The sequence below is a fragment of the Coturnix japonica genome, chromosome Z, assembly GCF_054131305.1.
Source record: "Coturnix japonica strain WE chromosome Z, WE-NBRP24, whole genome shotgun sequence".
NCBI classification, from domain to species: domain Eukaryota; kingdom Metazoa; phylum Chordata; class Aves; order Galliformes; family Phasianidae; genus Coturnix; species Coturnix japonica.
This window is the reverse complement of record NC_140702.1, coordinates 56,524,960-56,813,317: the sequence shown is the minus strand read 5'-3', so window position 1 is coordinate 56,813,317 and position 288,358 is coordinate 56,524,960. Positions and strand designations below refer to the sequence as shown.

Here is a 288,358-nt window from a genome sequence, read left to right as displayed (position 1 = left end):
TACCACCGCTATCTGACTACAGCAGCTTCACAAGATTTCCAGTGACAGAGGAAATTTACCAGATCACTGGCCAAACTATTAGTTGTTCTTGTGCTTTGTTTTGTTTTGTTTTAAAAGACATTTCTATAACACTATGTATTTTAGCAACAACAAAAAAATTAATAGTCTTCCATCTTTTAAAACCACAGTTATGCCACTGATGTGCTCAGAGGCTTTTACTGTTCTATAAAACAGCCATCATTTGCTTTTTTTGTGCTGCATCATAAATCACAGAAGAAAACATATTTCCTATCCAGAAGTTTAAGAAGGTTATATTAAAGAAAAGTAAAATCTTTTGTGTATATTTTTCCCCCAACATATCAATAATAGGACTGACAGGCTCCAATTCAATTTATGCACATCTGAACTGAAGCCATGAAAATCCCTCTGATTTGCTGCATGTAGTTTACCAATATTCAAATCAAGACTAAACCTTACATCCAGACATAGAGGTCATACCCATGTAGGTCCTTAGGAGAACAGTGATGACTGAGTGTTCTTTGATCTGAGTTGGCAGACATGAACCCCAGATTTCTCCATCTACTCTCTCCCCTATGCATGATGTGGTTTACAACTAATTTCCTTTATACCATCTACAGTTCAAAAAACCATTCAACATTATTTTCCTCTCTGTGCAACACAAAAAGCATTTATTTTAGTAATGGACTGAGACTTCAGGGTAGGTTTGTACCTCCTGAGATCCGTTCAAGGAAAATGTCTCCTTCAACAAGGGTAAAGCAGAGATGTCAAAGGAAATGAGAAATTCTGAAACTTGTCCTCAGTTGCTATGAGAAGGGTCATCACTTACTCAATCTCAAGGGATCTGCTTTGCAGCTGGTGAGGCAATTATTTGTTGTAAAACAGTGTGCAGCTTGCCTTGAGCCCAGGAAACCATAAAAAATTACTCCAATAGAGACATCTAGGAAGACAACCTCAAAGGAAATAATAATAATAATAAAGTAGCAATTTTTCCAGAGGGAGATCACAGAGGAAAAGTGGATTGCACCACCACAGCATTTTTTTTGCAGCTTTTCACGACTTTTACTATCTTGGAGTGCCCTGAGGAAAACCAGCATAAGAATTCCATCAAAAAATCTGATGATTTCCAGTCTTAAGAAGAATTAATATCAGGAGTAAATCTACTCAATGTGTTTCTTTGTATGCTTTTTTTTCTAGGTAAGAAACAGATAATATTTCCTCTGTTCTTTGCAAATTTCCTCCAGTTCTCCACATACCATGTATTATAACCCTCCCCTCCACAACCCCCCCTCTCTCCCCCACCACCCCCCCCCAAAAAAAAAAAAAAAAAAAAGTGTTATTTCTTCACAAAGAAGAAAAACAAGAAAGCTCTGCTTTCAACACAAGAAAAAGTTACAAATAGACTAGACCTAATTTAAAGACTTTGGAGTACTATACAGTCTGCCATGTTTAATGAATTTCTAATCCCTCTCCCTCCCCACCCGCCCCCTACGCCCTCCCCATTCCCCGCTCCAAAAACATGGGGGTTAATGAATATGATGAAAAAATTCTTAATTCAGGCAGCAACATCCAGGAAGCCTGAAACAAGAAACATGTCATTTTCTGAACATATAACTAAATGGACTTGTATGTTTTTATTTTATTAATGTATTGTCTAATATGATTATCTGTAGTCAACCAGCTGTAGAAGATGATGGGGGAAATGCTACCATCAGGAGAAGGTTTTATTCTTAAAACACTCCAAAATATCTGTCTGAGATGTTTTGCCATGGTCTGCAGCCCAAGCTGTTGTTACAACAATTACAAGAGTGTAGTAACCCACAGAGGCCCCATGGGCTAATTTATTTCATTGAGCTTGCTGTACATCATGAACACTCAGGAAACAAAGACAGTGTCAGCAAATAGGTCAACAAATCTAATGCACATTTGAGCTGGAGTAGCAGCATAGGCAGTCTGTGGCACCTCTGAAAATAACATTTCAAGGCACAAGGAGACTACCACCTGACCAAGGTTACTAAAGAAACAGTAGGGTGACCAAGGAGTGATGCCAGATCCCCCATTCCTTGTTGAGATTTGCAGGTGTTTAGGGACACTTAGCTACTACTCCGCCAAGCCCTATGTGGTCTCCACATGAAACTCAATTGAATGAAACAGCTTTCTAGAATTCTTGTAAATAATAACTCCTTATTTACAATATTGGTACTATTCCCAGTGCCAGGGCAGATTGAATATCTAAGTGAACATTGATACTGGGAGATCAAACCTGCTAAAAAGCCACTCTGTAAGACTGAGGTTTCTAATCAAAGAGACAGGAGCAGAACAATCACACAAACATTAAAAAGACCTCTCCTTGTGTCCACAGCTCCAACTCGCTGCTCATTTTCATGTCTTTATTAGGACAGGCTGAGAGCTAGGATTGTTCAGCCTGGAGAAGATAAGGCTCCAGAAAGACCTAAGAGCATACTTTCAGTATCTAAAGGGTCTGTAAGAACAGATTCATTAGCAGGGTCTGCAGTGATAGGAAGGGGAAATGGTTTCAAACTAAAAGAGAGAAGATTTAGATTGGATGTAAGGAAACTGGTTTTTTTTTACAGTAAGTGTAGTGAAGCACTGGAACAGGCTTCCCGGAGTGTTGTGGATGCTTTGACCTTGGGGACAATCAGGCTGAATGGGGCTCAACCTGACCCAGCTGTAGGTGTCCCTGTTCATTGCAGAGGAGATGTGATCTTTAGATTCTTTGAAACAATTCCATGATTCTATGATTTACTGTTTCATTCATATGTGGATGTGGACAGTCATCTCGCAGATGGGAGAGATGCCAGCCACAAGTGATAACAAGTTTAGCACAGCCTGCTGAGAAAGGTGCATTTGAGCTGTCCTGGAACAGCTGCCCAGTGTCCTGTGTGGAACATAGACAGCAGAAGCAGCCCTGCAGAAGGGAAGAGGGAGAAGTAGAAATAACTAGTGAACACAGGCATGAGTAGTTCTAGTCTTCTTAATGCTTCTCATTAATTTTTTCTATGTGGTAAATTACAATACAAAGAAACAACAATTTTATGCTTTAGACTCAATATAAGTTACATTTGAGAGAATATGGTATTTCTCAGAAAGGATTTAGCTTTGGCCAAGAGCAAAAGGCATGGAATTACATTTCTGTATTAAGTTCACTTTTATTTCCTCACTTTTGATATCTTTCTCCTCGGATGTGAAAATGCAGATTTACAACCAAGCAAGGGAGTAACAAGGCTACTACTAAAGAAATGCACAGTCTATTCAGTCAACCTTTACAATTTTACTCATGGAAAATAATTTGATCTTTGTTTTCTATATTCTTTGATGGCTATTCATCATCCTTACCCTTGGTAAATCAAGCCAACATAGATATTTAGAGATGCAGAAGAACCCTCCATGACTATTTTCATTCTGGGAATAAAAAAAACAGAGTCTTTCTTCAGTCTTTCATCTTCATTCCATGTCTCTTGCAGAAAGTTCATCCCGGTGGCGCAGTGGTTAAAGACGCCGCCTTGCAACACTGGGGCCCGGAGTTCGAACCCCCCCTGTGGAGCAAGTGGTAGAAGTGCCGCTCTGCTACACAGAGGCTCGAATTCCGGGGGCTGGACTCGATGATCTCTAAGGTCCCTTCCAACCCGCACGAAACTATGAAACTATGAAAGTTCATCTTGCTTTGGCTGGTGGTAGTTTGCAGCTACCGTCATCATCTATTGCTTAGTGAGCGATTTTATCTACACTCATCTCTTCTGAGAGATGGTTCCTATAAATTTTTCATATAGCAGTAACTAGGAACTCTGTTCACTTACCTCATTAAAAAAAAAAAATCAGTAAGTAAAATCCAAACTACCTTGAATCTCACAACCACACCAGATCTTGAATGACCAGGAAGATCTCATCATGCTCATTAACGTAAGCTTTCATATTGCTATGACTGTCATCTGGTGGTCGTTATTGTGACGAACTATTATCTCGACTTTGCACCTGAGGAGCTGAAACTCTGAAATTCCAGAGGGACCATCTTTCAAAAATAATAGTCCAGTAAATGTAATCAGGCCAAGCTGCTGTATTAGTTATCTGAAATAACATGTGAACAAACCCACTCACTGTTCAAACATCTTTTTAATTAAAATTCCTTTGTGAAATTTACCACAGCTATAGACCAGAATAATAATTAGTGATATGTGACACAGACAGTTAGGACTTGTGTCATTAAAATAAATATCACTTATTAATAAATAAATTGTCAGCTAGCCAGGTTTGATGCAATAAGAGTTTAACTTTGGCTGTTTGTTTCTTATTCAAAACAAAGCACGAAGAACTGAATGTAACATAGGCAAGAATACAGAGTAAAAATGTTACTGCTGGGTTTTCCCCTTACCCTGAGACTGAATACAAATAATGAAAGATAAATTCATTTTTCTGTCTTGCTCTCTCTTGCTCACTCTCTCTCAGTCCTCTTCAAGGCAAATGAATTACCTCTAGCAATAGTCACTATGTGTCTGTGGGGTTTTTTGTACAACCATAACAGACAGAGTTTGCTTCATCTGCACTCATCAGAGACTCCTTTACAGAGGCCTCCCCCTTCCGTTGGAGGACTGGAAGAGGGGGGGAATGTCATTTCAAGAAAAGTGAAATCTTCCAAAGAAACAGAATTACTCTTAATGTGGAAGCTTCTGCATGTGGGGATGGCCTACATTCCTCTGTAATGATGTTTCCTTAGCAAGGAACACTTCACTCATTTCTTCTCACAGCCTTATGAGTCTGATTCTGCTTCCTAGGAAAGGCCTGCCTATGTAATGCAGTAGCTGCCATAAGTCACACCCCAGGCCTTTCTGCCTGCTCCTCATGAACAATTTTGTCATCAAGGCTGTTGAGGGAGACAGATTTTCAATATTACTTGATGTTATGCAGTCCAAATGATAACCCTGAGATACTGACAGAGGCTCTGTGACAGTGACAAGCCTTAAACACAGAGCTGGCAAACACAAGAATCTTTAGCCAGTGTGTATTTTTTCTATTCAGACAACTCACACTGGTAACATGGAGCAATAAAAGAAAAAGTAGATCAAGTGTAGATAAAATGCCTTGGAGTTCGTATGCAAATGAGCAAAAAACTAACAGTCTGAACCAAAAAGCACAAATAACTAATGAAAGCAATCTTCATAAGAGAGCAAACAAATCTTTCATATACATTACATATGACTGAATGTTACGTTCAGTCATCCACAGTCATCCACATCCACAGTACCTTTGAGGTGATCTTTTGCTTTCCAGTAAGCCTGACAGGGATATACAGCTCTGTTGATTTGTCCATTTCAAGCATTATTTCACTAAACAATATCAGAAATCAAGACTGTGTTTCATTTGTTCAGGGCTTTTTTGCTTGATTGTAGTTTTTTTTAATGATTCCACCCCTTTATTTTCTTTCATGTTGCTCAACCTGGCATTGGAGGGACAGTGATAATCCATGAAATACAACGTTGAAATCCAAGTGACCACTGCTCAAATCTTTGGGAAAGGCACTTTGCCTAACCTCACAGTCCACTTTACATCAGTAAGAGAGTGGCAGCAATTCCAGATTTCACTGGGTTGTGACAAGGATACGGCCTGTTGGGCATCCACGCACCATATATGAGGGCTCATTTGCACAAAGACCAACAGCATGCTTTGTCAACTGAACACATGGCCACCCAGATCCAAAAGGACGACTTCCTGTTGTGATAGTGATTTCCAAACACATTCATTGACCCCCTGCCTAGGCCTCATAGATAACTGGCTGTTGGTTTTCATTTTGGACATTTTGATCACCTGCAGGCCTGCACTCACTTCAGGAGTACATGCACAAGGCAGACCTTTACAGCACCATCTCCATATGGTATCCAGGGCAGAGAGATAACCATCACCAGTTTAGCTGATGACTGGTGCATGGTTAAGCTGTAAGAATTGAGGCCTGGGTTCTTTGAGTTTTTATGTAAAGCACATGTCCTCTAAGAGATCAGCAGCTGATAAAGATGAGACACAGGTCTTCATCAGCTGAAGCCAGAAGAAAATTCCAAGGCCTCCAGTAGGATTTACATTCATAAAGGACACTTACGAGACACTAATATTTGTAAGGAAGAGCAAGAGTCCAAGAAGAGGTACACATAAAATTGTAGTAACTGGAGTTCTAAGAGGACAAGGTAATCTAATAGAAAACAGGCAGTTGAACTGAAGTGTGGAAGAGTCACCTCAGGCCATTTCAAAGAGGCCACAGAGAGAAAAAAATAAATAAATAAAAGAGGAAAGAAAAACATGAAGAAGCAAATGAAGGAAACAGATAAACACTAGCAATAAACAAATAAAGGTCTCCAAAAAGTAGTGTTGATGTGCTGGCAAAAGTGACAGTCGTCCTTTCTCTTCAAAAGGCCTTGTCTCTGATTTGTTTTTCTGATGAAAACGATCACAAGAAGCTGGTTTATTTCATGAGGATGGCCATCCATATATAAAGAAGTAGTTGTTTTGCTATGATAAAAACAAAAAAATTTCACTCTGTCAGACAAGAGAAAGGGGAAAGGATAAAAAGGAAAGAGGAGAGAGGACAAAAGATAGAACATTATAACACCCACTGGGATTTCTGAAAGTAGATTTGGCAATGTTTGCATTATCAGACGCAAACATATCATAGAAAGTCACAGAGCTGACAGGTGACTTATTGGCATTATTTCGCTGCTCCTGTTCCCTACTCTCCAACATTAAGTAAGCTAACAAGGCTAAGCATACAAATACAGTGAGAAAATTTGATTAAATTTCAGCAAATATTGCAGACATTTATTTGAGCCCAACATTAGATATCCTCAGAAATGCTTACACACACATTCCTGCTTACAGCTTTTTCACAACAATAAGGAAAGGAAATCATAGTCACAATAAGGAGGGAATTCTAGCGTTTTCACAATTTGCAGTGGGAACCTCATCTCCCATTATTTTTAACTCAACAGTGACATATGCATACTAAATGTTGATACATTTAGTATCAACATTGATACATACTAAACTTTACTCCAAAGTATTGCTCTCTATTCATAAAATAGTCAACTACAAGAGTTACTGATATGGCCTAAAAGGAGAGCAGAGGGCTTCATTTCCTTTTGTTGGAAACTTTATTGATATTCCATAAGCTGCTTAACAAGAAGACATACCATCAAGGCTCCTTTCCCCTCAATGCTCTTACTGCTAATAGAAGGAATAGACTTGACTTAAAAAAAATAAAGTACTACTGGCAGAGTACCATTTTACCTTCTGCAAAAGGCAATAACTTTACTTTACACTATCATTCTGAGTATGCACTTGCATAACAGCCTGAGTGGCACAAAAATCAAACTCGCACATAAAACAAGAAACTAGTGGCATCAGATGGAGATAGCAAAGAAAAGTACATTAAAGAAACAAATGACTCCAGCAAATGCTGTCAAAAAATTGTCATTTTTTCTCTCCATGTGCATATATTTTGAGTTACCTCATTTGTAGTATCATGTATTCTCATTCAAGCTAAGAGTCTGAATTTCTTGCCTTAAATTTTATCAGTAGATTTACTCCACACTAATAAAAAGAGGTCCTGTTGCCGCAAACATTTTACAGACCATGCAAACAATCTGCTTCATTCATTACTTCCTGTTTCCATATTCATGTGCTCTAAACAAAAATATGGATTGTGTTCAGTCAGCTCATTCATGATTGTGAACATTTTTCTGTTCCTGGCTTGCCTCCTCTTGGTCCATCCAGTGGAAAGCACCACATAGTGTACAATAATGTGCACCACAGGTTAAAGCTGATGGATTAGAGCTGATCTTCTTCCACTTATGTTAGACATCAAGGAAATAAAGCAGGAAGAGTTGATTGTTCCTTTCTCACAAGGGAATGAGCACCTTTATAAACAGTGAGCACTGATATGTAATCATACTTCTTCTGATGGCCTCTCTTATTTCACGAAATCATAGAATGACCTGGGTTGAAAAGGACCTCAAAGATCATCCAGTTTCAACCCCCATGCCACATGGGGTAATTTGTCTCATTTGTCATGAAAGCTTGCATGCCAACTGCTTTTCTATTAGAATAAATTCTTCCATAATTTGCCTCAGAAATACCTGATGCATGATAATTCACAGTGACAACTCTTTCATGAAGGATGTTCATCCGGGCATAGAAATGTTTCTGAAGACATGGTCTTTGTCACCCACAACAACTTCAGATTTTGTATTTACTTTTTCTTCCTTTCTAGCCACTAGAAATAGAGTATTGGCAAGTATATCAGAAGTAATAATTCTAAAACTTGGAAGAAAAAAATGCTATGTTAGAAAGGAGGAAGAAATGACTCAGAACACCTGGACCATTTCTTTTTATTGCTTGGGTATAGCATTTGATTTTCAAAAATGCAAAATCATAGGAGTTGGATGAGAAAAGTGAAGTTCAAACTCAAACACAAAGGAAAGGATTACATTCAATTTTTTAAATTCAGGAATCAGTCAGACATGTAGAGGTACATGTCTGAGGTTTATACCATTTATAATTTAAGAGTACTTTTGTACTTCTTGGGACACCATATTCCCTCTCATTAGCATTTGCAAATGATGTTTACTTGCAAGACAAAAAGAGTCTGCTCCACTGAGGAAGCCACAGTCCAGCATTAGCTATTTGTACCTTAAAGTCCTTCTAAAAAACATCAATGTCATACATACATCCAGGGCATGAAAATATTGGTGACAAAACACTTTAATTTTCTGATAAAATTTCTGTGGTATCATTAGACATCAGTAGAACATCAAGCCTGTCCTCTGCTCTCTTCTATAACTTCAGGGAACAGAGTATCAAACTAAAAAGTCTCAACTATCAAGATGTAAATGTTCTAGGCAGGGATAGCAAAATTCCCCTAGCCAAGTACCCTGAGGGCTTGGAACTAGATGGTCTTTAAGGGTCTCTACCATTTTATAGCCCTGTGCTCTTTAGTGATGTATAAACCATTTACATAATAAATCTACTGTACTTCAGTAAAGAAGTATGAGTAACAGATGCATTACAGCTAAAGAACAAAATCCCTGCTCAGACTAAGGCAGTAGGAGACACTACTGTAGCACCTGTAGCTACACTTAAGGTACTGTCAGTGGATTCAGCAGCAAAGATACACACATATCTTAATTTCAATACCATGTAATTTGCCAGATTCCCTCAGGATGTCTATAGCTTTAAGTAAACTTTTGTAGTTATTAATATCCAGTTTAGTTAAATTAAAATGAGCTCACCTACAACCACACATGCTGCAAACATGCATTCAATCACGGGACAGAAAATATCACCAACAGCCAAAATACTGACATAGCAGCCACCCCAGGATTTTTTTGATACCATAATGTGTCATCTGTTAATATCTGCAAGTGAGGGGGAAATTATATAAATAAATGAAGGTAGTTGACATCAAAGTCCCTCATTCTGTTTTGTCTTATCAGGAGAAGGAAGAAAAAAAACTCTCCAAACACAAGCTTTTTCCAGATTCCCATCCCAGTAAAAAAGAAAAATTTCTCCAGCTAGTTGAAAGTAATATTTGAAGAACTATCTGCCCCAGAATTTGCATTTTAGAGAATTATACAGCAAACATTTCATGAATATTGCATCTGCTTAGGGAATCCATTTCCAGTATTTCAAAAATGCTCACCAAATGGGACAGAGAGTTCAGTGTGAAGTGGCATGGTCTCCTGCAAAAATCAATAACCTGAAGCTACAGAACCACGAATACCAGTCCAGCTTACAACTTAATTACTACATGTCCTTCAAGAAGTCATTTTGCATCTCTCCTTTTGATTCTGCTCACACACCTCTTTGCAAACACCTTAGAGGTAGAAGAGTAGGCAGGTAAAGGACTCTAAACATAATAGTAGATGATCTACCTACCAGAAATAAGTCTTTACTTCTTCTTAAAAATAAAAACTGTCAAAGTGCAGCCATAGTACAATAGGAAGTGCCATCAAGCCCTTCAACATAAACATACACCAACAGCATACCTTACAGCTCTAGGTTATGGTATGGCATTTACTGACAGTACACCTCTTTCTCTCAAACTTAGGTGTGTTCATTAAGAACAGAATCCAGTGTATTTACCCATCATGGATATAGGAGTCTGTTATAAACTGAAGATCATAAGCTTGTCTTACGTGAAGAAAATTGTTCTGACAACAGCACAAGAACTCGGTAAAAAATCCTATGGAATGTGGAAACCTTAAAGCTGCTTCAAAATAAAAATGCCATAGTGACAAGGAAAGTTCTCCTTCTAGCTCATATAGCTTTATTTTTTCATCTTGAAACTCTGCATTTGCCAAACCCAGGCCAAAACGCCAGATTGAAGCAAAGAGAGTTTGCAGCATTTCAGCACAAAGAGTTAAGTCTCATGCAATCACGAACATTGCCTGTGTTGTGGTACATCAGCTCTTGAAAAACAGGTGTACTTCCATCCACAATATAGCACAGTAAACCTTGGTGCTGACAGGAAAGAGAGTCCCCCAGCATAAGAGACATTCTAATGAGAAATATATATGAAAAGTATATATTTTTAGAGCCTAGGTTAGAACATATCTGGAAAAAAAGAAAAAAAAAATAATTAAAGCACCTTTTATTTAATAAGGAAGACAAAGAAACAGACTCTCCACTTATCCCATATTTTAGTCACAGTTAAACTTCCAAACCACAGCAGAAACACTAAGCACAAAGACATTAATTTGTTGGACATGTGTTTTTTGCTTTATCTGAAATCAGATAATAATCAGGAATGCATCATTTTCTCTTTTTATGTGAGGGTACATTTTCTCCATATCATCACAATACAAATTACTCCCTTAAGTATCACTTAAAAGTGAAATTATATGCAGCTTCTATTTTCAAGCACAACTAAATCAAAATAACAAAGACCACATAAATAGGAGAGATCATACTGGCTAAGAAAGAGACCCCAGCCTTCATCAGTTCATAAGCAGGACAGCATTAAACACTGGGAAGTAATAATTAAAAAAAAAAAAAAAAAAAAAAAAAAAAAGCCTATATTCACATGCGGGTATATGCTGAAATTATGAAATGGTCATGGTCTAAAATATCATCAATGGCCATGGTCAGAAATACTATAACAGTTTTTTCATAGGACGGGAGTAAATAGTCTACTGCTTCCCTTCTTGCTGTCTTTCGTTTTCTGATTCAGAACAACATGTATAGTCCCCATATCTCTCCTTCACACCTTTCCAAACATTCAGGTTCTCAAGAGAGTGAACAAAACATTTTAGGTGTCAAAAGTTCAGGAAACACAGTGCTACCTGCCTCCTCTCATCAGGCAATCACAGCCTGGGATGATAGTCTGTACTGAGGTAAGGAGAGAAATGAGTTGATGCTGTTTGATTGCCCTTGATAGCTTCTCTCAGAGGTGACCTCAACTGCCTGGTGCAGTAGCTGGTGGCCAAGGTCCGCATTGCTTCAGGGAATATTTTCAGATGTGTTTACTCTCTCTAGAGCTGCAGGGGAGCTTACATACCCATTGGTATTCATTCACTGCAAACAGGCACTTCGGCCTCTTGTCTGATTCCTCTGTGTAGCCCCTCTATCGCCTATGGAAGTATCTGTACACCTATGGAAGCAGCCCACCAGTGCAGATTAAATTGTCCCACTGGGGTCAGCATTCCTGCCATGTCTACAGCAGGCAGCAGAAAGGCAGCACAGCCAGAGAGGCTGCTTATAAAAAACCAAAAAGATGCTTTTTCAAGAAAGCCACTGATGGGACAAGCACACGTCGGAAGCTCATGTAATTCTTCAGTGACTGAAATTCATCCAGTTGACTTTTTCCAACAGTACATTTTTTTATTATCTGGCTTAGTGACATAGGGGTACCACCTTCCCCAGATAACAAAAGCTTAAAGAAAAATATAAAATTTCCAGTTGCACATGGTTGTCATGGCTAAATGCAAGATGCAGGACCTCACTGGTGTTCTTTGCCTTTGTTCTGGAACACAAAGTTAAGGGTTCTGGTAGGTCAAAACAGATAAGATTAGGCAGGATTTGAAATTACAAGTGCCCTGACTTTGAAATAGCATTCTGACCTTGGCAAATATCTTAGTAATTTGATGTGCTCTGGTTATGCTGTCAGCTTCAGAGTCCTTTGGTCTTCACCATGTTATTCTTTCATTATCTTGTGAAAATCCTCATTAAAAGTTGTTATGGTTATGTCACAGCATATGAGGTAGTGACTGGTATGTAAATTGATGCATTGTGATAGAGTCCGGGCAGGAAAAAGTCACTGCTGCCTCTGTCTGCATCCAAAAGAACAAACTTCCTCACAGAGGTGATTAGAGTCTGCTGCCCTGATGCTTGCTCTTACCGAAAAGGGCATCTTTGAGACCAGCCACAGTTTTACCATAACATGCAGAACAAGCATTTATTTGCAAGGACTCACCCATGAGAAAGGTACTATCTACCTGTGGGTGGTACCCATTCATTTCGGCTTGAAGAGTTCTGATTCTGCCTTTGATACCACCTGCCATAAGAATGCAAGTCATTTTCCCACCTGGACTTGAATTTTTGCTCTAACTTTGCATTTCTTTCTAGCATCTCTCCCACTTTCCAGCAGGCTGGATTGGCAAACTGAAGTATATAGGATAGGCCTGGCTTGTTTACTTCCCTTTAAAAATAAATAAATAAAAACATAAAAAAGGTACCCAATACGTTTCTCTTCACCTTGGTAGAAAAGTGGTAATCTTAATATAAAAAGGATGTTGAGGTCCTTGAAGGCACCCAGAGGAGGCAACACAGCCAGCAGAAGAGCTGGAAGGCATGTCTTGCAAGGAGAGGCTGAGGGCAATTGGGCGGCTCAGTCTGGGGAACTGGAGACTGAGAGGCAACCTCACTGATTCCCACAGCTCCCTGACGAGGGGAAACGGAGATGCCAGGCTCTCCTGGGCCCTGACAGGAACAGCACAAAGCTGCCAGAGGGACTTGGAAATAGTTTTGTGACATGAGGGTGGTCAGACACTGGAACAGGACAGGTCGTTGATGCCTGTGCCTGTAAGTGCTCAAAAGGCAGTGGGCAGTGCCCTCCGTCATGTGGTAAAACTTCTGGTGAGCCACAAGGTGGGCAGGATGTTGGACTAGATGATCTCTGAAGGTTTCTTCCAACTGACCAGTTCTATCCCATCCAGATTCTCCTTAGGCAATGTGCAGATTCAACAGGGTCTTGGTTTCACAAAGTTATAATTGCTTTGAAATGAAATCTGAGTTTTGACTTCAACAGCTGAAAACTACTTGTGTTATAAGAGAGAAAAAGCATTTTAAATTTCTTTCTAGTCTGAAGTTAAAGGGGAAATGTCAGCGTAAACTCATCCTCTACGAAACTCTAACCACTATCAATATGAATAGGCAAGTTCTGACTAATGTCAGTGTATGTTTTGGCTGCTTGTGTGTTTTGGAAACTGTATCTGCTACTGTTGCAAGGGGATTTTGGTCCTGAAAAGTTGCAATTTATTGTAAATCAGACATGTGCAGTATGTTTGAGTTCATATTTTCCATAAAGCAGAAAAACTGCAGACAAATCATTATGTTCTAATGTTAGAATTCTTTATCGTGTAATACCCATTAACCACTCACTGCACAAATGTGTAGCTGTTAGCTTAAGATGAGGGATTAAAATAGCTCTAAACTTATTTAAGAACAGAAGACAGCACTCCTGTCAAGAAGTCTTGATCTACTTAGACACTAGCACATTCTTTCTTATGGCAGTAGCATTCATTTAAATCAGAGCTTCTTTTAAAGCAATCAAGGAGCTCAAATTCAATCATACTTTTCTGCAGAGATTGTGAAAAACAGTCCATCAGAATCCTGCCTTGCTGGACAATAAAACAGTGCCATATGAAACTCCATTTGGGCTGAAACAATACAGCAAAAAAAGCAGAAAATATTCCACTCCCTTCAAATGCAGTTACTATGCTATCTCTGCCAGGCAGTACTCAAACTTTCTGTAGTTCATATCCAGAAAGAGCAGTTTTTCTAGAGGCAGATCCAGTGTAGTGCATCTAAAGAAAAAAGGAAAAAACTTTGTCAAGCTTTTAAGTTTCTGAAAGGCAAGTGATTGCGATGACTATGACTGCAATTTGCTATTTGGGTAAAATAATCTTTACTGATCCTCATTCACTCATTCATAAAATAATGTTCTAGACATCACAGATACTTTGGGGACAGCTTATGTGATCACTGGTGTGTCAAGCATACATTTCTGTTTCCACAGATAGACTAAACTCAGGACTAGTCCTCAGAGTGGTGTTCACTGAGGCTCCAGCCGCAAAAGAACTTCAGGTCTGCTCACACAAGTTCCATTTACAGCGTTGAGCTGGGACCTGGTGCTATGTTTGGACTGCTGTTCAGGTTCAAGACTACTTGCCAGCCAAGATCCCCTGAAATTTCATAGTTTGAAGCCACCAGCAGAGATAATGCACTGGCTGCCCATCACAGTAACTCCTGTTTATTATCTGTTTAGCTAACTGTTCAACTTCAGATATCGACATAAACTGCACTGATTATAAAGGTCTATTTTTCACACAAGGATAGATTACAAAGGCCTGTTTAAAAGGAGGAAAAAACACTCAAGTCAAAATGTCCCAACAAGATCAAAGCTCAAAGTTGTTTCCAAGCCTTCTCTACTCCACATGCAGGGGCTGAGGTGTATGTCTAATTTTTTTTTTTTTTTTTTTTAATAGACATTTAGTTGTGCTGTCAAATCTCTCTGTTGTATTTATTGAAGGTCATAATAGGGAAGTGATTTTACTATCCAGAGATTGTCACTACCTGTCAAGAAATACATCAGGATATAGTGGGGCAGAAGGATGTGAATCAATGATGACATCCACCCCAATGGGCCAGGGAGAACTTCTCATCTCTTTGCTGAGGGCCAAGGTCCACGTTCATCTTCCCAGACTTACTCATCCCATTCACACCCATGTGGTGCAGCACAAAATCATGTCTCTAGTGTGGAAGAAGGACCCCTTCCTTTCATTCCTATTCAGGAGAACAGATAATGGCTCATGTCCAGCTGCCCTCCAGCTCCACTTAGAGACACCAAAGAAAATCCCCTCAGATACCAAAGGGAGCAGCTTTGTTTATGGCCATTCTGTTTGTAAGCCTGGGTGAGGTGAAGCTTCCCTCTGGCCATCTGTGCGGGAAAACAGTAAGTATTAGTAACATAAGGTGGAGAAAGTACTGCACCATATTTTGCCCTAGAGAATAGATGCATGATGACTGTGGTATATCGGGCTGTTTCAGTTCTGCCCCAGGGTCACTTTACATATTCCAAAAACCATAATAACTTTTTCTCAGTCAAATCTTCTGTCTTGAAATAGGGTACACGGACAAGAGTTCACAGAATGCACTGGACACAGAGCTACTCTTACCAGTTCATTACAGTGTTCATGTTCATGGCATCACCCTCACTCCAGAGGTATCACAGGTCATTTGAGACTTAAGGCACCGAAGTAAACAAGTAAGGAAGAGAGGAGTTTCTGGGACATGTTTGTGTTGGTATTCTCACAGAAAACGATAGAAGGGAAGTAATTTGATTTAGTATTTTGTTAAGTTCCTGATCATCAGAAACAATTTAACTCTTTTACTGGTCCTTCCTTCTATTTTTTGTACAATTTTAGCCCTAATATGGTCTGCATTAGGGCCAACATTGCCTCAGGAGCAAATCTATCAGCTCAGAGAGAAAAGAACAAGGCCATATTATCTTCTAAAACCATTTAGGAAAGCAACAGTCTCTTTATTTGCCTGTACTGAGGCAAACACTTCTCTTTATTTAACATAGATTTAGTCTTACAGCCCTATTAAGAATGTCTTCCTGTGGAACACTACATGCCATTCAGGAGAACAGAGCTACTTAAAAGTTTAACAAAAAGCTTGTTCATGGATTCTTTCTTTGACTGAAAACTCCCTGCTGGGGGGCAAGAGGGCCTGAGGGGTGGGTAATGCTCTCAATGCAAAAGAAAATGTTAAACATGTTAAAGCAAGAGACAGACAAGTTTCCAATTTGTCTCACAAAATTCTCAAAATGTCACCTATTTAACCTCCAAAATATTTGCATGGATTTTCCTTTTCTTAAACAATTAAAGCAGGGGGGATGAACTGACTGAACACAACCAACAGCACATACTACCGCAGTTTCTTCCAGATGGAGGTCTTGTTACACCTCTAAGTAACCCAGCTAAACCTCACTTGGAAGAAAATTCATCCACCAAAATCCACCAAAAATGTTCTGCTCAAAGTGTTGCTTGGCTGGATGCTCAGAAAGAGCTAAGTCTGTACAGGTTACACTGAAGCTGGGAGGGAAAAGGGAAGCATGATTCTCTTCTTTTTCAAGGACCAGGCAGTTGCTGAGGCTGCCTGTCTGGTAGAACTGCACTGTCCCCGTGTGGATACAGATGTAAGTAGCTTTGTACACTGCATTACTTATTTCTCACTGTCCATAGGAACATGTTTGCCAGCACTGCATACCTCCACATGACTATCACTGAATCCACACAAGATACTGGACATAAGTAAAATGCACTAAACAGGTATGTAGAATTACAAACATGCAATTCCTGTGTGTTTAAGCCCTTACTTGCTGAGATTAACAACTTGCAAAGAGAAAGTGCTTATTATCATTACACACGCAGTCCTAAATCTATCACTGAAAAAGAACACTGAAACTCCTTTGAAGACTGCCTTGAGGCCTTCTGGGGGGCTTTGTACACTTACTGCCTGGTAGCCTCAGCTGTGAGAAAACTAAACTGCGTGCATGCAGGAGCAGTAGTGAAACCTCTAAGGAAAACCTACACACATGCATGATGGCATTTGGAGGAATGATTCATTGTACCTTCCGTTCTGGTGAGGGTGCTACTCTTCTTTTACCTGCTTATTATTTCCATTCCTTTGTTCGAAAAAGTATCAGACTTTGGTAAGATACTTGGAGAAACAAGAACTCACTATTGAATTTTAGCAAGATACTTGTTCTTGGAGCACAAAAACATGCTTTTTGATTCTGAAGAAAATCCAAATCTCCTTGTTGCATTGCATTTAGAAAAGTATGCATTTCTTCTCTGAAGAAAGCACATGGAACAGTCACGCTCAGCAGAGGTGGTGACAAGACAGACAGTTCTGTTCTGGTTCAGCACAATCTGCCATGAGGTGCTATTTTCATTTCCGTATCTGGAATATTAAAGAGGAAGGAGAGAGAAATGTGTGTTTCTTGTGGCTTTGTTACTTCAAATACCCCACGCTATGTTGTCTCAAGATTTGCTTGTTTCTAGCATGCTGACATTTCACAACCTACAGTGAACAGGAAATCACCAAGAATTATGTTGTTTACTTTTAGATGTGAAACACACGTTGCTCATAACTGAATGTGGGCATCATGAGAACATCTGGCAGTTAAAAAGATAAATGGCATTGTATGAAAATTATCCTTGACCTTTTTAATCTTGCGTACAGAAAATCTAACGTTGTGCTCCCAGCATTTAGCCAGCGTGTATAATAAGAGGAGGAGGAGGAGCTGAGAGAATCAAATATCCCAGCATTTTCATGGCAAGATTTCTATCCCAGCCTCCTGAGATAAAATACTGTTCAAAAGCAATGGATTTGGAGGTGCAGAATGAAGGTGAAGTAATGAAGCATGAAACAGCTGAAACTGAAAAATTAGCAGAGTGTGCACATCATTAAAGGACTTATTCCCTCATTGAAAAGACTCTGTGTTAACTCTGTTGTTAAGTGGATGCCTGTTAGTTATAAAACTGTTATTAATCAGTATTATAATGGTCCATTTCCTCTGGAACGCAGCTGAAGAAGGAACAACATACAGCTTTGTCCTTCTGCTGGGCAGGATGTGGCTGCTTTGTATCTTTCCTCTTTGTGATGAAAAAATCCACATCTGAGAAGGCATTCTGGAGGTTTGAATTGCATCCAGATTATTCTTACTTGGGGTCTGATCTTTCTTGCCTTCATAATATGTGAGACTTCAGTCATTCTCTAGAATGAAACTTCTGATGCTCACAGTCAAGAGCTTACACATCTACAAACTGAATTAAAATCTAGACTCAACAGTAGATCCACAAAACTATTAAAAGACTGAAAAGAACCAGCATTCCAAATTGTCATCTGTTTGGGTTTTTTTGGCCAATAAGCCTGGAGCTGGGACACCTTACCTTGTTTATTCTGATTTCCTACTCAAGAAAATGATTAACCCTATTGAATAAAACACATGGTCCAAGTTCCCACTTCAAGTTCAACAAGGGTTTGGATGCAGGTTGTGTGCAACCAGTCTGAGAGCATCACATAACAAAAGACCAATCTTCACCCATTTTCTTGGCTGCAGTGTTCTCAGATAATACAGGTGCTGCATAGGAGCTCAGGCCCATGGTTCAGGTGCCTGAGAATTCTCACTAAAACCTACTGCTGCTGTCTTCTGACTCGATCTGTTCTTAGCAAATGTACATAGACTCCCCAGCTAGGCTGAGTCTCCAATGAAGAACATGCACAGGCATTAGCAAAATTGAACTGTATGTCAAGATTGCAAACCAACCAACTCCTGATCAAATTTTTCAATTTATTTTCCAGATTATACTAAGAAAATGGTAAAACCATCACTGAAAAATTCTGTTCCTATGGCAATGTGAGTCTACAAATATGTGAGAAGTTATATCCTCAGCTATAAAAAATGAGCATTCAAGAGTCACAGTGTTTCTGGAGAAAGATGAATTCTTTTCATCTGAGTTTGAACAGGTTGCTATCTGGTACATGCTAACAAATTATTACATGGATTGTAAATAGAAATGGAAATTGTTAACTAACACAAATATTTCTGGTCAGATTTAAAACAAAATATTCCTAAGCTGCAGAAAATATTTAATCACACAGTCTCTGAAGGAAAATATGTGATTTCAGACAAAGATCATTCAAGAAGCCAAGACTTTAGCCAAATTCAACCAGAAACAGAGAAGATCAGGGTGATGAGGGAGAGGAAAGACCTGTGAGGTGGCACTACCAGACAAGAGTGTGAGCCATCCCAATCTCAGGCTGTAAGGCATCCTTCTTCAGGTGCTGCACAGGCCTTGCTATGTCAACAGCATGCTGAAGAGTTAGTCTTCTCTGTAGTTTAAAAACTACAGAAAAGGTTTCTAACACATCAGTAATCGTTTTATTTATTCCAATTGTGTTACCTCCAATTCAATCAGAGTAAATTTCTGACCAAGGATAAGACTGCATTATGCTGATTCAGAGGATTCTTAGTGGTTTAGCACACTGGCCTTTGCTTGCAACTTTGGATGTGATCCCAGGTGACTTCTTTAAACCTTCCTTTTCTACAGGTCTCTTCTGATAAACTTGGACAGTGATGGGTACTCGCTCTCCATCCTTTTCCAATAGCACATGTACAGGTGGATGAGTACTCAAATACTTAGATGATGGAGGATGTTGAGGAACTTAAATAAATCAAGGAGAAAGAGAAGATCCCTCCCTCCCATCCTTAAAATAATGGATATCCCTACAGGATTATGGAAAGCACTGGTAGAAAAAGAATTACTGTTTTAAATTCTTGAACTACTTTAAACACATGCAACTGAGGACAACTTGCTGGAGATTAAACTATTTTTAATTGATGTGATGGTGGAAATATTAATCAGGGATCCAGACCAAATTTGGTCATGTGCTGAAGAGGAAGATACATCTCACAAGAACCTAAAATATTAGACTGCCTCTACACACAGATGTTTCAACATTTGTTTGTTTCTCAAGTGACAAAAAATAATAAAAATTCACTAAAACAATGTGTTTAAATGAGTTTAGAAAAGAAAAAAAAAATTCTAACAATATTTTGTAACACAGAAAATACATTTTATATAGGGCTGCTGCTTCACTGCATTCTCTGGGAACTTAGACTTCAAGGTTGAAGAGCTTAAAGAGAAACAAGTGTAGGAGTAATTAAAGAAAAATATCAAATTGGAAAGTGTTTAAAATAAATCACCTAGAACTGCAGAGTGGAGCCAACAAGAGAGTGCAGCAGGAGCTTAGTGAGCTTACAGGCCCAAATCTGAAGTCATGCAATCTCTGCAGTGTGGTTAAAAACACTGCCTCAGCTCCTCTACCAGCCTTCACCTCATCCTTTGCTTTTTTGGTCATATGAAAAATATTTAGAAAATGTCATTGAAGGACTTCTATCTGTCCTTCTACACTTCTATCAAGTCACCCTGGAAACTTTTGTCCTGGCAAGGTATGGGTTCTGTGGATATGAGTTCTGTGGCAGTTTTCTTCTCATTACAGCTGACTTTGGCCGATGATTTAAGATCAAGTTGGAAAAAATAAAAATGCTACACGCTGCTGATACAAGGGGAGGAAATAAAAATAAGAACAAAACAGGCAAGGGACCACTTTGGTTATAAAAGTATACAGGCTGAAGCAGCCAGGAGAATAAATGAGCAGACAGGACACAGAATGGGAAGGTTAAAGCAAAATAATGAAACCACATGAGACAGATATTTGAGAATTTTGGAGCCTGTTTTCAAAAAATATATATATAAAAGAATAAAGCTCCTAGCAAGGACACCATGAGCCATTAATTTCTTTCTGAGAGGCTTTGTGTTGAAATGTCACCTCTATTTTGCCTTTAAATTTAGCCTTCATGCTGTTTCTGGAGCATTCAATGATAATTAAAATTTAAAGGACATGACAGAAGAACATAGGCAGAAAAAGGAGGGCAAGTTTTGAATGCAAATTTTTAATCCCTCTCAGAAGATTTTCAATAACCTTCAATACCATCTCAACCCAGTCTGTAATACTTGCATCAATATCAAGGAGAAATCATTGTGTTTGCTTCAGATCTAATTCTGAATCACTGGAGAAGAATTCTAAAGGGTGTTCCTTTTGAAATGTACATTAACATTTTGTAAAATAGGAACTCCTAAATACAGCCCCAGTAAATCTCTTAATCTCTCAAGTAGCTAGTCACATAAATACTACTAAATTCTTTTTTCTGGCTGTATCTAGGAGCTCCAATATCAAAACATAGTTGCTGCTAGACAAGTAGAGAGCTAGACAACAGCCTCTTTTCCTTCAAACTTAGCTGTAGGCATTGTAGGCACAGATCAATACATTTCTTTCAAATTTTCCAAGAATCTGGAAAATAAGGTTTAATATGTTTAGGAGGCCCTGACATATTTCAGTGCATCCCCTCCAGAGCCAAGGTCTGTAGCTGCCTAGAGCATCCAGCAGGTCAGATCTCTGTCCCTCAGCTGAAATATACAGCACTATTTTTGAGCTGCTCTGATTTGTTTTCCTGTGGTTCAGAACAATTCAGCTCTTTCTTGCTCCCAAGGATGTGCCAGTCCACAGAGGATGAAGCTTACTGTTTTGTATGGTAAGGTTGTGAGAAGAGTGTGTATGCTGGACCTGTAAGATGAACTTCTCTCCTATTACTATCTTTCCCTGTTTAACCATAGCCGATCTTCCCTGTTTCTTTCTTCTGTATTTTACATGTGCAGTTGAATTAATTTCAGCACTCAGTTGTCTCATTTCTGCATTTCTGTTTTGGTTGCTACCAGAAGTAGAAAGGCCAAAATGCCATGAGAAATATTACTCTCACTACATTTCAAGCATTGCTAAAACAAAACTGTATTTATGTTTTGGAAAATACTCACCCTCCTAACAGCTCTAGTCTAATTTTGGGGACCTAAGTTCTGTGAATCATGGATGTTTTTGTCTGTTTTCTTCTTTTAATATTGGCATACAGCAAAAATCCCTTTTGCTGCATGCCAAAATTTATCTAATAATTATGAGTACAAAGTGGAGTGAAACTGAATGAGATTGACCAAGTTTTCTACTGGTTTCAAAAAACATCTTAAGGCAAGACAGCTGCAGAAACAGTGCAGTCAGGGTCTGTTCCTACCTACTTAATGCCACATGCCCTGTTAAATTCTTGAGGTCTAAATCCAAAATCAAAGTTATGTTCTTATACTTGCAAGTACTTTTACAAAATAGTTCTATTAAAAGGCTTCTATACTTGTAATATTGCATAAAAGTAAGGTGAAGGAAGTGTGGGAGACTGTCACTGGGAAAAGAGAAAACAAGGGTCCCACTCACAGCACTGCTTCTGACCCCCAACCAATCTGACCATATCATTTTAAAATTTTGCACAAGGCGCAATCAAGTAGCAATATGTTATATCTGTGACCTCCTGTCATGTTCTCTGGAATTGCCTTTAACAGAAAAATTTTGGTAAATGAGCAATTTAACTTTCTAAAGCTGTTTACTTTTTTTATACTCCCTTAAAATGAAGCACGTTGTTTCAGACACACTGGTTGAAAGTCTGGATCTGTTTATTAGACTGAAATTAGACATTTCATGTCTCCACATACACAATGCTTTCATGATTTGGCAATGACTTGAAGTGAATAGGAAGGGGTTTCCTAACCACAAAAATGTACAAGTAGTTACTTTAATCTTCTATAAAGTCAGAAGCAGTTGGCGTGTTGTAAGAAAAGCCACTGCTGGCAGATGAACAGTTGTTTAGTTTCCTCATCTATAGGAATTATTAAACATTATTCACACATAATGTGGATGTCTAAAAGCCCAAAATATAATAATTGAAAAACTTTCCAAAACCTCACATTTACTCAGTTTTGAAGCCTGCAAGTTTTTGTGAAAGAACAGTCTTTGGCAGCACGTAGGAGGGTTGTCACCTATACCAGGAAGGTGACGTGTGAGCAAGCTCAGCACCTCCCAGATGCCTCATCTGGGCAGGGAGGAGCAGCTGGGGCTGTGTGGAGGAGATTTCCTGGGAGGAAACTGGGTCCAGATGAGTGGTACAGAAGAAACCAGGAGCCCTTTGAACAATGAGATAACAGCACAGATAATGGCTGTGCAGACAGGCCACCCACTAGTCCCTGGGTATGCTTCAGCAGCAGCCTGAAACTAAGCTAAGGAAAGAGGAGTTGGAGGAGGTTCTTCCCCATCTCTAGTGAGGGCTACCCAGGAGGCAGAAAAAGGTCGATATCTTGGGCAAGTCTGAAGTCTGATGGCAGGAGCTGGGACACCTCAAGGATAGGATGAGGAAATGGAAAGGCATTTAATATGTAGCCTTAAGTAGAAACTACTGCTTATGTTTTATTTTATCTGGTTTTACTCCTGTACTTAATGCCTGACTTTCAATCTCACTAAAACAACAAAAACAACAGCAACAAATTCTGCTTATTTTTAGAGAATTCTCTTGGTACTGCAAAGGAATCAAGATAAAACAGGCTGTCTCCACCCTCAGTGAGCAACACAAAGGAGATCTTTTGTAGGAGGCTGAGTGCTAGTGGATATTGCCTACTAGCCTGCCATGGGCCTCCATGAGAGGACAAATTCAGATACCAGATCTGCTTGGCCAACAGGGTCAATTGTTCCTGCAATGAGCAAATGGCTGATCTTGGATCCTACAGAGAGCCCCAGCACCACAGGTTCCCTCATTTCTTCTCATCAAAGAGAAGTAAAGCCCTGTGGATTTATCCCTGAGAATGCATAAGGAAACCTGAATCCACACATTTCTCACTCACACAAGGTTCTCCAGACACACTGTCTGCAAAACTGGGTTTTGAAGAGGGGAAGGCTTATAATTGCTGGCCAGATTGGGAAATCTAGGTTAAGAGTGGCTTTCCACCCAAACTAGAAGTTGCCACAAAAGAAGTGAAACATGCTTGAACTTGCAATGATAACTCTCAGAGCCGCTAATCCTTTCTGAAATCTGCATGAAGACCTTACTCCATGTAAACATAGCATCTATCTGTGTGTCCCAGCCTAAAGCAAAGATAATTATTTCTACTGTGCAAATCTTTATCTGGGGTGTTAGTCCTAATGCTCTCTCAGCAATCTGTAAAGGCTAAATTAATTAATTAAATTTAAAAAGCAAACAAAGATAGTAAAGCTGTTGAGGTTCTGTTGTCTTTAACTCAGATACGATCTTCCAGGCTAAGCCAAAAGTATGGAAAATTCAGTGTGAAAGAGGCTTTATTTTAGGCTGTGTTCTAATACACAGTGCATTTTTTTTAAGTGGTCATGAGAAGTAAGTTCAGGGCTGTAGGTGTTAATTGACATGCCATGTAGCACCAAAAATTCAAACTGAATCTGTAGTATCAGGATATAAAGGTGATAATCCTGTGGTTCTGCTGGATTTGCTTATAAAGATGTGCAATTCCACTTCCCTGTTATTTTTCCCAACTATTCTGCAGTGCTTGCATCCTGACTGAATTTGATGTCTCCTGGCTGTGCACATAGAGAATCCTATTTTTGCTGGAAGTCTGGCGTATATAAACTACTGTCAACAAGGTTGACTACTGTCAACAACTACTGTCAACACGGAGCACCTAAGGTGTTGTAAGTTTGGAGAGGCACCTATGAACAGGTCTGAGCAGCTTGCTCATGGACCACTGACTTTGGGAGGAGATGGACCTGATGTCTCATCTCAAGAAGGAAGCACTCAAGTTTTCTTCTGACTGCATGGAAACCAATATATTAATCACTGTAACCTACTAAAAATAAATAAGCCAATGGATGTGTAATTCCACGTTTTGGTAAAAGTAGGCATATGACTGCAGAACAGCTATTTTTCCTAATATTCATGTACATGTTTCTCAGGTGTTACCTCATCACTTCAACAAAAGACATACAGTAACCCATGTGTTAATACAACCTGCACATCTGAGGGCCACCAGGAGATTCATAGCACCTACCCTGTAAGGAGAGGCTATCCACTGTGAAGGGGGTAAGACCTTGTGACCCTACTGTTGTCACAACCTAATGATAGGTGTAGAGATAATAGATCCAAAGCATTCTCAGAGGTGTCCTCAGCGAGAAGACAAACAGCAACAGAACAAGTTAGCACAGAAGAAATTCCAACTTGTTATAAGGAAAAAATCAAAGCACCCTAAAGTTGCCCATATACAAAAACAAAAGCATTTGAAATTCTCCATCTGCAGAGATATTCAAAACCCATCTAGATATGAACAACCTGCTACAGATGCGCTTGCGTTGAGAAGGATATTGGATTAGAAGCCTCCAGAGGTCTCTTCTCACCTGCGTGACTGTTATCTGATTCTGAAGTTCTGAGCAAAACTGTCATTCTCAATAAAATAATTCAATCAATCATTCACATTACTGCTGCTATCTAGACTGCTTTTCATCATCTTATGTTTTATCAGCCTCTCGTGTACTTAGAATAAGAATAATGAGGCATTATTTCCAGCTATACTGCACTTTCTAAGATTTTAAGTTACATCCCCTATGATACTGTGGAATGCTGTTTATCCCAGTACTTTCTTCATCTTTTCAGAAAGAAGAATCTCTGGATTCTTCTGTATTCAAGTCTGTCAGACAGACCAACAACTCCCCGTTGTAAGGTGCAATTAAAATCAGCACGTTTGCACACACCAGTAAAAAAACAGAAAATCAGTCACCATGAATATCAAGGGTCCTATGTGTTGATTTAGTTTATATAGATTTATATGCCATGGACTTGGAATAAGCCTATTTTTGTTTTGCTTTGTTTTCTTCATGTATCTGAAGTCTGTTTATCTGTTTCCATTTTATATTTGATGGATTTTGTGTGACACTGGTGTGTTCCACAAAGGAAATCTTCTAATCTTCTCCTCTCTCTGCTACAGCTATGCAGTGAAGAAACTGTATCTGAAGAAACTGTGCCTCCACATACACAAGAGAACTCAAGACCCACAGTCATGCTATTAACTCAGATTCAAAAAATGGTGACTCACTTACTCTCTCTGGATTTTCTGTCCTACTTTCTTCCCTCTCTCAATCTTCTGGAAGGGTGGTATAGCTAAGCACAAGTACAGGCTAGCAAAATCACTCTTATTGATTTGAGACCTACAGGGTTTACTTGCTTTTCCCCATATACTTTGGACAGCAAAAACTTCCTACTTACTAACCATTACACTTAATTTCTGTATCTTTGGATTGGTTATTTTGCTCCAACAGCAATACTGGGGAAAAAGAAACAAAAAACAAAATTGTGACAACGTAAAACAAGAAACTTTGTTTTCTTCTTCTCTAGTCTCCATGCCTTCCATCTCTTCCCAAATCTCCTTCACCAACAATTTCTAGCCACGTTCCACTGAACAGATTTGCCTGCTGATTAAAGTGGTTTTCACTGATCTGCTACTTAGTAGGTAATTGTTAAAATAATTTGTCCAAATTCATCAGTGGTATAGCATCATTGATTTCAGCTGAGTCTCAATAGGAATTAATGTGGGCTATTAATTTCACAGAAAGCTCTTTGTGTGCAAGTAGTTTTGTTGCATAATTGCCAGGAGCGTTGACTACTTCAGCTTCTAGTGCAGGTATCAGCTGTTGTGGGGAACTCTCCACTGTCTTGTCATAAGAAGATTCAGTTACCACCAGATGAAAACTGATGAAAGCCAATTTTTGTTCAGTGAGTTTATTTTCTTTACCTCCTCTCTATGTTTAATATCCATACTACATTTTCATAGAAAACAATGTCACTGTGTGGTGTGCAAGACTTCTAAACATCTGTGCTATAATTAATGGCCCAATATCCAGGAAGGAGACACTTGCCTCTATTCTGAACCTAAGCCCTCTCTAATAGCAGATCATTAAACCCTTTTTAATAAGTTGCTGATGTGTGATTCATAAAAACTGACTCCAAATCTAGAGCAACTTTGTTTTCTTATGGTATCTTTTATCACAAAACTCGGTGAGTTTTTCCCATAAGTGAACATTTGATCATTTATTTTAAATAAAATGTAATGCGAATGACACAGTGAATTCCATGTTCATGAGATGTGTTTTTTTTTTACACAGATTTTGAGCTGCGCTCATTAGTTTTCATAATTTTCAGGAACTGGAACATTTTTAATGGTCAGTCTTGACAACTGCTTCTGTAGAAAGCAGAAAGGAAAATAAAGAATGACAGAAAGGCAAGCATACCAGTAGGAGATATGTCAAGTTTCTGTCATCTGGCATGTGTAAGAGATGAATTACAGACTATTCATACTAGATGTGTATTTTTGTGGAGATAACTATTAGTTCTGACCAAATATATGACACACTAGGTTTTTATTAAAATACACTGCTTAGTTGCATTGTCATTTTTCCATTAGTTATTGTTTTAAAACTGATTGGAAGGATTGTAAAGATCATCTTGTTTCAACCTAAACTAGCAGAGGCCCTTCCCACTAGATCAGGTTGTTCAAAACCCTGCTCAGAATGACTGGTCTGAGTGCTCAAAGGATAAGGTTATGTTTTCATCCCAGTGTGCCTAGCTTTAGACAAAGAATACAATGAACCCAGTTGTTCAGGACTTTAGTCTATAAATAACACAAGGGCAAGCTTTCTCAGCAAAATGTGGTTGACCTGACTATGAAGACTACCTTTTGCTATATATATAAATCTGAAGAATGAGTATTTTTAAAAGATCAAAGAAAGAATAAAAATAATCTAAGTACCTCCAAGCGCAGTTTTGGAGCGCAGGTCTGAAATGCAGTGCTTACTGAATCTGTGATCAAGCTCTTAAGTCTCTGCAAAACCTCTTTTGTTTTATGTTATTTTATCTTCAGAGAGGGCAGCAAATTGCATGGTCAGCAAAAAGACTTGAGTGAGCACTGGCCTTGTTGTTAATATCATCTGTGCTGGATAAGATAAGGAAACTATAATTTAAAAGGGAGATGGAGGTTCTCCAACCCCTTTTCAGGACCATCAGCTGAGTACAGGCATATTTTATTCTTGGAAGCGGGCCTGCAAAGCTAAGGGTAATCCTAGATCACCAACGAGATTGGAATTCTTAGTTTTTTAGCTGGTGACTTGAGTCATCCCACATAAAAGTTGGTCTTCCTCCTGTTTATAAGCTTCTTTCATAAAAGGCTGCAATGACATCTCCCCAGAGCTTTTTCTCCTCTATTCTGAACAAGCCCAGCTTTCTCAGCCTTTCTTTGTAGGCAACATGCTCCAGTCCTCTGATTATCTTTGTGGCCCTCTTGTGGACTTGCTCCAGCAGCTCTGTGTCTTCCTTATGCTGGAGGTGCCAGACCTGGACACAGTACTCCAGATATGGCCTCACAAAGGCAGATCAGAAGGGGATAATCACCTCCCTCCCCCTGATGGCTTTCCCTCTTTTGATACAGCCCAGGATACTGTTGGCTTTCCAGGCTTCAAGTTCACACTACTGGCTCACATCAAGCTTCTCATCCACTGCATCTCCCAAGTCCTTCTCCACAAGGCTGCTCTCAATGAGTTCTTCTCTCAGCCTTTATACATATCTGGGATTGTCCCAACCCATATGCAACAACTTGCACTTGGCCTTGTTGAACCTCTTTGAGGTTTGCAAGGGCCCAATTTTCAAGCCTGTCCAGGTTCCTCTGGATGGCACTCCCTCCTTCAGTTGTATCTACTGCACCATTCAGCTGTAAACTTTCTGAGGGTGCACTTAATTACACTATCCAGGTCATTAATAAAGATGTAGAAAAGCATTAATCCCAGGGCAGACCACCGGAAAAAAACAGTGCTTATCGCAGGCTTTCATCCAGATGAAATGCCACAGATTATGATCTGGCTGAGGCTACTACAACCAAATCCTTATCCACTGAATAGTCCACCCTTCAAGTCCACATCTTTTCAGTTTAAAGGTAAGAATGCAGTGCAGAACCATATCAAAGGCCTTGTAGAAGTTCAGATAGATAATGTTAGTCAGTATTGTTTTGTCTAGTGATGCCATCATAGAAGGCCACTAGATTGGTTAGGCGCAACTTGCCCTTGGTGAAGCTGTACTGGCTATCTCAAATCACCTCCTCACCTTGCACCTGCCTTTACAGTTTTCAAGAGGATTTGTTCCCCATTAATTAGGTGGGTGATCCCACAGAAGACAGTGTCTTCATCAAGAGGGCTATGAGAAGCAAGGATAGATGAGTAAAAACAGATGGAGCCACATTAGGGTGTAGGCAGGTCACAGAAACTTTAACAGAAGGACCAGCATAGCTGTAGGCATGGGTAGATCACACAGCAACACAGAGTAGTGTTTTCCTCTTCTGGCATTTGACTGGCTGAAAAAAAATGTTTATTTTCAAAGGAATTATGCTGAATTCACTTACAGTACAGTACATACACTTACATATGGAAATCAGCCATGTTCAGTGCCCTGCATCCCATGAAGGTATAGGAATGATATAGTACAGATATCATGTGTAGGATGGATGGACGCAAGTCACAGGAGCTGCTGAAAGGATGGAGGTGAGGCAGCTGCAGGCAGAGCCTAATTCTGCAAACTGAAACAAAATACTAATCATATAGACGTGACAAGCCTTGTTGCAGCTGGTTTGGGATTTAGCTGGCTTTACGTTGTTTTGATTAGCCTGACATTCGGCTGGTGGGATGCTTGCATGGGCACACATGTGAGTGGGAGGATAAACACAGCTGAGTAAATCTGGTCCCCCATCCTGCTTCAGCACAAGCAATGGAGAGGTTCATAGTCAGCACAGATATGAGTCCTCCTCCCTCCCACATCTAAAAAGGTGCAGCTGTATTTAATAAGCAATGTATCACAGGAGCTTTTGTGGCAGTTTTGCTGATTTTTTACTATAGACAAAGCACAAATGCTTTTAATGCTTTGTCAAGCTGGTGAAGATCAGACAGCTGCGAAGAAGGAAAAAAAAAATACGTACTGAGATGCTTGGGGAGATAAGAGAGTAGGAGCAATGATATAAAGAACACAAGATGATTTAAATAGGGTACATCCCCATCAAGATAATCTCTCTAAAAAGACCATCTTCAACCAGTTCTTTGCTTTAGAAGCTAGACAGCTTTCATTCAGAGATTATATTTTTATATCTATACAATGTTAATGGCAACGGTCTATAAACACCCAAACTCCTCTGTATATCAGGCTGGCTCCAGGGGACTGAGAAGGGGAGAAATTAAAAATATGAAGTCACTGGAAGGAGAGGAAAAAAAATGTTTGAGTTGGGTGAGAAAGAAAAAGCTCCTCTAACTCTGAGGTTCTCAGGCCTCTTCAGTTATATTCTGTAACTGGTATCCCAGTCCCTGCATTAACTTACAGAACTTTCTCCAGTTCCATAAACCTTAAAGAAGATAATATATCTTTCATAACTAATATAGGAGGATAATAGAAAATTGTCTTAAACTGACAACAGTATAAGTTGCATCATCTTTCTCCACAGCATCTGAAAATTTATTTTTTTTTCGTTATGAATGGTAAAACAAATTCTAGAGCTGCAAGCCTATCCTGAGGTTAATAGAAGAGTAGTGTCTGTGGTTTTTGTCTCACAGTGGATCCAGACCATTAGCTTAGGCCTACACCATGTTAATCTCCCCTAACAACAAGTTAGAGCCCCATGAAATCTTTGTTATTTGTGAACATTAAAAAATTCCTCTTCAGAGCACTTAACCACTTCAAAACAAATTTTCTTAGCTAAAACAAATACCTGGAGATTTAAATGTCAGAATTTAGGACAACAACAAGCCTCAGGCGCAGAAATGTGGACAACAGAGAACACAGACAACACAACAATAGTCAGAAAAAAAGGACAGGCCCACATGTACTGCATGATGTAAACACAGACACCAATGTAGGATCAGAGGCAGCAATTCCCATGGTCCTGTGGACCATAACCAGAAAACACAGAGATTCAGTGTGTTGTGTTAAGGGACACAGAGGAGCTGCATCTGTTTGCCTCTGTATTCACATTTTTCTTTGTATCAAAGTACATTTCTGAATTAAAGCTGACTGTCCCTGCATCAGAGCAGCTGAGGGAAAGTAACCTCCAGACTACTACCACACCATTTGCCAGAGGTCCCTCCTCCTTTCTAGTTCTGCCATCTGAGTTTTATGTAAGTACTCCCTAACTCATCTTGCATCAGCAAAAGGACCTTAAGGCATGTAAGCTACTTAGATTGATTTGATTGACATGCAACAGCTCCACCAGAAGAGAGGCAATAAGCCTGTTGTTAACCAGAACAACAATTTGATGAATAATCATCAATCTGTTTAAACCATTAACAGAGTTTGATGCCTCTGCAAAAGACTACTATTTCTCAGGTGCTTCTGTCTGTCTCACTGCCAGTGGTATCCTCACGAATTACAATGGAATGAGGATGACACACTTCAGAAACTGCAAAGCAGAAGATGGAAAGTCAAGATACTTAGTGCCCATTTGTGAGAAGGGAGGGAACCAAGGGACTTAAAAGAAAACAAAGAATATAGAAGTTAAAAAGGAGAAAGAAAATGTTTTGCTTCACATTGATTACCTCAGAGTTTCTTGAATAATACCCAAATTCAGGTGAGTGGGAGGTGAGCTGATATGAATTTACTTAAGCAAAGAACCTACATAATTTATCTTAGCTTTTTTATCTTCCTATACTGTATAGACAATGTGCGACAAACAACTACTAAAATAATGAACTTTTTTCACGAACTGGACACTTGGTATAAGTAACTAATTAAATAAATTATTCCTTGTGTATTGTTCACACACAATGAGATCAGCTTACAATGAAAAGCTTTATACAACAACAAATAACTTTTCTGTGAATACAAAGATGTTAAGTTTGTTACAATAACTTATAATATGAATAATATTAGTCCTGGTAATCCAACAGTGAAGAGCCTTTTCTTTTTTGTATGAGCTTTTCACACATGGTAAAGGAATATTTATCTGCCTAACATCAGTGTATCAGTCCAAGAGAGGGGCAGCATCAAGGTCAGAGTGCAGTTCCCTGTGTGTTACAGTTTTGGACAGAACAATGTGCAGCCCAGAACATCTCTAAATATTTTCTACAGTAATTTCAAATACAGCTTTTGCATTGCCATCAGGACAATTGCAGAATCTATGCAATCTAAGGTTTGGCACTCCTGCCTTCCGGCTGAGCGGATGGTCCAGAAATGGCAGCAGAAATAAGGTCTCTGCCAAATCTACAAAGACTGGCTAGCTGCCCTTGGCTTGGCTTCAACCAAGATTGAGTGTGTGACTGCCAAAAACACATCTAATTTCATCATGACTTCAGGAAGTTTCTAACATCAATTCTCCTTGTCTCTTCTTTTGCCGAAGTGAATCAAAGGGAAGGGATTTCAGTTATTCACAATGTTATGATGAACAGCAGTGAGTGTAACCATTCTTTAATGGACATTCTACCACAGCAGCACTGACTGTGTAGTCCTGCTGAATACTTATGGCTTTGTACAAACTTGCTGCCCTCTCTACCCAGAACATTTTTGAGCAGAGATAAAAGAAACTGGATCTTTCTGTATGAAATATGTAAGTTAATCCATCATATTTAATGATAAATAATTCTTCCTTGAAAAGAAGAAATCAAAAAACAGGTAATCACATTGTCAGGATGGTAACATAGGACACCAAGAACGCAACTGAGGCATTAGAATAAATGCAGAAATTGCCGACATGAGAAAGGCAAACCAAAGGATTAGGTGAAAAAATTTAGCATTCCAGCAGCAAAGATGAAGTATAATCCAAATCCTATTTTGCTATACATTCATTTGTTCTAGTTTATCAGTGCACTGACCTGTATAAGACTGCCTCAGGGGAGTCAATTCAGTATCTTTGAGACTCTGGTAGGTTTTATAAGTAAGTAGCTGATGGAAGGACAACTGAGTGGAATCTCTGTCCATTCCTCACTGTAGAGCAGACCACTGTTCTTTCTTTTCACTGTATACTGAAACATTTATCTGAGTGCCTGCAAAACAAACCTAGTGGCTGAATGCCTAAAGTTAGCATGCGGAGAAAATAAATGCTGATAAGATCCAAGCCGGTATGTAGTTAAACTGTAATTAAAAAAATAAAAAATAAAAATAGTTTCAGACATGGTTTTATAGCAGTATTGACAGTGCATGCACAAAGTAGGCAGTTCTAAGGTTAGAGGCTTACTGGGGTGAAGGAAATGGATATTTTTCCCATGCCCAAGTGGTGGCCACCTAGGGAAAGGTCTAGAGCACAAGTTAGGATTTCTCCTGTAATGGGTCCAGATGAGAAGCAGCATCCCTACCCCAGCACCTCAACAGTAGCAGAGCTTCCCACTTCCTTTCTGGACAGATTTGGCCAGGCTACACCTCTTGAGACTGAAATATATGTAAAACTTTCTCTGACTTGTTCAACTTTAAATAAAGGGGAAGCAAAAAATAATTTTGAAATCGTGTTACCGGAGGAACAAGACAGCAGCAGAAAAGCACAGCTACCATAAAATGGCTCAATGATAGCCAATGACAACTGGTCAGAGCTTCATTTGTCTCTTCATACCAATTATGAATCAGATACTGCAAGCCAGAACATCACTGATATAGCAACTTCATTTCTCCAATCACAGTAATTGTGTGTATCCTGCCATTGTAAAGTTTTAAATGATCTCTGATTTCAATTTTCTTCATAATATTTAATTTTCATATGTGTTACCAAAACCACGAGCAAAAAATCAAAGGACTATAAATAAGGAAACTATGTGTTTCATGTAGCAGTATAATTTTTTTCATCTGCATCTGGAAACAAATTACTTTCTACGTTATATTTATTTGACAAAATATGTAAAACATAATACTATTATTTTGCATTTGACATAGAAATACCTGCTTCCATACTGAAAGAAAACTCTTAATTTCATCAAGCTGCTACCACAGGCTATGCCATAAGTGAATAACTTAACTGAATTACAGCTTTGCAGTTCATTTCCATCACTTATTTCATCAAAGATACTTCTAAAATGCAAATCTTTCATTCACCCAAAAATAAATCTGGCCGAAAGCAACTTCAGTGACCTACACAAAAGATGATTAAATAATGAGGCTTGGAAGAAGCTTCCAAGCCTTGGAAAGCTCATAGAAAGATTTTTGATCATTATGCCCCTAGGGCATGGAGAGATTCAGATTCAGATATCTGGACTGAGTGTGACCACACACATTAGAAATAACACTTTACAAAAGTCTAGTTCTAGAAGTTCCATCACTGGGAAACCTTTTGGGGGGATGTCCCCTGTCAGCATGGAATATCTTTGCAATCTATATTTTCACGAATCTTTGAAGAACTGTCTTGGCAGACCTCAGTAGGACTAGTTCTAGAGGTCAGTTTTGACTATCATTTTCCTAAAAGAAATCTGGATTAATTCCATTGACTTGATGAGCAGCCCTTGGGATGACATCTGTGCCCTGGGCACAATTCCTCCTGTAATGTGAAAGCAGCTAAAGCTCATTTGATTGAAACACTGCTATATGTTCAAACAACAGTCTTCAAATAAACCTGTTGCACATCACTGATTCTTCCATTTCTGTTTTGTAAGCAGAAGGAAAACCTGACTGCTTTTATTTTATTTAGAAGGACTTTACAGATCATGACTGTGATTTCTATCATGAGCAAACCCTCTGAAACCTGGTGCATAGGTAGGAACCCACTGTCTTCTCACATAAATTGTCATGGCATGAATCAAGTCCTAAACATGAAGTAGGTGGCTCATATAAATCAACTTCTCAAGCTTTCACATAGTAAGAGATATAAAAACTCAGACATATCAAAATAATATGATCATCATTACAAAAAAGTTTTTATGTAGTTTTACTTTACTTCTACAGAGACTTTTATGTTGTTTCTTTACTAGTCAGCTGCTGTCTATTGTTCTGGGATGCAATGGGTTGGCCACTCCCCACCATATAGCAGCAGCACTACTGCTTTCTTCTCCCCATGCAGAAAACTTGTTCTCTGGAATCTTACACTATCACCTGGGATGATGGCTCTTTGAGGAAGTACAGCACAGTCATGCACAGTCAGCAGTTACAGAATTTTATTATTGTAATAAATTATTACTCATTTTCGTATGCCTTTGATCTGGGATTTTCCAGAGAAAGCTCAGAGAAAACAATTTGACAGAGTCATTCAAGCCTAGCCAGAAATTCCTAAGAAACATTAAGAATGATTTATTCCTGCAAGATTATCTACGTTAATTTATTTTGTAGCCCTACAAAGTTCAGAGTTAATTTGAACTAATCAGAAATGTTGGATGCTGCTCTAAAACAATCAAGGGAATAAAGTTCTGTTCTTTCTAGGCACAGGTTACAACTACATGCAGTCCAAATATTACATCACACACCCCATATCAGAATTGTCTGTCAGAATATCAAAAGGCCATAAAGCTCTTTGGAATTTGGAGGAGTCAGGTGAGGATCTCAAACTTGGGCATGAAAGTGTTAATCTACCCTCAAGAGACATATCAAGCCTGGCCTAAAGTATCAAAGCAGTGGCAATGGTTTTAATGTGATTCCAAGCTGGTAACTTGCGTACCAAGCTTTAACACGGTTCTGTTTCAAACAGCTGTGATGTTATTATATAGTTCATTGCAAACTGACTCATTTAATAGGAAGTACAGGAGAAATCACAGTCTTAAAGCAGGTCCTATAGATCCACAGCAGGTATCTCGTATTTGAGGTAGACAGTCAGGTATAATTGAAACACATATTTTGATACGTGAAGATGCAGGCTGTGCTTTTCATGCTTTCTCAAAATGAAATCTTACAATTACCAAACAAATTGAGGAATTAACAGACTTCTTGTTCTGAAATTAAGCAGGAAAATAAATAAATAAATGAAAACCTTAAGAAAAAGTGTCATGTTTACAATGTTATAGCATCTCTGAAATCCTTTTACTTATCTTTCATCACCAAAACTGAAGTTGCCAGAGTGGAAGAGCTCTTCATTGCAGGGAAGTTTTACTTTTGGACTTTTATGAAAATGTTAAGAAAGAAAAAAATTAAAATACCTTACAAATGATATGAAAAACTTTCTCTTCTTTGAACAGCTGAGATGTCTGGAACACATGGTGGTCTTTGGAGACTCTGGGTGGCTGATACTGGTGAAATCCATTACTTCTGTCAGCCTCTAAACACATTCTCAAGATGTTTCTTTCTTACATATATTATAACATATCAACACTAGGTTAAGCTTGGTCACTCCATGTCCATTTTTCATAACGTTACTCCGAAGCTAGCAGTTGCAGCAACAGGTTTGCAAAATGGAGGCTTGCACACAGACCACCAAGAAAACTCACCCACCTGCGTCACACCACCTCTTTCCCTCTACAACCCTGTCCCTAGAACATTGGCTAGAGAATGTCCTGGCTTAAAGTTAAATTTTCAGCCCCATGGCAGGAGCACAAGAGCAGGAAAGCTGTGGGACTGGCAACTACAGCCATAACCTTTCATGTGGTATGTCACCAAGGGTCAGTGTCAACAAGGTTGTAATAAGTGGCAAACTGGAAATAGAATTAGTTCTTGCTATTCTGTGCTTCACAAGTAATGACTGAATAAACAGCAAAAGAAGATTTGTGTTAAACTTCTGCAGATCTTTTCAGAGTCAGAGCCTTTGCTAGACGAATTTATTAAACCCATTAAGCTACATACCCTCATCAAATCTATATGTCATAACAAAGTCCTGTATTTACTCTCAGTACTGCAGTGTACCAAGTTCATGACCTGTATCTGTGGCATCCAGCAAGAGGGCACAAACATAAGTACACAATTAAAATAAACAATTCAATGCTAGCAGAACTCATCATCTTCACTGCAGCTAAGAAAAAAAAAAAGGCAAATATGTGATATCTTTCCGTACTTGGCTGGTAACAATAGCATGAACAGAAAAAGGAGAAAAATCAAATGTTGAAAGTCTCCCTCTTTGTAGTCACACACTGACACAGCATATAGTGCATCTGATTGAAGAAGAATATGAATTAATTTCACACCCAAATCCTTACTTTTAGCCATTAAATCATTCATAAGTGGGAAGCAAAAGTATTGTTCTAGCGCTTTCATTGCATAGGTTTGGGCATAATCCACCAACTAAAATCAACAAAGACAAACTTTTCTCATTACTGAAGCATAGCTAGTGCTTCCTAATTTTCATGGTAATAATGAATAGCAATTACTTGGTTACTGGTGTGTGGGAGAGTTGCAACACATAAGCAATCCAAATGGTGCTTAGAAAGGCCTCATACTGTTCACTGCTCTATCGGTTTAAAGCCTAATTAATGATCCATATAATAATCAAATTAACTTGCAATGAAATGTCATTATGTCTTACCCTCAGGAAATGCCTTGCATAAAAACTTGAAGCTGAAGGAAGGACTCATTTCTAATCCTGTTAGCTCATGAGTGACAATAATATGCCAAGTTAGAAATCAGGGTTGGCTCGAAAATAGCAATATTCTTGAGAGCTGCTGTACAAGTGGCTTAATAAAATTGCATTTCTGAAACTGCCAGGAAAACAAGGAGTTAGGAAACATAATTACTGCAGCTATCTTTCAGCAACCAGCAGGCTCTTGAGGAAAAAATTGTTGTCATGTAAACTAACATGTGAGCGTTCTATGAATGAATGAAGTTCTTAGCTGCAGCTTGTGGAAAGAGGTGGCATACTCTGATGAAAGCCTGGGGCGCTGCAGAGGTGACAGCATTAACCACAGCTGAATGAAAGCAAAGAAATATAAAACAATGTACTTTCATTTTAAGAGATATGAATGTTTCCAGAAAAATCCTGGTGACAATAAACAGCCTTTGAATAATAAGCAAGTGCTGTTTTGCTTTGGAAAGCAATTAGATATCAATTAAACCTCAAATAAATGACTTTCTGCACGTACTTGCAGTAAGTCCTAATGATATTATTCTCTAAAGATCATTACTAACAATTTGTTTGGAGTAGTGTTATGGAACTCAACACCTAGCAGAAGCAGTTGAAAATGGTGAGGTCAGTAAAGTTCTAATTCTATAGTTCAAGTACATATTAAGTACTTTGAGTTTTTCCAGTGACTTCCAGGTATTTATGAGTTGACACAATAGGATTTGCTGCTTTTGCTTTTGTTTTACAGATTGTAAAAAGAGGTAAATGAGCTGAAACACAGTGCTGTCAGCCACAAAGAAATCTCATGATGATGCCCAGATGAGAACTTGAATCAACCCATGTTTGCTCATGCCATTATCTTCCTAACTGTCTACAATTCCCAATCTACACTGCAGTTTTGAAATTCATCTCAAGCCTACCACTTGACCTTCAAGTAGCTAAACAAGGAAAGGCTGTTTAACCACTACCAAATAGATTCTCCACGATACAAGATTAGTCTTTGTGATCAGGAAGTATTAAACGCTCACGAAACCTAGTCACAAATCAACCTGCAGGAATAAACAAGCACACTTGTTTAGTGCAGCACATAAAGTCAGAGGGGGAAAACAACCAAATTATTTTTCCATAAACAGTTAAAAAATCAACCGGCATTTATTTCTCCTTGCAATGGGGAAGCAATAACTGCTGCCATAACAGCAGAGCAGACAAACCACAGACTGCAAAATAAAATCTGAATTTGCTTCTCAAACACTAGTAAACTTTTGTCAAATCAGTCATATGCACACTGAGTTAAAAATAAAAATTACTACTGCTATAGTTCTGTGGCTGAAAGGTCTTCTAGATAATGAGGCATGACAGTGGGGCAGTGGCCACCCCAAACTCCCTAATGCAACTGCTATTAATAGCAGTAAGAGCATGGTTTTTTCACTCAGCTGTATTGAAAATACAGAAAAGCTATTAAGTGGGCAGCCTGATCTAGCAGATGGCAGACCTGCCCATGACAGGGAGTTTGGAAACATGGTCTTTTAAGGTATCCTCCAACATAAGCCATTCTGTGATTCTATTATACTTTCAGCACCGTCCTGCACATCGAGAAACTGAGCCATACTCAGTATCTGTGCAAGTCTTCCTGAGGTAATCCACCCCAACAAGTTTGTCCAAAGCTGCCTGGTTCTGAGGTACATTGATGTCTCTAAGTTCTAGTCTTTCCCTCCTGTTATCCATCTTCCTCTTCTGCCTCCCTTAATAATGAACAACCAGGAGTAGTTAGATACAGATAACTCTGAATTCTGAAAAAAAGGAATTTGCTGTCACTTTCCATAAAGCTCCCAGAATATTAATAGCACTTGAAGATATGTACGAAAGAAAAATATTGAAGTATAACTGCACTAAGTGTTTTCCTATTCAGGCACTAAGGGACAACAGCTATTCTGTGGAGAAATACTTTTTGTGGACATGTCCACTCTTCGGTTCAGTGTGCCCATAAGGAGCCAGTAACAGATGCATGGGCAGACCAGAACTGTGGTAAAAATATCGGTAGAGTTTTTCTGCAGCCACAGAACTTACAGGTGTGTCCATGAAGAGGTCCAAATGCTTGAGAAAGAGATTATGATCCTGCCTGTGTAGCTCCATCATCACTTCTGTCTAAAACCAAGGCAAAGAGAGGCAGTGGAATTTCTGCTATCTGCGTGGAGCCAGGGCAAGGACTACAGAGCACATTTCCCCAGAGGCAGTAAGTAGTGAATGTTATTGCACTGGAATAATTGCAACAGGAGAGAACAGTGAAAAAACTTAGAATCATGGAATTGCTCAAATTAGAAAAGGCCTTCAAGATCATCAAGTCCAACCACAAGCTAACCATACTACCCTAACTAACAACCCTCTGCTAAATCATGTCCCTGAGCACCACATCCCAGTGGTGTTTAAACACATCCAGGGATGGTGACTCAACAACCTTCCTGGGGAGCCTATTCCAGTGCTTAACAATACTTCCTGTAAAGAACTGTTTCCTAATATCCAACCTAAACCTCCAGTGGTGCAACTTAAGGTGCAACATTTCCCCTCTCCTGTTACCTGTCACCAGTGAGAGGAGACCAACCCCACTCTCACTGCAATCACCTTTCAGGCATTTGAAGAGAGCAATAAGATCACTGAGAGAGCAATGGGAACACTGCAGTTCCATGCACACTTCCACACCAGATGCCATTCAGACAGACTGCCCCACTGCTGCCATCTGTTACACAACAACAGCACATATGGAGATATCGGTGTCTATGATCAGAATCTTCTACCATACCACCAACATCTGCCTCTGACACCATGGGCCTATTTAATAGCAGGCATTACTTTTGGAGAATCCCTTGTAAAATAAATGATGTAGATCATGTATTTAAGTAACAAAATTTAATTTAATCTTTAATATTTTTATTAAAACAAAAAAAGCGTGCAACAAAAACACAGAACTAGTGGGATATTTGACCATGTTTCTGTGAAGCTAATGCACCGGGCTGGTTCAGTGGCAGTACCTGCCATTTATTCTGAGCTCTCAAGGTGTTCATCAGAGATTTTTGATGAAATTTTACTCCTCCTGGGCTTCATCCTTGAAAACAGCTGTTCACATACATAAATACTGTCAAAAAGCAATGACATGAGTAAGGCGTAATTGTGAAGGGAGGAATTCTTTTTTCTCTGGTAAGAGGGGGTTCATAAAAGTAAAGAGCATGGTCAGTTTTTGAGTGGAATGTCTGATAGTAGCACTATACACTATATCACTTTAAAATTCCAGATAAAGTGTTTATGTCAACTGAAAATGGAGTTTACCAAAAAAACAAGTATTTTTATTGCAATCTTGAAACCTGTTCTCAAATTCCTTTGTCAGAACAGAAACCAAGCCTGCATAAATTTTGTCTTTCATGGGACTGTATGTTCAGGCAGTGAGTCAGGATGCATGCAGTGATTTCCTAGAACTGGAGCTGTCACTGCACCGTACCCATCCCATACCCTGGTGACACAGGCCACATGTTGGACATGCCTGGTGTACTGGAATTGTTGCAACACTTGGTATTGGGGAGCAGTATGTGATTCTTGGGGCATTTAAGACATACTAAGCTGAAGAATTGTCAGGGCTTTGCATCATCTTCAGCACTGAACATGGAAATAACCTTACTGAGGAGAAATCATCAGAGTCCAGTCTCACTGCTGTGAGAATTAAGTGCCCAGAATAATGATGTTTCTTTGAAGATGGAACAAGGAGATTGTTAATCCCAGCAATCACCCTGCTGGAAATGGCTTCCAGATTGCTGGTGTTTTGCTAATAGGCACCCCAAGATGTTCATAACTGTCCCTGGGGCTGCCACATTGTAGCTTAGGGTAAGGAAAGGACTGAGCAAGATACTCTATCCCTTTTCTTTAAAATAAATAAATAGATAGACAATTAAATAAATATGCACATCTGAAAAAATAATCCTGTATAGGCATATAGTACAGGCATTTATATTCAAGACAAAATTAAGAACTGCTGTGTTTACTCTACACTTTCAAAGTGGCGCACGTAATATTTTCTAGACATGAAAGTTTAAAATGCCTTAATTGAAGCCAAGTGACTGCTGGATATATGATTGTTTATGCTGAATTAGCAACACATGATAACTAGCTTCTCCCAGAGTTCATCACTTTGAACATAGAAATGAACTGGATGTTTTCTGTCCATTAAGAAAATGAAATGCTTTAAAGGATTTTTAAAACCAAGATGATATAAAGCAGAACAAATGGTACCTATTTTAGTTTTTCTGGGTCCAATCCTGCCCTCCCACATGAAAAAGGCTCCCTCTCCCTTGATATAGAACAGAACTGTGGCTGATGACAGTGAACGTGAATATGAAAAATATGAATGTGCTACTGACTCCAGAGGAAAGAGCCTCCGATACTTTATCAGATTTCCTGTGGTGGTTCTTTGATCAGAAGAAAAATAATTAAGTTATTTTTAAAATACTGTCATCAAGTGGATTGTACTGTTATAATATATTGTATTAAAATAGACATTTCAGAGGGCTTAATAATAGGACTGAAAACAGGAATAAGGGAAACTGCTCTGCAGATTTCTATCATGTGGGAGTAAAGAACAGTACTAAGTAAAAATTAGCCAAAGCTGTGCTGTCTGAATGTAGCTGTCTTCTTTTCCAAAGTCTGGGGGTGTTACATCTATGGAGATGATATATATTTACCACCTTGTTTCAAAGCAGATTCCAGTACTACATTTCCTTTCCATTTTGCTTGAGAAGAGGATGACTTCACTCCAGCAGAAGACAAAGGAGTGAACTCTGCTAGTGTTTTCTGGAGATGTAAGGGTAGAAAAGGGTCTTATTCCCTTCGTAAAACAGAGAAACTTCCACCCCTCTATAGCCACCTTTTGTATTATTCTGTATGCATGGATCAGAATCTCTGAATAAATATAATGAAAATACAAATACTCAGATGTGTGATTTGCTCCTTTTTCAGTACTGAACTGAGACAGCCAAAACCCCATAGCAGCCAAGAGGTTCAATGCACCACCTCCCAGGCAGACTCTGACAGCACTGTGGGAGGGACAGGCACCTGATTTCTGTTGGGTGCTGTGCCCAGATGTGCCCAGAAGCGGATAAAGCAGAATGTCAGCAGAGGGTACCTGTAACTGCTCATGTGGGAAAATGGGTGTTTTCAACAAAATTCTCTCCCTTGAACTAAGGTCAAACACTAGATATGCTAAGGTTCTTCTTTCATTCCACTAGCACAAAAAGGTTGAGGCTGAGCAGCTCAGGCCTGAGCAAGTGTTTGATATGAATTGCACCCTTCCACAATTGGTATTTCAGAAGAAGGAAGGTGCTTGCTAAAGCAGGTGCCCATTCCAGCCAACAAAGTTCATATGTCAAGAAGTTAATTTTAACTATGGTTATGGCTAATATAATAAACAAACAAACAAACTCCGTGAATGTAGCATGTGCTTTTCTTAGAAGAAGTGTACATGGGATCTCCTTATGAGTAGTATGTGGTCATTTATAGAGCTTTGGTACACATGCATTTTCATTTTCAGTATAATGTTTTCTGATCTTAGACATTAACTACATGAAAATCAGCCTTATTTGGTGATAAAAGAAACTGTTCCTTATCTAGTATATAGATAACTTTCCCCTCCCTTCCAGTTTTAACTTCTTAGATCTAATATTTATGCATGAATTTTTGCATGTTAAAATAATGAAATAATAAAAACCTTTAGCTTCGAACTAAGCATGAGTCTAAAGAATTGAAAGGGAAATGTAACACAAGGAAAAAAATATAGTCAGCTAGGAGCAGTATGTAGACAAATAACATGAAAATCTTTCACTGGAAACTGAGGTGCAGGCAAGGCTCCTACTCCAAGAGCAGGCTGAAATGGGACAAAATGAAGGGATACGACTGTGGGTGTACACATGGGCCTGGGATCTGAAAAAAAATGCAAATAAAATTATAGCTTGTGCAAGTCCAATACTTCAGCCCTAATAAGGGAACTAAGTTCCAGCAGTCTTCTATTCTTTCAGGGCTTTTTAGTTGATTGGTTTAGGTGTTATTTTAGGATGACAACTTTAGCTTCAATTGTAGAAAAAAAAAAGATCAAAAACATCTGAAGAATTTCTGTTGAGCTGTACAGACAAGGAAATCTTTATTAGTGTTGTGCATTTATATGTTGCAGTCATGAGCCTAATGTCTGGCAGGGCAAGATGGGGGATCAGTAAAACTAAACCAAAGTCAAAGCAGCCAAATTTGTGCACTTTTATTTCAACTCTACTGAAGACAGTGCATCTAGGCTTAAGATCCTTAAAATATAAGAACTGACGCAACCTGAGTTAATGATATTAGCAGGTTTTTATTACTACTCATTAGTGTTCAGTTTTGGACCCTTCACTACAAGAAAGACATCAAGGCCCTGGAACATGTCAGAGAAGGGCAGTGAAACTGGTGAGGGTTCTGGAGTCTTATGAGGAGCAGCTGAGGGAGCTGGGATTATTTAGTGTGGAGAAGAGGAGGCTCAGGCGAGACCCCACTGCACTCTACAACTGCCTGAAGGGAGGTTGTGATGAGGAGGGATTTGGCCTCTTCTCCCAGGCAACAACCAGAACCTGATGAAATGGCCATGAATTGTAACAGAGGAGGTTTAGATTAGACAGAAGAAAAAACTTTTTCTCTCAGAGAGTGGTCAGGCACTAGAATGGCTGCCCAGGGAGGTGGTGGAGTCGCCATCTCTGGCAGTGTTCAAGAGGTGCCTGGATGAGGATATGGTTTAGTGGCTTGTGGTAACAGTAGTAATGGGAGGATGGTTGGACTAGATGATCTTGTAGGTCCCTTCCAAACTTGTGATTCTATGATAGATAGATAGAGTCAGCACTACATTTTTGCTCCTATTTTCCTTTTCTGTCTTAGTGAATACCTTTAATGTCAACTTACATGTTCTATTTTGTTTCCAGTTCTCTCCATTATTCTGCTTTGAGTGAGTGAGCAAAATGTAATATGGTGCTTAGCTGCCTTCCAGGTTAAACCACAGCAGCAGTCACACAGAAGCCTATTGAATATGGTCTTCACATCCTCTCCCTTAGCTACAGTGCAGTCAGGGCCTGCACTGGGGATAGCATCCCTGTAGGCAACTAGCCTGGATAGCAATATCACAAATTCCAAATCCCTCTGTACTTCCTCCTGCTAAGGCTAACCCAGCACAACTGATAGGAAAGGGAACAAGTTACAGAGATCTCTAGTTTTTTGTATGGAAGCAAGCAAAGACAAGATACCACTACCCCAAATCCAAGGGAATAGGAGTATACTCAAGAACACATACTGTGGAAGTACAAAAATCTAGTGAATTATATTCTGCATGGGACCACAGAAACACAAAGGGTGATTACAACTTGCAATATCATAATCTTCTCCACTGATACCTCCTAGGAACAACACCATCTCTTACCTGGATCATATGTGCTTACATGTAGCATGTTCTAACTCACAGCAAGTTGGTGATATCTTTAGCTATTCAATAATTACATCTAGAAACTAGACAAACTGACTTTTAAATTTGCTTTTAAGAAGAGTGCTTTCTCAGGATTAGTCCAAATGCAATCTTTTTTTTTTTTTTTTAAATTCATTTTATTTTAAAAAAACATAGTTCGAGATCCTCTTCAAGTATCACTTATCTTACATCTCTGTGCTGGAGACAAGATTAGTACAATCCCACAGACATCGGATGAATTGCACCAGAAACGAACATAGTCCATTAAAATGCTGCCACCCCTATTGTTCCTTTTCAAGAAGGAAAAGCCTGCCTTTAGGCTAAAATATTTGTGTAGCAGAAGTTACTTTCAGACTTCAAATAACAGAATGAGGTGCTGCTGGAAAAAGGATTTATGATGGAAATAGCTTCAGTGCTCTAAATGTAGCAGGCTAGGGAGGAAGGACATCAAAGCCATATGTCAAACTGTTGTGCTCAAAACTGCTATTAAAAAAAAAAAATGGTTCTGAAAATATTACATTTTGTATAACTACACTTAAGAAAACAATATATTAGGAGATGCCTTCCTTAACTTCTGTGTGGACTGTCAGGAGACAATTGCCTGGAGATCCAAGTAGATGACACAGATCAGTCTTCACTCTTGGATTTGCTATTCACAGCTACTGGTACAACCTTGTTCCTAGCTCACGGTTTACTCCTCACATCCTTCAGGACATTTCATCACATACTATTACAGATACCACCCACACAAAATCTGCAGCCCCTTCAAGCTTACTCCTTTTTGTGCAATGGAGAAATACCATCATTCAGATCCAAACCACTCCTGCCCCAGGCTAGCAACATGCAATAGTCAGAATTTCATTCAGTTCAGTCTGCTGGTTGGAGCAGGGGATCATACACATCCCTGCAATAACATCTCATGTGGAAGCAGGGAAGGCTGCTGAGAACAGTTTGCTCATAAGTCACAACAGCAGGAGATGACTATGATCAGGCAACAGGGTGTTTTCTTAACCCCCTTAAGCAGTTGCTTTGTTGGCCTACCAGAAGAAATAGGAGGATATACAAACTCCATGCAAAAAATATTTTCCAATTACATTTGATATCTAGCTCCAACCCAGTGTTTGTACCTCCTTGTACATCCATATGTTTACCATAATAAGCTCTCCCATGTCAGCTGGGAGCAAAATGTCATGGCATGAAAGTTACTGCTGATGGGACACTATTTGCTACTGCAACAGGAAAATATGAACTAGCAATGTAATTTTGCCTCTAATATCTATGAACCCAACTAGGAAGGATTAACAACCACAATTTTCTACCAAAATAAATACTACTGACATTTAAATATCATCATTAAAGTTAGGGATGACTAACCAAAAGAGGATGAAGATACTGTCATAAGTTTCTCAGCAATACACCTAATAAAATAGTGACATGTTGTGTTCTAGCTCTCCTGATTTGGAAGAAGAAATAACACTCCCAGCTTGGGCAAAATGCTGAAAATTGTGAGAAACAAATGAACTGATGAATTCTACAAATGGATCTGCAAATGAACTGCAATCAATTACTCTTGAATAAATACCTTACTAAAAAATTCCTGTTTTTAATGTATTTATTGTCAAAATGACAAGTAGCTGACATATTTTATGACAAAACTATTTTTCTACTCACCTCAAGGTGAATACCTCACAATAAAAAATGAGCATCTGGTCAAAAGAACTTCTCCTCTGGATCCCAGAATGTGATACATGCTGGGTCTACTCACAATGTAACGAAGCCCTTGCACAACCACTTAGAAGAAGGTTAATATACATATTTATAATTCCTAGGAGAGGTGGACCAAGACAAATGTCTTCAAAATCAGCAGCCCTTTTCATTGCAGTTTTAGTAAGTCAACACTAAAGTGCTCAGCTTGTTTCTGGTGTGAGGAACAGAGTTACCTATTATGAAGGCCAACCCCTGAGGAGTGCAGCATTCCTTCTACAGCCAGCTTTGGGAAAGCTTCCTGCTGGCTTCAGGAGCATCTGAATTAGTAAAGCTTCTAACCACACAAAAGCTAGATCATGAACCTGAAAATCCCATAGATAGAGGATGATGGGATGTCATGTCTATTCTCACTGTCAGTATATTGCATTGCAGTGGCCTCTAAAATACAAAATACTATTCTGACAAGAAAAAAAAAAAGATGGTGTGGAAGCAGGATTTTAATTAACCAAATTCAATATCCAACAGTGCAATGGAAATCATGGAAACTGAGTCAATGATCACATGGTGAGTCATATTCCAAACCACAAGAAGTTCAGAATGAATCAAATGTTTAATTGTAAATAATAACACAACCTCCTCATTACAAGATCACAGCTATGGGCAACTCAGCGCCTCTAATTTTTCTGTTAACATTGTGGAGCAGAGAGGCTGTAATAAATTCCCAAGAAAACGTATTATGTTAGGAATAACCACATGACAAGAACTGATAGAAAGTTAACAGGCTGCTTGCCAGCTTGAAGCCCAAAGTAGTCAGCCTGCTGGCTCTTTTCTGTCTAAAAGGAAATTAATCTCAAAATATTTACTTTCACATTCCTTGCTGGAGCTCACATAAGCCTGTCTTAGACCTTGCATCCAAAATCTCACCAGCTTCATGGTCATGGTCAGGCTGTGGGGTTTTTCATGTCTGCAGAATGCTGTCTTCATTCTGATTGTCCCAGAAAGCTACTGGACAGGCAGGTTGAGACATACTCTGTGGATGGCGACAACAGCAAGTAAGGGAGTCCTCACCTCACTCCACAAAACACTGCATAGTTTAAACTTCACTGCCAAAAGCCCACAGCAAGAAAGCTGCCCTGGGGTCCGGCATACTACAGTGGCTACGTGTCCCCAGGAAATGTCATTATTGCCTGCTTCAGTGGCACAGTGTTCCTGTTCTTTCTTGCTCAGAACAGTTAAAAAGCTTTGCTGTCACCACAGCCAAGTTTTTCCATTTCTGTCTTTCTTTGCCATCCCTATGGGTAAGTACTGGGTCCAGTCTTGTTCAGAATCTTCATCACTGACCTGCATTCTGCTTTCACACTAAACTAAATCCTTACCCTGCCACCAGGGCCTTCCTTCAGTAAAATTCTTCTGCCCACTGCTTCCAGGCTGAAAGGACCTCATGTAGAGTTCTTCTTGAGCATCCAGAGATTGCTCAAAAGTACAATGATTTTCTCTGAAGTGCTATAGTAACAACACAGGTCCAATTCACTTTGTGAAAGCCAGTGCTTTCGTCAAAGATTTCTACAGACATCTCTTTCTTCATTAAAGGGATGAAAGAAATGAAATGAGAAACTTAGACTACAGTGAGCCCTACAATTTTGTTGCTTGGATAAAACAGAAGCTTTGTCATGTCCTTTTATTTTATTTTGTTTCTTTTTGTTTTTCTAGTTTAGTTCCTAGAACTATACTTATCCTAGGGTTATAGAATCATAGAATTTTTTGAGTTGGAAGGGACATTTAAAGGTCATCTAGTCCAACTCCCCTGCAATGAACACAGAAAAAAAGTTTTCATGTTTACTCTGATCTTTTGGAAATGATGTAAAATAAGCCAATATTCATATCATTATGACTGCTGGTTTAAAAAAAAAAAAAAAAAAAAAAAGACAGTTTTTTTTCCACAAAAATAAAGCAACACATAGACATTTTTGTGGGAAAAAATACATAAAATAAAATAAAACAAACCAAAATTATTTGTTTATTTCTAGAGGTGTTTAGCTGAAGCTCCCCTCACATTTGGAAATAAGAAAATAAATTTGATAAATCTTTGTAATTGTTCAAAGGCAAAAAGCACACATATGTCAAAACCTAAATAATAAGAATTCATTAGTAGAAGTGAGAAACATTGCCTATTTCATATAGAATAGAATAACACCACAGCATGAAAACATTTCCTATAAAGGGTGTATGATAACCTTATTAGCACTTTTTCTCTCAGAGCATGGCCAGGAACTGGAAAGGCTGCCCAGGGTTGTCCTTTCCAACCTTGTGACTCTGATTCTGTGATCACCACAAAAGTTGTTGTAAAGTAGTAAGCAACAACCATCACTTCCTTACAAACTCATTATAAATTAAGTACTGGGAAAACCTAATTGTTTCCAGTTGCTCTTTATTCGTGAGAGGCTTCCTTATATCTGAAAGAAGTGCGTTTAATTCATGAATCTTCCAGTTATCCTGAAAAGGAAAAATCCAAAGACAGCCTCGACTGATTGGACAAAAAACTTTGCAACTAAAATCTCTAAGAGGAAGTATCTCATCCAAACAGAATTACAAAATCTCTTGTATAGCCCAAAAAGAGGTTGTAATCTTGAACTATTTTGGAGGAAAATGCTTCTTTAACAGGAGGAGCTTCAGCCCATCATTAATCAAAATTGCTTAGAGCTACATCAGCTACAAAAGAGTAAAAGTGTGGATTCCTATGATTCTTTTTCAGGTGTTTTTGAGGTTCTATTCATTTAAATTGTGAGATGAGATCACCTATGCTATGAATAGAAAAGGATAGATACTCCCACCTTCAGAGAATCACAACTGCAACACTTATAATCCATTCCTGATATTTGAACCAAATTTCCATATAGACTTGGGAAAGTCATATGATTTCTCAGTGGGATATCTGATAAACTTTTGCAGCAATAAATGCTTACTGAATATTTACAGCAAGAGCAGGGTTGGTCTCTTCTCATGGGTGACAGGTGACAGGATGAGGGGAAATAGCCTTGAGTTGTGCCAGGGTAAGTTTAGGTTGGATATCAGTAAAACTTCTTTACTGAAAGGGTTTTTAAGCACTGCAATAGGCTCCCCAGGGAAGTGGTTGAGTCACCATCCCTGGATGTGTTTAGAAATCATTTGGATGTGGTACTCAGGGATGTGATTTAGAGGAGGGTTGTTAGTTAGGGTAGTGTGGTTAGGTTGTGGTTGGACTCAATGGTCTTTAAGGCCTTTTCCAACACGAGTGATTCTATGATTCTATGGAAGTCTTTAAAATGGAGAATGTGCTTGTTTTTCACACCTATTTCAATAGCATCAAGATGAATACAAAGATAATCCCCTCACATGTTTGAATGCTCACATCATTAGTCTTTATTTACACTCTGAACAGCAGTTTCTCCATAGTCCTAAACATTTCCAGCTCCTCCTGATCAACATTTCCAAAGAAAACCTTACAAACAATTAGAAAATCCTGACATCATATTAGTAGTCCAGAGGTAATATGAAAAGCTAATTATTGCTTCTGAAGTCACTTCAAAGTTCATGTATCATAGAAAGCCAGGACAGCAAAGGGAAGGATTTCACCAAATAAGAAATAAAAGCAATACAGAATCAGCATCGCCAGGAAGAGAGGACTAAAATGCTGCATTCAAGATCAAGCTAGTCATAATGTACAGTACTGAACTACACTAGAAGTCAGTAGGAACACAGTATCATGAGGTCAAATTAAAAATTCATCTAGTTCCGTAACCACTTTGGGCAGCTGTAGTGACAGATGCTCAAAAACCAGGAGAATTAGAGTGATCTTCATTTTTGGCCAGTCTGGTCTGAGATCTCCCAGCACAAGACTTCTTTCAGGACTCCTAACTTCCTGAATCACTGTTGCAAACCTGAATTCAATTTGTGAATAATTGAACTGATTCTGAAAATCTTAGAAGTTTTGGGAAGTCTTAGCAGGGTGCATTTTCAAGAAACAGTGAGGGGACAAAAATTAGGAGCACAGATATGTCAGTTTAATAAGACCTGACACAGCTGAACGCTGTGCTTGTAGGGTAACTAAGGTTTCTGAAATGGCATGAGTTTAAAAAAATAGACATACAGAACATTTTCATAAGACTTTTATGTAAAATAACAACCATTTTGATTACTTCCAAAATAAGGAATTCTTTTTATTTATTTTTTCCTTGTCTGATAGTTAGAAATAATAATTTCAAAAAAAATTACTTTTTTATTTTCTCAACAGTATGAATTCCAAGTGACAGATAGGGAAAATTGTGTATCATTAACTACACCAAGAAGACAAAACTCTTTTTAAAAAAAAAATAAAAAAATAAAAAAGTGCAGGTATATCAAATGAATTCAAAAAGGAAATAACAACATAAAGAAAATTATCTAAAATCTCATGGAAAGCATTGCATTTGCAGTGCAACAGTGGAAGACAAAAAATAGTAAAGCATGAAGAGACTTGGAAAGGATTATCAGAATCCTCCAGCACTGCATGTGTTCTCTTATAAAAGCATCTTTAATAACCATTTTCTATTTTTGACTTGCATGCACCAAGCTTATAAATATTTTATGATTTTTGTGGATCACTTCTGAATGGAGTGCTTTACCAGTCTATTAATGGCAAAAGGATATAGCTCTAAAGAAAGCATGTCTGGGTAAAATCATAGAGAAACACATCTGTTTGAATTGGAAGGGACCCTGAAAGGCCATCTAGTCAAACTGTCCCTTCTCTGGACATGCTCCAACAGGTCCATGTCTCTCTTGTACTGAGGACTCCACATCTGGATGCAGTATTCCAGGTGAGGCCTCACCTGCACAGAGCAGAAGGGCAGGATCACCTCCCTCACTCTGCTGACCACAAATTTTCACCATATCAGCACTCAACAGCCAAAATTTTGTTCCCATTTATATTTTGAGCTATGCAAATTTTCTACACGTTAAGCTTACGGCTATGTCATTTCCAGCATCACAGTGAAAATATGTATGCTACCAATCTCCTAAGACCTTTATATTCCATTCACTAGAAAGACAGTCTTTCTGGATAGAAGAAAATATGTTCTCAATTTCAGATCTACACTTTTAAAACAGTGCTGGGGGTAAGCATAAATAGCACTTATTCCTCTAATGTTTATTCACAATGCTTAATAACAACATGCTTATTCACAATATGTGACCCTAATTTAGTTGCATGTCACAATTTAATAAGTAATTCAACAAGATTTTACTTAATATTTTCAGTTTGAACATCACCTGTTTTAATGAAGGACTTATTGGCATTTTAACAAAATAAAATGTTTTACAATTTTAGCCGCTTTCTCAAAGTCTATGTACACTGCTTGCTATAATACAGGGCACAATCTGTTGAGTTTATCATCTACTCTTTACTTAGAAACTACTGCAAAGAAATATCCAGGTTTGCTTTTGTGCTTACTAGCTATTGCTATCATTATTTCAATAGTAACTTTATCATGAAACACTAGTGAGGGTGAACTTATATTACACAGTTACCATGTTTATGAGCCAGCAGTGTACCCAGGTGGACAAGAAGGCCAATGGCATCCTGTCTTGTATCAGAAACAGTGTTGCCAGCAAAAGCAGGGAAGTGATTGTCACTCTGTATTTAACCATGGTGATGCTGCACCTCAAGTACTGTGTTCAGTTTTGGGCCCATCACTGCAGGAAAGATACTGAGGTCCTGGAGCATGTCCAAAGAAAGATGCTGGTGAGGGGTCTGGAGCACAAGTCTTAGGAGAACTGGCTGAGGGAGCTGGGATTATTTAGTCTGTATAGGAGGAGGATCAGGGGTGACCTTATCATCCCCTACAAATACCTGAAATTAGGTCATTTGGCCTCTTCCATGTAACTAGTGATAGGACTAGAGGGAATGGCCTCAAGTTGCACCAGAGAAGGTTCAAGTTGGATGTTAGGAATCATTTCTTCTCAATAAGAGTGGTGAGGCATTGGAACAGGCTGCCTAGGGAGGTGGTGGAGTCACCATCCCTAGAGGTGTTGAAGAAAAGTGCATTCATTCATGCTGTGAAAAAGATGTGCATGCTATGTAAAGATCTTCCTGCTTTAATATTAACACCGAATGGCTTCTAGAGGCTTGGGACCCTGTGCCCCTCCTGCAATGGAGAGATTCCCACTGGTGTCATGAATGAACCCAGATGAGAAGGAAAGCCTGAGGGTTATCCCACCTTCAAACCGAGGGAGTTATCTGGCATAAAAGCTATGGCATTGCATTTTTATAAATATTTCATCAACTTTATTTAAAAGTAATAGGATAAAACGATATTTCAAAAGGTTTATTCATGTGCCCCTCACAATTCTCCTAAGTGTAAGTATAATAAATTTCATGGTCTGAAGAAGCGCACAGAATTTAGGGAAGTTTGAAAGGTTTGACAATAACCTGTGAAAGAATTTTGTTTTGTTTTGTTTTTGCAAAGAAGCATTATTGAATGAAACATTAATGCAAACCTCTAGTGTTTTAAAAACTAAGTTCTGCTTTTGAAAGCTAAAAATGAGAGTGATTATTCAGACATCATGTTTAAATGAGAACTTAATGTATCCCAAAACAGATGGTTCACAGTTAATGTTTCCTGTATCTAAAATAATTTATTCAGTATCACAAAACAACAACTTTCAACAGCTGCTGAAAGCAAACACTAATTAAACAGGGGCACATAGCCTCTCATTGGGCCAAAAAATCATTAATAAATCAACATGCACTTTCGGAGATGACAGCAACATTTGTAATAAATGGTACCCTGTTTTGTGTATGTATGTTTTTAAACTAAACAGACATCACCATCTGTGGTTAATTATTCTGGGATCATTGCCATTATTTTATTCAAGATTTGTTATCTGGTTTTAATAAATTAATGAAGTGTTAGAAAAGCTGTTATGTGAATGGAAAGAATGCATCACTACTGTTCGTACAGCAATCCTGATATTCTGTCAGATACAGTTCTTCTTTGCAGAAGACAACTGACAGGATGATCAGCACACCTTGCACTTAATCACCCTACTAGCCTTCATCTAAAAAAAATACATGCTTATGCAGCTTAACCCTTGCACTCCCCATTTCAGCTTTCCCTGACAGTTTTCATCCCATGAAGTCCTCCATGGGTCATATCTTTAAGAAACCATTATTGTATTTTTTTTAGCAGAAGCAGTTACACGTTTTCAAGAAGGAAGCCTGGAGAGCAGAAATCACTTGAAATCTGGGAATCCCTCCTAAAACGTGTCTAGGACCAGAGCCAAATATGAGGCTAGGCCCAAGGAAGAGGGGATCAGTTTTAGTCATCTAGAAGTTCTTAAAAAAACTGGCCTAAACTAGGGTTATTTACCCAGCAGAGGCTTGCTGCGTAGGTATGAGCTGCTTGGCACTCCAGCTTGTGCCCAGGTTTCACACATGCCCTGGGTAAAGCTGAGATCTGCAGCCTTCAACAGGCTTTGCCTGGGCTGACCCATGACTCGGGCTCCTGTCCCAAACAGGCAAGTGCTGAGAGCCACATGAAAGTCCATCACCACCACGCTGATCCTGGCATGGCCTGAAAGAAGCTGTGTTTGGACAGGGCAGTAGGAAAGGTACAAGCCTCAACAGGCAAGAGGAAGGTCAGATTAGGACAGATTTTCTGCCCTACTTCACAAGAACTCTTCCCTGGTTTGCTTGCTATGTATCTCAGACCAGCACGTAAATGAGGCTTTTCCTAGGAAACTTCACCCATTCTTGAGCTGTAGTGATGCTTCAGAGCAGCTCACTTCTCGGTGCAGGAAATTTCTTTTTGCCAGTGAAGATACTGTAAGACATGTGCTATGTCAAGATACTCAGAATGTCATTTTGGCTTTCCTTAATTTACATATATTTGATCCTGCAATCCTAATACCTCCTAGTACTTGATTTTTATGTAGTATTTGCATCAATGCACTACTATATGTAAGCATATCAGAAAATTAGCTGACACAGTGCCTTGCAACACTGGGGCCCGGAGTTCGAATCCCCCCTGTGGCACAAGTGGTAGAAGTGCCGCTCTGCTACACAGAGGCTCGAATCCCGGGGGTTGGACTCAATGATCTCTAAGGTCCCTTCCAACCTGCACGAGACTATGATACTATGATGATGATGATACTTAAGTAGTAATGGCTCAGGTCAGTGGCACTCCCTGGAGAATTAATGGTGGAATAGGAGAGCCAGAGGCCCAAACTGAAGTCTATCAACAGAGCATTAATTACCTGAGCAGTGCCATAGGATGAGATTGTCATATCTCTAGCAGGGGTGCCTGTGAGTTTTAACTCTGGGGGTTTGGCTGAAATCTATAAAGCATGCATAAAAAATATGGGTTCTGTCCCTCAGCTTCATGCTACAAGAGAATAGACACTTTCACTATTATGCAAAAGCAGCTGGAGGGTTTAAAACTTCCTATTTGAAAGCCATTAGATCACCCCTGAGCAAAACTGAACTTACAACTGATGAAGAAGTTGGAAAACATTGACTCTGGCTTATTTAATTTGGTATCAGGCCCTGAATCTATTAAATTAACACTAGCTGCCAGACACTTTTCTCTGTGTTCTGTTCTCCACTTGATCTTTTCTTGCCTGAATCTAAATACTGTATCAGTTAGACTGTTGCTTGCATCAGATATTTTTCCCTCTTATCTTAAATTATCCTCGGGTAAAAGATGTCAAATTAGTGTCCTGTTTGATGTCATGTAGATTTATATAATCCAGCAGGGAAAATAGAAGTGATTCTTTCTTTAAGTTTGTGATGGAGAGGAATTAAGTCAAATACCTGGATTGTCTTAATGACTCTATTTTAATTGTAAAAAATGCAACACCTACCAGATCTAGAAAGAAATATAGTATTTTATACAGTGTCCCAAATGATCTCATCTGGAGAAATGAGCTGAAACACTTTAGAGATTATTTTGACTAGAAATTTATTTATATACACAATTTTTCATGTATTGGTTGCTGACAGAACAGATATTATGCTATTATTTCTAAATTTCTAGTACATACATACACAGTCATCATGTGGAACAACACTGAATTAAGGAAGCACCTACAGAATCATAGAGTAACTCAGGTTGGAAAAGACCTTCCAGATCATCAAGTCCAACCACAACCTAACCATACTACCCAAATAACGCTCCACAAATCATGTCCTTGAGTACCACATCCAAATGGTTTTTAAACACATCCAGGGATGGTGACTCAACCACCTCCCTGGGGAGCCTATTCCAGTGCTCAAATAGCAGGTCTTTCTTAAAAAGAAAGTTTTGTATGTGCATGAGGAGAGGGGATGCAACTCCCAAAGACCTTTGCAGTGTAGCCTTTGAGGGTTAATGCCAACATCAACAAGAGCTCTGTCTTTGCCTTTCAGTGATGTCCAGATACCACTGTAGATATATGAAGTCTATGTATGCCACTGAGATATTTAACCTTACCTCATGCTTCTGCTTGGCCAGAAAGCACAGTTTACTGTGAAGATAGAAAATAAAAGCTCATATACCTCGGTAGATCCTCTTTTCTGTGGTTGAAACCAATAACAGTGTCTTCCAAGCCATGAATGAGAGGAAGTACAGCAATCTTATCCCAGGCCCTGAGAGTGCTTATCTAAGAGAACATCATACAATGCTGTGATATTTGCATTGTACTGTGGCCATGGCTCTCTCTAGCAGTCACCAGCAACTGTGCTTTGCTTATGTACAGCTGCAAGAAAGGGCTGCAACCTGCCCTGTCTCATTTCATCACAGAAATTATTGTGCTGTAGAAAACAAAGGCTTCAGCTGAGCCCTTACAATAACAGTAGACAGCATGCTGAGTCCCTGGGCTGCTTCTGTTTTACCCAAGGAGCAGAAGCAGCATTCCCATAGCAACATGATGTTCTTTCCATTGTTTAACAGCAGCAGAAACAGCAGGCAGCTCAAGAAAGGAGCTGTTTTCTGCTCTTGCAGCACCAGGTAACGCTCCCAGCAAAGCACACTTGGAATTTCCAGTAAGTTTGATCCTATCCAATGAGAAGGACAAGGATAGAATTTCACTCAGCTCCTTTAAAACTCGTGTAAAATCTGAGTCATCTTAAAGGAAAGTGCAAAACTATGCATTTTCTGTATAATTACACCATTCCTCAGAACTACTTATAGAGTTACACTGAAGAGAAATATTTACATTCTCTAAAGACTGAGTAAAAGCATTACTCAAGGCTGAACTATAAATTAGCCTGAGGCATGACCAGATACAAAACTTTTACTGGATCAAATTAATTAATGAGTAGTAATTGACTAGACTGGAGACAGTGTATACCAAACAGGTATTTGAATGTACAAAATAATGAATTACATTTCAATAGTTTCAGTGAGAGAAGCTAGCAAGAAAGAGAAGGGAAGCCCGAAGAAGAAGCAGTATCTTAAGAAGCAAAAAGCACAATGGTTATGTGAAATCTTTTGAAATTAAGATAGGAGGGATTAAAACAATTGGCTACCTTCAGCTATATAATTCAGAATGGCTCTACTGACACAAGAACAGATAGATAAGAGATGAAATTAATTGAAATCAGACACATTCTTTATGGAAAATGTTAAAACAGGAGACAAGTAAGATGCTAGGAAGGGTATGAAAATAGCTTCAAATAAAGTGGAAGCAAAACTAAAGGTCTAATGTCATACTTGTCTAAAGCAACTCCATATCAAAATTTTTAAGCTTCTCCTCTGTGCAATTTCCACTTTGGTGGCAAATCTTTGCCATAAATCTCTCCAAGCAATGGAGGTAAAATATTGGCTAATAGGAAAATAATATCCATATTCAAAGACCAGAGAAATAAAGTGATACAGACAAGAGACATACATTAGGCAAATTTCAATGACATTTAAGGTTCTAAAGCAAACCAGGAAAGGCAGCCTAATGAAAGACAGAATGAAACGGAAACTGGAGGAAAACACTACATAAGCATCTCAAAGGCTATGCAAGGCTGAACTTATCCATCCTTATAAAGAAAAGCAAACTTCTTAAAAAGCAAGCAAAGGAAACAAACTTTGATGAACACCAGTTAGTATCTTGTGGAGGATTATTTGCTCAATCAATGAGAGGATTATTACAGTTAAGTAAGCCTGCAGGCAGCTACAGAATTGTTGGCTGCAAGCTGTGCTGTAAAGAGAACTGTCAGTCTGGAATAATCTGACCTGACCTTGAGCCACTCAGATGATGGAAGTAGTCAAAACAGATCATTATATTCAGTAATTCAAAGCATAAGGCATTATGCTCTGGTGCTGGGAGCCAAAAAGCTGGAATCACAAAGGATGAGAGTACATTGGCTGAACACAGGAAGAAAGAAGCAGACTTGGTGAGTGTCAGCAGTTTTGTGAAGACAGGTCTTCCTCTACAGACTTCTTTGAGTCCTCTGAATGGACGATCAAGTGCATGGATGAGGTTATCAATGGATTTGATCTCTGGTTGTCTAACACTTTCATTAAGGTTGTCTACCAAGAACTCCACAGAAACTTAGTGACCAAGACATCAGAGGCAAATAGTAAGGTTATACCACAGAGGGAGGTGACAAGTGGTGTTCTGCAAGGGTCTGCCCTGGAACTTCCACTGTTTAACAAATTCAGATTTACCTGGAAAAAGTAGTGTGGTGATAAAGCTTGCTGATACTTATTTATTCAAGATGGTTGAGAAGGCCAATCCCCAACAATTTCAGGACCTCATGAGACTGAATGACTGGATACTATCACACGGGTTAAATTCAGGGCAAATAAACATAAAGTCATCCCCACATGGAAAAAAATTATCCTGATATTAAATGTCAGTTGATGATTTCCAAGCTGACCATTACCACTCGAGAGCAAAATTCTGAGGTTATAATAAACACTTCCATAAATAAATCAGCCTAGTGCTTGGTAGCAGTCAAAAAGGCAAACTGAACATTAAGAGGAACAAGAAATAAAACCATGAACATCACTATGTCCCTGTACAAATCCAAGATTTATCCACAAATTGAATACTGTGATGAAAAGAGAAATTATTAAGCCAAAGTATCCCGTCCTGTACCAATTATTGGACACAGATTTAACTAGAAAGAGTCACAGAGTGGTCAGAAAGATGCTTCTCATGACTCTTTCTTGTTTCCCAGGTGTGCCAAACCACACATTTTGCTGCAGCTGGAGACATGGCACTACCCATGTTATCTGTGAACCTGCACAGTGTTGCTGTGATAAGCCCAGTGTAGGTTTAAGATGCGTTAGCATTATATCTAGCAGAGACTGAACTCACTGTCCTTATGCACAAAGGAAGGAATTTTTTTTAAAAAAGGATTTTCAGGGCTTCACATGGTGGCTTTTTTTTTTCCCGCTGGCAACATAAATATCTGTATGTATGAATCTGGAACAGACTAGGATAAAGAAGAGAATGGAGATCCTAACCTACAATAAAGGAACTTATTTGTTTCATGTAGGAAGCACAAATAGAGGTGATATGCTGTTCTTCATGTATAATGTATTATATGCTGTTATCTTTGAATACATTTGGGTAGCAGACACTGTGAAGATAGTTCAACATTTTGTATCCCTGAGGATCCTACATTAGCATTGCAGGAAACCATTACTTCTCTTTGAGTCTCAGTGTACCACTCAGATTACAAAAAAAAAAAAAAAAAGAAAACAAAAGCCACAGGGAGAGCGCTTCCCTCTGTAATGTAGTGCTTGATAGTGTAAAGATAGCAAGACATGAGTACAGTTTTTTTCCTGTATGCAAGACGTTCACATAGGCAATATTAACTACACCAGTGTTAGTGCATCTATTCATTCAATTGCATTACAGGCTGGTAAGGAAGCAATGCAGACTGACTGATCCATAAGAAACCACTGTAGCTCTCATCTGCGCCATATACTCAGATGGTATCCTCTGATTTATAGCCCAGAATGTTCAGTTCTTATTACATGCAGTTTAGAGGCACTCTGTATTTACCCAATAGAACAAGAATATTTTGTTCTACCACGTCTCTGCATGGCTGTCCAGGAAAAAGATATCTTGAAAATAGCAGAATGATAGAGTATCTGTTAAATTAAGGTTACTGAGGAGTTATTTGTTCCCATGCCTATTTTTCTGTTCTTGGAAAATAAATACATTTGCCATCTGCTGCATCGATGACTCATAGAGCACATCAGTTGAGCTCTGTCCGTGTGGCATCACCTGTGATCACTCTGAAAGTCTTTTTCTGACACAGCAGCAATCCCAATATAATTATTAGAATTGCCAGAATGTACACTGGGGGCATGGTGATTAAAATGCTGCAGAATTAATTTCAGTCTGGAAATTATCTGAGACCTGAATGCCTGCTATAGATTATCAATTCTAATGACTTTTTGCCTAATGACACATTAAAAGCAGTCTTTTGTCATTTTAAATTAACTGTTGAAACCAAGCAAACATCAAAAAATCTGATAGCACAGTCTCAGTTCTGTAAACCAAACCAAAGTTTGTGTTTAATTTAACTCAACATAAGCAACTCTTTTAACTTCATAGATACAAAAAGCCCAGGAAACCAACTGCATTTGTATGTACTTGCAAAATTCAGAGCCAAAACCCATCACCAACCTTCTCTGCTCACAAAGAAAAATATGTCCCTTCTTTCTGTTCCAGAGCACTTGTGGTGGAGACGAGGTTCATTACTTTGTTGTGAGGTTGGGGTGGGGTAGTGGGAGTTGGGAAGGAATGTATGGAAAGGAGAAAAAAAATTAAGCAAACATTTCACAACAATCTCCAGCAGAAGCCACTACAAGGCATGCCAGCACTGCCAAATGGATTGGGTAAATATGAATTTCAACAGATTACCTCAAAGATGTGGTCCTGGTTTGAAAAGCAGCTCCATAAATGTAACTGTTTATGTTTGAGATTTACTGCATCTCAGCAGCTTGAGCTTAGACGTGTTTGTTTAGACAAAAAACCACAAAGCAAACAAAATCCCTTTCTTAAACAAAAATGACATTGTAGGGGCATTAGAATGATACAAGAGGCAAATTTACCATATCCTTTCTGAGATTTGTTCCTGAAGTTTTATTACTTTTCTTCCTTTTATAAGTGAGGTTAAGTACCTGCTATGCACAATTGCAGGAATGACTAGGTATCAGCAAGGTGCAGGGCCATTTACCTATGTTATAGACTAGTAGTTATATGGTGCTTGAATGAAACATTTGCGAAATCACACAAGTAAAATTCATTGCAGTTAAGCAGAAATCAGTTATTATACATGGGGAGGTAGAAATTTTAAGTCCACTCAGGACTTCCTACTATTAAGGCTGTAGCCTGGCAGATGAAAGTGTATAAACCAAAGTGTTATCTGAAACAGAATAAACCTCAGCAAGTTCCCAAAAGTAAATATTTACCTGTTGCATTTAAATATTAGATATATCCTTCAGACCTGTGAGCCTTTATTCTGGATTGTTACCACTCATTCAATATGTCAAAACAAGTTCCTCTCAGGAGAGCAAATGTAAACACAGGTTTACAAAATAAACCACAAACCTCACTGTTGCTTTAGACCCTGTTAACAAAGGGCAGTATTTTGGCAGCCGGATAAGTTATTTTGTGAGATTACCCATTATGAGTTGAATTGGGCTGCACAAAATTACTGGCTTTTACTCAGTCAAAACTGGTTTAGCTACTGAATATTACAGTGAATCAGTAATGGCAAAATCAAAGTCCTCAGATATCCCAGATGAGAGAGATCTGCCCATCTGGCTCAGGCTTAGGCTACAAGTGGTTTCACAGATCTCTTTGCCTTTCCAGAAGTTATTTCTTAGCCAAGCAGCTGGGTCATGTCCTTTTACCTTCTCTCTATCCAAAAGAAGAAGCTCCTATGCAGCATTTTCCACCTAGACTTCACATTTTCACTCTGTCTTCTACAGGAGGAGCAGATATAAAAATGGAGGGAGTCAGGAGCTGACAATTCTAGACAGCTATGAACTTTTGTCCAGTTCTTCCTGACTGGGTGGTGGTGTTGAACCAGCCCTTTCCCTACAAATGATTTTGCTCAACCATCATTCTGATTCTCCTGATTGAGGACATGTCCTCATGTCTTCTGTGTTGCCAGCTTTGAAAACTGCATTCAACATCAAGAAGCTTTCCTGAGGTGCTCCTCATTACCACACCTAAGTACAAATATACATGGATGGATTTAGTCTACTCTGCCCTTTTCCACACTCTCCAGTAGAGAGATGGTAACCCAGACCCTTCTGCCCAATCAGGTGTAATCCTTTCTTCTCATCACACTCAACATGACTTCATCCCAGCTTCATTTTTCCCTTTAGCACCATTTTATAACTTTCACTTCACACACCAATGGTACTTTTAGGAAATACATTTGTCAATGCTTAATTTTCTCTGCTAAACCTGAGGACTCATAGGACAATGTTCTCCTTTATGGAGAACCAATCTCCAGGAAATCAAGGTTCAACACTCATACCCAGAAAAGTACTTGTTGACAGCATCTCAGGTCCCTGCAAGGCCTCTACTGTTCTGTTCCATCCCCACCAGTAACAGCTCTGGGGTGAGTCTCAGGTTCAAGGAGGATTAATTGGTTGCCAAAGAGACAGAACCATCCACTGGCATGCCAGAACAACAGAATGATGTGGGCAACTGAGGAGGAAGCAAAAAAAAATGAAAGGCTGGATATGGCAAGCATGGAAGTTGTCCTGATCCATTCCCCTGGCTGAAGGCACCTCATCTGCATCATCTTCTTAACAAACAATAGTTACATTTAACAAACTTCCCTGTGCTGAACCCCCTTCTGCCAACCACATGCTTTTCTCAATCATCCTGTCTGCATGAAATACACAGAGATCTGACTGACTTAGAACAAAAGTAGAACATATCAATATAGTTAAATTATCTTTGTTTTGTTTAGCATTCCTGAACTACTTCATTGCGTAATATTTAAAAGACTGAGTTTTACTCCATTATCTCAAAACGTCATAAAACAGACAAGCAATGAGCTTTGTCAGGATAACATGTGCACTAAGAGCATTTCACTTCCATCAGTCACACAATTTGCAAACAACACGCCATTTGTATGCACTCAGTGTTCTTCCTTCTTGGCTCAGTCAGTTTCAGATCACATTGGTGTTTTATGAGATGTTACACTTATGGGTCATGCTAACGCAAATGTGCGTGGAAGAGTCTCAGCTGCAGAGAGTCATTAGAAAAAAAAGATGTTGCATGCAAGCAGATTGGTTCTGCTTGACAATCAGGATGACATTTTATAAGATGCAGAAAGGAAACAGCCCACAGGCGTTCTTCAATTCTGCTTTGAGGCATTTAAAAAAATAAAATGAATACATTTTTTCCCCTACTTTATGAGCTGATTCAGCCCCATTGAGGCAGTCAGGAACATCTGAGCCAATTCAAGAACTCACAAAATCATAGAACCATCAGAGCTATAAAGGATCTTTAAAGGCCATCTCATCCAACTGCTCTGCAATGAACAAGGACACCTACAGTTAGATCAGGTTGTTCAGAGCCTCCTCCAGCCTGAGCTTGAATGTTTTCAATGATGGGGAACTCATCACCTCTCTGGACAGCCATTCCAGTGTCTCAAACATCTTTATTGGAAAAACTGCTTCCTTATATCTGGCCTAAATCTCCACTCTTTACATTTGAAACTATTTCCCCTTGTTCTATCACCTACAACAAACCCTGCTAAAGAGTCTGTCACCCTATTTCTTACCATCTTCCTTTAGATGCTGAAAGGTCATTGTCAGGTCTCCCCTGAGCACTGTCTTCTCCAGGCTGAACAGCCCCAGCTCTCTCAGCCTGTCCTCATAGGGGTGGTACACCATTCCTTGGATCATTTTTGTGGCCCCCCTCTGGACACATTCCAGTTCATATACTGAGGACTCCACATCTGGACACAGTACTCCAGGTGAGGCCTCACCAGCACATAGTAGAGAGGCAGGATCACCTCCTTCACTCTTCTTGACACACTTTTGGTGCTGCCCAGGATCCAGTTGGCTTTCTGGGCTGTAAGAGCACTGCTGACTCGTGTCCAACTTGCCATCCACCAGTACCTCAAAGTCCATTTCTGCAGGGTGTGCTCTATCCTTTCCTTCTCCAGTCTGTATTTTTAAGGGGGGTTGCCACAACTCTGGTGCAAGACCTCGCATTTGTCTTTGTTAAATATCATGATGTTCTTCTAGCCCCGCTGCTTGAGCCTGTCCACATCTCTCCAAATGGCATCCCATCCCTCAGGTTTGTCAATCACAGCATACAGCTCAATGTCATCTGCAAACTTGCTGAGGCTGCACTTGATCCCACTGTCAGCGTCACTGATGAAGATGTTAAAGAGCACTGGCCCCAGAATTGTCCCTGCTTCCAGTACTTTTGCATGTTCTTCTTACTCCCCAATTTTACCAGTATGTCCCAGTTCAACCATTCTAGTTCCTTACTTTCTTTTCCTGACTTCCAGCCTATGGGGGTGGAAAGATGATATGCCCTAAGGAAAGCTTCCTTAAAGATCTGCCAGTTCTACTCTGCTCCTTTGTCCTTGAGGGCAGTTTCCCAGGGGGGTTGCCAGACAACTCCTTGAAGAGCTGGAATTTGGCTCTCCTAAAATTTAGCATCCTGATTTCACTCTTTGTCACATGTTCCTCAGAAGAGTGAAATTCATCACTGCACTATGACCATATCTCTGGCAGCTTCCAATTATGATGTTACCAATTACTCCACTTGCTTTGGTGAGCAACAGGTCTGGTATTGCACCTACTGCACCCACCTTGTTGCAGCAGAGGGAGTGCCACAGAGCCAGCAGGCACCCACCCAGATGTAAAACCATTACTGAACAGCAGTAATTAAATAAATGGGCTCTGACAGTCCTATGAAACTGCAATTTGCATCTTAACCCTGGATTAAGATATGAAGATGACTAGTGGATGTAAGAATCCTGGCTGGTCAACGATGCAGTTTTCTATGTTATAGTAATGCAGAGCTTAGAGTAAAACAACAGGAATTACAATGGCAAAAACTGGCACTGGATGTTCACCGCAAGACCTGTCTATGGAAAGACTGCATTAAAGATACTCCAACTGGTACAGCAGAACCAAGTTTACTTTGCAACTGCGATTGAATTGATCTTTGTGAAATTCTTTTTCTCCCAGATCTTACTGCTGTAGAAATTAGGATTCACTGATCATTATTTGAAACAGATCCCATGACATGGTTTTAAAATTTTCAAGTCCTAAACATGAAAATTATTCATTTTTTGAGCAGTTTATGGTCTAAGAATGTTACATAATTGAAAATTATAATTCACCTAATGAGCATTTCCAGAACAGTATTCTCATTCTGTCAGGCATCTGCAGCACATCGATGTTCATATGAGCATGCAAACTTTGAAAACTGTGATGTGTACAAAAGCCCTAATTTGCTTGAGAACTTCAGGTTCATTCCTGTCATTCTGCAGATAGAAAACAAGCCTCAGAATACATCATATTTTACAAAGATCACAAATGCTGCTCCTTACAAAAAGCATATGTTCCTACATAACAAAATTAAAGGAAAAAAATAAACCAAGTCACAAGACATGAGAACAGAGCTTTTCCCTACTTATATCCCAAGAAGAACTGTAACCAAGGAGAAAAGAGATCTTGGAAGATTTCTATGGAGATTTGCTCATTTGTGTACATCTGGTAGAGAAAACAACATCCATGTCTGTGCTTCTTCTCCCACATCTTCTGTCTCCTGAGCAAACATAGACGTCATCAGGCAGGAGGAGGGAGAAGGACTCATCGGCACGTGTAACTTGCACATGCGAGCTGACCTAACACTGTACTCCAAACCAGGATCACTTCAGATTCCTGTATGCAGTTTCTTCCATCCTGTTTAACTCCATGCTTTGGTTGTAAATTAGAGTAAATATCTCTGTAGCCAATTTTTTTTTTTTTTTTTTTTTTTTTTTCCCAAAGAGAGAAGTCAGGAAAGAGCTTTACCGTTCTAAAGCGCTATCCTCAGGATTTTAACTTCAGGTAGCGTTGTTCCATAGAAAGCAAAGGAGAAGGGCTGAAACACTATGGGAATAGAGTCTGCTCAGAAACTCCTTTTGGACAACTGGGAGCAGTTTTGCTAATGCTGCCTCAGATATCCTAACCCCTCCTTTGCTCCAGAGGAAAGAGCAAACTGGGCACAGGCTCCCAGGAGCTACAACAGCTGAAACTGAGAATTCCATTTTTACAGACAACAGTACCTCATTGAACCTTTTCAGTCTTCATTCTCTAAAGCAATTTCATCCATGATCTTCACTGCCCAGTATTCTCCCTATTTGCCATCACACTGTACTTCAGTTTTGCTACATACTGGAGCTAGCTTTCATACCAAGCAAACTATTTTAAGAGTCTCAGACCCTGAAATAGTGGCAGGATGACCAGACCAAAAAGCCAGTGCCCTACTCTAAACTCCTAACCATAAGCACAAGCACAATAGAATCCAAAATCATTATAAAGTCAACTCAAAACAGAAAAAAATTGTTATCGAGAATCCAAGATTCATTACATCTACCTGTAAGAATAATTGCATAATCAGATGAGATCCATCTGAGAAGTCTGCCTCTCCCAGCAGCTGGGAACAGAAGCACAGGTGCTATAGTGATATTTCCGTAGGACATTACCTCAGCTTCCAAAATTCTTTATATAGAGAGGCAAAGTTTGTGTATTCCATCTATTTCCATCAATTTGCCTAAGAACTTCTTATCCACTTTGGCCCAGCTGCAATTCATTTTGATTCAATATACCATCAAGTTTTCTGAAGCTTCCCTACTGCCATCACAATCACAGGAGACAAGAGGACAGAGCTGAACTTCCATGGTTTCACCCACACAAAGCACAGAAAAAATATAGGAGACACAGCCAACTTGTATGGTTGTGAAGCACAGGCATACTGGCTCCCTAGTTTCATGTTCTTTGAACCTTCAGGACTTACTTTGGCATCTTGTTGCTGTTCTTTCATGTGGGAAAGAAACCTGGCAGGAGAATAGAAAGACAACTACTTCCACTTTGCTGTGAGACTTGGTTGGGGTCTGTGGCTCCAGGTGAAACCTGAACAGAAGGAATAGCTCCAATTCACATGCTCTGTGCACTTCAGACATCACTGCTAACTTTCATCATAACTGCTCTCAAAATAAGTCTATTCAGATCTGGCAGATGAGGATAAAAACTCTGGATTTAGTTTGCACTGGGAGTAAATGGTTGGAGAAGGGGAGCAACACCCACTCCCACAGCTATGACACTGAATTTCTGCATTGCTACAAACTTCTGTTGTCACCTAATTTAATATCATTGCAGTTCAGATGAGCACATGTTGGTAAACAAAGCTGCGGTGGAAGAGTAGCATCCTGTTTACATTTCACTGCAGGATGATTCATTTATGGCTCTTCAGCAGGGCAGAGGCTGTAATCATGCAAAAGGTCAGCAGTTTCTTCTAGGGCTTTTGCATTTAGCCAGATAATGTTTAAGTTAAAAAATCCAGTGTTGATATAATCATGCAGAGCACGGTCTTCATCTTTCCTGGAAATCAAGAGTTTGACGTAGATGGAACCTTAATTTAAGGTATGGAAAACACTCAACTTTCTTTTGAAACCTAGTGATTGTCTTTAAACACAACAATGTAATCCTTCTGCAAAGCTTGTGATGAATGCTAAGACAGCGTCATCTCCCTCAAGTCTCCAGAAGACATAGCACTGCCAGGCTTGCAAGGTGAAGGAAAAAGAAATAACCGTAAACTGTAGTGACCTCTGTTAAAAGAGGCTGGGGGAGGCTCTGTTGCTGTTTGGGTGAATAACTGCAGATGAGAAAAGTAATCTAAATCATTCTCCCTTCTACCACAAAGCAGCAGTCCTGCAAGATCTGGCAGTTAACTTCAACACGAAGATAGCAAACACAACAACAAGCACGGCAGCAGATGATCTTGGATGAGCTATGAGTTATTCACCCTTAATGCTTGCCTGAAAACTTATCTTCCATCCCCAGCACTGAATTTTACCTTTCACATGCACAATTTACAGCCCCTTGCATTGTGGTTTTACAATGAGTGAAGCCCCAGATAACGGTACACAGGAAGCACTAGTCCCCTGTTTCCACCGAAGCACATTATATGAAATTCATGCACATGCTCCCAGATAAGCTATCAGTTTAGAAGCTGACACCAACTCTTAATTATAGCAAACCTTTCCAAGTAGTACCCCCTTCAAAACCTAAGCATAGCTTGTGTATACCAGAGTACACACAAGGAACTACCTTTCCCAGCAGTTGGAACTGCTGATTTTACAGTGCTGCATGATTTATGTTGCAATCAAATAAACATGCCCCCTGAAAAGGTTAGAGTCACTTACTGCTTTCCAAATACTCCCTCATATACATGCCTCCAGCACAAAGATGTCTCAAATCAGCAACTACTTCACAAGCCCTCAAGGAACTGGATGTAATTACTACAACAACAGGCCCTGATTAAGGACTTGCTTTTTAAAAAGGGCTAATTAATTTGCGTGCACTTCTGTTAGACTGTGATGGAAAGAAGCTGTCAGAATTACACAGGACAGAGTTTCCCCTATGCAGTGCTCATAGCATCAGACTCATATCCATAAGAATAATTGCCCATACAAAGAGCTCCAACCTGTTAATTTTCCATCTTTTCTAGACCACGATCTTAACTGCTGAAAGCTCAGATTCTCTCTTTTTCTCACAGGCCAAATAAATGCTGACTATTACAAGTAACTCTATCCAAATCTTATAGATATTCACAGAAAGCACAAGTGATTAGGAAACTCTGATCAGTTTTTAGATAGTGCACGATAGGAGAGGAAGGCTAGCCGGGATAGGGAAATACCTTGCTGTCTGTTACCCACTCCATTCATCTATTACATGAAATAAAACATTTTATTGCAATATTAAAAGTAGCATTGTCCAACCATGAATACTACATGAAGGGAAAAAAAAAAAAAAAAAAAGTGAAAATCACTCAGTTTTATGAGTCTACATTTAATAAGAAGGAAGATACAATCACAATTGTACTTGTGCACCACTAAAAAGGAAGTTCATAAGCTTTCTGAGCCAGGAGTGTGCAACTGAATCATTACATGGCAGCTGGCCAGAATGAAGACAAAAATCAGAATGAAGCCATCTAAAACTACAGTACTGCTTGAGACAGGGGGCATCAGAACAGGACCAACAATAATAAATACATCACCGCACAGAGGTCAGTTTACCTGGAGACCTTCCCGCAGTGTTACAAGAAGAAACCCACAGGAGGGATGGTGCCCCGCTGGCAGAGAACCCCATGCACCAGCAGAAGAACCTTTGTCTCCACCTCTGCCATCAGCTCCACCTGCGGTCAGCTGGGCTTCACTTTCCAGTATTGGACTACAGCATCTTTACAAAGCGATATTGTACCTGGGTGTTGACTTCATTTTGATGGTGCGATCTTTGAAAAATGTGGGAAAAAGAAGGCAAGTGGGGTTGCCAGGAAGGCTGGCACAGCAGAAAGCAGCATTAGTAGGCTTGTCAACTATGTTATTCTTTCATTCTTCCTTTGGTCTTTTGTAACACCCAATATTTTAAGTCAGACATTGGTGCTTTCAACAAGTAGCATATCCTGCACATAAAATCCTTCATGTTCTTAAATCCAAGGAGAAAAGACCTGAAGAAATGTGTGCAAGCTCTTATAAGACAAGAATTCTACCTAATCCACTGTTTTAACAGTATTGAATATAATATTATAGATTTTAAGGTGCTGCCACTACTCAAATGCACTCAAACACACAACTCAAACTTTATACCTGCTGCCAATTATTTTTCCAAACTGTGGTAATTTTGTTTTATTTGTTTTATTTTGGGTTTGAGTGTTGTTTTGTTTTCAGAAGTCTTGTTTGTCTTAGCAAAACCATCCCTGAGTTCACTGTTAAACTCTGAAGAACCTCAAGGAATCCAAACATTCATCATTCATCCATCATCACAAAGGTACCACCTCCCTCACTGGCACTGCCCCCTTCTGGATAGGGCTATGCAGTTCTTTCAGAAAACCATTTCTCCCTCATCCTCCCTTACTAAGCATTAGTTCTCCCACTGCCAACAGCAGAATACTATAGGATATCTAAACACTAGAGGGCAGTTTCTTCTGCATAAGGACCACCTCTGAGGTGGACAAACATCAGGAATTCAGCCTCTAAGAACTTTTTTTACTGACCTTCCACTCTGACAAAGAAAGATTTGTTCCTCTGCTTTCCTCTCCATTTCACTATGTGTGCTTTCTTTGTTCCACAGCTTGGCAGTATTCATGGAGGAGGATGGACAGCAGTGAAGACATGCAGCTCACTTGCTGCTGTCAGTGTTTTTTTAGCACCTTGCAAGTACCATAGGATCCACAGAAGCAATCCAGTATTAAGGCCAAGCCCTCCCACGGCTTCTGTTCTGTCAGAGCAACAGATGAAGTGTCCCTCCACAGCTCCCAGGAGGGCTTCTTAGACTTTTGCATGCAATAATAAATGGGAGGCTTCAACCAATCTCCTGCAACAAAGTCAACAGATGTATAACACTCCATTCCTCAGACACGTGTGCTTTTACACTTCCCCTGTTGGAGCAGCAAGAGGGAAAATCTTTGAATCTCAGAACAGGTTAGCAGCTTTGACCATCACCTACCTCCAGAAGGGACTAGGCTCTGCAGAGTAGAGTCTAGTGCACGATAGAATGCTCTTTGGTGCCATACTTGCCATACAACAGTGCAGCATGATGATGTAGAGCACACAGGGCCATGCACAGCTCCATTGCAGCCACACAAATTGGATGCCCTCACACCATGATGGTGCACAGCTCTGTGTGTTGGGCTTTGCCACATAAATTGTCCCTGAAACATGGACCTGGGTGTGACCCCTCTGCTCCAGAAACCTCAGCAGTCAATAGTCATAAGGGCAGGTTTGCTTCCACTGCCCATTCCTGAAGATCCCCCACTTTAGAGACAACCAAAAGCTGCCTGGACACGGTCCTTGGCAGTCCACTCTGGGTGTCTCTGAGCTCAGCTTACCTCAAGTGATAGCCACAGATCCCTGCCAACCTCAGCCATTCTGCAACTCTAAAATCTGGGATGTTTCCAGTCCTACTGACAACAACTGTATAACCTCACTTTAGTTATGCTATAAAAAGCAGGAAAATTAAAATGTGACTGACTCTACCTAGTGTTCAAGTTAAGGGAAGTAGAATCGGAATACAGCAAAAGATTTAAAGCTCATAAAATGCAGATCAGCATGCTTAGATGAACACTGCCAGCTGGTGTCAGGACCAAGAAAATCTTGACTTTGTATACAGACATGGTTCTGGTAAGAAAATATCTCCGCTCCTACTGAGCTCTTTTGGAGTGGGGAAGAAAAATGTTTTAATCAAGCTGTCTCTGCATGGATGAAAATCAAATCTGGTGCACAGTAGCTGAGCAGCTTATATAACCTGAGATGAAGGAAGAAAAGTGAAAATTGCTTAAATCAATATAGACACAAAAATGTTCAAAGTCAATAAGGAGTGAAGTAGCTTATTTTCATAGCTCAATAAAAAGGGAACAAAATGAAGCTTTAATATCTGCAGGTTATGAGTTACAGCAATACAAGTTAGGTAATCTGTCTTTCTCCCTATTTTTTTTCTTCTGTGATCAGCAGTGACGCTAAATAATGGGAAAGTATATTTGCATTCCATTCAGAAAAGATACCATCCACAAAAGCCAAGAGCCGATTGCTGCTTTTATATCACAAAAATTAACCCATGCCCACTGTAACATCTATGGAATGAGCAAATAAACATGATAGGTTCATTGGACTGTGTTCATTTTAACCCTAGGATATATTAATCTATATGTACAAATGCTTCAAGAAGAGCTGTCTGTTTCTAAATTACACATCATGGGTTTCAGACACATGGTAAATAACCTTTGGAAAGACTGTCTCTGATTTCACAGAATCATAGAATTTCCTTGTTTTGTAAGCTTAATTCACTGCTCAAACACAAATGTAAGTTACGTGCTTCAGGAAAAAAGAATAATAATTTCTTGGGAAAAGTCCTAAAAGGCAGAATCATTTCTCACACACTCAGTGCATGCTCTTGGCAGCAGCAGCTCCCCGTAGCAGCTCCCTGTAGCAGCCTTCTGACCTGCCATGCTTCCCTTGCTGGAGGAAGAACGGGGCAGAGAGACAGACCATCCTCCTTGCTTTGTGGGGAATGATTTGATATTTTCAGGAGATAACAGGTGACCTGATACCTCGAGAAAGGTGGCCACCGCTAGATGCACCTACTGAAGAGATATCTGTAGAGAGATCTGAAGGTGTCATCTATGGGCTATTGAAGGGGAGGCACAGGGTGGAGGCAGCCCAACTACTCCTCATCAGCTCTTCTAGGTCCTCACTCAGATATATTCAATCCACACACAACAGACTTAGAAAGCAACCTGTAAGCTCTGAACCTCCACCAGAGCATTTATATTTTGCTTCAGCAAGAGTCAGTTCTAATCAGCAGCAAGTATACACGGCTCTGACTTGTTAGGACTCTTCTGAGGCACTCTCCATGTCTGGAGGGAGATGTCCAGATTACACCCAGCAGCTTGTACTGCAGGTGGGTGCCTTCCACAGAGACTGAGGCTCCACCAGCTGCAGCAACCTACAGAACTTTGGATACAGTTCCTCCAGAAAGTAGAGACTGGCAAACACATCCAGCAGAAGCACCTTCACACCCACTACTGTCCTGGAAGCCTGACCCTTCTTATTTTGTATTCTGTTTTTACCTGTAATGTGAGAGATTCTACAAGATTCTCTTTCCTAGACAAAGCAAATGATTTAGGCTAGACTTACAGTCTGTGAAAGTAGTGTTCTGGAAGTGCTGTTCTTTGGCTTCCTTCAGGCGCTACTACACAACGATTCCACCTGGTTGCAGCAGCACAACTGATACATCATCCTCTGAGCACAGTCCAGAAATTCACCTTTAACTCAGATTAGAGGTGGGCAGATGAAGAAGTAATTCTTTCCCTACAGTGGTAACAATTAGTGTGTGGGAGAGAAAAAGATCTTCTAAAAATCCACTGAAAAAAGAGAACTTCTAAGTCAGCTGCAAGTTGCAGACATTCAGTAATTCAGCTCAGCTCCGAATAGACAATTTCCATCTGCAAAAGCAGAGATAAGAGCACGTCTCAACTATTTCTTTGCTGTCTCCTGGTGTCAGCTTTCCATACCGAACTGTCAGAATAAACCTTTCAGTTCTGCATTTCATTTTTGTAATGAAGAAGTGACTGTCCTATTGTGAACTCAGTCACACGGGCCTCTGAAAGTAGGATGTGTTTGGATCAGGAAACATCAGCCTTTCCCAAATTCAAATGCAAAGTTTGGAAACAAAATCATCGCAGCACTTGAATGCAACCAGCAGTTACTAAACAGATGTACTGAAGGAAATAATCACATCCGGATGGAGAACACAGCTGATTTTTCCCCCAGCTTTTCTATAAACAAATGGTCACCTATACACAGTTTGTGTAGTTAATGATGTAACAGATACGTGTTGCCTTCCTTGATTTACAGCACATCCGTGCACAGAGGCTGCTCCGCTTAACAACAATTTCAGCCATAATTTTAGCAAAGTAGAGCGTTTCCTTAAACAGTACAGTCATCTCCGCACCGTAAATACAAAAATAATTAAAATAAACCGACACAGAATGTCTATTTTCACTCGTTAAGTAAAACAGCAGGGAGCAAAATGCCGGCATGGAGGTGAGGGTTATCAGCGGGCCTCCAGCTCCCTCTGCTGGCTGCCGGGCGCACGGGCATGTGTTAGAGGCTGTGCGCTCCGGGACAGGAGCTTCACATCAGCCACAGGCAAGAACTGCTTTTACAGGGGCAGAGCGCTGGAAGCAGAGGGTATTAACACGCAGTATAGTCTGAGAGCCAGGAGGAGGTCAGAGCAGCCAGACTCCTCAAGGCTTCTTGTTTTGCTTCGTTTTTTTTTCTGGGATGTTTGCAGGAGGATGTCAGATAACACCTCGAGGACAGAAGAAAGCGATGTAAATTTGATGACCTCTGGAGATAGTAGGGAGGAAAGCACAAGGACGTCCTTTTCAAATTGACTGTGTGAGTGATGAAGACTGACATCACTGGCCCAAGGCAAGTACCATCCTCTTGAATCTGAGTGAAAAGTGACACACTGGATGGGAATGTTGACATTACAGGGGGCTTTAAAGCTCACGTGAAATAAGGAAGGAGCCAGAGACAATCAGCAATCAGCAGCATCTTCCTCTGACCACACCAGGCTCTTTTCTCTCCAGAGCTCTCCCAAAGCAGACTTCCATCAGTCTGCAGAGATGGGGTTCATAACGTGCCCCCAGAAGACCACCATGCAGAGGTACACAGAAAAGCACTTGGAAGGGGTAGGGCACCAGCCCAGTCCTGGTCTGACAAAGGTCAGATTGATCCTAGGACTCTAACAAAGTAAAAGCTTAAGCCAAAGTAAGCAAAAAACCACAATGATGAATCTTTCCCTGTGTGATCAAAGTACTCTCGCACAGAAAAGATCACCAGAACCACTGACTCCATATGAATTAATACATGATGTTGGCAGCAGTCACAGTATCACTGCTGTTGGACACAACTAACATGAGCAAACATTATCAAGTACCCTTTCTGTGTCCATTTCCCCCCCTCCTCACACACACACACAGCATGCTCTGCATGTCCCTCAAAGCAAGGGCTCTCCCTGCACACCGGGCCCTTTCCTGCTTCCCACTAAAGGCAAGGATATTTGATCCTTTCCCACCCTGCAGTTCTGACATTGTTATGGCCATTTCAAAAGATAACGACATATATTTCCTCTCTGCTGTGGCTTTCTATTTTCTAAGTAATAAAATCAAGACAGAAGTAAATGATTCATGAAGTCAAATGTCCTGGTCTGGTGAATCTTAACACAGTTGTTTCACATGGCAGGGAAGTTCTATCATTTTTTCTTAAACAGTTACCTTTGAAGCAGCTGCAGAATGGGGGGCTCCCATTCTGTGGTTCAACATAATGGCACAAGCACACACCATCCATCTGAAAGGACCTGCCATACTCAGCAGCTCGTTTTTACTTAAACACATCACCCTATCTGAGCACAATATATAAAACAACTCCCCTCCTTGCAAGCGTGCTTCTGGCACTTGTCACCAACAACAGTTCACCGTAACTACCTGTTCTGCCTGCAACACTGGCTTCATTTTCTCAGCAGTTTCACCAAACAAAACACCTACCAGAAAATTGTACTAATTAACTAGAGCATAAGCGTATCTCCAACACTGTCAGAATAAATTAAACCATTATCATCACCTAAGCAAAAGTCTTCTGTACAAATATCATTTGTGGATGCCCACTTTGGAAGGGAACACTGAAATAAAGAAAGCAGAGACTCAGGCAGACCCACTGAAGTATCTGTATGTTTTACCTTCACACTCAAGCTTCTTTTTCAAATAGTTTTCCAACGTAGACAGATTTCACAGCTTTCAGTAACTGTTTTCACTTAAACAGCAGCTACATCCAGTACACTGACTACAGTACAACTCAGCTCATACAGACCAGCTCATTTCAAACATTTTCCATCTGTACTATATAGCTCTATAGCTAGGGAAGCAACACAGATCCCTTTAAACAAACATGTCTCTCAGCCTTTCCTCATATGGAAAATATTACGGTCCCCTTCCTGCAGCCTTCCAGTTGTTCTCTGTCTCAAACTGGGTAGCCCAGAACTGGACACAGAACTCAGAATGTGGTCTCACTGGAGCAGAGATGGAGGATCACCTTCCTTGACCTGCTGGCCATGCTCTTTTTAATGCGCCCCAGAATGCCATTGGCCTTCTTGGCTACAAGGACACACTGCTGGCTCATGGCCACTAGGACACCCAGGTCCTCTGCAGACCTCGTCTCCAGTAGGTCAGCCCCTAACCTGTACTGATGTGTGTAGTTATTCCTCTACAGGTGCAGCACTCTACACCTTGTCCATGTTGAATCTCATAAAGTTCCTTTCCACCCGAATTCTTCAGCATGTCTCCAGCCCATGTCAGGCTCCATCTGCAGTACTGTGTCCAGGTCTGGGCCCCCCAGTACAAGAAAGGTGGGGAGCTGTTGGGAAGGGTCCAGAGGGAAGCCACAAAGATTATCAGAAGGCTGGAGCACCTCCACTACAGAGACAGGCTGAGGGAGCTGGGCTTGTTCAGCCTAGAGAAGAGAAGGCTGCAGGGTGACCTCATTGCAGCCTTCCAGTACCTAAAGGGAGCCTATAAACAGGGGAGTCAACTCTCTACAAGGGTAGATAATGACAGGACAAGGGAAGATGGTTTTAAGTTGAAGGAAGGAAGATTAAGGCTAGATATCAGGGGGAAGTTATTTACCAAGAGAGTGGTGTGGTGCTGGAACAGGCTGCCCAAAGAGACTGTGGATGCCCTAACCCTGGAGGTGTTAAAGGCCAGGTTGGATGGGGCCCTGGGCAGCCTGGTCTAGTATTAGATATGGAGATGGTGGCCTGCAGCAGGGGGATGGAACTTGATGATGGTCCCTCCCAACCCAAGCCATTCTATGATTCCGTATGTCCATGTCTCACTGAAAGGCAACACAGCCTTCCTGTGTATCAGCCACTCCTCCCAGCTTCGTGTCATCAGCAAACTTGCTGAGGGTGCACTTATCCAGGTCACTGATGTAGATCTTAAACATGCTAAACATAGGAGCTCAGGCTCAGAAAGGATACTCCAAAACCTGTGAAAGATGGTTCAATTTCAGAAGTCTTTCAAGAGGAAGCAACACAAAATGGAAGATGCAAAGATTAGGACAACATAAAGCTTGCAGGTACCAAGCTGTCACAAAGAACGAACGAACCAAAAGGAAACCACTGCACCAAAACTTCTGTTCTAGAATAATAAGGACCAAAGCTGCATTTCTTCCTACTGGCTACACTGATAAGCCCCAGAAGAAAACTTGCATTGCTTTCCTTGAACCTGACACACTAAAGCAATAATCATGAATGCAGACTGGCTTCAGAACAAGTGGTCAAGAGCTATCTTTTTGTACTAATGCATAGGGGTCCAGCAGAACACAGTTGAGAACAGTGCACAGCCAGTCTGGTAAGAGAGGAAAATGCAATAGTTCATGCAATCAGGTCACTCCAAATTCATTTTGGAGTTCTTGCATCAGTTTTAAGTTTCACTATTTCCTAACACAGTGGACAGAGTTTGCTCTTCTTTGCCTCTCAGGCTGAAAGTCAGAGTGTCTTGCCTACCACCAGCCAGACCATGTACCTCCTCAAAACTCCTATGGGGAACTCCAACTCTCCTACTGACCCAGGCTCCAACAGTCTAACACAGAAATGCTTTTCTGGAAGTTGCTTTCAAATCTTTAAGTAAAAACCTCCAGTGAAAAAAGAAAGCTGTCAATACCCACACAGTGCCAGAACACCATGCAAATTACTGCCAGCATCCACCTAGCAAATGTTTAGGCAGATACATCAGGGGAAGGATGAACACTGAAATCAGGAGCATAAACCAACCTCATTCAAGCTGCAGTACAGCTCACTTGATTACTATAACAGCATGAGGAAACCTGACTGACAGCCAGTCTACTTATCATCCTAATGAGCCAGTAACTCTTGGTGCTCAATAGCTACAATCCTTGATCAGACCAGAATTTTCATGCAACTGAGGAAATTGATTCCACCACTGCCTAGCAGCAAGTAGGACACAAAAAAACAAAGACAGCCTTGACTAACACACTTCCCAGTTTCTAGCAGCTATCAGTTGAAATGCAATCACTAACTAAAGTTAAGGCCCTCATCACAAATAAGAGACTTCTTTTCCCCCTCCAGAGGTAACTGTACAAGAGCATAACATTTTATTACCTTGTTGCTTGATAACATTTGTAAAAGACTGGAAATAGAAAATAGCAAAAGTCTACCTTAGATTCTATATTGGGTCCAATGTGCACCAGCAGATTACTTCATTGTAAACACTCTCTTCAGGGATGACAGCTGCTTTCACTAGCTGAGAGAATGACATGCATGAGTAAGGAAGGTCTGCAGATTCCAGATGATGTAAAGGACTTCCAGCGCCCTACTATAAAATGTACCCTTCTAACAGCAGACAGTGCAAGCCCTTCCTCGACAGATAAGAAAAACAGTGAGCGACTTAACAGCCTTCCCTTTGAAAAAGGATGGAAAGGAGTGCTGAGATAAGGTTTTCTGCCAATAAAGACAGGATTAGGAAGAGAAATGGCAGCAATTACAGCAAGCCATACAGCAGCACCATGCAGCACTTTTTATTTTAGGCCCAGTGCCAACAAACTCTCCTAAAGACAGTGTTTGATACCCAGATCTTGAGAGATCCTGATGAAGAAATGGACAAACTTAGTCCCAGCAGCTTCTCAAGCTATTAGTGCAGACACCGTTGCTGGCATTGAGCTAATTAAGCATAAGAAACAAGCAGAGGCTGTGTCCTGGGAATGGAAGATTGTTCAGCCACCCTAGAGTGGAACAAAGGCATACCAGAGACATACCAGTTACATACCAGAGAACCCAATATTATTTTGCTTTACATCCTCATATAAAAAAAGGGAGGGATGCAGTGCAAACAATTCCATGCATTTTATGAAAGTAAAATACAAAAAGTCCTGTTTCAAGTGACTCTTCTCAGGAAAATATAAAATCAATAGAAAACAAAGTTCTTCAGCTGATAAGACTACAGAAGGAACTCCTCAAGGGGCCAAAAAAAAAAAAAAAAGAGCCCATCTGTTACTCAGCCTCACTGCAAGTGAGAATGTAAGATAAAACAGCCCAAATCCTCAGTGAAATCCATCAGTGCTTCCCCATTTCCACTTCTTACCACAGAGAGGTGCGAAGTGAATTAACAGAGCAGGCTGGTAACTATTTACAGTAAGGGACATGTGGATCTCTGATAACAGCTCCTGCACTAGCATGAAAAGTCAAAACAATTTATTCCCCAACACATTAATTATGGAAGTGATATTTGTCATTGAACTGTAGAGAAAACAAAATTGGTCTATTTTGCATGAAATTAGTAGTAAAAGAAATTAGAAGCAAAATAAGTGTATTCACATGCAACTTAATACCTAAGATAGGCGGTAGATTTTGCTGAACAGATGCAACAACCAAAAACCAAGTTTTACAATGGTATCAAAGTTAGTTTAAAAAAAACACAGGAGAAGGGAAAGAAAAAGAAAGTACTTAAGGCATAAAAGTAGCAAAAATATAATTACTGATACAGCAATTTTTCATTAAAAAAAATTATCCTCTTAAATTTAGACATGAAAAGAACACATTTAAAAACATTGCACCAAAGTTAACTACATCAACATTTGCATGACTGTTCCAAAAAAAGAAAATAGAAAATCACTTCTTAAATAAACACCCTATTTTAACTAAATAAGCATATATATTAAAAGCTTTGGTCCAGAATTGTTAGATGTCACCTTATAAAAAGTCTTTCCCTAAGAAGAGCTAAACATGGGGGGAAAAAAATCCCATTTTCATAAATACATTTTCTTTAGAGTTTAAAACTGTGAAATACTTATATAAAAGTAGTACAATTTAAAAGTATCTTAAAGAAGGAATGTCTGTACATAAGCTGAGTTATAAATATGCATGACATCATCAAGAGCTGTTGTGCTTGTGGATTAATGCCACAAAGTTTGTACCACCTTGCAGAAAATACTTTTAAGAAATGTAATGAACTAAACAAACTATAAATAACACTAGTTTTAAAATGTGTTAAAGATATACTTCTGTTGCTATAAAAGCAATACTTCTGTAGCCATTAAAGCAAGATATAATGGTAAGAATAGTTTCTGTCTTCCTCTGAAATGCAGTGATTACTGCTAGCATACATTTAATATAAATGCAAACAAAATTTACTAGTCTTAAAAACAACACCCTTGATGCTATGCTCTGAGACGATACCCCTATATATCAGTTTGTTTTGCATGTGGGGGACAAAATCTAGTCAGTGTAATAATTTTTCTGCATGTTTGAGAATACTGGGTCTTACAATATCCTATAAAGCTTTCAACTTAAAGCTTAGTTCTAAAAATTTGGAACCATAATATCAAGGTTCTTTGCCATTAATAACAATGACACTACAATAACTAAAGACCAATTATGTGTGAAAGAAGTAGAAGAGTACAGCAGCTCAACTAAGGAAAAGAGTTTTAGTGCCCCTTGCTCAATTTATCCAACATGCAATGCTGCCCTTTTTGCATATAAAGTGGACTCAAGAATTTCCACTGTAAGGACAAATAAAAAATGATTTGGGAAGCCAAACACTATGTCACGCTGCCTGTTTTGTCTCTGGAGACATGGACATTTTAAGACAGAAGATTTGCAAGACATTACACAATTATTCTTGCTTTTATTATTAAATGAGAAAGTCTGAACTGTTACACTGTCACATTGCTAGTCAGAAATGCTGCAGCGATGAAGACAGTCAATGCTGGGTCAGCCCAAGTCCTCGTTCTACAACATTCGTTTACAAAGAAATTATAGTCATGTTCAACACACCCAACACAACATTCCTTGCTTTCTTCAGAGCGCCATTCCATCATTCTTCCTCTAGTTGGGCATGTTACTACATATATTAGATTTCTTTTTTTTTTTTTTTTTTTAAACAATATATCCCCATATTTTTATGGTATCAAAACAAGCTTCTAGAAATGTCACAGAAATCTTCATACATCATCATCATCTGATGTATCACTGCTGCTTGTCTCAGAATCTTCATTCTCCAGAGCAGGTTTGAAAGTGCTGTTTTTCCAGGAGCTAAGTTTAAAATTACAGATAAGGCCATTTTTCAAAATGCCGTTTTTCCGTAGACCATTTTTTCGTAACTGAAATGGGAAAACAAGATGTTTTCAGAGTGAGGATGAGCTGAACACAACAATCCATTGAATTTCAGTATTCTCTGTAATCTATGGGCTACATTGGATCCACAGCATTATCGGATCAGATATCACACAAAGAAAAATTCACCTGAGAGGCTTCTCCTCTGGACCAGCTAACTGCCTCCAAGAGCTTCTCCAACTGCACTAAGCTATGCTCCTGCAGTGAACAAATTTACCCACTTCCCATCCACTTCCTCAGATATTTACCTCCTATACGGCCACTGCTTTGATGCAGTCCCTTTTTCAGAAAAAAAAAGCAGAATGCCTAGATTTCCTAGAGAATTGTATTTTCCTCAATTTCCAGTGGAGACATAGCAGCTACATAAAAACCGTGACAGGAAATTCCCTTCCCTCAGGTTGAGCTAAAGAGCTAGAAGGTCCATGAAAACTTGCGGTGCTGAAAATAAGTACTGCTTCCCCTATTTTTTAAACCAACTGTTCTTCTGAAAGGGCAAAGGCAGAAAGAAAGGAAAGAAAAAGGGTACTGAAATGGCATCATCTCTAACCATCAGAACTACTGGAGATCCTCCTCAAGATTAGGTACTTAGAGTAGCCAACCATAAGTTCATAATGGGACATTAGTGTAGCATTACCTGTTCACTAATGACTTGGAATTCCCTCATCTCATCTTCTGTTAGTGGAGCATATATTTCATCATTTTCACTATCTTCCTGCCAGCCCATTTCCTTTAACAACCTTAAAAATAAAATAAGAAACATGAGGGAATTTCTACACACATAAAGACAGGTCAAACTCTTCTGAAATATGCACTCAAATGTTTAATAAACATATTAGTTCACCATTTTTTAAAACAGATTTCTAACCCACCTTTATGCAAGAATTTAAGGTAAGTTCTATAAGCACAGAAGTTACGAAGTTATCAGATCCTTCATAGTTGATGCTGCTTTGCCACTACATGTTTGGGCTTAAAAGCTGCAAAAACTAAGCAGTAATACTTTATCTATAAAACACATTCTTAATTTCAAGTGAACAAGAAAAATCTCCCTCTCTTCAGAGTCATGCCTTACTCAGTAATTGCCTTTATGGCAGTACATACATTTTCACAATTATTTTCAAGGATCAAGCACTGGATTAGTAAAACTTAATCAAGAACATCTGATAAACACCTTGAGAACTGACAAATAATTGCAACCACTTCCATCAACCAGCCTGATGCATTAGTTTCAGAAAAACAGGGTTAGATAATGCCACTTGTTTTATAGTTTTGTTCCTCTTTTTTCCATAATGCTTTGATAAAAATATTAAAAACCAAAATATTTTCTTAATCTCTCTCCAGATATGTTATGTTTGGCTGCTCCAAAAGTAATGCCTTATTAACAATAAGCATTGTTCCTCTGAGATATGCGGATCCATTTGCTTATTTTTATTTTTTTTAAGCAAGGAAATAAATTCTTAGTAAAGCAGGTTAAAGATGACAATATATATAATGTCTAGTAGAAACAACATAATTCCATGTTGAATTAGTACATCTAAACTTGAATGTTTTACAGTGTGCTTAAAATACATTTTGTGTTCCCTGTTATCAGACCCTGAATTTTAAGCTAATAAGAATTTAAGACACAATTACTTACCACAAAGAAACATTTTATATAAAAAGCACATACCTATGCTCTGCCTCAAGTGAGCTTGAAAGAATATCTTCCTGAGGGAAACCTGAAGATCGAATGACCTGTTGAGATGTAACTGAAGCATTGCCATTCTCCAGTGGAATTTCATTTTCAAAGTTTCGGTTTATATCTCTCTCATGATGAGGACTGTTGCTGTTACACAAGTTAAGGGAGTCTCCATCCTGTTAAAACATATATATAAGTATATATCTAATGAAGTTCAAATGTAAATTCCACTCTGAAAATGCTGCAGTTGAGAGATTCTGCCGAATTTAGATGGAGAGTTACATTTCATCAGAATTACAATATATGGACACTTCGCAGTTCTGAAGTTATACCACTGAATTAGTAAAGTAGAAAGCAAATCCCGTGCTCTGCCTCAAACTTTTCTACAAAGTCTTAAATGTATCTTAAAAATTCAAGCTTATTTGTAAATGTACAGAAGTCATCTGTTGAACTTAAAAATGGGTCCCTAATTCAATAAATATCCTACGCGTCTGCCAAAGCTTGAAAGCACAAACTGCATGGTTTAAGGGGCAGGTCACAGTCACCATGTATTAACCAGAAAATAAAAGGAGAAGAAAAAACTTCTGCACATTCAGAAGACTGAATGCTGCTCCCTACATTCAGGTTACATTCAGACTACATGCACAGTCCCACAGTAGTTCTCACTTTGTGACTGCAGTGGTAACTTATACTAGCCATGACATAAGAACTTGGAAGAGTTTGTTAAGAAAACAAATTGTTAGGGTTCTCACAGCTGTTTAGAGTTCTTTAATCCTATAAACCTAAAATGTCTCTTTGTATATGTTTCTTTTTTTCTCTTCCAGCAGTTTCTAATTCTTACGCAGGAATTAGTGAAACAGCCTCAGAAGTCTGAACAACTATAAGAACTAAGAAGAGAGCATGATCATTATCTAAGCTAGCACCTTTTTGACAACAAAAGCCTCAGTGCTGGCATGAAACACCACTATCCATAGCAGGAAGTAATCACTCAATCAGCAAGTTTTGCACTTGTAAACAATCCCATTTCTGAATATAGGACTGAGACCATGAACAGCATTCCCCTTTCACTCAATGGAATCTGCTTCAAGAAACTTTAGAATGCTCACCAAAGATTTCTTAAAATTTACCAAAAAAATAAAAAAAGATATCCCAGCAAATAAATCATAAACATGGAGAATCTAACTCAGATTATCGGAGAACATTCATAAGAACATTAAAGAACTTGAATGTATTATGTATTAAACTTCAATGCACTGGGGCAACAGAGCTTCCTCCAAGCATGACTCAGCTGCCCATCACCATTTTCCACATTATTTCATTCCCTGTCACTGTGGAAAGTAGCACAACCATTACTGGTGCATGATTGTTTGTTTTGGTTTTTTAAACTTCAACATCTTTCCATTACATCCATTACATCAATGGCAACAAGATACGTGCAATTACTGAATACTACAAGCTGCATGATACATACAAATGTCCAAGGATATTATCACTTTTATTGATAGCATGTTTATTTTCCACCCAAATACACTGTCTCAGAATAACAGCTGTGTACAGCGGGACAAAATCAAATGCATTTGAACCTCAAGTACCATGAAGATATTAAGAACTCGGACTATTCCAGGAACTCAAACTCAGTCAAGTTTGATTTTGCCTGAAATTGAAACAAGGTCAGAAGTCAGTTTTACTTTCAGGAGCAGCGCGCAGTTGAACCATTTCTTTTTCCATCTCTGTGAATCAGAATAATTCTTCTCCAAGACCAATTTTCCTTTTGCTGCTCATAGGCATGTAATTCACTTCATCCCGAATAACGTGTTACTTACTAATACTCATACTACATAAGCTAACTCTGCTTACGGCTTGTTGGTCACTGGTAGCAGAGACATGAATATTCTCAGGTGCCAGCCAGGCACTGCATGGAGTGATCCAACAAGAAAGAAACCTGACAAATGAATATCATATACAGCATAGGTTTTCTAGGTTTCAATTGGGAAGCAAAAAACAGGCCCCTTATATGTGCATAAATAAAAATATAGCTCCTATGACTACATTAAGAATTGAGAGAGCTTCTGGGCATGTAAGAATTATTGTTAAAAAGGAAACAATTTGAAAAGCAGAACCAGGTTTTTCCATTAATTACTTTTCTAGGATTATTAACAGCCAAGGTACAAGACACTGCCGTCCTGTAAGATTAGGTTATTGTACTACTTTTCTTTACTCTTTTTATTGAAACAGGCTGCCCAAGGAGATGGCAGTCATCACCTCAGAAAGTTTACAAGAAAAAGCTAGACGTCTCAATGAGTGACAACATTTAGCAGACACATGGACTGATGTTTGGACTACATACTATCTGTGGTATTTTCAACCTTCATGATCCTATTGTTGCTAAAGGGTAAGATGTCCTTGGGTTATTGACATCCATCAACAAATATGGCAGTAGAAAAGCAAATTACTAAGACTCAGTGGGGAAAGTATCATTTGGAGCAAACCTATCTAAAGGCAAATCCCTTCCTGCATCAAGAGATTCAAGACCACACCTTAACAGCTGGCTGGAGGAAAAAAAACATAGGCGTCTTTCAGACTGAAACCAATTACTGCTGGATCTACTACAGGTATGAAGAAAGTTACCTTCTCCTGGCCAGCATTCTCATCCTCATGTTCTTCTTCCACTCTGTCTCGTTTCAGTGTTTTCAAAAATTCACTCTTCTTATCTGTCCGCATTCTTGTCAATTTTGTTAAACGAGGCTGACCAACTTTGTCAACAGGGGATGAAGAATTTGACCGATTACACTAATGTAGGGAGAGAAATAATAACAAGACTATTGGAAGTACAGTCATTCATAAAACACTGAACAAAAGACAAAAAGCTTCTCAGGAACTAATACTGCATAGAATCATAGAATCACTCAGGTTGGAAAAGGCCTCAAAGATCATCAAGTCCAACCGCTAAATCATATCTGTGCAACACACCCAAACAGCTCTTAAAGACATTCAGGGATGGTGATTCAACCACGTCCCTGGGGAGCCTATTCCACTGCTTAACTACCCATTCCGTAAAATATTTCCTAATGTCCAACTAAACTTACCCTGGTGCAACTTGAGGCCATTTCCCCTCGTCCTGTCACCTGACACCAGTGAGAAGAGACTTGCCCCACTCTCACTGTAAGCACCTTTCAGGTACTGGAAGAGAGCTATAAGGTCTCCCCTCAGCCTCCTTTTTCCCAGGCTAAACTGCCCCAGCTCCCTCAGCCTTCCCTCATGGTGTTGATTCTCCAAGCCCTTCACAAGCCTTGTTGCCCTTCTCTGGACCTGCTCCAGCACCTCCATGTCCTTTCTGTACTGAGGTGCCCAAAAGTGAACACAGTACTTGAGGTGAGGCCTCACCAATGATGAGTACTGGAGGATGTATATCCATGATGCATGCATATCCAGAGTCTGGAGCAGAAGGAAAATATTTGTATTTTATTGTTTACGGTTGTTGCACACAGACAGAGGGATTCAAGTTTGTGGAGCACTGCTAATAGTCCAGCTAATGCACTATCTTCACTCCAAACCAAACTTACAAAGAAACTGTGCAGTATCTGAAGACCACTGAGCTACTTTCCACAATATCCACTCTCACATTTACTCCAAAAAATATACTTATTTAACACAGTTCTATATAAAATCTATTTACCCACTTATTTAACCAAACAAATGAAAAATTAGACATATGTGATTAAAATTACAGTCATTGCTTTACCTCTTTCACTGCGTTCTGGGATATAGAAAATGCCTTGGCACTTGATTTGAAAGGACTGAAATTGCCACATGAAGATTCGTGAGGAAATGGATTCACAAGTTTGTTTTCTTTTGCTTGGTTTTTCCACTGTGTATTCTTAAAAAAATATATAAGGAATCATTAAATACAATAGGACAATTTTAAGAATCTCAAAAAAATGACTACACAAAAGCAGAGCAATTACAACCCTAGCTTAGTATAAACACGTTTTCATGTGGGATAGTGAGGCAGTTTATGAGCAATTAATCTTCTCACAAATGCTGCTTATGTTGTTTATATAGAGTTAGATATAAAAGCAATTAAAACCCTAATATGTGATGTATTAAGATAAGAAATACAAGAGTCTTCAGCAGCTGCAATTAATGTTTTTAATGCATTAAGCTGCATAGTTAAGAATGGCTTCATCAAATGCATTCAGGAATACAAAAATTCCCAGACCAAAGCCAAAAGACAAACATGGAAAACTGGTTATGGAATGGGACAAGAACAGCTTGCAATATCAATAAGTAGATTGCAACATCATCAGCATTGAGAACTGGGATAAATTCTGAAGGTATATTTAAGCTAGATATTGCTCTCTTTTTATGTTAAAAATTCACACACAAAAATTATTCATAGAATCATAGAACAAAATCATACAATCACCAAGGTTGGAAAAGACCTAAAAGATCATCCAGTCCAACCATTCACCTATTACCAACAGCTCCCACTAAACCATGTCCCTCAACACAACATCTAGTCGTTCCTTGAACAACCCCCAGGGGTGTTATTGCACCCCAAGGGTGTTATTGCTGTTTCATAAGTTAAAAACATCCTTTTTTAAAAAAAAAAACAAAAAGCATTTCCAGTCAATTTTGGGGTGCATGGCACTTGAACTATTCAATATTTGATTAGTATGCTTTAGGCACAGAATTCTCAGGGGTGAAATAGCTGTAATTCTCAATATGCGTTTTTTTTTTTTTCTTTCCCCTCTCCACCCAGCACATAATTCATGCCAACACTATTAAAGACTCACCTTTGTGGGTGGAGTGGCAGGTTTAGGGACCAATCCTTTATAAACACTTGTGCCAGTACCGTTTTTTACTGGCTGTGAATGAAGACTTCCTACTACAGGAAATCCAGATATCTGCAGTTCTTTTGTACTACCCTTTTTAATGACAAGCATTCTTGGAGATCTGGATTTCGGGTTCAAAGGATACTCTAAAAATAAATAAATAAATAGATAAATAAATAAATAAATCTTGTGCATGAGTATACAGTCTTTCTGTCACATTCTGGGCTAAGAACATTAGCTGTGGCTGCATCTAAAGACCAGAAGATTTATATCCAAACAGAATCGTTACCTTTCCTACAAGAAGATTGTCACACCAAAGTAATACTGAAACTTCCTCAATTTCAATCTACTTCTTCATAATAACCTAAAAGAAATTCCTGCGTTTTGAGTAAAACTTTTTTTTAAAACCTTTTTGTATTCAACATCAAAAATACTCACCCCATACACCTGCTGCTAAGGATTTATTCTGGTTTGGTTCCCTCTCATATTCAGGATTTAAAGATGGCTGAAAGAAAAAGACATCATTATTTAAAATGAAATTTTAAAGTCTTGAATTTTAGGACCAATTAAATAAACAATCACAACAGTTTCCGCTGTCTAAGACTTTTAAATGGAGACAGAATATTTCCTCTGAGCACCAAATTTATCAATGCTCACTTGTTTCTCTTCTCCAACATTCAAGCTACAGTCCATACCATTATATTAAGTGCCCATGGAAAATAAAATGAAACGAAGAAAAATCCACCAAAAAAATACAATGGCATAAGGCTTTTCAAAGAGGAAGCTCTGCTTTCCTCTTACACCTTAGAATTCTAGGTTGAAACACAGAATTTCAGATGGTCAGAAAGACCACAGCGTTAGTACTTTAGATTATCAAGTAAGGTAATTTTACAGACTTTAATACATACATATGCCACAGTAAACTGAGTTAAAAGACTATAAATTCAGAGCCCAGCTGTAGTTTCACTTAAATAATAATAAAAATGCAATGACAAAAACTGGTGAATAAGAAGAGAAACAAGTGGACAAATGACTGACACCCCCTTACCTATGGAAAGGGTGATCCCTTACATGATGATCAGTAACTGGTGAAATCTCATGAAGTAGCTTGTTATGGACAAAATGGCACTTGCAGAAACAATGAAACCTTGTGTATTATAATTACAATTAACTTACAAAATCCTCAGCCTCAAATTGTTTGGGTACTTCCTTGTCTTCCTTTTTCCCAGTATCATTATGAGGTACATTATTTTCATGCAGTCCTTGGCTCTTCCCACAGTGGGAAGTGCTGGTACGAGAGCGGGAACCTCCGCCATGGTATCCTCCACGGTGGTTTGTATTTTCTGTACCATTTCTGCCTTGTGAACGCCAACCATTCTTCTCTTTTCTCCCAAAATGCCCTTAGGTTTTTAAATTTAAAAGAAACGTAAGTACAAGTAGTTTTGGAACAACAAATCTATTTCTGCAGAATCATTAAAGGATTTAAGCAAGCAGCTCTATCTATAACATGGGACATAACTGCATAGTGAACTTAAGTTTGCATTCACATAACCAGCAGGAAAGACTCAAATAACAGTGCCGGAAAAAGATGACAGAAGTCCAACATAATGATTACTCAGCCTCCTTTCTCAGCTTTCATTTACAAGTTGTTGGCCAAACAATCAACTTGACAGCCTTCTTAAAATAAAACAAATAAAAAAACACCCAGAATCACACTACTCTAACCAGCCCATATTCCTCCTAACTTCAAGAAGATCTGACTTTCTGTTGCCTCTGTTTTACTACAGAATACAGTGCTTAACATAGGGCTAAGATTTTTTTTCCTAGTCAGAATGCTAGAAAGCAATGATGTAAATGCATTTAAAATATTTCATGAAATCTAAATTATACCTCCATTAGGTCGCCCGATGTTAGGATCAAATGCATCAGAAGAGTTGTGCCTTCTGTGATTTGCTTCATAACGATTCTCTGTCCATGAAAAATTTTCAGAATGCTTCTCAAAGTTCAGTGATGACTGTAAAGAAAATACCTGATTAATAACAAGAGCTGAGTCATCAGAACTCTAACATACTTATTATATGGTATACACAATTTTAAAAGACTCTGGGAGATGATACAGCAATTCTCAAGTACATGCATGTTCAAAATTATGTCAACATCCTTTAAGCCAGCAGAACACGAAGATTCATTTTCCATTGCAGGACAGCAAAAAACACTGAGGATCACACTCATGACACACAGCAAAAATCCAAGTGTTGATTTCAGTTTGGCAGCAGAACGGTGACAAGTGACATGTTACTGTAGAGGAAAAATTTTAAAAAGGTAAGGAAGGACGCATGATCATAGTTGGAAATGGAAGGCAAACATCAAAACTTATAACCTGAAGCCTACAGAACTAAAGCAAAATTGAGAGACTATAACACTACTTGATAGAGCAAATTCTCTGCTACAAAACAATCTTTTCCAGAATCACCACAACCAGCTATGCAGTTTAGCAATGAGAGCCTGCACGTCACACTCACAAAAATCTGCTCCAATAGAAGTGATCCACTGTCACCATCACTACTGCTGAAACACACCACCCACTGCTTCACTGCATTCACACCCACTGCTTGGTCTCCATCAACTTCAGTAAGTGCCAATGAATGCCACTGGGTACCATTTTTATCCACATGGGAAAACTCAGTGACACATCTTCACTTTATCCACACTTCCATGTCGGACACCATTCTATCAGGCTGCCCCTCTGTTGCCATCTCTCACACAGTATAAACAAGCAATAGGATACAGGCAGGAAGGTTCAGTGTCTACTGCCGTACCACCAACATCCACCTCCAACTTCAAGGACTGACATAAAATAGGAGACATTGCTTTAAAAGCAGCCTCATATCATTAACACTTATGCTATAGAACTCAGATTACTAGCAAATGCAGCTCTGCTTGTTGCTATTAACCCACACATTTTCACAATGCATCGTTTAGAAATGGCGTACAACTTCAGTAATTATAAACACTGAGAACACAACTATAATGCAGCCATGAATGACACATGCATGAAAATGTAAGTCCCGAAGTTAAAGTTAGTTGTTACCCATTAGCACTAGGCAAGTTCTAGTAATATCTTAATTATTCCACTGATCAAAATAAGTAGGAAAAAAAAAAGTGGGGGGGGGAAAGGGGGAAAAAAAAAAAAAAAAAAAAAAAAGGAAGCCACAGTAAATGATTTTGCTACTTTGGAAAGTATTTTTCCCCTACCACCAGCTCTATCAAGGGACCTGAATACAAAAAAAACACAAGTTCTTCCAACAATATCATCTGCAGCACTGAAGGTGCTGTTCAAAATCCACAATTTAAAATTCAGCCCCAAATAAAGAAATACATTTAAATACAAAGTATGCATTATCAAGTTTTATAGAAGTCTCTCTCAATTTGAGACCTGGAAGCTCTTTGCAAACTTGGAGATGGGAGAGGAAAGAAGAGAAAAAACAACCATGCAGTCTGAAAGCCACAAGAAATTGTAATTTAAATGGTTAATAAACTGTAATGAATCTCAATATTAGTTATAATCAAGCTTTGAATTAGCCACCACAAATCCGAAAGCTCCAGACCTGATTGTAGGTAACATCTTTGATGGTAGCTTTGCATGTTGATTTACATGACACAGCCTAATTGCCTTTGGAGTTTCATTTATTTTAATAACCTTAAAGAGCAATCACACTTTCACAAAGTATAACTGATAACTCTTTACATATACTGTTCAAGTCGTACTTGATAAAATGCATCTAGAGTTGCTACAGTGCAGTTTGCATTTTCTCCACACGATGGAGATATCAGCCTATCAAGACCCTTGCTGCAAAGAAAACAGTAAACTTCATAATCAAGAGGAAATGTATCAGCAATTTCTGGAAACTGAGAAATTATCTGACTCAATTCAGCCATCCAAGAAACAAAGCAAAACAGATTTCTGAAGCGTAAGTCTTACTGTTTTAACACAAAGTAACAGTTAACCCTGCAAAAAATAAATTCACCCTTCTGTCTGCAATAGCCTCAGACACATTTTACAGAAATATTTTCAGAAAAACTCTGACTGTATTCCAAGATGGCTTCACCATTCACATCACCAAATTAAAGTATGGCACGGATACAAACATTATTTCCAGACCTGACCTAGGGCTTCTCAGCAGTTGACTATTCCGCTAAGTGGACTTTGCTATGTAAGTAACAGGGGAATGATGAAAAAGATTATCCTTCAGAAGAAATCAGTATCAGTAGATGTAGTGGCTTTCAGTCAAACTGTGAGCTGTATCAGTCACGTTCAGAAGGCACATTCCCAATTTCCTGCCATTAGTTTTTCCAACAATAGCCTTTACCTGCATAAGAAAAGAACCCCAACAATCCAGGATGGAGAGGGACCCAAACTCCTGAAAAAACAGTTTCTCACAGTGCCTCCTCAGGGAAACGTAAGCTGAAAGGGCTGCTTTTCAAGTCTAAATGCTACTGACACTGTTGCCTCATCCCAGCCCCACTCTGCACAAGACACTTCTTTTTTTATCCCATCCTTCATCTCCATTGCTCTTATCTGTTCTTCTCTACAGTTGCCCTGTTCAGATATAGGAATCATCAAAGAATTATTCAAGGAATTTCTGGGCTTTCCGCACAGGAGGTCATATCTGAAATCCTTCTTACATAGGAGTAATAGAACTACACAAGTAGGACAAAAAAGACTGTTCAAATGTTTAGTAACCAAATGGGTCACATATAAAAAATGTTCTTCACTGAAGGAAGAGGTAATGCAATAGACAGTGGAGCAAAAGTACCATAACAGAAAAAGCATACAGCTACAAAGTTTTTGGAATGACAGAACCACAGAATAGCTCAGGTTGGAAGGGACCTCAAACATCACCAAGCTCCAGCTCCCCCCCGCCCCAAGCAGGGCCACCAACCTCCACATTTAATACTAGACCAGGCTGCCCAGAGTCCCATCCAACCTGGCCTTGGAAACCTCCAGGGATGGGGCATCCACAGCCTCTCTAGGAGGCCTGTTCCAGCACCTCACCACTCTCTTGGTAAAGAACTTCCCCCTGACATACAACCTAAGTACTTCCCTCCTTCAACTTAAAACCATTTCCCCTTGTCCTGCTCTGGCTACCCTTTCAAAGAGCTGATACCCCTCTTGTTTATAGACTCTTTTTAGGTACTCAAAGGTTGCAATGAAGTCAAAAGGTTCATCTGAACTCCCCCAGGTAGACTCATGGAAGAGAAAATAATCCACAACAGATGCCTGCAACTTCACACAACTGAGAAAGGAGTTGACAAAAAACAACTCATACCCTAAATACATTTCAATAGTACACGGGTACCGCTAGAACTTAAAATGTCAATACAGCAGTACAGATCTAAGTATGGAGATAAATCTCTTCCAGTAGATTCTTGGAATCTGTGTAGAATAATTGCTTTATTGTTGTGACATTAAACTAAGCTCTGATCATTATTCCTATGGAAAATACATTCAACAGGAAAAAACAGATCACTGAGTTAATATTTCTGCTGTTATTATTGCTGCTGGACTACCCAAAATAAAGAGGTTAGCTAGTTCTGCATATAAAAAAAAATACAAAGAGTCGTAAATTAAGGTCATTGGAAAAAAAAAAAAAAAGAAAAAGAAAGAAAATGCATGTATGCACACATGTCAGTATTTCATGTATGCACATATTTCAGTACTTAAGTATAGCAACGGAGACAAAACCAGTACTGAGTGTTGACTCTACCCTGAACAATATCCAAGACCTGTTTCCATATTTGAGAAAGGCTAAAGATTTCCATGCCAATGAAAGACCAAAAAAAAAACTTAAAACACATTAAACAAAGCACAATCATTCTCACAGCTGAAGACACAGACATTATTTTTGAAAGATTAAAGGAAAGGCTGATCTACAGATAGAAATACAAAATAGATGACACTCGTTTGAAAAGTTCAGTGCTGCCTCTACTTCAGTATTAACACAAGTTAAAAAGAAAACAAAGATAAGCCAGAAAAAAAAAATATTTATACAAGTGGCATATACTCAGGAATACCAAAAAACCATAATGATTCAGGAACTGCAATTTCTTCTTCTTAAGTTAACTTCTACTTTTCTTTTTTTTAAACTGAGTCATGGCCTAGGTGGAACAGGTACAGTGAGGATGCACAATTACCAACAACTGAAGAGACTTTACAGAAAGTCTATTTCATAATCATTTTGGTTTTTCTTATTTGATCAATTATTTGATTAAAAATTCTCTAAAATGTGTATCCCACAAAGCAAGAACATCATCAAGTACATGCCTTAATCTGATTTCCTCAAGCAATACAGTAATTCATTTCAAACTATCAACAAAGGGAATTTTAACCCAAGAACAGCTCTGATAATCTGTGCACATGCTTCCTTCCTAGCAGAAACTCCTACTCTGGAGGTATGAACTTGATTATCACCATTCAACTATTTAAATCACAACAATAAAACTTGCCAGAAATTACCCATTATCACCCTTCCCAACTCATGAATAGATGCATATTTTTATAATGACAAATGCTATGACATTTAGACTTGTTTATTAATGAAACTGATGGATCAGAACTACAATAAGACATACCTTTGTTGATGATGGCAGAGTAGGAAAATTAAGCCAGGCTGGAGCAAAGTCATGCTGCGCCATTTAGGTCCAGTCTCTCCAAATCAATGAAACAAGGCTTTAGCACCTCATGGCAAGTCCCTGTAATTGGGAAAAAAAGAAAAAAAAAAAGAAATGAGTGCTTTCCAGATTTTTATCGTGCACAAATATCACACTTGTGGTGTTTTGACCATTAATTCCCTGATGCTGTCTTGTATTATTTTCTCAGACAGCTGTGGTCTGAAGTCTTACTAGCTTTACTTCATTACATCATATTTGTCCTGCTACTACTTAGGAGTCAAACTAATGAAATTTTTCATAAGGGTCATAAAAATAAAATTAATGTTCTTTCCTTCAGTTTCTTTTAGAAACAGGATGAAGGATCTTGAGTAAGGTCTGATCATAGAGGTATGTAAAATTATCACATTGAAATACTTTCTAGCACTGCCCAGAACAGACAGTAGGAGCTACTTTATTTTTCAGATTAGCCCCTACAAGTTAGTATCAGCCACCATGTTAAGATTCCTCAAGAAAAGAAAAATCTCTCCACAAATACAAGAATGCAAAATAATAAAAACTACAATACTTTAAGCTGAACTATAGCACTGAAAGACATGGATGAAATGCTGACAGGATTATAAACTTAACTGAATCAGTTTCTGCAGCTAGACACTGTAACACTGTCAATGATTAAAATGTATTTGAAATATGATACACACACTACTAGAGAAAAAAAAAATTAACAACCAAACGCATTATCTGATTTATAATCACTTAGGTTGCCAAACAACAATTCAATTTCAGGTTGCTTTCACATTAAGTTAAACCAACAACTGAGAAAGATTAACACCTTCTTCTGTAACATACCCCAGCACTGAGATGCTCCTGCACCATTTAAAAGGTTTATTTAACAAGATTAGACAAGATTTTTCTTTTTATTTTTTTTTTTCTTTCTATTCAAATCCATCACAACTTAATCTATTCCCAGCAGTAAGAGATATTTCTGCAATCTATTTCCTCCATGGTAACTACAATCTCTATTCAGAGTTGTGCTACTTACAAATTTAATAAGTACAAAATATTTCATTACTGCAGTTATCAATAAAAATACCAAAGAGACATATTTGGTCTATGAGATCCAATTCACTTGATGTATACTTCCAGCTTAACATTCTACAAGTGCTTCCCTTACAAAGCCTCAGGAGCCTCAAAGGCAAATAGACAGCACTGATACTCCACTTTTTAGTAAGGTTTCAGAAATACAGGATTTGTTCTACCTTCAAGAAAAAAATAAATAAATAAATAAATAAATAAAATCAATACTTAACCAGAATTACAATAAATAGTACGCACCCACACAAGAACCTGCTTTAATTACACTGACTGACAATGAAGAACTCTAACTATCACACCATATGTACACAGCACATAGCAGATCAACCACTGCTCATCTGCATAAACAAAACAGCTGTTGTACTCCCAACTTTAAACTAGACAGCAAATGTACTGTGTTAAGTTCCACAGACATGAACACAGTGGTTCCACAGCTTCCAGAAGTTCCCCAAGTAACAAAAAATTAGGCCCAAAATTGATCACAGTGCTGAATTCATCATTTCCTGGTTGCACAAGCTCGACACAACACTGCTATTAAGAGAAGTATCATGAAAACTAACTTAGTTTAGGTTGACTTCCACCAATGCAGAGCTGAACAATTTTGAAAATAAAAAAGTACTGAAATACTGTTACAGTCACACTTTCAACTTTCAAATGCATTTAAGTTTCTTAAATCAGACTGCTCAAAATATCTGGTCATGTCAGCAAGTTTCTGACGTCAGATTCAAACACCACACAGTGAATTCAGGAAAAAAAAAAAAAAAAAAAGAAACCTTGCATAGACTTAGGATTCCAGACCTTGTAAAACTTACATTTTGCCACACATACAAAGTCTGACTGTCAACAATAATCACAGAATTGCAGGGGCAGGAAGTTACCTCTGGGGATCATCTAATCCAACAGGAGGCTGCACAGGAAAGCATTATGGTGGGTGTAGAACATCTTCAAAGAAAGAGACTTCATATACCCACTCTGGGCAGCCTGTTCTCAGTGCTCTGCCACCCTCACAGTAAGGAAGTTTGTCCTCGGTTTTAGCGTGAAGATCCTGCTTCGTATTTTGTGTCCACTACCGCTTGTTCTGACTATGGCAGCACCAAGTAAGAGCCTTGACCCACCCACTTGACTCCCACCTTTTAGATAGTTACAATCATTGATAAGATTCCCAGTAAGCGTTCCCTTCTGCAGCTCCAAATAAAGCAGTGAACAACAAACAACAACGAACAGTTAGCTCCAAATGAGGTATAGTTGAAGAGATCTGTCATTAATACATTAATGTCATTAATACAGTCCCCCAATCTGAGCAACAGGAGCAGTTGATATGAGCAAACTGTAAACAGCGTAGAATACAAACATCCAAAAAAGAAGGAGTGGGTTTGCTTTGGTGTTTTGGGTTTTTGTTTGTTTGTTTATAATCTTTTTGTTTGTTTGTTTTGTTTTACAGTTGACAGGGTCCTTTTTTGACAAAGCATTTTTCTCTAGTTTTAAAGCAGCTGGAAACATACACTTTTCAGGAAAACTGATTTGTCTTATATCAGTATTCAAGAAAGCTTGAAGAGGCAAAACACACTGAGAAAAAGGAAGTAAAAAGCAACTGTACAAATCACAAGTCAAGACTTCCCTGAGAAAGCTAAAAAAAACCCAAACTATCTAGAGCCAACTAGCAGAGCTCTGCATGAGAGCAGAGGGGGAAAATAAATAACTAAATAATGGAGCTAAAACACTATCAGTAGCTTGTGCTTACCAAATCAAATGAAGAAATCAAATCTTAGAACAGTACAGTCAGTCTTACCTAAACTATCACTTTTTTTTAAGTCATCTCAGGACAAGATTCAGTCATCACAGACAAGTCTCTTTGAAAACTTCCCAGCTTTCTCTGCCTCATAAAACAAAGACCAAAGATACCCATTCCTATTACTAAGCCAGACACTAATGGTTGTTATATATTAAACTGTTTAATCACACTTCGCATGTACACAAATACAACTTTGTAATAATTAGGACAATTTTTTCCTTCTTAGGTTATAATCACAATTAAGTTCCTGCAGGAAGCTTCTTTCTCCCTTTTGAAAATGCTATTTCAAATCAAAAGCATTTAAAAAAAAAATTTTCTAAATATCAAGGAAGTGCAACCAGCATACGAAACAAATTAACATTTCTTTTTCTGCAATAGCAGAGTTCATTGTGGTACAAAAGCAAAAGACAGCCTGTAATCACAAACTTTTGGATCAACATATGATGTATTTCAAGCCTCATCATACAATTTTCATATTATATGGAACTTTTAACTTCATATTACTGATAAAAATTATCCAATAGCCAAAATAACTAACATTTTAATTTAAATTCTGAAGCTTGCCTGTTATCTAAAAACTTCCAAGCAGTCAACACATAAAACAGGAACACAGAACATACAGACCACAGAGATCTAATTGAACAAACTACCCAAAACAGGCACCTCACATTTAACACAAGTTCTCATATTTTAACAAAATCTGTTTCATTTCTTGCAGTAAAAAAAAAAACAAAAAAACAAAAAAACACATTTTTTCCCCCATAACACTGATGGAAAAAAACAAAAACAAACCAAAGCAAATAACAAAACATTGAATGCCTACTCAGTTTCATACCATCTGCCCTAATTAGAGACTCCTGCCACCAGAACTATGTTGGTTAGGGACTTCACCCTCCTTCATTCCTGAATGATGTCACTAAACAGGCAGGCAGACTGGCAATACATGGCAGAAGGTTCTAACTGCATAATGCTCATTAAAGACAACCCATAGTGCAGAATCCCAGTAAGTACATGCTAGTCCATCTCATATCTCTACACAGTACATCAAAAATGGGAACACAGTGTAGACACATAGCAGAAAGCAACCATACAGTCACTACAGGCAGAAACAGGTGGATTTACAAACTCACTTAGCTGCAGTGACAAACCAGAGAACAGTTGTACCAGCAAAAGCCATGGAGTAAAGGACAAGTCATGCAGTCAGGCCTAATACGGTCTGACATGCCAGGCATCTATAAAAATCTGCAAGCAATTTAAGTTTTAAAGTAAAAATGCAAATCTCAAAATATTGGAACCTTTATGATGTAGCCTGAACTTCTCCATGTGTTAGAGTCTAGCACTGCTAGAAAAATAATTTCCTTTACATAGTTGCTAACTTGGCCTTAAAAATATCAAGGTAATAAAGGATACTGATGTCTGGAATAACTGGTTACACATAAATTAATTTAAGTCACTAATCAGCTCTACTGTAGTCTTTTCACTCATAATTTCTGGCACTACAAATATCTTCTGAATGGAAATGAAGCTGAAAGAAATCCTCTTCACTCTATTTTCCTAATTACACAACATCAAAAGCAGCTAAATGGCATCTCTGGAAGTGCACTTCAGGAGCTGGAAGAGTGACTCCCATGGAAACTCCTCTCAAGTATCGGCTGCATAAGCAGATGGGCAATGAGCAGAGGAAGCAGTTGTAATCGAAGAACCTTTTGACTGCTTTGAAGCACAGATATCCTGCTTATCTTTTGTTTTCAACAAACAGGCCAAATAAGGAAAAAATAAGCATGATTATTAAGCTATGGAATCCTGAGAAGACTGTGGAAAATAACGTAACTATTTTTTAACTGTTTGGAGTTTCTGAAACTATTTTCATTTTTGAACAGTCTACGTAGTTCTAACAAAACAAAACACATAGTACAACATGTTTAATACAATTAACTATAAACACTACAACAATTCTATGACTCATTGGAACCAAGCTTTTAAAACATATCATGCTACCTTCTGTTTCCCCAGGTCCGCACCCATTACAGACCAGAGAAACATCCCAATGAAAAGCACAACTGAGAAGTTATGAACTTCAACTTGTAACAGCTTCCCAGGCCATGCTGTCCTAACCCTTGTCTCAGAAGGCTGTAGTCCTTTCAGTAGCACTAACAAAGGTAAGTCTCTCTCAGTACTTTCATCCTCACACAATTTTGAACAGAAAAGCATGAGTTTAACAGCTTACAATTTCTGAATCTAGACAGTATTTACTGAAAAATTGTATCACACAGCATTCTGAAAGACTGATTGAGTTGCACTTCCTTTGAATATCAAAATGTTTTATCTTGGAACATAAATTTTCACAAGTCGTTCCAAACAGGACTATGTCCAGTTGCATTCAGAACATACCCACCCACTAAGTCTACAACAGCCTTTCTGTACACTCTATTCCAGTGTTTGATCACCTTCACAGTTCTAGTTTTTTCTTGTGGTCAAACTGAATTCCCAATGTTTACCTATCCTTGTTGTCTCCTATTCTGTCATGTCCCTGATGAGACTTAGTTCTCCATTCTTCATCCCCTCCCACTAAGTACGACATATATGGGTAAGATCCCCATGAGTCACACAACTCTCAGCCTCTCCTCTATGAAAGACACTCCAGTCCCTTCATCATCACTGCGACTCTTTTCTACAGCATTTTCCTTTCACTGAGCCTCCTGAGGTTCCTCTCTCTCCAGTTCTCCTGCCTTCCCAAACACCTAGTGTAACAGACACTCCTCACAACTTTCTACCATCTGCAAATTTGCTGAGGTAAACTATGCCTCATCATTCAGGTCATTAATGGATGCGCTAGGGATTACTGGCTCCAGTACTGAACACTAAGGTATAACAATAATAAATTCTTTAAAATGGACTTCATGCCACTGATCACAGCCCCAATGGGATGGGCTTACCCATTCAGCCCCCTTTTGGATACACCTAATTATTCACTTACCTAGAAGTTTATCAACCTTTCTATGAGGATGCCATGGAAGACAGTCTCAAAAGCTATGAACAAAATCCACTGCTCATTTCACCCACCAAGCTGGGCACCTCATCAATATTAGCTTGGTTAAGTATGATTTTCCCTTCATAAATTCATGCTCATTGCTCCCATTTATCTCTTGGTCATTCGTGTGTTTGGAAATATTTTTCACTGTGAGTTGATCCACCATCTTCCCCTGGGCTGAAGAGAGGCTGACCAGTGCATAGGTCCCTGGACCCTCTTCCTTATGCACAGATTACCACTGCCTTTCCCATCATCACAACTTTTCAAATATAAACAATAAAGAGCCTTGCAACAACATCTGTCAACTTCCTCAGTACTTGTGGGTCCATCCAGCCTGCTGCCACAGACTTCTGTCAATCTTTAAGTTCACTTTAAGTTTTCTCCCACCTGATCCTTCTCTACCAAAGTCAGAGAAAAAACTTCAGCAGAATTTTAATGAAAAGGGCATCAGATCAGAGACCATCCCCACCCAGTTTTAAGAACACATGGTTTAACTTGTCTAACCAGTATTGAACAAGCAGAGAAAACAGTCCACCCCACCGGTACTGAAGCGATCCAGCTTGCAGGAGGTCTCCTCAGTGCACAAAGCAAAAATACTTCCCTTCCCTTCAATACCGAAACAGGTTTCATCATTGTCAGAGAGAAACATTTGAGTCTGTAACAGATTTACCATTTACCAAACGGTTTTGCCTTTTAATAATGTCCTAGCAAAATTAAACAGATAAAAGCAGTGATAACCCTGTAATATGGAAAAGGTGGTCAAAATGATAGCAAAACAGCTCGAACATCTAAAATTTAAGAATAAAATTTACTAAAAGATTATGCTTTTTAATCATCACTATGTTAAATGTAGCCCACTTAAACAGAGCCAACTAAAACTTTATAGGAGAACTAGTTGTTAAAGCAACGTTAAAAGTTCAGAGAAAAACCTGGCAACTTGCAACCAACTCACTGTACAGCAAATCAAAGGAAAAAACAGCATTTATACTACTCAGGGTATGTGAATAGCATGAGTTATTTTACAGAAGACTTTTGCTGATATTAAGTATTTCAGAAATTGCTAGAAGATGAAAACAAAATGCATCATAAACTCAAGTAAAAAGGAATGCTTGAAATTTGTGAGATGAGATAGTAAAATTGCAAAAAAAAAAAAAATAACATTGGAAGCTTACAGACACAAATTCATCAAGTCAAATTGTAAAGGAAAACACAAATAACACAAATTCAAATTTTTTAACATTCCCTGAAGACTATTTTACAGCCTCACTCTGTTGATCTGTACACAGAGATCCCCAAACCAATAAATGTTATAAGCACATATATGCAGATACCTAGTTTCAAAAAAATCTAAAGTTAACATGCATGTGTATCCAAGTAGCATATACCCTATGGTCTCCTATATACCATCTTGTAGATTATTATTACCTTGAGTACAGCACACCACAAACCATGTGTGGGATCCTTAAGTCCTCCCTTCATTTACAAACTTCTTTGACAACCCGCCCTCACTCTGTCACTGCAGTTCTAGTATATTTATAAATGGGGTAAAAGTAGGATGCAAGCCATCAGCATTAAAATACATAGTTAAATATTATTCAGTGTTTCACCTTCATTGCTCCTGCTGCTGCTTTTCTTTCTCAGAAATAAGCTACAGCAAGTTCATCAAATCCTTCTTATTGAGTCAGGAAGGCAAACCAAGCATATACAATAAGCAAGCCTGCGTGATGCTTTACAAAAGAGGGATCATTAACAAGGGAATGGAAGGGAGAAGACAGACACAGTTCTCTACAAGAGAATCAAAACGATGTTCACACTACCAGAGATGTCAAGTAGTGACTATACTTCACCGCATTACAACAAAAGAAGTTATTTTGCCAAGGACAAAGCTTTCTGGAGAAGCAGCAGTTGGTTAAAACAGAACAACTCTGAAATAACCAAGCTACAAAATAAACTGACCCCACAGCTATTCCATCTGCGGCTCACTTGAAATATTCATATTGCCTGACAAAGTATCTGCTATAAAAAAAGCTAAAAAATAAAAGAAAATAAGTAAAAATACTACATGCTTAAGCCCTAAACACCTGATAACAAGGTCTCCTTCATTAACAGGAGTACTCAATTTTTCTCAATTTAGCAGGCAATTTAAACAAGCCAGACATTCTTCCTACTGCCACAAAACTTCATTTTAACTGAGAATTGTTTATGGTAACATACCCTTCTGTTACCTGTTGTCAAGAGTAGTGCCAGTTTTGAACACAAGTGTACGCTCCAAAGACTTCTGCTCATACCTCGTACCTCTTAACTTTCATTACCCTTTAAAAGGAGACAGCTTATGAGAGAGAACTTCCTTACACCCTCATTCATTTTGCTTGAACAAAGCACAACCAGCTGACACAAGTCACTCTGCCATCCAAGATCTGCATGCTAATAAGAGAAATTAACACATAACACAAGCTTTGTAGTTCTTGAAAACTGAAACACTTCTACTTATTGCAAATTGCTGAAAAACCACATATGTTTGAACAAAAGATTATTTATTTCTCTTATTCCCTCTCCCTGAAGGTGCACAGCTACAGCTTTACAACCAAGATTAAAATATATTAAAAACAAAGTGGAGGTGTCAAACCACCCTATTCTACGCTTCACCACAGAACAGATCACAGATCTAAGATAAATTACAAACAGGTTTGAGGCACAACAGTTCCCTCAAGCAGAACCTTTAAGGGTCTTCTCCCACACTGAGTCAACAAACATTCATAATTTCTAAACAATCTAGCTGAAGTTTTCTCTTTCTCAACTACGTTACTGTAAAGTAAGTACAGCGTCCAGTTTCTTTCACTGTCCCTACCACCCAATACAGAACTGTTCCAATGAGAATTCTGGTACTAAAAAAACATTTTGTTTTTTAATATACCTTCTTGTCTCTCAAAAGAAGAATGGGAACTAAGATTTCCTGTGCCAGTAACGTGAAGTCCTCCATCAGATTCCAACACCTTCAAAAGTACAATGACATGCCATGTATAACATTTTTTAAGGTTCATCAATTGATTTCAGACCTTACTGTTTCTCACAATGTCCATCTAGACAAAAGGACAAGCATGTGGCTAGACAGAAACATAATGCGATGGACAAACAATAAGCAGATGGATTAGGCTCAAGCCCAATATTGTAAATAGGGTTACATAAGGCAGGCAGCCAGTCACTAGTGGGGTTCCCTAGGGCACCATTTAAGGGCCAGTTCTTTTCAGTGTTTTCATCAATGGCTTAGATACTTAGTATCAAATCCTCAAAGTTTGCAGACAACACACTAAACTGGCAGGAGCTGAAGACTCACTTGATGGCAGAGATGCTGAGAAGTTGAAGGGGTGGGCAATGACCAACTGCACGAATTTTAAGAAAAGCAAGTGTCAGAGCCTGCATCAGAGACAGGGCAGCTCTGGATATATGTAGAGTCTTGAGATGAGAGGCTGGAGAGCAGCCCCACATTCTTGTTTATAGATATGGTTTGCCAACAACAGGGTTTAGATCACTCCTATGTCTAACACATTATAGTGTCACAAAAATCAAATGATCTTTTAGGAGACATTTTAGAAACAGCGAGTTTATGAGAAAGATTAGAATAACTTTTTCACCTTTTTTATCCAAAAAAGCTTTTCCTTTTCGGAGCGTATTAAAATCTATATTACGTATAAAGAGAGAACCACAGAATCAACAAGGTTGGGGAAAAGACCTTTAAGATCATCCAGTCCAACCATCCACCTATCACAATATACAGTACATATACTGTAGCACATATTAATTTCCTTATTTGGAGGCAAACTATGACCAAGTTCCTTTTACTTTAAATCCTATACCTGCACAACCATTCAGTGGAAATCCAGGTAAACACTGATCTCTTGCCCTCTCACAAGGTTCAAATTCCAAAAGTTGAAGTGTTAGAGCAGTACATGACCTTCCGTACAGCAAACATAATATAACAAAATCACTGGGATGGTTTTGCATTTTGGAGTGTGCACTGGGAAAAAGGAGATTTTTTTTTTTTTTTTTTAAAGTGCATTACCTTGTACTGTATTAAGAAAGCACATTATCTGTGCAGTTTTCCTGTAACATTTTACACATTTAACTCCACTTAAGTGTTGCTGCACATTTCAACTCTGCTTACACTTAAAGCTTCCACCAGCAGTATTTTTTTTTTCCACATAGCAGAGGAGCCTCCACTGTTGACAAAAATTCTCAACAGAAACCAATGAATTTCAGGATTCAACCAGAATGAAAAAGCCAAACTGATTAGAATTACTCTAGTACAAAAGTTATGTTTACATCAAGGCTCAAAGTGCCACAAACACGCACGCAGTCTCCCTGGGGCAAAGACCTTAACTTCATACTCATCTGCAAACCACTTAAGAGACAGTCAGCACTACACAATTTATAACCTAAAGAAGGTATTACAGTGGACCAGCATACTAGGCCTACTCAATAGGCCTCATCCAACTACACAGGTCACCCTGAAACTAGTGCCTCCTAAACGACAATAGATACAAAAAGCACAGTAACACTACTAGATAGAGCGAATTCTTTACCACAAAACAGTCATCGCCATTAGCTATGCATTTCACCAGCCATGAACAAGAGCCTGCATTCTACCCTCACAAAAATCTGCAACACTGGACACGACCACAGTCACCACTGCTGAAACACACCGTGCTCACATCCACTGTTTGGGCTCCATCAACATTCAGTGTAGATGAATGGCAAGAGGAGCCACTTCTCCACACACAGGAATCCACCACAACACTTAGCTTCATACCCGCTCCCATGTCAGATGCTATTTCACACAGCAACAACATGAAATGGATTATCAGCCAGAAGGTTCAACCTCTCCTGCCACACTACTAACATCCGCCTCTGACATTGTGAGCCAACACAGTCAAATGGGACGAACTGCTTTCTGAGCAGCCCTTGTATGAATCTAGCTCTGGCTACAAGGGCATAGTCATAAGGCGCACATGAATTTGTCAAATACAACTGCACTTTCCAAGCATTAAAATTGTGAAAATGATCCTACCAGCAGTCAGAAAGATCTGGAGAGATAATTAAATAAAGCTAAAAAGCTAAATCTCCAAAATATCCAGTAGAGACTAGATAAAGATGCAGTTCCAAATACTCAGAGGGGAATTTCAGCAAGACCCATCCCTCCTCCACTCTCCCTATTAAGAGGTAAAAGTTTATCATAGCATTGAAAAGTAATGGCTTGAAAAATAAAGTAGAATTCACTTCTTGTATTACTTAAGAATGAGTACTTGTATTGCTATGCTTGTGGGCACATAATAGACAAAATATAATGAAATGGACACTTAAGCCTGAACTCTTTCCATTCACCAAGCGGTTTCAAGCAAAACACAGACTACTTCATCTAAAGGAATGAAGAAAATCCTTCTCAGTTGGTTTGGCTTCTTCACATGTGGCTCAATTCATTCACTCAATCAACAACCACACTAAAAGACTCAATGCAGAAAAGCCCCGGGCCACAGCCACAAGAGATTACTGAAACAGATTCCCATTCATCTCCAAAGTTTACGTATTTTCAAAACAGCAAAACTGAAATGGAAGTTTAAATATTAGAACAGCAACACCATTCAAAAGAAGAATGCGAAATGCTGAAGCTCTATCAACTTTTGGATACCCAGAAGACACCACACAGAAACAGAACTAGTAAACTAGTGAAGTGACACTGAGAAAACTGTTCAGATGCAACTCTTTCATTTGTGGTCAAAATAAAAAGCTATAGGGAAAATAAATAAATAAATAAATAAATAAATAAATAAATAAATAAATAGGGAAAAAAAGGGGGAAAAAAAAAAAAGGTAATCCTTCAACAGTTTCCCAAGATTAAAATTACTCCTCTACCAGCTACAGCATGTCATCTGCCCAAACATTTTTGCAATGTCCTTACTGAGGGTAGGTATTTTATGAGCTCAGTATTCATACTTTAGCATTGCAGAAGCTCTGACAAACTTTTGAAAAGGTAATGACTACAATAAATCTACCACCTTTACCAGATACTGAGTTTATAGTCTACCTAATAATGCTTTGTTTCAAGCTTTATGATTAATCAGTAAAGAGGAGTTTTATTTAATAAAATTACCACTAACTTTTGAATTAAGTTGTTCTGTCCATCTTAATTTTCTTTTAAGTAGTATCGATTCAGTCGAGCACAAACCTGCAAAGAAAATACAATCAATCTATATTAATTTCCACATTTAAGCTGCACCTACATCAAGAAACATTTAACTACTAGAGGGGGAGATGGCAGCAGAACATTTAACAGTAACCTGTGAAATTTGTTAGCTAGCCAATATATCTTGGTTTTGAACCGTTCCCAAAGTGGGTTTACTTTTTTTGTTATAGTTTCAAATCAGACTCATTCCCATTACAGAACAGGAAGCTACTTTGAACACAAACTTAACAATACATTAAAATGTCAGACTGCATAGGTAGTAAATAATTGGCTTCCATACTTAACAAAGAATAGTGGAAAGCTAACAAAAAAACAAAGCTAAATTATCACTACTTTCATGCTGTAAACACGTCTAAAGAAAACTGGAAGACAAGTTACTCAGCAGATTTGCTCAATAAGTGTAATAGCTCACTTTCAAGTTTAGGAGGTGTTACATTACTTACAGATTCTGCCTAGAAGTATTTATTTTATAATCGCACAGAAATAAAAAAAAATAAAAAAATAAAAAATCACACGCTTACAAATTGCTCGTGTAATAGTAGGGCATGTATTCTTCAAAGACATTCCAAATATTATAAAAAATGGCAAATGAAAAACAGATTCTGCTAGCTGTTTTCAACATTAACAAAAAATAAAACAACAAAAGTTCATCCTCCATACAGTTAAAGGCACTGATTTAAACATTCTACTGGTGTTTAAGTGTAAATTGACATACAAACACAATACTTACCTAATCCAAAAGGACCGCACAAGGTGTTAGCTCCACACGATTTATCTTTTTCCAGTTTGTTTCCCTTGAGATAATACCCCAAGTTCTTGTTGATACTACATTTGTAGCTGTTTGACATAGATTTGACCTCACAGGAATCAGCTACCCATCCTTCTTGCTTACAGATTTCAAAATCTACCAAGTCTCCCAACTCAAAAAGTTTGTCTTTTTCTTTGAAAGCTTTTTCTGTTGTCTATTCCATGAACATATCACTATGAGAACCATCAGCTCCAAACGAAATATATATACTTCTGTAAAGCTGAAAATCCAAATTTCACATCTGAACTGAGGAACACGTCTTCATTCTAAGTAACAGAAGCATCTGTAAACAGCAGCTATCTAGATACCGCCATATTGCTTATTGGCAATAATGTTTTTCCAAAAAATTAAATAAAGAGAAAAAAGATAAACAGATTTCTGTTAGATTCTTCATTTAGAAAATAGGTTGCACTGCATAATTGCAAAAGGCTAAGTAAGAAAATCTAAAAAATAATATAAGGGTAATAATATCTGCCATGGAACTTTTCAATAATGTCCATACAGTGACTCAGACTGTATCTGACCTGGAGACAGCCTAAAAATCCAGTTGTAGAGGGTGCTCAGAAGGAAAAAAATGCCTATAAACCTAAAAGCACTTTATCGGATAGCAAAAACGTTCCGAACTTGATGAACTCAGCCGTGTATCCATACTGTGTGTCTGAAGGTGAGATCCTCTGCACTTCCACAAAGAGGACTTGGAACTCCCAATCTCTTCCGCGCCGTCCACTGACTGCTTCTGAAGGCTGTTCAGGAGGAAGCACTCGGACAAGTAATCCCCAACAGCGTCCAGTGTTTCTCCGTTTTGAGAGAAAGCAGCTGCGGTTGATCGGCTGCCGCCGCTCCTCCTCCCAACACCAACAGCTGAGGCAAAAGGCTCCGACTCCTGGGGCTCACCGTAACGCTAAATGCCTACGGGAAGAAGAACCAGAGTCATCGCTTATCCGTTCAGGATTCAGAGCCGGCGCTGCACAGACCGCCACATCTCAGCCCCCACCAACGCGCACGCGGTCAGCACGCGGCACCCCGGCTGGCTGAGCTGAGCGCCGGCACTCGCACAAACTGCGAGCATTCATTGACCGGAGCACGCAGCAGCTCTAACGCTTCGCTGCCGTTCTGCGAGCCGCGGGCAGCCACCTCGCTCTGACGAGCAGACGGCAACCCAGAAGGAAGGGGCATTCCTTGTTTTATTGGGGACGGACAGAACTGCAGGAGGCACTGCCCCGCGAGGGGACTCCGCGGTACCAGACAGCGGCGGGGGATTCCCGGCCGCGGGACACCCAGCAACACGAGGCCCTTATGGCGACCAGCACCAGGCCGGGCTGTGCTGCCCGGCTGCAGGCCCGGACCGGCCGTTCCCTTCTCAGCGGCCCCGCGGAGGGGGAGGGAGCGGGGCGGCCCCGCGCCCCTCACGGCAGTACCGCCCCGGTCCCCCCGCGCTGCCGCTGCCGCCTGCTCCTTCTTCTCCTCCTCCTTCCCTCCCCAAAGTCCTGCTGCCCGCCGCCGGGCCGCCCTGGGCCCGACATCCCGCGCCCTCCGCCCCGAGAGCCGTGGGGCCACGGACGGGAGCGCACCGCGCTCGTAGCCACATACACACATACACACATACACACACACCGCTCGCCTAGATCCCAAAATGGCGCCGCTCCGAACCGCAACGCTCCGCGCCACCAAACCTCGCGAGAGCTGTCGCGACCCCGCGGGAGCACGGGGCGGGGCTGGGCGGCCGAGCTGGGATTCCCGTGAGGTGACGTCACTGCAGCGATCCCGAACGTTCCGGGGGGGGGCGGGGGAATCCCCTGCGATAGGCGCGCCATGCCACGCCCACGGGGCTTCCCAGCCACCACGTCACGGGGCGCGGCGACAGCGATCGCAGCCTGTACTGAGGAAGGGAAGGGATGGGAAGGGAAGGGAAGGGAAGGGAAGGGAAGGGAAGGGAAGGGAAGGGAAGGGAAGGGAAGGGAAGGGAAGGGAAGGGAAGGGAAGGGAAGGGAAGGGAAGGGAAGGGAAGGGAAGGGAGGGGGGAAGGGAAGAAGGAAAGGAAGGCGCGTCCCCTGCGTGCATCTCAGCCGCTTCCACACACTTCCAGAAATAAAATCGTTAGAAAGCAAAAAGTAACTGAGAACGTGGGAAAGTAGAGAGGTGAGAGAAAATTCTGCCCTTAGCAAACAAACTAACAAGCACATAAATAAATAAACAAACAAACTCAGATAATGGGTAGCGGTGATTAGGAAATCAAACTGAGAGGTAACTCCAAGCACAGAGGGTCAGTAAAGCACTGTCAGTGCACCCTGACAACGTGCACCAGAGGCACTAGTGATGATCTGAAATGATCTTTCAGTGCATGCAGGTGAGTTATGGCTGAAGTCTTCACTCTGCACAGCATCCTCTGGCTCTGCAGCCTGTTCACACCGCAGGTGCCAGGAGAGCACTGTGACAATCAGCATGAGACCATAGATTCACCTGTATCAACTCTCCCAATAGGTTTCAGTTTGAGATGTTCAGATGTGAGCCTCCTATTTCCTCTTTGGGACTATATTCACATCAGTATCAATATCCACAGCAAACTCTTGATAGCCATTGGGAAAACTGATAGAACTCATGTATTTCTTCACCAATGAAGAATCATAGAATCGCTGAAGTTGAAAAAGACCTTCAAGATCGAGTCCAACCATAACCTAACCATACTACCCTAACAACCCTCTGCTAAATCATGTCCCTGAGCACCACATCCAAACGGTGTTTAAACACATCCAGGGATGGTGACTCAGCCACCTCCCTGGGGAGCCTATTCCAGTGCTTAACAACCCTTTCTGTAAAGATGTTTTCCTGATCCAACCTAAACTTACCCTGGTGCAATTTGAGGCCATTTCCCCTCGCATGGTCGTCCGCCACCAGTGAGAAGAGACCATCCCCACTCTCGCTGTATGAACCTTTCAGGTATCTGAAGAGAGCAATAAGGTCTCCCCTCAGCCTCCTTTTCCCCAGACTAAACAGCCCCAGTTCCTTCAGTCTCTCCTCACAGGGCACATTCTCCAAGCCATTCACCAGCCTTGTTGCCCTTCTCTGCACCTGCTCCAGCACCTCAATGTCCTTTCTGTACTGAGATGCCCAAAACTGAACACAGTACTCCAGGTAGGTCCTCACCAATGCTGAGTACAGGGGAAAGGTTACTTCCCTAATCCTGCTCACCGCACCATTCCTGATACAAGCCAGGATGTCATTCTGGTGTCTTCATGTCTATCAGTCACGAAGAGCAAGAAGACAGATGATCACCAGACAGGTAAATTTATCAAGCAGTACTTTTAGCAATTTTTGTAGCAAAATATATTTATTTAGTCTTCTGAAGCCAAATTGTACCTGGAAGTATGGATAGCATAGAAGAGGGTAATGGCCTCAGAAGAGTCATCAGACCAATATGGTTTTGCACCTGAGAACACTTTAAAGCATCAAAGATAATTTAAACACAGCATTTGCTTTTGTTCTGCTTACCACAACCTAGGAACAGAGATCATAAAGGAGTGGGTAAAAACCCAGACCACAAATTTAGAAAGAAATGCATTTTACAGATATTACTTCACTGATGACACTGAATTGCAGGCTTGAAGCTCTTCAGCATCTACTTCATTTTCCAGATCCCTGAAACCAGCTGTACCAGAAGACTCATAATGCACAGGCTGCTCCCTCCAGTGTTTGCCTCTCTTGCCAATAGCTCTCCACTCCATCCTACTGCTTCCTATTAGCACTTCAGGTACTGAGAAATATTAAAGAGCCACTGCCTAAAATGATGATCACTTACAGAAAGCACACTGTGTATAATAAAAATAATGCAAATAAAATGAATTCATAGTTTGGTTTTTTAAACAACTTTCCTAATTTTTCATGTAAAAGTATAAATCAGCGTTCCAGATCTATCATCTCAGCACTGTCATTTCTGACTGCGATGCCTCCATTGTTACTCAGAACACAGAAATTAAAACTGCTCTGTGTTGCTTACATTTAGTAAGATAAAACAGATAAAGGCCTTGGTGTCATCCACTCCATGAGAACCTGCAATGACTTGGATACACTGGGAGGTAAATCTGCTGCTATCCGCACACAAATATGATATACCATGCTAACAAACATCTCGCCTCAAGCAATAGACATTTAATATCAGGTACTAGAAGGTAAAGAATTAAACTGATTTAACTTTAATGAAAACAGTTTCTGAAACTAAGTAAGCGGAACTGAACACTTCTGTTGTGGAAACCACTGTAGGAAGTTAAGATGACATTTGAGATGCAAATGAAGAGAAAGAGTGATGGTGAGAGAGAAAAAAAGAAAGAGCACTATCTCTGTATGAACAATTCTCTTTTGCAGAGCAAACTGACAGATTCATAAAATCATCAGGGTTGTAAAAGAGATCATCAGCTCCAGTTATCAGACTATACCCACCATGCCTACTGACCATGACTCTCAGTGCCACATCTGTGTGATTCCTGAACATCTCTACGGATGGTCACTCCACCACCTCCCATAGAAGTCCATGCCAACGCCTTGCCGGTCTTTATGAGAAAGAAAATTTCTCCTAATATCCAACCTCAAACTAGGAATAAAATAAAAACTCAGATGTTTATCACAGATACTTACACGTGTTTGTATACCTAAACCATAATACAAGCAAAGGGTAACTGAACTAATACGGAATTTTGACAATGGCTGACTTCTAGGAATGAAGCTAAGAACTACTTGAATGCCAGAGGTATCTCTGGTAATATGATGAGTGAAAAAATGCATTTAACACCTCCATTCAACATTAATATTCTCAATACTGTATGCAATTTAAGATTCAGACCAGTGTAGAACAAATGACATACTCGGAGTTAAGAGATAGGTAGTGTAGGTTAATGCCACAGTTGGGTATTGTCTTTATTAGTCTGTAAAAGTACTCAGTAAAAACAATGCACCAGAAATCTACTAGAAATGCTCAGAAATGAAAGCAGAAAAAATTGAATTCCCACCAAGTAACATCCATTCATACCTAAATACAGGTGCACAGGTCTTAGAGCTCATTTTAATATGAAAAAAAAGTTGTCACAAATTTAAAACCAAATCATTTGCTCACAAATTTTGTTGCTGGGATGAAGTATGAGGCCAGAAGTTAAAAAGTGTATTTTGGCAAACACTGGGAATGTCTTTGCTTTTAGTCTGTTCTCAGTGTAGAATACAAGATATATACGCAAACACGCACTCAAAAACTTAATATGGCAAATAATAAAAACAAAGCATGAAAATATATTTTGTTATTTACTATCACACACTTCATTGTCACTCCAGTATGTATAAAATAATTTACGCTGTACAAAAAACTCAGTGTGCCAAGTACACAATCAATCTCAACCAAAGGAAGCAGGCAGATAAAATATTTATGTAGCAGGTTTGAAACCTTAGTAATACAGATTCGATACAGGAAGTTTCAGGTGCAGTGAGCCCAAGATTTAAAAATTAGACAGAAAATGTCTGCCAGATATCAACACCAAAACCTTGTTCTAACCTGCATTTTTCTCAACAGGAGAGTTAAGTCTGGTTCCAAGGTCAGAAAGAATTTGTCATGACAAACACGGGCCAACAAACAGTCTTTGTTTCCAAGATTTAAGTATCTTTCAGGTGCATGTTCACAACGGTAAACATTTTAAGGAACAAAACCTAAGGATATAAGCATTATACAAACATACATAGCAACATCCAGTCACTATCATTTGCATCAACAGGATGAATGAAAGTATAAAGTTTGTGCTCATCTATTAGTATCTCTTATCTCTTCAAGGAAAGGAAGGTAAGATGGTTTTCCAGTTGTTTCAGGATTTCAGTGAGTCTGTTTAGATTCATAAGGTATTGGAATTTAAACGTATTGAATAAACTTTATTATTTGCATCATAGTATTTGTAGCCTTTAATTGTTTGATTTTTTAAGAGCTCCAAGCATCTCAGTATCCAGTGCACTCCAGTACAGACAGCAAGTGCTAAACATGTCCAAAAACTAGAATATAAGAGTTTGCAGACTTGTTCTTTTATCACGAACTTTAATATAAAAACTAGCACTGACTTTGATGGGATCGGCATTCAGGCTGCACAAGACTTCAGCACGGCTGAATTCATAATTTGAAGCAACAGTGAGATACATATTTAGAATGATACATTTATCGTTTTATCTTTCTAAAGATTACTGTATCTACATGGAATAACTGAAGTGTTTTAAAAGCTATTATAAGAACCCAGAGAACATCCTGTTGCTATACTAAATGTAAGGTGAAAATGCTATTAAGCATCAAGATTTTAAATGAATTATGTCTTCAACTCGTTTTTTCATCTGTAGTGCAATCAAAAATTGCCGCACCAGTAACTTTCCCTTTGTGTCAGTAAAAACATCCATCTCTACTACAGTTCTAAAAAAACACCGGGTAATATTAAACCAAGGGCTCTATAAAATTATTTGTAATGGCTTTCTACATTAAGCTGCAGTATCTTAGCAAATTACCCAGCTAATAGATGTCAAAAGGGTGCAACTGTTCTTCAAATGTGCCCTGGCTCAATGCAGTCTATGTGGTATTTATTCTGTTTGAGGATAAAATCATACTCAACATTTTGCTAGAAATAATAAGCAAGTAAATCTCAAACACATTCAGCTTTTGCCCTGATTCTCCCAGGGAAGTGAAGCAATGGCTAACGAATACCCACTGTTATAAATGTCACTACTCAAACTAGGAATTATATATCACAAAGTACAATCTTGATGAAAAAGGAACTAGTTGAAAAAAAATGATAAGTGGAACATATTACTGTTTTTCATGGCTATTTATCTTTACCTTAACTTTTTTTTTCTTTTACAAAATGAAAATCTTGTTTTCTCTAGAATGCATCTAGTTCATTTATGAACTTAGAGCTCATTAGTTTTGACAAAAAGAAACCAAATAACCAGTGTGACAATAGGATCCACACATAATGAAACCCAAACAAATATCATGTTTTGATGTAGGTTCATGTCAATGCCAAATCAATGTATGCCTTTTTTTTAATTATTATTATCATTATTTTCCTATTAAAATCAGTATGGAGACCAACTTAACAGTTTATTTCCCTCAATTTTTAATGACTAAATTAATTTTAGAAATTTTCACATCTTATTAAAGTTAACAAAACAGTTTTCTGCAGGTTTTACTCAAATTCAACATACTAATTATTGTGTTTTTTAAGCTATGTGCAGTTGCCACAGATACTACTTTCAGAAAACTTTCCCAAAATAGGTGTAATTTATTTTCATAGATAAACCTGATAAAGAAATTACATGTACAAACATCTGTCAGCATCTTTTCAGCTATCTTAACTGGTCTAATCAATAGAATAATTCCTCCCTGATCTTAAACATATACATACATACAACACAGACATAATTTACTGCTTTTCCGGATCCCACTGAACAAGTTTTGCAGGCATCCTCTTTCAATCCTTCAGAACTGGGAATTGAGAGATTTCTGACCCGACTCCTAACCAACAAATGCTATACTCACAGTCTCACAGAGTGGCATTTTTGCATGTTACTATCAGAAAGCCCTATTATAGTAAATAAGGAGAAAATGAGTCAGAATGTTGAACTGCTGAAATGCAAACTTCAGTCTACGGAGATTAAGCTATTCCTTTACATCAGCGTTTTCTTGTTTTGGTTTTCACATCTGCCATTGATCATGCATCAGGCTTTGGCTGGGTTTTTCAGCCTTTCTGTGCCTCAATTCACACATTTGCGTATATAATTACTTGTTTATCTCTGTGAACTTTCTGAAAGATAGTGATGCTATTTCTCATGAATTTGCTAATTATTATCACTTGGCTTAAAGGAAATGGGCAAAACACCCCCAAAACAAAAGTACTGTGCTTCCTGTTTAGGAAACATTCCTCCTTATTCCTTCCAAAACAAGAACAACTTTGCCAGAAAGCCTAGTAGCATTACTTTCATAAGTAAAATCAACTTTCCTGCAAATACTGTTAAAATTATGGTCGCTGTTATGGCTGTGCTTATAGCATTCTGGGAGACACTGAAGAAAACAGTGTTATTCCTTCCTGTAATGTGACAAATATGCTGATGTTATAGAATGAAAATTAGTAAGGTGCAATGTTGTACTTACCACAAATTGTAATTTGTCATGCTTTTAATTGTTTACAACTTAATCACAACCTTATCTCCTTAAAAAGCTCCTCCTTGCCCAGCAGTAAGGCATATAGGGGAAGTACTTGGTCATGTTTTTCTACACATAGCTGGCTAACAGTTGCTGTCAGTTATATCACATGTGAAATCATATGACAGCGCGCAGATGTGTTGGGCTAACCAGAAAATCAGAAAGCTGCCTTATTAAGGAGGTTGACCTTCTTGGAGAAATCAAAGTCCTTAGGATGCATAAGGCTCATCCCCATGCCCATCCCCCATGGGGAGTGAGGAGTCTCATCACCATCATAGGTCCTTGGAAAAGATGGGGAAGGTTCTTCTGTTTGGGGCAATCCCAGACACATGGGGATTCTCCAGACTAGGAGAAGAACACATTAAGAACAGTGCTGACAGAAAGGTCCTGGTAGATGAAAAGCTGGACACGAGCCAGCAGTGCATGCCTATGGCCTGGAAGGCCAACAGTATCCTGGGATTTACAAAAAATGTGTGGCCAGCAGGGCAATGGAGAGGACTTTCCCATTCTGCTCTCCCCTCTTATGAGGGCTCTGCCCCACCTGGAGTACCACATCCAGGCCTGGGGCCCCAGCACAGGAAAGGTTTGGAGCTGATGGAGTGGCTCCATGGTGATGATCAGAGGGCAGGAGGACATTGCCCAGGGAGCTGGGCTTGTTCAGCCTGAGGAATAGAAGTGACAAGAGAGACCTCCCTGTTGCCTTCTAGTATTTGAGGGGAGCTAACTGTCAGGAAAGAGGCTGACATTTTACATGGTCTGATAGTGATAAAACAAAAGGGAATGGTTTTAAACTAAAAGCATGGATATTAAGATTAGACATTTGCAGAAAATTCTTTACTCACACAGCTCCGGAGCACAGACACAGGCTGCCCAGAGAAACTGTGGATGCTCCACCATGGGAGGTGTTCAAAGCCAGAATGGATAGGGCCCTGGGCATCCTGAGCTGGTGGTGGCAGCCCTGTCTGAGGCACCACATAGTGCCAGTCTTAGAAAAGGATGGTGTGAAGCTCCATAAACACTGCTGTTCTCCCTGCAGCATTGGTAAACCATGCAAGGTGAAAAAGAAGAGGTTGGTGGGTGCTGCAGTCAAGGCCAGACAAAAGCAAAGAGGGGCAAGACAAAGAGAAATACAGAGAAGTGAACTTAGTTCAAGTTTAGGGCAGTCAAGCACAAATGAAACAGATTTTAAACTAAACCTAGGTTCAGAGGAAGATGACAGCAAGAGGATGAAGTAAGTCAGCAAGAAAGAGACGATTTAAGTCGTACAGCAGGACAAACATGCCAAGGGCTCTAGGGGTTGTACAGGTGCCTTTGAGGAAGCTGTTAGGAGCCAACAGACTAGTAATGGTGAAAGTGTTATTTGCAGTGGCAGATTTATAAGCATGGAAAGAGATGTCAGGAGAGTACACAGAGGATCCAGATAAACTAAATAAGGTGATGGACACTGTCATTAGAACTCAAGATCCAGATTGGAGTGATATAGTTACTGGATATGCTGCTGATGTATGAGGAAAGAGGTGGTTTTGTCAAAGGTAAAGGAAGAAGCAGAAAGTAGTCACCAGGGCAGACCAAGGATCAATGGACAGTCATTTTTTTCCTCAGCTGATTCTAAGTGATACTCAAATAACCAGAGTCAGCAAGAATTACTAACCAAATATCAGAGAACAATTTCATGCAGGATGAGGCATACTATCCTTAAAGAAAATAATATTTCTAAATTATACTAAGTGGTGCAGGACAGAGATCAGGACCTTGGAAGAGACCAGTGGGGTACTTTTTAAAGCAATGTGATTACATCAGTAAAGGATGGCCATCAAGTGTCAGTGGCTGCCACTGCCCTACTCTTGATACAGGAAGCTGGAAGCTTACTCTGGGACAAAAGATGATAGTATTTGTGCCACACATGGTGACAGTGGTCCTGGAATTAAATGGAGGCCACTGGTTCTTCCCCAGCAGAATACTGAAATACCAGGCTGTATTGCTGGAAAAAAAGAAGATTTGGAACTGAAACCTTTTGAACTCTGCAGTATTCTTAACAGTGAGTGCAGAAGAAGGGAACTGGGAACACAACTGCTACCAAGCTGTTGAGCAGGTCTGTTCCAGATGAATTTATCAAGACTATAACCGTAAAGTATTAAACCTTCCTTCTTTATGTCGGGAGAACACACATTGTATCTGATGTAGCCATTGTCACTCATAGTTCATTTTAACCTGATAAATCCCTGATATGCCAATAAAACTTTGGAAGAAAGGAAAGACAGACTCTAGGATGAGGCTGGACCTGCTTGTGACTGTGACTTTTTCAGGAAACTGACAACAATTTCCCAACAGAATGCCTTTCTGTTGCAATTTTTACATTGCAAACGTTGTTCCCACTGGTACATCAAGAGTAGATGTGTCTCCACCTTGGGCTGTTCTGTAGTTCGGAGATACCTGAATTGTTTATATAATGGAACTGGAGTAGACTCAGCAGAGCAGCATAAGACCTGAGTTAATTTACTCTGTTTCTAGGAGCAACAGCCACCAACAGAATAAATAAAACCACACAGAATCCCACTACTTACACACCTACATCAGTTTGGAATCTTTGCACAGTCTGCAAGCCCAGCTCTCACTGCTCTAGTCTGTCACTAATAAGCCATAGAACATATTCGTTCCCCTGTGCTAAGTCTGTTTTGCCTGTAATGGCAACTGATGAGTGATCTCTCTGTCCTTATCTCAACTCTTGATCCTTTATTTCATTGTCTTTTCTCCCCTTTGAGAAGAAGGGAGTGAGAGAGCCAGGCAGCAGAGCTCAGCAGCTCATCGGTGTGAAACTGCACAGTCCTTTTCAGCACCCAGTGTGGGACTTGGTTTGAGATAAGGATAAATGGGAAACTGGCAAAACATGTGCTGGACACTGAGAATTAAACAGTTCTAAAGAACTTATCATCTAAGTGTTGAATATGTGTCGTTTCTTCAGTAAGGGGCATGGGCTAGAGAGTGTGATCTTACCGTGATTATGGTGTGGGGAATTCTTTTTGGTTGGTTTGAGTGATGGTTGTGATGAATGTATGTTTTAATGACAATTCTTAAATAAACATCACAAAGCTGAGTGTGGAACGCATTGGGTTACATGGCAAGGTTTTGGTGGCGTGAGGTTGTTGGGTGGGGGCTCTGTGAGCAGGAGGTTTATGTCAGGGCTCAGCATTTAGCCTCCTGTGTGCTCAGGACAGGATAGAGACCTGAAGCTCTCCTGCAGCCATGCACAGCCCTCAGGCAGACCGCTGCTCAGTGTTGGTGTGGCAGGCACTGTCCCGGCTGGGAGCAGAGATATGTAATTCCGAAGTTCAAACAGCTGGGGATCCACAATCAAGCCGAAGATGGCTTGATTCCCACTTCTTGTGCAACAGGACAAAACGTATCACTAAGAATGGAGTAGATATTTCTTTGGACATATAACACATTCAGTTTTAAGTACGGAAAACGCTCTGCATAGTAAATCTCGTTATATCTTTTTAAGCCTCAGTACGCAATCGACGAGAGCACGGCATGAATGCCTTGCTCCCTAATTCGTGACCGTTCGAACAGGAGACGCAAGAATAACTACTCATCCTCCGTTGGGCCGGACACGGAGGCAGCAGCAGCAGATATCGCAGCCGGCTACCAAAACGGAGCAGAATTCAGGGCGGCTCTCGGGCTTCCGCCGCCCCGGGTGAACCCCGCACAAGGCCCGGCGCCCCCTCAGCTAGACCCGGCTCGGTCCGGGTGCGGACACCTGCCGAGAGACGCCCCGGGCTGCGCCGGGCGCCCAGCGCCCCCATCCGGCGGGGCAGGGCCGGGTGATGCGGGCAGAGCGCTCCCGGCGGTCAGGGCGGGAGTGCCGCTCCGCCGGAGGTGGGTGTGGTCCCGGGGCTGCTCCGGGCCCGGTGCCGCCTCCTCCGCCCCAGCCCGGTCCCGCCGGTCCCCCCGCTCCCTCCCGGCCGGCTCCGGCTGGGGCTCGGCGGCTGCCATTGGCTTAGCGGCCCCATCCGGGCACTCGGCGCAGCGCCGTCGCTCAGCCCGATCGTCCCAATATGGCGGAGGTGAGCGGGGAAAGCGGGCCGGGGCGCCGGGGTTCGGCCGGCTCCCCGAGGGATCCCGCGCCCGCCCGACCCTCCGGGTCCGCCCGGCCATCCCTGCGAGGAGGCTCCGGGGCGGCCCGGCGGCGCGGGAGAGCCCGGCGGGCCGGGGGGGCGGCCGTTGGGGCGGCCGGCGGCGGGGCAGCGGGAGGCTGCGCGAGTAGGCCGCGCGGCGGGCGGCGCTGCGCTGTGCCGGGTTCGCAGCCCGCGGGAGGCCGGCGGGGCCCGGCGCACGGGGATGCGCGGCTGCCGCCGTGGGGCCGTGGGGGGCGCGGGACCGGCCGGAGCCGCCGCAGCGCGGGCGGTAGAGAAATGCCCGGAGGGAGGGAGGAGGAGCGAGCCCCGGGCTGCCAGCCGGGGAGAGGCGGTGGCCGGTCCGGCTGTCTGCGCTGCCGGCCGCTGTCATGTCCCGCCCGAGCTGGGGACGCGGGCAGCGGGAGCGCCGAGCCGGGTACCGCGCTGCGAGGACTCTGGGCCGGGGGTGGAGGGACGGAGAGCGGCAGGTGGGACGCGGGCAAGCGATGGAGGGAGGGCAGCGGGCGGTGGGATGCAGGGGCCGTTGGGTGGGAGGCGAAGGCTAGCGGCCTGCAACGGGGCGCGGCGAAAGGGGACGAACGGGAGAGGGGACTCGACCTGCTGTATGGGATGCGGCCCCATTCTCACCCGCTCGACCCTCTGCTCTCCCCGCAGGCTTCCTTTGGGAGTTCGAGCCCAGGTTCGTCCTCGCCAGCCCCGGCCCGGCACCCCGCCCGCCGCCACACGCCGCGCTCTCCTCCTGCTCCTTCCCGCAACCATCCCCTCTTGCCTCCTAGCCTTTCTAGCGCTTCACGTTCAAGTAACTAATCGTCTGCCTGGTTTTAAGGAGAGGGATGCACGCTGTGGAGTTCTTCCCTTAACTCCAGTCGCAGTTAGTAATTGGCTGCTTGGGGCCCAAATGAAAACAAAGTTTTATGCACTTTTCAGTCAGCATCTTAGGAAAACTGTGCACTCAGGGGAGACTGAGAGAGCAAGTGCTTCTCGCTAATAACTGCGAGTTTATGTGAATTTTTGCCTTCTTCGTAATATCAGAAAGTGTTTAAAAGTATAATTACACACTATTATTGAAGCTGGAACCACCTTTTAGGTTCTTGGATTACTTTGTGCAAGTGAATGTGTGTAATGGCAGCGGGGCTTTTCATGAATCCTTATCTGGGGAGTGCGCTTGCTTGCATTTAAATGCTTTCCACATTAGTTCTTTCTTTTCTGTTTAACTGCTCTAGCTTAATTTAATGACCTAATATTACTTAAGTATGTTTTTAAATTGGATATTGAGTGTTAGAGCTGCTGAGTGGGACTTTTTTTATCTGAAGCCCGAGAGTTGTGTCAATGGTCCATTTCAGTTATTCAAACATAAAATGAGTTAGAAGAGCAATTAGAATGAACAATCATGAGCATATATGTATGTATGGGTAAATATATTTGTATGCTAGGTAAAGATAGTTGTCAGTTCTTGAAAAGCTGTGGGACTGGGATGTAAGAGCCAACAGGAGAAATATCCAACATGTAATGTATTTATTGTAATTTTATTACTACTATCGGCTGTGCTGAGTGATCCACGAGGCCGTAATATGAATTGCATGTGAATAACAAGCATTTGGGGCCTGAATGTTTCCTTATGGCATAGTATTATGAATTTGCACAGTATGGTCTTGAGCAAGCTAAATGTTTATATTTATAGCTAAAGTTTATATTAATTACCTGCATGTAAGCGGCATATCCTTAGCATAATTACTGAAAAATTAATTAGATGCTGTAAGACTCAGAAATGTTAGGTATTCAGATGTCTCTTTGAAGGCCAGAAGCAATGGCCTGAGAAACACTGCTTTAATTTTTCTGACAAGAAGATTGAAGATTTATAAATCTTTAGAGAATCAAGAAAATAAGTTCTTCTGTGGGAATGATTCTTAATATTTTTTCCCCGCTGCTCTTAAGATTTCAGCAGAGCACTAATGTGTAACAACCAGAGGAGGAAACTAGAAGTAAAAGAGCAATATCCTGATAATTTTGTTTTCTCCAGCCTGAAAGCTATAAGCAAATGAACGTTAAAGAGCAAAACAACCTTATGTTTCAGTAGTTTTCACTGCAGAACACTGACTTTGTGGTCCAGAATATACACATGTATGTAACTTGTTGAGTCTTCTGTTAACTTTTCCAACAGTTGACAAAATGCATTTAAAATAATGACAGTACTTTATTTATGGGTATCCTGTTGGGTATTGACCACAGAAGTATCACCATGATTGATGGAGTATTGGGATCTATTGGAAACACTTTGTTATGTCCAGTGTGTTTTACGCTATATTTCCTGAGATTCTGACATGTTTGTTCTTTCTAGATCAAGTGCTAAGAGTTGAGCTAGTTTTCATAAAATGTCAGTGAGGCTTAACTAACCTGCAGCAAATCTCAGTCATTATGTTGCAGTTAGTAGGAAGCTGATTGTATGAGCGCTTACAGTTGATTGTAAGCTAGGTTAAATATGTACCAGTGAAAAACTAGGCTAGTTACCATACAAATAATGATAAACAGAACCAGAAATTACATATCAGTCTCTTCAATTTATGAAATACAGCTGACATGCTTGCAGAATCTGGAATCTTTTGGGATAGTTTCAAGGTTGCTTTGAACAGTCTCTTCTGTAGTTTCTGAAACTTTGTTTCAGTAATTTGGATAGTTCTTTCAAACACTCACTCTGTAATGCTAGAGGAAAAATGGAACCTATTCCTTGTAAATTTGAGGATGGAATACCAACTAAAACAGCTGAATTTGTAAAGCAGTTGGGATTTTGCTCGAGTCGTTCTACTCAGAATTCTGTACTTGCATGTAAAAGAACTTATGTAACCTTAACTTCTTCTGTGGTGTAATTTTGTATGTTGTAGACAATTTGTCTCATATTAGGCTTTTTTGATAGTTGGCTCTTTATCATCTGAAGATCATGACTTTGACCCTTCTGCTGAAATGCTGGTACATGATTATGATGATGAGCGAACTCTTGAAGAGGAGGAAATGATGGAAGAAAGTAAAAATTTCGGTTCTGAAATTGAAGATTTAGAAAAGGTAAGAGTGGCTTTTTCAAATGTCCATGGGTGTTGCGCTGACCTGAGAAAAGCAATCAATCCATTCCTCAGTTTGGATTGTGTAATGTAGTGTCCTGCAGAGCGTATCTGCAGCTTGTTTAAAAAGAGGAAATCATAGTTCGGGTATGGCAGTGTATCCTCACAGAAAGGCTGAACTGGCTTTTCAAAGGTTTTATGTTAAATTCACGTTCTTTTTCTTTTAAGAATGCTTAAACTTTAGAGGGAAGTTACCAAAACTGGTTTTGGAGCCATATTATTTAATAACGCTTTTTATTAGTTGTAATTTTAGAAGTTGGATGCATTTTGAGTAGTAATAAGTGACAACTAGCTGTATTTCATTCTGTTGTTCAGTCGTGTAGGTTTTTTTTTAATCTGGAAGATGTTCATGTTTCAGGCATGATAGGTCACCATTGCTTGCTGTGTAAATTTCCTTCTCAGTTTCATTGGTTTGGCATTTAGCAGTTGTACAGAATGACCAACATGCGTGTTTGCTTTTCCTGTTGTATTTTATGCTGTTTAATTATGTATTTTTCCTGTTTATATCTCTTGTTCATCTGCATCGGTGGATCACCCATTTTAAATGACTCCTGAATGCTGAACACTCACAAATTGGTGCTACTTGCATTACCGTTCAGTGACCCATTTAAATCACTCAGTGTAACTGCAGATTTTGATAAAGAGCTCTGAAATGGTGTATTTTCTGAATTCAAATACAAAACTGTATTTTTGGAGCCTGCACTTTTTTTTTTTTTTCCCAATTATGGAGCTAACAGTCTTTATATTCCTTGGTTTTTGTTGTACTACCTTTATAATTATATTCTTGCTGATTATGAGTTTGTGATTAAGGTAACTAAGTATCTTGCCAAGTCTAATGGTTAAACTGGAGTTATTACTCCACAAAATGGTCTCTGTAATGGAAGGAAAAAGAATCAAGAACTACTTATCTTAAATACATTATTAGTTTAGGTGTGGGTCCTGAAAGACTTGTACATGTATTTGCGTGTATCCCTTGTGAAAAGTCTTTGTAGGACTTAAACCTTAACTGACTAAAGAAAACAAGTAATTTAATCAGTATATGAGTTCACCAAGAAAGTTTTTAAGGTGATTTAATTTTCAGAGGTATATGAATATCGGAAAGTATTTCTAATTCTTTGATGGCTTCAGTAAGGCAACTCTCTACAATTCATGGTCTTATTAGTTGTCTTAGGATGCACACGTGATATTTAGTAAAATCACTTGAACAAAAACAGTTAGGAAAAAGAACCAGCTCCATTATAAATCCATCTTTCTCTTGACTTTCCTTGCCTTCTGAATTGTTAACGGATTCATAGACTCATGGAATCACAAGGTTGGAGAGGTCCTACAAGATCATCTAGTCCAACTGTCCTCCCTTTACCGTAGCTACAACAAACCACTAAACCATATCTTGTAGCTCCTCATCCAGATGCCCATTGAACACTGCCAGGGATGGCAACTCCACCACCTCCCTGGGTAGCCATTCTAGTGCCTGAACCCTCTGAGAGGAGTTATTCTTTCTTATGTCTAGTTTAAACCTCTTCTGATACAACTGTGTTACTCCTATTAACTTCTCAGCAGCAGTCACTGTAAGATATGTTGTATAGGAAATGAAGAATAAGAAGTTGGTATTTGGATCTACTTTAGTGGGTTTTTGAATGCACACGTGTAGCTGTAAGTAGCTTGTCGTGCTAAAATGTTTGAGTTTTACAGCAGTTGTCTTTTCTATGGGAGATGTTGTGTATCTGGTGTACCACTGTTTTGAAGAAATATGAGTAAATCGTGCTGTGCAGTATGAATCAGGTTTTGAGCGAATTTTTAGTCATCAAGTACTGCTTAGTTTTATCTGGTAAGCAGGTTTCTTGGATAGCTTGATGGCTAATAGTGATGTCCCAAGAGAGAAGCGGTGATGAATTATTTCAGTACTGTGCCTGAAAATATTTTAAATCTTCAGTCTATCAAAATACATATTTTCCTTGCAGGTCTGAACTGTTCAGAGGTATTTGGTAACGTGTTGAAATGTTTGTAAATCCTCTTGTATTAGGAAGGAAACATGCCGTTGGAAGATTTGCTGGCATTCTATGGCTATGAACCGACAATTCCAGTTATGGCAGGTTCCAGTGCGGATAGCTCTCCAAGTGAACTTGCAGATGAACTTCCAGATATGACTCTAGATAAAGTAAGTCAGAACCATCTTCCCCAATATTACAGTACAAAAGCAGAAATCCTGGTGACCTCAGATTACATTTTACTATCTCTCGATGTTATAAAATATTAATCATTGTTAATTTCAATATAATATAATCAATAATAACTATATTATTCTGAATTTACTGATCATTCATGGACCCTGAAAATCTGTTTCTCTTGTAATTAATGCACTTAGAAATGCGTAGGAATTTCAGTGACAGTGTATTCAAATGAAAGATAAGTTAGCTATTATTTTAAAACACATCTAAAAGACTACATTTGTGTGTGGTTTTGGTTGGTCTTTTTTTTTTTTTGTGAGGAAGAGAAGGGATTGTTTTGTTTTTTGCAAAATAGAAGTGGGATTTTTTCTGCAGAGATGTGTAAATTGCTCTGAAAGTGATGCCTCCTATTTATTTCCATGGAAATGGGAACAGATACAAAGACAGTGATAACGCTATATAATAGAGCAAATTCTCAGCTACAGAATACTCTTTTTTCCAACTCACTCACCATCATTAGTTGTGCATTTTCTCCAGTGCTGAACAAGTGCCTGCGTGTTGCCAGTAAAGATATGCACAGCCACCTGGAGCACAGCTTACCTGTCACACTGCTGCCACCACTGCTGAAATGCACCACTCTCCTTGTGATGCTCACTTCCACTCTTTGGTCATCATAAATGTTCAGCAAGTGTTGATGAGTGTCAGTGGGTGCCATTTTTTCCACGTGGAGGAATTCAGTGACGCACCTTTGCTTAAGATGCACTTCCATGTCAGACATCACTTTGTCAGACTGCCCCTCTGCTGAAATCTGTTGAATGGCAACAAAATGTTAAGTGGTAAGGTTCGATCTCTGCTGCCATACCACTGATTTCCACCTCTGACATCATGGGCCAACATAGTGAAATCGGAGGCATTAGTTTTGGAGCAGCTTTCATACATTTTATTTTAACATATGCAATATGCAGAAAGGATAATTCTGGATTCCAGCATACATAAAATGTATCAAAGTTTGTGTGGATAATTTGATAACACACTTCTGGATGATGCTTTGGAATATCTCTTTCAGATGTATATTATTCAGGCAGATCTTAGCTTCCTTGGGGGAATGAGAGTAAGATTGTATTTGTCTGCAGTGTCTGTGTGTTCTGCTGCTGATGTAAAAACTTGAAACTTCTGCTTCTGTCTAACACTGATTTCTGAGATTTTAATCTTATGTTTTGTAATAATGCAATTCCAATTAGTAGTTTGGATTATAAAATCTGTACGTAGAAAATATGTGTGTGTATGTATGTATACACACTTATATGTATAGATATATATGTATATATTTACTTTTTGTAAGTATGATGTAGTGGTAAGCTCCACAGAAAGTAGGGTATAATTATGGCTCTGTGCATTGGATTCTCATCAGGATTCACAACTGTGTTGAGGCTACAAAAATGCAGTTCTTTCCCTTCCTAACTTCAAGCATGTCTGATAATGGAGAAATTCAGCTTCTTCTGCCTTTTCTTCTTTTTGTCTTTTTTTAACTGATGGATACTTTTTAGATATTATTTTTTGTTGTATTTTGGGAAGATAACCAATTATCTATTTTCTGTAAAGCATGCAAATGTGCCTGTCAGCTCTATTTGTCTTTTTTCAGAGTTCAGGAGGTAACAGCCTCTCTAAGTTCCATTAGAATTTTGGCCTTCTTTACACTGCAGACTTTTGAGGCAGTTTTGGTGTTTTCTGCTGGAAGCAGTTGGAGAAGCGTCTGAGATGAATCTAGGTGCTCACCAGGCTATGCTTATTATAGACATTTCGAGTTTGAGGTTGCTTATTTATTTATTTATTTTTATTTTTATGATACAGGAAGAAATAGCTAAAGACCTCTTGTCGGGTGATGATGAAGAAACACAGTCCTCTGCTGATGACTTGACGCCATCTGTTACTTCACATGAGGCTACAGATTTTTTTCCTCGGCCATTGCGATGTAGGAGAACTAGTTTTATTATAATTCTCAAAACAGTTCAAGGATTGCTTTCAGCTTACTAACTTAAAGTTTAAAAATCACAGCGTACCACTGATTTTACTGGGAGTTGAGGAACAGCGCTTTGTAAGATGTTGTACATGGATGCCATCTTTGATCATCATTTCTAATTACCTGAAAGACCTGTACTTGATGCTGTACTTTATACTCTTTTTTTTGCTTAAAGCCCAACTAATGTCTCTAAAAATACCACCCATTTCTGCAATTACTTGAGTTGTTGAAGAGTGCTGTGATTTTTCACTGTTTTAACAAATAACATATATATATTACCAGTTCTTTTAAGTTAGTCTTTCACTACTAAAATTTAACTGCTGTTTTAAACTGAGTCTTCTATTCAACCTAAGGATGTGAGTAAAGCTGTGATTTCTTTGTCATTATTTCCTTTCACGCATAACAGCACATTTCTATAGGAATTCTTAGGGTGAAAGAAAGTGGTTTTATATGGGATGGGGCCCTTGAACCCTTGACCACCAAGACTGCATTACCTGTAGAGCAGTGGTGGAAAAAATTTGAGAACCAGTGATTCAGTTATTCATCCTGGCTCACATATTCCTCTCTGCTTATTGCAGTTTGTTTGCTGGCGTAGCGGAGTTAGAACAATGTGAATAATTTTATCGTGGTTTTAATTTAGCTATCTTAAGCTATTTCTGGAAGAGTTCACCTTTCTAGAGAAGGATGATAAAGATGATGTGCTTGCTCAGTCACTTACAGTTGTGGTTTTTAAACTACAGCATCAGCAGCAAGATAAGATACTCACTGAAAGGGAGATAATAAAACCTTAAAAGTTATAACTCTTTTAAAATTAAACTAAACCCAAATTTGCTGGCATTTAAATGTAGTCAGTAAGGTTACTTGTGAACTAATAATGAATATGACACTGGAAATGTGGCAGCTTTGTGATGACAATAAAAGGTGATTAGCCTCTCATCTTGCTCAGGATTAAGAAACCATCTTTGTTTTCAGCTGCCAACAAGAGGATGATACTCTTTCTCTGTCTGAATTTTTGATTGGACATTTTAAAATCAAATGATGGGAAATACTAGTTTTCTGTACAACAGAAAGTTTCTCCTTTTCTTCTGTTTCCTGTCCATTTCTCTGGGAGAAAGATAAGATTAAGTTAAGCATTTCCGACACCTGATTTGGATCAAATAGTAACAAATAATTTTGTGTAATTATCTAGGCATATTGCTATGTTGTAAGTCCATGCAGCTTGTTATCTGCTATTTCTAACAGCAAAAGGAAGTAGACTGGAGAATATAATAATGACCAAAGAACAGCCTCAGTCTGTACATTGTTAGATGTGGTCTCTGATGTTGATGATTCTAGTTATGCATAATGAAGTTAAAATTACAGCCCTGCTTTGGAGATTGTTATACTTTGAGAAGACAAAAGTAGCTTTCATCTTATAACGGTAGCTTCCATTCTACCAAGGGTTACACATCTTGAAAGTGGAATTCCTTCAGTACTCAGTACCAGGATCTTTTCCAAATTCTAAAATATTATCTGTTCTTCAAAATACTTGAAGGGGGGGGGAAAATAGAAAACAATAATCAGAGCTGTTTTTTTTTGCTTATTCTATGTTGTGTATTGCTGCTCCATCTTCACTACATGTTGTGTCAGTTTTGTTTGAAAGAATGTTTTGAATGTGTGCTTCAGTTAAATCTTCTGATTGTAGTCTTTGCTAGGTAATAAAGGCTTGCCTAGCTAAAACCAAGGTTATTTTTTTTTCTGTCTGAAGCAAACACTACATGTGATGGAGATAAAGAATCAGATGGTGAAGATGTTGAAGCAGACAATGGTAACTCATCTGAAGATCTGAGAAAGGTAATAACTATTTCTTCAAGCAGACAATAAGTTAAAATTAAGTCTTTATTATTAAGAAAATTACGTTAAGATTTTTAGTACATACCTTAACTCTGGAATTCTCTGCTGAATGCCAAGTTAATAGTGCTTTTTTATGCTTCCATATGAAAAGTGTTAAGCTAATACTTCTTTTCCTTTGTTGCATCTTCAGGAAATAATGGTTGGTTCACAGTATCAGGCTGAAATTCCACCGTACCTTGGCAGACACAGCGATAATGAGAAAGGTATGTTTTTCTGACTATGCTACTTTTTATCATATGCTTACGTACAGCAGTTGATGAAAAAACAGAATTTACATTTTGAGTACAGTTAATCTTTTAGTTAAAATCTCAGAGACATTAAAAGTACTGGAAAACTGAGGTTGTGCAGCCGTATAATGACTTCCCAGATGTGTGATTTTACAGCTCCAAGATGGCATTCTCAAGAATTTACAGGAAGGTGTATTACAGCATTTGTTCTGAAGTATCTGGTAGGCAGAGGAGACAACAAATACTAGGTCAGGAATGAAAAACTTTCCTTGGATTATCCTAATTGGACTGTGAGTGTTTAACTTAATTAACATTTCAGATGTTCTTAATGTTGTTTTTCTTTACTTGTGTTTTTTTGTGAGCAAAATTGTGTGGGCGAAAGAATGAGCAGACAATGTAGATTGTGGCACATTTTGCCATCTGTGAGATGTGATGTTTTCGGTATGATGCTGTTTTTCTGTCGGTTTAGGTTAAAAGCTGTAGTTGTGTTAGAACAGAAAAAAATAACTAAGAGTTTTATTTGGTATCTTTTAAAGTCTTCCCTGTGGGGAAAAATGCAGTATATGCAGCTGTGAAATTAAAAATAAAAACAAACCCACAAGTTCTGAGTTAAGTTAACTTGTGTATGGAACAGATGTGAAATTTGTAACTGTTTAGGAGGTACGTTGATAAATGGAAGGTGTTTTTTTTTTTGTTGTTTTTGGTTTTTTTTTCTGTAATTTTTCCTTATTCTGTCAGTTAATCATTTTAAAACTCCAAGATTTTGTGGGAATATTATTCCAATGAAGCATGTCAAGTTTTTATATCATAATAAACTGCTTCTGTACTTTTGTAAGAATGATGCTTTGTGACAGAGGAGGTGAATGTTTACTATAGAGCTGGAAGCATTAGTGAGTGAACATCTCTTGTATTGCCTTAGGGACAAGAACAGTTTCCTTCTTCATAAGATTCAGTCTTGATGCTTACCAATTACTTGAAGCAGAGGAATAAAAGCAAGACTAATATGTGTAGTCCTTTTGCTCTTTATACATCCCTTTTTAGTATCAGCCGTGAGCTAGAGAATAACCAGAGGATGCCAGAAAGGGGGTAAACCTGATAACTTTCCTGGTGCTGGAGAGAACTGGTGTAAGTCTTGAATATATGGCCAGCAATGAGGTAGCTCTCAGATTGGAGAGCCCAGGGACATCTCTTGAGAATAGTAGGCATGGAAATACTGGATTATAGTGGCTGATTTTAAAAGAAGGAAATTGAATCTGAGCATCAGCAGCATTCTGAGGGGCTGGACCTGTCTCTGATCTGGCTGGAAGTGCTCTGGAACACTGCATTTACTTCACTGCCTGGGCTTCAGAGTTTTGTAATTATACTACAGTAATCCAGAAATCCTCCCCTCCCCTGTGTAAAAAGTCACTCTGAAAGCCTCATCTGTACTCCATGAAGAAGTGGTAATATTATGACAAATGGAATTATATCTTTGTTTCGTAGTCCCAGCTGGTGGAGTTGATAAATAGCAGTTTGGTTCTTCTGTGAATGTTACATTTGTAACATGTCTCTGTGAAAGCTTTTTGTATTCTTATGCCATAACAGCACTTTCTGAGCAGGGGTAATTCTATTTCTCACCTTTGCATTATACTGTTTCCTGCAGTTATATGAGAGGTTTGAGAATGCTCTTTGCCTCTTCCGTAGTAACAGCCACTGTGCTTTTGTGTGAATAACTCTGATTTTGCATTGCTAAGAGTATGCATGAAGCATTAAGTGCAGTGTTAATCACATAAGTTGATTGGAGTAACAGATTTTGTAGCTTAATCTAGAATTTAAATGTGTGCACAGGTTGGCAAAGTTTCAGGCCAACTTTTTTCATGTGGCCGCTAAGCTAATGTCTTGTCAAACATGCTACTTAAGAAGTGCATATCTGGTTTCAGTGTACTACAAAGAAGGACTATGCATCTTGTTTACTTGTAAAATATGCAGTGTACAAGCTGTTTACAGTATATGGTCATTAGTAAACAGAAAAAGAAATTGCAATCTTCACACCCGAATTCCATTCTGCTACATATGCTTAGAAAAATTTTAGTTAAAAATGACTAGTTTGTTACATCCTTCTCTTCTCTTTCCCTCTACCATATGATATTCGAAATGTTAAAGTATTATATCTCTTTACTGTTAAATACAGATTACTTCTTCAAAACAGCTTGTGGTGCTTTGAACTGATGGCTAGCTAAATTCCATTTCACTGTTCCCTTATTTTCCTTCCCCAGAGGATGAGGGAAAGAAAATAGGATAAAAAAGGGCTTAAAAATTGTGATAAGACAGGGAGATAATTCAACAATTGCCATTGCAGGCAAGACAGACAGCATATGAGGGTGAATGTTATTTATTGCCTGTTACAAACAGGCTAGAGCAATGAGAATTAAAAGCAAGCTACTAAATCCTACTTCCCTGCCTACTTCCCTTCCTCCTACCACCTCCTGAGTAGCACAGGGGAGCAGGGATTGGGGGATGCAGTCAGTCTGGAACACGTTACTGTGGTTCAGTCTCTGACCTTGTTCCACGTGGGTCTCTCCAATGGAATGCCATCCATCCCCAGCTGGCAGCAGCTCTCCAAGCACTGCTCCAGCATGGCTTGTGCCACAATGCCTATCCTTCAGGACCACAGTGCTCCAGCACAAGTCTCCCTCAGCCTGTGGGTCCTCTCCACAGGTGATGCTTTCAGCCCTGGGACAGCTCCTCTTGGGTTCTTACAATGGGCTGCAGCATCTTCCAGTCCACATCACTGCTGCACCATGAGCTCCACCATGGCTGCACAGGAGGATCTGCTCCACTTGGTGTCCATGGACTGCGGGGGGGCAGCCTGCTCCACCATGGGCCTGTCCTGTGCCATGTCTGGAGCACCTCCTGCACTGACTTTGTGGACTGTGGGATTGTTTCACAATTCTCTCTCTTAACTGCTGTTATGCACCAGGTTTTTGTATTTTTTTTTTTCCTTTCCCTAAATCTGCTATCCCATACCGTATGCAGTGTTGCTCATGGCTCAGCTCTGTGCAGCAGCTGAATTTGTATGAAGATGATGTATATCATTAGGTAATTTGACTTGATCATCCATCAGTCAATGGACTAGGCCTCTGTAGACTGAAGAGTTTTGTCCTCCATTATCTGATTTTCTTAGAACCTGAATCTCTTCACCGTATCGTTCTGCAAGTCTGTCTCTTAACCAAGGCTTTTGGACAAAAAGTAATCCACAGTTTACAAGAAATGTAGTATTTTGTTTCTTCTGCATTCACTATCTTTGCAAAATAGGTTTTTATGTTATAGTCTTTAAAATGTCATACTTGGTGTTAATGTATTTCTGTTTCAACAGCATATGAAAATGAAGATCATCTACTTTGGAAACCTGATGTGATCTCAGAAAGTAAAGTTAAAGAATACCTTTTTGAAACCTCCTTAAGAACAGGAAATGAAAAATTAATTGGCAGAATTCCGGAAGGGCTACATACACGGGATAATGAACAAGTATGTTTAGTATCCTGTTCTATTTGTGACATATTGCTTTGTAATTAACATGTGTTTCTTTCTCTGCTTGTATTATAAAGGTAGCAATACTTAGTTTCTCTGATGCTTTGTTTCTCTGTTTTATTTTCGTTAGATGTTATCAGGATCTTATTTGACATTTATTTGTGTTAATTAAGTATTATTTAATGTTGGCACTGTTGCGAAGCTTCTGATTGCCACACTTTTGACAGATTCAGATTTTTTAATAATTGCTTCTCACATTCTGTATTTGCTTCAACTTGGGGAAGGTTTTGTTTTCGGTTGTTATTTTAATGTTTTTATCATCTATAAAGACAGATTCTCTTTGACATGATATGTGCTCACTGAAAAACTGGCTTTGTAAGTTTAGATTTGATGTTTGCAAACACTGAGTTCTTTTATTTTACAGGCACTGTATGAACTTCTGAAGAGTAGCCATAATGTTAAAGAAGCAATTGAGAGGTACTGTTCAAATGGAAAAGCATCTCAGGGTAAGAAATAGTTCCTGATTTTTCAGAAAAGTGTATTTGAATGAAAGAATTGTAAAACTTGTGTAGAAAAACACCATGTAAGAAACATTGACAGGCATTTCTGTTGCCATGATATATATATAGCACAGGCAAGTGTAATCTGGCTGGTCATTTGGAATTTTCTACTAGAGAAGTTTCCAACTTTATACAAGTTTGCAAGATCAGCTTTTACAGCTTTTATTTCCTTCTTTCCTCTGCTTCTATTGTAAGAATAATACAGACTGACGGATGGACAGGAAGCTGTGATTTTTCTTCCATGAGACTGCTCTCACTCAGTGATAGTGCCTGTTTGAGATCATGGTCAACTGTAATCTGATGTCATTTATACCAGATAATATACAACTTAATGGAACTATAAGGAATATCAGTGCCCTGCTTAGAAAGCTCATGTACAGGAAGAGGGCCAAACAGTAGAAATACAATGTCCTAAATCCCCCAACTCTCCAGGATCTAATTTCCTGTTCTGGGATTGAAAAATAGCTCTGCCTCTTTGTGACTTGGAAGCCCTGTTATGTAAGGACTGGTACTCACACTCCTCACCACTGCCCTGCTCAAATAGGACTTAGAATGTCCTCATTAAAAATAGTGAAGAATGATAACACTCTCAATTCCTGTCCTTTTGGTTTTATGGTATGGTCTGTGCTACTTGCTGAAGTTCACTGCTTGTTCTCTTGATGAGAGTTAAAATCCACATTTCTTGAGGTGTTTTCTTAACTGTGAGACTTTACATGGAGATCTTCTCTTTGATGGCTGAGAACTCTGTAGAAAGTAGTGCAAAATTAATGGGTTGAGAAAAAAAGAAAATGACTTCATAGTCATATACTTAGAGCCTTCATCTGGGAGCAGGAAGGTCTTTGTTTCAGTGTTTGCTTCCAGAAATGTTTTGAGATTTTTTTCCCTGACTGAAAGCTGAAGTTTTTTGAATTATCATTTTGAAAATCTCTCTTTTATTTGTATTTTTATTTACTTAGATCCAGGAAAGCAACAATATTTGAAACAGAACTGATGTACTCAAATAGTTTGAATACCTTGCTTAGATCGTATATTAGGTAAAACACAGAGAACCATGCAATATATTAACCCTTTGCTTACATGCTTTTTTTTTAAGCGATTTTATTTTTACTTTTAAAACTAAATTCAGTTTTACAGTCTGCAGGTTTTTGGAGCAAACAAGTTGTTGCTCCTTTTTCCAACAATCACTGCTCTTTGTGTCCTATGTAAAAGAAGTACTTCAGAGGAATAATCTCACTGATACTCTGGTGGTACTTTTAAGCCTTGTTTCTTTTTGATAACACACTTCTTAAAAAACGACATATAAGAATTCTTTAATGTCCTTTGCCCTCAAGGATGAAAGATTTTAGAAATCAAACTTTTATGAATCTTTATAAAAAAAGAATGTTATATTTCAGAGAGGATATCTATACAGCATATAAAAAAATGAGTCCAGATAACTGACCTGTAGTTTTAGAGTGTGTTTCTGTATTTGTGCATTAACAACACAGTTATTTTACTCTCTGTGAAAAGTTTTCTTAAGCAAAAATAAATTCTAAGTGTTATTTTTGTTACTGTCTAGAAGAGATGACAGCATGGACAGAAGAAGAATGCAGAAGTTTTGAACATGCTCTTCTGATTTATGGTAAAGACTTTCATCTCATCCAAAAAAACAAGGTTAGTGTTTTACAATTAAATGGAAGAATTAGTAGATGATAAAATGCTGACCATCTGTGACATTCATGCAGGAGTGTGGAATAAGAGCTACCATGTTACATCGAGCTTGACTTTTTTTGTGTTAACTTTACAGCATGTATCATTGGAAGGTCTGAATGAGACCATCTCTGAAGCTGACTTAAATTGACATCACTTATATTTATGTGTTTATATTATATTTTAGTTTAAATGTCTCTCTCTTCTAGAAGTATAGTACTTCTTTATTAAGACCATGAGGGGAAACTGTCTTAAGTCTCTGTCATCAGGAGGGTGTAACTGCACAGAAACAGGCTTAGCTCTTCATGTTTTTGAAGAAAGTGGTGTAATTGTCAACCAGGGCTCTGTTTTCTGACTAATTATGGAGTTCTAATCTTGATTTGGATTACTTATAATTGACTTTTCTGTACATGAAGAATAAGGATGATATTTTTAAAATAAAAAGATAGTACTTTGTGGTACAGTTGACAATATGCATATTTCCAATTTTTTTCCATACTTCTTTTATTGTTTGATGTCATCTTGAGGATATCTTTTTCTTTAGGAGTCTGGTGTATTTGCCATAGTTTAGGTAAACTTTACAGCATTGTAGTTGCTGTTGAAGAACAATCAGCTAGGCCTGCTCGATATCTGCCTTAACCTGTCCTATGAGAAACCTTTGGGCAGCTGAGACTTTAAATGCACCTTACCAATAAATAGTAATTCACTAGAGATAGGAAAAAATCATTTAAAAGTATGTATTTTTAATAATTTTTACAACATGCAGGAAGGCACATGATTTGAAGAATTATTCTGGAGAAACTGTCTGCTCATGGCTTGGATGCATGTACACTTCATTGGGTAAAAAACTGGCTGAGTGGCTGGGCCCAAAGAGTTGTGGTGCAGACAGTACCATCCGGGAGAGTTCATTTGCTTAAGGGTAGAAAGATCTGGCTAGGCTGCATTGATGGACAACATCCAGTTGTATGGCATTCAACAAGGTGAAATGCTGGGTGCTCTACTTGGGTAGTAACAACCCTATGCAGTGATGCGAGTTTGAGGAAGTTTGACTGCAAAGGTGCCTGGCAGAAAGGGACCTGGTGTTACTGGTTGACAGCCAGCTGAACATGAGGCAGCTGTGTTCACAGGTTTCAGGAACTGTGTGGCCAGTAGGCCTACAGAAGTTATTGTCTTAGACTCAGCCCTGGTGAGAAAGAACGCACCTCAGGTACCATGCTCCGTTTTGGGCCCCTCAATACAAAAAAGACTTTGAGGTGCCGGGGAGTGTCCAAGGAAGGTCAGTGAAGCTGGCAAAGGGTTTGGAGAACAAGTCTTATGAAGAGCAGTTGAGGGAGCTGGGATCATTTAGGCTGGAGAAAAGGAGGTTCCAGAGAGACCTTATCACTCTCTACAGATGCTTCAAAGGAGGTTGTTATGAGGTCGGTCTTTTCTCCCAAACAATGAATGAGGACGAGAGGAAGTGGTCTCAAGTTGCACCAAGGGAGGCTTAGGGTGGATATTAGAAATTTCTTCACTGAAAAGGTTATGAAGCATTGGAGCTGCCTGGGGAAGTAGTTATCACCATTCCTGGAGGCATTTAAAAGACACATAGATGTGGTGCTTAGGGACATGATTTAGTGGTAAACTTGGTAGTGCTAGGTTAACAATTGGATTTGGTAGTCCCAGAGGTGATGTCCAGCCTAAATGATTCTATGATTCTGTCTTCTGTAAGAGTATAGGTAGAAGTAGCAGTTTCTCTGAGAATCTGACTTTGCGTAGCAGTGCCTATTTTGGTGAATAAGGTGAACCATTAACGTAGATCAAAATGTGTTTTACGAGTCCTTAACATTTTTTCAACAAGAATGCATTTTTTTTGTTGTTGTTTGAATATTTAATGTTGTTCATTTATCAGTTATTTGTGTACGTTTCTGCAGTTATTTGAAACTGCAGATCTCTGTGAGATCTCTTAGTTGTTTTGTTCCAGACACTAAGTAAAGCTGACAGGGATATGGGAACTGGGGAGATGGCAAAGCGGCTGCACATAAATCTGGTCTATTTTTCTTGCCTTCCTTCAGGTACGAAGCAGAACAGTTGCTGAGTGTGTGGCTTTCTATTACATGTGGAAAAAGTCAGAACGTTACGATTACTTTGCTCAGCAAACAAGATTTGGAAAGAAGAGATATAACCATCATCCGGGAGTTACGTAAGTACAATATTGGTATATGCTAGCTGTAGCAAATCTTAAATGTAGAAGATTTTTTCCCTTCCCATCATTGCAGCATGCTGCAGTAGCTATGGTAACTGAAATCAAATCCATCATCATTCTAGGCCTTGACTTCATGTTAAATAACCCGTTATGAACGTATTATTGTTCTAGAGATTACATGGATCGTTTGGTAGATGAAGCAGAAGCCCATGGTGGAGCAGTGCATTCTTCAGTCTTAACATCTAATAGTCGAACAGAAACCATTCCTGATCAACAGCTAAGCATTCTGAACTCCATCACTGCCAATGAGCTGACAGGTAAATCAAGGCCAAAAAAATATAAAATCTTGTGATTTCATAAAATGCCATTTCATTTACCTTGGTTTCATATTTTTTTCCAGCATTGACAAACAGCGTAGCAACAGTCTGCCACACTTCAGATGTGAACTGCCTGGATGATGCTTTTTCTCCTATGGACAGCTTACCCCGAGCACCAGTTAATCATGTGCCTGTTGGAACAGAAGAACTGCTTAACTTGCCAAGCAATGGTGAAAGTGATTGTTTTAATTTATTTGAGACTGGCTTTTATCATTCAGAGCTAAACCCAATGAACATGTGCAGTGAAGAGACAGAAAGACCTGCAAAGAGATTGAAAATGGGAATTGCTGTCCCAGAATCGTTCATGAATGACGTCTCTGTAAATAACCTTGGTGTGGACTTTGAGAACCACACACATCATATTACCAGTGCCAAAATGGCTGTTTCAGTGGCTGACTTCAGCAGTCTATCTTCAAATGAGACAAATGGTTTTATCAACACCCACACTCTTCACCAACACACTGCCCTTCATTCAGAATGACTGTGGGAAGTGAAACAAACAGTGGGTATATTATGCAGTAGTAGTAAACTTGATGGGAGCTGTCAGGTTTGCTTAGTCTTTCACTGGAAGTTTGAACTGTATGACATCAGTGATGTCTTTGTATGTATAGAACTATATCTTGATTTATCAAGAGTAATTTCTTTTTTCAGTCCATAAATGTGGAAATGTCGTATGATATTTGGCAGAGTTTGGGACTAAGAGAACTCTGTGGTGCAGCTTTAAGCTCTGCTTCAATTTTTTTTTTTATTTTATTTTTTTAAAGCCTGTAGACAGAGGCCACCAACTCAAAACCAGCACAGAACTTCTGAACTGATTGGAGTGGCTTTTTAGCCTAAGTTACTTTTGCTGTAACAGATACAGTGGAATAACAATGTTTACAGGTACCTATCCTGATCCCTGTGCAATGTAGCATTTTTGTTTTTTTGGTTTTTTTTTCTTATAAAGGCAGGGATAGGCTTCTTTAATTTAAACTGCACAAACACACAAGGATGTTTTTTAAATGGAACCTTCTCTCATGTGATACTAAACTAGAGCACTTCAGTTTACAAAACAGCAAGTTCATCTTGGTGGAAGCTAGCACAAGGAACTTACCATGAGTAAAGTATGAAGACCTACACTTGGATGCTGTTGCAGAATTACAGGCCATGGCTACCGTACACAAGTAATTATATTGCCAGGAGTGTCTGTGTACTTTAACTTACTGGCGTAAACAGAGAATGTGTATTAGGCTGTTGTGTTCTGGTGTGTTTGTCCACAACTTTGAAGAATAATGTTCTTGTATAACTTTCCTAAGGCAGCTGATGTTGCAGAGCGCTGCAGTCTGCGCAGCTTAGGATTTACCACTGAACAGTCTGTGTTTTGGAAGACAAATTACTTGGAGCACTGCAGTTCAAAGTGTTAAAGGGACTGTCTAGTTTATGTAGAAGTAGTAGAGCCTTGAGGTGTGTATTTAAAAGCCTTTCTTTAGTGTGAATTTCATTTGTTTGCTTTGGCAAGGTCATGGGCTGAAAAAAGGCACTTTGCTACGCTGGTCAAATAGGAAAGGATGAGGAAAAAAACTTCACGTAAAAGCAACTGTAATTGCTTCAGTAATATTTTGTTTTGTTTTCATCATGGAGTGTGATTCAACCATCCAGAAAGTTTGTCTTGCAGCAGCTTGTTCTGATTCTTGAGGTGGAGTTGAACCAAACCAAGTAAGATATTTTGTAGCATAAAACATGCAGTTTTAATGAAGCTGGGAACCTCATTTCAGGAAGATGACCGCTTTTCCTCGTGTTACAAATTTAATTGCCACTACCTTGTTTTCGTTATTCAAGTGGTTAAGTTTGCCTTGTTGATATTTGTAATGGTTGCTTCAAGGTCGTGCTGAGTAACTAGAAAGTAGTGACTTTAGTATTTGAAAGGGAAGAGGGTATTTATTATGCATACTGTGAACTGCATTGACATCCTGAGTCTTGGATGCAGAGTATGGAGTTTTCTTTACAGCATTGTAATGAAGATTGCTTTGAAGTGTTTACACAATAGCACATTTACCGTATTAAAAACAAATCAATTTAGCACAGTGGACAAAAGTATAGGAAGTGTTGTAATCCATTTTTAACTGACACATCTGAAGTATGTAATTCTGCCAAGTACACAGTAAATAACAGGTAGCCTGGGCCCTGTGTTGTACTCTGACATTTTTTAGCCAAGTTGTCAGCTTCTTGTTGCTGTGTTTTGTGCTGAACTTTGTACCTTGTTTCTTTCTGTTGGCGAATCAACACATTTTATGTAATTTTGTAAAATACTGCCCATAATCCTTCGTTGTTATACATTCAAGTTTTATGTATGGGTTTACAGCGAGTGGCTGGTGTGTATAAAAATCATTATAGAGAGATGACTGAATGCTTATACCAGTTGCACTTAAATGAACATGCCCATTCTCATTAGCTGATGCAGTAATATATTCAGTTTATCTATGCATTGCTGGGATCTTAATGTAGACAGGGGCTTGTCTAAGGTATGGATTGTCAGCAAGTTGAACGGACACTTTAGTTATTTAAATAGAGACTTTTGACCAAAATGCAGAAAATGGTATGAGAGAAAAATGAATTCCAGCTAGTCTGATAGGTTTTTAAATGCTGATCTTGTTTGGCCTGTTGGCCAGCTAGCTGGTATCGTTTACTTTTAATTCCTTGTTAAAATGAGGCAATAATTTGCAAGATTTTGTAAATATGTAAATTCTTCATATCTTTTTAGATATCTATTTCAATATTTTCTGACTACTTCTGTGTATAGGAACATTTTTGTGCATGCTTGATGTGACATTCATAAATTTGTACCACTATGACTTTATCCATGTAAAATAGCTATTTATTGAATTTTATTTTTTTTTTCTTTTAAAAGCTGGACTTACTTATTTTTCTCTCATTTTAAGCATTTAAATGGAGGACTTGTTACTGTTTATTAAAAGAATTGTGTTTTGGAAGTCAGCACGAAGATAACTGAACTGCAAGCATAGGAAGAAATGGTGTTGCTTTGGTTCTGGGGGGGTGGAGCACAATTCTTGTAACGAACTGTGATAAATTCTTTGTCCTTTGCCACACTTCTTCATACAGACAAACCAAAAATCCACAATGGGCAATTGCAGTGTTGGTAAATGTATCCTTTTAACCTACAGGGAGCCTGAGGAGGATAGCTGATTCATTTAGAAGTGTAACTGGTGCTGTGATTATAGCAATACCTTTACTTTTCTTAGTCACGCATCGTCTTCTCATGATAGATTTCTACGTGTTTAGTTTTTCTCTCGTCATGGTCAAACTGCTGAATTTACTTGAAGGGTGTACGATACTGTCTGAAGAATACTAAATTGTGTACAATTAGGTCAATGAAGTGTGCAATTGTTTTGTTTTCAGTTTTTAAAGCTGAGGGTCAAAAGTGTTTGAGAACTTCAGATGCAGTAGAACGTAACGATACTACGTAATTTAACCAAAGCCTCTAGTGCATACTTTAACTTTGAATGTAAACTAATGGATCGACTGACCAACGGGGTCACTGCTTGCCCAGCACCACAAGCACATTGCCTACAGATCGAGAAACTAAATATACAGTGTAATTTATAAAGTAATTACCAGGTTACTATTTTTTCTTTCATTCCTATTTTTCACTGAAAAATAAAGAAAAAAGAAAAAAAAAAAAGGAAATTGCTATCAGTTGTAAGACACAGTATGGTCATAGTCCTCTTAATAAAGCAGAGATCCCAGTTATTCTCAAAGCGAGTACCCTGTGCATAACAGTAAACTTAGTGACAATCGGAACATGCTGTAGTATCAGTCAGATGTTCAAGAGGAAGTCGCTATCGTTGCATTGGTTTTAATATTTGTACATAAACACTGATTTTTTTGAGCATTATTTTGTATTTGTTGTATTTTAATACCTGGTGTACAGTTCCAGAAATAAATGTCTGGAAACCTTTCTTTACTTGTAAAGCTTTTCATGCATCTGCAGCGTGTTTGCTATTTTGTTTTCAGATGTGCTTAGCACCAACTCTGGATATATTCTCAGCTGTTGTGAGTAACGCTCAAGTAGGAGTGAAAAAGATAACCAGCGGCTCTGCACGTAATAAAGTGCAGTGATTATATATTTTATACATAATAAGCAGTGATTTCCCTCAAACCTTACGCCTTAAGTGCAGCAAAATCTTAGCTGGGACTTAACCATAGCTTCCAAGAACAGCACAGCAGCTCAGCCCCATATTCAGACTGCATGGTAAGCACTGCAGAATACATTCCTGTTCTCTGTATAAGAAAACTTGCCCAAATCCTTGAATCCACAGCTTAGATCCACCCATCAGGCTCAATTACAGCTATGGACAAGAAAAATCTTACTCTGCTTAGGTTGACTGTACTTAACTTGAACTATCAGAAGTGCTTTTTACATGTTTTCCTCAAGAAATTGAACTCTGAGAAGCACCGTGCTGCTTCTGAGTAACTGCTGTTCCACCAAGCACTGCAGTTAGTGTGAGGCTTCCTAGGCCCAACGTGCATATTTCTGCCATGATTGGAACAATAAATCTTCAGGTAAAGAATGGATTTTTTTAAATAAAGCATAGCTGCCTGGAGTGCAAGCTCATTGTAAATGTAACCAGCAAAAGAGTCACTTTGACAAGTAATCTAACGAGCTGCACTTTCCTTTCTCCACGAGTTAAGATGAAGAGATGTGAATTGTGTCTCTTTTCTAATGATGATTGCTAGAAGGTGCAAAACAAAGTGCCCAAAAACGCTTTGGTGACAGGCTGCACCTCTCCTTTCCTTGTGATTTGGCGTAAGATCAGTGCCAGATAAACTATGAGAGGGGTAGCACGCAATCTGGCTGCCATAGGTGCCAGAGCCACAGAGGTGGGTGTAACCTCATGCAAGGCTCCGGGCAACTCTGCAGCTCCTTCCCCACTCGCTGCACAGTCACATGCTGGTCCCTGCGCTGGCTGCAGTATCTTGGCAGTGAACTGTTGGTTTCCTTAAAGTTTCTGATCTCTGGCAGCCGCTCGTCCTGGCAGACGTTCCCGTCTCCCTGTGGGCCTGTTCCTCCTGGGCACCAGCAGCTCTCCTGCTGGGTTTGTCAGCTCACCTCCTGATCTTCCAAGCAACTTCCACTTTTCTGCCATTCCAAATCAACAGGGAATCCAGGAAGCAACTTAAGCTCTTGGAGAATTACCATTACAGCTGTCATAAGCTTCACCTTTGGAGTTCAGAAGCCAAAAGTCAGAGCTGTGCTGGCTGACCTTCCTCCAAAGGCCTTGCTGAGACTGGCTGGGTGCCTCTTGCTGGGAATACCCTGTTGGGAATTCCAATGAGGTTAAAGTCATTCATTTCAAGTCATTTCAAGATTGAGATGGAGCTCAGTGCATTAACAGGGTATTGGCTGGTGAGTGGCCACCTGGAAAATGCTGGTGCTGTACCTGGAACAGAGCTGGACACAGGCACGGATGGGAGGTGAGCTGGAGAGCATTGCAGCAGGAAGGGGCTGGGGGAGCTGTTGCCAGCAGCCCAGCATGAACCAGCAGCGTGCCCTGGCAGCACATCTTGGGGTGCACAGCCGATGGCCAGAAGGGATCTCTGAAGGCCCCTTCCAACTTATCTACTCAATTCTATTCTACAGACACCAGCAGAGGGATGGTTGCTGATGCCAGTTGCAGGCCTGGCTGCCAGATGTCAGTATTTAAGCAAGGAGAAACTAGTGCCACGCATCCTGTTAGGTGCCCATTGTTATTGGCTCATTGTACATAAATGCTTACAAAGCTTGAAGTACACAAGAGGTATTTTATTAAGAGTTCCAAACTCATTACTTCAGTTGATGATGGTGTAGTAATTAGAAAAAAGTTCTTCTCCTTGCTGGATGTCTCTGAGCGTGACGAGCACTACACACCTCAGGTGGCTGAAAAGAAAAGCACAACAAGGAAATGCACAATTAGGTGCCAGGGAGGCTTTGAAAACAACTCTGAAATACAGGCAAACAGAATCAAAACCAGCATCAGTGCCAAGAAAAAGTGCAGTCAGTGTGGGTATGCAAAGTGTTTCCATTCACACCATTACTCAGAAAAGAAATGAGCTAATCAAGACAGAGGAAAACATATAATGCATCAAAGTTAATGGAGCAGAAAACACTCTTTTAGATGTGCACAAGAGGGTGGGATCGCTTCTCTAGTATCTGGACACCTGGAAAACTGATGAGATGATATTTTTCTTGGACAGATGACAAGGTGAACAGCAAAACTCCCCATCCTGAAGCAAGCCCATGGTTTAATTATCCTCACTGTGCTTTCACACTTTAAGATGAACACACAGGGTTTCTTAAAGCTCACCTCACCTCTTTTACTAGCATTTCTTAATTCACCTGCAGTTTACAAAAGCATATTTAACTTTGCCTCAATAAAGCCCAAGATCAATCTGAAGAACCACCTTTTTCCAGTATGCACCACAGCTCTCAACAACCAAAGCTCACAGTTCTAAAACAGCACCAGAACCAGACTAAAAGGCTGAAATGCCTCTGAAGTCCTTACACATCCTCCAGGTGAAGAGAACTGAGTGGGTCCCACAGGACCAACTGGACCAAAAAGGACAAATCTTTAGTGTTTATATTCAGAACCAGCATTACAACTCAATTCCTCACAGCACAAAAGATATTCTTGACTGTGTCACCATGTAGGACACTCTCTTCCACACAGAACCACACAAATACTGATCTGTCACTTTTTCCTCACAGCTTCAACCTAAAAAATCTGTCAAAGCTTTCCAAATACTTTAAGTTCTAAAAGAGGTGGAACTTCAGTTCATAGCAAGGGACCTTAATTGCGTAATATAACCAGAAGGCATTTGCCTTTATGCTGCACAGCATTTAATTTGTCTCAGTATGAATTCCTTTTAGATTCCTCAAATGTTCCATAAGCAGAAGACCTGGAGGAACAGAGGAGTGAGAAGCCCAAGTCCCATCTGCCTTCTAAGAGCTTTGATTAGTTGCAGGTTACCAACTAAATTTGAAACACATACTGAAAAGCCTCATTACTGTTGTATAAATGAAATAAATGCAGTGCTTAATGGGATTCAGGAAGATCCCACTGTAGTGTGTAGGACTGCTGCTTGTAAAACCACGAGTCAGAGTTATACCGACCTCTTCTGCAAACATGTAGAAGAACAGAACAAAAAAGAAGAGTCTTCTAAGTTACATTAGATGTATCTATTGAAAGAGCTGTATCTTCCTTACAATCTTCTCATTACATTCTCTATTCTCATATTCTCTAATATTCCCTTCAAACACGTTTTCCTTTTTCACACATGCATTTTGCTTTGTATCACACAGATCTAAGAGCTCTTTGACTTCCTGCTCACCTGTCTATCTCGTGGCTGTAGACAATGTTTGGAAGATACTGTTTCAGTTCCACAGGAAAATGTCTTGGCACATCAAACTCCTGATAACACACATTGGCTGCTTTTTCTAAGAGATAAAAAGAAAACAATTGATTCTATAACACTCAGTGAGTCTTAGACAGTGTAAGAGGTGGGTAATAATAAATACTGCAGAAGTACCAGACGCTGCAAAGACAGTCATGGAGAAAATCACCACCTGTGCAGAAGCAAAAGGGGAATTTTCTTTACATGAACGTTGGGCCTGGAAAAAACAGATTAATGCGAGAGCTTTGTCTTCATGCCGTTCAGCCTGTGGTTCATTACACCAGTCCCACTGCTGTAACACTAATTATTAGAACCTGTGCACTCCTTTCTTAAGCTGTTCCCCTTAACCTATTTCTTAAATTATCCTATGCCAAAGTGTACAGTGACAAAAGATGCCATTTCAGGCATGGTTTCCTCAGTAAGTCTGATGGTACAGCGCTGAGGAACTCAATTTGCAACTCTGTGCACTGCCTCGATCCAGAACTCTTTTGCCAGATACCCTTTCCTACTAAACTGCATTTTGGGATGCATGCCGCTCACTCTGCTTACCCTCAAAGAGACACTACAGGAGTCAGCAAGAAAAGCTCACGGATATTTGAAGGGCTGTTGCACTGAAGGGTCCTGACGCCCAGCTCTGACAGAAGGCCTCCCAAACAATCTCCCAAGTGTTTACCTTAAGCAGCATTTCTGCCCCCATCAGTATCTAGTTCTGTGTGCCACCTGCAAACCAGTCTATTCCCATACAGACGAAGCCAACCCTTGCAGTAACTTACCATAGGAGCAGTTGTTCACATACTGTCCCACTGCCAGTGGGTTTTGTGGAGCAGCTGTGAGCCAGCTCACGTCACTCATCTGAAAGGGGCCGAGCTGATCCCTCCAGCTGCAAGACCTAAAAGGAACCACAGCGTTAACGTTTCACAAGCAGCAGCCCTTACCCCGGTGCTGTTTGTTTTAATTGATACACAGAAGCAGATAACATTTCAAATGAGACTCAAATTAGGGTACGCCAAGAGAACGGACACTACCTGCACTACCCCTAACAATTCCCTTCTGGATGCCATTCCCCTACTTGATTGCTTACCTGTACACTGATCTGGACAGTCCTTTATCATTCCCATCTATAAGAATACCATCTATGCACCTAAAAATAAACGGGTTGCCGAGCGACTGGAAAAAGATGGGCTCGTGCTTTCTGTACACCGTACCTGTTACAAGACAGATATGGTTATTTCAGAAGAAAACAAGAACGTGCCCACAACGTCTTCCAGTCGCCTCCATACAGAACATCAAGAGACACGAGGGGAGAGGGATCAACCCTCCCAGCTGAGACTGTGAACTCAGTCCCCAGGAGAGCCTCCTTACCGGGATACATGGCCACAACCGCCCCTTTGGGCACGAAGCCCTCGCGAACGAAGACTCCGGTGCCAGCAGAGCGCAGGGAGCTGCGGTCCCGGGTGACGCTGAAGCCCATGGTACGAAGCAGCACCTCCTGCGGGCTGAGCGGCCCCTGCCGGCCCGGGTCCAGCTCGTCAGCCCGTAACTGCGCGTATCTCCGCCCCGCACCAGGGAGCAGCGCCAGGGCCGGCCCCTGCCTGCTGAGGTCATTGAGCAGCAGCGCCGTGAAGACCTTCAGCAGCGTGTCACAGACATCGCCATCGGAGATCAGCTTGTCCTGGGAGCTCTCGGGAACGAACCGGAGGGTCCTGACAGGAAACAAAAACAACGCGAAAACCTTAACGAGGCCGCGTTGGTCTGAAACAAGGCACAGGACACGCAGCAGCGCTACAGCCGCCCGCACTGTGAGCACCGCCCCGGCCCGCCCCACCTGCGCTGCCGGCGGACGTTGAGGAGCAGCCATGGCACGAAGCGGTACTTGTACGTGTCCCAGCGCCGCCGCAGGACGCGCAGCAGCTCCATCCCGGACCGCAGCAGCAACAGCTCGGACTACAGCAGCTTCATCCCGGACTACAGTAGCACCAGCCCGGCCCCAACGTGGCCCCGCAGCGCACGCAGAGCCGCTATTGGCACAGCGCTGAGCGGGGCGGGGTGTGAGCGCGGCGGAAACGCCATCAGTAAATCGTATTTTCCAGCCCTCCGAAAGCAGAACAAGAAGTAGCTCGATAAGAATAAACGAAAAGACAGAAATTTTGTTCAAAAACTTTTATTTGCTATAAAGACAGAACACCAAAATAGGTACAAATTATACTATATAAAATCGGTTCAATGGGGTAAAAACTTTTTAATTAAAATATCTTGATATATTTAAAATAACAAAGGATACAGTGAAGCCAAATTTCTTAACCCAGAGATCTCTGTAAAATTTGCTCGCACAGTAAGGTGCTAATAGAAGTTAGCCCTTAAGCCCTGGAAATCTTAGGAATCAGACACGTAGCAAATATAATTTCATTGTGAAAGTGAACTTTGGTAGAAGAAACTCTATAGGACACCTGAGGTAGTAGAAACTGGAATAAACAGCAGTAGACGTTATTTACAACTTAAGTACCAAATAACATTAAGAACACAAAAAAATAATTACACAATACAATTTTCAGTCCAGCTTTGATCCAAAGAAAATAAGAATATTACATCACATCTGCATTTTAAAAACACCACAATTACCAGCAAGCCGAGGGAAACGCAAACAAACTCAAACAGAAACGCATTTGGACAGGCTAGAGGCAGTTTGAGTTTGAAATGTGGTAGGCATGGTGATCTACAAAGTAATACTGATTAGCTGAGGTTCATCAGTTTACACAGTTTACAGATCTGCCAGAAACAGTATTAATCTGACAACTGATCTTCCAGTACGTGGATTGGCAAGAGTGCATCCTTTAAAGCTTGCACGTAAGAAAGACTTGGAAACAATCTTATTAGAATGAGAAATTCTAAAGTGGTCAAAAACAAAAACCAAAATAAAGTCAAGTACAAAACAGTTAGAGCTACCAAACTTCACATTTCGGTATTATCTTTTTAACTCTTCAAATCCGCCAATCTGCCAAAACAAAGGAATGTAACATCTCCAAAAGGAACACATTCACAACTAATGACGCTGCTTTAGTTCTTTCTTTTTTATTCTTTAGCTGTCATTCCTGTAAACTTAAATCTTTACGATGTTTCGCTTCCAATTCGTGGTGTACATTTTAAAATGTACTGTAGCTTATTTAGTTTATCCTGAGTCTTTGAAGAATAACCAATTCCGTTTCAGTCCAACAGCTTAACTGGCTTCTGAAGAGTTAAAACACAAACAGTATTTCTTAAAGGATTAAACACAATCAATATTCGATTTAAAAAGATCCCCATCATTAAAAAAAAAAAAAAAAGCAAAAGAAAAGCTGCCATTTTCCTTCAGAATTACATGCATCAGAATCTAAAAACCTGCCTTAAAAATAATTTTAAAAATCTGTTTTAAAAACACACCTGCTAAAAACACAAGTTTTGCACTACAGGTGAAGCTTTACTTCACATTTTACTTTATCTTGCTTTTCAAGTCCAAGACCATTTCTTGATAAAATAAATACCTTTCTTAGGGTAATATTTTACTTTATTTTTTTTTTTTTCCCCCACAACATTTTCAAATAAAATTATCACTAACAGCTACAGTAAATAGATGATGTATGGCAGAAGGAAAACAGCAGGTAAAACTTGTTATCATTGAGGAACGTGACCTCAATGTTGTTACAGAACGAACGAGATTTACTCATAGCCGGCACCTGCTCCCACTGAAGTGTGGAACCAGCATCTCCTGTAAACCTCAATGGAAGCTGAGTCTGGTGCCGCCGACAAAACGTCTGCACGATCCACCATATGAAAAGAAGGCTCAACGACTTTTCACATGATTCAGAACCTAAATTGTTTCACGCAGAACAATCTTTATTATTTTTAATAAGCTGTAATGTCAGAGCCTTAAACACTGACTTGAGGATGGCATTTTGTTTCAGATCTCCAGCAAGTCTGGTTTTAAAACTTGTGTCAGCAAGATGTTCAGTGACAGTTTGCATCTTTTTCTAAAGACTATTATAAAATATCCCCATTACCTGAAAGTTAAAAATACAACAAAAACACAAAAACTTTTAATTTCAAAAGAAATTACACAGCCAGCAGTAAATGCACAGTGAACCACAAGTGCCTGCTCTTACTTTAAGGAAGGCTTTTTTTTTTTTTTTAAAGTATCCATCAACATTTGGATTTTTTACACAGAGATTTGTATAGTCAAAGAGACAGATACAGAACTTCCTAATTGCAGAATCCTCTGCTTACATCTACATGATGTGAAATGGAACAGTGATTGTTACGTTAAAATAGATCCTGAGCCCCTCAGCTGCTAATATTGCTGAAAAAGTGCTCCAAATAAAACAAAAATCACTTAAGTTGCTAAATAACCATGCAGATTTAAAGAAAAATGCTTTTGCGTTGACACAGAGCCATGTGTTTGAAAAGGCACAGTTTACAAATCTCTGCACAAGTTGTGAAATGTTGCATACTGAGTTTAGGTAAAGATCTCCATTTGTCAATCACATATTTAGGTAGGGTCCTCCACTGGCCTTAAGTCTGTGATGTATCTGTCATCAAGGCCAGCAGAGCAATACAAGCTGCTGCGCTTAACTGCACTGCAAAACAGTTATTTTATGTTCAGTAGCATCTTCTTCAGTGTATCAGCCTTACACATAAGTAGCTACCATGTAGTACGGAAGACTGGGTGTTTCAGCAGCTCCCTCGATGGGGGTCTGTCCTGAGGTTGAAGTTCTAAACACCGAAGAGTCACATCCCTCAAACCAGGAGACAGATGTGATGGGATTGATGGAGCAGTAGTTGCACTGGCGATCTGAACAGAGAGAAGACTTCTTTAAAAGTCAGTGACCCTTAAAAGCCCCACCTCTACCCCACAAACAGTAAACAAGCTGATCATTTTCAGCTGTCATGCTACATGCTTTAATCCACTCAGCATAGTTCCCACTGCAGTTTAGAGGATTACATTAACTTCTGCCTCTCTGTAAAATGGGTCTCAGGTTCTTTTTCTCAGACTCTTTCCCCAACAGCACGAGCTTCTCACAGACTGCCTTTCTCCTTGCACCCTTCTCTCATTGTATTTCTTCAGCAATACTCTGTAGCAGCCAATTGCAGGGCAGGACAAAAGAAGTGGCTCTCAGGCCACAGTTGTGGGTATTCCTTAGTTTACTCCTTGCCATGGCTGTTAAATGGCATAGCAGAAACCAGCATGGAGATAGACTGCCCTTCAGGGTTGTAGTAAAAATGCATTAAGGACAAAGCAAGAGAACATAACTAGCTTAACATATTATGTAATATTGCTCAGTTAAATCTTTCTCAGATGGAAGTAAGTTGCTCCCCATCATATTGAGTTTTACCTTCTCTAGATCAGACTGAGAAAGATGATGGAGAGTCACCATCAGATTCACAGCCATCAACTCATTAAGATAATAACCTCTCTTATTTGAATATTACCATACTAGTTCTGCTTTATGGAAACACTTTTTACTCACTCCAGTGAATATGCTGATCACTTTCTTTACTTGTGTCAGTATTTTCTTCACTCCTGCCTGGAGCTGAACTAGATTTTTAACTAAAGAACGTATACAGATGTATGTATATATCTATTTATGACTGTTTGGCTCTGAGCAGCCTGGTCTGGTGGCTGGTGACCCTGCACATAGCAGGGGGGTTGAAACTGGATGCTCACTGTGGTCCTTTTCAACCCAGGCCATTCTATGATTCTATATATCTAATCGGTTTTACAAAAAGATATGGATGGCCTAGAAAAGGGAGGGACAATATTCATTCATAGATTAGCGTAACGGTAGGTAACTTTCAGCGAAATCTGGTCATGGAAAATCACATTTTACTGAAGGAGATTTTCCACTATGAAATATGAATATAAACAGAGAGGTTCTATAGTAGAAACACTTAATTTGCTTCCATATTTTATAAGATCATAAGAAACAGTTCAAACTCTTGACTCTAGGAAGAAGATTTGATCAACTCTATTCCTATATATGTATATATTTTTGCCTGTTGTATTAGGTGTATTAGAATAAAGCTTTTAGTACATATTATTGGAGGTGGCTCAGAAAGAAAAGTCATTAGTCAAAATGAGTAGTATGATGTTATTAGTATTGCTTTTATACAGACAGCTCCAATATAGAAAAGGGGCATTGCAAGAAGTAAAATTCACTCTGCTGCAGATGATAATTGTTCATTGTGGTGTCCAATGCAGCAACAAAGCACCTTACCTTAAAGATCAGAGCAAGATGGTTGGAGTGTTTCTCTGCATTCCAGGGAGGTTTAGCACAAGCCATTTCTATAACAACACAGCCAACGCTCCACACATCACAGCTCCTACCATACTGCTGACCTCTCAGAACCTGAACAGACAAATCAGAGCTCAGTTTATCTGCTGCAAAATCTCCTAAGTTTAAGAAAAATAAATAAAGAAATAAAATGAACCAAATGCATTCTGATGAACATTTTATCTTAACAGCTTGATCACTAAATGCTATTAAACTTACACAGAGAGCCAGAAAATATAGTGCCTGATTAAGGACAAATCAAACAATCTTGCATTTTGACCAAATGGTATTCGTGCTTTCTTAACCAATAATCATGAAATATATTTCAACAAACCACGTACAGCAATTCTGACAAGAAGGATAAATCACTATTGCTACGTTGGAGTCACTCCTCCTCTTTAGAACTAGTACATTTCAAACTCACTAGAAGCATTTACAGCAGTTTCCATTTACTTGGCTGTATGAATTGGCTAACAGAGTTCAAACAGCTTTTTGAAGTAATTTGCAAAACTGGTTTCTTACCTCCGGGGCCATAAATGCAATAGTTCCCAACAACTGTCCCTGAAACTCCCCAGCACCAGTTCCTTTTGATGCCAACCTGGCTGCAGCTCCAAAATCAGCAATTCTTAATCTATGACCTGTGCTGTCAATTAGCAAATTGGCACCTGTCAACAGCATAATAAAAACAATGCTAGTTGGCTTGTTATTAAGAGGCAAAAGAACGAGCAGACAATTTTCCAGTTTCAAGACAATAGATAGGTAGATGTTCCTCACCCTCAGAACAAAGGTAAAGGTAAATGTAATAATGTCACTTTTTTGTTGTTGTTATGCACAAAACCTGCTGAACACAGTTTGAGGCCACATGAGATCTAGGAAAGCAATCAAACTTTCAAAGTAGGGCAAACACAGAATTCTGGAACAATGTCCAAGTAACAAAAGAAAAAGTCAGTTTAAACTCTAGAGGTTTTCACTGTCTGCAGCTATCTGGTGAAATTTACACTTATTTCATCATCCTTAGGAGGTTGGAGACGTCTTTAAGAGAACTAGACAGCAAATGAAAGTTTTCCTGTATCAAGGAGGAATAATAAAAGGCAAGAGCATTTACCACTGTTATGTTGCTACTTATCTGGATCTGTCTCCTGTTTGTGGACAGCTATAGCAACATTAAAGGCAGAATTTTAATAGAACCAAGATTTCCCAATAAAGTCCAAGTTGTGTTCAAACAGCGTAACTACTTTCGTGTTCGATTAGGACGACAGAAGAAAACCCAGAATGTTTTTATACACTGAAACCTTTTTATACACTGAAACCTGACTTTTTTTGGCTTGTTCACAGACTGTAATGTAAACATCTACATTAATTTAACTTACTGATCTCTAAATCTACGTGGCAACTTTATATTTTATTTGAACAAATCCAGAAAACTGATTTTTTCTAAATAATTGGCACAAGTAGCCAGCATCCCAAGGAATGTTATAAATGTTCTGATTAACTTCTGTACAGGTCCCTAAATATGATCAGACAAACCCAACAGAGATACGACTCTTGAGGTGGCATCCAAGTGAAACAACAGGTTCAAGAGACACTGCTTTCAAAATACTGTGCTTTAAAAGACATGCTAAGTAAATCTTACCTTTGACATCTCTATGAATTATCTGATTCTCATGGAGGTAAGAAAGGCCACGTAACAGTTGTTCTGTGTAATTAATAATAACTGATTCTTTGAAGGCTCCATATTTACTCAACAAATGAGCAACTGATCCCCCTAGAAGATAAAGAATTTTAAAACACATTTTATGATAGAAGAAAGTAGTACTGCCTCCTAAAATTGGAGTTCTCTAGGTAAAAGAAACAGCTCGACTACTTAATTACTTTCTGCCTGGAACTGTACATACTATTATAATAGAAGTTTTTAGACTTCCTAAGAAAATAATTTTATTCTTAAAAATGAACTGACACTTTAAAGTATCAGGTACTTGCATTCAGATCCTCAAGGATTTGGATTTTCCACTGTGCCCGTTGAGGTAATGTAAAATAACTTGGTGTTGAATGATATAAAGATTAAAGTAAAGCTCCTGACAATTTATGACCGTAAGTAATATTATTTCAGGGAAAAAAAAAAAAATTACAAACAGCAACACAGAAAATAACACGTACTTGGGCTTTTGCTTGTTAGCAGCCCGGTATTGCTAAGTAGTTTATGTTAATGAAAGTAAGTTAAGGCACAATGCTTTAATGGGAAATAAGTATATATAAAATGCCAAGTGTATTCTTGATAACCAGACTGCAATAATATAATCCAATTCATAAAATAAAGCTCCTTCTCAAAAACAAAACAAAACAAAACAAACAAAACAGAAAAACTATATATATATGTGTGTGTGCGTATATGGAATATTTTGCAGTATGAAACTACAAAGTTCCAAGCCAATACATACTTCCATTATTTTTTCACATGCAGCTTTTTACCTGCCATCCATTCAATAAAGAGGTTATAGTTGCTCTTCTCACACGTAGCACCCAACATGCGAATAATATTAGGATGGTTTAGATGACTCATCATCCGTATTTCCTCCCTCAGAGCTTCCACCACCTCTTCTTGCTCAGATGATGTATTCCTGACATATGTCACCTGTTTTGAAATAGGACATTAAGATTTACCTTACACAACTGCCAGCTCTGTATTTGTGCCCCCTCCTCTTACCCACTGGTAAAGCAATGAGAACAGATGTCTTTCCATCTCTGCTCACTACCCAAAACCTGCAAGTGCTCTTTTAAATAATCCCAAGTCCCTTCAGCTGAGAATAAATCTCCACGTGAGACAGTCACAGAGAACTAAGAGCATCCTTCTGGAAAACACCAACAGAATCCCTGCAGTGGAGAAATTTCCCTCTTCACTTCCCTCTGCTTAAACTAGGATGTATTTTGCAAAATGTGTATTTGAAAGTACAGTATTTCTTAAAATGAAAAAAAATAAAATCAAAATGAAAATACTATGTTAATACCATACACAGAGTTTGTATTATGTGTTAGATGACAAGTGACAGCAGAAGAAACAGAGCAGTTTGTGAGGGAAGAAGGCTTTAAAATATATTAATATCACACAGAAACACTGAAGAAGCAGAATACGTTCAAGAATGTGAAATATTTACCTGTTTTACAGCCATTAATGTCCCTGTTCCTACATCTTGAGCTTGGTAACAGGAAGAGAAAGCTCCAAGACCAATCTGCTGACCTTTAAGCCATTCTGCATCTTCCCTGTAATGATGCTTTGCTTTGGTATGTCCAGGCAAGGTTTCTGGTGTCTGCAAGTTACATTCCAGATCATTTACTTGTTTATTAGCATGCACCTGCAATGTTTATGTTCTTGAAGGCAATTAAATACTCATGTTTATAAGCCTCTCCTCTCCCTTACAGTTATATATACTGCAGTATTATACATATACAAGCCCATATACAACCCACACATTTCTACTGTATGCTAAAACTGTAGAAACAGTAGTACACTGAAAGTAAAAGGCAAGATATAAAAACATGAGTAGAATGAAGACTTTTCTATTCTTTGTCTCATTTCTAAAAAACCAACACAACCAAAATTACACTTTCCATTTAATTTACTCCTCCCACTTCACCTGTTGTTTTTTCCACGAAGGCAATCACAAAGAAAACCCAACTATTTCATTAATTCCAGCAGCACTACCAATTCTGCTGCCTTTCCTAGGCATACAGCCTCTCAGCATCTTACTCCTTTCATGTCAAAATACTCCACCATTTTTCTTGTGCTTTTGTACACTTGCAAACAATGAACTTTTCTTCAGATTTCTTAAGTATCTTGCAGATTCCCTCTCAATATGTACTGAAAGGAAGATCTTTTCCCACTCTGCTTATTCTTTCAGAAACTAAATTAATATCGTGTGATGGCCTTTAAAATAAATCAACACCAAAACCAAGTACAGTTTTATACCTAAAAACTTGACCCTTATTTTCTGCTTCCCCTCCTTTACACTTTCTTCTTTGCTATTTTAAAGAGAGGCATATATCTCCTTTCCAAATACCTTCTCTGAACTAGTTAATAACCATGGAAGGACTGCTGCACCCTCAACTTCTAGACTGTTTATATCCTGACTTATAAGAGAGGATACTGAGTTAATTTGTGCTTGTATGACTCTGAAAATAAATCAGCACATTACAGAACCTCAATCTGGAAGTTTATTCTGAATCCCCACGTGCATACTTACATCTTGCTGAATAATTATGATATCTTCACCATTTTCGACCTGTAGTTGGGGAATTATTGGCAGGGCATCTTGAGATGCTGACATTGCCATAGCAATAGCTAAAGCTTCCTCTTCTTCAGCTTCCATCTTTTCCTTGCATTTTTGATTATGATTGACATCATCTTTGTAAGTATCATCATTTTCTGCCCTCTCAGGAGAAAGAACTGCAACTTCAGACTTGAACGTAACTGTGCCATCACTTGTTGGCATGGAGGCCTCAAGTAGGTCCTCAATACTGGAGTTGAGCTCTGCATTAACATCCAACCGACATTTCTCATCTACTGGTGTGAACACCGTCTCTTCACTTGGTATAACTGCACTACTGCTACTACCACTGCCATCACACTGTGAAGCATCGTTAAGGTCAAGCGTCATGCTATTCTTTGAAGTTTCTCCCTGCTTGTTCATATCATTTGGAGTGGGTCGTGATGGCTTTGGCCTGTGTATATGACTAGAAGGCAAAGGCCTGGCTTGGGTAAAAACAGGAGAAAGCTTATCTGGTTCTTTATTTTCAGAGCAGCTTCTCTGAAACTGGAGGGAAAGCTTCCGCTGTGTTTGAGGAGAAGGTGAGGGGATTTTGCAGGGAATGAATCCCTGAGGTCTGAGTTTAGAGACATCTGTTACAGTGCCAGCTGGTACAGATGGGTTTGAAGGAGAGAGAAGTGTTGGGAACAGTGACTGGGAATGACTGGATGAGGGAGAAGAGTTCACACACTGGCTGTAGGGTTTTCCTTTTGTTTGAACAGCTGGCTTTGGTTGCTCAGTGGTTACTGATGAAACAGGAAGTCCCACAGCAAGGCCAGCCAGTGTCTCACAAATGTCCTCTGGACCGGCACTCAGTTTTTTGTCACTTAAACCTTTTCCACTTTTCCCTGATAACTGGACAGTATTGTTGGGAGTATTATTTTCTGTAGCTTCTGGAGAATTATCTGGTACAGGTAGCTGCAGAAAGTCTTCATGTCGACATTCCCCAGACTGTATTTCTTCCATGCCTAGCTGGATGGCTTCTGCAACTTCCATTTCATCTGCTATTGCCATTAGACGTCGACGCATCCTCGTGTAATGAGTTGAGCTTGTCACACTCAACATTTCTAACAGCTTTACAAACACATGAGGCACTCTTGCCACCATTCTTGCTGAACTCAAAAACACTCTCCGTGATAGTTTACCGACCATTGAGTGGGAATTGTCAATTGACAGCAATGCGAAATTTAGAAGGGAGAGAAGTTTCTTATACCTGCAATTAAAAATAAATACATTAAAAAATCGGTTTTATGAAGTGATATGCTCTGGTTAGCCTGTGCTAAGAGAGCCAGTTCAAGACCATGTTCTGCAGTAGCAAAAGGAGTTACCACTTGCATTGTTGCTTAAGAATTGTTTGACAGGTCAGAAACTGAAAATGGCAACCAGTAGGTGTACTTTTGCATGTAAATATTTGTTTACAGGAATTCATCATCCCACACATATATATATCTATATTAAGAGATCATCAATGACACAATCAACTACAAAGAGTATTAAATAGCGTAAGCAAGTACCTGCCTACTATGGTATCAGCCTGTAAAACATCTCCACAGACAATGTGAGGATAAAATTCACCAGGAAATTCCAACAGAAGTCTGTCTATAAGACAAAGTCTCCCCAGTAGCGCTTGCCAGTTGCTAGATTCAATTTCAGTTGCAAGAATACAATTTAAGACATAGTCAACACCACCAATACCAATGGATCCTAAAAAAAAAGTTGATAAAAATAAGGATTAGGTACATTCATAGTTTAAATTCAATAAAGATCAGAACAGTTTCACATGGAATTATATCTGTGCCCAAAATAATCCCAGCCCAAAGAAAAACACTTTGTCATGCTCATTTGGGATAAATTCTGTACTTAGTTTAAAAAATGTCAGTATAACTGCTTGTAATGATAATCCATTTATATATGAAGAACAATTATTACCAGATTTAAGTATTTCTCTCCCAACTGCCAACTCTCCTGCTTGGCCTTTACACATCTCCAATAGCGTTGAGACTGAAAGTTGACTTGTTCGACTACAAGAAATTCAAACCAAAAGTAACTGCTTTAGCTGATGGTTTTAAGAAAAAACTTTTTAACATTTCAGTAATCATTACCTGAGATTTTTATTTGGGTATCAACTTCACTTTATTCCAAGTACAAAGGCTGCTCTGAAAATAATGCCTCCTTTTCATTAGTTGGCCCATAATATCAGAGGCAGATGTTGGTGGGACAGCAGTAGAGGTTTAACCTTCCCACCAATAGCCTGTTACATTTTGTTGCTTAGTGACAGATGGAAGTATAGGGGCAGTCTGACAGAGTGGTAGTACATATGAAGCAAGGTGTGTCACTGAATTCTGCCATGTGGAAAAAAAATGTATCCATTGACATTCACTGATGCTTACTGAATGTTGATGGAGATCAGTGGATGTGAGCATAGTGAGGTGACATGCATCAGCAGTGGACACAACAGGTCACCTCTGCTGGTGCAGATTTTTACAAAGACACCCTGCAGGCATTTGTTCATCACTGGCAAAAATGCACAGTTAATGGTGGTAACTATGGTGAAAAATAGTGTTTTCCTGCTGAGAACTTGCTCTCTGAAATAGAGCTATTATGCTTTTTGTATCTGTTCTAGTTTCCATGGAAATAAACAGGAGGCATTAGTTTTGGAGTAACCTATACACAGCACTGTATCTGTAAGCTACAAACACTTGTGATATTTTTACAAGGACATCCCCAGAAACTTCATATATATCACTAACAAATAAAACAAATAGGAAGCAGCATCCCTGTTTCTGAGTACATTCCCATTTCCCAGGTTCTTAGAAACCTCAGGCAACAATCTCCTGCAGAAGAAATTGCTCAGCTGCTCATTAAGGATCTTCTCCTCTTGTAAGCACAGACTAAATTCAGAAATCCAGCAACAAAAGGAACAGTTTAATTTCTCTTCTTAAATTTTACATGTTTTATTGTTAGATTATTGCTGGAAGTGGGAGGTACTACCTATAGCTGGTTTTAGCAGAAATGTTGCTTATGATAAATTAAACTGAAAGAGACAGTGATCACAGTGATTATATTCTGCAACTAGTTCGCTCTACAGCTGAAAAAATAGATGGATAGCCTGGCAGTGCAGATAGGGTAGTTCAGGACAGGAAGACAAAGCCTGTCTGATGACTTCACCCAACATATCTTCCTTAATTTTAAAGGAAAAAGGTCTTTATGAAAACGAAACATCATTTAAGATATCAAAATGCTGGACAAATATAATCAGACGTGCTCAAAACCTATATCCTTCAAGACCGAAGTTGGCTGTAGAAACTAAACAAACAAAACCATATATCATGGTACACTTACACTAATCATCCACATATTTTACTTGAACACATCTTATAAGTGCTCTTATCATAAAAAATAGCAACAAAAATAAAAAATAAAAAATAGGACAAAATAGCAACAAATGAAGATTCAAGACATTTCAGTAACAACTCAAAATAAATTGGAGGTTAATGGGACTGTACCTGTTGGCATCTGCACATTTAACTAATATTGTCTCTACAACTGGCTTCAGAAGTCGCTGTAGTTTAGTCCTTTCTGCCAAACTATGACAAGGAGTATAGACCAGCATGGCTCTTAAGGTTTTCTAAGAGAAATGAGAAAAATCAGTAAAGATGAAACTAGATTAGCTATATAAAATTTTTAATTAACATGAATGACTTCACATAAGTTGCATTAAAAATATTATAGAAATGCTAAAAGGATAAAGTGCTAAACAGGAATCCACCATTGAAATTAGTAATTTATTTTCTGAGAGTGGAAAGGACACAGTCATACAATTACTGCTAATAATAAAATAATAACCATTTCCCTGTATTTGACCAGTGGATACACACTAATTCACTCTTGCTAAGGATTATCCTTTCTGCTTTCAGATGATAGTTAATAGTCAAGTTATGAGTAATGCTTAACAACAATAATTAGGATTCCTGCTTCATACATCTCCTTCTCCTAACCCTTAAAAAATGAAGTAGCTAGAATATAAAGAGTAAACAACTACTTACTAAAGCAGCAACATACACTTTGTAGACAGGGTCAGCACAGACCATGGATAGCACACTGCAGCAAGATTCCACCACAACATCTCCTGAGACAGTGGCCTGAGATGACCCACTTGCTATTCCCAGAGCTCCAGCACTTGTGTTGTTTCCATTGCTATTTCCAGAATTTCCAGTGCTTTCACCATTAGCCAGTAATAGAGCACCACTAACATCATGGGAAAGACGTCTAAGTGCCATCTCTCGTATATTCCAGTTTCGAGAAAACAAGCAGCCAACTAACTCCATTCCAAAGACCTGCCAAACAGAAAGTAACCTTATGTGAGTCAAGTTGAATAACATCGCAACTGGTGAAAAATCATCCTAAGACATCTGTCAGCTGGAAGTTATATGCCAGAGGTTATACTACCTTAAAAATAAATAAATGAAAATCTATTATTTAAATTAACTGTCATAAATAATAAGTCTACAGCTCTCCAAAAATCCTGCTAGGCCAATTGGGGTGGATGATGGCATTGGCTAGTTTAACACACTATAATTCAATACTCAGTAATACAGTCTGGGTTTAGACAATGATTTAAACAAACCTGAAATCCATGTCCAGCTATTTTTAACAAAAGATAAAACAGACATATAGGCAACAAGTTATCCCACTCTTCTTTTCTGCTCAAGATCCCTACTCAGTTGAATCCAATTTCAGCTTAAAGGTTATTTAGGCTGTTTGTCTCTTGCAACCCAAGTCAGGTATCAGTAAGTGCCAACTCTGTATTTATATGACACTTGCACAATAAACTGCACAAACCATTGTGTAGACGGACCTGGTTTAATGACAACTACTGGTGATTGGTTGGTGGCTGGACTGAATCATCTTGTAGTTGGTGATTCTATGATTCTATGATAAGACTAAAATTAAGAAGATGAATTTTGTTACAAGAACCTCCAACAGGAGGTGCAGGATGAAGTCTGCATGATGAGGCACTAGAACTGTCTGGCCAGAGAAGCTGTGGATGCCTCCATCTCTGAAGGCATTAAAGGCCAGGTTGGATGGGGCCCTTAGGCAGCCTGATCTGGTGGGTGGTGCTGACAGCAGGGGTGCTGGAATGATACTGTCTTTAAGGCCCAAACTGTTCCAGCATTTTAATGATAAGATCCAAATGTGGCCAAATAATGTCTTGCTAGAGTACTTCAAGAAGCTTAAAATATACAACAAGTGATCAGACCTCTTAGGAGTCATTCTTTTTTTTAAGTTCAGGCAAATAATTTAATTACGATATAGCTCAGTTTGATGGTTAACCTAGGACTAATAAAATACCTGTACAGACAGGATACTCAAGATTAGTTGCTTCCAAATCCCAGCACAATACCTTTTATTCCAAGATTTTTCAGAAGAAAGCTCCTTCAGTGATTAATAACAGTAGTAGAAATGAATAGTTAGGAAGTTCTTTTTTTGTGGCTGGCCATTAAGCACAATGACCACAGCTTCTTCTGAAGAAAATGCAAGTAGTTTTGCATTTATGCTGTGCAAATGTTATATTCACTAAGTGCAAATTTAGCAAAATGATTCAAAATCAGTTTTTACATTTGAAGCTTCTTTTACATTGTAAAAATTACCTGAATCCATGGCTCAGCTAAATCTTTATAGGCAGAAGGAATCTGCTGGACCCCATAATGAGTAAGGTTAAAATTGCTATCTTGGGTTCTCCTCTGTGATCCAACTGTTGATTGCTGTTGAGTTTGCTGTTGAACCACATGGAGAACAGAAGAATCCACAGGGCTTGGCAATTCATGACTACAGATTAACAGCAAAGAAAAAACATTAACAAACCAAACATTGACAAGGGTAAATACCACATTAAAGAATGTATCTATAGATACAGAAACAGTTACTTTCACACTGAATGCCTACCTGTAGAAATCATGAGATCTCCATTTAGATCTACAGAGAGGACATATAAGTGGCTCTCTGTTTCTTCTACACTCTTCTGCCCCTGGATAAAAGCAACAGAAAAATGTTTTCCAGAGTATAGAATCAGAAGATGGCATTAATATATCTAAGTTTTACTGAAAGAAGTTTAGTTTCTAACTAAAACTTCTAGACTGAATCATGTCAAACATTTTGGCTAATATGTGCATTTAAACACTGCTGCACACAGAAGTGCTTCACTTTGGCACTGTAATTAATACTGAAAGATATCAAATGAAATATTGTTTTTTTATGCCTTCAATAGAAGTAATACCTCTTATGTGTACAAAAATATAGGAATTTTAACTTCATTTGTTGAAAGTATTTATATATTTTATTTAATGTAGCTTACACAAGTACTCTTAATTTGCTACATAATCCAAGGTTAGAGTTGTCACTTTCATGTACTCTCTTGGCAATTCCCAGCCTGCTCCTAACCTTATTCTAATTGGCCATGGTTTAAAAAAAAAGAAAAAAGAAAAAGAAAAAAAAAAGGTTCTAACTTTTAGCCCTGCAGTTAACTTCCTTCTCAAAGCACTGAGCTACAAGCTTGGTTTGTGGATAATGGATAAAAGTAGTATCAGTGGTATCTGAGCAGTAACAAAGCCTCCCAAAATGCAACAGTCATCATCACTATCATCTAAGAGCAGGTTTCTGGTTTTGTTTTTATTTTTTCTCCACTTTTAAATAAAAAACCTACAAAACTCATGCTAGATTGTAACACTTTTGCATATTTAGAGTCAGCAGAATTTAATGAGATAAAGATGACAACATACATATTGACATGCAGTGGTGGTGTAATTTGTTCCTGCAGCCATCTTCACATACAGTCAGGCTCTCTTCATCCAGCATGCCCAACAAACAAATGGGGCACATCTGCTCTTCTTCATCTTTCATACTATTGAAAAAAATATATATGTATTTGTGATTTGAAAATAGCATATCACAATTCAGGACAGGTTTTAGCAGTTGGAATGATTAATTTACAGCTACTTCTAAATGACTACATGGTATTCCGAATAATTTTCCTAATCCTTGGTATCAATAAATAAGCAACCAAAATTTTGAATGCACAGAATAATGACAACAGTTTGTTGAAATGAAAAGTCACAAAATGTATGACACCTTTTCAAACTAGATCAGATATTAATTAGGAGACAGAAAGGTTCAGCACTTACATTTTTATCTCAGGCTTCTTTAAACAAACTAAGTTTGCTTTTTCAATTACTGTTATTCAGTTTTGAAGAATTAAGAAAGTTCTTGATTTTGAAAGCTATGTACATCTCTTTTCCCATCATAACTCCCATCATACCGCTGAGATGTGAGATAGTACTTACAGATTTCTGTATTGGGCTAAAGACTACCTGATGAGCATATGTAAAAAATAATAAAGCCATCTGAGTCTTCTGACACTGACAGAAACCAGTGCAGTAGGTTTGCATAAATACTAACATACCAACACATCTCATGTAGATTAATTTAAAAAAATCTCATATTTTGCCTGTTAATTCAATTTTATTTATCCTACTTTTAAGTTAATGGAACCTGAGAAACTTGTTAAAAATACAAGATCTCTGAAAAATCAAGAAAAGGACAAGCAAGAGCACTCAAACAATACAGGCTGAAAAAAAAATCACTTAAAACTGAAAGTTTTTAGCATAGTATAAAATAGAAAAATCATACTAGTTTAGTAAGTCCCTTCACTATAATTTAATCATTCATTTTTCACAATGAGTTTTTTACAAGTGTATTTGAACATGTGAGCATACATATTTTGTGTTTACAAGTACACAGCATGTTTACTCAGAAAATTTTCAGTGTATTCTCATGTGCACATGTCTATCTCCAAAGTAATATCTATTTATTAGGAAAAGAACAACATCTGCAAACTGCTGTATGTGATCAAATAAAAGTGTGTGAGGTTAATACACAAATCAGTCTTACACATCAACACATTTCCCAAGTTAGCTTCCTGAACCAATAAAGAGTAAAAATAACTCTTTTCTCAACAACTTTCAAAAAGAAGATTATAAAGAAAATATTCCCATTTGGTATTGCAGTGACAAGCACAAGCTTAAGTTTGCAAATATAAAGATTTAACATGCCTGAAATGAAAGCAGCTTTGAACAAAAGGAATGTAAGTGATTCTACACCTCCAAAATTAGAAAAAGAAACCTACAGAGTTAAAGCTCTTAATTCCTTTAGAAAAATACTAACCTGTTTTCTGAACTAGATGTAGAAGTACTAGATGATAATGTATGAGAATTTGACATGCGTGAGACAAACTTCTGGATGGTGTTACGAGATGGAGCTTTGATCCTCGAGCTACGCCTACTGTGATATTTCTGGAACAAACTCTCAACCTAACATCAGAAAAAGATAGCAATAGTCGTATTTATGCTGTGAAAGTCTTGTATTTAAAAGCAACATTATGGAAACTTAACTACAGCCAGAAGAGATCTACTGACTTTTACAATAACGCATTAGCAGCAGAAGGAAATTCTTAAGTCTTATTATTATACAGTTCTCAAGAAACATTGTTTACAGCAAAAGTTCATTTACATGTTAAGAGTAATTAAAAGCTTTAAGGATACACACATCTGTGAAGATCTCTGTTCTGTTTACCTTTCAGCTAATCAGAGATATATAAAAGGAAGTTTGACTAGAAAATGTGAGATATGAATAATTCACTGAACTATAGTTCTCTACTAATATTTTTAATTATGCCTTTAATTTGTAGATTTTTTTTTTCTACCCAGACTTAAGACTAAATTAAAAACAAAACCACAATCTTGTTGCTTAGAAATACAGCAGTTTTCCATATTCTTAGGATCGCACTCTAAAGACTTTTAAGTGGAGCAATATTTTATATCTGTCATTAGATCTTTACGACACTGATTACCTCAAAGTTTTTCAGTGTCTTTCTCCACAGCATTGGATCTGAGGGCTCAAGCTGGAACACTCGCAGCATAACAAAGAGCAGATGAATACAGAATGTTCCACGTCCACAGCTACATGTCTGCAACAAAAAGCACATGCTATGACTTCAATGACTTTATAGTTAGATGGGTCATTTTTCCACACTGAAGTGAATCATGGGGGTGTATATTATATTACAAGGGTCCATTAAGTAGTATTTCATATATGGACATAAACATCGGATGTGGCCTTACAGAATTCCCAAAACATCATACAGGAGAATTATAGCATCAGTTCTTTTCTTCCCCCCCCCCCCCCCCTACCCCAAATGAATTAGAAGTTGATACTATTCTCCTTACAAAAAAAAAAAAATTATGCATACAGTCATAACACACACCACTAACATTACAGAAAACTTGCATCAGATTATTCTGTTTACACCAAAACCTTGATGTCTCCAATCAGAATCACAGTGGTACTATGAAAGTCTCTAAAAAGAACCTCTTTATAGATATTAGCGATACTGTCACTCCACTAAGGGAATTGCTTGTCATTCACATGTACTCCACAAATAATGGACAGAGTGCTTTTCATTTTGAGAAACTCACAAATTAAGTGGCCACATTTTAGCAAAAAATGTTTAATAAGACATTTAATAAGCCACCTGCCCTACATATTTCTTATTCTTATAAGAGTGAATACTTTTTAACTAGTCTTTTTTTTAAGAGGACTCTGAAAAAAATAGTGCTTGACACAGATCTGACAAAAATGCAAGCTGATCATTACATTATAGAAGCAGAGATTACAACTGCCAAATGTTATTTTACAGAATGATTAGCATGGATTGGTGTCCAATCCAACTTGATTTTGTACAGTTTTCCAATATAAACTATAAAGCAGTAAAAGCTACAGACAGCACAAATCTTCTTTACCTGAGGTCCAATAAACACTCTGTATTTGTTATCAGGGCTATCTCCTCCAATTAAGAAAGAGTTGGGTCCTATCTGCTGCAGCAGGTACAGCCTGGCTCGCATAACTTTGTTGACACGACGACTTGTTTCCTCAGGGCTGTATGGAGAGAAGCCATCTGGAGATGGGGCTCTTCGAGGTGGTGTTATTCGTCCACTCTGAAACTACACAAGCAGTTCCATCGTATTCATGAAAACAGAAACTTTAGGTATGTATTTTTTTCAGAATGATGAGTCCCTCTAGACCAGAAAAAAAGACCAGACTACAGAAATTTAAAGAGAGTAATCTTCTTTTGAATCAGAACTAGAGTGCAGAAGAAAAACTAAAATTTTGTAACCAACTTTGTCTGGCATTATTTCTCAGTAAGAACCTCAAGATACTTCAACATATATTTCTTTACTGATACCCTTATCTTGTTACTACTGAACTGACAGGTATAGTTCAACTATAACAACTTAGGTTTGTGACTCAATACAACAAGTTATTAAATAAATTTATAATGCTAACATATTTAATAGGTGATGAACTTGAATGAGTACAGTGTACAGAACAGATATTCAATCAATAAGGAATTGCCTTTAAGAAATGTCGAAGAAAACGAATACAACTCCCTGTCCTTTACACCATTAGTGCAACTATTGGCTCAAAAGGTTATTTTTGATAATAGAAAATAAAAATCAGTGGTGAAAATTTTTAAATTTAGAAATGTCTTCATTTAAATTCTTCATGTTTCTAACATTATTAAATGCTTTCATGATTCTATCCAATTTCTAAATTTCTGCTTTGATATAGATCCAACTTGACTTATAAGTTACAATGCAGAAGGTCACAAATAATTTAACGTCCATGTCTTAAGATGTCTTCAAGTTTTTCTCATATGGAAGGTTAACAACAAAAAGATGAACAACTCGGCACCTGAATTTCTCTCAAGAGGAAAGAAGCTGTTATATAGTGCTGTGATTTTCTCCAGGTTTGGTGGAATAGCAGTACACATTTTAGCAATTTTGGAAACCTTGTTTAGAGCAATGAGACATTGAAAAATATTATTCCTTCTCTAATTGCGTAAGTAAGCAAATTCAGCTGTGGACAAGTATGCTAGTATTATATGTTAAATACTATTCCTCAAAATATTATATTCTCAAGGTTCTCTAGTAAAGTGAGCTTTTAGTTCTTAAAATATTCCATTCCATATTTTCTTTAACACAACAGTACAGATTTTATTTTCTAAAGATGCATATTCATAAAACTTCCTCAGCTTCTTTGTAAACATCAGTCCTCAAACAGAGGATCACAAGTAGCATACTGGTAACTCTTTTCTACAGAACTTCTACTCTAATCAACAATTTTACCCTCAAAGAAACATTCCTGTCTGGAAAGCAGACATAAAACTACAGAAAAAAAAACCTCATGGCGCCTCCTTGCTCAAATTAAGCTAAGAGAACATGACAGAATTAGAAAGAAGAAACACACCTAAGAGCAGAGAATAAAATTCCATGCATAAGAGAAATGCAACATGATATACGCTCTAAGTATCCCTCTCAAGTGATGCTGTGTCATAACTCCCACTACATCAGCATCTTGTCCTAGTCACTGAGGCTGACATATTGCCTTTTTGCATAAGACTGCAGAACTTAATTCAGTCATTACACCACAGCTTGCAACTTACAGGTACTGGAGATACCCTTTTTCTTCTAACACCCGGTGATTCAGATTTAACAGTCCGAGAGGATGATGAAGAAGAACTGCTAGGAGAAGGACTACGCCTTCCTTTCTGCGTTGGTGAAGAAGCAGTGCTTTGTCCTTCAGACTGAGGTTCTAGAGACAGCTTGTTCATTTCAGATCCATCTCCCTTCACAGGGATAGGTTTCACCACCTTGCAGAAATTAAACCATAGCATTAGAAATATTTACTTATATTAAAATAATACAAATCCATTAAAACTTATTTTGCTAGCATTATACAATTAGTTTGTGGCCCCTTGCTGCCTGAGAGAGTAAAGGCCTACATTTATACCCCCTATCAGAGTTCTGCCAATTCACTTTAAAATGTCATCCTATTGAATGTGTACTGCTTGCAAATCAGAACTTCTTAGAAACCTCTGTTGTTGCTGTTTTTAAATGTATTTGAATTGGATTATGGAAGTAAGCAACGTATAGGAGAAGTATTAAAAAAGCAAACTTTTTTTTTTTCCCTATAGATTACTGTAATGCTTTTTCTTTCCTGAAAGGTCAGAATGTAAGTTCAGGGGTATATGGACAAATTACTATTATCCACAGCTACAGTTTGGAAAAAAACCTAAGTATTAAAGTGGTAGAAACAGAATCTGGAGCTAGAAAGCTATACTACAAACCCAGACACCTAAAAGGAAGAAGGTTAAATAGGGGATCCAATTCAAGCAAAACCATGATACAATGAAAAAATTCAAGTTAAAAAAAATATTTTCTATTAGAGGTATTGAGGCATTGCTTGTTTTGAACCTTAAGTGTTTTCAGCACTCTTATTAAAGAAAGTTACCAATACAATACCAAGTAAACTTGGGTAATGCATAAGATGATCTTTAATTTAGCATTCCCATCAACTCACAGTGGGAGTCAGATAAATAAAACTACACTTCTGTACATCTAATTACTATAAGTTAGCCAGCATTAGTTAAGTTCTAGAATTGCCACCGTGTTTAGTAAGATCTGCCTGCAATTTCTTAAAAATAAAATTCCTTGAAAGAGGACCTGAGTGAACAGCATGGAGCTGTGCCACGGGAGAGGCAGGTGGAGGTTAGGGACAGATTGTGCACCAGAGGTTGGATCCTGGAACAGGCTGCACAGGGCAGCGGTCATGGGCCCCAAGCCACAGGAATTTAAGGAGCATTCAGACAGTGCTCTCAGAAAATGGGGTTGGATTTTAGGTGACCCTGCGTAGAGTTGAGTGTTGGACTGCATGATCCCTGTGGGTCCCTTCCAAGTCAGGGATATTCTGTGATTCTATCATTCTAAAATTACTTCTGAGTTATTAATAAAAATAGTAATACTGTAAGAAGTTAACACAATGCTCTGGCAAAGTTTAGCTGTATTGAGACTTATGAAAAGGAGTTACTCAGGTTTGTTTGCTCATTTAGTTTGTTTCCAGTACACTTGCAGGGTGGTTTTTGTTTTCATGTAACAAAAATTCTATACGTACAACACTTGAAAAATTTCAATTTAACATTTTTCAAGCTATAGAAATAAAAGGAATTAAATCTTTAAAAAAAGGAATGGAGTGCAACACACTATTGTGTAGTTCAGCATGGATGTTTTCATGTAAGGAGAAAAAGCTGCAACAGCTGCTGACATTAGAGGGCAGTACTGCCACAGTATTTTTACACTACAGAAGTGGCAGCACAGCTATATGTCGCTTTTTTTTTTAAGAGTTTAGCAAACACGTACGTTTCAGAAAGTCAGTCACAGTTTCCTGTCAAACAGCTAAAAAAATCAACAGGAAGATCACTATTAAGAGCCGCAAATTCTTATGACAGGTTTCTAGAAGAAAAACTTAAGGAACTTTTATTTGAAATAGTTACAATGTCCCTCCTTCATATCTTACCACAGGGCCTCTCCTGCTTCTTCTTTCCAGCCATTCATGCTTCCAAGCCGGCATACACGTTGCCTTGAGTTTTTCCCTGATCATGCGCTCTTCTGGGCGGTCATCCATCTTCTGCAACCCCCTGAGGGTTTCTTTACTCTCCATGTCACGACTGCAGCAAAGAAAAAAATTACAGTCATACAGTTATTTTTAGTCAAGGTGTAACACCACAATGATCTTAATACTGTGCCATCCTATTCTCCATCTCTTTTCAACGCACCTACTAAAACATTATTCCCTACTCTGCAGATTATTCTGCAACTGTTTCAGAAGTGTTGTGATAGTTCCTGCATGCACTGAGAATTCAAAACTTGCCACTTCTATATTTAAAATGGCTTACTAAACAGAAATAAATGAAAACTGACAAACTTACAACCGGCTGTTCTAGCATGCAATTTATGGTGACTCTTCCCATACATAAACACCCTCTCAAAAAAAGAGTTTGTGAAGTAATACATAGACTATGTTTTAGCAGGCACAGAAATCATGAAAGTAAGGCCACTACCCCTGAGTGCTGCCTCCAATGACTAATGACTCAAAAGTTCTGCCAGTCAGCTGTAATTACAACAAAATGCACAGCAAGTTCATATCTGTAAAATGAAAGCGTAATTAATCTGGATTGTACTTTTATGACCTATAGCAATGTAGTTACTTGTGACTGCAAAAACACGGAAGCAAAAAAAATTATCTCAGCCACTGAAAAACAAACATGAGCAGTCTAGAAGATTTCCTGATTCTGTTGAGCTATCTGCTAAATCACCCAGAAAACCACACTCCTAAGCAGCAGCACATGACCCCTACCCACCTTCTTGATATTAGCATGTCTTTATGTACGCTTTATTACGCTAATTCTCAGGATGAAGCTTTATTTTAAAAAATAAAGTCACAACTTGAAGAGGAAGATAGTGATAGATAATTTTGCTTCAGTGAGAAGCAGCTGCATATTTACAACTGCTTCTTCCACACCTGCAGCTTTCAACATCTAAAATAATTAGACGTGCAGCTAAAACTGTACTGTATGATGCCTGACCTACAGCACATTCCCTACAGCATTCCTTGGAATCAAAAGATGCTAAAATTACAATGTCAGTGTTCATGAGCAGTGTACTATGAGGTTCATTTATTACAAATTCAGACTTAGAAGAATGAGAATGTTTTATTGGTCAGAAAGAGAACCCTCTTGTTTTTTCTTCTCTTATTGTAGAGACAAAGGAAACGAAGTATTCTGAGACAGGAAATAACTCTTCCTGTTCAGTGCTGAAATGTAATAAGCAGATGGATACTGTAAACAAAATACATTTTCTTTCAAGCAACATCTAAATCTACCATTAATAACCAATTTTAGACACAGAACTGTGTCTAATGATTAAAGACTTGGAAGTGTTTATAAGCAGGAAAACAAGCCACCAAAGAATCCACTCCCCAGCCCCAAGTGAATAGCCTTATGCTCAAAACTAAAGCAAGTGACATACAAATTATTTTTGTTTCTGTACTGAAATTATACTATTGTTTTCATGAAAGAGACATAAGAAGACCTGAGTCTTCATTAAAAGGAAAGACAAGACATCAGCAGGAAGAGTCCAAATGTGCCTAAAAGCTTAGAACGGGGAAAATACAACTGTTGTTTAATCTTACATAGGGCTGGTTTCACATTTTTATCTTCATCTAAAAAGAAACAACAACAACAACAACAAAACACCAAAAAAGCAAGACAATACAAAAAAACAGGTCCAAAGACAAATCTTTGCATTAAAACAGCAAATCCAAAAAAAGACAATTTATACACACACATATATATTTATATGTGCAATACCCACAAGCACATAGTGATAAGTTTAAGACATACAGTCTTTTTTTTTTTTCTCTATTAGCTGGAGACCATTTCACTTGCATGAATACACTGTGTGCAAGAGAGAAAACACTACTGCAGCAGTGAAAGAATGGCACAGTATTTCATTTGTCTATATAAGCACGATTAACTTCCCAACTGATACAAAAAAAGTCTTTTAGAGGCCCTTGGACTCGAATTCATGAACAATGTAACACAACAGTGAAGGCCTCACAATCCGTACTTGTTCTCCAAAAGCAGAAGCAGCTATCTTCCTCTCATGTGACGGTTAAACCAATCTGCTCTCGCCTGCACAAAGCCCTCTTGTGCTTTTCTTCCATGCAGGTGGGAAAGACCAACAGAGACTGAGAGCTTTTGCTTAGCAAACTGAGATTATCTTTTGGCAGTTTACAAAGTGTTCCAGAAAGTATTCATATTTTAACTCAAGCTTGGCTAAAATTATAATTTAAGAATTCTTACATTTTTGCATCTGTGCATTCATGGGGGGAAAAAAAAAAAAACCCAACTTATTTTATAAAGTCCCTTTGCATACTGCAGCACATCCTCATTTTGCAGCTTAAACTTACAGGGTTTTTTTTTTTTTTTTTTTCCCTGATGTTGTTTTAATTATTTTTAAGCCAAACACAAAATCTCACCTATTCCAGTCCAGCTGAACCCTGACCACCGGACAGTTAACCAGGTTTTAAGTCCCCAGATCAATGCATGTTAGCACAAGATATGAATGGTAAAAAAACAAAAAACACACAGTATATACAACACACAGACTTCAAGGCACAGGGCACCCTGATCTCCATATGAAAAAAAGCCCATTCTTGAGACAAGGTAACAATGAAAGTGACTGCCAGGTGGTATTTGATTAGAACAGATACAACAAACAAGAGAGCAGGTCAAAAAGTAAATCTCTGCTTGCTCTGTGGAGCCTGACATTTCTTGACAGTGAGATTAATACACTGTATGGGAACAGACTAATGCTACATTGTGCAGCACAGGAGGCAAAACATTGTCCTTTGCTGCTGTCTTGATTTTGAAGCCTTGCAAACACTAACTGAACAGTTAGATGATTAACAAATGGATCTCTATGGATCAGCGATTCAACATTTTAACACAAAGTACTGAACACATGCTATTCAGAAAACTGTTGTTAAACACACAAGTTTTACTTCTGAATGGAGCGGTGAGTTTAACACTCTTTGCAAGTATTTTTCTTGCAAATGGCATATATGAAAATACAAAAACAACCAAACAACTGAACAAACAACTTGCCAAATTGTTGCTCTGGCCTATTTTCCTGGGCTTCTCAATGCCTATAAGTTGGCAGCCTTGTCTTCCCTATCATGTTTGGGAGAATCAATTTATTCAGTAACCACGCTGCATCAAATTCTTATCAGCAGTGGTAAAACAGGAAAGAGGTCTGGAAAGGAAGATCTGTCTGCTGTATCCACAAAAGCTAAATTGCAGGGAGGGAAAAATAAATAGGCTGCGGAGTAACATTTATTTTATTTTTTTAATAATATTTGTCTGGAGCAAGTTACCAAATGTAACTTGCATACCACCAACAGTCAAGTGATGGATGATCACAGCTGTAGTAAATATGTAAGAAAGGCAGTGGTCACGCAGCACCTCTACCAGAGAGCAGTACTAACAAAGGGAAAGATCAAGCATGGCACATTGCACTGAACTGAAAAACTTCACAGGGAACTTTTTCAACCTGATACTAAATGACAGCTGCCACAAGACACCAATAAACACATCACTTCATAGAGACTAATGAATCTGGCTTCCGAGAATAGCTACGGGGATTTCAGCCAAATGTTATCTAAGTGTGAAACTAACTTCTTCTGTTAGCTGACAAATGCAGATGAGAAAACAATAGTTTGTTGTTGTTTTGTTTTTTGTCTTTTCCCCTATCTGCCTTGGCCTTTCCAATAGCTCTTCATCATCTTCCCTTGAGAACAATACAGACACTCTTCATTCGGCCAACACTGTCCTCTGAAGTTCACAAGAAGAATGTATTGAGTAGTATCCTGCGCCTAGAGTTTGCCTTCCACTTACATCAGGAAGACTGCTGTTTCTTCTCACATTATTTACATGAGTCACTGAAGAATATTTTGTTGAGCCTCCCCTAGTCTGCTAATATTCATTATCAGCTTAATAAAACCCTCATCTCCTCTCCCCCCTAAATCCACTTGCTTTCAAAGGCAAGTACAGCCAAGTATATCTCTGATTGACATGTTAAAAACATACATCTGTTGAAGAAAACATTTCACTGGTAGCATGACACTGTTCACAATAGAACTCTACAACTGAGCCATTGACTTCAGTGGGATCTCACAAGCCCTGATCCAGAAGAAACAGTGATGTACACTCAGCTCTTCAGTAGATGTCTAAAGTTACAGAGGTATGCCATCTGCCTACATTTTCTAACTTACAGGAAGTCAAATGTGTGTATTCAAAGTACTAAAAAAATAATGACTGGATTGCCCGTTCTGAAGCCACCTTGTCACAGTAACTGCTCAGAACCACTGAAAACAAAACCACAAATACTGGCCTCTATTTGAAACAGATGCTTGCCACAGAGGTAATGAAATGGGCTTCTCTTCTGTAGCTTCCTAGGAAAGCCATCAACTTCTGATGTGAATAGGACAGGCTCAAATCCCCTCAATCTCCAATCCCTTCTGCAGTCATTCAATCTCATGGTACCAACTCAGACACATAAAGGTATACATATGAAATACAAATGTTTACAGTCAGCTGTGCAGTTGACTTATATACATAAGGTTATAGGTTTGCAAGCGTAGAGTATCAGAAAGGGATTCTCCCCTATGCCAGCTCTCCAGAGCCCTCTTCTCTCTCACTGAATATGACAAAGTATTTGCTCATCACCTAACTCAACTCCACTTTTAACAAATTATTTACTCATGTAACAGCTTAATCTCTTAAACACTTAAGTGAATTTCAGCTTCAAATTATTTCAGTCTGTCATACTCTAACCAAGAAACGCATTTGGTGAAATGTAATTGGCCAAGACAAAGAAAATGACAGGTAGGAACATGCATGGTCCTTGTTGATGTAGAGGTTTGAAATCATTAGCAAAGATGGCACAAAAGGTATGAGAACTGAAAATATGCATCTAGGCAAAGTTCTTGATGCACATCATATACAAAGTTCATAGGAGCATTCATTCTGTTTTGAGTTCATATTTGTCCTGCTCTGAAGCTGAAATTGCTTATAGGTTGGATGACTACCCCATGCATTCTGCACAGAGACAAATAGTTTCCTGGACAACTTGACATCGCTAGACCCTACAGACAACATCAGGCATTTTAAAGAAAAGTTATATTTTGAATCAGCTTAAGATAACAGGGGTAGGAAAATAATACATTCTTACCTCTGAATGTTCTGGGGAAATAAAGCAACTTGTAAGTAACTTGGATCGGATGAGCTACACAGATTTTTCCAAAGATGCAACCTATTAAAGCATTTCAGGAGGAGTTATAAACAAGAAAGGGCATTCAGACCATTCTGGTACCACATGAATTATCAGATGGTATCAGTTATCCCAACATTTTGCCAGAGTGAGGATTTTAAAGTTCTCTCAGGAAAAAAGGACCATAAAAATAAATCACGTGAGACAGCAAATAATTGCTATGGGTTATTTCTATCAAAGAAACTAACAGCCTAACTTTTATGAGTCATAATAACTAGTCAGGCTGTGAATGGTAAGCAAGGCAAGTGGAGAACCAAAAATAACCCAACAAATCTTCAAATGACTTAAAACTAAGTTGATAAAGTGTAAAAAGAACTATCAACCCAAGCCTTAAACAAGGAGGCAATATACTTTGAAAGACTCGAACAAGTTCACTTTTTCTTTTTTTTTTTTTTCCCTGAAGAACAATTTGAACTCACAATTTCAAAGTGAAAACAAGGTTTCTATTCATTTCAGGATTACATGCTCCTGGCAATTGTAACAAATTGTTACCTACTATCTGAACTATAGTGGTATTTGGGAGGCATGAAGAACAACTCCATTATGCTAATCATCCCAGTTTACTTTCTTATTTATGTGTCTTGCCTGCGTCTGCTTTCATTTCTTGATACTCATCTTTTTCATGCTTATGCTCTAGTTTGTGTAGAATATGGTCAAGAAATATGAAAAGAGAAGAAAAAACATGAGTTACATTGAAGTAATATCACTGAGTTAATTTCTATTTATACAAGAATTCAGTAATATGCTGTATTAAATAATACCTAAAACTTCCAAGGGATGTCTGTGTTCCTGACACTCACCATCAGAAGCTAGTCAAATGTCCTTGTCCTGCAAAGACTTGTGCATACACTGAACTTTCATCCAATATCCAAAGCAGACTAGACAGTTCCACATATTCCTGACTCTGGCATAAAAAGCTTTCCTGGGGTATGGAAGTACAAAGTTCCTTGCTGGTTTATTTTGAGCAACTGCTAGGTGAAGAAACACCACCAGGTCTGTGGAAACTAAACTCTTTACACCTTTACGCCAAATCCATGAGAGACAGATGTCATGGTTTTGTAATTTTTCTGTTGGTATTCCACATCATGACATCATGTGGAGCACAGAGAAGAACTTCACGTCCCAGAGGACCTCACGGTCAGAGAGGGAAACATGTCACGGAAGTGATGCTGGCTCTCTCTCTTCCTCACTGCCTGGCAGCGGGTGTGGGTGTGCTTCCAAGCCACGCACCTTCAATCTCCAAGTAGGCTTCTCGGTCTTCAGAAACCTCTCTCTCTTTCTTATTCTACTTGATTTATTAGCCTCCATTTTAATTAGATTGTATTATATCATGTTATCTTGCAATCTGATATCATAGTTAGTAAAATAAGTTTTCCTCCTTAGATCGTTTCTGCTTCTCTGTTTATTTCCTTGAACCCAACTTGCATCTCCCTACCCCTTTCCGTTTTCCCTTCCCATTTGTCAGGGGCCTGGGGGCCCAAAGGCTTACTGCCCCCCCATCACAGACATCAACTGATCTAGACAACTCCGTGACAACAGCTTATTTCTGGCCTGCAGAATGTCACAGGTAAAATGTGCTCCTGACATGAAGACAAAGACTGAGGATTGTCTCATTCTCTACAAAATACTGTGAGCTGTATGAGAAGAGCACTACCTTGCCATGCAACAGGGAGGGACAATCTGGGGACGTCAGTCAACTAGTCTAGACACAGGCCAAGCATACAGTAACTACACCCACTCTAACAATGGCAGCTGCTATTAAAAATGTTTATTTTTGTAAGATAACAACAAGCGAACATGACAAAAAATGACCGGAAAAGGCATTCAAAGCTTCTGCAAGCTTATGGCTAAAAATGGTTATGGTCTCTGTGACTCCTCAGCTTCTTTAAAATTCAGAAAATAAAAAGAAAATAAGAGCATTAATATTATTAGGTGATGGGTGGGAATACTTAGCAAGAATAACTCAAGCAACTGAAATAAAGAAAATAGCAATAACCAAATAAACCAATGGCAATAAAGCAAGGAAGCCAACTGTGGGACAGCAAGTACTTGGACCACTCCTTACCAAAAACATACTGGTCTTTACTATCATCCTCGGTGCATTTCTGGTAGAAGTTTTTATTTAGAAACTTTGCTGTTAAAAAGGGATTTGGAATGCAATGTATTTAAGTTTTTAATTTTTAGTATATATACTTCTCTAGAAATACAATTCTTGAGAGTAAATAACATACTGTCAGAGTTAAAAAATGCAGTGAGTTCACATCCCTTCCACAAGGGCCTGCACGAAGTGATATCTTCAGTATTTGCTTTAAAACTGACAAGAATTGCCAAAACATTCACAAAGCAGCATGAAAGCATACTGATATAGAAACATCATTTTACAATAGTTCCAGAAACTTGAGGGTAGACTCAATGATCCATATAACAGAACTTGATCAGAAAGGCCCTATATGCATCTTTCAGAAGAGCCATTCCCTTCCAGGATGCCAAACACAGTACATCTTCTTGCAAGCTAAGCATCTGGGAAAAGGTTTCACAAATGATGGGCTCTTCACCATAAAAGTAACATTACATATATCTAGAAAGATGCATGAACCCAGACATACATTACACTAGTAATGCACACTAACAGATGAAGAATAGTCTAACTCCCTGAACACATAACATGCAACAGTAACTAGAAACAGTATTAAACATTCAGAGGAATTGAGAGAGAATTTTAAGAAGTCAGAGTTATTTGGTCAGCTGGCTGTAATTTTCTTTTCTTAGCTGTAAAACACCATCAGTAAATAAAGCAAGCACAATTTCTTTTTACCTAGCAAAATGTATACCTCCCCACTACATCTGGATTCATGACAAAGCATTAGTACTTGACACAAAAGTGTAATGTTTTTGTTTTTTTTTTTAAAGAAGATATTAGTAGGATTTGTATAAGTAAAAATGCACTCATTACCTTCAGATTTAGGTTAGGACAGTGATTTCCAATGGACAACTGCCAAAACTCAACAAGCTTTGTGGGCCATGAAGTGCCTCAATCATCCCTTTGCTTAGTAGAGGTCTGGTTCTTTATGCTGGCTCCACACTCCATGTTTCTCTAGACCAAAGGCTTTGTGAACCAGTAGGGGGGAAATATATATATGAAGGGGAAAAAAAAACCCACAAAAACATAAAAAGCAAGCCTACATGTGCAGCAAAAAGTCTGTTAACAGACTGGACCCTTGCAATGACCTGAGCTGTGCAGTATTGTCTTCAGTTTTACCTGTCAGCAGTCTACCAGAAAACACTTCGGCTGCTTTTTACTTCTTGCTTTTCTTTTTGAAACTAACAGCAATTTCTAATTTAGAGATGGCTTTCTTCAGGATTTCCATGCTTTACAGCTACAAGAAATCTTTCCACCAACAGTTGGTAAAATGCTCATCTCATAAGATCTTGTGAAGGATCACCACTCTGATTAAGCCACCACACTATTTTGAACACTGAAAACAATTCTGTATCTAAGGAAGTACAGAAATACATGACCAATGCAACAACACAAACCACAATGTGGAACAAAAAGCTGCCTCCCAGCTGCAATATTACCCAAATATTGTGTTGTATATACCTATGTGGAACCCGGATCAAATCCGTCTCTGATTTCATCTGGAATTTTAAGATGATAAAATATATTGAAATTAACACAGTTGTAAACTAAGTAATACACTTTAGACTGTGCCCACTGCAGATACGTTTGGCAGAACCATAAACCATTTCTTACATCTACCTAAAAAACTCTTTGAATAGGAATGGAGGAAAGTATTCCAGAACTGGAGAGTAACAGCAGCCACTCAAACTTTCAGATATAACTATTGTTAAGTAGAAGAAGTAACTGAATTTTTGTGTCACCTTTTTACTGATTTCAAAGAAAGAGTTGTGAAATACATGTAGTTTTCTTGAATCTCATACTCATTTACAGTAAGGTGACTTATAAGGAAGCTTCTTCATTCATCCTACCCACAAGAAAACACCAAAAAAAAAAAAAAAAAGACTATTCTGTCTCAGAAAATGGAGCTGAAACTACATCCAAGTATTCTAAAAAAAATAAAAGTCTTTACTTGCTTTTTGAGAGAACTGTTAATAAGATGAACAGTGAAGGTATTTTCAGTGAGATGCATACCAAGTGTATAAGACACTTGGAGCACTAGTATAGAAACATCTGCGTGATTCTTATTATATATTACCTGCCCATAAACTCACAGTAACATAAACATAACATAAACTCACAGAGTACGCCAGATTGTCTTCAAGCATTTTGTTAGCAATCTCTTAGTTTAAAAGATTCACAGAGCCATGTTCCATCTTAGAATGAAACCTTATATCTTGTTTCAGGAGATCCTTATTCATTAGTACTAGAAAAAATATTCAGCACAAGTAATGACTGTACATCAATCTCCAGCATTACTTCTTTTCTATGTTGCTGTACTATCACTTATCTTTGGGTTTTACAGCAATTGCATAAATGCTTTCATTATAATTGCCTTTGTCAGCTTTTTATTACATTTACCTTCTCTCCTCATAACATTTACTACTTCACACCTATATTTGTATTTATGATGCAGTCATGTAACTTCAAGAGAACAGCTACCTTGTTTTGGACAATTAACAACACAAAATCTATTTTAACTGGCAAGTAGAAGTAGGATATTAGATAGGGGTAAACCGGGATAATCCAATAAATGTGCTTCCCCTCCCATTCACATTGCCGTGGGCTGATGATAACCTCCAGTACTGGTACACACACAGGGACAGTAACAATTTAAGCAAGATTGTGCATGCTAGAGCCCTCAGTCATACTCCCACAGAAATGTGAAGGAGCAAACCCAAACTTCTGATACAGCAATAAAACTCCCTATTCAGAGTTTCGCAAATCATCATTTACATCCCTACAGTACACCTTTTGGGAATCTATTTTCTTTGATCATACTGAAATATTGTCAGCTATCCAGTGGATTTATTATGTCCTGTGTTTTATATGTTGGTTCAACAGTTCACATCCGTGAACGTACTACCAAGGCTTCATACTGAACTGAGAAAAATGTCCATATTGAAAGAATATATTACAAAGATACTAAGAGTGAGATATCAACTGTCAGCATTCAAGCTAATATCCAACATATTCTTGCTTATTCATCAATTATCATTTAAGACCAGTGACAATATCAGGGAAAAATTGGTTTTAAGAATGGCTATGCAGCCAACCCACAATAAGGTACAGATAAGAAGTAGCTACAAACCACACAGTATCCTCAAACATTACTTCAACTGCAAAAGCAGCATTCAGTGAAGTAGCAAAGTCCACAGCATCAAAGAAAAGGTATGAACACATAAATGTCTTTTCAGATTTATAAAGTACTCTTACACCTAGTTCTCCTTACCCCCCATCTATTTTTTTTTTTCCAGCTGTCAACAACATACTCAACTGGAAACACATCCTTGTCCCTATTATAATTTTTCTCCATTTTTCATTGTGCCTCATTAAAACAGCCCTCTCAATTGCTGTCTTCATGGAATCATGTGATAAGATGTAAAGCCAAACTACAGATATTCTGTTAATATTCATCAGTTTCTTATTTGTCAATTATTCTTATTAATTAGGCTGCAGGAACTACTGACTGATTCAATCAGCAGTGGAATTAAGCATCTTCTAGAACTGTATTTAAAGCAGCTTTAGAGAAACTTGGATCCTGTAATAAAGACATTTTATTCAAATCCTTATAAAGCATCAGCTTTGACTTTCAGTTTCACATGCATTGTCTTTTTGATTGCTTTACTTTTTATTTTTAAAGCTGCAGCTTAGAGGGTAAGTTAAAGCTATATGCAATGAGTAAGCTGACAATGTCAGTCTCTGTATGAAGCATGTTTCATTTATCCAGGGATCATGAAGAAGTATTCCTGTTACATGAGGTCCTGTGTAAAGGGCTGCATGTTCTTGCTGTGAGAAGCTCTCCAAGCAAGACAGAAGAACTGGAGATGCTGCTGTAAGCAGCATCATACACTGTGTGTATCCCTCCTAACAAACAGACTTTAACAAGAACAATGCACTAACAAACATACATGTTGTGCTCACATAACTGCCCACATATTCAACTATAATGCTACAACACTGCAACCACACAGGATTTTAGGGACTTTGAACACAATTAACTCACAATGAATGCTACAAATCCTATTTGTAGGAGGGCAAAAGATAAGAAAACTGTGTATTGCTTACAGCCACACATATGTGGTCTGGAGGAAAATACCACTGCAGCCTTTGCATGACCTCCTCTTAGAGAAGTTAAGCCAACGCTATGGGTCCCTCCTTCTCTGAAATACCTTAATGAAATGACAAAATACAGTTGCAGTGGAGCCCATCAGGCACTCAAAGGGATGAGGAGTGCTCTGCTCCCCTTTCCAGGTGTGGGGCTCTGTTAGGGGTGATACATTTTAGGCAGACAGTTTACTACTACAAGAAAGCAGAAGCTTCAAGTGAAAACTGGTTTCTACACAGCTCAGTCCAAGAAAACTACTTTCCTGATGACAGTTTTAAAATTTGATTTCACAAAGATCAATTTATTAAGAAAATATTAATGCACAGTTTAAGAATCTCTGTATAACTCGTGTTTTAGGAAATCTGTCATTCATAGCTTCACCAAAGATGTAATATTTTCCCTAGTCAGCTCATTAGAAAACACAAAAATAGTTGAATAGAAATGTTGAATTTTAACTTTGCCATCGCCCCTAAAATAAAGCAGACATTATTTGCAATATTCCAACTAACGGATGTTACAACAAAAGGGAAATTAGACAAGTCTATCTGTATTTCAGCAGATGAACAAAATAACAGTCAGCTATGACCTTTAAAGAGAATTGGCTTAAACAAAACGTGCATTTAGTGGCTGCATGCACCACTGGGGACTGAGTTGATCTGGATTGGTGAATTCTCATTTGTAGTGAAATGTTATTGGCAGACTCGAGCAGCAAGATCAATTCAATCATGTCTGCTCCATCTTAGATTTGATTTTATTCCATCTCACTTCAATATCCTAACCAAGTTACCCGCATTTCATCATTTATCATTCCCATATCTGCCATTCCATATCCACTAAAGAAAACTTACTGTTGCTATGGGTACTACAGGTTTTTCAGTTTAGTTACAGATCCAAATGTCAGCCATGATCTATAAAACTATGAAGTGTTTAAGATGTTTTTAAGTACAGAAAACAAAACTGAGTATTTTATTTTTCTTTAAAGATCAAACAGTAGAGTGTCCATAAAATACTATAAATAAGTAGTATCTTTGCTGCTAGAAATTAGCTGCTCAAATATCTCAAATACTTAAATCAAGTACCAAAGTTAGAATGAGAGTGATAACAACAATGGAAACATATCAGGTAATTGAATACTTAAGCTCAGAATAAACAGAGGTTGAAGGGGTCTGAAGCTATCCCAGCATGGGTAGGTAACCTGCGCAAACCACTCTGTACACCATTTTCTCAACAGTAATGCCAGTTTAAGCACTTTCCCTCCCCATCTCAATTATTTGTTTCTATTATTTACCACTGCTGTGGGTAAGACTTTTAAAAACATTCAAACTTTAAGATGGAATGAGAAAAGTAAAAACGCACTGAACATTATTTGCTCTTCCAGGTAATTTACCATTGCCCTGTAAATATTTCCCAGGAAAACAGACAATGTTATTCCTGATCAACAAGGTTTGGTCATTCCTGTAGATATGAACCATTGCTCTTCCATTTTCACATAATACATACACATCGCAATACACTTCCTAGTAGATAATAAGCTCCAAATACAGCAATTGAATTTAGCAAATTGGAGAACACTCTTTCCATTGGATGGAGAAAAGTTTTATTCCTATAATGAAGTTGTAAAAACAGGTATAACAGCCCCTTCCAAAAACTGGGCTTTCAACCTGTCTTTACTGCACAAGACAGCAGGGTTGTGACCTGCAGTCAGGAAGTTAGGTGTATTCTAAGACAATACCACAAGGAAGACACTGAGGCCCCAGAATGTGAAAAACATTCTGAAAGCAGTTAATACAACTTACTACTATTTATTTCTTACTTTTTTATTCAAGAGGTTACCCCTAAAAATACCTCTGTCCTTTGCTCACTGCAAGCAAAGAACTGTAGGAAGAATTCCTTTTCAGGACAGAAAGGAAGCATGACAGTATGATTTGAAGGCAGACATAGGAATGTACTTACATGCAATTATAGCTACTACACATTCACAGGGCTCACAGTTGCAGCTTGTGACTTCACAGAACCTCACATAAGAGCATTGTTATTAAGACCATTCTATAAGATTTGGATCTTACAGAGTCTCTGCAGCCCAGTATCATACATCAAAGAGTAGCTACCTGTGCACAGCGTGAAAAAAACACAAAAAACTGGAGCAACCCTCCCCACCAATTCTTCCTCCCTTTTACCAACAATTGGTGGCTTGGGGGCAGGAGGGGGAAATGAGAGAAGGATGCCTCTGCATGTGTTTGCCCAATTGATCTCTGATCTGCTGCAAACTTTCACCTCCTTGTTTGTATGTAGGCTGTATGTTAAAAACCCACAGCATGTCACATGTAGTGAACCAAGATGTTAAAAAAGATTAAGTTGGCCTCAGGGGGTGGGGGGGGGGGGGTGGGGGGAAAGTTTACTTAGCATACCATAAAACCAGGAAAAAAATACAAAGATTGTTGTTAGCCAAGATTAATTGTGTCATGTAAAGATATGTTAGATGTACATGCACACTGTTTATTCCAAGCAGTTTATACAACAGTTTGCATATAAGTGAAGACTGGAGAACAAACCCCACAGACAGTAAACAGAAAATGGGAGGTCAGCAGATGCAGTAACTACAAGAATTCCTACAGACACACGCACCTGAGCTCCCAAGTAGCTCTGGGGAAAAAAACACAAGGTACGGGCTTTGCTTTCCTCAGTGCTCAGACAAACATATCAGAAAAGCTATTATGCACAAATACATTTAAACTACCAAAACTAAAAGCTACAAAAAACCCCACAGAAAACAAAAACAAATCAACAAAAAAACAACCAACCAAACAAACAAAACAACAACAAAACTCAAACAACAACAAAAAAGAACCAACCACCCCAAAACAGCAACAAATAAAATCAACCCACAACATAGTTAACTCAGTGTGGAGTACTACCAACTCCAATATACTACCAGAAGCCATACAGATAGCATTTCCCGGCAGTATAAATATACATATATATACACACACACACACACACACAAATGCACCTGACCACCTTAGTTTTCCTGCAAGTTTTTTTTCCCTGTAAAGCAGAGGTGGATGAAGAGAGACATACTACTTAAGGTTAGGGCATTTCATATATTCTCAGTCCAATGAACGGTTCACTCAACAGACCAAATTGGTAGTGAGGGATTCTAAATTACCTACCTTACCTCCTGGGAAGCAAATATGTACAGCCCAAAACAGCAGAGCAAGGAAAGCTAGCTTTAATTCATGAAGCTTTTCTCTATGGTAACTACACTATAGCAATGTAGTCTTCGAAAGAAGGTCTGATTGCTCCATGGCTACTGAAAAGATGTCATACCTTAACTAATCCGAAGATGTGTGTTTTTTGATAGCTTAAAGAAGTTGCTAATTTTTCTGCATTTTTAGTCCACTAAACCAGTTTCCTTACAAGTGTTGAAACTAAAAGAGAGAGACCACGTGTTTTTCCCTTGGAACGCATTCTTAGGGATCTTAGCAGTTCTTCCTGCTGTAGGCATTGAAGTTACTGACAAAGTGCAATAGCCCTGTAATTTCCTGCTTTGCAAAACTATCTAAACTATTAAGTCACTTTCTCAATCTGTAATAGGCTGACAGGAACAGATTAATGTACCTGGATGTTGATACTGCTTCATTATCACACTGAAAATGGTACCGTAACTATGAAGGAAAGCTTACATCAGAGTTAAAGATAAACAAAAACATTACTCAAATTCCTGAAAGCATCAATAACAAAAAGCAGTCTCTTCCCAAGGCCTGAACAAAATAGATTAAATGCATCTTCCTTGGTGAATGCCAGTTCTCTCTCTGAGACATAAATATTGAAAGGACAAATGCGGAAGTTTTAATACACGTACAAAAGCTGTATTTCAGATACAGAATTCATGAAGACAAATTTACTAGTGGAAGTTAATGAAAGCTTCAGAAGGAATGCTCTCCTTGCAGAAGTGGGAAATGAAAACTCACTGTGCAGAACTCAGCTGCACGCATTCAGATTCCCCTGACTAAGAAAAACCCCCTCTCCTTCCTGTGTAACACAAAATCTCAGCTCATGGGAGGCAAAAATCTGGGAAACAGTTGTTATTTTTAACGGCTGCCTCAATGCCTGAGCACATTTTATGCAGCAATGCCCTTTCTATGGGCTCTCACATTCAAAATGCAACAAGAGAAAACAAAACAACAAAGTGGGTGGTTTGGACAATGCAGAAATATAGCTGTTTGTTTTAATAATTACAAGAAGGGAAATGTGTGCAACAAACAGCATTACGTGACTTTTACACTGAATTGTCATGAACAGCACAGTACACAGTTGTTTAATACAAGTTAATAACCAGTTCAATACAAGTTAATACATACCATCAGCTCAGATCTGCACTCTGCTACATGGTATGATCTGTTGCACTCCAGCTTCTCCTTAAAAACCTGCTGAGTTTACCACAGCAAAGATACTAAGAATATAACAGGAAATATTAGGATGGAGATCAGCACTTTGTTTTCTCGCACCACAGAGTCATTCATGGGGAAGCGTTCTTTACAGTAAGCCTTCAGTCCCCTTGCATCAACTCCATGGCAAACTCAACAGGAACTAAAAGATTCAGCTGCATGAGGAAAGCTTAAAGTACAAGGCACTTCTTGTCTGCAATTTATCTCATGAGACTTAGAGTGTTTGTGTTTTGTTGTTTTTGTTTTTTTGTTTTTTTGTTTTTTTGTTTTTTTAATAGTTCATTTAGGAACAAGAAATTCACATCTGCTTTTTTTTTTTTTCAGGGGAGGAGAATGACTTTTTTCACTGTTCATAAAATGCAAATATTTATCTTATAACATTTTCTCTTTACAGAAGAAATCGAGTGTCCAAAGCATCCAGATGAAAGTGGTGAAGGAAAACATTAGCAGATCTGAGAGATGTGAGATACCATGCAAGGAGCAGTAGGCTTCCATCTGCTAACCACCACCTTCAGGTTGACTGGGCACCACACACAGAGCAAACTACCCACACTGATCCTCAGCTCCCTGTTCTCATTCCAGGACCCCATAAGCAAACAGAAGCATTCACATCCACATAACAGCATCAACTTAAATTCAGTGTTATCACAAATAAACACAGCATGAAATTTAGCCCAAGAAACAAAAATTGTGATGAATATGATAAATTAATTAACTGGAAGTTTCATTTCCTTCAGCACTCCACAAACTGACTTCTTCATCAAAAGCAAGGCTTCTAGTATAAAACATATTTAGGACTTGTAATGAAATCAAAAGAGCTATCTTAGCACACCCTGCAAAGCAATTATGCAATTTTATAAGCAAGCAAACAATTAACACCAAATATGGAAAAACATCAGAGGAATCAGTCCAGCACTTGAATTTTTGTTCAAAATACTATATCGATTATTTCCCTGCATATTGTTCCATGAAAGTGCACACAAACTTTCTATTGAACATTAGGTTATAATACATGGTCTTCAAATTATTGAACTATCTTGTTATTGCCACTAGCTGCACAAAGACGCATGCCCAAGCTTGATGGTAAGCTCCTTGCTTATTAATATGCAATGAAATAAGCTTAGGTAGGAGAGTGAAACATTTTTTTGTGAAGTTTATTACCAATACAAGCATGCATGCCATACTATCATCATTCTAACAACTTTATTTACTCCCCTGCGCTGGAGCTGAACCACATGGCTACATTTCACTTGTGAAGACAACCTATACCATAGGTTTAAGGTATCATTACTTGACTGAGCCTGAAATTTTCTTGATAGATATCAACTATGTCACTGCTCAGGAACAAGAAATCCACACTGATTCCTCCCCAGCCCTTTTCATTGCAATTAAACTTCTCAAAGATTAAAAAAGAAGGAACTAATACACTGAATCTACTGAGCAGTTCTAAATTAAAAACTGTTTTCCTTCCCCACTTTTTAATTTAACCTTTAACCTCTAGATTTCTCACTTAATGGTAAATGCTGTACATCTTCGTGCTCGTATAGCCAGAAAACCTTTCTAACTCAGACATGAAATGTAGTGCAAATGATATCTGATCAAAGTCACAGCAACTTGCAGGCTAGGATTTATACATCTGTATGAAAGCAAACTACGATTCTGCAATTTCTCCAGCTCTAAAAACTTAAGAACTTACCCCAGGAAAAAAAAAAAAAAAAGAAAAAAAAAGAACCCAGATACTTTATAACATCTGCTGGCAGTAAACACTATTAAAACATATTTTCAAGGGTAAGGGATTAAAAATGACAAGTACTAAACCTAGAAATTAGTAGAATTAAGGAAGAACACAGATTTATTATTTGTTTTAAATCTCACATTGCAAAATAATAAAGACGAGTTTCATCTAGTGGCTTCATTTATTTGATGGAAGTTTTCAGTTTATTTTGGCTACATTCAGAAAATAAGACTTAATTACTGAACATCCTGCAACTACAGAATTAATTTAAAAGCATATTCCTTGAGGGTCTGTACTTTCATTTAAAAGAAAATGGAAAAAAGATGAAAAAAAAAATCATCCCCTGAAAATCCAATACAGATCCTAATTACAGAAATATCTTCCCTCAACTTTTACCCTACTGTTTCATGTAATGAAGAACAACAGATGGAACACACTTGAAATGTGTGCCTACAGTAAAGGCAAAAAGAGAGTAGAGCATAAAGGACACTGCTGAACTAGCTCCAGAGTTTCAGTAAAGCCAAGACCTTTTTCTTTCTCTTCCCACATCCTGCTGTCAGAAACAAACTCATTACTGCATAGCATATGTTCAGAGGCTGCCTGTGAAACCACCTTTTCATACAGGAAGTACAGAAGTCTGGTAATTTGTAGATTTTGACATTTCACTTTGTTACTATGCTGAAAGTGTTCCTCTCATACTGCATAACATAAAATTCATGAAATAATTTACTTTCTGTACTGCTGTTTTAAGAGGGCTTTCTGAAGCTAGTGTATATGTTCCAGCAGTAAGTTCCTGTTTCTATTTAATAACAAACCATCATGAAAACTCCTAGAAGTTTGAACATCACGGTATCATAAAAGAAGGAAGACCGAGTAAATCTGTGCTTCTAAGCATGTATTTGCCTGCCTTCTGAAATTAGTATGATTAATCTTAACTCAGTGGTCTAATAGAAATTAAACTAATGTTGACTGAATCTTGTTTTTCTATTCAAGGAACATTAACTCATAGCAGTTATACTTATTAGGGGGTACTATGAAAACAAAACATTTTTATCACTTCAACAAATCTCTTGGACAATCTATGTGAGAACCCATATAAAAATCAGTAGCAGACTGAAGATTAGAAGATATAAAATTACCCAGAAAGTTTCTTAAATACATGTCATGCAAACATTTCCACAATATAGGAGAAGACTATATGTTCACTACTTGTTGAGACAATGTGAAAGCCTATGAGATGTTATACAGATGTTCCTTCTCTGCTGTTACAATTACTATCTATCTGTTTTTGGGGGGAAAGAAAGAAACTAAATACCAACAACTGAACCTGAAGTAAATCCCAGAGGTGCCACAAAGACAGCTTTAACTAGGCTGTGCTTCAGTATATGAAAGGACAAAGAAGCAACAACTAAACAGGCGATTATGGAGTACTCCAGGATGTTGCAGCTTTACTTCTGCACAGTCCTGTCTGTGACCACCTTGCTGTGTTACAACTTTTATGAAAGGACTTTCAACCTTAGAGCTAAAAAAACAACTCATGTTAACACAACATACCAAGATATTTACCCCATCATTTGTCTAAGGCTCTAATTAGAATGTCATTACTCATTTTCTATGCTTTGCTACAAAATAAAAGTTCTACCTCAGAAGAACAAAAGAAGAGCAGAAAATTAACACCTATTATAACTTTGGGAGGTGATGTAGAATTGGGCAACTATAGGAAGAATTTTGTTAAATCAATGCATGAATAGAAAATGGAAACATTTACTGTCACCAAAACACATTTGAAATACGCTGATACTAAAATCACTCAAAAGCATACTATTCTGAAAGACCTTTAGATGAGAAAACAGTACAAAAAGAGATGTAAAAAACATTTGCTTTGATACAAAGTTACTTACTAGGTTTTAGTAAAGCAATCAAAGCTGATGTAACCAGTTTTAATGACTAAACACAGCTTAAACTCATTCTACTTTTTATCTTGAGGACTTGTACCATGACAGCAGCCCCTCAAAAAGAGGATGGTAATCGAGAAAGCAAAAGGCTCATTTCCCTTAACAGGTGCACAAGAGCTTTCCAAATCACTGCAAAACTGCACCACTTACTTAAGAGCAGAAATAAAATCTGGTTTCCAGGAAATACTACTGGAACCAAAGTTGGGGAAGTCTGTGCATGAAGCAAAGTCTGCTCCAGTGTCTCGCTAATGGATTGTTTACAGAAATACCTTTCCTCGACAGGTTAATCTTACACTAGTTACTGGAAGTGGCCTGACTGCGAGCTAGAAGCTGAAAACTGATGTCACTGGCTGGATTAACTGCTACACTACACTTACAGACAATGGAATGCAGAATCTGAGACTAAGGTGACTGAGCCCAAGCCTACTCAGACATCAGAAGGAAGAAGCAATCTTTGAAACTGAATTGAAGTGCAGCTGATTTCAGTCCAGATCATACAAGAAAAATGAAGTTTGTATTGTCAAACAATTATGTGCTGAAAAACAATGGCACAGTCAGCTGAAGTTACATTTCCAACAACATTCAACATGACCCAAGCTGTATCTGTGACTGCTGCAAACAGAAAACGCCAACACCTACGAAAGAGAGCCTTTCCATCTACTTGCTTAGGAGTCTGGGTTAAGCATTAGCCAGGCAGCCACTCATCTACAAAAAATTAAACACAAGATTCTGTATAATTACAGAATAGCACAGTTCTCACAGCTTATACCCTGACTGTCCATTCACAACTTCTTAAACCACAAGAGTTAAGTGTTTTAAATCACGTAATTACAGGTTATTTTAGTGATTGCAAAAAAGCATACAGTAACCCAACAAATCCTTATCAAAAGTTGTAACGGTAAGAACTAGCTATACGGGCCACTTCCCTCTTAAGAGCCAGCTTTCTCCCCTCCCAGTTATAAAAACATGCCATTTATTTGAACATGGAAAGGGAGTAACAGTGCTAGACCTAGATTGTATCATTTTCCACTTCCTCTTAGGTACCAAAATGCCAACCTCACCACAATAAGGCTCAGAACTGCAACAAAGCAGACAGCGGACACTCAGGAGCAAAGCTGAGATGTTGGCTCTCCACAGGGAGCTTACAAGAAAGAAAGACCAAGTTTTCATAGAATTACAGAGTGGCCTGGGTTGAAAAGGACCGCAAAGATCATCTAGTTTCAAGTGCCCTGCTACGTGCAGGGTCGCCAACCACTACAACAGGCTGCCCAGAGACACAGCCATAATTATTCTATTTTCTAAAGCTGTATGTAAAGAAGGAAAAGATTGGAAGGACATACTGTTCCTGGAAAATGCCAAAATAATCATCTAAATTGGCTAATAATCATAACTGCAATGAGAAATTCAACTGCAGTTATGCTTACCCACTTGACACTTGTGGCTTCAACCAACAAAATCTAGTTTTAAGCATTTCTTTTGGGCGAAATCCATAGGCCTACTTTGTGCCTCCACCAAACCATAAAATTATCATTACAATGCCTACGTAAAAGTATCCAGAGTCAATGGTAACTTACCTCCCAAAGATTTAAGAGAAATTAAAAAGGCAAGTTCTGCTCATGTAACATGAGCTGTATTCTCCCCGAAGAGGGGAGATAAAGCTCAGCTGGTCCCACCAGTAGAACCAGCACAGCTCTCCTGCCTAGACGGTTTCTCTAATCTGAACATGAAGCACTTGCATAAATTGGGCTCCAATGTGTTTTTGGCTTTTTTCCAAGCCCATTTACCAGCTGTGCAAATTAAGGAGATGTGTAGGCATTTCAGTCTTAAGATCAGAGAAACACATTTTCTTAAAAACAGTAAACAGGGGAACATCAATGTGTTCAGTGGTCTTTCCCTTACAAGCATGAACTGGAATAGAACGAAGTAATCTCCCAATAATCCAAAACAAGCAGTGTTTTCTTAAAAATCCTGTGACTCCTGAAGTATAACTACTGTAAAGAAGCTGTAGGCATATCAAATAAAGAAAAATAATAGAAAAGAAAATCATATTCTTCCTTGGACAACAGTTGTATCTTTTGAATCCTGCTTTTAACTGTGATAGAAACACTCATTTTTTAGATTGCTCTCAAAACACCATGTACCCAAACACTACCAGCATAAACTAGTCAGAAGCCATCTAAAAGTGCTAAATATGCCCAAATTTAAATACTCATTTACTCACAGAGATCCTGCTAGACGAGGAGGTCTTGCTTTTGTAACATACGCCACACTAACATCTTACATGCTTCCTTCCTTCCTTTGAGCTCTATAGGTGCTTTCCTCCCAGATTTTCTTATTTCAGGCACCCTTTGAAATCTCTCCCAGCTCCTCTGTCACACACACACACAAGACTTTGTGTGTACTTCCATTTCCTCTCAGACTCTGTGGAGTTTTGTTCTCACTCTTTAAGCCTTCACTCCATATCCTCTAGCTCCTTTCTTCCTCTTTCAGCTCCTCTCGGGATAACTGACTCTCCTACTGCCACCTCTCTCCAGCTCACTACTTTGCTGTTTTCCAGCTTACTTATTCAACCCTTTATTCCCTGGCTTTTAGTTAACAGCTTCTCCTTTTTCAGTCCCTTTTTTTTCTATGTGCTAGTATCCCATTAACTGATGTGTTACATCCTCCACTTCCTTTCATTTTCTTTCAGGCATGGTTAGGTTCTCAAGCACTTGCTTCTCTGCTTTTTGAGCTCTATTCTTGTCTGAACCACAGATAGAGCAGGCAAAGTTCTTAACACCACACTATCAAGTTCTTACCTTCAGACAGCAGCCACCAAGAAACACCTGAAAGACACCTGAAGCATCAAAGGTCTGTTACCTCAGGTAAGCCACACAAAGGCACCACTGACAAGTCTTACAAACCCCACACAAAGCTTTCATGCAGCTGAGGGCCACAACATGAACAGCACATACTGCAAGCACAACAGGCTTCATGCTAGCAGAGCCCTGTTGACAGTAGCTTGCTGGCGTTAACGAGCGGAAAAGTTTCACTTAGAGCACAGCAAGAGTCAAATGCAACTCCAAGGTGGACATAGTGATAACCTGGGCCCTGGCTTCTCTGAGTTGGGATTCAAGTTTTGAATGAAACCCAGATGAAAGAAGCATCACCTACTTTGTGACAAACACTGCTTTACCTCTGCCTAGAGCACCAGTACCACAACACCAGTTAGATACACAAGATGAGGACACTTGCTTACAATGCATCCCACTTGGCAACACAATTGCATAAGGGTTTAACCAGAGGGTCAATCATAAGATTAAAAGTTGTGTTTTCTTTTGGGTCCCACCCACACGTGGTTATTTAGCTCTTAATGTATTTCTACATTTGTAAGCATTGCTAAAGGCAATGGAAATACTTATGAGTACAGCTGAGTTGCAGCCTGAAAAGAAATGCTTCCTTTTAAAAAAGATATTTTTCAAGTGATAAAAAAGTCAGATAACCAATTTGATGAAGTTCCATAGGAACTTAGTTGACATGGCTGGCAGATTTCCTGCTGGTTACCCTTTCTAGCTTCTCAGCAGTCTACTCTGTGGGCTGAAAGGAAGCCAAAAGCCTAAAATCTCTGACTGTGCTCTTCCCAGCAGCCTTGATTCCCAGGGTCCATGAGTAGCCTGCCCAGGCACTGGGTATTTATTCAATTTGCAGTATTTTTTAAAATATATGAATGCAATTCATACATAGCTGATTTCAAAATACTGAAGCCATTGTTTTTTCCACTTGGCTTCACTGAGCACCTTCACTGGAAACAGAACTAAAATACTGCCACACACACACAAGTCAGAACAAGCGAACAGCACAGCATACTAATTTTCTGCTGAGGTACTAAGGGGAATGATATGCTTCAGAATATCTGCTGGGACAAGACGGCTTACCATTGTACCTGAACATACAGGAACTAAACTACACGTCTTCTAAGCATGGCTGAAGATTCAGCAGTCCTGCTCTTCATGCTATACGTACGCATGTTGTAAGGAGCTAAACTATAGCTCAGAATCTTGCAATGTAAATTGCCAATTATAATTGGTAATTTCAAGGCCAAGCGTAATTATACCCCAAAAGAGTTTACAAAGATGAATATCAAACAATAAGTAGTTTCATTTCATTTAATTTGAGAAAATACAATGGATCCGCATAAAGACAGTGCCCTTTTGAGGAGCGGCCGCCTTCCTAGAGGCCTGTGATGTTCTCAGTAAAACTGCACTACATGCAGAGCAATAAGCAGGGAAAGGTACTAGCATCAGTATGTGAGCACAGAATGCAAGTACCTGAATGAGATGGCATCAACACCTTCCTCATGGACATTTCGCTGGGCAGCCTTCAGCTGAACCCTTTCACATTTCTTTTTCCTTTCAGAAAGAGAAGTCTACATCCCACTGAGATGGTGAAACAGGATTTGAAGGATAGCTTTGGACTGCAGTCAGCAAACCTTATTTCTCATTTAGACAGAAAAAAAAAACAAACTGGCATGAAGTAGTATGGATCTCAGGTGCAAAGAACTAGCTCCTGTTTATTACTGCTCTGCTGCTTTTCAGTCTGTCTTCCAGGCTCTTTATTCCCAGGACAGTCACTTGGACATATCTGCCTTCAAAATACCTGTATAAGGAAAAAGCATTCATCTTCTACTAGGAATCAAATCTTTTACTGCGAACAATAAAGCTGAAACGAGCAATAACATTTTTGAATGGAGCCAAGAAGACCTCTGGCATCTGAAATGGCAATCAGATGATGGAATTTCCAAGCAGAGTTAGAAGAGTTTCCTTAATGCCTGCTGATCCTCTCCCATCTGACCTGCTGTTCCCTCACAGAAAGGCACATCAACCTCTAGCAGAAGCCAAATGACAAGGCACAGCACCAAAACTGAATCCCCCTGTGTCATCTGAACTAAACACTTTGCCACTTCTTAACATATTTCCCCCTAAGCAAACTGAGGATGCCAGTGAATGTCTGTTGACAATACTTAACACACTCCTACACAAAAGCACTTTCCAACTTTGCACAGATGGGAGGCTTCTTAGTTTAATGTGAAGTTTTTTATTACTCAATTCGTTGATGGGGATTGCGTGCCTGCTTTCCTCAAAAAAAAAAAGGCGGTTTCAGTGTCAGTCTGCATATCAAATTTCACAGTGAGGGAACTGAAAAGAAACAATCATCCCATCTTTTCTGTATCAGTTTGGCACAACACATTACTACAATGACAACCCTGCAGATTATCTGCACTGCTGTCTGCCAGAGATCTGCGTGGCTTAAGGAGATTCATCTTGTGCTTTCGTATACAAGGCGGGGAGGGAGCTCCTTCCCCTCCTTCTTCCTGTAATGCTGATTTAAAACAAATACAGAGAACAATCTGTGTGGCTTCAAGACTTCTTCCCACTGCAGCCCTGTTCTTCCTCCCAAGAGCCTCTGGGAGGAACAGGAAACACACAGCTCTAGCTCTGAACAAGTTCTTCCTGGGGACCACAGGGGATCCCGGTTAATCTCAGGAAGAGGCCTGGTGGCATGAACAAGGCCACATGGGGTGGGAGAAGTGGTGAGGAAAATCCTTGCGATGAGAAGAAACTTGCTCTGCATGTTCCAGCTGGCACAGCTGCAGGGCAGCAGCTCTGAAGGATGGAAGAACCTGTTTCCACATTTTGGTTGGAAGCCCTGCGCTCCCTACAGGCTGGGGCACCTGGTGTGCCCACAGAGCACAGTGCGCATTCAACTGTTCACTGCAAATGAATGTACAGCTTACAGCTAAATATACACAGCAAAGTCTTGTCTGCTCTGTACAGAAAGGCTTGTTTTCCAGAACAATAAGATACTGATATAGCCTTTTAAAAATTACCTTATGCATGTTCAAATTTATATTGGAATTCAAAGAGAAACTCCATCCAGCCCCACTGTTTAAAAGCAAGTTGTTCACATTTCCATCTCAGGTTTGAACCTACTCAGAAAGAACCCCACACAACCATAGGAACCATCACACATTTTATTTCTATCAATAAACGAGCATAATCAGCAAGCACTACAGATCCTTAATATGGTACATATACTTTCCAAATTTTTAAGAACACATTAACACTATTTCAGCGAATTTCCATACTAATCACAACTGCAATATTTTCACAGATCAAGCAAACAAGTCCTTAGTCATGGGCTAGGCATCTGTACTGATATTTACTTTAGTGGAAAAACATTTCAGATGTGTTTTACAGGACCATTTACAATTCTGATTACATATCTGGTGGCAAAGCTAACTTGCAACAAGAGAGAAAAAACTGAATATTAGTGTCATACCTTACAACCCAGCTGTCTAAAATCAGGAAAAAATTAAAAGAAAAGTGTAATACATTGACAGAACAGCCTCTGACTATAAATGAATTTTCAAAGTACACATTCAGTGAGCAGAAATTACTCCGTCATGATTCAAAGCAATTAGAATATTGTCTAGGCCATGACAATAAACAAACACTTTTAATCTGACAAGGTCAGTAAACTCTACATGAACTGCAAATGAGAGGTCACAGCACGAATCATCACACACTTCAGATATTTGCACTTTGTATGACTCCTCAGATTCAGACTAATGTTACCTGAAGGTAATGGGGAGACAACATTGTACAGTAGTTTCTGAAGTTTCTTGTTTTTAGTAACTATGAAAACAAAATTCTGTACATATTTACTGGTAGCAAAATGGGAGGTAACGCTAATGATTTATCTTAGAACCCAATAAATTCATTTCTCAAAATAGTATTTTCACAATTTTGCTTTATTTCCCTCAGTACTTCAAATGCTACACCAACTCCTTTCAGTATCCAAGAGGATCAATTCTGCAGATACAAGCATGATGGTCATATACAATATTCCAAAAATGTCCTCAGGGTGTAAGAGTGTATTTGACAGAAATGACTAGTGAGAAGCAATGTATATTTGTGGTTAAAATGAGGAATATTAGTTGCATTCCTTTGAGGTTTAACTAACAGCTCACAAGGGGACCTGATCATCACTGCTGTCAGCTGAGCAAAGGATCAGTTCAGTTTGCTCAAAAGAATGATGACAGGATGTTCAAAAAAGGATGAAAAGAGCTCAGAAAACAAGACATCGGATTAGGTCTGATGTCAGTCCAGTCGAGAAAACAATGCACCTCTCTGGTGCTCCAGTGCCATCTTCTACAGTGACCCCAATATGTTACGAGGCAGGTGGGTCAGGCATCAACAGCAGAATGTCAGAAATAAAAGCTGTACGAAACATGGGTGAGACACTAGGGAAGAACAGAAGTTCTCTGGTGTAACTAACAGTGGCCATTCCATTACAAGCCAGAATATTAAGACAAGGCAGATAAGAAATAGCCATGAATTATGCAAATAACTCACACTTAGCAAAAGATATGCTGAGATACTATGAAACTGTGGTTATTACTGATTCACCTCATACTCATACTGATATTGCTGTTTCACCTCATAGAAAAGAAACAGACCCCAGATAAAAGGTAAAACAAGCAAACAAACACACACACAAAAACAACAACTTCAAAATGATTCTTAAGCGTCAAGGCATACAGGGTAGGTTTTTGGACATTTTTCAGTCAAGATCTAACAAAACAGATCTTTGAAACCAAACAAATGAAAAACTACATAGTCCGAACCCCACATAACCCTCACGTTTATCTTACAGAGAAAAAATATCAACAAGAAGATTCACCACAGAATGGGATTTTCAAGTTCTGATCAGGCAGGAAATAATAGGAAGCATTTCAGGCAATATCCAGAGGCTGAGTTTAAAAATAAAAAAAGGTCAGAAGCAACAAAAAACAATGTACCATTTAACAGCCTTTTCCCAGTCACCTAGAGACAAGTAATGAAGCCCTCCTAAAGGGGTTTCTGTCCACCATGCCTCAAGCAGAATGAGCTGTAGTTCTAGAGTTTCAAGTGAGAGCAGAGCCGACAGAAAGTAAAATAAGACGACCCTTGGGTTTTCACAGAGAGCTCTCCGAGAACACCAATATTAGCATTAGGAACTCCAGAGCTCACAGCAGATCCGTTTTCTTATCGTTACTGCTAAGTACGAGCTTTGAAAGCTTGTTTGAAGGGCAATTACGTGGCAATGTATAATTTCTATTTTAAACAGACTGGAGCCAAATTTCACAGATACTGGAACCTAGCAAAAGCCAACGGCAGCCTTCCCAGCACCACCCCAGCTGCTCGCTTCCACCTCCACGCTCCAGGATGTGCTTTGGCACAGCTGAATCGCTGCCTTCACTCTGACCTCAAACAACACAAATATTCCAGCACACTCAGATCTCCATCTGCAGGAAAAAAAAAAAAATGGACCACCAGAAGTGTGTTGAAATTGGGGTGCTGAACTTGCTGGTGAGGTGCACACATTTACACTCAAGTGTCACAGTAACAGTACCTGGACTCCGACAGTGACAGCAAAGACTGAACCTCCAGCATCACTAAATCCAACCAGACAGAAAGCTCCAGATTAGTTAGTTACAATCTATTTACTTTGCATAGGAACAAAGAAGCTGCCATAGCAGATCAAGCCATTTAAGCAGAACCCCACCACTTGCAATAACTAAGAGTGATAAAAATCAGACACGGGTGAGGGTGACCCTCTTCCCAAAACACTTTCAAGCACAAAGCTAAAGAGATAGGAGGTGAAATTCCTCTGACTGTACGATTCAGCATGAATTGGAAGCAGAGAATGTGCTGCCTTACTTCAGCAGGTAATGAAAAATATACAGCATTAAGAACTGCACTAAAACACACATAACTGTATTTTACCTTAATTGAAAATACTCAAGTTAGAAAAAGCTATGCGTATATGGGGTTTTTTTTTTGTTTTTTGTTTTACTGTATGTACATTTTGAGAACACAAAGCAATAATGTTGTCATTTCAGAGGAAAGAAAAAAAAAAACACAAGTCAGATTGTAAGCTGTGTTGTAAGCGTTCTTCCTTGCACTGTCCCCATTCCACTGCCCCAAATCCAGGTTGTTAACATAGTCATGCACTCCTTCAGAAGTCACCAAGGGTTCTAGAATTTACAGGCAGATCCCAAACCAACAAGCTTTAACCAGTACTCACACGTATGTAGTCAGAAGTCGGGTTTCGTAGTGTGTTTTTACTGTCTCTAGCAGGCGCCAAAGAGGAATTGCAGAAAATACAGCCCATATACCTTCACTGGTTTTCCTGCAGCTGAGCTCACGTCTGCTGTATTTGCACATGCATTTTGAAATTGGAACGCTGAATTTTCATGCAGGTCATACAGTGCATGGTCACTGTATACAGAGCAGACAAACCTGCTCACTTCCTGCTTGTTTCTTTAAAAGTAGAGTTATGGCAGAATAATTGATTCTGCAGCCAGGAACGCAGTAAGTTAGCCACAGCAATACCAGACACAAACAAACATCACTTAAACTGCTTCATTGTTTTAAAAAACTTTGTTAATGAAAAGAGGTGGATTTCTGCCCAAATCAGATGCTACACTAAAACAACAAGAAATCATAATAGAGCTACTGCTGACCTCACTGCTATGATCTTCTTATATAAACCAAGCCAACATACAGTCAGTACAGAGAAGGTATGAAGTGTTTTATGCCAAAGCGGCATTTCCCAGTAAAGTAACTCCCCTCCCTTACAGGGTTATAAAAATGACAGCTTAAAATGTCACAGCATTTAGCAAAAGCAATAACTGCTCCTGCAACAAGCAGAATGTTTGAAAGAATACATGAAAAGGGTGATATTCACAACTTCACAGTACAGTCAAAATCACTTTTCAGCTTCATTCTAAAGCTTGTGCAAGTCTTCCAGCACAAACAGAAGGTCTGTTTAGAGAGAGACTGTAATACCAAGAAGACTGACAGGGGGACTTTGGAGCAAGTATCATTTAATGAGTAGCAGGATCTTATGGGGAAGCATAACCACTCTGTTTAAGAACAGAAAAACTTTGCATATTACTTCCTTCAGTCTGCCTCTTACAAATGACCAGGCAAAAACTCCACAGACTGACTTAATATTTAACATGTAACATGCTCACGGCTACTCAAGTACACATAACTTCCCCCTTCTAGAGCAAGTTGTTATCAAAGCAACAGCAGAAAGATGTTCCAAGATCTTGACGTTGGGTAAGTACTCCTCTGCTGTCCCAGGTCTGCTAACCAGTAGCCGGACATACGGAATTTCTGAGATACAATAGAGTACTTCTGAAGGACAGTTACAATGAAAGCTGCCAGATACTTTAAACTGTGTTCATGATAGGCTACTTAGAGTTCATCATAGTGATACAGTAAGGAGAGGAGTTGCCATCTGTGAACGTTTTGTGATCATATATGAGAGAGCAGTTGTGGGGGGAGAAGGGCTTTAACCCACACACACACACTAAGAACAGTAACTTGTGAGTGCAGGTACTTAACAAGTAAGCAGAACTGCCCATGTAGAGGGAAAAATTCCACAGCTGCTCTGTCATTGCTGCTGCGGGACAGACCAGCACAGACAGAATCAGTGCTTCAGCACTGATGTGATGTGCACTGAACTTCCTGAGCCTGATAACCAGCCGAGCTCACATCATCGTGAGACACCAGCTTGTTCTGTGTTCTGACACGAATTTTTCATTTTCTTTGAAAGCCACAGAACTAGTTACAGCCGCATTAAAAGACGGCATATATTGTACTTCCCTGGTCGACACAGAAGATGATGGTGCTAAGAGTCAGAGAATTTATTACCCACATGATTTTCTTCCCTTCCTGAATACTTCAGATTTCTGCTAATCCTTCTGTAACTACAGAGGATTTCTTATCTGCTGGGACCAGACCATCTCAAGTGTTTCTGCACTGCCCTAGAAACAGCCCCAAACCCATCAGGATTTCTCAGGATTCACACAAACAGGACTCAGCTTTCGAAACCAACTCTCAGCACAGTACACCCAAGGTAAGATAGTGTCTAAGATCTGTGAGGTTTAAATGGTGTAGGGCGCAGCTAGAAAGTGCACACGTCACCTCTTAAACAGATATGTATCCCCTTCTCTTCGGAGGTTCAATTAGCCAAACAAACAGTGAGGCAGCATTAAAGGAGAAGTGCAGATGCGCTTTTCTCTGCGCTGCCCTTCACTAGATGCCGCAGGAGCTCAGCGGCGCTCCGACACCAACACCGCACTGCTGTGCCCTGCTGCCCGCTCGCTGCAAAGCTCCATGAGCTACCCCCTACCCAGCATAAGTCACAGTCACCCAAACTGATTCCACCCGGGAAGCCTGCACATAAATCGGCGAAACAAGCACATGAGCAGAACTAACGCCTCAATATACAGGATTTACCAATTCAAGCACAGAGACGGCGAGCCAAAGCTACGAGCACAAGGGTGCTGAAAAACTCACTCATACGTATTACCTACAGTAACCGCTACAGAACAACTTTGATTTCTCCCTGAAACAACAGAGCGAACATTTCCGCTCCGGAGCCATTCCCTTCTCTCACTGAGAGGCAGAGGAACGCGTTCTGTAGTATCCTGAACGCTGCAGACCGGAACAGACTCCGCAGAGACTTTTTTTTTTTAAGAAAACAAAAATAAAAGCGAAAAACAAACAAACAAACCGCAGCTGGGACAGCACGGGGAGCTGAGGGTCGCTCGTTCCGCCGGAGCGCGGCAGGGACAGCCCCGGACCGAGGTCCCCGCAGCCGCCCGGCCCGCCCGCTCCCAGCCCCGCGCCCCCGGGCCCCCCCGGCCCCGCGCTGACAGCTGCCCCGGTCCCGGCGCGGCGCCGCGCTCACCTCGCGGCGGGGGACGGCTCCATCCTCCTCTCGGCGGCGGGGTCGTTGGCCGCGGGGCTGCCCGCCGGCAGCTCCAGGAGCTCGGCGCCGCGGCCGGGGGAGGCGGCGGGGCTGGCGGGGCCGGAGCGCGGCCCGGGCAGGTAGTGCAGCAGCAGCGCCTCAGGGGGCTCCGGCGAAGGGGAGGAGGATGACGAGGAGGAGGCAGCGGCGGCCGGGGCGGCTGCGAGGAAGAGGGGCGCCTCGGGCAGCCGGTCCAGCTCCACGCTCCGCACTTTACGCAGCTGCTTCCGCCGCCAGTCGGAGCGCTGCTCCCGGCCGCCGCCGCCGCCCGCCTCCCGCAGCAGCCCGCCGCTCCCCGCGCCGCTCCCCTCGCCCGCGCCGCCCTTCGGGCTCCCGTACGCGGCGGCGGCGGCCCCTTCCGCGCCGCCGGCCGAGGATAATCCCGACGACGAGGTGCGATTCCCCGCCGCCGCCGCCGCCATTTTCTCTGGCGGGTCACATCGGGCTCCCGGGACTCGGGCGGGGGCGGAGGGAAGAGAGGGAAGGAGGAGGGAGCCGGCGCTGCCGCCCGCTGCGGAAACGGCGCTGCCTGCGCAAACGGCGTAGGGAGGAGGGCGGGCGGCGGGCGCCCATTGGCCGAGCGGGCGGCGCGGGGCGGGGCGGGCGGCCGTAGGTGCGGCGGGGCGGGGCGGGACCCGGCGCCATCCTGCCCCGCCCGGCCGCCCCCGCGCAGGTGTCGGCCGTTGGAGGGCCGGGCAGAGGGAACGGCGGGGCACGGCCGCCCGCAGCGCTACGGGGAACGAGGGCGGGCCGCGCCCCACAGCCGCGGGCGGGAGGGAGGGCGTCCCCGCCCCCACACGGCTCTTCTCGGCAGCGGGAGCGCCCCGGGAGCTGCCCCGTCAGGAGAGGCTGAGCGGCGCGGAGCCCCTCGTTCCCCCCGAGCCGCACAGCTGTCCTCGAGCTGTGGGGGGGAAGGAGAAAGCCGCCGTACTGCGGGGTGTGCCCGTGGTCCCCGCTCGCCCCCCATACCTGCTTGTTCACACAGCGCAGCCCGCGGCGGGATGTCAGCGTCCTGCGGGCCGCCTCACACAGCGGGGGCCGCCTCACCCGTCCGCTCCATGTCGGCGGCTACTGAGCGGCTGGCGCCGCACACACCTCCATGTGCTCGCTCGCCCGCCCATGTGCTGCCCCGCAGCCCGCCCCGCGCACCTCCTGCCGCGGCTCCCAGGGGTGGGACGGGGCAGGCGGCATCACATGGTTGTGCCTGGGGAGCGAGCAAATCCCGTCTGCTCTCGGAAGCCTCTCCGCTGCCATTGGATGTTCTTTTCTTTCGGCCTCCGAGCTGTTCATATGGAACTTAAGTTTAGCGAGATCGGAATGGCATGCATCGCCCTCTGAAACGTGCTGTATTCTGTCATTAAACACGTCTGTCTGAGTGCTGATATAATCTGAGGAAAGGAGACCTGAGTGTTGCTGTGCATACCTGGCCATTTTCAGTTTGGTGTCGTTTTGGATATAGCAAGTCGTAGAATTTCATTGAATCACAGAATCATTTGAGTTGTAAAAGAACTTTAGAGGTCATCTCATTCAACTTTCCTGCAGTGAACAGGGCCACCTATGGCTACATCAGGTTGCTTAGAGCCCCATCCAGCCCAGCCTTGAGCGTGTGCAGTGACTGGACACCCATTACCTCTGGGCAGCCTGTTCCAGTGCCTCGTCAATTTTATCATAAAGAACTTCTTTCTTATTTCCAATATCAATCTCCCCTTTTAGTCTGAAACAATGTTCCCTCCTCCAATTACAACACTCCATGTCCCATTCTTTCTTAGAGCCTCCCTTCTGGTACCGAAAGGCCACTCAAAGGTCTCTCCAGAGCCTTCTCCAGGCTGAACAGCCCCAGCTCTCTCAGCCTGTCCTTGTAGGAGAGGTGTTCTATCCCTTAGATTACATCTGTGGCCCCCCCCCTCTGGACATGCTCCAAAAGGTACATGTCTATTCTGTAGTGAGGACTCCACATCTGAACACGTTGATTCAGGTAAGGCCTCAGCAGTGCAGAGCAGAGGGTGAGGATCACCTCCCTCAATCCAGCTTGTGTTGTTAGTGGTTTTTACCATGACCCTGGTGCTTGACCTTGTGCTTGAATTTGTTGGACCTCATGAGGTTGTCCTGAGCTCACTGGGCCAAGTTTTAACCAGTTTTCCATAGCTGAGCTTCTTAGGCTTGCTTCACAGATTTTCCTTTGCATTCTCCAAATATAACACTATGCAGCTTGGCACTGGTATTTTGTATGGTCAGTTTGCTTGGATTGCTGCTTTGCACTGAGGTACCAGTAGGATGAGAAATGCCCTTAACAGAAACATGCTCTCCCTTAACATCTGTGGTTGGATGCTGACCTCCTTACTGGAGGATGTGATGAGCAAATTGGAAATTATTGCCCTCTAGTCTTGCAGAAGGACAACCCTGAGGAAGAGTTTCAAATGGTACTTCATTTAGTTTCAGGATAGTATCAAACATGAATATGGCCTCGGGGTCATGAAATGTGAGTCACTTTGATGATCCATCAAGATGCCACACTGTCTATGTGAAAGCCTCAACTGTAAATAATTGAGGAACAATTTTCTGTGAGATTCCTAAATGAAGCCTTATTATTGAACTGAGGACCTCAGTGAGGGCGGCGAATAACTGAGAACAGAATTTGGTTTGCAGAAGCAGAAGGAGTTTAGTTGCATGCAAATTTTGAAGCAGATGATTGAAATGAACCCAAATTATTACCAGTTGTTGGCATTGCGACCTGCATGTGTGCTACTCTTGAACAAGAAAGAAGAACTGCATAATTATACCTCTGTATTCCTCCGTGCCATAAAATCATGTTGACAGAAATGACCTTGTGATTTTAAAGTGTTCTCAAAAGGAAAAAGCAAAACAGCTTTATGAATTTACTGAGCATTCATCACAAGCAGAATGATAACAGCCTTGAATAACAATCGGTTAGAAAGGAACACGGAAAAGAAAAAGAGCAAATCTCTGATAGAACTAAATGTAGGAGATAACAGTGCAATGCAAATCCTTTTGGACTGACAGAATCTGAAGGGACAGTTCTCCCAGAGTACCAAAGCTCCAACACGGCTTAAAGGAGGAGGAAACCTGAGGCAAAATGTCAGAGTGGTCATGGGGTGCTGAGGAATGTGCATGTGCACTGAGGTGAAACAGTTTCTGGAAAGCAGCTGAGAATAACAGGGCAAAACGTGAAAGAAGGGGCAGTGGAAGCCACCGGTGTGTGGACAAGTGCTGTCACTATCTGTCTTCAGACATTGCTTTGCCATTTGAGGAAGGTCTGCAGCAGCAAGATTTTGAATTACTTTTTGGTTAAGATGGAAGGCTTACTATTTACTCATCAATACATGTCTTGTCTTATAAGGGTTTATCCCCCTATTATGGTTAAATCTAATTAATGAAATGCTTGTTGCCAGTGATACTTACATTTGCCTGGCATGTGGATGTCTCTCCACTCTGCCTTAACCGCAGGAATACAGCAACAAATGAAAAGACGCCTGCCATGCCTCGTTTGAGTGCTAGATAATGGTGTGCCTGTATGCAATGCAGATTTATGCACAAGACAGAGACACTGCATGGCAAGGGCTCACTTAGAAGCCTTTAAATCCTAAAATCATTAACTGAATATTCAGAGGTCTGTGTTTTCTCGTGATGAGCTCTTAAATACCCTTTTGTGTTTGATGAACACCAGTTGACCTGACTTTGAAAAACATAAAACTTAGTGAGAAACTGAGGAAGTAGTTGAGTTACCTCTTGCACATATTCTTTCTCAGTCCATCAAACTTCTGAGTTCCAGTGTTCCAGTTGAAAATACAGTTCTGGAGGGTAATATGAGACTTGTAGCAGTTTTCAGTGAGCCTATTTGCCCTCAGCAGTAAGTAGTGGCACTCAGTGTTTGTTATGAAACAGAAGCCTTTGGCCTCGAATTAGCATCGTGCAACATTTGGAACATCAACTGTTGTACACAAAGAAAGTTCTGTTTGGGAACACGCTAAGTTTTTGCAAGCCAAGGAGTTTCCTTGTTGCACAAAACCTGTAACAGTGTCATAAATAACCAACAATTTTCAACATGCTAGAGATAGGAATCTTCCATGCCTCTGAATATATAAAGTAGGCATCATCCTCTACAAACAAAATAAATGTGAGAGGTTACACAGTTTATAGCTTCTGGTCTTGACTAAACATGCAAGAAGTGCTGTAGTACCTGCATATCTAATATAGATTCTTCCTGCCTTATTCTTCTGTTTAGAAAAACATTGCTACCTCAGTCTTCCATTCATTCTCCCCACTGCAAGAAAGGGGAAGCAAACCCACTCCTAAGCTGCAATCCTTTTCTGTTTGCTCCCATATGTAATGGAGAAGTCAAGCAACTAAATTAGGACATGGATGCTGAAGTCCTATCCATTGTTTCCATGGTCTTGGTAAGAATCTGTGGGCATCTCTGTTGCTTTTACAAATGCTTTGCCATCTTGCTGACACTCAGCATTTACTTCATAGTGTAACAAGTGTGCTTTTTAGAAGCAATTCTACCTCAGAAGACCAAGACGCTGTATCGCTTTTCAAGTGAGAGAAAGCTGAGGAGAGACAGAATCTGTTATAGGCAAGTCTGGCTTTATTTAGGACAGTGAGAATGTCTAGCCTGACTGTCATTTAATTTTCTGTATAGTTTATCTATTAATTTTCACATTGATTTCTGTGCAAAAAATGTGTTTAAAGATTTCTTGTGTCACAATTCAGCTCTCACACAACTGAACTCCTGTTAAAAATGTACTTTGGATCCACAGAACTTAAGATTACATCTTGACCTTGGTGCCAGTTGCATTATATAAGAAAACAGCTGTACATCCAGCCTTCTTTTTCTGCCAAAGTACATATTCACAATTCTGTGTTTCTTCTGGTGAATTAATAGGGATATTTTGCTCTGTAGTGTCTAGTCAAATTTATCACAATTACTGAGTTTCTTAGTATGTAGTCATGATCAAATGCACTTTTTAGTCTATGAACCATGCAGTCCAAAGTAAAAAGGAGTACTGTTCATAAAGAGTGGTCAATTTAAGTGTGAAAGGCAGACAAGAAGTGGAGTAATCAGCAAGCTGGATTATGGTCTTTGTGCAGCTATAGTCTGCTTGTCACCTTGTACTTTTATTTATTTATTTTTGTTCCTGGTTAGTACCTTTTACTAAAATCAGTTCAGTTCTCAAGTAGTTTTTGAAATATTAACAACTTGACATCCGATTTGGATATTCTTTTTGGTTGTGCTACTGAAGATTTTTCTGACCTTAAATCATTATCCTTCAATGGCTATTTTTTCCCCAGCTATAAGAGACTAACAAAAATATTCATTTACCTGACAAAAGGCTGAGGGATTATTATAGAATTTCCAGGTGATTCCTTGCTCTAAGGAAATATAGCAATGAAATAGACAACACCTGTTAAACCTCATATATCACTTGATTAGCGCTACCAGAATTATTGCAGCCATCAGCTCCTTTTCTTATCTTCTTCCCTACTACTGAATTGGCAACATAGCTCTCACACTGATCGGCATCTACATCTCTTTTAAGGACCATTGCCAGCACCCTCTCTAGAGGAAAGCAAATGTACCATTTCAGACTCAGGAGACTGGAAATAGCTTAGTTTTTTTTACCCTGCTGATACTATTGGTAGTTACATCTCTTCCAGGCTACTTTCTTATTGTTCTGTTCTGTAACGCAAAGGCATAGAGAATAAACACAGCTTCTAGGAGCTGTCCTCTACTGGAAGCTATACATTTCCAGATTTTAACTCTTGTTTTTTTTTCTTTAGGAACAATATAGTCACCTACTGAAAGCGAGTGTGAATGGTCAGAATGGAAGAAGGACCACTTCCTCACTCCCACCAAAGAGGACCCCGCGGTTTTTCTTCCTCTCTGCCGGCAACTCTTTCATCTTTCTTCTGCCAACAGCATAATTGTATAGCACCAACAATAAGCTGCAGTTATTGAAGGTCAGTAACATGACAACAGGAAAAACATCCAACCATTGGCAAAAACAGAAATGAGTGCCACAGAATGTGGGCTGCAAACCAACAGTCTATCATGATGGGTGTATTCAGCACATACAACTAAAGATGTGCAAGGACCCTGTAAAAGGGAGGCAGACTACAGAGACACAGCTTGACAGCTACCTTCTGTCTGGTTAGTTGCTTCCTTTAATAATCACCAGACAGGGAAGGAATTGGCAAGATCACCCTCCACGGGGTATCTTACTTGCTTTCTCCAGAGCCAGGGCATAACTTGAATAATCATTTCTGGGCACAGGAATGGCATCCTGCCTGAAACATTATTTCCCCCATATTTATTTCTGTCTGTTTCACCCAGCCCCTCTAATAGTGCTGTCTGTATGCTTCCATTCATGATGGCTAGCATGATGGCAGTGCTGTTCCTCTTAAATCCAGCAGGCATGCTTTGCCAAGGCCCTCAAAGCTGTCAGAGAGAATAACAAAACTCAGCAGTGACACTAGTGCCTGGTTCATCGTGTGATCCTTTCCTGCCAAGCCTGTCCATTTTTTGGTACTATGGCAAAATCAAATCAAACAGCCTTTTGCTTTAATGGTGTCGGGGAATTCACAGACCTTAAAAATAGTTAGGGGATCTTTTATGTCTGAACAGCCAAATCTTTATTATTGCCCTTTTTTAGAAAAGGCAGCTTGATATTTATCTCAAGCTCTTAAATAAGTTATTCCCTCCAGCAACTATAGTAGGTCCAAGACTACTTTCTTGCTTTTGTGACAGCTGCAGTCCATGAGAATCATGTTTTCAACACCACCTTATTACACAACCCAAGCTATTATCTATATTTAACATCCTCAAAAGCCAAAGATGATCTGGACATAGGTAGCAGGCATTTGCCTTTTCTAAGGCAAAATGCTGTATTGCTTTGATATGGTTACCTCTTATGTGCATGCATAAGTGTATATAATAACAGCCCAGAAGTCATAAAAATTTCCCAGGAATTTTCTGGAAGAAGAAATATGCTTTGAAGAATTTTGAAGAGTTTGTTTCATTGATATTAAAACAAAAGATCTTTTTAGTGAATAAGCACCTAGTACCAAAATAAATATAACAAAATTATTATATCTTTGTGCAACCAATGAATTATCCATTTTGAGATATGATCTGTTGATAACAAAATCTTAAAAAAATATATACTGTGTATCCTAGCCTAAGCCATTCTATGATTCAGTGATTCCATGGTTTAAACCTACTTTCTGAATTTTTTTGCTGTTCATAGGATTAATTTGTCATTCACTGGGCTCCAACCATTCTAAACTATAGCTTCCATAGTTATACTCATTTCATTTACGTTTTTTATAATATCTGCAGGAAGTAACGTATTTCATCTATCAATAAATCATAAGTAAATAAATCCACTTTGCTTTCAACATACATACCTTTCTCCTGTTAGATATCGAAATCACAAAAATTAGGTACTGTACTAGTTGATCATCTTTGACATCCATAAAGATAACTGGCATATAAGGGACATACAAATATGTATATGTAAATACATGTATATATATGTACATGTATATGTAAATACACATATATATGTATTTGTATGTCTGTATAAATATATGTATAACAAACATCTTTCCTAATAGATCATTTTATACTTTGCAATTTTAATTTTGCTGATTTCATTTCATCCTGCTGATTAAACCTAAGAACACTGGCAGAGTGTAAAAGTGAGCTGACTTCACTTTCTGAATGTTTTGTCAGAATGCATCTTTTACTCATTACATATCTTCCACATTCCTTCTGGTTTAAACCAAACCTTCTTAAATTATGAACAAAAGCTTGCAAATCTCAAGAATGTAATAGTTTACCATTGAATGTATTGAGCATGCAAACCACTTCCTGTGAGTTATGTAACAGCTTTTCAACAATGGTGCCCTAATCAAGCTTATCATGCATGGTACTGACAGTGTGTCAGAGCATTTCAAGAATACATATCACTACTTTCTCTTGAGTTTTGTTAGCAGATGAACACAACTGAGCGGCCACTTTGAGGTTTTCATCCTCTAAATTTGGAGGTGATTTTATTTACAAATGTTAACACCAGTTTCATTATACTAACCTAGTGATGTAGTCTCTAGCACCTTAATCAGAAAACTGCATGAACGATCTGCCTTTTTAAATTCTAAAACTGCTTTTTTTTTTTTTTTTTAACCAGAACAAATGATCCTTCTCATGACATAATGACACACTATTTAGTCTACAGTGAGAACCACTGCAGGACCTTGTCAAATAACTTCTTTTACCCTGTGGATCATACCCATGTGCATTTTAAAAATGGAAAAATACCAATTGTAAAAATAAAATATGAGGTGAAGGAGTTAAATAAAGAAAATAGCATCTCCTCTTATTTTCCTCTTCCTGAAATAAAGACTTTCTGATTTATTCCCAAATTCCTTAGTATAACTCCTTATGTTTACTATCAACTGTAGCAATATATATTCCTTCACTTTTTACTGCAGTTATTTCAGATTTATTTAGTCCTAGTCTAGTGAAAGCGTTCACCTATAATTGTGGTGGTATTTAATTTTCAGTATCAGGAAAGCTCAGCTGTCCATATCAGTTAAGCTACAGATAGTCATTAAACTCCCTCTGTCCTAAGGAAATATACTTTTATCCTTGTATATTGGAACAGCCTCATAGTTCAGTTTAATCCTTTTTTATTATACCAGTTAGATTTTAATAGATTGCTGCTCACTGCATCATTAACAGCTATTTCTCTTATCTCCCTGACTAAATTTCATTTGATGATGTTATTAAAGCCAAAGTTGTAGTTATGGATGGCAAACCTTTCTATTTCCCTGGCTCCTAAAAAAATGTGAGGTAAGTAGCTGCTATTTAGAAAAATAAAGATTTATGTATGAAACTTAGACTACCTTTACAAGCCAGTGAATTATTTTATATTGAAACTATAGACAAAAGTAGATTTGATGTCACATCTGCAGAATGATGTGAGAGTGTCTGAGGTCTATGCTGATACATAGAAGGGCTTTCCAACCACACTATTTTAGTAATTGTACCACACCAGAAACAACAAAAGCTGTCCTGAGATTGAAGCGTATGATGCTTTCAGAGCAGCTTTATTGTGAATATTTGGAAGGTCATAGGTCTGAATTCCACTGATGTCTCAAATTCTAGTCTAGCTGAAGAAGATGGGAAAGCATGAATGAAAATTTTAGTAGTAAGCTGAAGTTTTCTGTATGATTTATTTTAGTATTCATTGGTCTAGAGGACAGATGCAGGCTATGAAATTACAGAAAAGAGAGAAAGTATGTCCACTTCTCCTTAGCACTCTTTCAGCTGAGCTGATGGTCCAGATGCTTGAAGGGTGCTGTTATCTCTGTTTCTGAAGTCCCTGGGACCACTGAGAGCAACATCTGCCTAAAGTCCTTTCTTCCCCAGACCCCACATTTAAGTGTTCTAGATCTTGTCCTTTTGGTAAGTTCAAGTTTAGAAAACCCTCTTCAAAAACAGAAGTTATTTTTTCCTAATGTGTCCAGGATAACTCAAAATACTGTGTTTTCATCCCGTGTTTCTAGTGAAGGGCACATGGCATATTGTATCTAGTTTGCTCCGAATGTAATGCCTTACCACTATGGAAACAACAACAAATACAAAGAGCACAATGAAACTATTTCATAGAGCAAATTCTCAGCTGCAAAACAATATTTTTCAACATCGCCATCACCATTAGAATGGATTTTCACCAGCAGTGAACAGGAGCCTTCATGCTACATGTGTAAAAAGTCTGCATGGCTATCTGGAATGTGACTTGTTTTTCACATCACTGTAACCAGTGCTGAAATGCACCACCCACCCCCTCACTGTGCTCACATCCACTGTCTGGGCTTCACCAATGTACGGCAAGTGTCACTGAATGTCAGTGGGTGCTATTTGTCCAGAATTCAGTAAAACATTTTTTCTTCATACCCACTTCCATGTCAGATACCATGCTATCAGAGTGCCCCTCTGCTGCCATCTTTCACATGGCAGCAACATGTAATCAAATACGGGCGGTTCAACCAAACCACCCTTTGACAATGAGGGCCAAAGTAATAAAATAGGAGCCATTACTTTCAGAGCAGCCCACATATTAATACTGATGTGAAGACCTACTGAAATGAATTATTCGTTTTCAGGAAAAGCATTATGTTTGCTCCCACAACTTTAACATAGTTATTCTTTGAATATTTGGACTTTATGTGGACAACTACAGTTCCTAAAGCACAACCAAACACCTTACCATCACAAAGAAAACCTTTGGCCTAAGCTCAGTGTAGTGTGAGACCTTCTGCTCTGGTCATCAGACACATGTGCATCCCCTTGTGCAGACAGAAAAGAGCTATGGAGCTTCTGTGTCATGGTGTGGGCTGCCTCTTTGCATTGGTTTTGAAGAAATTTTATGTTTTAGCCAGCACTTCTTCGTCAAAATGCTGCTGATTACAATGAAGACAGAACAGTTAAATACTTGTTCTCTTGGATTCAAGCACTGAGACAATCTTGCTGAAATGTTTATATATGCATATAATGCAGTGTGTGTTTAACTCTCTTTGCTGCAAACACATGTACTTCCCCCTAAAACTAATAGAAAATCACCCAGGACTGAATTAATTCATCTAGGCCATCGTGTTCTACTTCACTTAATTCCTGTTTTAAGCTCTAATAATTTTTGATAGCATGATTATAGAAGTTTTGTGACCGTGTCACAGTGAATTACATAGCTTTCAAGGACACTCACAGAAATTACAACTCCAGTACAATACACACTGAACAATGGGTGTAGTTCAATTTTTGCTGGATCCAGGTAATAGAAACCATGACAGAGGGTAGGCAGTCTGCTGAATAAAGAGGCTGTGGTGGTCACACCCTCCTCTGCCAGCACTGGACTCAGCAAAAACCAAACTGAACTGGCCAAAAATGAGTTGATTCAGCATGCTCTGCTGCAAAGGCACTTAAGCTGTTCCAGACGGAACTATGAGGAAGGATGACAGCAACAACACCATCCTTCAGGCCGAGTTCCCTGTGGGCTTTGGACTGCTGCCAAAATGAATCATCCCTACTTTAAAATATGCTAGGAAGTCCATGTCTGGCACAGGTTTTTCCTCAGGTCTTCTTACTTGTTCTCCATGGCCACACAATCTATAGAATGAAGTTGCAAGTACAGCACAAGATAATGTGAGTGAGCTCCAGGTAAAAAGACTGGCTCTCATCTGCAATTCCAGTCATTTGTATAGCATGATCCCATGTTAAATGGGGAGGAGGCCAAAGCCGGAGTAACCTAAACACTTCCTTCAGGGGATTTTACTCTGCTCTGCAGGATCTGCCTACAAGTACATTCCCTTTTCCTGTACTTACTGCTTCAGGCTTTTTCTTCAGGCTTGTGAGTACCCAAAAGTTGCACTGATTTAACTGAATTGGCTTCTAAAGGGACATATTTAAATCAGAGCAATCTCTTGTAATGAACACTTGGAACACAAAGAATTTCCCAGAAAGAAGCCCTTTTATTTAGCATTTGCAAAGTCTCTCTCTCTCTTTTTTTTTTTTTTTTTTTTTTTTTCATCAATGGATCTCAAAGCACTTTATAAAGTAGGTCACTGCCATTTACTCTGGTTTGCAGATGGGGAACAGATGAAATAGTTTGCCTACTGTGGGCAAAAGCTGGGAATAAAGACCTGTGTCTGCCCACTTCAGTGCTTCAGCCACAAAGCCACGTGGGGTTTCCAAGCTTCCCTGCTGTGGATGTGCTTTGAGGATCACATTTCTGCTAACCTTGTAATGATGTACCAGCTATTTCCTAGTAGTCAGAATCAACTCAGAAAATAAAAAGCCATACACAAAATAATAGGTCTTATCTGCTGGACTTTTAAGTGTTTTTATACAGTGGCTCCTAATAAAGCTTCCATCTCACAGAACTTATTTTTTGCCAATGTTACAAGTATTGGATGCATCCGTCCACAGCCTCTCACCATACACCACACTCAGGCCACAGAAAATTCCCCCTGAAGTTATGTTCAGATGATGAATAAACCATCTAACAGCCAAAATACAGCGCTGTAACAGAATATAATTCAGCAAAAGAATGAGCATACAAGAAATTTAATGAGATTTAACAAGGAACAATAAAAATGAATGTGTAGGAACATCATGTCACTTTCTATTCAGAGATAGATTTAGCCTACATTTTCAGCAGGGCTGCCCTAACTCTGAACTATCAGGTAGTGGGCCTCTAGCAGGAATATATATTCTTTTCTGTTAAACCTTCTTTATCTGTCACTGGCGCAGGACATGGTCCAGTAAAATTTCCATCCTTGGGGACAGCAGTGTGGACAGCTGACCTGGCTTAATGCTGGCAAGTGTGCTGCTGTGAGCAGGAGATTGGATGAGAAAACCTCAAGAGAGCCCTTCCAAACAACAGCTCAACAGTCCCACGATGTTAAACTTGGTGTGCATGCAATGAGTGTTACATTTGGACTGGGTTCTGGTGTCTGAATAAGACTGAGAGTGGGTGATCTCCTGTATGATTGCCAAGTTAGTAAAATTCTTGATCTTGGTAAAATAGAAATTCTTGATTTATTATAGTTTGCTGGTATGTTACATTAGGAGATGAATTATTCAGTTTTCGTAGTTGCTAACTCCAATATTATGTAGAAGGAGATGCTGAAGCAGTTCATGAATAGGTCACAGTCATTAACCCAGTTTTACAGATGAACAATTTGTGTTCTTGTTACAAATGATAGTTAGTCCTTTTCTGGATTTTGGCATTCTTCTTTCCCTTAGGAAAATAAAAGAAAGAACTGAGGGGAAATTGCAGATAAGCACAGGCACTGTGATCTGTAACTCTTTATCTTATCATTTGTCCAGGACTTTTGAAGAGTACTGGCTTAACAAAAGGAGCCTGAGATGAGAAAGAAACCTCTGACTCATTTTATTATCAATACCTTTACTGGAACTGGGAAGACTTTTTAATTTTTTTTTTTTTTTTGTCATGGGGAAAAGCTAGAGTGAGAATGTACAAACATCCATCTTACATACTATGTAGAGCATGGCTAATGTGATGCTAACATTTTTACATATATACCATGCTTTACTGCTAATTAGGGCCAGGCAGAAAGAATTAAGGGAACCATTTCCTAATCAGCAGTATAATCACGTCCAAATCAGTGTTTAGCATATAGATATTTCATTGAATTTTGTTTGAGTAAAGCTCTCCATGGGTTGTGATAAGGTCTAAATGTCTAAATGTACTACTGTTTTCTGATTACTATTTTTTTCCAGTGCAGTTTGAACTGTGTTATTATCTATATGTAAATTGATCACCAGACAAATACCATTGAAATAAAATGTTTATCTGAAAAAATTGTGTTGATTTCAGCTGATTTTTTCCTTATATTTTTCACTTGGAGTATTAAAAAAATCTAAGTCGCAAAGGAGACTGATTTTGAATTGAAGAGATTATTCCTCCTGCAGACTGGATTCCTTTGTTCAGGTCTGTTACATCCACAAACATCTGGAGATCACCTATAGACATGAGAAATTTCATCTCCCTTTAAGTCACAGGCAGTTTTTACTTTGAACATAGCCGTAACATTTGGGCAAAATTATTTTTTAAGCAAACAACGTACTTATTTGGAGACACCCAAAATATATTGGGTTTCAAACATTTCTATCTGTTGCTGTACAACTGCAAGCAATCTTTTTGTGTGTTGCTCAATTTTCCCAGAGCATTTAGTCAGCATGATGAACAGTTTCTGGAGCAAAAATAAAGCCAAATTAGGATAGACATTTATCAAAGCTATCAAAGCTATTTTACTTAGAGGGAAAGCCAATAGTATTTGTTCAGCGTGTTCTGATAAGCTCATTCACAGAATAATATCTTACTGGAAGAAATATGCATGCATCAACAGAAAGTCACAAGCAGACAGCCACAGCTCGCCTGCTTTGCTGTTCTTCTCAAGCATGGAGTCATTAAGTTTATTTTACAGTTCTAGAAGTTATTACTTCAGATAGAGAAGTAGCAAGATGCTAATAAGAAAACATATGCGAAGTTCTGTTATTTTTGTGCAGAAAAATAAAGTTATATATCCAGCGACAGATATGTGTTTGGTATTTTTAAGGCTGTAATTCCCTAAGGGTCCTGCTGGTTTTTGTAACTGCACATAGTACCCCCAGATGAAGAACAGCTGGCAAACTGTTAGTTCCTGCATCTGGCAGGACTTGATGCTTCCAGAAAAACTGATATGCAAGAAATTGTGTTGTTTCAAGTTCAACAATCTTATTTTTGTTATAAATTCTGAAAGATACATCAAAATAAATTCAGAGGGACTAAAGATATACAGGATGTGTGACAATGTCTATTTAAAGAAGAATGCAGTACCAGAAATGAAAATAAACCTCAAGAAGGACATACCATAAGGGAATTTGTACAGGAATAGGCTGGAGGTTTAAACTGTTCTCATCTAGCGTTTCCTTAAGTGCTGGTGTATGAAAAAAACATCTTCCATTGTTTTATCTTAAACAAACTTGGGTTTCTTGACAGTTGTTTTTAGGTTTTCTTTTTTCTTTCTTTTATTTTTTTATTTTTTAATTTTTTTTAATGAACAGAGGTTATTTTTTTTCTCTGCTTTAAAAAAAATAAAACCCAAAACAACCACAACAGAACAGTTGGAGAGAATAAAGATCCAAACAGCAGCACTGGAAAATACATATATTTTCCTTTTTTATCTTTCTGAGTTGCAGGCTATGTCACATTCAGATCCTGCGCTTTCTGTGTCCTAAGTGGATTTGCATTACATGATACTATGTTGCTAGGAGCAGACCCATTCAAGACAATATCAAACTTAGGATCCAAGCAGGTTGGTTTTGATATCCAAAAAGTTTCTGTCCCCACAGTTGTGTCTATTGCATCTCTTCTATGGTTTGTCTAAATCAAAGCTGTGCAGTGACCCTGCTTTTAATCCTTACAGCTTCTTCCAAAGTGCTGACACTCGAGCAGACAGGGCACGGCTGAGGCTTGTGACTCAGAGCACTGCTTTCCATGCACGGAAGCTGAGCTGCTCACAGGTCAGTTGCTGAAGAACTGCAGATTACACTGTGACATTTACCTTCGTGTTTTGTTGTAGTCGATGCTGGTTTAGCACCTCATCCCTACATCTCATCCATGCCCACATCTGGGGAGTGAAGAGATAAAATTGTCAGTAATCTTGTCAGCTGTCCTTAGGCATGCTTTTTCCTTTGTTGAATCAGAACCTTTTCTAAGGGTCATTTATTTTACTTGTTTGCTCTTTTTGGGGAAAGATCATAAACATTTAAAAAGCAGCTGCAGCAAAATAGCTACTGGCATGACAGAGGAGATAGCAGCTTCTAGCCCAGGAGGCGGCAACAAGTGGGCATCGCTTGATAGCCTCTAAAGCCACATTCTCTCTTGACAAGGTCCTGATGTACAGCCACAGCTCCACTCTATCACAACTGCATTTGGTCCACTTATTACCAGTATGCATACTCAATCATTGCTATCTACAGGGAGATATGCCCTGTTGTCCTAAACCTGATAATGTAACCTCTAGTCAGATGGGCTTTACAAAGCACACCCAGCCTCCAGGGCAGATCTTTGTAATGAAAGTTTTGTTGCAACCCACAGCACATGTATACAAAGGATGGCGTACATGCAGGAGACCATGTTCCAGTGGAGCCCAGTAGGAAATCATCAGGGCAAGCCTTCACATTCCCTGGGGAGACTGTACCTCAAAATGTTGATTCCCAGCTCTGTCAGCTGTGGCTGCCATGCTATGGAAATCTGTGTGGGCAGGGTGTGCTGGCATGGAGCATGTTAAGTAGCCAGGTCTGTTGCCTCTGTAGAGACATAAGCCAACACTGGCTTGCAGAAGGTCTGGTCCCAACACAGTTCACCCTGAAGGAGAGCGGTGGAACATCAAGGTGTTACTTCATTTCTGCCCAAACATCTTCTAAACCTACTTCTGTCCACCACAAGAACCAGTAAACACGATCAAGAAACCAAGAATCAGAATCTGCTCACATTTCATGAACCAGTCATGTACACACTGTATGTACAGAGTTTCAGTAGTACAGTGCCAGAGTCTACAAAACCATAAGCGTTCCTTCTTCCTTGTCATCTGAACCATGGAAATAAATGCTGCAACTACACACATTTAAAAGTAGTTCAAAGTCTTACTTACTTGAAGACATGCTGCATGGAGGAAATTAATTTATCTGAGACTGAAACATCAAAAAGACTTGAGGAAGGCAAAACAGTTGATTGTCACCACAGCTTTTTTCATATCTGTGACTTAAAATGCTGCTATCTGTAAATAAAAAGAATGAGAAAACAGCCAGTTTAATGTCTGTAAGCAAATCATCATGCCTTGCTCTCAGGAGACCTTAGAAGAAGCAAAGCCAGATGTGCCAGCATAGTTCACAGCGGGGCATAGGCAGATGATGGACAAGTCCTTTCACTTAATGTACTGATAGCACACTGAACCGAGTACCTGTTGACATCACAGGTAGCATGTCCACTTCAGGCACCTTCTGCTCCTGGAAGCAGTGAAACAATGCAGCCACTTGCAGGGCGATACAACAGTCAGAGGATAAGTTTTCCAGCAGCAGATGCCTTCCTTTGGGATTTCATCTTTATGATATGGCTGCTGTCAGCAAAGCTTGCACCCGTCACCTGAGCTATCCCACCTGCCACCCACAGAGTGATCTCCTGCAGTTGCTGAGAAAATGTTGAGACATTTAAAAGACCATCGACCTTTATCCATCATGAACCATAACCTGTCTCAATTTCTTGCAGTATTATCGAAGTGTTAGTCTCCTGTTTTAATCAACACTAATTATACTAAGTTATTATTATTATTATTTTGTTGTTATTGCAAACTCCCTACACCCTAATTTTCCAGCAGTATTTAAAAGGAAATGTAAACTGATAGCAAGAGCTGTCACCAAGGCAGACTACTTTGTCTGTTGCCTCCATGTTGTGAAACTGTCGTTATGAAACAGCAATTGGATGAAGCTCAGCTCAAAGCACAAAACAGGCAATTTGTGCTAATGACTTGAGAAAGAAAACTGTCCAGACATTTTAAAAATAAATAACACACTGGGATCTTTTAACTTATTTCTATGATTATTGCCAACCACATACTGATTTCAAATATTTTTATTATGTAAAACTGCCAGCAGAGAAACTTGGCCGGGACTTAGCAGCTGAGGAAGAAAGGGAAGACAGACTGTGATCATATAGATACAGTGCTACACATACCTAGCACTGAAAGATATCTGTTTTGTAGATACAAACTGGACACTCAGGGATCTGTTATTTTTTTCAGTTATGATGCATTAATATGTTTTAAGAACCTGTAACACAAGATCAATTATAACAAAACCATTTTTGATTATCAGAATTCAAAGTTCTGACATGTATGCATTTATTATATTTCCTTAAAACAGCTAGTATCTAGCAAGTAACGTGTGAAGAAAACATCTTTGCGTATGCAGGCTCAGTGGAATGGAATGGAATGGAATGGAATGGAATGGAATGGAATGGAATGGAATGGAATGGAAGAGAGCAGAGTAGAGTAGAGTAGAGTAGAGTAGAGTAGAGTAGAGTAGAGTAGAGTAGAGTAGAATAGAGTAGAGTAGAGTAGAGTAGATTAGAGTAGAGTAGAGTAGAGTAGAATAGAGTAGAGTAGAGCAGAGTAGAGTAGAGTAGAGTAGAATAATTCAATTACAACAGACTTTCAGAGATCACCAAATCCTGCTGCCTGCCCACCTAAGGCTGAGAATATTAACACCTCTCAAGTGCTGACAGGAAAGATTATTGACACAGATGCTAAGTTTTCTTTTGATTTCACTTATTTTCAGCATTCAAGGCTCTGTAAATTTTTATGATCCATTCAGAAACTATGAAAGAGACATGCTGTCTAACACTTGTAAGAAAAGCTTCATACATGGAAGGTCACTTCAGAGAAAAGTCGGTGATAACTATTTCTGAAAATACAAAGTAAAGGCACTGAACCTTTTGCAGACAACTATAACATATTAATAGAAGATTTTCTTCAGCTGTGATCAGACCACGGTAGTAACTAATTTATGGGATTTCTACATGCCCAACAACTTCCATTTCTTGGGAGATAAATAACTACATGTCTGCTGCTACATAGCTGGCAGACTGAGGCAAGAAATGGTCATGACCAGGGGCAGTCTTTCTATATGGGACACAAGGGCTGGAAGGTACTTTGTCAGTAACACTGTATTCAGAAACTGGTGCTATTGTCATTTAACCTGCTGTGTACCACTTAGATAAAGGAGTGCCATAGTTGCTACGGTCATTGCATCAACAGAGTACTTCTATTAAAGACTGAAACAACTTCGTGAAAAAGGGACTTGGATCCTAATTTAAGTGGTTTATTTTCTGCCAAACCATGTATGGCTTTTTGGCATAGCAGGGGATGTTTCAGGATTAATGCCTGGCTCTTCTCAACTTGTTTCTCATTGTAACCATTACCGCAACCAAAAACTGTGGGAATAATTATCTTCATGTCTAGAAAAAGAAAATAATTGAAGAAGGACTTTTTTCCCCCTCCAGAAGAGCACTCAAAAACACTTTCTTTTTGCGGCAGTTTAATGAACAAAAAAGCATTATGTTCAGGGAAAGGAATTTACAATTTGTATAAGATCAGACTGTTCTTAGAGCATATTGCTGCCACACAGCATGGGGTGCCTTGTCTGAATGCTATTGTTAGAGTATATTGGATTCAGCCTTACTCTTCCACAGTATACCAGATACAGTTGGGGCATGGGCAGAGGGTAAGGGGATATTTGTCTTCATTACAAAGTTTGGAATAAAATATGCATTGGAACAAGTGTGAAAACATATTCTTATGGCACTTATATTAAGGGCATAAGGAAGGTAATTTTCCTTGAAAAACATAAAGAAATGCATGGGTATGGACAAAGGGAAAGACAGAGTTGTTCAATCTAAATAGAACTCCTTTTCATAGCAATGTGCCTGTTCAAGGTGTAACATACCCTGCTTGACTGAAAAAAGAACATAAAGTTCAGAATCAGACATTTGGCCAAGATGTATTTTGTAAAATACTGAAGGCATTTTACTGTATGTTTCATCGCTGACTTGTTTTGTTGGAAGAAGCTACAGCAGCTGGTGCCGATAGTAGTATCTGTACTTCAGTGACACCTGATGTCCTGTTGTGTAGGGAACACTGGATTGGTTACTAGGCTGGATGTGAAAGTTCCTGTCACAGTTACTCAGGAAGTAATTAACACACAAGAATACGCGAAGTTTACTTCCACCCTGAAAAACTTCTACAACTGTCTATGAATCTGTGATAGGAGTTAAATATCCATGTACTAAAGGGTTACAGAATGCATTATATCTGGATTTCTTTAATTTGATTTAAAGGCTGCTTGGTTAGCTGGAATTTCAAAGTTATTTTATCTTTCAGGGAAGTCATCATTCCCATCAGATTGAAGTTGCTCCACTGAAAGCACAGCTTTGGACTTCATATGCCCCCATGTGAAGCAGGCTCCATAGCAACTCTATGCCAAGAGGAGCAGAGTTTCTCTCAGAATCTCCAGCCTCGATCATGTGCATACATGATGAAATATTATTAACCCTTTTTTTCACTTGGAGTAAAACCCTAATGTGTGCAATGAAAAATTATCTAGAAGCACATTCAGTTTGATCTACTACAAAATTACATTTCAAATTAAATTCTTATGGAATTGCGAACCTGAACACAAGAAAATCTGGTGCAAGATGTGCAAGATTGTGTGCTGCTATAGATGCAAGGCTGCAGACAGAGCACCATGATCAGTTGGTAGGATGTTGTGCACTAATTACAGACAAAATAGGATAGCCTCCCAAACCAGAGGCTTACGCTGAGCTGCAGGATTGTGTGACTGTGCTGTGCTCTACTATTCATCTTACGCTGTCTTTAGACAAGAAGTTGCCTCTGGGCCTTCAATGCCCTAAGCTATTCAGTGAAAGCAAAACACAGGGGAGAAAGACGAGAGAACACAGCACAAGTAGCACAGACTTTGAGATGTCAAAATACCAAGATAGTTAAACAAAAGTATACAGTTGGAGACAGAAAGCAGGCAGGTTAAAGGTCTGATTCTTATCTTTCATAATACTACATATATTACTTCTGCGTATTTTGAACCTGTCTGTTCTTATCACAAACAAGTTTACAAAATTTGGGATGTTCTTGCCCATGTTTTGGAGAGCAAATTTGAACACTAATGAAACAGAAAAGTGATGGTGATGTAGGAGTTTACTTTATTCATATCCACTGAAGGTTTACAGCTTTTGATTGGTCAGAGAATGCAGTTAAAACTGTTAAACATTTTCTCTCTCTGAATTTAGTAGAAAAATTGAGCAATGAGCATTACTTCAAACTGTGGTCAGAACTCACAGAAGGCCTTTTAAAAAATGTAAGTGCTGTCAGAAACTTGTCACAGAAGAGCTCCTGCAGTGAAAGCCTTAACAGCTACAAAACATACCATAAGCAGTTATTATGATTAATTATAAGCACTTTATTATATAAGAAAACAATGTAATCTACCAACGATGTCAAAACATTAAAAGACTTTTATGTTTGTTCTTTACAATTAAGTCCAGCTTTTTTGACAACAATGACCTACCTACAGCAAGAAATTTTACAGTCTAAGTATGTTATGGGGGAATTTTCTTCTGTTGCAGTGACTGGCAGTGGAAATTTTTAGGTACATGTCTGGGTTCCCTCAAGCCTCTCTTTCTGCATCTTTACATTAATTCAGAGACCAGTGATGCTACAAGGACTGCAGTAATAATTCTATAAGGACAGAAATTATAACTTAAAAAACATTTATTTAAAAGTTAACAAGCTAACCTACCCCACAAAGTGGAGACAGCCTTGTGTTTCTCTTCTCTAAGAGTATCTGTGAGCAGTGAGACATGAAACAGAGTTCACATTCGTCCTGAGATATAAGTAATTAAATCAAGTACTTGAAATGCAGATGGGATAAAATAACACTGGTTGACCAGTAACAGAACTGACATGTTGCTGAAAAATGACCATGACTTACTATTTTGTACATTTCAAAAAGCAACTTTCCAGCTTTTACAGAATGAAAAATAGAGACAGTTGTATGGGTTCCAAAATGTCATCTTCAATTCCCCACCCACATAAAAATATTGAAAATTTTATATTAATTCAGAAAGGCATCATCTTAACAGCAGTTTTTGAGACAACAGCTAGAAAACATTCCAACAACAGGAAATTGTCAATGACACTCACCCAACAGAAAGCATCTATTTCTATCTCTTCGATTTATGATTTGAGAAATCATTTGTAACTCTGAATTTAAGAGCACTGGATGCTGAAGTGCTCATTCTCTGATGAGTCCTCAGGAATGAGGAATGGCATGACAATAAACCACACCAAAATCATCATGGCAAAAAGGACAAATTGCTAGTGGGGTTCTCAGCCTGCCACCCAGGGATGTGCTGGCAACACTACAGCACGTTTGAATTCTTACAACAGTGAGCCAGGGACCACTGGGGCAAGAGGAGAAAGCAACAGGGAATCTCAAGAGAAACACATCAAAGGAATTAAGGAGTTATCTTCCAAGAAGGCAGCAAGGCTGGCTGCCCAGCTGAAGTGCCTTTACAACATAACTTGGGAAACAAACAAGAGGAACTAGAAGCCACTTACTAGAAAACAATTATGTAGTTGCCATTACTGAAACCTGGTGGGATGATTCCCACACTGGAGTGTGGCTATCAATGGCTACAAGTTGTTGGAAAAGGGACAGGAAGAGCTGTGAAGAGCTGTCCCTGAAGAATGGCCACAGGTAAGTTGAAAGTGAGATGTAGAGATGAAGGCAACAACGGAAGCCTTGTGGTTTGGGGTCTACTATAGGCAGATATGACTGAACTGGGACCATGCCACAGAATCTGCCATTCATGAACCCCATGATGACTGGGCCTGATACCCTGGTTTACCTTTAACTGATACCTGGTCCCAGGATTATCCATTCCACAACCTTTACTGGCACAAAGGTGAGACTGATAGGTCTGTAGGTCTCACCAAGGGCAAGTCTTGCCTGACCAACCTACACTGATGGATGTAGGAAGAGCCACTGATACAATCTCTGTGGACTTCAGTAAGATCTTTGACACAGTCCCCCATAAGATCCTTCTTTCTGTATTGGGAAGATATGAAACTGATTGTGGATTGTGTGTTGGAGGAGGAAATGCTGTGTGGTGAAGTCAACACAACCAAGTGATCAGAGAGAAATAGACAAGCTCATGCTGCTAATCCAGGCAAACATCTTGAGGTTCATAAAAGCCAAATGCAAGATCTTGCATGTGGGCTGTGGCAACAACCACTATTAGTACAAGCTAGAGACAAAAGAATAAAACATAACCCTTCAAAAAATGGCTTGGGAGTACTGGTGGATTAACATGCTGGACATGAGCCAGTGGTGTGCTCTTGCAGCCCAGAAAGCCAAACATACCCTGGGCTGCATCAAAAGATGTGTGGCCAGCAGGGTGAGGAGGTGATCCTGCCACTCTACTCTAAACTGTTGAGACTTCATCTGTAGTACTCAGTATAAAAGAGACGCAGACCTGTTGGAGCACGCTCAGAGGAGGGCCACAATAAATGATCAAAGGGATTGAAGGTCTCCCTGCAAGGACAGGCTTAGAGAGCTAGGGCTGCTCAGCCTGAATAAGAGAAGGCTTCAGGGAGACCTGACGGTGGCCTTTTGGTAACTAGAGGGAGGCTAAAAGAAAGAGAGAGACAGAGACTTTAGCAGTCTGCTGCAGTAGGACAAGAAAAAATGGTTTGAAACTAAAATATGGGGGATTTAGATTGGATATAAGCAAGAAGTCTTCATGGCAAAGGTGGTGAGGCACTGGAGCAGGTTGACCACAGAGGTGGTGAATGCCCTGTCCTTGGACACACTGAAGGTCAGGGTGAACAGGGCTCTGAGCAACCTGGTGTAGCTGTAGGTGTCCCTGTTCGTTGCAGAGGGATTGGATTATATGATCTTTAAAGATTCCTTCCAACTCAATTCTATGGGTCTATGGTTCTATGCTTCTGTTATCAGAGGTGTTTAACTGTTATACTGGTGGGTCCACAAATAGTCTCCATGCATGCCCAGTCACTGAACTAGTGGCAGATTTACAACTCAATCTGACGGGAAACAAGATTACAATACAAGGTATGAAGGCCTGTGAAGTCTTTCTCCTCCCTCTCCATGTACACACTGGGACATTTAAACCCTTTATTGTCAAATGTAGCACTGAATTTAATTGAAGCATGTGACATGACAGCATTTTTATCTGTGTCTGAAAAGGCTAAGTGATTTAGGTTTTTGAAATATATGTTTACATTCATATACCAAAGTCTGTATTTAGCTATTAAATAAGTAGCTTGATTTTCAGAAATGAGTTCATTTGATCTTTATAATGCCAACAGCCAGTAGCCCATAAGCTGTATATCTTCAGAAGAAGAGACTGCTTTTTAAAATAACTGTTACAAAGATCCCTACATATTATTTTCCAAATTAAAGCACTAAAAGGAACTGTGCATAATATTAACATTCATGACAATCTTTGGTTAGATGTAAGCCTGTAATACCACTTTGATTCAAATATCTTAAGATGTTACTACAGAGTAGTCTGCTCAGTCCCAGTCCTCACTCAGGCATGTGCAGCTGTATTGTCATTTCCATTTCTCTGTTATAGAAAAAAAAAGTATGCAAAATTTCATTATTTAGATTTTTTTCCCTTGACTAAATTCATTTTCAGTAAAAGCTCCACTCAGTGCTTACTTGCATAAAAGTTCTCCATTAAAATGAAGTTTATTTTAGTTAACTGAAAACAGAGCAGCTTTAAATTAAAAAGAAATAAAAAAGACAAGAAAAAAAGAAAAAGAAAAAAAAGAAAAAGAAAAAGAAAAAAGAAAAAAGAAGAAAAAGTTAGTACTTGTTACCCAGCCAGGAACTAATAATCCTGCTGCCTTCCTTGGGAGGGAGTCAGGAGTTCTGTAACTGTACAGGAAGTGATTGTCATGATTTGCTTTTTTGTAGTGCTTTAGGGCTCCAGCTGAGACCTGAGTCCTGATTTGCTATCCAAAGCCAATGAAGCACTACCTGCCCCAGTTCATTTGCTTACTCATGATCTTAGATGTCAAAACTGCAGAGACTGTGACAATCTGTGTTCCCCCTGATACATCCTTGGCTCATGGGGTTGTTGAGCTGAATTTTCCTGGATATACTTTAATGCCTAGTTAACAGGGCTCTGTGGTCTGGGTGCCCCATAATTTGGGGACTACACCTCACCCCTACAGTCCAGGTTTTGTAGGAATCTGATCAAAAGAGTGTTTCATTTCCCTGCTTTACCCCTTCAGAAAAACAATAACTAACTCAAATGACATACTAAACAGCTTAAGGAAATACATAACAACTTTTACATTTTTTATAAATTTGGCTTCACTGCTCTGTGACTGAGATCTCTACTGTCTAAAGAGTTCAGGATTGTTTCTTTCTCACTGACTTCTTGAACTAAGTTTATCTTCTAAGATGCTTGCTCTCTAATCTTTTCTTCCTCTAAGAAATTAGCTTTCTTATCTCAAGTCTTCAGATAACTCATTAATTCCATAACCTGTGTTGTTGGTTAGTTATTTCTCCTGACGTTTTCACAGTCAGCATTTATTTTATTTTATTTTATTTTATTTTATTTTATTTTATTTTATTTTATTTTATTTTATTTTATTTTATTTTATTTTATTTTATTTTATTTTATTTTATTTTTTCTGGAGCCATTTCATTAGACACCACCTTTTCCACATGAAAGAAGGTCTCATAACTGCTCACTCTCTGTGTGTCGACTCAGTTCATATCCTAGATTATTGACATGACAACACTGACATCTCTACATCATAAATCAAGAGAAGACTTTCAGCAGTTTCTTGTCAGAACCAAGCCCATCATCTCATAATCTGGGCTCAAAAGGAGAGACCTTAATTTGCAGTAAATAGTCTAGTCCATTGCCTTGTTACCTTGGACATCTCTATTGCACATTCTCATCCTACTGAAACTTCTGGATACACAAACTTAACAGTGATTGCAAGTGGAAATGTATCTTTTTTTTCTGTTAGAAATTGAAATCTTTCAATATACAAGCTTGTGTGTATGGCCAAAATAAAAACTGTTTGGCAGTCCCTTCTTACAGCCCTGGTGAGCTCAAAGAGTAAGAAGAAATTCTGGGCAGACTAACTCTGATCCAAAAGTGAATAGTGCATGCAGGCACATTCAAACTTGAAGTTATGTAATTGAGCATTAAGGTGTTTATATGCTGTGTCTATATACATATATATATATATACATAATTGCCAATTTGTTATAGTTTTTTTATTTGTTTGTTTTTTTAAGTTGGAATTTACTCTTGTAAATAACAGAATTGTATCTCCAAAGTCCAAAATCTGCTTAATGGTTGCAGATTTCAGGCCATTAGAAATTATGAATTACTTTTGCACACCAGGTGTTTTAATTTCTCAAATGACACATCTAAGTATCTTTTTACTATAAAATGGCTACGTGTTAAAAACATTCCAGCTTTTCCGTGCATTTTCTCTGCACGGTGTTGATACACTACTAATGAAAAATGTTAAGAACGACAGCAAAGAAGGAGATGGAAAAAATTACTTTCACATGTAACTTCAGAAGTTCTCATTAACCAAAAATAACCAAGTATTTCAGTGACCACTCTTGATTACTAATGCTGAAGGCCAGAGGCTCTTCTGTAGAAATTCAGTCTAGCAAGAAACTTATTATGATTCACCCTGGAAAGAAATTACAATTTCTCAGAGCTCACAGCAAAAAAACATCTGTATGAAATGAATATTTGCAGAAGAAATCACACCTACAGTATGGATGTGACCCGAACTTTAATGGGAAATAGTACTGGAGCCTAAAATCCCTCTAAAAGTTTAGGTAATGAACCTACATATCTAATCCTCCAAGAACAAATGGGAAGAGAAAGAAACTGCTTAAGGCTATGTTTTGAGTAGGGATAGATTGTACATAGGTGATATATGGATTTTTACCTGTATTGTCTGTCTCAGGGAGGTCTTGCATCTTTGTTTTCCTATATACAAAAGGATGAAATGTAGAAAAGACCTTTACCAGGTACATTTTGAGGAGATAAAAGGAGGTAAATGTTCACAATATTTATTCCCTACATTAAAAAATGTAGAAACAAATGATCTAAGAAAGAAAGAGTTCAAAAAATCACATTATACAGCATCTATGATCTTCAGAACTAATGCAAGCAGTTACTAAGGATTAAGAAAGACCCTGTCTGAAGTACTTCATCTCAGTCCAAAGTCACAGAAAATATCAAATAAATAATTATTAAAGCTCAAGAAAAATCCAAATAAAGTCAGAAAATAACAATACTGCTTTTCTTTGCAACAGCTCAAACAAGGATGATGCTTGAGCATGTTGTTGTTAAAAGAAATATTTTTTGAATGGTTAAAATCTTGGTAAACGATGTCCTCATGATAGCACTTTATGAAAAGCCTGTGGCATTTCTTACATAAGTGAGCCTTAGATCAATGTCCAAGCTTAACAGTTACTCCTTGGAAAGGTTCACAGAAGACAACTCAAACACAAGTACAGGAAAGGGCAGGAAAAGATCAGGAAGCTTTTTTTTCCTGAAATGTGGTTTTTACCCACTAGCAGATTTTTAGGGGTTTTCAAGCAGAAAGAAATTCAAAAGCATTTTCTCCAGCTAATTTCCCACTACATAATTAACATTCTTCTGACGTTAACTGTCCTCAATTTCCATAGTGTTTCCTGCTTCCTGCCACAATGAACAATGTTGTATTGCAGTGAAATAGTTTTAAGGATGAGAGCTTCTTATAGATGTTGCTTAAAAAGAGAATCAAATCACAATTGAAACAACATTGATCTTGTCCTGTTTCAAAGAAAACACAGAGAAGAGTCTCACAAAAAACTCGCACTAAAGTTAAAATCTAACATCACTGCCCAATGGGCTGCTCCACTTTCCAGAGATTTGCAAGTGTACAAGTTTAACCTCTAGCGCTGGTTTGTGGAGAAGTTCACAAGGATTCATCTAAAGCATCCCAGGATCACATATACTGAAAATCAAGTGGAAAGGGATTTTCTCGATTAAACTTGTGTGACATAACTCTAATCTGAGGTCAGTTAAAAACATGTGAAGAATTTGATTTTATTTATTTTTTTCCTAATGAAGTTCTGAGGAGGATCAATGTTAGACTTTCTGACCTGGTTATGTGTGTTATTTCATTGAGTCACTGGGGAAATTACAGAGACTAAACAATGCTTAGTGTTCTAACTAGGATGAGACCACTCAGTATCTTGTAAGGCTGGGCCCTCAGACATCAGCTTTCTACACATACTCTTGCTAGTCTTCCTAGTCTTCCTAGAAGAGCCACTGCCAGATATTTTACAAGTGTGTATTTGCTATCTGATATATTTAATCACCCTGTTAAAGCAATGATGCCTCAAATGCCCCATAATTATAAGAATTTTCCTTTCAACACCCATATGACAAAGGGAGTAGTGTGCAATACATCCTTCTTTTTATGGATCATGGCGGTTGCTCCTGGTCTCCAGGTGAGAAGCATGACATTTCATTTGAGCTGTAATTATATACTTGCTGAAGAAAATACCACACACTGATACGTTCCATGGGAATTTGGACTGCATTCACTTTTCAGGCAGTGGTCTGAGACTATTTTTGGAGGCTTTATTTAAAAGAATGCAGGAAATTAGTTTCATTTTAGTAACAACTTCTATTAATGAAATGCATGTGATTTCAGTTTGGTTAACTATCTTGTACCTGAACACTAAATGGGAAAGCTCTTCGGAAGCTGACCAGTTAAAATCAAGCCTCTCTTGCAAAGTTAGCTTCCCACAGGCAGATAGACAGTCTGTCTGTCTCCATGTATTTGAGGCGTTTCTCCTTCAGAATCTGCCAGGTCACGTTCATTTCTTCCATTTATTCTGTGACCTTAAACAAGAATATCTTCTTGGTCCTGGAGGTCAGGGCACAACAGTGGCTGTTTATACAGAATGTAATTGCCCTGCAGGGTCTGTTTTCCCTGCTAGATTTAATGTTGGTCATTCTACAAGTCTTTCACAGTCCTGTCTTCTTTGAGGTCTGTTGCAGATAAGCTTTTCATCACTCCTTAATTTTTCATATTCTTTAGTTTTTTATGGCAGATGTTTTTGTAAATGAGCTTTCTGCCTCCTTTACTTGCACATGTAAGATCTGTCTGCAAGGACAAGTGCAGGATAATGCATAAAACAGAGAAATGATATTGTCACCATAACATTACCTTGGATATCTTTATTTCAGCATGAGACCAATGGCTATTCTTTCTGCCACATGTTTTTCCTCATTTGTGAGAGTCGAGAGACTCAGTTTAGTCTGCTTTCATATCCAGGAAAAGACTGCTCTGTAATTTACAGTGAGCTGTGTTTAGCTTTGCCTAAGAGTTTGTTTGTCCTTATGGCATTAAAATAGTTTTCTTGAAGTTAAGTTTCCTTGCAGGAGGGTTTCTACTAAATCTTTAATTGGACTCAAAAGGAGAACAAGAAGTAGCTCGCTCTTGATCAGTGAGTTTGTTTCACGGTATGCTTAAGCTTGCTAATGCTGACACATTTTAACTATTGTCAGACTCATATGAAAGAGGATTGAAATGCTGTACAGAAAAGAAAAAATGTTGATTGCTTACTGTTGGAGGAAAAAATGCAACCAAGTGGCACTCATGTATCTATCCAAAATAAATAAATAAACCTAATTTTAAACTCTGAGCCCCCTCACAAATACTCATCCCATTAGGAAGGTGTGCTGGGAAAATGTGCACCCTCTGTATGTAAGGGAAAGAAAACATAACAATTTTATTAAAGTAAAATGCCAGAAAATGTTTTGCTGAATACCTTGAGGTTTACATATAGCAATTTCTAGTATTTGATATCATAGTAGTCTACTCGGAAATGCTGTGAGACATAACATTGTTTTCCTTTTCCCACAAGTAACCAGGACTCACCAAGAACAATTACATAGATAAAGCATTTTTAGAGCTATGTGGAGGTTTTCTATAAGAGGGTCTTCTGGCTGCTTGCAAGTGACCAGAAAGCTGAAGAATTTGTAAAAATATAAATAAGTAAGAATCTGTCTTCATATCCATTAGGTGCACAAGACAGTCTTTCTTTTTCTTTCTTCTGTTTTCTTCCTTCCCTCCTCCCATTCTGGTAGATCCTGTTGGTGAGGCCTTCTTGCTTCAACTTCAGGCAGTGTTACACTCTCAGGCCCTTGTCCTGATGGGGGATTTTAACCACCCAGATGTCTTTTGGGAATGTGGCACACTGGATAATGGAAGACAATCCAGGAAATTCCTGGAGTCTGTAGAGGACAACTTCAAGGTCCAGGTACTAGATAAACTGATCCAAGGTGAAGCCTTACTGGACCTGGTGTTCACCAATGCAGAGGAGAGCATTAGGTAGGTTAAGATTGAAGGTAGCCTGGGCTGCAGTGACCATGCCCTGACGGAGTCTGTGATCTGCAGGAATGCAGTCCTGGCAGAAAGCAGAATAAGGACCCTGAACTTCAGGACAGCAAACTTCGGGCTGCTCAAGGAACTGCTGAATGGAATCCCTGGGGAAACTGTCCATAAGGGCATGGGTACGGAACAGAGCTGGCAGCTCTTTAAGGACATCTTAGGCTTTGTTTTTCCCTGCTGCATTCAAGAAAAGTAGAAATTAAGAATGTATTAGGTTTTTAGAATGAACTTTCCCATGTAGCCTCAAAAAGCTAATATCATACAATGTAGAAACTTGGTTATAGTAATGTACATGGAAAAAAAAAAAAAAGTACGGTAATGAGGATGTCTGTTCTCACAGATATAAAAACTTCAGGCAAATTCCAGGAGAGTCTGTAGATGTTCATCAGGACAGTTGTAGATGATCATCAGTAAATTTCTTATCAGAGGTACTGAGCAGCTATTAGGAGCCATTGCATGTCAACGTATGTACATGATATGCAATCCCATCCATGGAGATGGACCTATGGAATTATGGAATAGACAGATGAAGTGCATATCTAGCACTGCTGGCATGTTTATGAGAAAAACTGGTGTTAGCAAATACAGGAAAAAATCTTCTGTGTGGTGTTGACTCAGTGACCCAAAGGTTAGGCTCTCAGCCAAGATCCTGAACAAAAGTAATGTGTCATGATGCACGTACTATTGATTGGAGCCAAAAGCTGCAGCCACTTCTAAGGACTACATGCTGGAACAAGCTGTGTGGCATGAGTACAGGCACCTGTCATGTCAGCACCCTGTGACAAGTAAACCTGTGTCCTATCACACATCCAAAAATGCTGGAAAAGTTTAACCTTGAGAATTTCAATGACCTCAAGTCTGTCAAACTTAACTTTTTCTCTGTCAGTAGATATCTACTGTACACATTTCACCAACAGCCAGGTAGCTATAGCAGAATCCATCCCTGTATAATGACTTTGGGAACAGTGAATGTTTGCAACAGTCTCTGTAAAAATGTATTTCTCGAGGTCTACATGCACTCTTTGACAGTCACTGTACTTTCTGTTCTCCCTATTGCAATGGGCCAAGTTTTTAAAGTGGGTCATATTTTCCAGTATTTCCTCAAGCACTTCAAAAAGCATCCACTCAGCTATCTCTGTGTGGAGGTGATGGCCATGTTCCAAAAAATTCTCCCAACACATAACTTTCTGTCTCCTGAGTTTGTTTGCTGTCCTGAAGATCTGTTAGGAAATGCTTATGTGCGTGTGAGAACTAACCTGGTTTGAAAACAGTTTTAGAAGGGTTTTCAAGTTGCTTGTAGACTTTTTTTTACCTGTACCAACGTTCCCCGGTGGGCATTTTCTGAGCTTCTTTGCTGACACGAGGGATTTGATACACCTGTATGGCTGTACATAGTATTTCAGAACTTCATTGAGAAAGACGTTATATTTACTGATACTATAACAAAAGAAAACGATTCTTATGAGCTGATCCACACATGCGGAAGTCAATCAAGTGTTACTCTGAAGTTAAAACCTTCTTCCCATCCATGTGGCTCCATCTCTTTACTGACAATTATACATAGCTCATCTTGAAATTCAAAAGTTGCCATTTTCCTGTATTTGGCAGCAAAACACAAATGTAGGTCTGCATAATCTCTCTTGACTGATAATCCATACCCAGAAAAAATAAAGCATTTTTAGACCTCTCTAAGTTCTTCAAAAGGATTTTTGAAGTCTGAAAAGCAGATTTCTGTGAAAGTTTGGACTGCCAGTGAGCTTGTTACAATTCCAACCGTATCGTGATTTGAAAACATAACTGCAAATTGAATAATATTGAAATTGGAGACAATGTGCTCAATTTAAAGGTTGTTTTGTTTTGTTTTTAAAATTTTGTTTTGTTTTTTTGTTTTATTTTGTTTTGGTTTGGTTTGGTTTATGATTAACTGTAAGAAAATTAGACATGGGTCAATTTAGGGCATGAAGGGTCTTCAAGTATATTTCAACCCTGAATTTATTTTTAGATTTCTCCTGCATAATAAATACAGAGGAAAGAAGCATATTTCAAAACTGTGTGTTAAGGTCTGGGTCATATGTTTAAAATAATATTATCTCAGTGTTTTAAGTAATATTTGGGAAACCTGACAAAATTTATCATCTTTGCATATCTTCTCCATGCTATATACAAATTCATTTGATTTCAGAGGTCTGGGGGAATAAGCCTGTAATAACATAATCCATACCAATGGATTTCAAAGCATTGTAGTAATGCTTTAGGGGAAATTCAAAGCTCCCCACAGGGTATGTGTCCGAGTGTGGAGCTGTGGGCAGGGCTGTGCTGGTAGATGTGTACAGAGCTGGGAGGCAGCTCCTGACTCATGGCCTTCCTTCAGCATAAGCACAGGGGGTCGGAATGCAGCTGCTGGTCCCTATGAAGTGCAGGTACTCAGGGATGCTGCTGGTGGTTGAGCTAGCCTGTCACATCCATGCTGTACTGAGCTTCATTCAGCCAAGCCTCTGCCTTCACATTTTGTTGATAATTTTCATAGCTGGCACCTCCTCAGCCAACTGAGCTCAGAACTTCTGCCTCTGAATCCTTTCTATTGGGAGCTCTCCATTAGATACTTGGTGCATTTCTGGGATCAGTGGTGATTGTGGCTAAGAGACAGGAATTTCCCTGTAAGGAAAACTGAGCTGGATCAGGCATGAGAGTAGCAGTGACAAAGGACTTGCTGTTTAGCCGCAGTGGAGTTCACCTCCGCTGTGCTTAGCCCTTGGCAAGCTGGGGTGTGCAACACCTGGGAGGCATTTGGGAATGGTCATATGGCAGTTCTGTAGAGGTCAACTTTTTCTTTTTTACTAGGATTCATCGAATGCTCCTGAGAAGTCAAACAATGTTTTTGTCTCTTTTATTCTTAACTCAAGGAAGAGCTTGAAAGTGCCTTCAAATGTAAAAGTTTCTCTGCTATTGTCTGTGAACTTCAAGTGCAGTTGGAAACTTCTGGGAGCAGCACAGAAGTTAACCCATTTGCAGCCCTGTCGAGCACTTGACCTCCTTTTGTCTGGGGGAAGCGAGCTTCCTGAGTAACAAAGTATTTCTAAACTGTTGCTCTTCAACCTCACTGCGCGCCAGCTTCCCTGAAAGGAGACGACTGATACCACCACATCCAGGATGTAAAGACCCTTCCTTTGCAAGTGTGGTCCAGCTGCAAGGAGGAGGCATTGCAGTGCTCATAGGACATCATTACTGGTGAGTTGTGCAGCCAGCCCAAGCTGAGTAAAGGGCTACTCTTTTGGGGGAGTTTATACTCAGTAGCATTTTGTGATCACTTTGCCCTGAAGAAAATGGGATTAACAGCCTAGAGTGAATCAGAATTCTATAACATTCAAGGCATTCAAGGTCGCATGTCATTCACCTTTGTTTCGGTTCTACACATGAAGAAAGCCTGTGTCATACTCTGACAGTTATTCCAGTTACGCCCCATAAAATGTGAGAAATGCAGAAGCAAATCACTAACTCCAGTGAAAAGCAACCACTCCAACAAAATCATTAATCTCTGAGCCAAGTCACCCCTCATACATCTGAAGCCTCCCCAAAAGCCCAGACTAATAAATGGGCTGATTATACTATGCCTGAAGGTCAAGAATGCAGAGCTATTTCTGGCCATGGGGAGGAGGAGTGAATTCCACAACTGAGGAACCTTGCAGCCTCCCAAGATCCCTCCCTTGGCTGAAGATGCACCAGCCCCAGCCCCCTTCTCTCCCCCCCTTTGGATAGTTATCACTGCCCCTGGGACACTGTCTTTGCAGACTGGCAGCTAGAGTTTCCCATGGGATTGCTTTGATTTTGTAGCCAGGGCTGGATGTTCTCACCCCTGCACAGAGAGCCCGTGTTTGTGGCTGTGCTTGGGCCAGCTGAGCACTGTGCTGACACATCCCGTTTGCATTTTCTGCTACTGCATTTGCTCCTTGCTGTTTGCTCCTCTAGGGTGAGGGAGGGTGGTTAAATGAGGAGAGGAACGAGTTTGAACAAAGCCAGGCATCTGATATTTTCCACCTGGGAGTTATCCATGAATAATCATCATATTCCAGTAATACAAAGCTTGCAAATCAGTTGAACTAAACAGCACAAGATTCAATGAGATTTTAAAAGAATTTAGTCCAGATTCATCTTCAAGTGCATGTGAATGATAAGAGTATTGGGCTCACAGAGAATGGTGTTGTATATGAAAGGCCCAGGAGACCTGCTGCTTTATTCTGAGAAGAAATATTGTTCATTTTAAGTCTGCCACAAGCATCTTGAGTGGCTTGTCCAGTTTGTTCACAGCAACCCAAGCCTGCTCTCAGAAAACCTGGGAAACTCTTTTAACCATAGCATTGATAAAAGTTTGAGCACAACCAGTTAAAGTGTGGAGTGTCTCACTTTGGGATATACTCAAGCATTTGGCAGCTTGAGGTGTCCATAGCAGGTGCTGGATTTGCTATAAACGGACAATTTATAAACAGAACTGACAACTGGGAAAACAGTGCAGCAGGAGTGCAGCATTCCAGGGCCATCATGAGGGGTGGCCCTGCTTAAAGGGTTGGTTCATGAGAGCAACAGGAGTACTGCTAGGTATTTCAACAGGACAGTGCAAATCAGTTTTCTTACTTCTATATTTCACTGAATAAGATAACTGCAGGGTTTGGAAGGGACCTCAGGAGACCATTGAGTCCAACACCCCTGCTAAAGCAGGTACCCTACAATAGGTCGCACAAGTAGGCATCCAGATGGTTGCATATCTCCATATCTCCATATTTCCTTAAGCAAACTCATGTACTGATTAGTTCCTACATTAACAGTTCTTAATATATGCATTGTCTAGAGACAGAAAGACCAAAGTGCCATTACTCAAACCTGCTTTAAAATATTCTATCAGGTTTCGCTATTTTCTGCAAAAGTAGATTTGAAGATTTAGCAATTTAAAGAACTTCTTCAATAAAAGCATATAGAACTACAGGGCTTGGAGATATTAATAGCAGATGTGTCTGTATGGGAGACACCAACACTGCAACATGACCAGGAGGGAGTCAGGGTATGGTCCCTCATCCCAGTAAACTTCACTCTTCATGGTTTGCATGATCCTAGCTCTTATTTTTCTTTTTGAGGCCAAGCAAATCCAGCAAGAACACAAACAACTCACCACTACTTCCATAGGTTTTGTTTATCTAAAGCAAGCCAAGGAACAGAAGAGTAAGAAAAAAATACTGCTAGCTCTTTCTTTGCCTTTTTGCTTGAGCGAGGGTGAAATTGGTCTGAGGAGGATGAGAACTCTGGAGCTGTAGGCAGTGCTCTGAGGTTGTGATCACAAGTAGCTCCCAGTTCTTGCAGGGTGGTTGTATACTCAGTTTTGCTACACCAGTCAGAGTTACATCTGCTTCTGCTACTCAGTCAACTCTTCTCCATTCTGCTCTTTACTTCCACATTCTTCAAGTGTTCATCTCCACTTACAGATGCAATCCTCTTTTCTTTGCAGTTCACCTATAATTCTGCAACAGAGGGGCTACAGCACATGACGTTTATAAGTCTGACATGCTAAACTTAATGCTGTTTTTGCTGTTTTTCCTTACGTATCCTGAAACAGAAGCCAAAACTTATATAATAAGTTTTAATAACTATCAACTGTAGTGGTAACTCACTTTCATGCCAAGCACACTTTTAGGACACTGGAGACAGGTTTAAATCCTTTCACCATTTGATTTGCTCTGGGCATTTGTTTAGGAGGGACCTTCTCCTACTGCATTTGACTCACACTGTGTAAGTAATTAAATATTCATTGGGCCAGAAAGGAGTTTTGCCCTCGGCACTAAATCAATCAGACAGTGGGAGTATTTTCCTTCTCCAGGTAAAAATCAGCATATCCATGATCCCACAGAAGGGCTTGTGTGTGTACTCTTTTTGCATTTCCTTTCCCAAAAAACTGCTTCTAGGGGATGAGAAGCATTTATTGCTGGAGATGGTTTGCTGCTATTTTGATTTCACCAAGGGCACACTTTCAGGGAATTACTGTGTTTCACTGTGAGAGTGCTAAGCAGTTGTAGATGTACTGGCCGGGACAATGATGAGTTCTGACAGATGTTGATTCAGGAAGAGTGATGGCAGGTTTCAGTGATGGAAATTTGGATGTTGCTCTGCTATTTATAGACCCAAATCAGTAAGGTCTTTAAACATAGCTGCAGTCTTGTGGTTTAGTGTGATCATTTACTTGCTGAAGATCCCAGTGCCCATTGCTGGATAAAGGCTGTGGAGAGCAGGCTGTGAACATTTCATAGCGCACTGTCAGATGTGAACCCTATGAAATGTAGATAGATTTGAGCTCTTAATTACCCAGAGATGCTGTGTGTAGCAACTTTTAGGACAGATAGTAATGGGGTCACCTACTACAGTGCAGGAGTGATGTTAACTATTTGCCTAATTTTAAACATCTGAATAATATCTGATAACAATTTCTTTTCCATATTTTTCTGACTTTTTTTTTCTTTCAGATGGATGTTAGAGATACCAGCGAATCATTTGAAGATGTGCTTCAATTCAGGCTTACTCTGTGAAGTGCTTCACTATATGCTAAACATTAAATACATGCCTACCAACTTTTCCAACCAGGACCATTTCCAGAACCAATCAAATTCCATTAAAGAAGGAAAAAAACAATCATAAATTTTTCATTTTTCCTGTGATCAGTGAACTCTTTGTCACTTTTTGGTGGTCTCAAGCTGACCATGTTTCTGAGACCTTGGAATATTAAGAAAGCTTAAGGAAAGTTTACAACCAGGCTGGGAAATTTCTGTATAATAGAACTGTTGTATTATCAGGTAAGGAAAAATAACAAAAGATGTTGCGAGTTAATGATTATTTATTATTATGTGGTCAGGATACATGGTTTTGTCACTCTCTATATAAGCAAATCCAGGTGTATGTGTTACATCATGCATGTATAAACAAATACATACTTACATATGAACTTTTCAGAGGACTGTTTTTCAAACTTGAAAATAATTCTAAGGCAAACCATTGAGAAGATATATTTTTGATAGAAAATTTTTAAACAATTGAGACCTATCAACAAGCACCTGTAGCTTAAAAGCAGCAATCAGTGATCTAGGACACATCCTAATCTTGATCTTAGGAAGAATAATATTAATGTAGTTTTCAGTGAATAAAAAACAGAAAGGTGGTAATATAATTTAAGCCAAGATACAAAGAACTGCTGTAAATACAACTTTCTAAGGTGGGCTGTTTGTTTGTTTTGAGATTGCTTGTTGAATACTTACAGTGTAGGTGATGATATATATTTTATCTGGATTCTTATGATATTTGTATTTAAGTGTCAATAGCCCATCAAAGCATTAAATAGATTGAGTACGCTAGTGTGTCACAAATGAAACTGCATATGAGCATTTACCAGTTAAGTGTACTACTACCGAGCCTTATCACATTTCATAATTCATTCAGTGGCCTGATAAAACTGTATCAGTATTGCAAAAAAAAAAACAAAAACAAAAACCAAAAAACAAACAAAAAAAAAAAACAACAAAAACAAACCTTCCAATTGACATAAAGAGGAAGAACTGTAAGAGAGACAAATGGTGACACGGGTTCTTCTGGGTGGCTCCATGGAAAAGCAACGTGCATTTCAGAAAAGCCAACTGTGAGATGATGTACCTGGGTGCAAATATAAATCAGGCTTATGGGACAAGAAAGTAACCAGTGGAAAGAGGTGCTGGGAAATTTGGTGGATAAACAGCTCCATGAGGTCCCTCTGATGAGAGCAAGAGAGTCTATGAGTTTTGCAGTCATGGCCAGACAGGGAGAACTGAAAACCTCCCTGCAGATGGGGCCTCTCTGTCCTCTTCCACCAGCAATGCCACAGGACCCTCGTCTGTGTGGAGGTGAAGATCTTGTCCATGGTCACTTGTGAGGAGCAAGCCACAGGAGGCGGTGCCAGAAGGTCACCTGCAATCACAGGGCACATTCTGGCTCCATCTGTGTTTGATACTAATGAGGCTCTGCTTGGAGTGGTTGCTTCTCTGAGTAGCTATACTCCTCTCTATGTGATGCTGGGACAGTGAAGATGGAACAGGGAAAAGCACCAAGGTAATAACCAGAGAGGATGCTCTGTGTGGAGAGACCCAAAGATTTCCATCCACCCTGGCTTCTGGAGGGATCTCATTTCATGCCTGTTCTTTCTACATCCTCCTTTAGAAGCTCTGTTTTCCTTAAGTGCTGTTTCAGAGCATTTTCTTGGTTTTCTAGGGCATTCTGCACTGTAGCCCTTTCCCCCCATATTGCTGACATGCTGTGTGGAGTCCCAAGAGTCCCCTTCACTCCTAGGAAGCACAGACTGTAATTAAACTTCTGCATTAACTGTGGCACTCCTGTAGTCTTTTGAAGCTTCCCCCACTACTTTCTGTGCACAGGAATGCACTCTGAAATTTCCATGTCCTGTTTTTAGCCTATATCTTTTTCATTTTTCACGAGTTTTAAATTATGTAAGAAAAAGTCTCCATGAAATCTTCCAAGTTAACACACTTAGGAAGGAAGAGTTACCTGTGACAGTAATGCTAAGTGACTCTGCCTTGAAGGAAGTCGAGCAAGCTTGAAATGAATGTAGCCAGGTCATAAATTAAAGTCGGTCAAGAAAATCTTGTTTTCAGGTGGAGCTAGCATCTGCCACCACAGGGAATGAGAAACCATAATAATGGAAGCAGTGATAAATTGTATGCATACTTCTAGATTGATAATCAGAAAAACAGTAGCAGATCAACATATTGCTTCATGTTTGAAACTTGAGTGAAATAGTGCATCACTTGCTGAATGTCAGAAAGTATCAACTGAAGTAACGAATCAGTGGACACAGTGATTGCACAACAACAGCAGATCTCATGCTAACATTCTGCAGTTGTCTGTCTTGTCTTTAGTAAGACAAAATTACTGATTATGTGTCATCTCATCAACATTTTTTACAATTAAGCAGTAAGAAAAGGTGAAGTACTTGAAGAGCATGTGGCTCTGTCTATGCAGAAATAGTGGCTCATTAACCATCTGGTCACTGCTGACTTACAGAATGTGAATAAACCAGAGTTTGCAGCTTTGTTTCAGACGTTTCCTATGAAAAAAACAAGGGTGTACAGGTGACTTCTCCATGTCTTAGTGAATGGTTCCATGTCACTTCAAGTGACAAGGACAATGTCAAGAATTCATTCCCTTTGGTGCTTCTTATTAGTACTTTTCCCAGTAAAACACATGGAGAAGAAAATACATGTATATTTCTGTCATGGTTTTGTAATGTTGCTGTCAGTATTCCACATCATAACATCATGTGTAGTATGGATCATTGAAAAATTGAAATTGATGTGGAATATTGACAGCAACATTGCAAAACCATGACAGTTTCCATTCACAGCAACAACACAGCTCTCTTTAGGCATTCAGCTTTGGAGAAATGGGAAGGGTCAAACTACCCCTGAAAGAGATACTGGTAGAACTGTGTGTGATTACTTTAGGTATCAGATTTTAATGAGTACACTATGTCTATCAGCATCCTAATACATATGTGAGAACTGGTCTGTTGACATTCTGAACATCAGGAGAAATTCTAATCCTCCATATCTACCAATACTGTATCTAAATTAACTCATTATGCAAATTCAGAATAAAAAATGAAGTAGCTTTACATCTTTCTTATTAGATGACAGTTTTTCAGCTGTTTATTTGCAAACCCACTGATTTATGCAGGTTAATGAAGGGAAGGCATGCTAGAGGCTGCAACTACCCCATAGGTTGCTGATCTCTACACAGCTTGTAGAGTTACTGCAGTGAGGGATGTCACCAAGTATAAGACCTCCTGAGTTCCCCAGGGCTGGAGTTATTTGTCTTCCAGAGTGCAGTCCCAAAGGACTCCTCTGCCTCTTTCCTAGTACATAAGAAATAAAATCAGGAGACTATATACTGTAGAAGACCTCCAGGCAAGCACTGGGCAGTGTTACTTTTAGGGTGTGACATGTAACTCCATCAGCTGAATGTGTCTGACAGCCAATTTTTTCCCCAACACACCCACTGCAGGAATGTCTGTCTCTTCAGTATCTAGTCTTCCCCACCAGTACAATAGAGAAGAAATCCATCCCTGCTCCAAGATCCTGCATGATCCTAAGGTATATTTGTCTAAATATTCCTATTTTATTGTAGAGAAATAGTGAATCTTCTGCTACAACAACATGCACGAAAAAAGGCAGAAAATCTAGACAACATCCTGTGTGGCATTTTTGATTATGTCTATTGAGTTTAGCTACACCATAGACATATGGCTATTTCTTCCCATTTCCTTGTATAGAATGCAGAGAGAACCACCCAGGATATACCCTGTGCTCTCTTGGATAACCCTGAACACACACTCAGATGCCTGCTGAAGGCACCCCACTGTGTCAGTCTGTGAGTGTGCAGAACTGGAGATTCTAAAGAAGTGACTCACACTTCTATTTCTGCAAGCCAGATTGCTGCTGCTAGGCTTCCAAGGTCTGTTGCCATCTTCATTATACCTTGCATGTGCCAGAAGAAACAACATGCCTGATATCTTATTTACACGACTTCACTGACATGCAGGCACCAGGCTGGGCAGGTTCAGGTACACTGTGCAAGTATAAAGCCCAAATCAACAGGAAAACATGGGGTTTCTTGTCTCAGAAGCTGGGACTATTTAAGCGCATGGAGTATTTGTTGTCGTCTTGCAGGACAAGCAGGTAGGACATCTCATAGAAAGTCTTGGCTAGAGCTTTCCAATCCTGGGAAGGTAAGACAGATTTATATCCTTCCTCTCCTGTCTGCTTCCTGGTTTTAAAAAGGGAACGCTGCAAAGAGTGCTGGTGTCCATTCCCACCATTCCCACGATCCTATGCATCTCATCTTGGGATAATCCTGGAAGAAGGTGGAATGAATCATAGAATCATAGAATCACCAAGATAGGAAAAGACCTAAAAGATCATCCAGTCCAACCGTTCACCCATTGCCAATAGCTCCCACTAAACCATGTCCCTCAACACAACATCCAGTAGTTCTTTGAACACCTCCAGGATTGGTGACTCCACCACCTCCCTGGGCAGTCCATTCCAATGCCTGGCCACCCATTCTGAGAAGCAATATTTCCTAATGTCCAGCCTGAATCTCCCCTGCTGCAGCTTGAAACCATTCCCTCTAGTCCTATCACTAATGACATGAGAGAAGAGGCCGACTCCCAGCTCACTACAGCCTCCCTTCAGGAAGTTATAGAGAGCAATAGGGTCTCCCCTGAGCCTTCTCTTCTCCAGGCTGAACATTCCCAGCTCCTTCAGCCTCTCCTCATATGGCCTGAGCTTCACTGGAATGAAAGCTGAGGCAAAGCTGATCGAAGAATGGCGCCATAGTCCAGACTGTCAAGAAATCACAGTGAATTTGGATAGTTGCTTAGTTGGTGATGGTTGCATATAAGAGCTGTTGTTTGTACAAGGCTCTTTGGAAATACGTATACACCTGCAAGCAGGCATTTCCTATTACAGGTCTGCACAAGCCCAGGAAAGATGATCATTTAACAGTTTGAGAACACTGTGCATTGTGTCAAAAATAAAGCCTTGGTTTCAGAGTGTTGTTGCTATGCCTGACTCTTATTTGATATATCTCATCTCCTTGCTTCTCAAACCACAGTGCAAACATTCCTCCCTCTGAGTTTGATAAAGTGCTGTGGTTACTTGCAGGGCTCCAAATGTGTTCACTGAACACTGCTTAATATCTGACTGCGCACACGCAAGTGGGACACAGCCCTTAGCCTCTTGGCAACACACCACCGAGGTCTTCTGGCTGTGCAGCTGATGCCCCAGTGTCCTAAACCATGCTATGTCCTGCTGAGCTACCAGGACTTGAAGGACAGGCATTGTTTTAGGGATTTGTCTTGTGAATAGTAATTTGTTCTGTGGTGACTTTCCAGCTGCTTTCCAATGGGCTGGCGTGTGACAACACGATGTCTCCAGTCAGTCTGAAGCCTCCCAAACCTCCATCCATGATAAGGGAATATTTATATCTCACACATAGAGCAGGCCAACATTTCTAAGTGATCTTGGCTCTTTTTTTCTGCTCCAAAGTGTTCTGTATCCACTGGCTCTTTTCAGGGAGAAGGCAATAGGGATGGATACAGAGCCAGTCGGGTGTCCTTCCATGTTCAGCATCCTGCCTCTGAGAGGGACTAGGTATAAATGCTGCAGAGGAAGGAGTAAGATAACTTGTGTATGAAAAACGTGACTTCAGACTAATCACCCCTGTTCTTAGCTGCTGATTTATAGCATGAAGCTAGGTACCTTGTTTCTCTTTATGTGATTTTTCCTTGATAAATAAAGCATACTAAATTCTTGGCACTCTTGACTGCAAAAATATCTTCAGTTATAAATGTCACAGGATAATACTAAGGAAAATAAGACAATTTCACATTCCTGCATTTAAAACTGGTTGTCCTTCCATTTCTTAGGTGTGACTTCCATCATATTAAGCATCTACAGGCGCCTGTAGCATGCCTTTCCAATCCAGACAACTATTTATATACACTTCCAGTTTCTCACCTCAGAATTAACTGTCTGTAATATTTCAGACATGTCTCACATGCCTTAAGGTCCCACTCTTCTTTGAAGATTGCTTTTGTTTTTAATAAGCTGTCTCTATCTACTCTGACTAATACTTGTGATGAGTTAGATATTCATTTAAATGTAGTTTTGTATCATATATGTTGCCTCCACGATTACATTATCTACATTTCAATCAGAATTAAAGGTAATATGAGCCTATCTAAGGTAAGTACCCTTCTTTCTATCATTTATTAAATGAGAATGTTGGTCCCAAATCTCACCTATTTCAAAATAGGAGTTGATAAACAAAATGTATTTTAATAAGACTCGACTTTCATGTGCAGCTACAGAAGTACTGTCAAAAAACCAGATTTTTCAGAAAAATTTTCCCAGTGTGTTCAGCAGCATAAAAATGTGCATTTTTTATTCCTTTATTTATAAATGCACCACTGAAACTGATCTTAACCAAAGCCTCGGTTAACTGGTAGGAGAATAAAACATTTCTGTACAGATACACAAGGCAGTTTCTGTGGAGGGAGGAAACACCCTTCCTTCAAGTGATACTATTAAATCTAATTAATCTTAGAGCAGTACAATGGTGCTTATTATGGAGAAGTCAAAGCAAATGCTTGAACTCCTCCTCCTTGATCTTTCTAGCCAACGTACTATGGACTATTTGAAGAAGGGAGCTGTTATTATGCATGATTTAACTCTGTAACATAGTCAGGAAGAGTATAACGAGCCCAATCCTCAGCTGAATCGGGTGTTCATTTACTCTATTGAATATAAAAGGATGACAAACAGCATTTTCAGAATGTGTATGATACATGAGAAATGACCTGCTGAAAGATGGTATGTGTTGCACATGTTCTTAAGGAATGAAGCTGTGTTTCAGCTGTAGCTTGTTAGGAAGATGATCAGTGAGATAAAGGTTTTCTTCAGCATTAAGATTATGGGAAGATTTCTTGTACCCCAGTTTGGGACTCAAATCTCAGCAATCAGCTTGAGTTATTAAATCATTGGCCAGTGTGCCACCTGCCTGTTTTCAGTAAGTTTATTGGCACACTGTTATGCACCAGTGTTGCCAAAGGCAATAAGGTACACTTAACACCTTGCTAATGAGCATACAACACACCAGGAATGGGGTTTCACACAACAGAACTCTTCTGAAGCTATTTCTGAGAAGGGATTGGAGCTCAGTGTGATAACTCATTAGAGCTGTATCCATAATGTCTCTTTGACTTGACGATCACACTGATGAGTGGAGAGGAATAGTTGTAACCGAGGTCAACCTGAAATGAATTTTTTCACTTTTCTTGGACAAATGAGGGTTTTTTTCACTTGAAATATTTCATTTAGTTTCAAGTTACGTATTTCTACCTTGGTCTTATTTCCAAATGCTTGGTCTATTTTAAAAGGACCTTAATCAAATAAAAAGTAGAAAAATAAAGCTGATTTTTTTTGGAATGAAGGATATTATTTCAAAATCTTCTTAATATTACATTTAAAAAAAATAATCTATTTTCTAAATTATTGCAAATTTGCAAAATATTTCCTCCACTTCTTCAACATTCAGTGGATTTGCTAACAGAAAAGATTTCACAACCTCTCATTTTCCTACCTTTGAAGTAATTTTTGAAGTGTTTAATCTTTCACCCAATTACATTCTTTTGTAGTCTTTCCCTCCTAGTCTTCTAAGTTACCAAATTCTCCCTTACGTAGCCTTCAAAATATTCATTTCCTTTTAAGAACATGGAACCCTTAATCACTGTGGGTTGCGCAATACAGACCTCCAGGAAAAGTGATAATTCACCAGAATAACCTATAATTCTTGGGCAATGCTCTCAGAACACCCAACTCAGTGAGGCGTCCAGGTTGCTGGGAAGGCACCACTTCCCCAAGACACAGAAAACTGCAGTGTGGCAAAGTACCCATTGCACAGCCACCAGCACGTCGTCTGACCTGAGACAGCACAGATGTGATATTGCCAAATTAGAGCATGTGGCTGTGGACAAGATGGAAGAGAATGGAGATTCTGCAACACACAATAGGGAGGACTTTGTTACAGGCAAATGGAGATAAAGTGATGGTAAGAGTGAAATGGACCAAAGGATGGAATAAAAGAGGCTGTTCCCTTTAGCTCTACTAAACATATTCTATCTTAATACACTTCCAAAAGTAATGCTTCCTATTTAATATGTTGACCCAAAACGTCAGAGGTAGTTGATGTTATGGCAATGGAGGTTGAATCTTCCCACCAATATCCCACTCCATGTTGTTGCTGCATGATGGATAGCAGCAGAGGGACACTCTGACAGGATGGTTTCTGTCATGGAAGTGCATATGAAGTCAAGGTGTGTCACTGAATTCCAGAAAAATGGAACCCACTGACATTCATCAGCACTTGCTGAACACTTGTGGAGCCCAAAGTGTGGATGTGAGTGTAGAAAGGTGTTGGGTGGTGTGTTTCGACAGCGGTTACAGCAACGTGAAAGACAAGCTGTGTTCCAGACAGCCATGCAGATTTTTACAAGTGCAGCATGCAGGATCTTGTTCATCACTGGCAAAGATGCATAGCTAATAGTGGTGACTAGGTTGAAAAATATTGTTTTGTAGGTGAGAATTTGCTCTATCAAATAGTGTTATTGTACTCTCTGTATCTGTTGTAGTTTCCACGGAAATAAATAACAAGCATTACTTTCAAAGTGACCTAGGAAAATGTGATATGTCTGTAAAGTGCAGAGCTAGCTGACAAAGGAGAGTGATTTTTAGAGTAACTCGAACTGTGTGTGTGGTGACTATGTGCTTTGAAGCTCATCTCCCAGCTGAGGCTATATCCACACAGCTAGGTGCATTTATTTGAGGGTATGCAATGATTATGTCTCTCAGTATGAAGAGTGGAGAAAAGCTATTCTACATCCACCCAGGCCTATGTCACTTAAAATTTTGGGGTTCTACTTTTTGACTTAAGGTTCTGTGTAGCAAAACCTTGACTTGTGAGTACTTGCAATGACTCTGTTTCTCACTTGCCTTTTAGGTGTGCTGCTGTCAGGGGTGTGTCCTAATTTTTTCTCAAAATGTGTGGCACCAGCTCTGCTGAGGCCAGCCCAGGCAGTGGCCAGATCCTGAGGAGGACACAGTACCTGTTAGAGCTGCCAATCACAAGATGAGAGTGCTTAGCACCTTTCAAGTTCAGGCCCATGTAGCACAAATCCCTCTAAACCTCTGAAAGTCAAATACGTGAGCTAATGGCAGCAGCACACACACATGCTCCATCAGCACGGTCTAAAAGGCACTCTGTTTATGGAAGATATTTGTTTAAGATCTGCTGACTTTTTTCCCTATTAGCTTACATGCTCGATTTGGCAGCCTCCCCTAATTTCAGTTTTGACCTCAGCCCAGGCAGACTCTGGAGACTTTTTCTGCCAAATGTGGGGAGAAACCACAGCCCCTGTGCTGTGCCCACCTCCCTGGCTGACAGTGAAGACGATGTCCTAGCATGGAGACCAGACTTTTTTCAGGCCTTTACCTTGAAACAAGGAACGAATGGTACTGGCATAGAGGTGTGGCTTCCTAAGCTTGAGCTGTGCCTAACTCGCAGGCACAGGAGCACTGTATTTCTGCAGCCATTGCTGCAGCTTTCATCTGGGGACTTCTCCTTAGTCTTCAGGATTTCCATGCTCAGCCACAATTCCATGCTTCCCCATCACTGTTTTTTGTCCTTCTTCCACAGTCCCATTCTCTCTTTGCTGATGGTCTCATTCTACCACACAGAACTCCTTAGAACTTCCCAAGGAACATCTCTCACATTTGAGAAGTGACATCTCTCACTTTTCAGCCAGCCAGCTCTCACTTCAGTTCTTTTCTTTATCTTTGGAAGGATTTTTCCCAACTTAGCAGCCTGCAAACACTCTGCTTTTCTATCAGCCTTTAGATCTTGTCTTCTGTCCTCTTAAAACAGAGACACATGTAGCATTTGTATGTTCATTTCCCTTTTTCATTTGCTTTGGATAACATATATTTCTTTGCTGTCTTTCTCTCCCTTTCAGCCAGGTGACCAAGTGCAATCTCTAGGGAGGGCTGTCACCTGTCCTCTCTACTACTGCAAGCCAAAAGTAGAACATTGTTGGCAAAGGGCAAACTGTCCTGTTCTACCTGCAGAACATAACATTGAATAATAAAACAATATTTGCATTAAGAAAACTGATGGAGTTCTGTGTTTGCCCTTCCAGCAATCTCCACCCTCCATTAATTTATCTTCTCTGAGCAATGCTGCTGTTTCTCTGAGCACTGCCTGACTTACAGCAGATTTTTCACTACTTGCTCTCATCATAAGTTCTTTTCTCTTTCCTTTTTACCTATCACTCTTGCTGCCATTTTGACCCCTTCCTTCCCCCTTCTCCTCTATCTCCTTCTTTCTGTACCCTACTCACCTCAAAAACATCCCTCTGTGGATGTTACCTGTCTTCCTTCCTGCAGGCAAGGCTTCAGGCATGTAGCCGTAGGGAGGATGAACTTCCCCTAAGGCTGATATGCACAGAATCTAGAATAAAGTTCAGAGTCCTATTGGATGGCTGCAGAAAGGCTGAAGAAGTAATAGGGAGGCCAGGAAAAGGCTTCTCCTCTAGACCTTTGCTGGTAGCCCATGGATGGTCTCTAGAGTTCAGGAGCAGCAGGATATGGGCTGAGTGGATCTGAGCCCCCAGAGCTCAGAGGTCTCTGGGGCCTGGCCTGGTTCATTTTCTGGTGATTTGGCAGCCTAGTACAGCCCCCTTAAGTGATTCATGCATGCTTTCTAGTGCAGTGTTTTGTGCAGGAGAGTCCTATGACCAGTACTGTACTCTGACTCCCTTGGAGCTGAGTTTGTGAAACAGCACGTTAAGAGGAGTTGGCAAGAGCTCGTTAGCTTCTAACCACATCTTTCATCTGTCTTATCTCTACTATCTCCAAGCTGTTTGATACCTATGTATCTTTTCCTTCACAAATGTTCTCCCATGTCTTCAGAAGTCTTCTTGGCTTTTACTTCTTCCCTTGTTCTTGCACACTCTGCTCCCATGAAGGAAGCAATATTTAAGCTCATTTCTCATCATTAACCTGTCTGCTAATAGCCTCCATCCTGTGGGAGTTGAGCGTGGCTCATTTCGATATATTGCTGTAACTCTAATCTGTGTATGAATTGAGAGAAAAAAGCAACCGCCCCCAAAATTTGCAGATGAAGTTACTGCAGAGCAACAGTGATAGCCTTGTTAGGAGGCAGTGGAATGATGGGCAGGGCACTGCTGCTCTCCATGCCCATCCATCTGTGCTGTAAACATAAAAACTTGAATGTGTTCTCAACACATATATGTGAAGATATATTCATTTATGTCTATGATTAGGGAAACATAATATGAAGCTAAATGATATTTCTTCACAGCTCTGGAGTATGTTCACAAGCACAAGCCCTAACTAGCAGTTTGGATGGCCAAAGTCAGGAGCATCCCAGTGTGGCCAAATCCATTCAGTACTGGGAGTCCATGTGAACTGAACAGGGACAGGAGTAGAAATGGAGTAGCATATGACCATAATGTTTTATTTCTTGACACCCTGGGTTGCAGCAGAGCAGGACCAGTACTAGGGTTAACCCATGCCGGTGACCTTCCTGGGGTGCAGCCTGGCTGTGGCCACCCATCTTCACAGGTGAGCAGGCAAAAGTTGTGTGGTGCTAGCAGCCCTGAGGGTTAGAGAAGCCATTTTATTCCACAGAGTAGAGGTAGCTTCTCAGTTCGCCTCAGGTATGTCCTTGTTAGCATTAAAAAAAAAATAAATAAAAATCATGTTTTTCAGGGGATTTATGCACAGGGGCACTTTATTTCTGAATCTTTCAGAGCCACAGCCAAGAAGATAGGTACCCAGATAGGCAGAGCAGCCAAGAGAGTGATGCTACTGGGCACCAAGATAACACAGCTACGGTAGCCTAAGGATGTTTTTGAAAGAAACTGTGAGTACTTTTGGTATTTCAAGCACCTCAGCAGGTCAGACAGGTTTTTTAAAAACTCTTTTCCTGCAGTTAGGCACCTGAAATCCATGAATTTAGAGCTGAAGAGCCCCAGTACTCTTTTGGTTCCCACCCAAATCTTTTCAGCTGGTTTAAGTGTCTGTTTAAAAAACCAACCAACCAAAATAAAAACAACAACAACAAAAACCAACCCCCAAACCAAAAAAGAAAACAAAACAAAAATGAAAACAAACAAACAAAAAACCCGGGCTGTTCTCATTTAGATCTAGCTTGAAATTCTGCTTACGATGTGTTTCCCACATAATGCTGGCCTGCTGTGTTGGCAGTCTGTACCACATGGTGACCGTAACACTGGTGCTAGCTTTGCCTCTCACAAGGTAGTAAGGGAATTGGTAGAGTGGGAATCTGTATGCTGTGGGACTGGGGAAAAAGTGAGGTTTCATCAAATGCCCATGGCAATATTTGCATCAGCACTGAGCCCCTGGATCTGATCACCCCATGCTGCTGCAGAGCAGAGCACACTGAGCATCCCCAATGGCAGATTCATGAAGCAGTTACCACTGTTCAAATTTATGTGACTTTATCTAGTTCCTAGCTGCATTTGTCTTGGGTTCATGGCTTTCTGTAAGGGCAGACATAAATCTCATTAGTCTTGTGAACTGTACTAGCAAAAGTGATACTTTACTAATTGGCTGAATTTTTCACCACTATTGTTTCCTGATCTGCTCGGTGTTCATGGTCTTTGAAGCCTGTCTTAAAATGCCTCATAGATTTGACCACTGTCCATATTTTGTTTGAGCTACACAGTATGCAGTTGTTTCAGAGACTATCACAGTCCAAGGAGGATTTTGTTCAGATAATTTCCCCCTACCAGCTTTCCTGGGGGAATTTTGTACGGGTATTCACATTTCACTTAAAATGAATGTTTAAATTTCACTGAAACTCAGAGGAACACTTCATTATCTTAAACAGAATTCAGGACAAGAGAGGAGCCCCCACCACGCAGAGATGAAGACTAAATCAGATTTTCCCCAAAATGTTGATTATGCTGATTATGCATCTCTTAGAATCACAGAATTGTAGAATGGCTTGGGTTGGAAGGGACCTCAAACATCACCAAACTCCAGTCCCCTTGCTGCAGAAAGGCCACCAACCTCCACATTTAATACTAGACCAGGCTGCCCAGGGCCCCATCCAACCTGGTCTTGAACACCTCCAGGGATGGGGAATCCACAGCCTCTCTGGGCAGCTCATGCTAGCACCTCACCACTCTCATAGTAAAGAACTTCTCCCTGATATCCAACCTAGATATTTCCTCCCTCAGCTTAAAACCATTTTTAGGTTAAAAAGATTTTCCATTACCTGAAGTGGGATCAAGATTAGCTCCTTGGTGAGAGGTAATATATTTCATGCTTACTTTTCCGAAAAGAACTTTGCAAATAACAGCATAATTATGATTGTTAAGAGCATTCAGTTTTCATGTTGAGCAACACTTCCAAACAGAAAACCTTCCTTTCTTAATAATGTCTTTGCAGGCAAGTGCACATAATACTGACCCTCTCTATATAATTAGGCTACAAATAGGAAGTCATAGAGAACAGGAGGAGACACACTGGAAATCTGAAAGGACTGAAGGTGTTATTTATGAACACCTCATAAATTAAATGTTTAAATAATTTAAATATCTATCTTGTTCCAGCGTGAGTCTGTTGTGGACAGCATCTCACACACATGGAAAATCAGTTTATGGAACATGACCTGATACAATCTGACACCACGTCAGAGCATATCAGTAGCTTTAAAAAACCTCCTCTTTCAGGGAAGCAAATTATCATGTTCCTGCTCCAGATATGTGTCTATCCTGCTTGTGTCAGGTAAGTGTCATAAGGTAAGAGCTCTCACTGTTTTTTTTTTGCATGGCAACATAGCGACCTTGCATTCCTAGTTATTCTAAGTCCTAATGAGACTGCACTATGCATCAATTATTACATGGAAGTTGCTCTCGGAACACATCTCAATATACCCCTGCCTTCCCTACCCCAAATCAAAACAGTCTTGGCAAGGTTACAGCAAAAGAGAGATGAGCTTCCTGACATTTCCCAGTTTTACCATGCAAAATCTTTGTATGCTACCACCTTTTCAAGTATGAGCAGTTAGAAAGGACAATGGCTCCAGTTTTCCTTCCTTAGCACTGAAGATTCCCTTATAGGAGAAAGAGCACAGTGCACTACTCCAAATCAACTTAAAGCACGCTATTTGATATGGACACATACAAGTGTTCAAGAGTGATCTGTGGGGACGTGTTGGCCAAGTTCAGACTTTCACATGAATATTGGAAAATATATAATACACAGCTTAAGTGTTAACTCTTGGAACAGGGGGCAATGTAACAGTTGAAAGAAAAGAGATAATCTTTTTTTGTTTGTTTGTTTGTTTTAATGGAGGAGGAAAAAGAAGATAGTTTATCCACTTCAAACAGACCACAAAAATTATACAGCAGGTGGAAGATGGTGAGTGGAACTGGTTAAACAAGATCTTCTTTACTGGCATAATGCTTTAGAAATAACAAGGTTATGTATTATTTATTAAAAGAAGCAGAATCCTGCACCCTGCTGATCTCTGGAGAGCTGCTAGTAATAAGTAAAATATTCTTTCCATAGCCATGCTCTGCCTTATTATTAATGGAAAAACTCATGAATAAACCATATCTATAAGTGCAGGCAGCACAACTGGCTTTAGGAAACTACTTCATTATTCACAGAATAGGAGAACAGTGTGACTGGAAGGAGTCTGGGATGTGATCTGTTCTCTCTGTCTCCTAGAGCTGTGTGACACTTCTACATCAAGGGCAGAAAAAAACCCCAAACAAACAACAACAAAACTAAACAAAAACCCAAACAACAAAACTCTGAGTTGAAATGACATTTTTTCCTCCTTGAACAGCTGTGATTATTGTCAAATATTTTTTATTTACCTTGGTTATACTTATGTAGTCATTTTAAAACATCAGAAAGTAAAGGCAGGTGTGCAAGAAGCACAAGCCACAAAATCAAAAGGTTGTTGTTCTTGTCAGAAATGATGTCCAGGACGTACCAAACTGTCAGCTTTTGTAGGTGCTTCTTAGTGAGTGAAATTAATTACTCACTATGGGTTTAACATGCATGGGGGTGAATGCAAAGACGGGAAAACGCATCACATGGTTTTTGCAGCAGTAGAGCTAGAGCAGAAGATATGTTCAAGAGAGATTTTTGAGCAACTGTGTGGTGGGCTTCACACAAGGTAAATCACTTCCACCCCCAGACTGGCAGTTCCCCAGGCAGCTGTCCGTCTTGCACATGGGATGTGCTTGCACTCTAGGCAAATTCTGCACACCCACAGTTGGCAAACCACATGAAACATTTTTGCTCTTTCCCTGATTCCTGCAAGATCTTTGAATGTGAGCACAGAATGGATAGGATCTGACTATGCACTTGTGTACCGATGTACTGTAGCAGACTCTCAGTGTAGAGAAGGTTGGGAACCAGCCCAAAAACACTGCAGCAGTTCCATGTGACAACTGTAAAAAGCTGCTACTTCTGTCAGCTCCTCTGTCCCAAATCTGTCTTTCCAAGAAGAGCTGACATCCCACTGCTGTAGGGTGTTCCTCTGTTACAGGGAGCCAGATGAAGTTTGCCTTCCAGGAAAACAAACAAACAAAAACAAACAAACAAAACAATCATCAAACGGCCTTTAGAGCACTTACTCCATGGGCTGGGCTGGGTTTCTCCAGGTGCTGCCTTGGGTAACAGTCTGCAAAAGAACAGTCCTGTTTGAAAAGGTGCTACTGAGTCTGCTGCAATGCTTAAAAGGTCTTCAACAGGGTCAGCAGTGAAGTCACCAGTGGAAATTTCTGTTTCTAACACAACTATCAAATGAGACACCCCACCAGGCACAATCTCAATGTTTTTGCTGACTTCTCATGATTATGAAGACTGGTCCCACCAAAGAGCAGGCACCAGAACAGCAGCAGGAGACTTTGATTCAGATGTTAGCATGTCTTGGGATGTGGGCACCATCCCATGCACTGCACTCCATGGGGTATTTACAAAGCCTGGTCCCTGCCCCAAGACACAGAAATAGAGGAGCCTTTCCTTCCTCTGGGACTGTGGTCTGCAGTTTTTGTTTGCCAAAGTAGCCTCTGTAAAAAATTAATGATGCTGTTGTAAAAAGCCTGTTTTGGGGTAAGTGCAGTCACCTCTCCCAAAGGAAAATCCTGAAAAGCAGCTGTGTCAGGCAGAGACCCTGAGGCAAATGTGGTCAGTCGAGGAGGGGCTGCTGTCCTGAGAGTGAGGGCTGAGTTAAAGGCTTTCCAATAGAGAAGTTGATAGAGGGGCTTGATCACCTGAATGACCCAGGAGAGACAGAAGAAGACTGAAGACAGCCATCCCAGTGGCCAGTCTAAATCCAGTGACAAACTGTATGTGAAATTCATCAGAACACACTCACTTTCAAGAAAATGCAATTAAAATTCAGTGAATGTGTGAAAGCATCAGCTACCACAGTATGGGAGCTTAGAAACACAGTATGGGAGCATAGAAACAGTAATGTGTAACTTTGATTCAGTTTACTTCTGTCTCTCTTGAGAGTAAAAAAGAATTAAAATAGTAAGTTTGCAGATGACAGCAAGCTGGAAGGGTCAGTCTGCCACAGAGTACAAAGGCACTACAGAGGGACCTGGGTAGACTGGATCAATGGACCAAGGTAAACTGCATGAATTTCAATAGCACCAGGTGTTGGGTCCTGTGTTCGGTCACAACAACCCCAGGCAACCCTACAGGCTTAGGGAGGAGTGGCTGGAAAGCTGCCTGACAAAAAGGGACCTGAATATGAGCCAGCAGTGTGCCCAGGTGCCCAAGAAGGCCAATGGCATCCTGGCTTGTGTCAGGAATGGTGTGGTGAGCAGAACTAGGGAATTCATCCTACCCCTGTACTCAGCATTGGTGAGGCCTCACCTCGAGTACTGTGTTCAGTTTTGGGCACCTCAGTACAAAAAGGACATTGAGGTGCTAGAGCAGGTCCAGAGAAGGCCAGCAAGGCTTGTGAAGGGCTTGGAGAATGTGCTCTACAGGAAGAGACTGAAGGAACTAGGTCTGTTTAGTCTGGGGAAAAGGAGGCTGAGGGGGAGACCTTATTGCTGTCTTCCAGTGCCTGGAAGGTGCTTAAAGTGAGAGCAGGGCTGGTCTTTACTCACTGGTGACAGGTGACAGGGCGAGAGGAGATGGCCTCAAGTTGTGCCAGGGTAAGTTTAGGTTGGATATCAGGAAAATTTCTTTACAGAAAGGGTAGTTAAACACTGGAATAGGCTCCCCAGGAAGGTGGCTGAGTCACCATCCCTGGATGTGTTTAAGAGCTGTTTGGATGTGGTGCTCAGAGATATGATTTAGGGTTGTTAGAGTTAGGGTAGTATGTTTAGGCTGTGGTTGGACTCGATGATCTTGAAGGCCTTTTCCAACCTGAGTAATTCTATGATTCTGTGATGTTCTCCATCACGAGTAAATTAACATGATGTGTATCATATCTGATGTGTAATTAGCTGAAAAATTTACATTTACAGAAAAAAAATAAATTTACAGAAAAGTATCTTCAGTAACTTGGTGTTCTGTTGGTGCCTACAGCAGTCTGTTTTGCAGTATTCCCTGTATTCAGTATCTGCATTTATAGTTTCAGTAGAGCATACACCTATGAGTTTGGCTGAAAAAGATTGCTAGGACTCTGTAGGACAGGATAAAAAAAAAAAAAAAAAAAGAAGGCTTTTCTAGACTGAGAAAAAAATGTAAAAAAAAAAAATGTCCTGCTACAGGGCATTGAGGTTGTGGTGCAGCCAACAGTGTGAGACTGTTGTAAAAAGGCAAATATTATGCCAATAAATACTGAAGGAACAGAAACATCATGTGTAAGTCAAGGGTGGTTACTGCTGCATTTGCTTGGGTGAAGTCCCTCAGCTGGGTTGAAATTTCTACACTTAGTGCTTGAAGTTGTAAACAAATTTTTAAAAAAATAGGCTAAAGAAGATCAGAGATAACAAGAGAAAAAAAAAACAAAGCAGCTTGTGAGGACAACATGGATATACACTGAAGAAAAAAAGAAAAGAAAAAAGAGGGCTGAAAGGTGCCCAGGGAACAAATGACAAGAATTAATTTCCAAGCAAATTCAATAAGGGTGAGATAAGATGCAGTTCAGTTAATTAAAGGTCACTGATGTTAGGTAGGAGGGAAATTTTTCTAGATACAAAGCTAGTCAGCTTTCAAATAGATTACTTTGAAACACTGTGGTAACCTTGTCTTCCCTGTTCCCATGGCCTTACCCCTGAACGAATACTGTCTGGGATGGTGTGGTTGTTCTTGATACTGCCTTGTAGCATGACAATGTAACTGAAAGTATGGATGGAAAGTATGGATCCATACTTTCCTATGATTTTATGTTGATTGAACTGCCACTATGCAAAACCTGCTCTGCTATGTGATCCAAAACACATCATCTTCTAAAACTCATATTTAGATAGTTTCCTACACACATGTATTTAAACCAGTGTTTTAGCAATTATAGTATTGGAAATCTATGGGATGAAGACACTATCTTTACTCATCCTTTTCCAAACTCTGTAGTTTGAAGTTACCCATGGTCTGGCTCATAAAGCAGGAAGGAGAGGCTCAGAAAAGTTACAGGATTTCTCAGAGTTTATAAAGTGTGCTGGCTGCAAAAATGGGCATATAACCCAGGAGCCATGTTTCCCAGCCCTTTCTGTAGCTGCCAAACTGCACCACTTACCCAACAAATTATGCTGATATAGATGGAGTACCCAGTTCACAGCTCTGACACAGACTGTTTTTTCTTCTAATGCACAGAAACCGTAACTCCCAGAGTGTAGAGGAAGCTCTGTCTGGTGGAGGTTCATGTAAAATCCATTTCCATTAATCTTTTGCAATATGCAGGTTAGTGCAGCCTGAGAATTGAGGCCATTATATTAAAACATAATTACCTTTCTTTTTCCTCTGGTGAAAAACATTTTGTTCTTGTTGCGAAACTCATTATAATTTGATTTGGTAGAGTAAGAATACTTGATGTCAACAGAAACTAATATTGTCTAATTAATCAAACCACCTTATGATGCAATCTGTAATATAATATGTTTTCACTCAGTATTATATTCTCACAGCACAGTGATTCGTTGTAAAGGTTACTATCTTTCTTTTCTGCCCAGTACAAAAGCTTTCTGGGAAACTGCTTGATATACAAAGAGCATACAAGTAATTTTTTCAGTTTTCAGTGCTTGCTGTGTTTTGCATAAGGAGCTGTTTGTCAACTGCCCTCAGCTCGAAGGAGAGTAGATGTGCAGAACCAGGTCTTCCAGGGCTGTGGTTTATTTTCCAGCTTTCTCACAATCTTTATAATTGCAGATGTACGTTGAGATAAATATTCATTTCTTTTGCAAGCGTCTGTTACAATTTGCAGAGTCCCCTGTTGCTCAGTTTGCTGTTTTGTAAAGAATGCTCTGTATTCAGAGATTAATGCCACTAAATTGTTGCCTTTTCTGTGCCTTCCTGTTTATTAGCACTTTTTGCATAGAGCTGTGTAAATAGTTATGTGGCACTTTACAAATGAGTAAGGAGGAAATAGCTTGGCTATCTTTATTGTTTTTTCATTATAACTGCCATCGATTATGTTGGAAAAACATCTGCAATTCATAAAAAGAGATGAGTATTTTATCATGATAGATCTTCTTCACCCATCCAAAAGATTAATCAGTGCTCCAGCCATTTTACCATGCCGTTTTCCTTCCTTTTGTCTTCTTTTCCTTCTTCCCTTCTTTCTGTGTTAATCACAAACAACCTGTGTTTGCCAAAAAAAATAGCCCTCATGCCACTGTCCGCATTAATCACAGAAACCTCAAAAAACAACTTATTCAGCCTGCTAGTCCAATGTAAAGGCACAGTATTTCAGGAAAAATATCTGTAAGAGAGGATGGTAGCCCAGTGCTCTAATGAAGGACTTGATAAAACCTCCACTGACCCAGGCAGGTGCCTGCATACAGAACCTTACCTGAGTCAGAGCAGACAGTGACAGCTAAACCCAAAAGCTTGGGGAAGACATAAAACTCTAGAAGCTGTGCTCAGAGGTACATGGAAGCCTAATGAGTTACCTGGCAATAGACTGCTCAGTCCAGTAAGATGGGGCCTCTCCCCTGAACTGCATGCAGCTTAGCAATCAGCATCATCCAGGCTGGACAAGAAGGGGTTCTCCATTCCCATAAGGACGTTTTGACACTCCAAAAAAGCTCCTGTTCCTGTCCCCCAGAGGGACATAAATTCATGACCTTTACTCATGTTTACGTGCATGTGCAGAAGAATTTAGGACATGAGAGCATGGTGTGCTGTTGGCAGTCTTTACTCGCATTGAGGCAGCTGTAAATCCTGTGAGTTGTCCCAGTGCCAATTTGGGTATCTTATCAGCAATGTCACGCACTGCTGGCAGTATGGCCTGTTCAGCCTTCCAGTCCTCTTTCAGAAACTAGTGATCAAACATGCACAAAGCTCCATTTGCTTGTGCATAAAATTCAGAGTGGGCAATAGTCAAGAGTGGGATTTCTGGTTACTTATTATAATATATGCTTATAAGGGTTAGCAGGATCCAGAAGGACCATATGCCTTTTGCTGGTGTCAAGCAGATAATAGCAAGATACATGCAAGCATAGACCAATGTAATATGGAAGGAAAGAGAAACCTAAGTATTAGAACCATTTAAGCCAATTCAGCAACACCAACTGTATTTACAGCAGCAGGAAACAGTATGCATGCAGAGACAGCAAGCACATACACTGGTGTATGGAGGGCATGCATGTTTGTTTCGTAGACATGAGTGTGCCCAAAGTAGGTGAGCTTTATTGCAGGCATAAATATATCCACGGAACAAAGGACACGTATCTGAGTGCTATTTAATAGGACAATTAATATCTATCTTTTGCCACTCAGATGTTTTCAGCAATAATTTTTCACATTATGAATCGAGCTCTATGAATTAGTAAAAGAGCATTTGTTCAATAATTTAAATCCCCTGGTGTTTCAGGGAATTGCTGGTTAAATTATTGATAATCATTTCTACATCATTCACTTGGCCTTACAAATCACCTGAAATGTCGATCTGACTGAGTCGCTCCCACTGGTGTTGTAGCAGTGTGATATATGTATGTCAGTTCTTATTGATGCTACTTTCTGAAGATAACTAGCTGTTACACACATTGATGGCCCATCACCAAGTGCATTTACTTCTTAAGCTTCCACTTCCCTTGTTTTTAATTAGTGCCTTATGAGCAGCACAGTTATTTTTTGTAATCATTTATACAAATGCAAAATGCAATCAAAGCATTAACAAGAGCTAGATGTAGTACAAGTGTGAAATCATGCACAGATTCCATGAATCACAACAAGACAGGATAATTGGATGCCTGTTCAATGTGTGAAACTGTCTGCCACTGCTTAAACTGTTTGATTTATTTATTTAAGTGAAGAGAAATGTCCCTGCACTTTCAACAGGCTTCTGCCTCTACTTATCCAAACATCTTCCTCCTGCAGAACATCCCTTGGTTGCTAAGCTCTTCAGCCTGTGCCTTGCTGACTCTGGGTTTGCCCAGAAGTTGCCTAGAGTTACAGGATGGCTGGAGCTGTATCAGGGTGGCCCCATGGAGGATTGACAGAAGAAAAAAGGCTGAGGAAGACATCCCAGGCCCAGCAGATGCCCTCCAGATGGTCCTGAGACCGGATGCAGAGAGTGAATCTAATGGGAGAGAGCAGGCATGGAGCCGTGAGGGTTAGGAATGCTGAGGGGATGATCTTATCATCATGATTTTTGCTCAGTGCCACACAGTCTGCTCTTCCCCTGTTCCACCTAGGCCAGGCTCTCACAGACACTTGTTTTGGCAGAGGACAGTGGTTGAACCATGTGTTCCTCTCCTCAGCAAGGCAGCCACCCGCATCTGTTTTTCTGCTGCCAAGCAGATCTCTTTCTGATCTCTCGTAGTTTCTGTAAGCCACTGGGAAGGAACCAGAACAGGAAATATTTGCCTGAGTGCAAGGTGCATTTTAGTAGAATTGAAACCACCGATGTCAAGTCTGAAAAACAGATGGCTGATAAAAGTGAATTATAGTTCTTTCAGGAAGCACATAAATTGGTGCAGCATGTTAATATATCAGTGGTTTGGGCAGCTGCACTATTTCTGGTGTGGTGAGACCACCTCTTTCCTCCTGAGCACAAACTGACCTGCAGCTCTTGCAGGCCTCGGGGTGGTTGGTTTGCTCCTCTCTCCCATGTAGGATCCTGAGTGCATCACAGATGTGAACAATGACATTCAAGTCAGTAGGACAGTCTGGTGCTTGCACAGCCAGTAGGGCATGTTCCACCTCACCTGCAGGCTGGCTGCACCCAGGGAGTGGGATGAAGAACATCCTGAGGTCAGCACCCCAGCAGTGACTCCCCCCTTCTGGCCCTTTCCACAGAGAGACACTTTCCAGATTTTTACAAGAACAACAACAAAAAAGACTGATTTTGGCATAGCTGCTGTTAATAAAAACATGGTTTGTTTTTTTGCAGTTGGAGGAAACGTTCTCTGATGGGAAATATCACTCATCTGTTGGTTCTGTTGAGCAGCAGAGACATACAAGGTCTGCAGAGAAGCAGTGTGGTAGCTTCTTCCTGCAGCTCTGACACAGCATCAAGAGTTTAAATGTAGGAATAGGGCCAGGAAGACCAAAGTTTGTTTCCATGCCTATGAGAAAAATCTTTGTATTATACAGCAAGACCCATGAAAAGCCAACCACAGGGAATCACGGATTTGATGCAGCTTCTGTAATTAGGAGTTGCATGGGTATAAAATGTCTCGGATTTAAAGGATAAGTAATCAACCAAATTCTTGCAAGTAACTGCAAGTCTAAATTCCTTAGCAAATCTCTGAGCAGTTGCAGCCTGCTTTGAACTTGCTTTGTTCAGGATGATGAAACCAAGAAGGCTTACAGCAAATCTGACTTGCAAAAAAATAAAAATAAAAAAATAAAAATGATAAAAAAGGAGGAGAACAGATGAGAAAGCACTGTTTTCTCTTCAAATGAATGAAAGCAGCACAGTTGCTTAGATCTTCTTTTAGGTACAAGGCTTTCCAAATCCCGGGGGGAACGTGGCCCCTTGGAGTCCACGCCTGACAGTGACCAAAGTCTGCACAGAGAGGCAGGGACTGGGGCTCGGGGCTGCACCTCTTGGCAGGGACCACTCCAGCCCCCAGCCTGCTTCACGGGGCTTGTTTGGTTTGGTTTTGCTAAGCACTGCTGCTTTCGGTTCCTCTACAATAGCAGAGCTTGTGTACAGAAAGGTCAATTTCAGGCCAAGCCAGGATCTTTTATCTTTTTTTTTTTCCAAACCTGGTATGCAGACAAGCTTTATTCTGTAGGGATAAAAAGCAAACTTAGGTATTTTGAGAAAGATGTTAGAAAATATTAGAATTAAGTACTGCATCATTAAGATATTTTAGCTGTGGACTAAATGCCTAACAACACCAGAAAGAGCGCAATAGCATATCACATCTGGATCAGAGTGGGTTTATAAAAAACATTATTAAAATGAGATGACAGGATTAACCACTGCAATTGAAGAAAATAAAAGCCACATTTTCCCACTGAATGTGAGTTGCACTTTTACCATATAGGGAAACACAAGTCTCTCTTTTCAGTTGCTAGAAAGAATTGATCCAAGCATTTTATCCTGATTTTAACTTCAAGTCTAATCAGGGGGATCATCGCCTCTGACAATCCAGAGAGCTCTGTGGTGGTGATGGCTGTTGTTTTGCTGAGCACTTCCCTGAGAAATAGATTTTGGCCAGAAGCAATGTCATGCATCATCCCCCCTCCTGAGTCTCATTGCTGTGTATTTAAAATCTATACCCAAGGGCAACTTTTGCTCTTTTCCCCCCTCTTATTTTTCCTCTTTTTTTTTTTTCTTTCCCTCTTTCCTTTTTTCTTCTTTCTTTTTATTTTTTATCTGTTTTTTACACTTTTTTTTTTCTGTTTCTGTTCTTTTTTTTATTCCCCCCCCCCTTCCCCACAGTTTTACTTTAATTTTTTCCCTCTCTCTCTGAAGATGTGGCACAACTTTGTGTTTCATTTTGGGCAGTGGGTATGGAAACATCTGTAGACTCCCCTCCCTTATGGTGGGGCATCAAGTCAGCGCATAAGAAGACAGGGTGTTTGCTCTGAGGATCTTCAGTTCTTCATTGATATCACAGATGTAAAGCCACCACTATGTCAGTGCAGGGCAGAAGGGTAAGGCACAGGCCTATCCAGAACAACGCTGCTAGCAGTAGGGTACACTGTCTGATATCCCTCTTACCATGCTCATTTAAGGATTGTCTTCCATGATCAAGGGACATATGTGACAAGCGATGTGATCAAGTACAGAGAAGAAGCTTCTGTATCTGAAAGAGCTGAGAGAGCAGAGGGAATGCTCTCTCCAGAGTCTATGGTCAGGGCAGAGTTTGGCTTCTGGGATAAGTGTGAGTGCATCCATGGGAGCACAGAATGAGTCAAAACCACTATCCATCTTCTTTTGTAATTACCTCAGTTTTCTGGATCTTCTGACTGAGCACCTGCTTTGCACTGCCAGAATTTGGCAAAGGAGTATAAAATAATGGATCCCATCTCTGCCCCTAAGCCTCTTTACAAAGTGCAGAGAACCTGTGTAAAATGAGATCATTCAACTGGAGATTTACTGCAAGACACAGCTAAAGTAGAGGATATACCCCTGCACCAGGCAGCCCAGCAGAAAATAATGAGTAATTGCCTCTTTGCCTGCTGATTATCTGTAGCTGACAGGATGCCCAAAAGGGACAAGGGGAATATTCCCTTTTTCAGGTGGTTAGTTGGCTCTGCAGTCTGCAGATAAGGGAAGAAGCAAAGAAAAATGTTGTTGCCCTAGATGTCAGAAAGGCCTACCTTCACAGAATCAGCTGTCACAGAACTTGGATCTTTGTAAAGCTGTGGTACTACCTCTGATTTGCTAAACTGCAGGCACTAGCAAACCTGTACAGTAGATCTGCAATACGAATGTAGTATGTATACATATTATGTGAGCCAAGTCTGGCTGTCTCTGGTGTAACTCAGTTAAATTAAGTATAGCTACATGGGGAGAGGGTGGAGGCTGTGGATTTCATCAGCCTCAGAGATGCCTTTGAATCTCTCACATTTTCATCATAGAGAAAAGGAACATCTGGTCATATTGTGCAAGGACCACATTCTGCTTTCAGTTATGTTGAGGCAAACCCAGAGTCATCCCAATGGGATAATTCAAGATTTACCCCAGGATAAACAAGAGCAGGATCTGTCACCATATTTTTGGCTTTATTGCTCTGTTCTCTAAGCTTAAGCTGTTCGTACCTAGATTGTGCTCATTTTCTGCATTTTTCATCTTCCTGAATGAAACATAGGAGCAGCAGGATTGAAAATCTAAGTATAGATTCTCAGTCAAATGAGTTATTTATCAATTAAAAAAAAACAAACATACAAACAAAAACCCATTAACAATAAACACCCCAAACAGTCATTTATGTGTCTTTCAGTTAGGAACCTGTAAATTACTTTTGCTATCTTCCTCCCCCTTTACACTGTTTATTCTCTTTATTTTTCATATCCATTAAAGAAGAGTGAAAAACTGAGAGTTATGTCGTTGCTTTTCTTTTCCCACTGGCTCCAAAGGCTTCAGCTAAGAAAACAAAACCATGCAGCTCACTCAGGGCCATGCTGGGAACTGTACTTCTCAACTGTCACCACTGTGTGCCTTTGACACTCTTTGGACTACAAAGATCATAGGGAACAAGAAAAGGCCATCAAATGCAAGTCTTTCACATCTGATTTATTTCTGAGTCCTCTTCTTGCTCTGAATGACTTCTGTTCTCTTCTCTTGGCCAAAGCCAAATCTGAAGCTATAATTTTAATGACAACAATTTGACTTCTAGTGCCCAACTGAGACTTGCACACAGGGCATGATTTTTAGGCACCCAATGAAGTTCAAGCTCAGGCTTTTTGTGAAAGCAGGATGCAGCGGGCAGTCACAGCCTAAAAACCCCCATGGGAAGGCCACAGAAGCCCTATTTGTATCCAGAGATGTTTGGCAGCTGGCACCTGTTCTGAGTTGCTGAACATGGTCTAAGGCATCAATATCCACACAGAGATGTTAGCAGGGTGCTATCCCATGCTTTTGCCACTCTTGTGTACCTATGAAAATATTTCCAAATAATACAAGCATCTTGCCTTTACTTGAGAGTCTGTAGTTTATTCTGCTTGACACCATTGCAACTCTATGATAATCGGCCTTAGAAAGAAACGTTCTTGCCCTGGTAGGCATAAAAAACTGTCTCTCTGCAGGCAGTACCTGATATTTCTCTCTGCCAATTAAAAAAAAAAAAAGAAAAGAAAAGAACAAGGAAGCAGGAGCTGATGTTCAAATAGCTTTGGCATATGACAGGCTGATGCATGTAATGCATATCATCAAAAGCGGTTAGCACAAAGAGATGGTTGTTGTTTTGATTAAATTGAGCTGGACTCAGCAGCTAATTAAGAACAGACTTTTTCCATGGTTATATGCAGTTTTCAAATTCCTATAGCACGAACTGTTTCAGAGGATAAGTTAAATACAGAATGCATTGAGTTTGGTAGAGAAAGTTTAAAGGTCTGTATTTTCCCACCAAAGCTATTTGATATCAGCTACAGAGTGGGTGTGTGTGTGTGAGGAGGGGTTATGACCTCTTTTATTTTTACAACCATTACCATGATTTCATAATACTGGCAGCAGTCACTTCAAGAGAGGGACTAGACCTTATTACTATAATTATATGCTAGTATGTGGGCATAAAACAGAAAAACTTTTCTATAGATAAATGCCAGTAGCAAAATCCTTTTGTTCAACAAATAGTCCTTTAGCTGTGTTATGAATATCATATTAACCTCAGTAAAAACTATGCCAGAAATGTCTACTGTACATGGAGAAACCTCTGTGTTCTTGCAGCAGCTTTGTTGTAACAAATGAATATTCAGAACTCTTAGAGCATGCACTGCTTTTTCTTTGCAAAGTGTATTAAAGATGTTCACTTGATTAATCACAGCAGCCCTCTGTGGGAGGCAATAGCACCATTTTAAACAGAGGAGAACCTGGTAGAGGGCAAGTATGATTTTACGTATTGAAAGTAATTTTGAGTGCCTCCATTGCACTTCTGTGTGTATATTCGGACCACATTAGGAAGGTGGTACAGTGTGAGCTGTGGGTTCTGAAGGATCCTGCACCCCAGGGCATACATCTCAGTATGAAATGATGGGGAAATTTCCAAAGGGAAGAACAAATCCTGGAGAAGAGATGTGGGTGCAGGGAAGAGCACATATGCACCAAGCCCCATCCCTGCCACAGCCTGACTTGCTGCAGGACTTGGTTGGGTGACTGAGTACAATACTGGAACAGATCCCTACAGCAATGAGAACTGGAGGTGGTGGGGTGAAGTGCTCTCTGAATCTGGGGCCAGGCAGCTCTAAGAATTCTGCTGCTGGGAAAATTTTGAATCTAAGCAAGTGGTGGCATTGCCAGCAACATGATGTTATGGTTTGCCCATTATCCCCTTACATCCCTTACCTGAACCTCACAGTGGGTCAGAGACACCAACAAGGGGGGTTCTTTTCAGCTGAGTGACTCATTAGCAAGTTAAAAAATAGAATGGTATGTCAAAGAAAGGGAAGTAAAGCCCAATAAACTGTTGTTCTTGGGTTTTGCACATTTATTTCCCCATCCCTAGTTTCCATTAAGCTGATGGAAAGAAGCAGAGTAGCACATCCACCTGAATGAACATCGAGTCTTCCCCAGAGTCTTCTCTTTCAAATTTATTAAATTTTCTATCAGTAAAGAAAAACAACCAGCTAAATAAGTGGGACATAACATTTTGAAAGCAGACTGATTCAACTTTGTCTTGGTCATCATGTTAGCATGAACTTTAAAACATTACTTCTTGTGAACATTTCAAATCTCACTTTTGAATATTTCTCCCTATTAGTTAGTGATCTGATTTTGACAGGTAAAATTACTTTTAGGTAGTTTCCTGATAGCACACAGAAGCAGTGGTGATGTATGACTGATTCACAAGTTGTTACAAACCATTTGCCACCAGTCCTGTACACTGTGCAGTATCCAGTATGTTCTGTGTTTCTACTTGACTGAAACTGTTGTAAAGATAAAAATGACATATTACAGACATAGTGCTTTTTGATATTTATTTTCAGTATTAGTTTCTACTCTAAGCCAAAAATTAGAATTAGGTTCACAGATCCAAAAAACAGGAAGTGGTAGTGAATAACAAATTATATGGTCCTGCCACCCCCAACAATATTCACTGCTTATAGCCATGTAAATATTTCAGCTGACTGTACTTAAAATGAAAGGTCAGGTGAAAAACAAACACAAGCAAAGGGAGCAGGGACACCTGACATGGTGAAAGACATTTGAGGGTAAAACCAGAGGCTCATTCAAAATGAGACACATTGTCTCTTGATTGTTAACCAGGGATGATGGGAAATTTTTATATCAACATTTGTTTATACCAGAGTTTTTTTGTGATGACCACAATATGAGCACTGCAGCTCTGCTGATGACCTACACTGCCTCTTCTTACTGAAAGCAGAATTATTTTGGGAGAGAATGGGAAATTCTTAGAGATTATTTGCATTATAAAAACTGTATGATGCGGAAGACAAGGTTAAGAGCTGAAGTAGCAACCGAAGGCCTGATTCTACTGTGCTTGTTCTTAGAGTTTTTGCTAATTCTGTTTTTACTGTGGCGCTTCTTAGTTGACAGCCCTGTAACAATGTAGCAACTGCAACCAAAAAGAATTACCAAAAGTCAGCTCGCTTCATCAGGAGATTCACCAGAACTGGTCTGGATTACTTCAGGTACTAGCTCTGTTTTGGAGGAGGTGGGCTATACAACTTGTTCATTGGAGCACTCAAATGATTTACATGAGCCCACACCCCTCAGTTCATGCAGCATCATTTCTGTACATCTATCGCAGTGCCTTGGTTCGATTTTTGAGTTTTCTAGGTCCTCCCTTTCCTTTTTCTATCTGTAATTTCTGCAGAAACTGGCAATGGTATGTGAAAATATTGTTTTTGCCCCATTTCCTGTGCACTTGGAGTCAGTCTCATTCTCCAAATCTGGTGTTGCAGCTGAGGGCCAAATTCCTTTGTTTCTCAGTTCTTTTAGGACATATTGATGTATGAAATTTACAGTTTGTCTCCAATTTTTATTTTATTTTTTCCTAAAAATAATAATTTGGCAGTGCAAATTGTAATAATAACATACTTAAAAGAATTTTTAAATTACTTTTCTGCTTCTTAAGTTGTACAGAACTGTGGGATACCAGCACACATCTTACAGGCCACTTCTCACACTGGACACACTGAATACCAAATGGGACTATTTACATTTGCAGCTGCTGGTGCATATGCTAAAATTAGACTAAATACAAAATAGCAGCTGCATGGGTAGAAACAAACCAAAACTGATTCACAGATGAGAGGCAGCTTGGAGAACCCAGGCGTTGCAGCTACATTTGACACAAAGGCCTGTCTAGTGCAAGTACCGCATGCCTACAAAGACACAATAGTCCATAATGGTAAGCCAAAATTATTTTCTGTTCAGCTCCCTTGCTGGGGAAATCCTTTCACTCGCCTTGACTTTTTTTCTTTTTCTTTTTTTTTCTTTTCTTTTTTTTTTCCCCCCCCTTAACATATGTTACAATGTCTCTTTATATAGGAACACACTTCCCTTTAACATGTCTGTCTTCTTCTATCCCCTCAGCCTCCCCCACAAACTTTCCTTGGACAACCACACTTATTGTGGCCAATGCCAAGAAAAGCCCACTCTCCATTTGCGTCTAGTCTGATAGTCCTTGCTAAATCCATGCCAAGACATTGACAGAGTGCAGGATCTTTCTCCACAGCCGTGTCACAGACGCTTTTTTTAAATAAAATTCCCTTTCAAAATGCCAGTGCAGTGGAACTTCATGACCTCTTCCACCACTACATCCATCCTTCTTTGTGCCACGCATTGTATTCAGATAAAAGGAAATATTGTGAGTTTTAAGGCACAGTCTGTGTTATGGGGAGGAGAGTGCAGTAGGGGCAGATTGCACAGTCCACACTCTCCACACAGCCAAGCTGTACTTTCTAGGTACAGAAAAGATAAGAATTCCAACTGGCTTTCATAGAAAATCTCAGTAAAAATCCTTCTAATTAAAAATGTACACTTGGTTATGAAGGCTCATGGCTGTAACTCCTCTATTCATGGAAATATAAGATTATTTGGGTCACAGCTACAGGCAAACATTGATTCTTGTGCTTCAGCCCCAGTTCCTCCATGAACCATGGGGATCATGAAGTGAGACAAAGGTTTTGCTCGGGCCCAGGTTATGAACAAGTGAACTTATACTTACTCCAAACAACTTCTCTGAGCACGTCCATCAGTTAGTGGAGATGAGTCAATGTGTAGGTGTTGCCTCAATGGCACTCCCCCACCACCCACTTCGTGCCCCATGGGTGTTTTCCAGCAGAGCCTGTTGGCTGCCAGGCTTACCTCCATAGCTGAGAGCACTCAGACCCAGGTTGGATTTATTCTTCACCCTAAAGAGCCTTATCTCCTAACTACTATAGGGTCATCCTCTCTCTTCTGTAAGTTCTTCAGTGTAATCTTATTTTCAGCTCTTAGATACAGCTTCAGTCAGAAAGCAGGGCAATGCCTTCCACATACTGGTGATTGAGGCACTCCCTAAGAAAATGGGAAATAGCCTGTAAATCTCCCTGAGCTGTGTATTCTGTTTCAGAGTGGAAAGAGCTAACAACTGCATGCATAAGCAAAAGGGATTGCTTGGTGTCTATCAGATCTGGGCACCTTAAGAAACAGAGTCTGATACACCTTGGTATTGTTCAGCTGAAACGCAGAAGCATCCATATGTAAGAATAGAGATTTTCTTGATAGCAGTTTTGTTCCAAGGCACAATTCCACTTAAGCCTACCCTTAGAGAAGTCCTCCCTGCACTGAATCTGAAGTGCTCTCCTTAATGGTAGGTGACCTTGACTGCCTTGACTGTAGCAGACAGAGGGGGAGTCTGAAAGCCCTCACCCCTGTCCGGTTGTGAACCTTGTTCCAAACCCGTTTGGTAGCCCTTCTATGAATGGGTCCTTTGTTAGGGGCTGATGAGTAGGATGTTCAGAGAACTTGGGAAAGTATGCTTGGCAAGTAAACTCACCTAACTAATAATAAAAATGGTCTTCAGATTTGCCAGGCTTCTTTGCCTGAGGCAAGCACAATTAAACTCAATGAATTGTTTAATGTGAGGAAATAAGAGAGGGAAGAAAAAAAGCATACTGTTCCCTGGTGCTGTTTTGGAGTTTCTGTTTTGTAGATTTTTCTCTAGATTGATGTTAAAAAGCCCTTGGCATGCATCCTGCAGAGAAATCAAGAAGCATAACAGTGATATGTGTATCTATTGAGAGCTGTATCCTACCTTACCAAGGGCACGGACTCTCTGATCTAAGGCATTTTTCATCTTCAGTGGAGTTGATCCTGTATCTGGCAGACACACACGATTTTGAATGTTTTTAGTAATCCAGAATGCTTTCATGGGAGCACTCCCAATGACATGGAGAGCTGTTTCAAATATGCTGGCAAACTGCAATCCTCCTCCACAGGAGGCCCAGAGAAGGCAGTAATTATGGGATGGGTGTAGCACATACCTGTCTCTGGTGGGAAAGAACCAAGCCTGAGAACTGTATCTCCACAGAGCCGACCAGCATGTTCTCCTCCATGTAAACCAGGAGGCAGAAAATATCCTTAATGCTCAAAAAGATTCATAATCCCCTCTGATAAGACAAGAACATGATTTAGAAACTGTCCTTCTTCTGACCTGGAAGTTTGCATCTATTTTCCATCACTTTTCACTTCCAGCTTTCATTTTAAAGCTTAATAGCTTTGAGTGTTTTTAAGAGGAAGATATCCCCCAGAATCTTGCACTAAAATTGTCAAAAAATAAGGTACTAATCCTGTGATTTGAGGAGGCCTTTAATTCCTTGAGTTCTGGGTCTTAAATTACTCTTTACATACTGTACTGTGGATTTTGTGTCTTTTCTTAGATAATGTAGAAGCAAACTTGGCTTGAATGAGAAGAACGTGCTTCTTTTGGTATCTCCTATTATTCTGTAGTTCCAGTTAGCTTCTAATGGATATTTTATTTTTTTAGTAGCCAAGAGACAGGGTAAGGAGTTTGATAGTTATGCTCCACATGAACTTTTCTGCTCTGGTAAAAAAATAAAGAAGGAATTTCATCATTCATTGAGGATCAGGAAGAATTGCCTTTTCTTTAAGACATAAGGGTGCACTATAACACCAGACTGTTATAATGTGAAAATAAGGACACACTGCTTTGCTCTGGAGCAAGCCAGTGGCTGAGTGAAAGTCCTGGTGGTTCCTTTTCTGCTGCTTATTTCTGTAACCAAAGATCTCAGTAATACTGTAGTCTGACCATTTCTCAGGTTAAAGAGAGTAAGATGTGATGTATTGCTCTGTATTGGCTGGAGCCCCCAGATACAGCTGTCACTCTGTTGAGCATGTCAAAAGCTACCATGCATGGGTTTACAGTTTCTTGGGTTAGCATTACCAGAACACTAAATACCATACCAGAAGGAGATGGTCTTCCAGTGGGAAAATTCAGACCAACTGTGTGAGAAGACTAAAGCACAGTTGTTTGTGGAGAACCCCACTCAGCTTCTTGGGCAGCAGTTTTAAGAGGCTTCCTGGCCACTGCCATCTCTGTGTCCTAAAAAACACAAGTTTCCCCCCATACCTTGAAGACTCAAGTGTGGGTTCACTGAGGCAAGGCTGCTGCTCTCCCTATGATTCTTTCCGGACAGCCTATCCACCACATCCTACCAGGTGCACCTTCCCACCACTGCTCACAGTTCCACTGCTGTGCCCAGTTGTGCCTTTGAGGGATATCCAAGGTCTGTTCAGGACAGCAAAACACCATGTGAAGCCCACCACCACCCCCCTCCTTCCTCACAGACACTGCAAACAAAGTAAATAGTCTCCATAATCTGCCAAGTGAGTCTGTATTTCCTACTGAAGGAGGCAGATCTGCCTACCCCAGTCAAGAAATATGGATTTTGAAGACCATGTAAACTTCAGGTTGTGGTTCACAATCCCAAGAGAAATTTCAGCTGTAATGGCAATGCAGTGGCAGTTCTGATTCTAAAGCACCCCCTCTCCCCAAGAATAGCTGGTGCAAGCAGTAAAGGCCCATGTAGGTCACAGCTGTTGCCTTTATCCCTGAGAAGGGCGGTAAGTTCCTTGGCTCCTTTATCCTTCTCCATAATTCATTCAGAGGGGACGATGGAAAAACTAGGCAGCCAACACTCTGCTCATGGGCTGCTTGATGGACCCACGTCTCTCCATTCATTGACAATGGCCACATATATGCAGAGGGTAACATGGTCCTTGTGAAGGTATGTGTGTGTAGCAGCTTGTGTCCTCAACTCTACACAGCCTCATCTCAGGGACAGGTTTGTTTCAAATTAAGAAAATTGCATTGCTTCCTACCCTTTCACCCTATTCCCTTACTTAAGTAACATCCCCCATGGCTGAAGAAAGATGACCAGGTAGAAAGCAGTTCTGAGAGGTGCTTCTCAGGGATCAGACTGAAGGAACAATGAGTCTCTCCTGGCCAGAACACCTCAGAGACCTCTCAGAGCTTGCTGGGAGCAGAACTTCTAACAACCCTTTCTCAAGATACACTATGAACTTTCCCCTGGTTTCACTATTTTTGCCCCTGTTCTCCTCCTTAGGTCAAGGTTTCCTGTGCTCAGGGACAGAAGGGCACATTTTTCCTTTTCTACCATGTTGCTGGACACTTGCTAGATCACATATTACCTGGCCACTGATACAAATCTAAATACTCAGCCCTTAAAACTTTCTAAAGCTCTATTTTATGTGAATATGCCTAAAGTCAGATATCAGTTTTATCCTTTTTTGTTTACATGAGTTAAGTCATGGAATATCTATCTTCATCCTTCTCCATTCCTCTTCCCCTTCAGCTGTGTATATACAAAGAAGATAATATTCAACACATAGACTATAGTTTCTTTTTCTTTTCAATGTAATCAGTTTTCCAAAAGTTGTTTCATTGGGTGTTGGGTCTTTTTTTCTTTTTGCAGCTTTTGTTTGCTTATTTATTTATTTATTTTTAAAGCAGAGAATTTGAAAGTAATTCCTTCAAGCTTGAGATACCTGTAGTCTAGTAATTCACGTGTATGCTGTGTATGGACACAGAGGTATCAGAGTTAGCTCTCCAAGTGGACCATAGGAAAAAGGGCTTACAGACCTAAGCACTGCCAGTGTGTTACTTATGCCTTGAGCAGTAGCTGTGTTTGTGTAGTATCTGGGCAGATCTGAGCAAAGTCAACATGTCATTTCCCTGGCTCCCACCATGTGTTGATCAAAGGGAAAAGAATAAAGTACAACATCATTTCACCACTTAGCGCTATAGAGAGGTCTCCTTGCCATAAGTCCCAATAGCAAGGTGAGATATGAGAGAAACCTGTGTAGGACCTTGTACAGTCTTCATTTCATAAGGAGAGGTGAGTTATAATATACACGAGGTATGATGCTGTTTCAGGGAAGCCAGTTCAGTACTTGAGAACAAAACAGGTGTGGGTATTTCCCACTGAGGTTCAGCTTTGCTAAATACTAAATTTGCCTTTCTTGGTCATTACCCAAGGAATTTGGTGATGCTCAAAGCAAGATGTGTACAATGGGCAAGTTGGGGCATTGCTCAAAGGGGACAGAATGAAGACACTTAGAATATGTCCTCGTTTTCAGAAGTTTAAATTTTGCTGAGTTCAGTATTCTGGAGTGCACAATCTTGGCACTGTGTTAATGCATATCTTTGCCAGTAAGTTTCAAAGTGGTTAAAAACAGAGCAATTTTCCCCTTGCTGTGCATTAAGGCAGTTGTGATTATTCTCAAGCTGTGCAGGTGGCACATTACTGTGCATAGCTGTAGCTAAAGGACATGCTGAATTCTTATGGAGATCTTCCAGTTCTGCTTTCTTCTTCTGAAGAGTGTGACATAAAACATATTTATGGGGTAAAGCTGTTGACAGAACAGAAGATATAGGTAGAGCTTTTAACTAATAAACCTTGACATTTCCATTCTTGCTGGTCTCAGTAAGCCTCACACTACAGAAACACTCAGATCTCTCATTTTAATCTGTCCACATCTTGAAACCTGAGGTATCCAGGGTGCCATAATTTTCATCTTAACTTCTCCATAAACAGCTAACCCTCTACAAGCTACAGTGCATTCTGCTTACATTCTATTATTTTTTATGAACGTATCTGGTGGTTAGATGGAAACTCTCCTTTGCTAATCTTGTATGAGTTGCACACTGAGACATATAGTCACTTCCTGCATCTCCAAACATTTCCATGCTCCACCTACTCTTCTCAATCACAGGCCAGCAAATGTTCCTCCTCACCCAACTGTGGCCATCCCCTGGCTCCCCACTACTTGGAAGTGCTGCATGTCCTAACTTCATCTTTCCTGCACACCCAGAATAGTTTGTGTTACCTTAATTAATTGTTCCTAGATTTGGGGAGATCTGGATTATCATCATCCCTCCCCCCCTGATTCTACTTCTTGCAAGGAAGCCATGAAGAGGGTCTTCAATCCTGAACACAATCACACAGCTCTGCCCTCAGCCTCAGCATAAGCACACCAGCATGAAGTGAGCCTCAGAAGGGTGGCATGTATTCATATGGGGCTGCCTCCTTGCTGTGACAGAGTTCCCACCAGTGTTCTACCAGGGTTGGCAACTTGGTGATCCTGCAAGTTGCAAACCCAGCCAGTTCTGTTCGGCCTAAATCTTTGATCAAGACATTCCTCTTGGAGCCTATCAAAACATAATAAACTCTGCATTTAAATGGGATCATGGCAGCCAAAAATACTGATAGGCCAAGAATCATCAAATTAACAAATGCAATGACGCAACTCTGTTTTGTAAACATGCTTTATGCAGCTAAGCTCCCATGAAAAACCACAAGGCTGTAAAAATGGAATTGTTTATTCTTCCATTACATTTAAAGACACTCATAAAAATAAAGTAAATAGATGGAGACTAAAGGATTCCCAAATAGCAAGAGAAGGAGCAAACCTGCAAGTGGAAAACATAAAGAAGTACGTGACTGTTTTCATTTTTGATATCTGTTTCTCATTCTGCTGCTTCTCAATACATCAAAACGTTTCAAGGATAATATTCATGCTGAAAAATCTCAGATGGCATTTCTAAAGAGAAGAACTGTTGCCCACGGCAGCATGTATTTTCCTTAGTCATGCTGGCTGGGGGAGAGGAGCAGCGTGTTCTGAGGAAGGATTTTCCCCCCTGCAGGCTGCTCTGGTGACTCCTCACAATCTATGCACAAGATGAATCATGCACAGAAGCACTAAGAGAACAGAGAATCTTCCCTTACATATGAGCAGCCACCTTCATATGCCATCCTCAGTTTACAAAGCTCACAGGTAAACAGGCTGTACACACATACAGACCTGTGCATTCACTCTGTTTTCCCATCTTGAGTATGAAGAGGATGGAGGAGTGCAGATACAAGGTTATGAGCATCATGAGCAGGGGCTCTGACTTTAACAGTCTGCCTTGCTTTTCAGCTCCTTTCACATGCTCCTAAATTTTAAAGCATTTTCCAGTTCTTTTGCAAAACTTCTCCCAGCAAATATTTCATTTATTTTTTCCTACTATTTTTTTGTTTTCCCAGAAGCTTTCTACCTCTTTTCTAAGTCCTCTTTGTGCCTTTGTTGTTGAAAGCTGACCAGTTTCACAGTCCAGACCTTGAGGCTCTGGGAAAGCTCCCTCCTGGCTAACTTACTTGCTCTCTCATTCTCTATAATCCCTGCTTTTCACATGACTTGAGGTTTTTATCCCTATAATTTGTCTTGCCTTTGTTTGATTCATCTACCTTTCCTTACAAGCAGTTTAGGGCTGGGAATGAGGCTTGCTCGATCCATAAAAGCCTCCTACTATCTACATTCTTTCAACCAGCATTAACTCTTGCCTTTACCTTGCTCTGCCTCCAAGACTGCTTCAAACTTTTCTCAGTCTAGGTCAGATGGAAAATTCCTTTGACACATTCAGATTGCAGAAGGGATCTCCCAGAAGTCCTCAATAACCTTTGTCCTGGTGCGCATCTCATCCAGCCTACACTGCAGCCCAGGGCATTGGAGGATGCTTTGTGTACAGGGTCATTTTCCCTTCTCAAACTTGGAACAAAAGAAGGGACAAAAACTGGGTAAAATATTACTATACAATAAGACAATCACATTCCCTGCTGACAGGAGTATTTTGTGAGTCATGGTTATTTTCTTTTGAATACTGAGTTTCTCTGAGCTGATTAAGTGGAATTAACAACATCATCAGGAAGACTCACAGCTCCCCATTGCCCTGATCCCCATGGTTCTTGTTTTACCTCTCCTGCCTTTTGGAACACTTGAAGAATTTATTAATGAGGTCCAATTACAGAAAACTGGGGCTTTATAAGCAGCATCCTGGCTGATGCTGGAATGGCTCTTTTAACTCTTTGGGAAGTTAAGACAAACATCAAAATGCACCTTCCCAGGCATGCTTTCTTCCCAGAACATGCAGTGCAAGAGCTGTCCTCAGAGACGGCCTGTTATCCCAATGGAGCACCACGGCTGAGTAGTCAGTTTGGTGCTGGTTTTGTGAAAAAAACTATTACAGGCTCCTAATGCTTCTCAACAAGCTCTGGGTGGGAAGGAAAGGGCTTCAATCAACTGTCCAATTACTGCCCAGCACTGTGTTTATTTGATCGAATAAGTGTAATGATGTGAGAAGCAGGGATGCCCAGGAAGATTTTATGCTGACTCTTGACTGCAGGATTTTGCTGAAAGCCATCAAGCAAGTCCTGCAACAGACTTTGTGGATTCAGGAGAGCTTCTTCAGTATTGACTTTAAAGAAGCTTTGAGCTCTTAGAGCTCTTTCCATAGAAAACAAAACAAAACAAAACAAAACAGAACTTGAAAGTGGCCAGCTGCTGCTATAGTGCTGAGGGCCAAGAGGTGCCAAGGGGTTCCTGCACCATTCTTGGGGTAATGGGAAGTTCCTCTGAAAAATTAAAACAAAACGGTGACTTCCATAAGCAACTTAGCTAATTAGGGTTGAGTTTTGGTGTATGTATATCTATACAGTTGAATGAGGGAGGCCCTGACTGATCCATGGCCCCGAGGACACGTAAAGCATATTCACTGTAATACTACCAGATGCATCTGAAACAGAAAGTCATGCCAGCATAATGCTTGTCAAGGAATCTATATGATACAATTATTAGTAGTATTGTTTTGAGGGTTTTTTGTCTCAAGTAATTTTCAAGTGGTTGAAAATAATGGTCAGATTTGCATGCACTTTTTTGTTTGTTTGTTTGTTTGTTTGGTGTTAGCATAAAATTAAGTGTATGTTTTACATGTCTTGGAGTAAGGAATGTAGACACTGATGGTGCAACACCTTTGGGATAGTGTTGAAGGACTCATAGGCAGGGAGGAACCAACTATAGTGAGAACAGCTCATTCATCCTGAGAACTACCACTGGACAGTTTCCTGAGTCAAGGCTGGCTGTCTTCTTGGAGAGAACTGGCTCGGGTCATGAGAGGCAAAGCTAAGGGGTGAACAAAGACATAAGCCATATGGATGAGCAGAGGTGCCCACAGTCTAAGTTCCCTTTACAGCTTTCTTTTGTCTCAAAGTATCCAATAGTATCTTATAGCAAGAATGCACTTAGCATTTGGATAAATTTGATATTTCAAAACTGATATCCTTATTGTTTTCTGAGACTTTACTTGCCTTCTGAAATATATCACAAATTGTTCTTCTCCCATTCAACCAGCCCTGTTCCAAGTAGGTCCATCTTTAGCTTGCTGATTTCGTACTCGCTAGTACATGAACATAATTCTGCTTTCATCTGAGATAAACTTCTGTCAAAGAGACAGGTGTAGTGAAATCTGAAGAGACTGGTATTGTCCTGGCATATAATTCCTTGTATATGGCAGCATGACTTGCAATGATAACAAGAAACATGTATTTTCCCTCCTTCCTCCTCAAATACGGCAAAGAACTGGAAGAACTCCACATAAAGTGGATTTCTTAAGCACAGAGATCATCTTCAAACTGGGCTGCCAGTCATTGTACTAGGTGTCATCACAACCTCACAGAAAACTATGGGGTCAGAGTACAAGACCTATTAAAGTGAACCCTCCTGTACATTTATATGAGGAATTGGCTCTGCTCTTTAGCAACTCAGCAACACCATGCCAGTGAACTACTGCAACTACAGCAAGCCAGAGCTGGGAGGGCTGGACTTGGACGGTTATGAGACGTTGATATCTGTAGTGTTGCACAAACTGCACAACTCATGAGCCTGCAGATCCTTTCAGCTTGATAAGGCCCTTTGGGATTTATAGGGTGATTAGAATTACTGAGAGTTATGTCTGTTCACAGGGGAGAATATACTGTTCAGACTACATTACTCATCGTGTTAGTCAACATATTGAATAACATGTGTTTCCTATATTTGGTGAATGATCCAATACTTTGCACTCACATCCAGAACAATACTCTATGTAAACACCACCAGCTTTACTTTTTCTACTATAAAAGCCCCAAAATAAAAGCCTAGGTGCACCGCAAATTGATTGAGTAAATTTGCATTTATATTTTAAGCATAATCTGTTACAAGACATGCAGTGGGAAACCAGATTAGCAGTATGCTAGCTGATAACATCTAGATCTATCAAGTTTGTGTATTCTAATAGTAGGTATATTTATTGACAGACGTGGATTCCAGAGGATGAATAGGTTAAAACAAATGAATGCATTTAATTCAAGAACTTATGTAATTCCACTGGAACCAATGGGACTATTCAGGTATTTAAAGTAAGCATATACATATTTGTTGGCATGGTTGCTGAACTATTGTTGTTGTAGAGAAGGAGTAACAATCCATCATCGTCAAATGTAATGTAATGCTAGGGGCTACTTACATTGGAGAGAATGGCAGAACTCTCATTGTTTTGGAAGGAAGAAGGAACAGGCTCTGAAACTGAAACACTAAGCCTGAGTAAACAAAACATATAGCAAAAGCTCCTCATTAGAAGTATTTATGATGACTGTGGAGCCTGGGAGTCTTTGGGGCGTGGAATGTCCAAGGTGAAGTGGTGCAGAGTGCAGGGTTTTCTGAAATTAACCAGTTCAGTGCACAGCTGTGGAGGGCAGCTTGGGAGTTTCTCTGGGGAGCCCTAAGGCATAGAAATCATGCAGAACTTCACTCATAGTTTGAACCATTACACAGGTTGCTGATGGCGAGCTTTGTGCAATCTTGTGGATCTCGGTTAATGATGAAAAATTACTATCTTATCTTTGAAGTTTGGTGCAGTCCAGATACTCAGGCATTTAGATCCATCTTTTTTGACAACATGTTGAATTCCACTGTTGTGATGGTGCTTTGGAGCACATCCAGGTTAGGGACAGCAGGGCAATGATGGCTTGGTTTTGATGAAGACTGACTTTCTGGCCTTAGGTCAGGCCAAAGCTCATCAGTGTTCTTGGTGAAATGCAAGTGAGTGGACATTCTCATTTTAAGCCTCGCCTCTCTATTTCTTTTCTCACTAGCACAAAAAGGGGGTGAGAATAGATCTACACTAATTTATGAAAGACCAGCCTTCTACATTCATCTTTGCACTAGTAAAACAACTGAGGTTTAACTGTTTTTAGTATTTTTAGTGCACTTTTCTTCAGTGGGATTAAGGCCATCAGAATCACAGGCCAACTAAGGTCATTTGCATCAGAATACTGACTTTGAGTACATGGATATTGCTGCTTTCTTCTGGGAAGGCATAAACAGCATTAAAATAGTTTTCTCACCTTCCACATGTCTACTGCTTTTGCTTTTACATGTCTACTTGACTTTTCACAACAGTAAAATTAGTTACATTTTGTTTCAGTGTCACTGCCCTGGTGTTTCTAAAGCAGCGGTTCTTGCCCTTTTCAGAGTGGGGAACCTCTCGTCTTTCCTGACACAGGCTTAACCCCATTACATATGTCACATAGGTAATTATCATCAGACTATTGGGTGAATTTGCATTAACCATCACCTTTCTTACCTACCTTCAAGCAGGCATATCCCTTACTACTGTCATGGTTTAATAATTTTGTATTTTTTGCTATCAGTATTCCACATCATAACATCATATAAAGCATGAATAATTTTACTGAATCTGCAACTTACAGAAGAAGACCACATCTCCCAGGGAACAACACGATAGGTCACGGGACCTGGACTCTATATTAACTCTGTCGCAGAACAGACTGACGTCTTTCGAGTTCTGGCGTTCAGGGGAGTGTGTGGGAGCCTTCAGCCGTTCGCCTAGATTTACAGTAGGCCTCTCGGTTACGGGACTCATTCTCTCTCCTATTTTGCTTGATTCGTTAGCTCAATTTCAATTATATTGTATTATATTGTGTTATCCTGTATTTCGATATAGTATTTAGTAAATAAGTGTGCCTCCTTAGATCGTTGCCGCTGTTTTCTTTTCCTAATTAACTTTTTTCTTTTCGGCCTAGGGCCCCTCCGGGGCCCACGGCCCCTGTCACGGACGCAGGTGGATTTTTAGTTCAAACCGTGACAGATTTTGGTGGAGAATGCGGGCAAATTGAGTTGCTGTTTTTCTGTGTTTTCTTCTGTTGCTCTTTTAGCTTTTAACAGAGCTACGAGTTTTTTTCCCTGTTAAGGAGCTATCTCGTGTTTGCGATTCTGCACCTGCGAGCTTGACCTTGAAAGTCCAGGCGGACTGCCAATACTCCGGTATATTTTATAAACACTGCTGAGCTTTGTTTTCTTTTACTTTTTTCTCTCTATTGGAGGAAAAAAGATGTTTTCTCTACTAAATTTGTTTTACCAGGGACTGTGTGCCATTGGTTCCTTTTTTGAGACGCTCCGAACATATTGGGCCATGTTTAAGCTAGCCACTTTTTCTTATGGAGCTATACAATTGTATAATGGATTGAAAGCATGGTTAGCAATGCTCACTTCGTATCTGTATACAGCTCCAGAGGGAGCAACTAATGCAACTAATTATACAGAAATGGTGATTTTTAAGCGTGCTCCTCTTTCTTTCTATGAATCCTTTATGCAGTTTTTGAATGATCAGTGGGTCACACTCTTAATCTCCCTGATCTTACTGTTGATTATTGTAATAATCTCACTCAGTATCTGGATTTATAACATCCGGAGGAAGTCTTCCCTAGAACCAGAGAATACTGAGTGGCAGGGAATTGAAGAGATTCTCAAAGGACAGACATCTTCAGTGTTATGGAGCTTCACTCCTGAACACTTGAAGAATCCTGAGAGTTTGATTGCATATTTGAGGCAGGAATGTTGTGGCTCAGGCAGATCTCAGGAGGCACAAATGATTTTGGGCCTAGCTAATGCTTATTGGGCCTTAGTCAATACCATTCCTGAGAGAGAGAGTCTTAGAGCTGAGGCAGAAAAACTTTGGACTGAGAAGGTAGAGAGAGAAAAAGCTTTTGAAGCTGAGAGAAAAGATCTCCTGTACCAACGAGACTCAATCTGGTACGAGAAAGAGAGTCTTAGAGCTGACGCAGCAAAACTTTGGAATGAGAAGGTAGAGAGAGAAAAAGCTTTTGAAGCTGAGAGAAAAGATCTCCTGTACCAACGAGACTCAATCTGGTACGAGAAAGAGAGTCTTAGAGCTGACGCAGCAAAACTTTGGGATGAGAAGGTAGAGAGAGAAAAAGCTTTTGAAGCTGAGAGAAAAGATCTCCTGTACCAACGAGACTCAATCTGGTACGAGAAAGAGAGTCTTAGAGCTGACGCAGAAAAACTTTGGGATGAGAAAAGCTCCCTGCAATCCCAACTCAACACTCTCCAGTCTGAGCACAGTGCCCTCCGGTCCGAGCACGACATTCTCCAGTCCGAGCACGGCGCCCTCCGGTCCGAGCACGACGCTCTCCAGTCCGAGCACGGCGCCCTCCGGTCCGAGCACGACGCTCTCCAGTCCGAGCACGGCGCCCTCCGGTCCGAGCATGACACTCTCCAGACTGAGCGCGATGCCCTCCGGTCCGAGCACGACGCTCTCCAGTCCGAGCACGGCGCCCTCCGGTCCGAGCACGACGCTCTCCAGTCCGAGCACGGCGCCCTCCGGTCCGAGCATGACACTCTCCAGACTGAGCGCGATGCCCTCCGGTCCGAGCATGACACTCTCCAGACTGAGCGCGATGCCCTCCGGTCCGAGCACGACACTCTCCAGTCCGAGTACAGCGCCCTCCGGTCCGAGCATGACACTCTCCAGTCCGAGCACAGCGCCCTCCGGTCCGAGCATGACACTCTCCAGACTGAGCGCGATGCCCTCCGGTCCGAGCACGACACTCTCCAGTCCGAGCACAGCGCCCTCCGGTCCAAGTATGACACTCTCCAGTCCAAACACAAAGACCTCCAGTCCGGGTACGACAATTTCCGGGCAGCGCGCAGCGCCCTCCTGTGTAAGCACAACGCTCTCCAGTCTGAGCACGACGCCCTCCAGTCTAGTTATAACGTCCTCAGGGCAGAATGCGACACCCTCAAGTCTGAACCGTATGTACTCCAACTTAACCAACCACCGGGGGCACCAGATACAATGTTGGTTGCCCCTGTAAGAGGGCGAAAAACAAAACGAGTTTCAACTCAGATAGAGAAAATGCAGAAGGAGTTAGAAGAGCGGAGGGAGTTAGGAGAGCAGGACTCAGGAGAGCAGGGGGACTCAGGAGAGCAGGGGGACTCAGGAGGTCAGGGGGACTCAGGAGAGCAGGAGGAGTCAGAAGACCAGAGGAAGTCGGCGGAGCAGAGGTTGTTAGAGCAGTATAAGAAGATGTTAGAGGAGGAGAAGAAGTCAGAGGAGCAGAGAAAGTTAGGAGAGAGAAAGTTAGGAGAGAGGAAGAAGGAGGAAGGTCGCCTGGAGGAAATAACACAAGCGTCAGAGTCAGGGTCAGAGTCAGACGAGGAGCCAAAAGCTAAATTTTCTTTACGAGAATTTCTCGAGTCCAAACTTATAGATGGGGCAGCCTCATCAACACAGCTGCCAACATTAACACCTGGGACTCCTGATAGAGCAAAAGGTGAGCAAAGTATTACGACCATTATTGATCGATCTTTTAAACTGAGTGAAATTCGAGATCTGAGAAAGGATTTCACACGTCAGCCAAAAGAAAATATGGTCACTTGGTTACTTCGCTGCTGGGACAATGGTGCCAATAGTGCGTGGCTCGATGGCAGTGAAGCTCGCCAACTGGGTAGCATTTCCAGGGACTCACGTGTGGACAGAGGTATAGGCACATGCCAAAATCGGTCCTACACCCTCTGGAAGCGGATGTTGATAGCGGTAAGAGATAGATTCCCCTTTAAACGGGACTTGGAGCCTGAGAAAAAGAAATGGACTGATATGGAGAAAGGTATCCAATTTTTGAGAGAAAGGGCTCTGGTGGAAATGCTCTACAGCCCCCAGTTCAATCGTAACAATCCAAACCAATTACATGATCCTGAAGCAGTCCACGTTCCACGACAAATGTGGCGTGACTTTACAAAGGCAGCTCCAGAAAAGCATGCCAGTGCACTTGCATTGGTATATGGCAAAGGGGAAAGAAAGCCCCTTGTAAATGAGCTAATTAGCAGACTTCAGGAGCTTGAATTATTTATAAGCGCTACAGAAGTTAAGCTTTATACTTCAGCCATTGTCCAAATGGGAAAAAAAATAGTGGAAAGGTTAGACAAAGTGGAGGAAACACAAAGTGATATTATTGACAAATTGGCTAATGTGCCTGATGTAGATGAATCCACGGTGGTACCAGATGATGGAAACCAGGATCTCCACGATCGCCTATTGAGAGAGCTAAACAACATGAGTTCCTCTCGACCTGTATCATCGAAAATCTCAACCATAAAAAAGAGACGTCCTCGTATTCAAGCAAATGACAACGATAAGACACCTCGTATTCAAGCAAACGACAATGATAAGACCATACGTTTTGCTTTGTTGTATTTCTTGAGTAATCATGGGGAGGATATAAAGAAGTGGTATAACTCATCCACTTCTGCACTTCAGGCACGAGTGAAAGAATTACAATCCAAAACAACCACCAAGGTGAACTCTTCCAAACGGGGGAGAGTTCCAGTTGCTGCAAGTCAACGAGGTAAACAATAGAGGGGCCCTGCCCCCAGCCAGGGGGGGGAAAGGGACAACAGAGTATACTGGACTGTGTGGATTAAGTGGCCTGGCACATCTCAACCACAGAAATATAAAGCCTTGGTGGACACTGGTGCACAATGCACCCTAATGCCCTCAAGTCACCAAGGGACACAACCAATTTATATCCATGGAGTGACTGGGGGTTCCCAAGAATTGACTATGTTGGAGGCCGAAATAAGCCTCACTGGTAAAAACTGGCGAATGCACCCTATTGTGACTGGTCCAGAGGCTCCATGTATACTGGGAATCGATTACCTTAGGATGGGATATTTCAAGGATCCCAAGGGGTATCGATGGGCCTTTGGGATAGCTGCTGTAAACACAAATGGTGTTAAGCAGCTGTCAACTTTACCTGGTCTGTCAGATGATCCTTCTGCTGTGGGGTTGCTCCAGGTAAAAGACCAAGAGGTACCAATTGCCACCAAAGTGGTTCACAGACGGCAGTACCGCACCAATAGGGACTCATTGCTCCCCATTCAAAAGCTAATTCGCCAATTAGAAAATCAGGGAGTGATTAGCAAAACGCACTCGCCTTTTAACAGCCCCATATGGCCAGTGCGTAAAACCAGTGGGGAATGGAGGCTGACGGTAGATTACCGTGGCCTGAATGAAGTCACACCTCCATTAAGTGCTGCTGTACCAGACATGCTAGAACTCCAGTATGAACTGGAGTCAAAAGAAGCTAGGTGGTATGCCACCATTGATATTGCTAATGCCTTCTTTTCCATCCCATTGGCTGCAAAATGTAGGCCACAGTTTGCTTTTACCTGGAGAGGTATTCAGTATACCTGGAACCGTTTACCCCAGGGGTGGAAGCACAGCCCAACAATTTGCCATGGATTGATCCAAGCTGTTTTGGAACAGGGTAATGCTCCTGAACACTTGCAGTATATTGATGACATTGTAGTGTGGGGCCATACAGCAGCAGAGGTTTCCAAGAAAGGGAAACAGATAATCCAAATTCTTTTGAAAGCTGGTTTTGCCATTAAGCGCAGCAAGGTGAAGGGGCCTGCCCAGGAAATCCAGTTCTTAGGCATAAAATGGCAAGATGGACGTCGTCACATCCCAGCAGATGTGATTGACAAAATCACTGCTATGTCTCCGCCCACAAATAAAACAGAGACCCAATCTTTTCTGGGAGTAGTGGGCTTTTGGAGAATGCATGTCCCAAACTACAGCCACATAGTGAGCCCTCTCTATCAGGTAACACGGAAGAAGAATAATTTCTCATGGGGTCCTGAGCAGCAGCAGGCTTTTGAGCAGATAAAACAAGAAATAGCCCGTGCCGTGGCCTTGGGGCCAGTACGGACGGGACAGGATGTGAAGAACATCCTCTACACTGCTGCTGGAGAGAAAGGTCCCACCTGGAGTTTGTGGCAAAGAGCCTCAGGAGAGACCCGAGGCCGACCCCTAGGATTTTGGAGTCGAGCATATAAAGGGTCTGAGGAGCGCTACACTCCAACTGAGAAGGAGATCTTAGCCGTGTATGAGGGGGTTCGGGCTGCTTCTGAAGTAGTTGGGACAGAGGTTCAGCTTCTTCTAGCACCTCGCTTGCCAGTAATAAACTGGATGTTTAAAGGACAGGTTCCCTCCACCCATCATGCTACTGATGCCACTTGGAGTAAGTGGATTTCATTAATTACTCAACGAGCTCGAATGGGAAAACTCAGCCGTCCTGGAATTCTAGAAGTGATCATGGACTGGCCTGAGAGTAAAAAAATTGAAACACCACCTACAGAAGAGGTATCACGTGCTAAAGAGGCACCACCATACAATGAGCTACCAGAAAACGAAAAGAAATTTGCCCTATTCACAGACGGATCATGTCGTATTGTAGGGAAGCATCGCAGATGGAAAGCTGCTGTATGGAGCCCCACACGACAAGTTGCAGAGGCCACCGAAGGTAAAGGAGAATCAAGTCAATTCGCAGAGGTAAAGGCTGTTCAGCTGGCTTTAGATGTGGCTGAACGGGAGAGGTGGCCAATGCTTCATCTTTATACTGATTCATGGATGGTGGCAAATGCCTTATGGGGGTGGTTGCAGCAGTGGGAAGATGATAATTGGCAACGAAAGGGTAAACCTGTTTGGGCTGCTGAACTGTGGAAAGACATTGCTGCCCGAATAAGGAACATTGTTGTAAAGGTGCGCCATGTAGATGCTCATGTGCCTAAAAGTAAGGCTACTGAAGAACATAAAAATAACCATCAGGTTGATCGAGCTGCCAAAATTGAGGTGGCTCAAATAGACTTGGACTGGCAGAACAAGGGTGAATTATTCCTAGCTCGGTGGGCCCATGAGACTTCAGGTCATCAAGGAAGGGATGCAACATATAAGTGGGCCAGAGACCGAGGGGTGGACTTAACTATGGACGCTATTGCTCAAGTTATTCATGATTGTGAAACATGCGCCATAATTAAACAAGCCAAGAGGATGAAACCTATTTGGGGGGAAGGGCGATGGCAAAAGTATAAATATGGAGAGGCATGGCAGGTTGATTATATCACCTTGCCACGATCTCGCAATGGTAAGCGTTATGTACTCACCATGGTGGAGGCAACCACTGGGTGGCTCGAAACATACGCAGTACCCCATGCTACCGCCCGAAACACCATATTAGGGTTGGAAAAGCAAATCCTGTGGCGGCATGGCACTCCGGAAAGAATTGAATCAGATAATGGGACCCATTTTAAAAATTCCCTTGTAACCACTTGGGCCAAAAATCATGGCATTGAGTGGATTTACCATATTCCCTATCATGCACCAGCTTCTGGTAAGATTGAACGATTCAATGGGTTATTGAAAACTATGTTGAAAGCAATGGGTGGCGGAACGTATAAAAATTGGGAGAACCATTTAGCAGAAGCCACCTGGTTGGTCAACACTCGAGGATCTAGTAATCGTAATGGTCCTAACCAATCCAGCTCCCTACGTACCGTGGAGGGAGATAAGGTTCCTGTAGTACACATAAAGAGTGTGTTGGGAAAAACAGTTTGGGTCCTTCCAGCGTCTGGAAAGGGCAAACCTCTCCGGGGTACTGTCTTTGCCCAGGGACCTGGGTGCACATGGTGGGTGATGGACAAAAATGGGAATGTTCAATGTGTACCACAAGGGAATTTGATGTTGGGGGAGTGCAGCCAATGATTTTCCTGTAAATATATAGGTAGAGTCTCAGAAAATATTTCAATTAGGTACAGAATAGTTCAATTAGGTATAGGACTTAAGATAGAGTGGATTAATGTTAAGGAAACACTTTTTCTCTATATACCTTAATTAGGCATTCTGTAAGCAAGTTTTCCATCTGGACTCTATATCCTGCACTGGCCATGCATGTGTAGAGCACACATGGAAAGAAGTATAAGTCAAAAGGAAATCTGCTGTGGTGGCTGGGAAAGGATGAGTGCACCTTGATGTGGGGGACGCCCTACTAGCGCTGCCTTTCCCCTCTACCGCTGACATGTTTTCCTTTTTCTGGCAGTTTTGCCATTTTCTCAAAATTAATAAATAGTAGGTTAGGTTATAGAGTTTTGTTCTCAACTTAGGGATTTGTATGGAATAAATATAAATTGTTGAGAAAAATAAGGTTGCTGATTATTCACAATTATACATATGAGTGTGTATGTATGTATAAACATAATGTAATGATGTAGAATAAGGGGTGGAATGTCATGGTTTAATAATTTTGTATTTTTTGCTATCAGTATTCCACATCATAACATCATATAAAGCATGAATAATTTTACTGAATCTGCAACTTACAGAAGAAGACTACATCTCCCAGGGAACAACACGATAGGTCACGGGACCTGGACTCTATATTAACTCTGTCGCAGAACAGACTGACGTCTTTCGAGTTCTGGCGTTCAGGGGAGTGTGTGGGAGCCTTCAGCCGTTCGCCTAGATTTACAGTAGGCCTCTCGGTTACGGGACTCATTCTCTCTCCTATTTTGCTTGATTCGTTAGCTCAATTTCAATTATATTGTATTATATTGTGTTATCCTGTATTTCGATATAGTATTTAGTAAATAAGTGTGCCTCCTTAGATCGTTGCCGCTGTTTTCTTTTCCTAATTAACTTTTTTCTTTTCGGCCTAGGGCCCCTCCGGGGCCCACGGCCCCTGTCACGGACGCAGGTGGATTTTTAGTTCAAACCGTGACAACTACACAAAGGCTTCTAGTTGAAAATGGTAGTTATGGTAAATTCTGAGATTTGTGTCATGAAGAAACACAAGTTTGCAAAGGAATGTTCAAACATAAACATAAAACCCCACTTTCACTGAAAACCAAATGACTGATTGTTCTGTGACTCTGTATCAATAAGAAAAAGTGGAATGACCAAATAAGGGATAAATAAACTGAGAGTCATTTGAGAATATATGAATTTCACAGATGTTTCAGCTCAGAACTCAAAGAACATCATTTTTGCCTCATGACTGCAAAGGTTAAATTAGCAAAGTTATTTATATGCAACATAAATATTTTGTATCATAAATATTTTGTCCATCTTCTTTCAACACTAGGTCCTCAAATTTGTAATTGGTGTAAGACTTATTTCCCAATTAAAACATACCAATTATTGTCTAAGACTTTGATCTAGAGCTGCTTGAGATCAGTAAGCAGAGCACTCAGGAAAAGGTACAAGAAACCCAGTATAAGAAAATAATCTAACAATCTGCTATGGGTATATTTCCATTCCAAGTGTTTCCTCATTCCTTTTCAACTCAAAGCATAAATGCTTGCACTGCTAATGTATTTACTTAGTAAGTTTTGTGGTCTATAATGGTCTACCCAGAGGAGTGCCTTTAATGCTTTTGAATCCATTCAGCTTTTGACTTCAGGGATATCGTATGGAGGCAAATTCAATTATGTAAACAAATAACTTGTTTTGAATTTATACCCCTTCACTTGAACTAAGTTTTTCATTATTTCCAGCAGCACATTTCTTTATCACAGTGTTTTGAATGCTTTTTTTTTTTTTTTTTTTTTTTGTGGCAGAAAGACCAGAATAGCCACAAATTCTCTAGTGACTTTATCAGATTTTTTAAGACTAATTAAGAGTCCATTACATACAACAAATTTTATTGCGGCCTGCTGCATCTTGAATAGATACAGTGTGGCTCATTCAAATGTTAAAAATATGATACAGAAAACATTTCACCAAAGTCTAGCAAGCACTTCACAATTATCAGGCTGGCTCATGATAGAAGTCTCTGGTTTTTAAAACTTGAAATCTCTGAACAGTAATAAAAAACTTTTTCTAATATATATATATATATTACCTGATAAGTCATTTGATTCTTAAATACTCTTCCAGAATATTTGGATGAATGTTAACTGATCTTGATGACTTGTTTTTTACAGAACCGTTAATTTATTGCATCTGCTGTTACTGTGGTGACTGCCTTATAAAGCAGTTCTCAATCTTTAATGCTCAAAAAGAGAAGATGTGGGAGAAATACAGTTTCTGTCAGCTGCTGTTTAAACACTTTAATTTTAACTTTCTTACCATGAAGGCTTTTGGACTTGTTTTCTTATTTTTCTGTAGTGCGGTTTTTCAATGCTCATTACAGTTTGAACCCTAAAAGGTGTTTTTGGTCAATTTAATCTCAGTAAGGGACACAACTACTGGATGGAAAAAAAAAATGTATATGTTGCTTACATTTACAAATCTGGTTACATTATTAAGGAATGCCATGCTCTCATAGCATGATGGAAAATTGTCATGCCTTTCATAATATTTTAAATATTCTTTAAACTAGCAATTGACTGTTTAATAACTGCATGTGCACAGTAAAGAAATTTTGTTTATCATTTTAATGATTTTTCTGTGAGAGAACCATCAACTCTCAGCTGTCCAGTAGCTTTTCTCTTCCTACTTCAGAACAATTCTTTCCCTGAATATCAGATTTAGGTTGAAACAGCTTATGTAATTTCTTAACTACTACCACAGATTTGGTTATGTAGATGGCAGGTCCATTATCCTGAAAATAAAGGATTTCTTCCTGGTGGGAAAGTGAAAAGAAGAACAGAAGTGAAGTGAAGAACACAACCATGCATTTATGAGCTTTCTTGGCCTTGCATCCTCCCAAGAGCAGAAAGGTGAAGGTACATTGTCTGCATGTGTCTGATGTTATACTGCAATGTATGTTCTTGAAAGACATGATCAGACATGATGAGAATAGAAGCTGTTTAATCCAAAAAAACTTTGGTGTGGATCCTGCCTAAAACATCGCAATCTGTTTGTTCATCTACTAATGGGAGAGGCTACACCATTAAGAGAAAAGAGGCTTTTTGCATACATGCCATAACTTGAATCCTGACAGCTTTTTACAAACAGTGCAATGCAAAAATTGCTCCTAGCTTTCACGAGCATGAAATGTTCTGGAGTTTGCCAAAGATGTAGCGTGTCAAGTCTGTCTTTCTCCTCCTTTCCTTGCAATCTCTTTTCTCTGTGGTGAAGACAGACTTTTGATTAATGCTGTGAAAAGTTCCTTGGAAGATCTTCAGCAAATCACTGGGACAGGTTGTCACTGAATCAATGAGCTCTGGATTAGGAGCCAAATCTCCCAATCCCCACTTGCAAAATGCAAGATAAAATACTCCTTTCCCATTCCCATTTTATTTTTTCCAGAGCAGGGACTGATTCCAAGGCAATCATGTTGACAGTGAAGTTGCAATTTCTTTTTATATTTTTGGTAGAATATGGTAGCCTGAAAGCTATGAAGTTACACAGTACTTAAACTTCTATGACCCTAAGCATGGTTGTAGCATTATAGAGGTTAATACACTGTATGTTTTTGCACAGTGTCACGCACTTTATTTTAAAGCAAACTAATTCTACTG

General features: G+C 39.8%; 4 protein-coding genes and 2 long non-coding RNA genes across 25 annotated transcripts; 3 read left to right on the top strand and 3 right to left on the bottom strand.

Moving 5' to 3' along the window:
• Positions 1-79,879: 79,879 nt before the first annotated feature.
• On the bottom strand, positions 79,880-108,186 carry GPBP1 (GC-rich promoter binding protein 1). 7 transcript variants are annotated; one of them, XM_085529461.1, is made up of 14 exons: positions 108,145-108,186; positions 107,182-107,439; positions 106,453-106,848; positions 105,637-105,704; positions 93,531-93,650; positions 88,788-88,911; positions 88,074-88,297; positions 87,336-87,402; positions 86,859-87,043; positions 85,805-85,939; positions 84,691-84,852; positions 82,054-82,238; positions 81,022-81,124; positions 79,880-80,374 (listed from the first exon to the last, which is right to left on the bottom strand). In XM_085529461.1, the coding sequence occupies exons 5-14, from the start codon at positions 93,591-93,593 to the stop codon at positions 80,216-80,218; spliced, it is 1,407 nt and encodes a 468-aa protein (XP_085385587.1). In that variant the 5' UTR covers positions 93,594-93,650; positions 105,637-105,704; positions 106,453-106,848; positions 107,182-107,439; positions 108,145-108,186; the 3' UTR covers positions 79,880-80,215. The 7 variants fall into 7 exon arrangements, with proteins under 7 accessions (XP_085385587.1, XP_085385585.1, XP_085385586.1 ...); XM_085529459.1 differs by having other exon boundaries at positions 106,453-107,439; positions 107,665-108,186; XM_085529460.1 differs by having other exon boundaries at positions 106,453-107,439; positions 107,773-108,186.
• A 1,552-nt stretch (positions 108,187-109,738) lies between these two features.
• On the top strand, positions 109,739-110,370 carry LOC146754105 (uncharacterized). Its single transcript, XR_014939395.1, has 2 exons — positions 109,739-109,810; positions 110,163-110,370. It is a non-coding gene; the product is annotated as an uncharacterized LOC146754105 (long non-coding RNA).
• Positions 110,371-118,584: 8,214 nt separating this feature from the next.
• Positions 118,585-140,573, top strand: MIER3 (MIER family member 3). 9 transcript variants are annotated; one of them, XM_015848755.3, is made up of 13 exons: positions 118,618-118,803; positions 119,530-119,554; positions 121,787-121,932; positions 124,012-124,146; positions 126,008-126,128; positions 127,924-128,009; positions 128,200-128,272; positions 131,652-131,803; positions 132,231-132,312; positions 133,925-134,019; positions 136,110-136,237; positions 136,412-136,557; positions 136,641-140,573. In XM_015848755.3, the coding sequence occupies exons 1-13, from the start codon at positions 118,795-118,797 to the stop codon at positions 137,096-137,098; spliced, it is 1,656 nt and encodes a 551-aa protein (XP_015704241.2). In that variant the 5' UTR covers positions 118,618-118,794; the 3' UTR covers positions 137,099-140,573. The 9 variants fall into 9 exon arrangements, with proteins under 9 accessions (XP_085384991.1, XP_015704241.2, XP_015704242.2 ...); XM_015848756.3 differs by having other exon boundaries at positions 118,631-118,803; positions 133,928-134,019; XM_015848759.3 differs by having other exon boundaries at positions 118,648-118,803; positions 119,530-119,746.
• Positions 140,574-142,396: 1,823 nt separating this feature from the next.
• SETD9 (SET domain containing 9) lies at positions 142,397-146,028 on the bottom strand. 3 transcript variants are annotated; one of them, XM_015848763.3, is made up of 6 exons: positions 145,871-146,028; positions 145,408-145,748; positions 145,127-145,250; positions 144,819-144,934; positions 143,983-144,088; positions 142,397-142,531 (listed from the first exon to the last, which is right to left on the bottom strand). In XM_015848763.3, exons 1-6 carry the CDS (start codon positions 145,960-145,962, stop codon positions 142,444-142,446), a joined length of 867 nt encoding a protein of 288 aa, XP_015704249.1. In that variant the 5' UTR covers positions 145,963-146,028; the 3' UTR covers positions 142,397-142,443. The 3 variants fall into 3 exon arrangements, 2 of the variants coding, with proteins under 2 accessions (XP_015704249.1, XP_032297029.2); XR_014939392.1 differs by lacking the exon at positions 145,127-145,250; XM_032441138.2 differs by lacking the exons at positions 142,397-142,531; positions 143,983-144,088 and adding an exon at positions 144,181-144,262.
• Positions 146,029-146,190: 162 nt separating this feature from the next.
• On the bottom strand, positions 146,191-201,000 carry MAP3K1 (mitogen-activated protein kinase kinase kinase 1). 3 transcript variants are annotated; one of them, XM_085528862.1, is made up of 20 exons: positions 200,732-201,000; positions 168,116-168,266; positions 166,206-166,412; positions 164,503-164,703; positions 163,554-163,670; positions 162,869-163,014; positions 161,428-161,549; positions 160,595-160,676; positions 160,300-160,477; positions 158,695-158,985; positions 158,155-158,276; positions 156,578-156,669; positions 156,163-156,352; positions 154,586-155,861; positions 153,500-153,652; positions 152,817-152,979; positions 151,981-152,112; positions 150,870-151,012; positions 150,291-150,422; positions 146,191-148,867 (listed from the first exon to the last, which is right to left on the bottom strand). In XM_085528862.1, the coding sequence occupies exons 2-20, from the start codon at positions 168,257-168,259 to the stop codon at positions 148,718-148,720; spliced, it is 4,041 nt and encodes a 1,346-aa protein (XP_085384988.1). In that variant the 5' UTR covers positions 168,260-168,266; positions 200,732-201,000; the 3' UTR covers positions 146,191-148,717. The 3 variants fall into 3 exon arrangements, with proteins under 3 accessions (XP_085384988.1, XP_015704240.2, XP_085384987.1); XM_015848754.3 differs by lacking the exon at positions 200,732-201,000 and adding an exon at positions 199,703-200,285; XM_085528861.1 differs by lacking the exon at positions 200,732-201,000 and adding an exon at positions 197,024-197,178.
• LOC107306013 (uncharacterized) lies at positions 200,017-213,238 on the top strand. 2 transcript variants are annotated; one of them, XR_014939393.1, is made up of 3 exons: positions 200,017-200,155; positions 205,562-205,741; positions 212,094-213,238. It is a non-coding gene; the product is annotated as an uncharacterized LOC107306013 (long non-coding RNA). The 2 variants fall into 2 exon arrangements; XR_014939394.1 differs by lacking the exon at positions 212,094-213,238 and adding an exon at positions 207,970-208,146.
• Positions 213,239-288,358: the final 75,120 nt, after the last annotated feature.

What these genes read in the sequence shown, in the direction of transcription:
- GPBP1 (XM_085529459.1), bottom strand. Translation starts at nt 93,593, where the DNA reads ATGGCGCAGCATGACTTTGCTCCAGCCTGGCTTAATTTTCCTACTCTG. An exon ending in CCCAGAACGCAGTGAAAGAG is followed by an intron (nt 84,853 to 85,804) that starts GTAAAGCAATGA and finishes TCCCTACATTAG; the next exon opens with TGTAATCGGTCAAATTCTTC. An exon ending in TCACTTGAGGCAGAGCATAG is followed by an intron (nt 81,125 to 82,053) that starts GTATGTGCTTTT and finishes TTTATTTTTAAG; the next exon opens with GTTGTTAAAGGAAATGGGCT.
- MIER3 (XM_015848760.3), top strand. An exon ending in ATACACGGGATAATGAACAA is followed by an intron (nt 131,804 to 132,230) that starts GTATGTTTAGTA and finishes TTTATTTTACAG; the next exon opens with GCACTGTATGAACTTCTGAA. An exon ending in CACTGCCAATGAGCTGACAG is followed by an intron (nt 136,558 to 136,640) that starts GTAAATCAAGGC and finishes ATTTTTTTCCAG; the next exon opens with CATTGACAAACAGCGTAGCA.
- SETD9 (XM_015848763.3), bottom strand. Translation starts at nt 145,962, where the DNA reads ATGGAGCTGCTGCGCGTCCTGCGGCGGCGCTGGGACACGTACAAGTAC. An exon ending in AACGTCCGCCGGCAGCGCAG is followed by an intron (nt 145,749 to 145,870) that starts GTGGGGCGGGCC and finishes GTTTCCTGTCAG; the next exon opens with GACCCTCCGGTTCGTTCCCG. An exon ending in TACAGCCACGAGATAGACAG is followed by an intron (nt 142,532 to 143,982) that starts GTGAGCAGGAAG and finishes TTTTCTTTTCAG; the next exon opens with CCACCTGAGGTGTGTAGTGC.
- MAP3K1 (XM_015848754.3), bottom strand. Translation starts at nt 200,184, where the DNA reads ATGGCGGCGGCGGCGGCGGGGAATCGCACCTCGTCGTCGGGATTATCC. An exon ending in AGATCTCATGATTTCTACAG is followed by an intron (nt 160,478 to 160,594) that starts GTAGGCATTCAG and finishes GTTAATCTGTAG; the next exon opens with TCATGAATTGCCAAGCCCTG. An exon ending in ATCTTGCTCTGATCTTTAAG is followed by an intron (nt 148,868 to 150,290) that starts GTAAGGTGCTTT and finishes CTCTCTGTTCAG; the next exon opens with ATCGCCAGTGCAACTACTGC.